Source organism: Tachypleus tridentatus, chromosome 11, assembly GCF_004210375.1.
Source record: "Tachypleus tridentatus isolate NWPU-2018 chromosome 11, ASM421037v1, whole genome shotgun sequence".
In the NCBI taxonomy this organism is placed as follows: Eukaryota; Metazoa; Arthropoda; class Merostomata; order Xiphosura; family Limulidae; genus Tachypleus; species Tachypleus tridentatus.
Window position 1 is genome coordinate 95,946,816 of NC_134835.1, and position 266,944 is coordinate 96,213,759.

At 32.5% G+C, this 266,944-nt stretch overlaps 5 protein-coding genes and 3 long non-coding RNA genes across 34 annotated transcripts; 6 read left to right on the forward strand and 2 right to left on the reverse strand.

The window, feature by feature from the left end:
* The first annotated feature begins 280 nt into the window (after positions 1-280).
* On the forward strand, positions 281-27,291 carry LOC143232835 (uncharacterized). 2 transcript variants are annotated; one of them, XR_013017809.1, is made up of 3 exons: positions 281-539; positions 18,781-18,923; positions 26,949-27,291. It is a non-coding gene; the product is annotated as an uncharacterized LOC143232835 (long non-coding RNA). The 2 variants fall into 2 exon arrangements; XR_013017810.1 differs by lacking the exons at positions 18,781-18,923; positions 26,949-27,291 and adding an exon at positions 3,344-4,624.
* A 29,029-nt stretch (positions 27,292-56,320) lies between these two features.
* ecd (ecdysoneless cell cycle regulator) lies at positions 56,321-130,202 on the forward strand. 2 transcript variants are annotated; one of them, XM_076468756.1, is made up of 15 exons: positions 56,327-56,606; positions 67,182-67,235; positions 70,470-70,584; positions 73,117-73,204; positions 75,446-75,624; positions 76,713-76,854; positions 84,301-84,351; positions 90,947-91,075; positions 97,752-97,892; positions 106,870-107,059; positions 111,395-111,494; positions 111,813-111,991; positions 122,785-122,871; positions 124,712-124,887; positions 127,041-130,202. In XM_076468756.1, the coding sequence occupies exons 1-15, from the start codon at positions 56,384-56,386 to the stop codon at positions 127,227-127,229; spliced, it is 2,043 nt and encodes a 680-aa protein (XP_076324871.1). In that variant the 5' UTR covers positions 56,327-56,383; the 3' UTR covers positions 127,230-130,202. The 2 variants fall into 2 exon arrangements, with proteins under 2 accessions (XP_076324872.1, XP_076324871.1); XM_076468757.1 differs by lacking the exon at positions 67,182-67,235 and having other exon boundaries at positions 56,321-56,606.
* Positions 130,203-148,686: 18,484 nt separating this feature from the next.
* Positions 148,687-166,277, forward strand: LOC143232837 (zinc finger Y-chromosomal protein-like). Of its 8 annotated transcripts, none has more exons than XM_076468759.1 (4): positions 148,701-148,849; positions 154,927-160,684; positions 161,100-161,389; positions 161,772-166,277. In XM_076468759.1, exon 4 carries the CDS (start codon positions 161,919-161,921, stop codon positions 162,750-162,752), a length of 834 nt encoding a protein of 277 aa, XP_076324874.1. In that variant the 5' UTR covers positions 148,701-148,849; positions 154,927-160,684; positions 161,100-161,389; positions 161,772-161,918; the 3' UTR covers positions 162,753-166,277. The 8 variants fall into 8 exon arrangements, with proteins under 8 accessions (XP_076324880.1, XP_076324874.1, XP_076324878.1 ...); XM_076468763.1 differs by having other exon boundaries at positions 154,927-155,025; XM_076468760.1 differs by having other exon boundaries at positions 148,811-149,136; positions 154,939-160,684.
* A 4,192-nt stretch (positions 166,278-170,469) lies between these two features.
* Positions 170,470-180,655, forward strand: LOC143232839 (zinc finger Y-chromosomal protein 1-like). 7 transcript variants are annotated; one of them, XM_076468770.1, is made up of 3 exons: positions 170,545-170,640; positions 171,215-171,347; positions 177,169-180,655. In XM_076468770.1, exon 3 carries the CDS (start codon positions 177,301-177,303, stop codon positions 178,708-178,710), a length of 1,410 nt encoding a protein of 469 aa, XP_076324885.1. In that variant the 5' UTR covers positions 170,545-170,640; positions 171,215-171,347; positions 177,169-177,300; the 3' UTR covers positions 178,711-180,655. The 7 variants fall into 7 exon arrangements, with proteins under 7 accessions (XP_076324881.1, XP_076324886.1, XP_076324885.1 ...); XM_076468768.1 differs by having other exon boundaries at positions 170,627-170,731; XM_076468766.1 differs by lacking the exon at positions 171,215-171,347 and having other exon boundaries at positions 170,470-170,640.
* A 3,260-nt stretch (positions 180,656-183,915) lies between these two features.
* Positions 183,916-204,262, forward strand: LOC143232840 (uncharacterized). Of its 6 annotated transcripts, none has more exons than XM_076468779.1 (3): positions 183,916-184,310; positions 187,586-187,793; positions 196,083-204,262. In XM_076468779.1, the coding sequence occupies exons 2-3, from the start codon at positions 187,601-187,603 to the stop codon at positions 197,633-197,635; spliced, it is 1,746 nt and encodes a 581-aa protein (XP_076324894.1). In that variant the 5' UTR covers positions 183,916-184,310; positions 187,586-187,600; the 3' UTR covers positions 197,636-204,262. The 6 variants fall into 6 exon arrangements, with proteins under 6 accessions (XP_076324894.1, XP_076324890.1, XP_076324893.1 ...); XM_076468775.1 differs by having other exon boundaries at positions 183,918-184,310; positions 187,518-187,793; XM_076468778.1 differs by lacking the exon at positions 183,916-184,310 and adding an exon at positions 184,317-184,818.
* On the reverse strand, positions 190,766-209,737 carry LOC143232842 (uncharacterized). Its single transcript, XR_013017811.1, has 2 exons — positions 209,518-209,737; positions 190,766-195,536 (listed from the first exon to the last, which is right to left on the reverse strand). It is a non-coding gene; the product is annotated as an uncharacterized LOC143232842 (long non-coding RNA).
* A 16,142-nt stretch (positions 209,738-225,879) lies between these two features.
* On the reverse strand, positions 225,880-233,840 carry LOC143232844 (uncharacterized). 7 transcript variants are annotated; one of them, XM_076468794.1, is made up of 4 exons: positions 233,684-233,840; positions 232,768-233,041; positions 229,338-230,087; positions 225,880-227,843 (listed from the first exon to the last, which is right to left on the reverse strand). In XM_076468794.1, exons 3-4 carry the CDS (start codon positions 229,447-229,449, stop codon positions 226,162-226,164), a joined length of 1,794 nt encoding a protein of 597 aa, XP_076324909.1. In that variant the 5' UTR covers positions 229,450-230,087; positions 232,768-233,041; positions 233,684-233,840; the 3' UTR covers positions 225,880-226,161. The 7 variants fall into 7 exon arrangements, with proteins under 7 accessions (XP_076324909.1, XP_076324905.1, XP_076324910.1 ...); XM_076468790.1 differs by lacking the exon at positions 229,338-230,087; XM_076468795.1 differs by lacking the exon at positions 229,338-230,087 and having other exon boundaries at positions 225,880-228,105.
* A 16,699-nt stretch (positions 233,841-250,539) lies between these two features.
* Positions 250,540-251,747, forward strand: LOC143232846 (uncharacterized). The gene is made up of 2 exons (XR_013017812.1): positions 250,540-251,293; positions 251,670-251,747. It is a non-coding gene; the product is annotated as an uncharacterized LOC143232846 (long non-coding RNA).
* Positions 251,748-266,944: the final 15,197 nt, after the last annotated feature.

The following is a 266,944-nucleotide window of genomic DNA, read 5'->3' on the forward strand; positions in this document are numbered from 1 at the left end:
AGACATTACCAAGGAAATTCAGGATTATAGTGAGGCTTACATATTTTTATTTTTGTCGTAGGAATGTTTTCTTTAACTACAAATTAATGCGCTTTTGGTGACCCTGTCTATCATTTAGTAACATACAAGATGTCAAAGAGAACCTTCCATAAATATACCTTAATGATAACAAAGAATCAGCGCTTTTCCATTCTCGCACATTGCCCAATTGAGTCGTGATACACAGCGCTTGTATCGTTCGTGTCGTCATAACATAAACGCATGCGTTAACGGTATCGGTCTAGCCCTTACTTGCTAGAATTAGTTACTCTACAGTTTGTCTCTTTGACGCTCAAATAGTTTGACAAGGCGGATCGGAAGGATGGTGTGAAGGTCGCGATATCTCGAAACTTCCATAATCTTCGAGCATTACGTGCTTCCTTCCACTATCAAAGGCAGGAATGTTACCTAACAAAATAACTTCTCCACATCCGTCCAGCCCACATGGTTAGCCGAATCAGAAAATGTTGATGAAAACAAATTATTTAGAATGACTCAAGGTACGTATTGCATACTTTGTAATTGAGACGTACTGTTCCTCGAATTCAGCCAGTGAAGCACTTCCCTTGTGCCAATGTCACTTGCTAAAGTTTTCATAACATTTAAACGTTGAAATACATAACTTGTTTGTTATCGAGCAGATTTATTGCTAAATACTAAATCTAATTACGTAGGGCATGTGGCTTATATTTTTCCTTTTTCACTAACTTGAGAATTATGTTTATTTGTAGCAATTATAAAGAGCTAGAATTTGTTTGTTTTTTAATTTCGCGCAAAGCTACTCGAGGGCTATCTGCGCTAGCCGTCCCTAATTTAGCAGTGTAAGACAAGTGGGAAGGCAGCTAGTCATCACCACCCACCTCCAACTCTTGGGCTACTCTTTTACCAACGAATATTGGGGATTGACCGTCACATTATAATGCTCCCACGGCTGGGAGGGTGAGCATGTTTGGTGCGACCGGGATTCGAACCCGCGACCTTCGGATTACGAGCCGAACGCCTTAACACGCTTGGCCATGCCGGGCCAAAGAGCTAAGAATGATGTAATTAATCCTAAGTATTATTCTTTATTCGGCAGTGATATTGTAAGCTGAATGGTTTCGCTTACTGTGTTTATAATTCATACAATACTATTCTATGTCCTAAGTTTACTCCAGGGATTCCTCTAAACTTTCTTAATATAAGTTTCCTCCAGAACATTCCGCATCCAGATAGGGGTTCTTAGTTCAAGGACTCGATAACAAGTGTGTGTGTTTTTTTATAGCAAAGCCACATCGTGCTACCTGCTGTTTACAAAAGGGGAATCGAACCCCCGATTTTAGCATTGTTTTAATAAATAATAATAATGAAGTCAATAAATAATTAGTGCCTTAGTTTCAGTGCAAGCAAAGGCCTGGCATGGCCGAGCGCGTAAGGCGTGCGACTCGTAATCCGCGGGTTCGCGCTAAACATGCTCGCCCTCCCAGCCGTGGGGGTGTATAATGTGACGGTCAATCCCACTATTCGTTGGTAAAAGAGTAGCCCAAGAGTTGGCGGTGGGTGGTGATGACTAGCTGCCTTCCCTCTAGTCTTACACTGCTAAATTAGGGACGGCTAGCACAGATAGCCCTCGAGTAGCTTTGTGCGAAATTCCAAAACAAACAAACAAACAAATCAGTGCAAGCAATATATTTAAATATATTTTACAATTTGCTAATTTACTTTTCAACTTTGATTTTTAAAAATATTTCACACACACAATTTTCTTTTATTGAATTATTTCGTTTACTTGCTATGCCCCTTTATGCGTTCTCTAGGATCTCCAGAGGTCCTCAGACCCTGCTCTAAGCAACTCTCATTATTTAGTAAACAAGAAAACATTTACCCAAACACCAGTTTTGTTTCTACGTTCTATTTACCGTATTGATCCGATTATAACGCGAAGTTTTATTAATAATTAGGCTGTAAAATCTCGAGTCGTTTTATAATCGCGGCCAATCATAGGCCCCTTCCCTTACTTGAGCTTTTCGCATTCCTGAATGTCCAGAAAGCATCCACCTCGCTTGTTCACCTTTTAAACGTTTAGTCCAGAAAATTTTAATTATTTCATATTATAACTCCTTTTAGAAAGTTTTTAAACCACTTTTTTAGACATTAAAAGTGCCTATGAACTTGATTTAAGTAATTTTAATTAATAAAATTCACCACTTAAAAAAACCTGAAGTGGTGTTATTTACGCTCTCATAGAAAGGTCGTATTTGGTCGACTGTGATAAAGTTATGAAAAAGAAGCCGAACTGGTAACCGTAATTCATAATTTGTGTTTTTGGTTTATGTTGTAAGATGAAAAATCATTTGAAAATTCATCACAGGTTTCTGCACTAACTGTGATTTTATTTTATAACTTTACCTTTATCACAATCTACCAAATACGACATTTTCTATGAGAGTGTAAGTAATACCATCTCATAAACCTTTATTTTAAGTTTTACGGATCGATAATACTTTCACTGATAAACAACAGAAACTGTGTTTAAATTCGTTAATATTAAAATAGAATTAAATTTCAAGTTACTCAAAGTATATTATATGAATGTTAATGCTTTCCATGAACGAGATTTCCCTGTGAATCAGCGGTAAGTTTACTAACTTGCAGTTTAAAATGGGGAGCTCAACTCTCCTCAGTGGGGAAAATACAAATAACCCACTGTGTATATTTGTACTAAGAAAACACAGAGAGATTTGAGAGTAATGATAAAAAGTGTGACAGTGGAGATATTTAATCCACTTACTGGTTGTTTTTTACTTAAAGTTTGGGAAAATAACGTCCAACTGTTGTATTTTTTCAGTTAAATACGTTTCACTGTTTAACAATTCAACTTGAACTTGCTTAAAGTTTTAAAAATAATTGATAAAAATTAATTAACACTCACACAATGAATAGTAAGGTTCGTTATTTGACTCAACATTTTGACTGAAGACTCTTCTTTATAAAACCTTGAGATTTTGTCGCCAGTGGAGTACGAAGTCGAGTTTGAAGTTTTGTTCTATAATTGCATTCTATATCTTGGCATGTTACTTTCGCGTGGAATTTAATTTGGTGTAACTTGACAATATTAACCACAATTAAAAGTCTTCCTTTTTATTAGTCCTCAAATATTTCAGTGATTATCTAGATGGTTCTTGAACTAGAATATTATTTGAACAATGGGTCAGATAAATATTTCTAGATAATTCTTGAAGCAGGATATTATTTCAACAATGGGTCAGATAAATATTTTGGCGCGTTCTGAATCACAGTCTCAATAATTTAAGGTATTTCTTAGGCTCATCAACCAACTGGCCCGATGGTATGTCTGCGGACTTAAAACACAAGAAACCGGGTTCCGATAAAACAAAACTAACCTATTGTGAAGGCTTGTGCTTAATTACAAACGAACAGAGAAACTCATCAACCATAACTGGAATAATATAGTTGACAATTTTTGTTTGTTTGCCTGTTGAAGATGTTAATTAAAATTATCGGCCTAAACTAGACCTAATCAAAAAGCTTATAAAATATTTATTAACAGTAATGTTGTGAATTACTTTTCTATTAAACCAGCAGATTTAAAACTGTTTTATACATAAGTATTGACAAGAAAAACAAAATTTTACCAACAAACATGGATAGTTATAAAAGCCCTTTATTTCTGATACAAACTTCTTTAAGTCGTGTTGTTTAACTTTGAATAAATGACAGCAAAAAGTAGAGAAACTTAAATATTTGTAAAATATTATATTTCTTGTTAATAATACTAAACACAAACTGCTTTATGTCAAGGTTCTAACATAGCAGAACTACACAGTAAAAACTTTACTCTGATAGTAGTAATACAATGGATGAATGGTATTACAATGGATGATTTGTCACAAGAACTAAGAACTTCTTGCTATCATGTGCAAAGTATGTTACAAGAAAGCTATGCCTGCCGAATTTGAAAATCAAAATTAACATTTCAAGAAAAAATAGAACCGAAAATGTTTCGGCTTAAAGTAAAGATATAAACAAATCTTAAGAAAAAGTGAACCATAAACCATCTTCAATTTTACACTTGGACACAAAATGGTTACCTGTGATAGGTATGAGTCTAGTCCATGGTGGTAAAATGTGTTTTAATTTTAAAGGATTAATAGCAGATGTGTGGAGAAAATAACTCGTTTTAGGAATCTTAATTTTTTTTTAAATTCAAAAACATCAGTGTAGCTGTGAGACCCTTGAACCAGCTAACAATCATTTAAATGTTAAGTATTTTAATCAATAAATATGTATTTGTGAAACCTTTGTGCAACTAGCAAATATTAAGTGGAAGAATCTAAACCATTTAAGAAATGTATAACTGTGAAGTAACTGGATCATTTAACAAGTGTGCAACTGTGAAGTCTTCGAATCAGTTAAAAATATGTAGTTGTAAAATCTCTGAATGGATTAAAACATCTACATATGGGAAGTTTTTGAACAAGTTAACAAATGTATAGCAGTGAACTCTTAATCATTTAACAAATATGTAACTGTGGGCTTAACTGACCTAACAAATATGTAACTACGAAGACTTTGAAGAATTTCTTGCAGAAGACAAATTAATATCTACAAAAATTTTGAATTAGAAAACAAGAGTGTATTTTTTTGACAAAAAAAGGAATGTAAATGCAATTTCTTTTATTTAGATTTTAATAGTGTTGCTGTAAAGACTTTTATTTTAAAGAATGTTCTGAAAACTTTATTCACAAGACAATGTTTACGTCATAAGACAAAGTTGTAACTCAAATGACTTTGAAGCAATTGATATGTGCGTGACATTTATAAAGTATTTCAGTTAGATAGTAACTGTGTAACTATGATTACTTTTATCAAGAATAAGGTTTAAGTATAATGGCCTTTAGTTAGAAGATAAGACTCACTGTGAAAACAGTTTTGAGTCAGCTAAAAAGTGTGCAAGTGTGAAGACTTTCTTTTACAATACAATTGTGAACTATGAATAATTTTATTAAGAAGATAAGATTGTAATATTTAACAGATAAGTATAGAACTGTAACCACTTAAAGTTTTACTAAATAAGATGAAAGTTTAACTTCAAAATTTTAGAAGACAGGGATGTAAATGAGAAGACTCTGAATCAACTATAAATGATGTAATCCTAAAACATTCCATTTAACACAATAACACAAGTGAAAAATATTTCAGCTAATAGTAGCTGTAAATACGTTTATTAGAAGACAATAGTAACTGTAAATATTCTTATTTATAAAATTATTATATGACTGCAGATGTTATTCAACTGATAGGGAAGATAAATTTGAAAATATGGATACATGTGTTCAGAAGACAAATGCATATTTATAAATATTTCATGTAGATGGGAAAAGTAAAATTATGAATATCTTCTGTCAGAGAGCATGTGCACACCTGAAAAAATTCAGATTTTAAAGACAATATTGTTAAGTGTGTGAGGATTAAAAACAGCAGAAAAAATTCCGCTGAAGAAGGAAATAAGAAGATGATAAATTGAGGTATGAGGACCAATAACAGTACTGCACAATAAAAGGGAATGAAACAAAGGAACTAAACAATTGTATATGAACAATAAGAAAAAATTGAAAATGACATATGAAGGAAAATAAAGAGAAATGTGTGGTTGTATGGAAAAAATAAAAGAATGTTGAATGAGAGAAAATAGAAAGCAATGTTATATATGCAAAAGGCAATGAAAAATGTTTTTTATAATGGAACGGGCGAAAATCGTGAATTAAGAGTAATTACAGGGGAGAGGGTGATCTTGAAAAAGGAATAACTAGTATAAGAAAAAAGAAAAGGAATATAGAATGGTAAATAAAAAAGAAAACGAAAAGGGCTAGAAAGTAATGTATAAAATAGAAGAAAAAAATGAGAAGAAAGTGATGTATAAGATAGAAGAAGGAAAGGACCAGAGAATATGTAGGACAGAAGAATAAGAAGAGTGGAGAGTAATGTATAAAGTAATGTAAAAAGTTGAAAAAGCAATTTATTATACAATGTATAAGGATGAAGGAGAAAAATGCTCAGAGAATAATGTAGAAGGAGAAAGAGTAATGAATAAGGTTATATATATAACAGAAGCGAATATGTTTGTTTGTTTTTGAATTTCGGGGAAAGCTACACGAGGGCTATCTGCGCTAGCTGTCCCTAATTTAGTAGTGTAAGACTAGAAGGAAGGTAGCTAGTCAGCACCACCCACCGCCAACTCTTTGGCTACTATTTTACCGTTACATTTTAACAGCCCCACGGCAGAAATGGAGAACACGTTTGGTGTGACGGGGAATCAAACCCGCGACCCTCGGATTACTAGTCCAGTGCCTTAACCACCTGACCATGCCGAGCCAACAGAAGCGAACAAGTAGGAAATGTATAAAGATAAAGAATACAAAAGAGTATTATGCATGTTAGAAAAGAGGAAATTTAAAGGAAAAATGCTTTAAGTAAGAATTGTATAGTTAGAAATACAATAATCCTCTAACTATATATGCAAGTTAAAATATTTCTTTCTCTGTTACTTTCTAAGCGTTATTTTCCAGTATATTATATTTGCCACAGCTTAAAATATCAATAGTATTTTGCTTTTTCCCTTAAATAATTCTAATTCTGGAAATTAATACCACGGTTTCCTAACCTCCCCACTATTCGTTGGTAAAAGAGTAGCCCAAGAGTTGGCGGTGGGTGGTGATGACTAGCTGCCTTTCCTCTAGTCTTACATTGCTAGATTATGGACGGCTAGTGCAGATAGCACGCGTGTAGATTTGCGCGAAATTCCAAAAGACAAACAATTCCTAACCTTAAGTACTAGACAGCTATTCAAACAGTCTTAGTCGAGTCTAATTGATCTTGATATTGATCGAGACTGTTCCATCACCCCTTTATATAAAGTGGTACTTGATGTATTTAATTGCTGTCTCCAGCTTTAGTTGAAGTCGAGGAGATTTCGGGTAAACTATTCACGAACACAGAAAGTGACGTAACGGGAAAATCTTATGTAATATATATTATGTTAATATTAGCAAAATTCTATATGATTGGGAAAAAATATTATATTAAATCATATTTCTGACTTTTAAAGTCTACTTAATTTAATTGTTTTCTTATCAGCTGTATGTAGATTACTATAAATTAAGAAACAGTAAAATAGATTTTGTTACTACATTTTAAAGATATGTATGTATAAATAGTAGGTTTTAAAGAATTGTTTCTGAGCTACGTATCAAATTTTTCAAAGAATGTTTTAATATAAATACCCTGATTTATTAGTGGAAAATGTCTTGAAAACCATATATATATATATATATATATATCAAGTTTTGTACACATATATATTTAAGTATATTCACTCATTTAGAACAGAAGTTTTTTTTCCAAACAACGACATATGCCATCACTCCATTTCATTCTTGGGTTCTTCTTTGGACGACTTTTGTAATCTCAATTTGTGCTCTTATTCTCGCTTTTTCTAATTTCTTCTATTTCACTTTGTCTCTTCTTCCGCCGTTCTTCTCTTATTGTTGCTCAGCAACATTGCCTTTTAATCCCAAGTTGAGATCCTCTTTCTACCAATTTATCAAAATCGCCTGACATAGCTGAATAGCGTTACTGTAATTTCTACACTATTATTACTACAGTTGTGCAAATATAGGCCTACTTATTTCCGATGTCGTTCACGTTTTCTTCTATCGCAATTTACCAGTTGTTAAATGTTAAGTTATGTTTGTCAATTAAATTATTTTACTTATATACTGTGTGTTGCTGTTGGGCTTTGTATTTTTCTACAGCAGATGTCTGTGACTTGTTGGCGGTAAATTTAAAACAAAATAATCGAACAGCAGTCACTTCACTTGTTTTGAAAATAATATCCTTTTTCAGAACTAGTTTAACGTATATGCAACAAATTATTTATACTATAAATGATCACAGGCATATCATAAATACTGTATAGTTCTCTTCTTGTCAAAATTTTACTGAGACATATTTAGAATTTCAGTTGACTTGTTTTCTATATTATTATCATTTACTTTTCGTCAAACAGCACTGTCTTTCTGGTAAAGTTGTTTCTAAAACGTTTATCTCATAATGGCTGGTATGGGTATTAACACTTTTACCAACAAAGTAACTAATAAGGACCAAATAATAATAAAAACCAAAGTGTGTGTTCTGTAGATGTCAATCCAGCAATTGTATCATTAACTGTACCAGTATAGTTGTGAGTGTAAGGCTGAATGGACGTGGGAAGGTCTAAAAGGTTGTTCTCTGTTTTATTAGTAAAAAAATTAACATCTATACTAGCCGTTCTGAGATACATTTTCATGTATCCAATGACCGTCTTAAAACATTTTTTGTTTAAACTAATTTTACTTTTATTTAACTAATTTTTGGTTGAAATTTTGCACACATTTAATGGTAGTATTTCTGTAGAAAACCATGGAAAACACCTAAATACTAAGTGGTGAAACAATTATAAACAAACACAAAATCAAAGAAGCCCTATTTATATAACAACTATAACCAAAATTAAACCAATATAAAGGAACAACTTTATATACTGCTCAAAAAATTAAAGGAACAAGTACATATTTCAGTATATTTTTGTTATAACTAAATTTATGTATGAAAAACATACCTGTTCGTCTACAAGTGTATTTTTTTTTAAGTTTGCGAGTGAATATTTGAAGCAAATCAAATGAAACTCATCTCACTCAAGGAGAATACAACTCAATGTACCCTATATAAGGCTGTTACGTGAAACTATGCATTCCTCATTAATTCTCGAAACAAACACCAACATGGATCTTTTGCGGTTCGTTTTGTCACTGTGTACTCTCACCTTCTGTACCCAAGCAGTCAGGCGCCATCTGACAGAGAACAAAGTGGCCAGGGCCATCCAGATGCTGGAGGATGGCCAGACACAAAGGAGGGTGGCACAGCGCGTCGTTGTGTCACCAAAGGTCATCAATCGACTTTGGCGACGCTACCAGAAGACGAACACTTATGCCAGGAGACCAGGTCAAAGCCGTCATCACTGCATAACAGCCAGAGAAGGACCGCTACATCGTGACTACCGCTCTGCGGGACAGGTTAGCTACGGCTCGGTCACTGCGAAATGACCTTCAGCATTCCACTGGAACCCGTGTGTCAACCCAAATAGTTCGCAATCGCCTGCCTTATGAACGCCTTAGGACCAGACGGCCTGCAAGAGGCGTTATTCTGACAGCGCGGCCCGTGCAGCCAGGAGAGAGTTTGCTCGTCAGTACCTGGACTGGGAACTTCGTCAATGAGCCACCGTGCTGTGGACAGACAAGAGCAGGTTTTCAGGGTTTCTGTGTGTCGTGATGATGGACGTGCGAGAATGTGGAGACGCCAAGGAGAGCGATTTTCCGTCTGTAACATTGTGCGAGTCGACGCTTATGGAGGAGGTTCTGTAATAGTCTGGGCAAACATATGCTTGGGTGGCCGCACGAACTTACTGATATTCGACATGGGTGCTCTGAACGCACGACGATATAGAGACGAAATTCTGGGGGGACCCATTATGAGGCATTTTGCTGGTGCTGTCGGCGATGGGTTCATTCTCATGCACGTTAACGACAATTAACTTTGCTTTTACCAAACCCCTTCTCGTAACTTTACTTTGTTTCTCGTCTACTCTGATTTTATCTGTCTCTCTACTTTCCCGTTCATCTCATCCATTTTATGATTTTTACTTAACCGTCTGCTTGCTATATCTTTGACATCAATAAACTTCATGCGACGTTCGATAATCTCGAAATCAATGTGTTACAAATACAACATACGAATCTTACCGATTTACGTAACTAAACGTGTCATAACATTTGCTTTCAAATAATTGCTTTTAACTCTTGTTATAAACAAACCTACAGAATTATAAAATATTCGCTAACAAAATAAATAAACAGACTTTTATATCATGGCAGAATGAGATTTAAGATTAAAAGCAATAGGTCGCGCTCAATAGCTGAAAATTATATATAATGTTTAATAATAACAGTATTATCATCAGTATAAGATGTAATATAAAGTTGTTCATAATCAGGGTGAAAAATGAAATGTCTTAATAGGAATAAAGCGAGATATATTTTTAAAAACTTCTATTATTAAAGTAAAGAGTATGTTTGTTTGTTCGGTTTAACTCAAAGACACAAAATGGGATATGTGAGATTTGTTCACGGCTGGGAATTGTTGGAAGTAACTAAACTTGCTGCTGACCCGCCAGAGGTTGAAAAAAAAAAAGAGCAAGAAAGCGACTTGATGCATTCTTTGCTGACAGTTTATTTTACTTATAAGAGTGGAAATGTACGTAGCTATCGGTCAATTATCTCTTTCATTCTTTGTGAACCTGACGATCACCGAAGAAGGTCGAAACGTTGTTCGTTCTTCTACATAATGCTTTCTGTATCCATACCAGCCTTTTTTTACATATATAATTTTCTTTACAAGTGGGTTTTCTCGTCATCACGGATTTTAATCATTACAGTTGAGTATTTTTAATGTGACTTACTAAACCAACAAACTGAGCTAAATTTCAAATTTTTCAATTACACTAGCTAGAACAATATGTATATCTTGAGATATACTCAATATTATATAAGTCTATGATTCAAACACAATTTCGCACATGACATTTTTGTATCAGGAATTAATCCGGCGAAAGTGTTATAATTAGGATACAAAAAGGAAATCGGTCGTCAATAACATATATCAGGGAGATACTTTTGTGAGAAAGTTAAACAAACATTTGCTTCCTTCCATGTTAATTTTTAATTAACTTTAATTTTCTGAATATAGTTTTAGTGTTACATACTTATTGTTCAGCCACAATGGCATATCTTCCGATAATTCTTCATTCCAGGAGACTCTTTTTAAACACTTAAAAGAATGACTCATAAGCAACATTTAACTTGTCAATAGGTATTTGATCATTCAGTTTACTGTGTTTTTCATCCGATAATTTTGGTAAATTTAATAACAAAAAATTATCTCGTAAATATTTATTTTAGGTAAAAATATTGTTGTTAAAGTCTATTATAATTTTGTTAACTTGCTTAAAACTCTGAAATACACTTCCTTCAACATTATTCAAATAAGCAATGACACAATTTCGCTTTTAGTTTATCTTTCAGGCCAAAATGAATTAAACATGCATAAGTCACCATATTTAACAAAATTAAATGTATCTTCTAATGTACTACCTTTAGCTTTTGTTTCTCAGCAATGCTAAGGACTTCTTGTTACACATTATAATTTATTTCGGATTTAGAAGTTAATTAAATGTTAATTTGTATAAAATTTATGATATTTGCCAACAAGATTAATTCACACAATTTTCTTTTTTTAACACATATATATTTTAATATAAAAATAATAAGAATTATTAAGAATAATGGTTATTACAAATATTTGTTTATATACAAGGGTTTTACAAACTTACAAACAGTACTGAGTCTTCTATCCGGTTTAGAACTGAATATTTTATCGACGATCCAGATCCACGATGAACAGGTGAATTCTGATTAGATATTGTTACACTTCACTTAATCTAGCTGGCTTGACTGGCCTCACACGGCTTATAAGTTGACTCTTTACTGACGAAGGTGTTTAATGTCCTCGTAGAAATACTAACGTCCGAAATAATTCACAGCAATTGAACGGATTGTAATGTTCGATATCTATAAATGTTCATGGTCAAATTCTTTTTTTTTTTCGATGAATAAACGTTCATTACAATTGTAGCTTTCGAGGCTTATATTATATTGACTGTAGCGACCAACAGTCTCATGGCGCGTCGATTTTATATATCAATCACGCGAGATTTTCGAACTTTGAGTAATGTTGGAAAACACACTAGCGTTTTTATGACACAAATATTGTTGATTCTTACTCTCGCGAATCTTCTACAAATTTAAAGAATAGGGGAGACTTGTGCAATACACATCCTACAATATACGTCACAACATAAACAGATAATGGTAAATCCGTTACATTTTTTACACACAAAAATTGTTCAGAATTTACTGAGAAGTATATCACTTTACTTTTCAGATCTTAAGCTATTTTACACTGTTAAGCGTTGAATAACTGGGCATGAATTTTTACACAACCCCTTTAAAGTTCTGAAAATTCTGTTCAAAAACTCGCGTAGCAAATAACTACATAAAATGTTCCACGCTTCATCAATATACCTAGAAGTTTAATATCAAAAAACAATAAACAAGGTCTGTAGACTTGACTCTAGAAAGTGTATACAAACTGTAAAGTATTCACTTAAATTACTGAGAGTTTTTGGTAAGCAATTAACACCTATATAAAATGTCTAGCTTTTAATATTGTATTATTCCCCCAGTGACTCACACCGCTAAAAACCGGTGAGAAGAGCAAATATAGCCCATTGTGTAGATTTGAGCTTAATTCCAAACAAATCAAAGTTTAATACTGTATCGTCTTTAAATTGCTTCAAGTGCTCTAAAATTCATTAAAACTGAAATATCTAAAAACGCCACGTAAATCATATTTTGATATCAATTTATTAAAAGTACATTAAATAGAATTTATGTAATCACCGGAAAGAGAAGTTCCTCATCTGAGTCTACTTAACACCAAACTCTCCTCTACTGAAACGTCACAGTCACTACCTTTAATTTTACATTGCCAGTAATCGATGAAGTTAATCACATGTAAAGCTAAAATTTGATTTTGACCAATATAAATATCAAATAAGACTACTTATTGCATAATAACAATGAAACGTGTAAAAGGTTTTACGGTGAACTCACCAATCACACTTCCATCACTTTTATAAACTAATGAACCAATGTTAGTACTTTTAGCTCGTGTTGTTGAAAGTATGCGAGTGTATTATATTATAAAGGTATTTGTTCAACGTAAAAAAAATAAATTCGTGTGGACATTATTTCTACTTTATGTTTTAAGACATAGTTATATTCTTTGAATAATCTTAGTAATACAACCACAGTCCCAATTTTACGTTTAATAATACTAAAATTCGGCATTCTATCCCTGTGGTGCGCACAGAGCAGATGTCCCATTTTTAAGCTCTGTTCTCATAAACAAACATATAAAACCATGAAAGTTTTGACAACAAGGTGTAATCAAAGTAAAAGTAGATATGAAAATAATACATACACACACACACACATACACTGCTGGCCAAAATCTTAAGGCCAATGAACATAACGAAAAAATATGTATTTTGCGTTGTTAGACTTAACCACTTATTTGAGTAGAGCTTCGAAAGATGAAAATAAAAAAAAGGAAAATTGAAATAAAAACCTTTTTAGTATTTAATAGGGAAAATGTGAACATTATGAAATTAGCCTAAATACTAGCTGGTCAAAAGTTTAAGACCATACTGAGACGAAGCGTTAATCGGTAAACACGTAACGAAATTTAGTCATTTGTGTTCAAGCATTAGCGTTGTCAACATTTCCCACTGACATCTCCTGTGTTACATTGGGTACAAACATGACAAAGGCTAAAGAGTTTGAACGTGGCAGAATTGTCGAGCTGCAAAAGTAAGGTCTCTCTCAACGTGCCATCGCTGGTGAGATTGGGCAGAACAATAAGACAGCATCTACGTCTTCAAAGGCCACACCACGAAACAGCTCGGTTAAACTTCGCTGAGAAACACAAAACATGGGACGTAGAGAAGTGGACGAAAGTTTTGTTCTCTAATGAGAAAAATGTAACCCGGATGGTCCAGATGGCTTCCAACGTTACTAGCACAATAAGGATATCCCACTGGAGACATTTTCTACACGACACAGTGGAGGAGGTTCCATCATGATCTGGGGTGCCTTCTCCTTCCATGGAACAACGGAGCTTCAGATTATACAGGGGCGTCAAACAGCAGCTGGCTACATTGGTATGTTGGAGAGAGCATTCTTATTGACTGAAGGCCCTTGCTTGTGTGGAAATGAGTGGATATTTCAGCAGGACAACACTGCAATCCACAATGCCCACAAGACAATGGACTTTTTCATGGCGAATAACGTGATTCTTTTGGACCATTCAGCGTGTTCGCCCGAACTGAACCCCATTGAAAACGTTTGGGGATGGATGGCAAGGGATGTCTATAGAAATGGACGTCATTTCCAAACAGTACATGATCTTCGTGAAGCCATCTTCACCACTTGGAATAACATTTCAGCCAGCCTTCTGGGAACGCTTATATCGACCATGCCAAAGCGAATGTTTGCAGTTATTCGCAATGACGCCCATGCAACTCACTACTGATACCTCTTGTTGGGCATTTCCTATCCTATTTAGAACTTCTTTTTGGTATGGTCTTAAACTTTTGACCAGCTGGTATCTAGGATAATTTCATAGTGTTCACATTTTTCCTATTAAATGCTAAAAAGTTTGTTATTTTTATTTTCCCTTTTCCATCTTTCGAAGCTCTACTCAAATAAGTGGTTGAATCTAACAACGCAAAATTCATATTTTTTTCTTTATGCTTATTGGCCTTAAGATTTTGGCCAGCAGTGTATGTGTGTATATATATATGAAAAAAATATTGTGACTTATTTTTTCAAAATTGTTCTTATAAATCTTTTGCAGTATAATATACACATTTTAGTTGTTCTGACTTTTATTTTTGTTTGAACCTAGAATATCACAAGTGTGTTTGAGTATACAAAGTACTTTATTTTCAAACGTCATTAATTCAGATTTCACCAGAGGACCAGTAAATACTTCATTATCACGATCGGGATGTAGAAATATTAGTTAAAATAGATAAATTATCTTTATCATTTTTAGGAAAGGGTAAAAGAACATCACGATAGCGTGAAGCTCAAATATTTTAAAATTACCCAATCTGACGAAAAGGAATTACACAAATAGTACACCTGCATTTTAGTCACTCTAATTGTTTGAATTTTAAATTTAAGCCCCAGTGTTCCTTTTTATCTACAAAAGCTGTACTTTAAGTATCTTATTCAACTACAAAGTACTTAAGTATATTTAATTCATTCACTTTTCCTCTATACTTCAGTGGTTCAACGGTAAATGTGGAGGCTTATACAGAGATAAACTGGTATGCACAGAAATAGTAGCTCACTATATAGCTTTTGTGCATAACGACAAAAAATAAATAATCACCTGAAATATCAAGGTATTCTGAAAAAAAAATGTATCAAGATTCTGGAAACTTCATTAATTTTAGTATTATCTTTATTCCCGGAGTCGGACTTATACGTAGAAAAATATATTACAAAAATCGTAATATCATTTTGTTTAATAAAATTCAAGAACAAATTAATTATTCACTTAAAAATACCATATATGTAATGATAAACATATTAAGGACAAATTATCGCTAAACAAAACAGCTATGTAGCGCTGGCTACTGAACTTGAAAAAATGAACCAATCAATATAGGGATGAAAGTGGACATATCACTTGATATGGATAATGACCACGTAACAGACTTAGCCGTTTCAGCTTTATAGGGAGAATAACAGCCCTACATTAATGGCTTTCTATTTTGTCTATCAAAAACTTAGTGTTTGAATAGAACTTCAACTTTCATAATTATGCCTTTCCTTTAGTTAATTTTAGAATACTACTTTCATGGATATATTATAGTGGAGTATGTAACTCTATTTTACGATTATAAATTCTGGTTATATTTGTTTTGCCAGTAAGGAAGCCAGCAATGTAGAGATTTTATTTTCCATGTAAAATCGAGACGACTTTTATACTTTGTGATACATCTACTCCATCCCCGTCTTGTTTGACTCGATGTTCCAATTCAGTAGCCAACTTTACATACCTTTTTTATTTAGCGATATTTTTCTAATATTTATTAATTTACTTTTTATAAGATGGCATACGTGGGTTACTAAATTATAGAGTGTGTAGCTTTAAAATTTTGCGTATAATAGTAATGAAATAGGTATCCAAAGGTTGTGAAGACTGTTTTGCTTTATGAAATGATAGTAACATTATGCTTACAATTAGAATTAAGTAGGCGCTAAACCTACTGAAAAAAAAAATTATGATGAGCGTAAATAAGAAATATGTGTTTTGGTTATTCGCCAGTTTTCAAATTTGAACGGCAAATATACAGTAAATATAGCAACTATGTCAAGTAGCTCTTCATATCTAGTTTGTGATGGCCTGTATGTGTATTAATTTTCTTTTTACTTATTCACTTCTTACATAATATTGGGATTGGCTCTCTAAAGACACTGATTGTATAGTGTACAAAGAATTGAGTATTCCAAACGTTACAGTCATCTAATGTTAATCTATTATTGGATTGTAATTATTGTTTCATCCTGTATTAAGGTTTTCAAAGCAACATTAGATTTCTGTCAGAAAGCTAACTTCAAAGGATAATAACATTATTATTATGATTTTTCTTTATTTTGAATATAATGATAATAACAATAATAAACTAAGTGCTCAAATATCATCAGGACTGTTTTGCTCTATTAAGTGATGATAAAATTATAGTTTCTGCTAGAACTAAGTAAACGCTCTGGATGGCTGAAAAGCAGTATAGATATCAGAAATGAGCAACCGGGAAACTCTTCATACCTAACTTTTCGTGACTTGTAGAGAAGAAAATCTAAATTACTTCTGTATTGCTTTAATATGGGCTTCTGTGCCATCTATACGTACAGAGTACTGATGCATTCTCCGATGTCATTTTTTGTTAAAGTACTATTGTGATTAAGCAGTAACCCTTAGGTAGAACAAACGTCCATTCATGTGTTTTTCAAACTTTCATTAGAAACTGAATGCGTACCTTGTCAAATCGTAAATGTAGACATAAAGTTGGTATAACAATTTAATAAAGTATCACATTATATTGCAAGTGGATTTTTCTCACAGCCTTTTAAACAAAAAGATTATCTCAAATTATAGCTTAACAGTATGAAAATATAATTAAACCGTGTTAAACTCTCAAGTAACTAGTTATGAAACTTTTCGATCTGTCTATATTTTTATTCAAAATATTCATAAAATGTTTTTTTTTTCATTTTGGGTTTTGTGTTATCTTTTTACTTCGCGCATTTTTACACGAAAACTCTGCATTAGCTGTCCCTAATTTAGCGATCATATAATAAAGGGAAGTAGTTAATCAACACCAATCATTTCTAACTCTGGGGCTACTCTTTTACCAACCAACGAAGAGTGGGATTGACCATTACTTTACAACTTCCCCACGGCTAAAAGGGCGATCCTATTCGGTTACGAGAATGCGCACCCACGATCCTCCGATTGCGAGTTGAGCGCACTAATCACCAGATCAAATACATACAAATAATGGTTCTAAAATAATAGCATATTGGAGGTATTGATATAACAAACCTTTAGTTACGAAGATGAAGTTAATGATAGTAAAGTTTGTCTCCAAGCAGTGCTATTTGGGCAACCTTATTGAATTTATTATTTAGCTATCAACAGTTTATTGGACTTTAATATAATTTCTAAAATGAAATTTTAATTTATTCTGTTCATTTTTTCCTCTAAGTCAGTGGTTCCCAACCAGGGGTGCGAGATAACATTTGTTTTGGCCACCTTCACCTTTATTCTTAAATAAATAATTACTGTGAGGGGTGCGAGAACATATTAAAATTGTTTAGAGGTGCGGGGCGTAAAAAAGGTTGGGAAACACTTCTCTAAGTGGAAGAATTTCCTATTTTAAACAGGATAGTCAGAAATGTATTTTAAGAAATCCTCGGGAGCAAAGTATAATAATTATAGTTGTACAGACTTTATAAAATGTTTCATTTCCTCATTTGAAAAACTAAATTGTGGTTGAAAATCCCTTGTTGTATTATAATGCTGGTTGAACTGGTATACATTGAAACTTTGAAATTTAGTATGGGCTTTCTAATGTGATAAGTTAAGAGTTAGAATTGTCTAAAATCATCCAAGGTGTTATGAATAGACTGACTTCTATTATGTCGCATTAGAGAGCACTTGTGAGGTGAATATAAATGATTAAATCAAGTAGGTCATTGAAACTTTACATTATAAAATTTATGTTATCACCGGAAAGAGAAGTTCCTTGTCTGAGTCTAATGTAACGCTAAACTCTCTTCTACTGAAACGTCACATTCGCTACCCTTCCATTAGAAACTAAATGCATACCTTGTAAAATTGTAAATGTAGGCATAAAGTAATAGTGTTGATACACTAATGGTAACATTTTATCTGTGCTTCTTTAGTAGTCGTAATGTAACCTTTCATGATGTGAAAATGAAAGAAACTTATCAAAGCATGTAGATTATACTTGAGGCCATCAAGATAATACTTGTGAGGTGAATATAAACATATACTTTATTTACAAAATGCATCAACATCTAATATAAACTTGAAAGCTTTATCCTAACATTCTAGTCAAAACAAATATAAAAAAATACACAAAGCAAAATTGAATGATTGGCACATTAGTTAAGTTTATTAAAATTTTGGTTCTCCTAAGTTATAATATCTAATTAATTGTAGCTGTCAAAATCCTCCTCCTGCAAGCTGCCTCAGTAAGCTGCAAAACCAATTAAAACTTGTTTTTGTATTTTAATGGTTATAAGTTTCATGAAGAGTGATTTAGGTTTTCGAGAAAGCTTTATAGTCTGTCTGTTTATGTCAAACATTGTCTTAAAATTACAAAGAAGATATCATTTCTAATCATATCTAATTTTGAATTAACAGGAAAGACAACTAGTCAACACATCAGTCTTCTACTTTTCTACTACTATAATCGAATGCTGGAATTATCGTCACGTTATGACATTTTCACAGATGAAAAGACAAGCATGTCTGGCAATGGGATTCAAACCTTCGGTCTGAAAATTGTGAGTCGATAACCTTAAACTCCAAATCATGTAATATCTCTATCTGTATTTGAAAATCATATACCATACACAGAGAAAATAATAACATTTAAGAATCCCAAAACCCTTAATTTGTGAAAATCATTGAAGAACCACTTATTATTATATTAGTGCTTGTTCTAGCTTGTTCAGAGATATTAAAAACTGCTCGAAATCAAGACTGTGGGATCGGATTGTTTAAAATACCTAGATGTTGTAATGTATTTTTTATCACATTTTTCAGCTTCTAAAATAAGATATAGTAACATTAAAGCTGCTTTAAATGTTACTAAATTTAAGCTTTTCAAATACAGAACATTAATATTATGCTTCAACAACTTTTTATTCATAGTTGTACAATATTCTTTCTTGTATACGATTATTTTTATTGGGAAGCACACATTTTGTATAGCGCTTGAACAAAAATTTATTTTCACGGGTTAGAAATATTTATGGTTTTAGACTGTATAAAAGCAGTAGAAATGTAATTTTAAGTTATATGTTCATAAAAATAACGTGAAAATAATAATTAAATTCTAAAACATTTTATTCTCATTAATTTTCGTGTGTCTTTATAACACAGATATAAATCTAAATAAATTCTATATGCCTATTTAAACAAACATGTATGCGTATTGTTGTAAACATGGTATCATAACTAAGTGTACATATACTTTGCTAGATTTTGCAAATATACAAACTTCATCAGAAGAAAATGTAGATTAAAACAACTTTCAGAGATATTTTATGAATTTCTGTAAAATCTTTTCCATATATAAGAGTTTGCTGTAAAGTGATACTTCAGTTCTATCCTGAAGAGCTAAAGTGTTAAGAAAATTGTCAGAATATTCAATCACTGGGATTCACTACAGTGTTCGTTGTGTCAGATAACAAGCTTTGTCGACTTTATTCTTTTAAACAGACCATAACGCTGCAATAAGTGTTATTGTGGTATAATTTTATCTAAATAACAGGCTACTTCTCGTAGAAATGTGTCGGAAGAAGTTGAATGGTATAAATAATTTAAATTTTAAACGTTTATTCCGCTCATATACAACTGGCCTGGCATGGCCAAGCGCGTAAGGCGTGCGACTCGTAATCTGAGGGTCGCGGTAAACATGCTCGCCCTCCCAGCCGTGGGGGCGTTATAATGTGATGGTCAATCCCACTATTCGTTGGTAAAAGAGTAGCCCAAGAGTTGGCGGTGGGTGGTGATGACCAGCTGCCCCTTCCCTCTAGTCTTACACTGCTAAATTAGGGACGGCTAGCACAGATAGCCCTCGAGTAGCTTTGTGCGAAATTCCAAAACAAACAAACAAATCATATACAACTTCATTGAAATTTCTAAAGTTATGGTTCTTGCCAACAACAACGCTATCTTTGACTAAGAGAATCAATAGTAGCCCAATAAAGAAAACAGACAACATTGCCTGCTGGAAATAATATCATACAGGGAATTACGTCATGTAACGCATTTTAATGCTGGTGGTCAATGTAAAGAAGAAAATTCTAGTGTGTTGTCTTCATAAGCACTCAGTTTTTGTTTGACTTTGTGAATAAACATATATTACACTTCAAAACAAATAGTGTGTGACTCGTAATCTGAGGGTCGCGGGTTCGCATCCCCGTCGCGCCATACATGCTCGCCTTCCCAGCCGTGGGGGCGTTATAATGTTACGGTCAATCCCACTATTCGTTGGTAAAAGAGTAGCCCAAGAGTTGGCGGTGGGTGGTGATGACTAGCTGCCTTCCCTCTAGTCTTACACTGCTAAATTAGGGACGGCTAGCACAGATAGCCCTGAAGTAGCTTTGTGCGAAATTCAAAAACAAACAAACAATCAAAACAAATAAACGGCTTCTATCACAAAAGTGTACAAAGAAATTTAATGATGCTGGTAAAAACAAAAGATAATTCTTCTAAAAAATTTTCCTAATGTTCTACTAGTTGAAGTGAACTATGAGCATGGTGAGCGCTTCCATCAACATGTTTTTACAATGAAACAGCAATATCAAGAATTATGGAATTCTGCGATGATGGGAAATTACTGATAATTCTTATAGCGTAAAATTAAGAACATACACAAAAGGCGCTACAGGTCAAACAGATATTTTGTAACAAAATTTATAAATAACACCATTATGCAAGTTTTTAACATAACCAGAATGTATTTTCAATATATGATCTTATACTCACTGTTTTTTTTTAAACTGGTATGGCTATTATGTATTGTTTTCGAACATTCTTAAATGCAATTTTTCAAGGAATAAAGTTAATAAAAGTTATTTTCACAATATATAAGAATGTTTTGAATAAATCTATCATAACTCGAAAACTAAAGCTGATCAGTAATTTTCAACAAGATTTTTAGAATCAATTACTCAGAAATAGGTGCATTTTCCCTAGTAGCAGAGAACTGTTTTGTTACTTGGATTTTTTTTATTAATGCTTAGAGAATGTAATTAAATATTAAGACTGAACAATGGCTTTTGGTATCTTTAGATTACGTATTATCTAACAGCAAGAACTTTTAAAATCTGTTGTCGTGATTCACTGTTCTAATTACTTTCTGGAAACAAGTCATAATGCCAAAAATTGTGTAAGAAACGTAAACTACAACATTATTTGCTTGTTTTGCTCTTGCAATTGCAAAAGTAACACAAGTATATACATTGTACGTATTTATTTGGTTTTACCAATCTAAGTAATTGTATACTAGTTTAGTCTGTTTTACTTGTAAATAATTATTGTTTACCACCTTAGGTTCTAAGTTATTAATGTTTTACTGTATAAGTATTTTTGCACCAGTTCAGTGTTTTACTTGTAAACTGTACAGACCTGTGAATTTAAACTTCATAAAAGTTGTTTTGGTTTTAATAACGGAACTTCCATAATTCAGCTATGTACAATTCGAAAATAATATTCTTTTTTTTTCTATCATGTAAAGATTGTTTTACAAATTGGGAAGAAAAACTATTGCCTGGATTGAATTATTATTTCGTTTATCACAATGAACGTTTTTATTATTATGTTTATTATGTTTCGTTTATAGAACTATCGATATGACTCTCACGTCGCGAGTCATCTAAAAAAATCTCTAGTTAGTGGTTGTCAACATTTTAAGCATAACATAAATGAACTATTTTCATAGAAACTGGATCACATTTTGTGAAAAATCTGTACTTGATGGAGAAACATTGATATCATTTTTGAATTCAGCGTACAGCGTAAAACATTTTCAAAGAATTTCAGTACAATAAAATAATTCGCAGGCCTCTATTATTATTATTTACTATTTTAAAGTTGTAAGCTGTTAATGTGTTACCGTGTAATTAATTGTTTACCAGTTTAGACCGTCTTACCTTTAAATTGTTACCGTTTATCATTCCAGTTTATTGGTTATTAATGTTTTACTGTATAAGTAACTATTTATGACCTACAGTGTGTGTTACTACTAATTTATTTACATTTTCACTACTTTAAATAAGTGTTTTTTCATATTTTTATTGTTTGAATGATTTTTAATCAGTTTAGGGTTATTGTTTTCCGCTCTTGGCTATGAAATGTTAATGTTTAATTTAAAAATACAAAAACAACTGCCTTTTCAATAGGGAAGTTTCGAATTTAGTGAATACAATGTTTCAATCTGTAGTATCGAGTCATAACGAGGTAAAAGTTGCATTAAAAGTCAGTCGGATTTAAGAAAATTTTACAAACTCGTGATGGTGACAACAAATTTGTAGGTGACATTAAATTCAATTTTTAATAAAATAAGATAGATAACATATTATTATAGATAAATGGTGATTTCTGGACATTTATTTAGCTTTGATTTTGATTATTTTATCAGTAATACTTCAACTACTTTTTTTTTCTATTGATATATGGCTCTCTTCAGATGAATCAGTGATAATACGTTTTGTTTCTTTGACATGATCAAAATCATTTTGAAATACTTAAAGCTGTTCCTTAAGCCTCAGGTTCATTTCTCTTCCGGTTTCTGTGATATAAAAGTAGTTACATGAGTTCTATTTAATGTTGTAGATGGCTCCGTTGGTTTTATTTTCAGTTAGGTAATTGTTAGTAATAAAGTCCTTCGTTTGAATGTGACGTTGTGGTGGTTGTTGTCGTTTGCGTATTTCAATTAGGTTTTTGATAATGTCCTCGACATAAGGAATCGTAATGGATAATAACAAAGTTGTTTTCATCTTTAAAATTTATATTTTGTTTATTTTGTGTTTTTGTTTTTGGGTCTTTTGATGTACTTTGTTTGTTTGTAATTAAGTAAAAATTAAACAATGAGCTATCTGTTCTCTGTCCACCACAGTATTAAAACTCAGTTTCTAGCGTTGTAAGTACGCGGACAAATAACTGTGCCACTTTTGATGTGTTGATTATTTTGTTAACATTTGTTTTCGGGTAGTTGTTTCTTTTAAGATAGTTTTCAGATTTTTTTTTTCGTCGTCTAATTCATTTGCAGAACATATGTTAAAATCTTGTTTGTTCATGTTATCTATGCTGTACCCACCGCGAGTATCAAAACCCAATTTTTAGCCTTTATACTTATTGATGAGCTACTGGAAACATACACAATGCTAGTTGCATAACATGCTTCAACGTTGTAGTTTTTGTTGTACGAAGTGTATGAATTTTTAATTTAGATACTGAAGAAATAGTTAACAAAATAATCGATGCATCCAAAAGTAAAACGTCATCATTATTCCTACTACAATTCATTGTGTCGAAATAATCAGCAAAAACTTAGTTGGACCATTGGACTCGTGAAAAGATACAACACTGGCTTAGATACCATAACCATACACAACCAGTGGTACAACGGAACATCTGAGGAACTAGAAACCATATTTTGATAGCCGTTGTGGGAAGAGTGCAACAACACAATATAATATTGAGTTTAGCTGATAGCATTAAAAAAGGACAATAAAGCCATAGTATAACACTATTCTAATCGACTAAAGTAAACAGTTTATACACTTTATGATTGTACGTGAAGCATTTATCCAATTTCCTTATATATAGTAAGTATCTACTTTTGCCCGCAGTGAAGGTTCGGTGAGGAAGAAATGGTGATGTATTCAAGGTGACGCAGAAAAAGGGAAACTAAAACACTAAATGTGATTAATATTAGATACACTATTTTATATATAAATATGTGTAGGAGCTCACGTAGTAACCAATGTATTTTGGATTTAAACGAATTGTTATTATTTGGAAGGTAATCAAACATATTCGTAGCTAATTATGAATTGGTAAGTAAAACCTTTAATTGAACACCGTTGTGGTGGATTTTATTAATCAAGAATCTTAATTTGAAGAGATTGTGTTTAAAGTAATCCAAGCCAAGCGAGCATGTAGTTAAGTAGCTGTAATGATTTATTTGTATATGTAAAGAAAAAGATTAAAATATTTGCATATTATTGTATACATATAAATTTTAAATATTTGTAAGATGTCATCACATTAAACAGTTGACTGTTTGTTCAGCGGTATCGTTGTTTCTGTTGGTCAATAAACAATCTTATGTTATTGTTTTATTTGTTATTTAACAAAAACGTACATTGGGATAATGTGTATGTGTTTCACACAATAAATGGCATTATTGGCTTGTTTAAGTCTCTTGCTAATGAAAATCGTTATTGTTTTTTTGTACTTCGAACAGTGAAATATGTAATTGGTTTGTGTGTGTATTAATTACAAACGTTTTCCAATATTCTGTATAGCAAGATTTTTACTAACAGATTAATTTGACATGGCAAGCAAATAAAGCGAAACTTGTGAGTTAACACCAACAGAAAATCCAATATTCTAAAATTATTGAGCTCTGGGTACAGAAACGCAATATTCTAATGAGCTCAGTTACTAGTATCAACCGATGAATAAATGAAAAAGCCGTGATGAAAACATGTCTTCTAAACAAAATTTCTGATGTGTCACAACACACAGTTATAATAAATACCTTGAATAACAAACTAACCCACTAAAATTTGCATAGTAAATCAAAATGACTCTCTGACATAATAAATTTATATGATAATACAACTCCCTGACATTATGAACCCCCAGTACGAAACAGTAAATTAACATTGTAATTTCAACGAAGTAATTTTAACGTAAAAACCTTAACACAATAATCATGATATAGTAACTTTGACAGAGAAATCTTTCTATAGAAATCTTGACATAGTAACATTTGTAGAGATATCTTTATATAACAGCCTTGCCAATGTAATTTTAACATATTAATTATGACATAGTAATCTTTATAAAGGATTTTTTAAAGAGTATTCTTAACACTGTGTCTTCACATAATATACTGAATAAATCAAGTAACCAGGCAAGATAATCAACATAAGGTAACCCAATAGTCTTGTTCAATCAGTACATGGGATAGGCGATCCCTTAGGATGTCTGAAAATGGAATAACCCACTACTCTGTAATTGTAAGCGCAGGAGTGAACCCAATCTATCTTAAGAACTAATGTAATGGACATGGACATTACAATACGGGATAATCTGGCTTGGAGAACACATGATATAATATAAAGTTCTGAAATAATGTTTTTGTTTTGAAATTCGCACAAAGCTACACGAGAGCTATCTGCGCTAGCCGTCCATAATTTTACAGAGTAAGACCAGAGGGAAAGTAACTCTTGGGCTACTCTTTTACCAACGAATAGTTGGATTAACTATCATTTATAATTTCCCCACGGCTGAAAGGGCGAGCATGTTTGGTGTAACGGGAATTCAAGCCCGCGACCCTCAGATTGTGAGTCAAGCGCCATAACCACCAGGACCCTGAAAGAATGATTAAGTATAATAAACTAACACTCTAAGCCAGTGGTTCCCAACCAGGGGTGCTCGCATCCCTTGGGGGTGCGAGATAGCGTTCCAGGGGGTGTGCGATAACATTTTAGTTTTTTTGTTTTTTTATATTAAGGGTACTGTCCTATATATTCAAAAATTACGTTCGATTTTTATTTCTTATTTTACTTGTTACAGACGTAGCTTTTTACTTTGTTACGATAAACTATCGTTTCTACCGTCACCGGCGCAGACCGAAATCTTAATGTACAACTGTAAACAAACAACACACAAAACATGAACGTGACCTAAATACTCGGCACAACTAATTAGGTTACGTTTGTGAACACCGTCTTAAAGTATCTATTATTTATTTATGTTATGTATTCACGTGATCGTGATTCGAGAAACTTCAAGAAGTATCCAGAATTAATCGATGACGTCATGTGACGTATATATTTATAACATTAAATATATATATATTAAATATATATCTAATAAATTAAGAATAGATAGATTATTATAAAAAGTACAAACTTATGTCTGAATAAATTGGTGAATGATAGAACAATTGAATGGTAAGAAAAAACTTTTTAAATAAGTTTGGGAAACAAAACTGAAAATAAATATCATTCTGTTAGTATTATAAAAATTTATATATCAAATATGTCATGAACGTTTTCATAGTATTTGCTATCAACCAGAATATATTTGTTTTATAAACAATTTTACATAACTTATTGAAATAATAATAGATATTCAAAACAAGCTCAACATTATGGTATATTTTTGGAGAGTGTTTAATACTTCCTAACTTTTCTGTATTAAAATCATTGGTGTTAAGGATATTGACACATAGACATTTCTGCTTTCCTTTACTCAAAAAAACTGTGTAACTGCTACAGAAAGAAAAGTATACATATGCTACTTAGCTGTTGTTGGGGCTTATGTAATTGTGAGATACGCATCGACATTAGGTAAATGTGTAATGTATAAAAGAAAAAGATGAAATTCACTAATCTTAACTTCTTTGCACAATACGAATAATTAGCACTTTTATATACATTTCAATACAAAATAGCTACAAATATTAAGACGTCAGGTATTTTTGACAGTTTCTGAAATTCAAAACTATGCTAGATACGTTAGTGACTGTGTTTTCTTATGTTTTATTTTTATACTTCTAGAACAAACTTCCATTATGATTTCTACTATGCCAGCTGTTGCCATCCGGCGTGAAAGAAGGAAAAGTAAAAATCGACCCTTGTCTGCGTCATCCAGCAAACATAGCAGCATGTCGTCTTTAAGCAGCTCACGTGCTTCTTCTCGTCAATCAAGACGCACTACAACTAAGAGTATAAACACAATCAGCACCTTGCTCTCTTCAGAAAATCAGCTAGAAATTCCCTATTACCGGTATTGTCAGAAGAGCCAGGAAGAAGAACAACAAATTTACAACTTACTGTGTATGCAGGAGCTATCTTAGTAGTAGTCGGACTAGTCCTGGCATTTGTTGGATTAAGCCTTAATATGCCTTCGACAAAGAATATTGGACTGTTGGTTATCGGCCTGGGCTCAATACTTTGCTTTATTCGAGGCTTCTGTACCAGACAACAAACCACACTGGCTAAACGACCTAGGTTCGCCACTACAAGTAGTTCGGGTGACCCGTTTTACACCTTGGCTCATACTTCTAGCAATACCACACTATTGAATGGATCTCTGAGATATCACCCTTTTCCGGTGAGAAGACTTCCTCTATCGTCCTTTCAGGAGAGTACCAGCACGATGACAAGTTTTCGAAGCACTAGTCTCACCCCGACTAGTTTAAACAGTATTCCTGATATTGATTACTGACGAATCAGAAAGATACTGACTTACGGAATGTGGGGCAGCGATTCGTAGGTATCAACAGCATTTGGAATACTGTAAAAATTGTAAATATTCTTGTTTAATACAGCAAACTAGAATGGCGCTTGTCGATACACCAAGAAAAATATGTATGAAAATTAATTGATAAAAATCTCCAGCCTACTTTTATCATTATTATTTTAATAACACACTTTCTTCAGAAGTAGTTTCTGAATACTAGAATCTAATAATCGCTTTTATTAGTTTACCATGTGTTACTGTCACTGTTTCTCTTAAATAAACAAAATACAACTACAAATGAAAAAAACCAACACAATCTCAGAAGACACTTATTCTTACCTACGAAAGACCGACTTATACACACCACAACTATACGGCACCCCCAAACCTCACAAACCCGATTGTCCCCAAACCCGACATATAATGTCGACCTGTGAATCATTTAAATACAAGCTTGGTAAATATATAGCATTGGAATTTTCTAAATATGTAACATTAGCCGGCTCCTTTTTCAAAGACTCTTTTAACTTTTAATATATTATTAATCAACTAAATCATAAAGCTTTAACGGCTAGTTTTGATGTAATCTCACTCTTCACAGAAGTCCCAACATCTGAAACCTGCAAGATAGCTTTAGAATTTTATATCCAAAACTCCAACCCATTGATACACATCACCAGCAACCAATTAGCAACTCTCATAGAGCTCACTACCACAAAAATTAGCTTTATGTTCAATAACCAAACCAGTTCTAGCCAACAGTTTTATGACACAGCGATCAATTCGGCTTTACACCCATCACTATACTGGTACAGTTGATGATACAATTGCTGGATTCTCATCTACACAACACAAACTTAGTTTTTTCAATCACGTTGACTCGATACACCCCAACATTAAGTTTACCTGTGAACAGAAAAAAAAACACTAACTATATAGCATTTCTTAACCTCAAAATCACTGGAACGAATACATAATTCAAAACAGAAATCCACAGAAAAATCACTCATACTGGATTATACATTCTCTGGGACTCAGCACATGAAACAAAACAAAAACTCAACATATTAAGAAACCAAATAAACATAGCCCGATAAAATTAATGATGAAATCAACAAAATAAAACCACTTCATCAACATAAATTTCCTCAAAAAAAAACATAGAAAAAATTTTACGCACACACCTAGACCAACAATAAACAATCAACAGTAAATCACAAGATACAACAAACTACAAAACCTTATACTGCTGCATACCATATGTTCCTGACATTAGCGAAAAAATAACCAACATTTGGAGAAAACAGTAAACACCAAATTTATTCAAAAACCAGGTAAAAAAACTAAAGCCCATACTATGTGAAACCTACACTGACAAACATAATTTATAAAATACAATGCAACAACTGCCACAACTTCTATATTGGAGAAACAAGCAGACAAATGGAAACTAGATTCAAAGAACATAAAAAAACACCTTCACAAGTTTTTGAACACTGCCAATCAAATAAACACAACATTACCATAGATACTAAGTAGTGAAATAAATATAAACAAACGCAAAATCGAAGATCCCTGCTTATAAAATAACTAAAACCAAAATTAAACCAACATAAAGTAACACATTTATACCTATACTAAATAATAACCTAACATCTAACTGCAACGCCCCCTACCATCCTGTACCCGTTTATACTCTCGTCCCTAAGACATGTGTCTGGCAACGGTCAGTTGTAAATTCTCTTTGTTAACCTGAAGGTCGAAACGTTGTTCTTTGCTTATCAATAAAAGTTTTAATACTCATACCAGCCGTTCTGAGAGACATTGTCACTGTTTGTTTCCTGTCACGAATCTGTCTAGACAAAGTCATCTCAACTCAGTTTGAAAGTGCGTTCACAATCGGTTTTAGTTTATATTAGTATCATGTCATAAGTTACCCTAACTCATTCAAGTTCCAGATTTACTATATTCCGACAAATAGTGTGATTTATGTACTCTCTATAAAGTTTTATTTCTGTCACTTTCTTGTGTCAAATTACGCCATTTTTGTTGGAAAAAAATTTTAGTATCGCAAAATGTTACGAGAATGTCTGGAACAAAACAAATGAGTATTATACGAAATTGTTTCTCTGATTTGAAAAATTTCTACATCATGAATAGTTTAATGTGCGATACCTTATCAGCACGTTAATGCTTTCAATCCCTCATTTTCAACGTTGATATTGCTTGTTCAGCAACTATTCTAACACTTGCGTCACCACAAAATTTTTTTTAAGGTTTACTTTAAAATAACAGCTGATTTATATATATTATTTCCATATATTTTACAGTGTGATATTTATAAAGCTAGTTATTATTATTATCAGTCCCACCCCAGTACTTTTATGGTATTTTTGTCTTCAGAAACTAGCTTCAGGAAAAAAACATTTTACAAGGATCCTAGGTAATCCTTACTTGAGCTATCTATCAAGTTATCTAAAACTAAGTTGTAGAATATCCATTACCCATCTCAAAGATACAAGTGCCAACTTTATTGTTGTATGTATTACTTAAGATAATCTCAAACTGTATTTTATCCTATGATATATATATTTCTAGTATTCTTCAAAATGACTACGTAGTGTACAATAATCAGAACATTTAATTATTAATGTCTGATAATTTTACTTTTGAAATACAATCCATCTTTTCATAAATGTAACAGTACTTTAAATAACATATAATGACTTGAAATTGCTGATCGTGTTATTTTGTATCTCTTTATCTTCAGAAACATTATATAGAGCCTTCGTTGTTTAGTGCCAAATGCAGTCATCCACTTGTTTATATAAGTGTTAAAATGTAAAAGATAAGGTTCTTTATAAATGAAAAAAACTTACATTCTTTAATACTCATACGTTTGACCAAATTATTTGTAATTCTCAAATATATTGAATTCCTTAACCAATGAATTGTATGGTTACTATTACAATAACATTATGTTTTCATACAATTGTATAATTTCATTTTCATTGTTTTCACTTGTGTACAATTTTGCATTGTATTTCTGTGATAGTATGTGGTTAAGATATTGCAATCAAACATCTTTATGTTTTGTTTTGTTGTTTTGTTTGCTAAGTACGTAATTGGGTGCCAACATCGCTATAACAATGTTATGTTTAAAAGCCAGTTGTTCTTGCATATTGTAATAAAATTCAAATGTAACGATAAAATAATTATATAGGTATATGTTCAATGTATTTCAGAAATATTTGTGTAGATAGAAAATAAGTAAGTTAAATCAAAATTATCGATGCCACATAGAAAAAAGTAATGTCATAAATTTTGTGCTCTTCAATATCTATCAGTTTAATATGGAATGTAGAAGGCAGTTTCAGATTTTGTAATGTAGAAATACGTATATTTTAACGATTAGTTTTTGCTATGGATCGTTCTATTAACGGTGCTTCCTGGATTTCCAGCAACTTCCTCCAAGAATGTCCTTGAGAGTGGAACATTTCGACTTCCATCCTTAGGCTTGGTTGTTTGCCTTCTTTTATGCAATATGTAGGCGAAGTAAAATTATATAGGTAACTATTAATATTAGCATCGAATATCAGAAGAGTTTTCAGCAGTTTTAACAAACATCATAGAAATAAAACAATTCAATAACATTTTATTATGTTCTTGAAATCTGTATAATATGCATATCTTATTTGTTAATAAAATTGAAATTACTAGAATTTCGAAATCTATGTTTCTGTCCGTTGGTCCAAGTTTTGAATTATTTCACTTATAATATTTTGTATTGTTGAAGCTAAGAATTAGCATAAAGTAAGTAGCAGTAGAAAAATTATTTTAACATCTGTTCGTTTGTCGAATTGCATTAAAAACAAATCCAGTATCCATTTGAGATGATCAGTCAGCAATTATGCTTACGTTTATAACTCAAGCAAATGATTGCTAATCAGTAAATATGTTAGTGGAGAGTATTAACGCATACCGATAATAAAACTATTTTAAAGGTTATTAAACGTTTGTAAAAAAAAAAGTTAACATTGTTAAAAATGCTGGATATTTTTAATATGAATTGTATTTAGTTCTAAGTGTTAAAATGGATAAAAGTAATTGTAAATTTTACACAAAACAAGTTAACTAATGTTTCGTAAATATTATTTACACTAATAAATTAAATGTTGATGTTTTACTTACTAAGTTTGTTTTGTATTATCATAAATTTTATGTTCGAATTCAAATACATCTTGAAACATTGAGCTAAATGTATATAGTTTTGTAACGTTGTTCTTTTAACAGATAACTTAATATAACGTCCAGTCTACTTAACAGGTAGTGAATTAACGCACTTCTTCTTTAACGCTTCTACAAGCTTAAACACTGTGTAACTCGTTTGAAAAGACCTCAGCTGCACAACACCAATGTAAAGGATAAAACTCATTTGTACCACTTCAAGGCTGAATCGAAAATAACATTGGTTGCTTTCCTTTAACGGCTAGAATCAACTGTACTATCTGAAACAATTATATTATTTTCTCAACTTTCTTCTCCACTTTTCATTAAATCACGTATTTATAATCAACTCTCGAATTTGCTAGAAATTCTGGATTTTCATCTTTTGAACTGTTTCGATGTTCAGGGCCTACATTATTTTCGATCTCAACGTTATTGTTGCGACCCGCAACTCCCTCTAGCAAATACAAAGAATATAGCTTGCAATATTGTGTTAGATTACATTAAGCAACACATCCCCAGTGGCACAGTGATAAGTTTGAATGCTTATAATGCTAAAAACCAGGTTTCGATGCATCACATATAGCCCATTATGTAGCTTTGTGCTTAACTACGAACAAAAAAAACATACTTTCTCCGCTACTGAAAAAGATGCAGCTATTTCTGAGAAATTTCTTGACACCGATTCTAAAAATTATGTTGAAAGTTATTGAAGATTTATTCAAAATATTATTATATGAAGTAAAAATAACAACGTTTTCATTAACAACTTTACTTAGTCATTCAAAATTCCATTTAAAAATGTATAATCTGCATGCTTTCAAGAGTATTTGTTCATGTTCACAGCATGAAAAGCAGGAATTTATGGCTTAACGTTCCCATTATACGTAAGTACAGCATTCAGACTAGCTTTAGAAACATCTATATTCTTGAGGATGATGTTCAGTACCAAATTCTTTCATTAGTACCTCAACATTTATACAGAAACATAAAATAACTTGCATGCAGTAGTGAGAAGTAAGATTTTTACGATGACTTGGTAAATTGAAACTCTTATTCCTGGAACTAATAAATTCAATTACAGTGAACGAGAGTCAACAAGTTCCTCATGCTGCTTTAATAGAGAGAAGTCACGAATCAGATCATTGAGGTCTTCTTGTGTGATCAAATAAGGCTGTTTAAGTACAGATGCTACGGGAATAGACCGATTAGATGAAGAGGATGAAGATGATTCATTGTCTTCTTTGCAGGATAAATCTTCTGTTTCCGAATTCGTTGGGGGATGTAGCACTAGAAAACATCCCCATGACGTACTGGATTCAATGCAGATACAATATCTGGATATTTAATGTACTGTTTAGTTTTTGCCTGAATATTAAAAAAAAATTAGTATTTGTAGAAACAACAGTCAATTATATGATCTTTGGGACTCAGATCATATCTTGGGAACTGCAAATGACTCCCTTCTTATTCAGCCACTGTGTTAAGCCAGATGTGCAATCTGTACGACACACGTTTTTCTTGATCACCTATTTTAAACCCAAAATTGTGTTAATAAGCTACTCTTATATTTTTATAATTTTTATATTTTTATAAAACTACATATCTGTAGCATTATTTTTAATACTTTTTCATTATTATATTTATTATTGTTCGTTAGTTTTTAAATTTATTCTTGCATTTATATGTATTGCTCAATTAACCAAACGTCAAATTGAGATTGGCTTGTTATCATTGTGATTGAAAAGTAAAACAAACTACTTCGACAAGTAACAAATACAAACAGTTTTTACTAGAAATGGTTTTCATTTTTGTTGTCAAGTTTCTCCATCTATAGAAGTATTAGTTGCAAATCAATGTTTACCTTATTGTTTTAATCTTGGCTCAAAGCTTATGTTATGTCATTAAAATGATCTCACAAATAAAACCAGATAACGCAAAGAACGATGCGTTGTGTAAAAACATAAAAATATCTTAAAATTGCTAACTTAAAATTGAAGTATCGATTTCACATCACACAGTTTCGTCTCCAAGCAACTTTTATTCATGTGTAAATATAAACAAATAAAGAAACCACTAGTTAATAAAACCTTTTCCACAACATATTGTACAGTTGGACCATTTCATTAGTACGATCATTGACCAAAATATTAGCAGTTGAAATTCCGTTGAATAAAATAGAATGGTGCTGACTCGATGTTCATACAAAATAGGTATTTACATGTTACAGAAACAAAATCACCATGGGACCTATTAATGCAGACTGTAAATTGTATGAGGATGGATTTTTTACTACAGTAAAACCTGTCTGAGCCGAAAACTGCACTGGGCGAAAACCTTTACAAGACAGTAATATCAAAATTTTGCAGCATTATCTTAAGATTTCTTATGGTGGAAACTGCGTAATGTGGAAGAAAATCCATCCTTTACCTACCTCATCTATCAACAATTGGGATTAGAACCTGAGTAAAGCAGAAAAAATGTTTTTGATTAAATATTAATTTTTTATTTAATCAATAATTTCTTTAAATATTAATAAATTCTTGTTTAATTAATAATTTGTTTAGATATTGATAAATTCTTGTTTAATTAATAATTTGTTTAAATATTAATAAATTCTCGGACATTTTGTTACAGCAAAGTATCGGTGAAATATATTCTGTTATTTTTTTCTGCCGTCATTATTTTTGCAGTTAAATTAGATTTATGATTTATAGAAATACTTTGTCTTTTAAGTGCAAAATTTTACTTTTAAATAATTCTCACGAAGGAAAAAATTCATATCTTCTCTAATTTTAAAAGTTAGGGAAATTTACCATGGGTAATAAGTAAAAGTGAAAATCCGCGTTGTTTCAAAAATTTAAAGAAGAATCGACTTCTTGTGGAATGGAAAGCGAATAATAAAGCGTGGATGACAAGTGCTACATTCGAATAACTTTTAAACACATTAAACAAAAGAATTGAACAAGAAAATAGGAATATTCTACTTTTCGTAGATAATACAGCTTGTAACCTAAAAGTTCAACTTTCAAATGTTCGTTTAGTCTGTCTATCTCCATGTACAACATCAGTTCTACAGCCACTAAATAATGGAATTACATGGTGTATAAAATTGAAATTCAGAAAGTTGGTGCTTCAGCATATTATTGCAAGCATGAGCGACTGTAAGAGAGCATCTGAAATGACCATAACAAATTGACGTGTTGGATGCAATTGCATTTTTAAGCCATTCAGTCAAATGCATAAAAGATGAATGCGTAATAAAGTGCTGTCTAAACTGCGAATTTATTTTTGATAATGGCGAAGATTGTAGAGAAGTTGTTTGTTATGTCGATTTTAGTTATATCAAAACTGTGATTGAGAAGATTGATGGGTCCAACACGGCAAGGTGGGTTAAGGCGTTCGACTCGTAATTTGAGGGTCGCGGATTCGAATCCCCGTCGCACCAAACATGCTCGCCCTTTCAGCCGTGAGGCCGTTATAAGGTAACAGCTAATCCCACTATTCGTTGGTAAAAGATGGCGTTAAGTGGTGATGATTAGTTGCCTTCCTTCTAGTCTTACACTGCTAAATTAGGGACGGCTAGCGTGTATATTTGCGCGAAATAAAAACAAACATAAAACAGAAGATTGATGCAGATGATTCTGTAAGCGCGAAAAGTTTTGTGAACGTTGACAATAATGTTTTAAAATCTATAATAGAATCGCAAGATGGCAACAGTGTGAGAGATTCAGAAGATGAACAAAATGGAAAAGATAGTGAGGAAGTAGAAATTCCTACTTCGTCGCAAGTGTTAAGTTATATTAACGCTATCAAATTGTATGCAAAAACAAAGGGGAAAATGAACTTCGTAAAAAGGCCGTAGAATTGGCGTTCGCTATTAACTGCATGAGAAGGGCCATTAAAAAAACAAAACAGTTGAAATTGCACACTTTCTTGAAATAAATTTGGTTAAGATTTTGTGTACTTATGTATATTTTGAATGTTTATTTTCGTTCTTATTCTATTGAATACAGCATAAACAGTATAATAGCTTTATTCACAAACGTCTTACTTCCCTTCAGTCAAGCAAGAATAACGTTCCGCTCAAAAATATATATCATTAAGGAAATGCATGTTCACTATGTCTAAGTCGGAAAATCTGCTTAAGTCGGAAATTTTACTCGGTCCCGTGCGATTCCGCCTTAGACAGGTTTTACTGTATAATGAAAAGGTAGATGAAGCCTTGAATGAGGCTTAGTGTTGAACCTCGATTGGTGAGTGCCAGAATTAGGTTGATGGTCTATCTGACTGGCAAATAAAAGATCACTGTGTCACAACCCTAAGTGTATCATGACCCAAGAAATCACCCATTTGCTCTTCTTTATTATTATTTAATACTTTTTTCGCCAGTCTACTATAGCAAAAATAACTGTGAACATTCTAATAAAACCTGAGCAGTGAGAAATAAACACATCATTTAATTTTGTTTAGGATAGTTTTTAGGTTTATTTGACTAGCTCGCAAATAACAGCGGCTGTATAACAGTTGATACTCTATAATTTTAATGTAGTTTGTGGTTTATATAGAACCTCATAATTTACTACATGCATACGTATATAGCTGCGTGTAGACCGTGGATGTAATTAAATGTTTATATGGCAAGAGTGACACATGTTTCATAGCGATTATTAACTTATTGTTCCGACTATATTGATGTCACGTATCATTTGTTTATGTATAAGGTTCATGCCCTTTCAGATACGACAATGTTAACAGGATCATAGGGTCTTTTTTACCACTACATGATCGACTTCGATCATGTTACACATGACTGTCTCCCACAACAGAAATTGTTAAATCATCATATAAAAGATGGGAATTAAATCGGCATTCATGGTGATGGCTGATGGTAAGATTTGAATTATATCCAACGCTGCATAATTGTTAATTTGATAGATACAGCGTATAGATTAGCCATACCTAAAGCTGACTTTAAGGAGAGGAAGGAATCGTGCAAGCTAGAGATGGCGATTCTAGGCGAATGGGAACAGAAATTATATTGCTATATATTTTATTGAGATAATATTTAGATTCAGATAAAGTATTTAGCAGTTAAGGGTCGTCATAGTGGAAAATGGTCTTAGAAGTGACACAACCCAAATTCCGTCAGAAATGGAAGAATAAAATGCATATTAATATAATCATTTATAAGTTTTAATCAACACGTTTAGACTTTGTACAGTGTGCAGAATCTCTCTGTAAGAGGAAATCTGGTCAGATGCAACAAAACCATAACCGGCGTTATGGCTAGTGAAAAGAAGGCGGAGGGAAAGTGCTCATTTGTATACATATGCCATCATATTATGACTCATTATCTTATATTTGAGTTGGATATATATATACATGCATCTATATAACCTGAAAAGTTCATATGGGTATATATGTACGTGTACTTAAGAAACTAGTAAACCTGTACGTATGTATAAAAATACAAATACTTTCCAACATGTATAGCAAGTTCGTGCATGTTTAAAACTCTTGTGGTTACAAAAATCCACTTAATGGAACATTCTAGTATAGTCTATTAATCCACCCAATCCAGTGTTAACAGAGTCCCCACACCACTAAAGGGTATAAATATACTAGCTATATAATTTACACGAATATACATAACATATTATGTGTTATGTTGATCACTATTTTTCACAGTGATCAGACATGCTGTACCACTATCAAAAGTAACATTGTGACAATAATATCAGGAGCAATAACCATCCAATCTGCATGAAGTTTATCCACAAGTTGTCATTGCTCCCAGAGAGAACATCATACACCAATTACGTATTTTATTAAACTAATATGTTTCAAATAGAAGAGTATTGTTATTATACAGATTTATTCCAGTAATGGACATAAAATCTAAAGAAACAAGATTATTAAAGAAATTGTTCATTTAAAAAGGAAGAATATGGATCTTCAAAAAATAACAAATATAAAACAGGTGACTTAAAGTGAAAATGCAGTAGTAAAATGTTAAACAAACAAACTTAAGGTTTCAAGCATGGTGTTCACATTATTTCCTCAAGCTATAAATCTCCATGTTGACTTTTCCAGATATTATAGCTTTAAACATGGAATCAAAATAGAGATTTATAGCTTGAAGAAATAATGTGAACACCTTTTTGCCATTGCATTTTTACTTTAAGCTATCTATCTTGTTTTTGTAATTTTGAAGGTCTTATCTCCGCTTTTAAATTTAAATTTTTAATAATCTTTTGACTATCAGATAAAAATCCTTTCTAATGAAGAAACTGTGGTTGGAAGAGGAAGAGAGCTTTCAAACAGAATTGGGAGCTGTGGTTCGAACTGACAGCCTTTATGTTGTGTGTAATTTGACATATAATTTTAATAATAGTCCAGGAACATCCATTTCAACTAAAATGCGAAAAAAACTAAGTAAACTTGATTTTGGTAAACGTGTAAACGTATTATCTCTGCTAAAATTCGAGATTAATGTCTTCAGTGGTACCTAACACAGCGAGATCGGATCGTTGCACAATAGAAATTAATAAGGTAGTAATATGAATCACGCTGATCATAATTTCCAGCACTTACTCTAGTGTCAACTTATATAAATTCCAAAGAGAGTACAGTGCCCTTAAATCTATCTGAATTGGAGGAGACGATATTGGTTAAAGAATAGTAAAAAAATAAAGTAGGTTTCTTACAGAAGTTACACGTCGTACTCTCATTTATATGTCTAGCTACCATATCTAACTTTAGAGATAACGTATAATTTCATAAATGATAGTGTTTGGTAATTTAATAATGTCTACAATATATATTTTTAGATTTTAATTGTTTTCTTGAAAGTAGACTGAAGGAACTGTATAACAGGATAATTAATCCGATATTATATCATGAAACGAAGGTTTGTATTACTCAGACTTTGATGGAGTCTAGTGCAAGGAAAGAGACTAAACAAAAAATTGTATAAAGCAAAAGAAAATTATTAAACAAACAAAATTTAAAGTTAAAGTAAATAGAAGCAATTGTTCATAAGCATGCGGAAAACGGGTGAGAGTAAGAGAGATTTTTATTATGTGGTCCTTAATAGTTCAGGCTTGTTTTTAAGTTTCAAAATACGAAGTGAAAACTGAAAACAAAATAAATGTTAAATCTGAAAGATTGACTTTAAACAATTAAAATCGATAATATGCAAACAAGGAGAACAGCATCAAAAACAAAAATCTAAATATAAGCTGACTTCAAAACAAATAAAACATAGTAATAAATGTACTACACACCCACCCACCTAACTGAGAACTACTCTAAAGTAAAAAAGAAAGTGGTGAATTCTTAGGGCATGACCCGACCGTTACCACTAGCAATAGCATTTCACATGTTATAGTAATTTTTCTTATTAAAGAGAACCAAAAGTGATGTTCTTGGTGACTCATCCAATCTTGTGAATGAACAAGTTGAAGGAAACTTAGTGACTCTCTTAACTGACTTTTTATAGTAAAACTAATACAAATTACATTGTAGCTTTAAAAAAATATCTAAAGAATGAGAATCAGAAAACATACTATAATTTCGCGTACAACAAGTATATAAGAAATTCAGCAAGAAAAATATCCTCTATGAAGATAATTATAAATATTATATTTTTTTCAAATTTTAATTGCAATAAATTTAAAATAAATACAGTGCCCACCTAATATTGTTGGAATCTAAGTTGTACTTCCAGAATATAGAACATAATCAACAGTATGTGTAAAAATAAATCTTATAATGGTGTAAAATTCAAAAACATCCATTAAATGTCTATAAATATTTTTAAATATAGTTCTGTATAAGCTGTCTACTCTTATACTGATCGAAACATTAAAAGTGTAATTCTTTATTTATTTGTAAACATTTTATTAGTTATTCACATTCTGTTAGGTGACTGAGTAGATCAGTTTATTTAAGAAATTAGCTTTATATTCCTACATTCGGGCCAATATTCATTGTTAAATTCACTGATTCTGGAACAGTTTTTTATAGTAAAGGAGCAGAAAAATCATTGAATAAAATCCCAATATATGATGGAAACCATTCACCCGGTTGTTGTTATGCTAAAACACGTTAATCAAATAAAGCCAGCATCAAGCAAACTAAGAAAATGTTGAAAGCATAAAAGACGAAAAGTAGTCAGGCTATCTAATACTGTAAATTCTGTGCCCCAGTGGTACAGCGGTATGTCTGCGAACTTACAGCCCTAGAAACGGGGTTTCTATATCCGTGGTGGACAGAGCACAGATAGCCCATTATGTAACATTGTGCTAAGCTTGAAACAAACTGCAATTTTTTTAAAACCTATTTGCTATGAACGTGTTCCTGAAGTGGCCGCCGCCATATTTTCTCACAGTAAAATAATAGTATATATATACCCCACAATGGCAGTTATTTTTTCATTACTAGTTGCTAATTACTAATTATAATTTATTTATAACCTTGCGCTTCGGCTGCTAATTTATTGTCGTCTCTTGAGAAGTGCTAAATTTCTCATTGAACTATTGTAATTTTTAGCTGATAGATTTATAGAGTTGAATAAATCAAAAAATATTTCCTTAAATTTTGGGAAGCTAGATTCTTTGTCGTAAGGTTCTAAGGCATCTATCACATTTCAACATTTGTGTTGCAAAGCTAACTTTTGATTTTTACTTCTGTCATTTAGCATGTTGTGATCCTAATTTCTTTCCTAAGTGTAGAAACCTCTTTTTTTTTTTCAATTTATTAAATCACTAATGAGCTGCCATTTAATATATTCACCTTCTCCAATTTTTAAAATTTGCTCATGTGAGAAATGTTTTGTATGAGCTTTAGCATGTGGCATATACCAAGCATGACATAAATTTTGCATTTTTCACCACTAGCCAAAAACATTGCTACAAGTTTTGCTGGCAGTATGTTGTCATCCCGTTCTTTTAACATGAGGAAGCAGCAATTTGGACACAAACATGTGCCATAGTTGTAATTCCAACATCTACTACTTTTTTCGTGGGCTTTCTCTCACCACCAAGTTTGCTTCTTGTTATCTTGTTATGCTGTTAACAAGAAATAGCCAACAGGCGCCTTACAGTTGCTGTTTAGAGAAATATTGCTAATAAAATGAGTTGTATCGCTTTTGTATCTACATCGACATCAACATAGCCAAAAATTTATCTTCGCTCCACCTGTTTTCTTATGACCACTTCATATAACTTTAATATTTTCTTTTTTCTTTACCAATTGCTGTAATGCATTAAACGTCTTTTGAATAAATCATTGTGCCTCTTAATGCTATGATACTACTTTCGGATATCCTGTGAACGCGATAGATTGAGATTTAATGTACGTCTCACAAAATTGTAGGTTTTGGTGAAGTAAACCTGCAGTTTCAAGGTAAAATACAGCAATATGCTTTGCGAGTAAATTGACACTGTTATAGGCTGTATGATATCAATTTGTTTCATTTACTTATTTAATTTGGTTATAAGAAAAGTGTTTTAGCACTTTATGTTACGTCTTACTCTTGATAATCGAAAGTGCGGCAACGGGCTAAAAAGATGGCCACTTTACTACTTTTAGTGATTTCATGCGAAAGGATCAATGCTCATTTCGGTTCAATTTTGAAATCAGTGTGTTACACCCAAATATTACAAATTCTTACTGTGCGTAACTAAATATCGCAACAGCACATTATATAATGTATCGTAATGAAGCATGATTCTTGTCCACTGTGAAACCAACAGATAGCTTTCTATTTCTGAAGGTCATGTGATATGGGAGTGGGGCTGAACATTTAAGTTTACAGTAGCTTTTAAACGGTAAGAAGGAGCTGTGCATAGCATTTATAAAGAATGTAATGGCTATAAACAATCACAATGTACATGATCTGTTACAAGGTAAACATTTGATTATAACTGAAAGGTTTGGGATTAGTTGTTTGTGTTTTTAAGTTTTAATTATGTTTAATTTTAATGAACAAATGTATATTTAATATCTTAAAAGCAGGCATTATGTTACAATACTGCATGGGCTGAGAATTAAACAAAATTTTATCTCTAATTATTATTATTTCTTATCAAATATTTGGATCTATTATCCGCAAAAGTACATAAAACAAATTACTGCCATTTTAGTTTTCTTATTCGTTCGATATGATACATCAGTAGTTTACTGAAAACAATGCTGTCCTTTTCGACTATAAAGGTGTAAAAACTAGGAATTGCTAGAATCAACTTAATGATATTTCGTCTAGTCTGCCGACAACTTGCTTTTTACTTCTTTTTCAATCGGACGTTGCCTTAGCCTTCGTTTTGACAGTTGCCACGCCTACCAGACTCGCACCCAGATTCCTGCTAAACTCATCAGCCCTTCCAGCCCAAAATTATCAGTAGCCACGTAATCAAAATTCTTAACCTCTCCCAAATGCGGGGTTGAAGGAGGGCTGTTTAGTCTTCGCCCCTCAGAAATATTAACCTAATTCCAAAACATCTGCCAGAATAGAGATTGCTAGAATGGCATTAGTGTTGTTTCAGTGAGCTTTTCAACCACATCCTTACTTTCACGCGATGTCCTACAGTCCATACGACACGTGATAGTCGCTATCACAACTGCAGTAATAAACCTATTTCGTTTGTCATACTTTTACCTTTACTTCCAAACTAGAATTGTTCGTCTTGTGTCATAAACTCTAGTGAGAAGGTGATTGAACTAACTTCTGTGAAATTTGGTAGACTAACGCAGATGAATCCCCTAAAAATCGAGTTTAAATGAATAAACAGTCAGGTAAACGACTTGAGTTTAACAGTCAATATAAATTTATTACCGTAATCTGCGTCTGAGAGCTGAACTGAGCGAAAGGGACAATATCAATAAAAGAGAGGTCTACATTAAATTAAAAGGAACTTTAATGCCACGCTTAGTACGGGTTCTTTTACATAGGACAAATGAATAATGTGATACGGTTCAAACAGTAGAAGAGACCGCCCACGTTCCAATTTATAGCTTCACCTTTCGAGTTTCATATTGCCGAGTACCTATGTTAATTTATTATAGCTGTGACTTTGTGATATTACATTTGTTGGCATATTAAATATTTTGGTTATAGATTTTCAAGTTTGAGATAATGTGAGCTCCATTGATCTTTTATTTTTTATAAAATCAAGTACCGTACTAGACTCGACACAACCAAACTTTACATTTCTATGTATTACCACACTTTATACTAGAACTTTTTAAGAAGTGGAATGCTAAGAATAATTAACGTAATAATCCATTTAATCTACTGAAAATAGAATTTTCACAAAAGCTATATGCAAGTAAATCTACGCATAACAGTTCCTATTAAAACATATCGAAATTATTTTAGTAATTAAAATCCATTTTAAGGATAAATAAAAAGAAAATTGTCATCATTTTACTCGTTGAAACTAAGAGGAAAATTTGAGTCAACTGTTTTATAATATCAGAAATTCACTGAAGATGTTTCAAGAAAAAAGAAATTCAAAGTCACAATGTTTAAGAATTCTACGTCTTTACGTTAGACTAAAAATGGTTGCAGTTAATTTGTAAGATGTTTGATGACGACTAAGAAACGAATGATGCGCATTGTGACTGGTTAGAAGTGCTGTAACTTCATTGGTTCATCAAGTGGTTCAGGCTTTGGTTACAGTTTGTTTGTGTCTCTACGCGTAGATTAATGGTAATTGTAGCCATAAACTGATAACGTCCGAACCTGCATCTCTATAAAGTAAACATTTTAGTGCTTTCACGTAGAATTATTCAATGAACTTGCAGTTGTCTTTGTATGTACAGTTGGGTGATATTATGTTTTTGTTATTCTTGTATTGTTTCTCTGTCCTTTTAATTTTCAACCATGATGCCGTTCTGTTCCCCTATGTATGTCTCTTTGTAGAAACAGGCAGTTTTATAGATGATATTTTTGGTTTTTGCCATATTTTTGTTTATCTTTGCTTGACTGGGATATAATTTTTGAAGGATTTCCAATTGTCATTTATCTTGGAATATCTACCTATGCATTTAATTATTTTATTAATATATATATAAAAGATATATGAATAACTTCAGAAGGTACTTTTTTCTCTTTTATGTTGATGTTTTGAATATCTCATGTTTTTATTTTAAAATTGTAAATTTTGTTTGTTTTTTGCCGTAAAATATAAAGCTACACAATGGGCTATCCATACTTTATCCACCTCGCGTATTGAAGTTCTATCATTATAAGCCCACAGACTTATCGCAAAACCACTGGGGGGCATAGTTGTAAGAGTAGGTATAATGTGCAGACTCTTATCCTTGATGAAACTTTTTTCACTGATACATTCCACTCTACTATCTAGGCATTGGATGATAATGTGTGTTACAGAAGGAGAGTGGTGTGACTAGAAATTTAGATATCTGTCTGTATGTTAAGAAAGCAAGTAACGTGACTGGAGGTTCAGACATCTGTCTGTGCAAGTATTCTGTATACTGTAGTTGGAAACTTGTTGTATTGTACTAATGAGAATATTCAGGAACGGCAGTAATCTGTTATATTTATATTCATATAAAGTTTGGATGTTTTCAGTTGAAAGTTAGGACAGGAGGTCCAAAAATTACCAGACTGTGGAGCGTATGACTATATTCTCGAGTGCATGACTGTATTTCTTTCCAATCTCTGACTGTGTTATCGAGAAGGAAGAGTCAAAACCCGAATGGTGTACAAGAACAATATTGTTTATTGAGAAAACAAACACAATCATAATATAACACAGAATCCGGTCAAGTGCTTTTTAAGAAAGGTAGTAAAATCTTTATTCAATACTTTTACCAGTTCAATGTAAGTTATACTGAAATAGGATAAAACTAAATCATTAAATTAATTAAAAGTGTGAAAAAAGCAGATTTAACAAAGCTAGGCAAAACGTACTAAAATCACTAATCGCAAGTTAATGCTTTGCTAAAGCAATTCTTACTCGGGTATTAAACATCTTTGCATACTATAAAGCTTCCAATAGCTCTCACGGTAGAAAAGTAAACCTAGCTTTAAATATAAAACATATTATCACCGACGAGGTCAGATTTGAACAAGAATGCACTTTACATGCATGATCCTTGTCCACTGTGAAACCAACATGTGGCCTTCTATTTCTGAAGGTCGTGTGATATCTTCCCTTTAAGAAACTTGGTTAAATTCGTAAATTCACATCTTGCATGCATCAAAACAAAGGGAAGTATCCTGACTGGAACTCTCAAAAATAAAATAGTTTAAAAATTACATATGAAGGAGAGTAGCAAACATATTGTTCAACTATGTACTGAAGACCAAATGACAAATATGTTGTAAACAAAGCGTTTGTAAAAACTGGGTCGTTTTTCAGTGGATTTTAATATTCTGTGTTAGAAGTCTTTCATACAAATATCTGCTGAGATTAAAGTAAGTGAAAACTTACAACAGTGCTTTCAATTTGTTTATAGAAAGAAATATTGTAGCTGATTCCACAACAGCTCTAACGTTCATGTTAATTCTGATTTACAGGGAATCATCTTCTAAAAGTCAATGTTTTGTGGCATGGAGGGTTATGATGTGGGAACATTGCTTAACTGATCCCTCATACAAAACTGACAAAATGTCCGTAAGCTGGCTTTTTAATTATGGAAGAAATTTCTCGGAGTTGTGAATGTTGTATTCTATGATGTCTCGTTATAGTGACAGTAAAGATACTGGAAAACCAGTTAGATAATAACAAGATAAGTTTATGGATCTGTAAGATGTTTAGGTCTATGTTTCTTGATAAGAAATTCATCTATATTGTCCTGCTAAAGGTCCTGTGAGGCTTTAACCTACATCTTCTAGATTTACTACTAACTACAATTTTGGAAGTTTAATGGAGTTGTAGCAAACCTAAGACCTAGGCGAAATACGTTTTGTCTCAGTTAAAGTACTGTAACTGTGAACTATGATAACACCAATTGATATGTTCAATACGGTGAGTTAGCTGAGTTTAAGAATTTTGTTTTTCTGTTATATTCTGTAGGAAGTTTGTTTAGAGCTTTTCATACACTTTCACAACATCTGAAGTTCTTTCGTATGCAAAACATTTTTAGTTGAGTAAGTTGAACTTTGGCACTGTTGAATAATTGCCATTTTTGCTCCTTTTTTTAAGTCTTTGTGTAAATGAAAATGAATTTCGTAGGTTTCTTCAATAAATAATTTTCACATCATGAATGTGTTAGAGAAAGTGATTATCATCAGTATTAGGAAAGCTGGAATGGTGTTTAAATGTTTGCAAGCTAGGTAAGAAGGTGAAGCTGTTAGCCAACCTACAACTCAGATTAACTTTTTATAGTAGTTAATAATATTGTTGATTTTAGCAAGACGTCAGATATTCTTTAAATGATGATTTCATCATGAATACATTGTTAAACTATAAGTTAAACGTATCTGTGCGTGTTGCTTATAATAATATTTTACTGACATAAAAATAAGAAATAAATCAGTGAACTGATTCGTTAAGATAGAGTCATATCCGAGTTTGCACTTAAAACAAAGTCTTTCAGTATCTTATAGACTGAATAGCTAATATTTATCCTTTAAACATTTTTCTAAATATTTAGAACTCACCAGAAGTTCCAGACGGATCGATCGAGACCACACAGCAAATATCAAGCCTTTTTTTAACTTTATAACACATTCTGGAGAGAGTAACAGTAACCATGTAGCAAATATTTAATTTTTGGAAAAGTCATTCTTGTTCACAACGGAATAATTTAGAACACGTAACAAATATTTAATTTTAAAACTTACTGTACAAGCAGTCCTGGATGGAGTAACAAAGAACAATGCCGCGAATACTACTCCATTTAAGCTTTACAATGAATGCTTTAAACACTTTGGCAGTGGAAGAACTTGTTACAGACAATTTACTTCTGTAGGATCCCATGTTAGACTCAAAGAAAATATACTCTATGAAAAAGTATTCAAACACAAACAACCAAAAACATTTTTCCTGTTTTCGTTTCGTACGAGACTGGAACCATTTTTCATTAATTAATTTGTGTATTTTCTTATAGCAAAGTCACAGCAGGTTATCTGGTACGTCTACCGAGAGAAATCAAACCCCTGATTTTAACGTTGTAAATCGTGGACTTACCGCTGTCTTAGCCGGAAACTCATTAATTAATAATACTAACTTATACGATAACACCCTGAATATGACATAGCACTTTACCTGACATCCAAGATTACTGTGTATGTGTTTTCTTATAGCAAAGCCACATCGGGTAATCTGCAGCATCCACCGAGTGCAATCGAGACCCTAATATTAAATAATGTTAATCCGAAGACTTACCGCATCCACCGAGGGCAATCGAGACCCTAATATTAAATAATGTTAATCCGAAGACTTACCGCTGTCCAACTGAAGGACATCAAGATTAGTAGTGTCACAATTAACAACATTTCATTTCATGTATTCAAGAATAGTGTCAGAAAAATGCTGTTATCTATTTCAACTCCTGAAGAGTAACTGTTGAATTCTTGGGTGTTTATCTTTATGAGCAGGGCTCCCAACAGAAATCTAGAGTTATGAATATTTTATTCACCTAAAATAATATACTTCTATTCCTGTCGTGTTTTAATATTTAAAAAAACAAACTTTGATATACAACATTTTTATTAGTGAAAATGAATACATTTTAATGAAGTTAAATAAGCAAAATCAGAAGGAAGAACTGCGTTAAAAACAGCAAATCCAAACCTCTGACTAATTATATTAGTTTGTTATAACTTAAAAACAAGTCGAAACAAAAATAAATCAAACAAAAAACGCTGCACTAATTGAAAACATCCCAGGGTACAAGCTATAATATGGGATTATAAAATGTACCCTAGGTTTTGGAGGTGACTGCGGAAGTAAGACCCACATTGCGGTGGGGATACATCATCTATTAGTCTTAACCTCTATTTGCCAGTCTCACATAAGAAATAAAAGAGTAGGAAGTAGAAATAGAAATTAGGAAAGCGAGATGTGGGTGCTCAAGCCCACAATGTCCCATATCTATATCACCATTCTTTGCCTGCAGACAATTGTAGGAAGGTGACTGCTCTCTCAAGTAAAGAAGAAACAATTAATTGAAATAAAAATAAAGGAAAATAAAATAAGGTACTACTATTTGGGGGTAAGTAGGTTGAAAAGTTACCTCTTGAAGTTAGCTTTTCAGTTCCCAATATAGTAGAAAGGCACTAATTCACATTACAGCAAACAGTATTTGTTCTTTTTTTTGTTTCAGATTGTTTTTAATTTGTAACGTTTGTATTATATACATAAAGTTTCATATTTTTATTTGAGCAATGTTCTTAAAACTGGATATTTTCACGACGTTCGAATTTTTTTACCCCACTGTTGGGATAGCGGTAGGTTTATAGGTTTACAACACCAAAATCCGGGGCTCGATTCCCCACGATTGACACAGCAGAAAGCCCAATGTATTTTCAGTGTAAAACAAACAGTTTTAACTTCATATTTATTTTTAATTTATAAAATTTGATTATAATACACAAATTTAGACTTTAGTTTTTTAAGTCTACATCTAAAGCCAATTTTGAACAATTTCGGACACCAAAAATAAACTTAGAATCAATAAAACAGAACAAACTAAATACTAAATATATCAACTGAAACCATTCATAGTTACTTTGAAATGTGGATTGTGTTCTAACTGAGAAAAGGAAAGTAAAGACACCCACTGTTATTCTCTAGCTGTTAAAATAATCTCTGTCATTCACACAATACCAGAATAGCTGTGCTTTACTGTTTTCAATGGGAAAAACATTACACCTTTTATTTTCGATTTTGATACCATTAAAGTACTCAGTAATGTTCACTGAAACCTTGAAAAATATCGTTCCATCAATAAAGAAGACTTTTTCGTTGGTGATCTATTAAATATTAATGGCATTAGATCTATTTCGATTCATAGTAACATGAATAAAAACTATCTAAAATGGTTTAACTTTTATTAAATTAAATTTATACTAAAAGAAAGCATAAGACATTGCCAGATTGCAGGTATGTTCCACATTCGTCTTAATTTATCAATTACGAATATTAGTTTATTGCTACTCTCTATATGTATTGTATATTAAAAAATTCATAGCACCACCAAATAATTGAACTTCACATTTTTTTAAAAAAACGATTTCTAACAACGGTAGGCACAGCATGGCCAAGTGGTTATTTCACTCAAGTTTCAATATGAGGGTCGCCGGTTCGAATCCCTGGTCAGTCCTATTATTCAATTTATGCCTAAGAGTTAGGGGTAGGTGGTGATTGCTAGCTGCCTTTCCTGTAGTCTTGTACTGCCATATGGATAGCGCACATAGCTCTCGTATAGTTTCCCGCGAAATTCAAAAGAAACCAAATAAAATTAACAATAGTAGGGAGAAAGAGGTCAAAATTGTATCTAATCCTTCCAAAAGACCTAAATACCAATAATTAAAAACAGCAAGTTGTAACTCGCAAGATATATTTCTGCTATTTACAAAATCTCTGTTAACCACCCGACCCGGCATGGGCAAGTAGTTAAACACTCGACTCGTAATTTGAGAGCCGCTGGTTCGAATCTCCGTCCACACTAAACATGCTCACCGTTTCAGCCGTGCAGGTGTTATAAAGTGACGATCAATTTCACAGTCCGTTGGTAAAAAAGTAGCCCAAGAGTTGGCGGTGGTCGGTGATGACTAGCTGCCTTCTTAAACAACTAAATTAGAGACGACTAGCGCAAATAGCCCTCGTGCAGTTTTGCGCGAAATCTAAAACAAATAAACTGTTCATACCCAGTGGCATAATTGAAAGTCTACAAGCATTAATTAGTTTCTGAACATTTCTTGTTGGATTCGTTAACTTTTCTCAAAAAAAAGATCGTTAGAAATTGAGCGTTTATTTTCGAAAAGAAAAATGATTTCCTAGAGCTAATCTAAAACCGGCCCGGCATCGCCAAGCGTGTTAAGGCGTGCGACTCGTAATCTGAGGGTCTCGCCAAAAATGCTCTCCTTTTTAGCCGTGGTGGCGTTATAATGTGAGGGTCAATCCCACTATTCGTTGGTAAAAGAGTAGCCCACGAGTTGGTGGTGATGACTAGCTGCCTTCCCTCTAGTCTTACACTGCTAATTTAGGGACGGCTAGCACAGATAGCCCTCGAGTAGCTTTGTGCGAAATTCAAAAACAAACAAACAAGCATTTCCAATTAATTACTAACAGGATGACTTGACGACAATTTAATATTTGATAGTTTTATTTCTTCTATAAAGACAAAGTCATGTAGGAGAAATTACTCTTTGCACCAGTTGGCTGATATATGTTTTAAATTGTTACTTAAGTGGGTAATTTTCTTATATATGTTTTTTAACATCAAACACACGTTTTTTTTAAATACATGTACAGCCTGTTCTTGCATTAAAATTACAGAGTTTGCATCACATTCCGACATGATGTTAGATTTTTAACAAAATACAAGTTAAAGTAATAAAATATTAATTTTTAAAAATTAAGTTAATTGTTTTCAATCATGTATGAAGAAGATAAATCACTATAAAGGCAATGAAATACAACAATAATTTGCAATGTATCCAACTTTTACTCTATTTTGATGTATCTACAATTTACAGGTTTAACTACAGTATCACAAGAATGATTCGATTAAGTTGGAAAAACAATTTATTTGCCCTGTTATATAAGAACTTAATTATTAAGTTCACATAAATCAACCTTATTCATATAGGTCTTTTTACCTTATCAATATTAAATATGATATACATCACTTGGTAAGTGTATATCAGACAATTTTTGAAATACATATCAATTACAAGGGTTCATTAGAGGTATGATAGCGAATGAACGTTTAGCAGGGGACATAGTGAACAAGAGAGTTTTGTCAGTAGACTCCTCCCAGATATTGGTCATTTGCGTTTATCAGCAATGGCAAAAGATGAATAAAATGTCTGCTGAGAGAAATTTGTGGCTACAAACTCTTATTGACAAAAAGAGAAGAAAGAAGGTCAGAAAATATGATATGGTCCAATGTTCCTTCTAATTGATGCAGGTGCGAAACAAATTATTTCATGTGCATCAGTATCAAGGCAATGTGCAGATGCATGCTACCAATATTTTGTAGAAGTGGTGTATTTTAAGACTATCGACCATATAAGATCACTAGGCCACTTGACAATGCTACCAGTTGATTATTTGGGTTTTAGGGTTAGCAACTGCCACGGCCATTAAGGCTGATAAGGATGTACGCAGCACTTAATTGGTTATTATGCGGCCGCGCAGCTTAGATGGAAAACTTGTAGGGTCTAACTACTATCAAACAACAGAACAACTGACAGAGACATTTAATACATACCAATTTTTAGTTTTAAATTGCAAAGAATTTTGCAACAAAGGAAAGTAGGAAAATTGCGTAAAATACTGATTTAAGCCACCGACAAGAAAGAAACTCCTGGAACAATGTAAGGAGTACAGAAAATGAACTAAATATAACTTACAAAAAACTGATGTGATCGACGAATTACATTTTAACCTTATTTTGCACAAAAGTTAGAAGAAAGATTTGAAGAAAACCACACAAATTATTCGACCCTTTTTGTGTGTTCCCACAACTATCCATGCTTCTAGTGACCTTGGTTGGTCTTCTTTTTTGGGATAATCTGGGATCTTTTAAAAAACAAATATGATGCTTATCTCAGCACAGCATTATTTCTGAACAAATTAATCCAGTGGCACTTCACGTATACCTTGATGGCGGTGGCTACTTTCACGAAAACAATGTTTCCACCTACCGTGCCCAAGTTATGCAGCAAAGTTTCAGAGACATGATGGATCCTTCAGACATCTCTCATGACTACCACAATCCAGAAGCATCAATTCAATTTATATACGTGGGGATGACCTTAAAAGACGTATATTTACTATCAGGATGTGTTCAGTGTTGATGACTGAATAGGAAAAATTCTCTTAAGGGACCTTCCAGCAGTTTATGTTGTGTTATGGTAGTTGAACTTATTATTAGCTACAGACCCTAATAATTTGGGTAGCTAATGTATACACTGCTGGCCAAAATCTTAAGGCCAATAAACATAAAGAAAAAATGTGCATTTTGCGTTCTTAGACTCAACCACTTATTTGAGTAGAGCTTCGAAAGATGAAAATAAGAGGAGGGAAAATAAAAATAAAAAACTGTTTAGCATTTAATAGGGAAAACGTGAACACTATGGAATTAGCCTAAATACTAGCTGGTCAAAAGTTTAATATCATACCAAAAAGAAGTCCTAAAAAGGTTAGGAAATGCCCAACAAGAGATCTCAGTAGTGAGTTGCACAGCCATCATTGCGAATAACTTCAAACATTCGCTTTAGCATGGTCGATACAAGCGTTTCCAGAAGGCTGGCTAGAATGTTATTCCAAGTGGTGAAGATGGCTCCACAAAGATCATGCACTGTTTGAAATGACGTCCATTTTTATAGACTTCCCTTGCCATCCATTCCCAAACATTTTCAATGGGGTTCAGTTCGGGCGAACACGCTGGATAGTCCAAAAGAATCACGTTATTCGCCATGAAAAAGTCCTTTGTTTTGCGGGCAAGGTGGCTTGCAGCGTTGTACTGGTAAAAAATCCAGTCATTTCCACACAGGAGAGGGCCTTCAGTCAATAAGGATGCTCTCTCCAACATACCAATGTAGCCAGCTGCTGTTTGACGCCCCTGTATAATCTGAAGCTCCGTTGTTCCATGGAAGGAGAAGGCACCCCAGATCATGATGGAACCTCCTCCACTGTGTCGCGTAGAGAATGTCTCCGGTGGGATATTTTCATCGTGCCAGTAACGTTGAAAGCCATCTGAACCATCCAGGTTAATTTTTCTTCTCATCAGAGAACAAAACCTTCGTTCACTTTTCTACGTCCCATGTTTGGTGCTTCTCAGCAAAGTTTAACCGAGCTGTTTCGTGGTGTAGAAAGAGGCGTGGCCTTTGAAGACGTAGATGCTGTCTTATTGTTCTTGAGTTGCATTTTGCGTCCGTAAGAGCCTTAATCTCTTTCGACGATCGGCTGGTGTCTTGCCGGACAACCCGTCGAATCCTCCTGCTCAACGCTGGCAAAATTTTCTTGGGCCGACCACTTGAAATTCTCGTTTCGTATCTCTCAGGGTCTTTTAAGAAATTTGTAACAGCAGATTTACTACGCCCAATCTCACCAGCGATGGCACTTTGAAAGAGACCTTGCTTTTGCAGCTCGACAATTCTGCTACGTTCAAACTCTGTCAACTTTTTAGTCTTTGCCATGTTTTACCCAATGTGACACAGAAGATGTCAGTGGGAGATGTTGACAACGCTAATGCTTGAACACAAATGACTAAATTTCGTTACGTGTTTACTGATTAACGCTTCGTTTGTTTGTTTTTTACTTTCGCACAAACCTACTCGAGGGCTATTTGTGCTAGCCGTCCATAATTTTGCAGTGTAAGACTAGAGAGAAGGCAGCTAGTCATCACCACCTACCGCCAACTCTTGGGCTACTCTTTTACCAACGAATAGTAGGATTGACTGTCACATTATAATGCCCTCACGGCTGAAAGGGCGAGCATGTTTGGCGCGACGGGGATGCGAACCCGCGACCCTCGGATTACGAGTCGCACGCCTTAGCGCGCTTAGCCATGGCTGGCCAACGCTTTGTTTCAGTAATGGTCTTAAACTTTGACCAGCTAGTATTTAGGCTAATTTCATAGTGTTCACATTTTTCTTACTAAATGCTAAAAAAAATATTTTATTTTTATTTTCCCTTTTCTTATTTTCATCATTCAAAGCTCTACTCAAATAAGTGGTTGAGTCTAACAACACAAAATGCATATTTTTCTTTATGTTCATTGGCCTTAAGATTTTGGCCAGCAGTGTACCTGTCATGTGCCATTATAAAATGTATCAGAATATTAGTCAATGCCACGTATTTATTGTGCACGACTTGAATAATACGTCACTAATGTTCATCGTATGTCTCTTGAATATTTAAGATAACACGCATCACTGATACTTGTCTCTTGAGCGTATCACATGATCCATATTACATATTGAAAATCCCTCTTAATATGTTTCACTGTTTTTCTCTAATTAATACAAATGGAAAAAGAAAAAGGAAAAACGAAGAGTAGGAATAGGTGTACCAAAAGTGAGGAAAAGTGGTAGTAAAGACAAGATGTAATAAAACTTATTCTATACAACCTCATAAAGGGCTGTGTCCAGTATCTTGTTCATGCCTACTTTGTTTATTTTTTTCCTATCCTGTATACAATTACTCAGGTGGAATAAGTTTATCTAACTTAGTTATTTTTATCATATAGTAACTAAAGGTTCCTGTAAATTGAATAATTGGACACAATACATATATTGTAAAGTATGATCATACGACACCAACAGGATTAGATATTTGTATGGACCCCTGACTTCTGTGTTTTTTCTTTACAAGTTGTTTTTCCTTTTGCAATTGCATGAGAAGGTAACAAGTTTGTTTGTTTTTGAATTTCACAAAGCTACATGAGTGCTATATGCGCGAGCCGTACCAAATTTAGAGGTGTGAGACAAGAGGGAAAGCAGCACGTCATCGTAAGTGTCTGTGACTTGTTCAATTTGCATTTAAACTTTTTAGCTCTTTTTAAATGTTTTAGTATCACAAGTATAATTAACTTTACTAGTAAGATTGTTGAGATCAAAGTGTAATGGCGAAACTTTGGTCTTTCTTTCTGAATTTGGAATTGTTTATGTGAAAATTTATTGTATCAATCAGATCGTCCTGTGAAAAGCCAACCAAAACCAAAAAACGTAGATAATTATTTCCCTTTTCTTAATGTATGCATTGTGTTTCTTTTTTTTTCTGACAAAAATCATGATTGGAAAATATGAAATAATGTAGGTATATTATTGAGGGTGTATGGCTCCATAAATACAATACGGTTTGAAAACTTAACACGGCTTGGCGGGTATGGCATTCAACTAGCGGATCGTGGCACGGAAAGCCGTTGTCAAACAAGAATGTCCTTTCAGCCACTAGGGTGCTATTATGTGATCACCAGTCCTGGTACTCATTGAGGAAGAACATTCCATGAGTTGACCAATTGCCTTTTTTCTAATCTATCACTTCAAAATTAGGGATAAATAAGGCAGGTGACCACTGAATTTTGTGTGTGAAATTCAATAAACAAATACATGAACTAACCTTTGCTGTATCAGATCTCCTGTCTGATATGGCCTAATAATTATAGGTTATAATTTCATTTTAACCCTTTATCAATTTAATAATGTATTGACCATTTCATCATTTAGTATACAAAAAGTAGTAAGTCAAACTGTTTATGACTTTGCAATTAAATATCAATTGTATTTACTTTCTCATTAAGTAATCGAGACACAGATAAAATATTTAAAACTTTTTGCGAAATATCACCTTTCAAACACAACAAAATGGTATTAAAATTGTCTAACATAAAATTTCATTTTTTTTTTCGTTTACTGCAGTGGCGGATTTAGGGTTGTGTGGGCTCTACATCCCATGTAATTTTAGCAGTGTTTGTTCTTTATATATTTGCACAAAGGTGATCAAGGGCTGTTTGCGCTTGCCATAGCTAACTTTGAAGTGATAGACTAGAAGAAAAGCAGTTAAAAATTTATCTCGGGATGGTTGGTATGGGTATTAATACTTTTACTAATAAAGTATTGAATCACGTTTCGACTTTCTTAGATAATTTTCAGGTTAATAATAGTAGTTAGTTAACAACAATCTCCGCCCAAGCTATCTCTTGGACTTCTCTTTTATGACAAAAAATGGGATTTGACATTCAATCAGATAACACAAACAGTGCCCCAAAGTAAGGAGCGTTTTTGTGTTTTAGTGTATTTCAGATACATAATCCAGCGTGCTGACGTTTCGTCCAAGTAGATATGATGTTGCTGCATTACCATACAAAATTTTAGGTACTGTGGGAATAATATAAGTTTGATTTTTAGTGCATATGTGCTTTTTTTGCGACACACATGATAATTTTATAAAGCTTCTTGCTGTTATTGAAATAAAATATGTATAGGTCACGAGAGTATCTAAACCCGACTCCAACCCCTGAACAAAATATTATCATAGAGAATCTTCTATTTGTTCTTGTAATATTTTTATCTGCAGTCTAATTTTTTTAACTACAACCTACTTAGTAAATTTAGATTGTTTCAGTGAAAGTATAATAGTTAAAAAATATTGTTTTCTGATACGTATCTCGGGTGAAACTTTACCAATCGAACTGTAAACAATATTAATTTGTAACATTTTGTACAATAGTAACGTTTCTTTTTCATAGAGCTTGTAACACTGAATCCAACATTAAAGAAGAAGAAGAAAAAATATTGTGTACACAATTGTACGTAAATAATCTTTATTTTTTATTGTTAAATGTCGCTGTTGCTTCTTATCATAAAATGGCGGGTTACTTTAGGGATGTTAAGGAGGAAACTGTGAAGTATTTTCTTTATCCTGTGTTTGGAGTTTCGAAGAAAGAGAAGGATGTCGACTTTTGGTTAAAAGATTTGGCTGAAAAATATACTTACAGTTTAGGCCACTATCTTGCATCGTATATTTGGCAAGTAGAGCAATTTAATCTAAACCATTTTGTTGGTTCCTGTCCAAGTGACAAAAACAAAGGTTAGTTTATTTTTTAAAGTTTAGTCACAGTTTAAGCAAAACATAGTCTAAAACAGTATTTGATTTGTCTCGAGATGGCACGTTAGAACGAACATTAGCGTAAATTAAAGTCAATTTGGATGCTATACACAATGGAATTAGGTTAGTTTTTGAAAAGTAGTTGTGTATTTATAACACATTAGGCTTCAGATTTTGTTTTCTCTCAGAATTTTTTTTATTATTGATTTTTTTTCTTTAATATCGCATGTCTAATCATAATTATATGATGCTGATAATAACTGGGATTTTAATTTGTCAATTTCAATTTGAGCCACACATAGTAACTGAGTAAGGGAAAGAACATTAATAGGTTTACATATTTTTCTAACTGGAATGAAAGAGGGAGATGTTATGGATGGATGATGCTTTTTCAACTGTTTCTAGTAGATCTAGTTATTATCAAGAAAGTGTCTATTCCTTTCTTTCACTTTGGCTATCACTGTGGAAAATAAATTATTACAAGATATCTAGATGAATTAAGTTCCAAACAATCTTGACCATTGAGAAAATAAGACTAGGCCAGGCCAAATAATATCTTATATTGATGTTATTGCCATTAGTTTTTGCTAAATATTTCTGTGATTATTTTAAGGATAGAAAGTCAGAAAGCAAATACTAATATTTTAAAATTTTGATACTACAATTTTCTATTTTATTTACTGTAATGGCTGTTATTTTAAATTTGGATATAGGTGTTAATTTATGTAAGAAATTAATAACATAATGTTTACAGACAAAAGGGACCTATTGGTCCAACTAGACCATTCCATCCTCTCTGTAAGAAGTATTAAAAACACAATAAAAACTCAAAGCCAGCCCTTATTAGTCATATAGTTATCAAGCTTTCTCTTAAAACTCATTTAAATTTATTGCTTTTGTAACAACTGAAGGCAATTAGTTCCAAAGGCCAACCACCATGTCAGAAAAAAAACTGTCTTAGGTGAAAATGACTCTTACCCTTTCAGAATTTACATTTGTGTCTCCTAATCCCACAATTCTCACTATTAAGTGTGAAAAAAAAGAGGATCTATCAACACTATAAATTCCATTAACAGTCTTAAACATTTCAAACAGATATCCTGTCTGATGTGACCTAATCAGGCTATAATGAAATTATAACCTCATTATCAAATTTAAGTAATGTATTGACCATTTCTTCATCTGTGTCACTAATGGAGATAAAAAGATCAAAGGCTCTAAGACTGAGTCCTGAGATATCCCACTTGTGACATTAATCCACTTTTACTGAACTTATCAGTTAAAGGAGATTCAAGTGTTAAAAAAACAACTTTACAATTCTTTAGCCCAGTAGTAAGACTGTTGTCCTAAGGTTAGTACAAAATATATATTTTATTTCCCCTAGGAAGCATTATCATTATATGGCCACATTAGTGTACTTAACTGTTGTAGGAACATCCTCATCTTGTAAGAATAATAATTAATAGACATTGGTGGGGGGAAATCATCAACACGTAACCAGAATAATGTACACGTACTGAACATTAATTGTAATACTGTGATTGTATAGAGATCAAATTTGATACTTGAAGTGTTATGATTCCTATAGACTTGTGATCTTTTTATTCAGAAGTTCACAAAAGAGCAATCCTATGACATACTGATTACACTACGTAACACAAATTTTGTTCCTGGATAGTGTGTGTTATTTCTTAATTACTTATATTGTAAAAGTACAGAAAATGGCTGTTATTCCCTACCAACTTTGCTTTTGTGACCTGGATAATGATATTTAGAAATTAACGTATTTTCTATGTAAAAATGGACAAATTTGCACATTTTCATTTACATAAGGTCTGAATAAAACAACATATGAATCAAGATTTACAAAAGTGTTTAGAAGTGAGTAGATTTTTAAGATTTGCAACTGTAATGTAAATCACTTTCACGTATCAGCCCCCAAATATAGTCTCCAATTGTTTTCATTATACGCTCTTTGGTAGCAGTGTTCAAAGTCCACTATATCTTGGTAGAAGTGCTTGCCTTGCTCCTCTGAGTATGCTCCCAAGTTCTCTTTGAATGTATCAAGATGAGCATCAAGGATATGGACTTTCAGGGACATCCTGCAGCCTATTTTGCTGTAGTTCTTCACCAGAGCCTCAATCAGTTCCACATAATTTTCAGCCTTGTTGTTGCCCAAGAAGCCCCAAACCACTGCGATAAAGCTGCCCCAAGTTTTTTCCTTCCTACTGAGCTTCTTGGGGAATTCTGTGCACTCCAGGATCTTCTTTATCTGTGGCCCAACGAAGATACCACCTTTGACCTTTGCCTCAGACAGCTTAAGGAAGAGGTTTGAAAGGTACTTGAAGACTGCAGACTCCTTATCAATAGCTATGATAAATTGTTTCATAAGACCCAATGTTATGTGCAATGGTGGGAACAACACTTTTGGGAGGTCCACTAGTGGCTCACACATGACATTGTGCCTCCCCATAGAGAACTTTGTCTATTGTAGCTAGTGCTTCCTGTTGTAGTGCACTGCAGTGTTTCTGTTGTCCCAAAGGCAAAGATAACAGGGAAACTTGGTAAAGCCTCCTTGGAGACCCATCAGGAATGTCACCAATAACCTAGCCATACTCATCATACTTCAGGGCTTCTAGCAAGGTCTTGATGCTGTTGTATTTCTCTTTGAGGTGCACCAAATTTTAAAAGGTCTAACATTTGTATAATACAAAATCTTACTATTCAAGCAAGCAAAAATTGTCAGTCTTACCTTTCAGAGTTTTCTTGCAGTGCTTGCAGGTAAAATGAGGTGCCCAGGGTTTATCTTGATCTTCAACAGGCATGTCGAAATATGCCTTATAGGCTTCACACATTTTAGCAGATACTGTCACAGAGTACTTTTTCACTCTTGTCTTGACAAATTGGCCACATACATAGCAGAATGCATCTGTAGAAATCTTGCAGCTTCTTGATGCCATCCAAAAAATGAGGTAGGTCTATGTGTTCACTTAAGCAGCTAGAACTAAACCGAAGTGGTGAGTGGTGAGCCCCTGTATATATATATATATTACTATGGAAAGTTTTAGAAAATTCTGAAAGGTTCTTGAAAATTCTCATAAGTTCTACAATATTCTAGAAAGTTCTTGAAAATTCTCTATCAGCTATTCAACACTAAACCTACTTGGAATGTTCTGAAAAATTGGTAAGTTTGAAAATTTCATTACCCAGGTCACAAAAGCAAAGTTGGAAGAGAAAAATAGGTCTTTCCATTTACTTTAGGTGTAAGCAACTGGGAAATAACACTTTCTACCCAGGAACAAGAAGTAAAAATTTTGTTAGTGTTATCAAATAAAACCATCAGTAAGGTAACTATTGAACAAAAATTAACCTATCAATAAGTTTGATAAAAAAAATCATGAAACATTTATTAATTATGCTGAAATCTTCTACTTTTTACCAGTGACATTAATGATAAACATATACTGAAAAAAACTACATTGTTGTAAATTTGTTTGATGATCTTAAAAGTATAGTTAAACTAATAACATTATTATAAGAAAGATACAGTTGACAGAATAGGAGGTAAGTACAATATAATTTATTTCACTACCAACTTAAAATAGACAGTTATGGGAAGTAGGAGTATGCCATTGTGAGTTTCATCCTTCTGTCCAGAGTCCAGGACAATAAACAAAATAAATTGTATTTCTTACAACAACTTTATGTTCTTCTTTGTATATACAACTGTGATTGAAGCAAAAATACCTTAGGTGTGAATAAAAGATGAGGCCAAAAATGGATTTGGCATGCAGCCTAAAGGAATGAAATCATAATTGGTGCCCAAACTGGTAGCTATACTTGTAGCATTGACAAGAATGTTACAGCAAATATTCATTGATTGGTTAGCCTGATTTTGTTTTACTTACCATTGTGCTCCAAAATGAAAAAAAAAAAAGCCTGGATAACTAATGAATGAATATTTGCTGTAATAAACTTCTTATCACTGCTTATCCAGCTAACAGTTTGACCACCAATTTTGATTTTTATTCCTTTGATTTTTTTTGGTTGTATGTTGTTTTTTTATACATAAGGTGTTTTTGATTAGATACAATTACTTTTTTGATAATGCACACCAAATAGGAAGTGATACACAATAGTAACTGACATTAGCCTTATGAATACAATCCTGTTGTTCATAATGGGCCATTACTTTGCAGAACCAACCATGTTCTTCAATACATGCGGTGGTAGTTTTCCTCTCTTTTACAGTGTTAATTGTTTCCTTTATATTAATACCATGGAATTTAGATTAACATTGTTTTATCATTACCCTCATGCAGTTCTTACAACTTTATCAAGCATCATTATTAATGTTAATAGTTTAATCTAATATCACAAAATGCTTTATAATTAGGATACTTTCAAAAAAGTTAGTAAATTTGTTCTGAAAAGTTGCCATTTAATAATCAGTAATAACTCTCTACCTGTATGATTCTTTCAAAAACTTAAGCCAGAAACTACTAATCTAGTTTGTTCAGATTAACCAATATTTATGGGCTTGCATGTCCTTTTACCTGATAGGTTTGGTCCTCTAAGTCATCCGTCTTTAACCCTTCCTTTCGAGATAATTCCTACCCATGGTGAGGGAACCTCCTAGAGAAGGTTCTGTAATTTCAGATTTCAGTTTACATTCTTTGAGATCTGAATATCCACCCATGTGTTTGCCATGTGGGGTGACCCATAAAAAAGAGGGGAGGATTCTGGTGGTTGAGGTGTCCAACCCTAACACACCACTTTGGCTTTGACTTTCTGTAGACAGGCAGCCTTGAGGTGCCCCCACCAGGGTCAGTTGCCTGGTCCTATGGTCAATCAAGTACCAGTATTGAATGTTCTCAGCAGGTGTTGTGGACATTGTGTCTGCTGGTGTTTGGGTATAGTGCTCATGAAATCCTGATGTTGCTGCAATATTCTTGTTTGGCATTGCAGTGCATCTCCTTGTAGGACTGTGTGGTGGGTGGGGACAGTAGGCACTGAAATGTTCTTATTTTATTATGGATACTTCCCTTCGTGAACAAAATATAAAACTGAAAAAACAGCAAAAAACAGATTATTGGGAAACACCCACTCATAGATGACATACAGTCACCATCAAAGTCAGACTCAACACCTCGATTTCTTGTTCTGCATTCATTGTCTGAGAAATCATTAGTGCAGATGCCCCTTTTTCACTCAAAATGGATTAGAGAGGCTTGCTGGCTCTCACAAGTCAGTAAGGAAGCTGCACTCAAGAGACATCTTCACTACAACACACCAAACTCTTTCTGAATTCAAAGATCATTGGGAATATATACATATTACCTTGAATTCTTCAAGAGGTGTTATTGTTGAAAGGGACTTGAAGAACATTTCCCGAGTCAGAGATCCTTGCTGATTTTACCAGCCAAGGCATTTCTTCAGTGTGCTAAATTTCCACTCGCAAAAACAGAATTATGATGCCTGTGCCTACTGATGTTCTGATTTTGGTGTTTACATCACATGCCACAATCAAGGTAGATTATCTGAACTGTAAGGTATGACCATACATTCCAAACCCTCTCAGATGTTTCCATTGGCAACAGTTGGGTCACTTGAAGTCATCATGTCTTGATTCTTTAATGCATGCTCATTGTGGTGGCAAAGACCACATTGCTTATGGCTGCAAACTAAAACCATACTCTGTTAACTGTAGTTCTTTCCCTAAGTGCGTGGAGGAAAAAGAGGTGCAATGTTTGAAGACTGTGAACAATATTTGCTATCCAGGGGCTTGGAAGTTGTCCTCCATTCCATCTTGGACATATGCCGATGCACTCTGTTCCGGTGCCACAGTGGGAGTGCAGACACATCTCTCTGTGCCTCTACAAGTGTTGTTTGCAAAACATCTGGAGAGTCTTTTGCCCTCTGTGATTAAAAGAATTAATGAATCTACATCGACTCTCATCTGTGACCCTGCCATTGCCCAGGTCCACGTCCTTTGGCTTTGAGCTCAGGCATTTCCTCAGGTCTACCTCTTCTCCAGCCCCAAGATGTGAAAAGATTATTCATTCACACCCTCAATTGTTGGAATCTTCATCCATAGACAGAGACCTGCCTATTCAGCCCAGGCAAGATCTATGGAGGTCTATTGACCTCAGCCCAATAAAGAAAAAAACGTGTTCAGAAACAGAAGGGCTATCTGCATCATTCTCCTCCACATAAATAAAAATGGTCACCTTAATACAGTGGAACTGTAACGGTTTTTGTTCGAATATAGATGACATTAAGGATTTGATTGGTTCTTATTCTTTGTGTCTCTCCTTACAGGAAACATTTCTGAATCCTGCTGATGCTGTCACTTTTCAGCAGTTTTCTTTGTACAGAAATGACAGAGGGCACTGCTGGTAAATCAGCATGTGCTTACCCTGTCTTTGCTCATCTGTGTTTTCTTGGGTCATACCATCACTATTTGTTCTATCTACCTGTCTTCATGAGAGACCTATGATCAATCACACCTTGATGCCCTCATTGAATAGTTACCATCTCCCTTTTTAATCCTGGGTGATTTTAATTGACATAATTCCCTCTGGATTAGTGTTGATATTGATGGGAGTGGCCGTTCCATAGAGCTTATGGTCTCAGATCACAACCTTTCTCTCTTCAGTACTGGTGTTTAAACATATTTTCATGCACCTAGTCAGTCTTTTACAGCAACTTATCTCTCTGTCTGCTCCCCTTAATTTTCTTGGAGGACTAACAGTAACCCATGGGGCAGTGATCATTTTTCTGTCATTTTGAGAGAGACTGACCATGGTCAATGCCACCCAACCTGCATGCCTCAGTGGAAGCTGAACCAGGCTAATTGGCCCTTTTTCACTGCTCTCTCAGAACTTGATTCTGCTGTCACCTGCAAGCCATTGATAGATGACCTCATAGCAACAATGACTGACTGTATTATCCAGGGAGCTGCTCAGTATATTCTTAAAACCTCAACACATTTTCTATGGTATCCTTGTCCATGGTGGAATCCTGCATACCACATGGCACAGAAGGCTCAAAAACAGGCCTGGGATACTTTTCATGGTTATCCACACCTTTAAATCACATTGCTTTCAGCAGGCCCATGCACATGATTCATAGGTGAAATGTTAAAGCCAGAAGGAATCTTGGATTAAGCTTACAACTAGCATCTCTTCTGCCACCAGTTCCAAAGTCATATGGGACAAGATTCAGAAGGTCAGTGGGCAGCATACTTTTGCTCCCCTTTTGATCTTGCTCTCTGATGGCTAGGAAGTTGCTGGTGCCCAGAGCATCAATGATACTTCTGGTACAAGGTTTTCTCATTTATCTAGCACTTCTGCTTCATCCCCTGCCTTCTTAGCCATCAAGATTTGGGAAGAGCAATCCCCTCTTCCCTTTTGGGGTGATCATCTCTATAACTGTAATTGTCCCTTTACACTGGTGGAACTAAGCTTGCTCTTCATCAGTCAGACCTGATGATATTCACTATGAGATGCTGTGTCATCTCTCTCTGCCTCTCTTGCTACTCTTCTGATTGTATTTAATCAAATCTGGTAGGAGAGTGCTTTTCCTGATGCTTGGCACCATGCTATTGTCCTCATTTTTTTTCTGGGCCTGGGAAGGATTCCAGGATTTCTTCAAACTATCATCCAATTGCTTTGATGAGCTGTCTCTGTAATATCTTAGAGAGGATGGTTAATGCTCATCTTGTTTGTATCCTTGAATCAAACACCTTCCTCTCACCCACCCAGTGTAGATTTCAATGACAGTGCTCTACCATGGACCACCTGATTTGGCTTGAAACATTAATCAGGGAAACCTTTTAAAAGTGAAATGACAACACTTTGTTTCTGCTCTTCTTTACCTTGAAAAGGCTTATGACACTACATGGAGGTATGGCATTTTGAGATACCTCCACTTGTATTGATTGTGTGCCTATTTGCTCCTTTTTATTAAAAATTTTTAATGGACTGGCAATTCCAAATTTGTGTGGATTCAACACTTTCCCAATTTTTCTCATAGGAACTTGGAGTCACTCAGGGCTGTGTCTTGAGTATCACACTTGTCATTATAAAGATTAATGCCATAACTGGACAACTCCCTCCAATAGTTGCAAATGGAATTTATGCAGATGCCTTCCATATCTTGTGTCAGTTTTGAGCATGAGGTTTATTGAGAGGTAGCTTTAGACTATCCTCAACTGTCATTTACTGAAGTGGATCACATCAAACAGTTTTAATTTTTCTCTAGCTAAAACCATCAACATGCACTTTTGCCACCAGTGGGGTATTCACCCTGATCCAGATCTCTGTCTTGGTGAAGTTGTGCTTACTGTAGTCCTCGAGGCAAAATTCTTGGGTCTTATATTTGACTGTAATCTGACTTTCATTCCATACATCCTCAGGAATTCCATACATTCCACAGGAACTGAACATCCTCTGTATTCTCAAGATGGTTGGTATGGGTATTAGAACTGTAATTAAATAAAGTATAGAATGTTTCAACCTTCTTAGTCATCTTCAGGTTAACAAAGAGAGTTTGAAACTGAACATCCCCTGTGTCTCTCTTCCACCTCTTGGGGAGCAGATAGATATTCTATGCTTAAGATCTGTTTTGCCCCAATTCAATTGAAACTGGTCTATGGCTCTTCCAGAATGTTGGACTTGAAGATTTTGGACCCTGTTCCTCATCTGGGGCTTCAGCTCTGTGCAGAAACTTTCCACACTTCTCCAGTCTAAGAGTTTGTACACTGAACCTCATGAACCTCCTCTATATCTCTGCCATTTGCAAATACCTTTTCTGTAAGCTTGAAAACTTGAATCCTTACCACAGCATCCCACCTGGGGTTGTATTTTTCTTCCTCAATGCACCATGGTCTGCCATTGTTCCTGTTTGTCTTCATATCCAAGTGCAGTTGGCTGACTTGAGTCTGTCCATAGATGATGGTGCTGTTTCCACAGATCAGGCCATCCCACCGTGACTTATTACCTTTCCCAAGTGTGACCTTTCTTTGACTCATCTGAAGAAAGCAGATACTCCAGAATGGAAGAACCATTTTTTATTTGCCAAACATCTTTTGAACCATCTTTCCATTCCCATTTATATGGATGGTTTGAAATCAAAACAGACTAGCCTATTTCTTTTTATCATCTACTTTTATCCATGTTTCCTGGATACCAAGTCTTGTTGGTATTTGTGGGAACGAGCTAGCTAACACCACAGGGAAGTCTCTGCTCTGGTGCTATCACTGCAATGCCTATTCCATACATGAACTATGGTCTTGTATTGAAGGCTTGGCTTTGCACTATTTGACAGTCAATGTGGAGTAAGCAAAGTGATAACAAGCTTTTTCAGATAAAACCTTCTGTTGGACTGGCTGTTTCATTTTTGTAAGAATTGGAAGAAGGAAGCTGTCCTTACTAGGCTGCTCATTTGTCCCTATTTTTAACTCAGTTTTCTTTTATCTGAGACTGTTACACTCAAGTCACATTAGCTAGCACTTTTATTTTTGTGCCATCATTACGACAGTGAGCAACAGCACCATTTGAGACATGTTTTTACCAAGGGTTTACCCCTGATGTTGGACAGTGCCATTGGTGATAGTAACACTATCCACCTTACAAATGTTTTTAATTTTTTAATGACTCTTGGCCTTTTCTAATTCTATTTAAGCTTTTATCCAATATTGGGCCACTGTTCCTGTTTTAATTTAATTTTCCTTTGCAAGTTATAATACTTTCACTGTTAGTTTATTTTTTTTACTGGTAGTTTGACACATATAATCTAGTTGCTTTGTGCCACAAAATGCCAAATAACAACAGCAACAGAAAATGTGTCACTTTCTTGTCGGGTCAGGGTTCAAAGGCCATGTCTTCGTGTTTGTTGGTTGCATTGAAAATTTTACTGAACTACTATTTCATAAATTTGTGTCAATAAGTTTAGAATTGTATGTAATAATCCAAATTTTAATATTATATATAAGTTAATTTTTTAATATAGTATGTTGAATGCAATGCTGTTTAAAATTAGATGTTTGTGATATCAAAATACTGAGTCTATAATTTTGTACAAATTAGAAACTCAAATTACTAATATTAACAAGCTAGAATATAAAATAAAAACATCATGTATTTTTATATCTACTGAGATGTTGCTTATGTACTGAATCAAACATGGTTGTCCCATTTAAATCTCTCCATTCTTTTGATACAGTCCCTTTTATATTAGTATGTATGATGTGGATAATCAATCAACAGCTTAGAATATCCTCAAAGTGGATTTCTCCACAATTTTAATCTTTGAAAATATTTCCACATTCTTTCAATCCATGTTTTCAAGGAGGTAAGTTGGGTCTTTAGTCTGATTGAACTTTCATATTTTATAAAATTTGAAAAACCATAGTTACTAAGGTTAATAAATTATAGTGGAATTTTATGGTACCAGTATAGCTATTTATGATTTTTTTAGTTATTCAGCTGTAAATGTAAAACTTAAAAAATATATATATTTGTTTGATATTCTTCATGTGTGATATTTTAAAAGGCTTAGCAACCTACGCCCAGCAGCAACTGAGTACAAAGGTTGTAGTGAGAAAAGGTAATTGTTTGCGTTACTTCTTGATTATTGTTTGATATTTTAAGAAAAGTTTAATCATGTATTTCTAACTAGTTAAAAATCTATACACATATAAATAATGTATGATAATTGAACTGTGACTATATTACAAAATACCAGTTTATGAAAACACAGCCAAGACAAGGAATACTAAAGGTCAGTTTGATATTACTGGATATTGTGACCGTAGAGCACATGCACTGTGTTAGTACAAGCTATGCTATATTAGGTGGACATGACTGTGAAGTCAATGTGATAAATAATAATAAATATATAGTATTAGGAGACTTAAACTACATAGACTAAACATTTGTATTTTCATGTTATAATGTTTCATGTTTCATTCTAGCTTGATAAAAGTATAATTTATAATTTTTCCTAATTTTTTTATGATGGTTATGAAGTTTTCTTTATATTATATATCTTACAATTAAGAATCTCATTTGGTGTAAATATAAGCTACATTTGCAAAGTTACTTAACAAACTGCTTAATTTTGACCAAAAGTTGTGCAAATAGTCACACAAGCTATTGGTCAGAAATGTTTACTACAGCTTTGCCTAAGAATAAAAATGGACTGTTTTCAGTGTTTTGACACTCAGATTAACCCTTCAGCACTGAGCTAAGGTATAATATTCAAGAGTTTGTCTATACACTTGCATATGTTAAGTATTTGCACTGTATTTGTGATACTGCATGTTATCTTCACAAAATCTGGTAAAATTTTAGTAATGATTACAAATATTTTGTGTATAAAAAAAATGAGATTCTTAATTGTAAGATATAAAGATGTATCAGTGTACTAAATTTGAAAACTCCAATAAAACTATTTTTTTCTATCAAATGAAGTTTCCATACTTCTGGTGCAAAGAAAAAATATGAAGAAAATTAAAATTGGAGATGTTATATCTCGAGTATTTTTTAATGGAATGTTTTGGAATTTGGTATGTCCGGTAGAACACCTTCACTGAAAATGTGTAGTAGATTTAACTACTATAGTCCATGCTACAAAAGTTAGAAAATTACTAAACTATCTCTCATATTAATAACACAGAGAATGTCCTACAAGATGTGTGTCTTGATTCTTTGTTTCATAAATTCATCCAAGTGGCTAAGTAGTAGGTTTCAACAGCTATGGTAAGCACAGCACTGATAGCTGATTGTATAGCTTTATGAATAACCCTAAACTTCTGTTAAGTTCATTACTAATGTACGCCTGGAAATGTATACTGACGTAATAACTAGTGTACTAAAAGATGATACATGTAAGGAAAATAATCATCACATAACTAAATTATCTTAATGGACAATAGTGAGAACTTTTTTATATCAAGAAATTTGCTAATATACGTTTTGTCATGGCCAGAATAATGGACTGCAGTAGGAAACATATAATCACCTGACTAGAATATTATACCAGAATTTGATAGGAACATCATTGTTTGTGTAGGGAAGTTACAAGACACCAGTAATGTGAAGTTCTGGATTTTCTAGGCAAAATGTAAATAATTCCAAGACAATCCCAAATGAAAGAGACAGAACAAAATGTTTCAAAAGTAGTACAATATCCACTTTATTAACGTATATGAAAGAAGACAAAACTATCAAAAAAAGGTTTTTAGTTTGAGGTCAGCTGTATGTATATGGATTAGATGTAAGACAACTTCACCAGATGACCATCAAGGCAAAGTCTGAGGAAGAATCAACTTGAATTTTTGTTATTCAATCCTGATCTCTATCAGGACCACCCATTATGTCCACATCGTCCTACAGTTTTGTTGCTATGTGTGATCAACACACACTTAAACAGTCCCTAATAAAACTAGTTAATAAATTGTTAATTATGCTGGTTAATCTGAACTATTCTTCTAATTATCTCTGAACACCTAAAGATAGAAATAGTGTAGTTTAAAGTTGGGCATACACACTGTTTATTTAGAAAAGTTTTTCTTAGCTAGATTTGGCAGACAACTCGTGGCAAGCTTTGGTCATTGTGACCTTCCATTATCTTCTATATTCTTGGTGCAGTTTTTATAATTCATAACAAAGGTGATACATACACCTCTGGGACACCTTGAGAATGAAAAAAAAATTGACTCCACAGAAGTCTTGCGATTCCCTAAAAAACCTAGCAACCTCCAAGAGGATCATGACCCACTGTTTGAGAAACACTGATATGGAACTTTAACTCCTGTGACTAAGCACATATAACCAGCACTTAAATTTTTTTATAAGTGTATGAATAACGATTTATTCATACTATACCTGCAGAGAGGTTTAGTTATGATTTCTTCAGACCACAACTGTTCTGGATGATGGTATCAAAAATGGCATCCATTGAAAAGATAACTATATGCTAGTCCGTTATAGGAATATCAGAACAGCCTCATCACTGATTATAGTCAGAGGTAACATGAGAAAAATATCAGTCTTATCATTTGGCTCCTCTTGTATAGTGGAATCTCATTATTTCATAATGTATTTGTAGTGAACTAATTCTTGTGAATTATAAAGACATTATTTGGATAGCTGAATCAATCCCTTTGAACCATGAACACTACTAATAGCATGTGTTATCAATTCGTGGATGTAAAAGTGTAAGCTAGTGAGGGTAGTGTTGCAACTATATGTACAATAAATTATTAGTTTATTATTTTATGTCATCAACAATTTTAGAAAATAGATAATAAAAGTGACCCAGTTATCAGTTTGTTCAAACCAAGTGATCTACTTATAGAATACAAAATACATAATATATGTATTACTTTCTTATATAAACCACATTTTAATGATGGCAATATTGTGATGCATCTTTATTTTATGAATGTATCTGTTCTCAGAAGAATTGTTCTAAACTAGTAAGCACTATGAATGCAGGTGTTTTGTTCATTAATTATCATCTAGTTTCTTTGCTAATTCCTACTTGAATTGCTTATAGTCATGTATGGATTACTGAATCATGTATTCACAAGAAATACATTTTTGTTATAAGAAATAGCTATTTGGATTTGAGTATGCAGATTATTGATTAAATGTCCTATGGTAAAGATTTGTCTGTACAAAAAATCACCCAGATTGTGAATATTCTAGATATCAATGGCTTGATGCACCAAGTTCACTGTAAGTAGATACGTTTTATTTATGATAAAAATTTGAGTTTTCTTTATTGAATTGAAAGATGTACTTAATTATTTTTATGTATGTTTGGTATTGATAGGGTTTTTACCTCATCTGAAAGGAACCACATATTTTGGAGACAATGTAGAAGATGAATGGTTTATTGTATTTCTTCTGTTGGAGCTATCAAAGAAATACCCTGACCTTGTTATTAAGTAAGCATTATTTAATGTTTTACAATTAATTTTAACTGCTTTGTGGTATGGGTATTTTAGAACTTCGATCTTGCCTTCCAGTTGCTATTGAACTATAATTATAACAAGTATCTTGAATAAATTGTAAAGTATTAATTATACTTGTGTTTAATGCTATTTATCACTTCGTATTGTGTGTGAAGATGATCACATAATTTACTGAATTTTGTTTTCAATGGAGCACACACACATGATTTTGTATTATACAAAGTGGTAGGCCTAAGGAAGATGAAGAAAATTTTTCATCATTCTGCTAATTAGTTATTTAAATTAATTTTGAATCTTAGGTTATTAGGAATTAGTAAAAATAGTGCATTTTTAGGTGTTTTTTTTCTTGGTTTAGGATTTACAAGTTAAATCCTGTGAGTGTTTGTATTGATGAGCCACAAATGATGACTAAGACTAGCTTTTACTCATTTGATGTAAAGGTTTGTGTTGAACCTATGTAGTTTTGTGGCTTAATTTCAGATGATATTTTTGCAGTATATGTATTTGAGTAAATAATGCTTGATAATAACAGATAAGAGAAATTAACTAAGATTAAACAGGTTGGGAAGTTTTAGGGATATTAATAACTCAGGAAGGAAATAGCTGAATGGAAACTGATTAGATTTGTGAGATAATTTTAACATAGGATGGCAATTATTTGATCATAATGTACTGTACATGAATTAATTAAGATGTACAAATGTTATTGCACAATTTGTGGCTTCAGTGTGGACTAAGTTTAATTAGTGCTTAAATGATATATATAATTTCTATTTCTTCATGTACATAATTGAAAAGTTAAGACAAATAAGTTTGTATTTTCTTACACAAAACTAGAAATATTTCTGATAAGATTTTAGAATTAAAGAGTGGTTATTGTTGTGATGTCAGATGATATCATTGATGTTAAGTTTTTAGTTAAATGTAGCAAGTGCAGACTATGGGCAGTTTCTTATTTTGTTTAGATATTTTAAATAAGTAAACTTTATGGGAGTTTTGATTTCATGGTTTTGAATTGTTTTGTGGAAAATTAAGCTTGATAGACAAAGGCAAAAAGTTCTTGTTATCATGTTCATAAGCTTTTGCAATCAGGTTTGTAATGGCATTACCATTGGGAATGAAAACAGGTTTGTTACCTTAGAAAGAAACTAATATGAAGGAGATTAACTTCAGAAAATTTTCATCTTCATGTGAGATCGGAGAATTGAATTAAAATTTGGAGGGTTGCTCTCATGTTTTTCTTTAAATAGCTCTCAAATGTGATTAGAAACAGAAGCACTACAATAGTAAATGTAAACATTTATTCAATGAACATTTTGGGATTTGCAAATTCATTACCCTTGATCTCTAGTAATATACATTGATGTGCAATAAATACAAGTAGTCATGTTGAAATTGAAAAAGATAAAATCTATAAATAAAAACTGAAAGGCATTGAAATATAACATCAATATTTAAAAAAAAAGATTCACAATAAAAAGAAGTTGGAGCTTAAATGCATATGAAAAAGTTTGTTGTTTTTTAAAGTGAAGATCATTAAAAGGAACTATATCTAAAGTTATTGTTTAAGTTTGAATGTTAATTCAACATCAGTTTGTTTTATTAGCTGTGCATGTTGATAGCTATTAAGTTCTCCATTTGTGTTGGAGGTAAATACAGCCAGTTATTGTGTGGGAAGTGGTCATAACTAACTCTTTAATATCTAGCTAGTAACTGTGTAGCTTAGTTAATGAATTTTATGGAAGTAAGGAAAGTAGTTGTATTGACTAACACTTTGCATTTAGAGATAACTTACTGGATCACATCTGAACACAACAATTTATGCAGAAAAGGTAAAGATATTATGTAATGCTTTTAGGCAGTTATTTTGAAACATGCCTAAAATGTAACCATTCTACATGTATATTCCCAATATTAGGCTAGGTGTCTGCAGATAACATTCTTTAGCATTCTTTTTTCTGGAACCTGATAAATCAGGTGATTCTGAGACATTGGTAAATGGTCAGTCAAAGCATGTTGTAATCTATATTTTTTTATATATTACAAAGATATCGCACAAAATAAAAATACAGCTGCATTGCAAAGAAAAATAGTGCAGTTAGTAGTACATGTTTGCAATCTCTTTCAACATGTGCATTACATTATACCAATACGTATATATGTGTGTGTGTGTAATTTAAAACTTGTACATACAGTATTGTTCCAGTGGTAGAAAAAAAAAAAAAAAAAAGGCTCTGTGTTATAAAGCTATGTGAGTTGCTTTCTTTTCCTGTTTGAGTACAATATAAAACTTAAAAACTAACATGAGTTGTGTTGCTTGTTCATTTAACTGAGTTGAGATAATCTTTTATTATGGGTAACATAAATAAACATAAAATATAATGTCTATAGCCTTTCTCTTTTGCTAATAATTAAAATAATTTGTAAGAGTGTAACATAAAATACTTCAAATTACTTTATTATTGAATGACACTTTTTAATTGCATTATATTTACAATACACAAGAGTTGAAGACAGTGATGGAGAATTTCTTCTTATTGAGACAGCAGAATTTCTTCCAAAGTGGGTTAATCCAGAAACCAGTGAAAACAGGGTAAGATTTAAATTGTATTTCATAACCAAAACAGATTCTAAATACTAGAATAATGAAGTTTTAGAACTCTCCAATAATTAATATTTCGAATTTAAAACATTAGTGGTGAAATAATTACACAGTGCTCTAGGGTAATACAATTTTTTCCCAACAATACAATACATAGTACAGAAATTTTGTATAATGATTCATTGTGATACATTTTCAAATTAAAAATAAGATTGTATGTTAAATATTATTAATTTTATATTAACATTAAGTGAAATATATTTATGAAAAATAATTCACTAATGATTGAGGTAGTACAATGCTGTTAATAAGTTACATAAGTCTTATACTAACTCTGTAATTACACATTAATTTGCAGGAATGTTTTATTTATTATGATGCCAAGTGTTACTGAATGCTTACCATTGAAGAAAAATTTCAAACAGTCATGCATAATATGCAGTGTACATCTGTTATCTATTCAGTAGCATTTTGTTCACATTAGGGCTGTATTATCAAGCATAATAATCAATGTAATTTGAAGATTGTTTTGTATTTTAAGCTCAATTTATAAGATAAAAAGTATTGAAATTCTGCATACGTGCTGTTTTTGTTTTTGTACTTTTTTATTGCAATTCAAATCATTGGCAAAAATTAAAATAATTTTGAGTTATAAAATATATAGTGTGAAATGTATTTTGTGAACAAGATGTTGTGAGATGTATCAATACACCATGAAACAAGTATTTCTGGAACATTGTTTTGTACTGTATAACATTACTACATAAATTAACTTTATATATTCTAATGAGGTATAGGATTGCTGTAGCTTACCACAATGAAGTCTTTTTGATGAGTGCTAGTACTGTTATTGTATATCTGATGATTTCATTAAATAAATTCTCTGTATTTGATACAAAGTTTACAAATGTGCACTTATTCCATAAGCCTCTCTCTCTCTCTCTCTTTTTTTCCAGAATCTTGACTCTCAATAATGAATTTGCCTTCATTGGTATAAAATAAATATATCAAGTAATTTTTGTTTGTTTTTGCTATCTCTTTAACTAAATAGACATCAGTCAGAGCTGCAGTGCTTTTTTTGCTTTATTTTTGGTTTAATTATTTAGATGAACAATTATAAAAATGGCTGGCATGGGTAGAGAAAGCACTATGGAGAGGAGTGAACAATGTTTCAATCTTCTTTGGTCATCATCAGGTTCACAAAGAAAGAAAGAGGTAATTGACCAATAGCTGACCACATGCTTGAAGGCAGTTGTGTAATTGAGTAGGAATTTAGAGGGCGTGCTTAGATATTTGATTATATTTATTAATATAGGTATAAAGGTGTTCCTTTGTATTGGTTTATTTTGGGCTTGATTGTTGTATAGGTAAGGCTTCCTTAATTTTGAGTTTGTTTATGTTTGTTTCTTTATTTAGTAATTGAGTGTTTCCTATGGTTATGTTGTGTTTATTTGACTTGCAGTGTTCGAAAACGTGTGAAGGTGACTTTTTGTGTTCTTTGAATCTGGTTTCCATTTTTTTACTTATTTCTCCAAAATAGAAGTCGTGGCAGTTATCATATTGTATTTTACAAAGAATGTTGGTGTTGTGTTTGTTATTGTAGTTTTTACGTGGTATAGACCTTAGTTTTGTGCCTTGTTTTTGAATAAGTTTGGTATTAACTGGAATGTCATATTTTGTTACTGATTTTTGCCAAATGCTGGTTATTTTTCTGCTGATGTTGGGAATATATGGCATGCAGCAGTATATGGTTTCGTGATTTTTAAAATTGTGGGGTATATTCACATTTGTTAGTTGATTTTGCAAAATTAAAGAAGCCAGACTTATACAACAACTCAAGCTTAAAATAAACCAATACAAAGGAACATCTTTATACCTATATTAATAAATCCAACATTTGAGCACACCCTCTACATTCCTACACTTAATTACACAACTGCCTTCAAACATATGGTCAGCTACCAGTTAGTTACTTCTTTCTTTCTTTGTGAACCTGATGATAACTGAAAAAGGTTGAAACATTATTTGCTCCTCTACATAGTGCTTTTTCTATCCATACCAGCCATTTTTTACATGTATAATTTTCTCTTTTAGTGTGTTTTCTCATCATCACGGAGTTTGTTTACTTGTTTCTATGTGAAATCTTCAGTTTTTTTGTTACAGATAACATTTTATTTTACCATTACATTACAACTTTTAATTTTGTTTTATATCATCCTACTTATGATATAGGTGTTTCTTTATCAAGGCCAACTGCATTTAATTCCTATTGCTCATACCCCTGCTGAAGTAACTCCATTACCAAGTGGAACACCTGCATTGGAAGATGCCATCATGGTAGTAAGGGAATATTCATCTATTACAGTTGCTAACCAAGACATCCAAAATGCATTGAAAAAGAGAATTTCTGGGTATGGATAAAGTATTAAAAAGTTGATGAAGTGAAAATTCAAGCTTGTTATTGTAGAGTTTTTATTTTAGTTTATTGCCATAATAGTTTGGTTTTTTAATTTTGAAAAGTGAAATACCTTTATTTTGTATGAAATCATAACAAACATTTTGATTTGATTTTCTTCAGAAAATGCAAAACTGTATGTAAGAAGAAAATCAGAATATGAGTGACTTATAATGAATATTGTGATTACGTATTATTGCTTAATTTAAAATTATCATATATTTTATAGTATTTTTCAAGTGTTTTCATCATTACTTTTATGTTTTTAAGATCAAAGTTATATAACATGTACAAAGAAACTCATAACAAAATTTAATTTGATAAATTTTGTTATTAAAGACATTTATTGGCCTGCAGATATGATCATTTGTGCATGAAAATCCTATCACTGATTGTAATTAATTATTTTAAACACAGACCATTGTGTGACCAAAATAGTCTAGTGTGCTCATTAGTCTTTGTAATTTTTTCACAACTTTATTTGCAGGCTTAAAGCACTGTGATAGCTATAAGTTTTCTGGAAGTGAGGCAAAACACAAAATGTATATATTACATAAAGTAGAAAATCTCCCACATTTATTGAGCTCTTCCAGATGAAAATTATAAACTTTAATTTTTTTTTTAATTCATCATTGTATATAGTGTTGCTTCTAAGATATTTTGTTCAAGGATTTGTAATTTTTTTCCCCTCGACACCTAAATGTATAGAATTTGAGGCCTGGTGTTACCACCTGTCATTAACTTTTTACCAGTTTTTGTGAATTTCACTCAGTATCAGTAATCATGAAAGAAGGTGCCATGTAGACAGAATTTATGGTATGAAATGCCACCACAAAAAGTTTGTTCCATTTTGTAATATAAATGTAACATTGATGGTCTTATACCTTTTAAAATAGTGAAAACTGTATGATCATTTTTTTAATAGTACTGTTTTTGTTTAGACAGTGTGTTTTATTAAATAATTCATGGTTATTGGCAATTATTGAATTATATTAGTGGATTTTCATACTTGAAAATATTATTTAATTCCTATATTTTTATAAGGTATCCAGCAAAGATACAAGAACTTCAACATAGAGCCCATTGTTATGTCCCAGCTGGTGTTGCCACTATCCTAAAACATGAGCCACAGCTTGTCTCGGATGCAGTCCATGCATTTTACTACCGAGACCTTTTGGATTTAAAGGTAAAAAACAAGTAGTACTAATATAAATGTAATTATTTTAGCAAATAATTTCTGAAGGCTGTGTATTTTAGTTGAGGCACAACATAATAAAATAATTTTTCTATTAAGTTGAAAAATGTAGGTAAATTAACAATATAATACATTTAAAGAAATTGTAACTACATGAGGAAAACAAAATGACTTTAAGTGTGATTTTAACCTGTAGTTTAAGAAAGAAAAACCTTTTGAAAACTGAAGTTTCTTAGATAACTTTAGAACCTTTAAAATTATTGTAAAATAAAATTAACCATATCTTCCTGGACATCATTTACTGTGCATGTCACAAGGTTTTAGTGACTTACATTCAAAAGTTTATTAAACTTCTTTCTGTTTATATTATACCAACAAGTATAGCACAAAATCATAACTAATAATCCATATCTTATTAGGATAAAAGTTTTAAGTTCTTAATATTATAAGGCAATATTTTAAAAAAATCCTGAATTTCCCTCTGTGTTAGATAGGTGACACATTTTCTGTATACATCCCATCTTCTACCTTTTATTCACCACCACTCCAATAAGTATGAACTTTAATGGAAATTACTTACTATAAAATCTTTATTGCTCAGACAAACCAACATCAGACAGAGCCATCAAATAGAAAATCATACTCCTCTTGCCACACCTCTCTTTCAGGATTTTCTCTTATGTTTAATTCTATGTTATCTATAATCAATAGAAAGCCAAGATTTTCATATGCCAAATGATGTATTATATTACACTGTGTTCTTAACAGATAAATGTCAATTTCTCTTTTAGTACAAGCTTTGTTTCCATGAGAAAGATAACGACTAGATTACATGTATCTTGTTGCATAACTAGAAAACCAGAAAAATTGTGATAGAGGAAACTGTTTGATTTTTTTCATTTATTATTCTATGTTCTTTGGTGCACTACTTAATTAAATAAAATTTTTTTATACATTATTACCATCGACAGTTGACATGGGTATTTTTTTTATGTTTATTTATTATTATAAAAGTAAGTAAAGTGAAAAAGTAAGGATCTCTTTAAGGTTAACAGATTAGACTGTGTAAAAGAAATGACATCATAAAAATATTTTCTTCCTCATTGGGCCTTGCTTTTTCAAAACAGACGATCTTCCATTGCTCCTTTTGGATTTCGTATCCAGGTGCAGTTGAATGAATTGGTCTGTCTTGGACAACATTGCTGTATCCACTGGTCAGCCCATCCTACCATGGCTTATTACAGTCCCCAAATGTGACATTTCTTTAAGTCATCAGAGAAGAGCAGATACTCCTGATTGGAAATACTGTCTGTTATTTACTGAACATCTTTCGAACCATCCTTCCATTTCTATTTATACAGATGGTTCGAAATCAGGTGACTCTGTGGGCTCTGCTATGATTTGTTGTGGTTCGGTGTTGTGCGCAGAATCCCCTGTATGGTTTTTGTGTTCATTGCTGAACTGTACACCATTTCTCTTGCCCTGGATCACATGGAAGCTAAATAGTACTCAAATTGCACAATTTATACTGACTAGCTTAGTTCTCTATTGGCCCTGGAATCGTTTCATGTTAGTTCTCACCCTGTTTTTGCTGATGTACAACACCGAATGGTCCATTTCTCTTTAACATCTACTTCTATTCAGTTTTTATGGATATCAGGCTATATTGGTATTTGTGGGAAAGGACTCGCCGTCACTGCAGCTAAATCTGTCTGCTCTGGCACCATCACTGTTGTGCTTTTTCCATACATGCACTATGGTCCTGTATTCAAGGCTCAGCTCTATGCCAGTTGGCAGTCGACTTGGAGTGAGCAACATGAAAAAAAGCTTTCCAGATAAAACCCACTATTGGACTTTGGCCATCTTGCTTCCAAAAGGATCAAAAAGAGGAAGTTGTCCTAACTAGACTACACATTGGTCACAGTTTTTTAACTTGTTTTCTTTTAGTTGGGACTGATGCATCAATGTGTTGTCTGTGTAACACTTAAGTCACAATAAGCCACATTTTACTGTTTTCCCATCATTATGACTCTCAACGACAGCACCATTTTAAACATGTTTTGTCCATAGGTTTATCCGTAAGGTTAGATAGTGTTATTGGCGAAGGTGACACTGTCCACCTTAGAAATGTTTTTAGTTTTTTAAAGGCCATTAATCTTTTTAATGCTATTTAATTTTTTTAATTTATACATTAGACCTTTTTTAAGAATCAAAGTACATCTAGTTTGATTTGCAATTAGAAAATAAATATTTATGTTAAATAACTCAAATCAGGACTGGAAAGGCTAACTTCAGGTGTCTAACACTGATGTTTGAATTACCTGTTAGTCATCCTGGTGAGTAATGATAATTACAGTTATGCTATAGAAAGTCCATTACAACTGGTATTACTGTAATTTTTCTCTTACAGCTGCAGACTAGATGCAAAAATTGGATTTAATGCTATTTATGTTTTAATTCAAAAATTAAAATTTGTTTTGTTTTACCTTAATTTCCTTTTATGAAGTACCTCCACTCGCAGAGATGAAATTATGATGCTGACCAGTTTCCTGATTTTGACATTTACATCACCATCCACCTGCCACCATGAAGGCAGGTTATCTAAATTGCAAAGTATGTCCACATTTTCTGAACACACTCGGGTGTTTCCAATGTCAGCTGTTCATTCACTCAGTTACATTATGTTGTGGTTCCTTGGCATGTGTTTGTTGCTATGGCAAGAACCATGATGCCTAAGAGTCTAAAATGGACCCTCATTTTGTTAATTGTAGTGGCTCTTACCCATCTTTCTTTTGTTCATGTCCAAGGTAAGTGGAGGAAAAAGAGCTACAGTGTTTGAAAAAGATCTCAACATTTTTTACCCCGAAGCACAAAAGTTACTGTCCACCACTCCATCTCAGATGTATGCTGCAGCACTCCATTCCACTGTTACAGTGGGAGTTCATACAGATCTCTGTGTCTCCTACAGAGTTATTTTCAAACCACTTGAATCTTTTGCCCTCTGTGATTAAGAGAGTGGATGAGTCAACATCAACACCTATCTCTATTCCTTCCAGTGGCTCTCTGGATCCACTTCCTTTGGCTTAGGCTTCTGGCATTTCCTCAGGTCCATCTTCTTTCTCAGCCCTGAGATGCAGAATGATCATTCATTCACACCCTCAGTCACTGGAATTTTTTTCTACCGACAGGGACCTGCCCATTCGACCCAGAGGAGGTTGATAGACCTCTTACCACTAAAGAGAAAAGATGCAGCCAAAAACAGAAGGGCTTTGTGTCCATTTTTCCTCCATGTAAATAAAAATAACCACGTTGATACAGTGGAAGTATCAAAGTTTCCATTCTAATTTAGGTGACATCAAGGTGCTAATTGATTCTTATCCCATGTGGTTTTTCTTTTAGGAAACATTTTTAAAACCTGCTCATATTGTCACTTTTCAGCAGTTTTTGTTTTACTGCAATGACAGGTTGTGAGAAACCTGTGATGAATCAGCCCTTGATGCTCTTATTGAACATTTGCCGTTTTCCTTTTTAATCATGAGGGACCTTAATGAACATAATCTCATCTAGGGAGGTGTTGATATTGATTGGAGGGGTTGCTCTGTAGTGCGTATGCTCTTGGATCACAACCTCTCTCTCTCTTCAGTACTGGTGTCAAAACTTATTTCAATGCACCTTGTCAGTCTTTCACTGCTGTTGATCTCTCTGTCTACTCCCCTTCACTTTTTCCTCACTTTTCTTGGAGGGTTGACATTGACCCACAGAGCAGTGATCATTTTCCTGTAATTTTGAGAGAAACTGATAGTTATTAATGCCACCCGACCCACTTTTCTAGATGGAAGCTGGACCAGGCTGGCTGGCTCTCTTTCACTCCTCTCTCGGAACTTAATCCTGCCATCATTTGTAAGCCATCAATAAATGACGGTGTGGCAGGAATAAGTGATTGTATTGTCCAGGCAGCTGCTCAATCTATTCCTAAAACTTCGACTAGTTTTCCACAATATCCTTATCTGTCATGGAATCCTTCCTACCACATGGCACGGAAGGCTCAAAAACAGGCCTCGGATAACTTTTTTAATTATCCTACACTTACAACTTGCATCACTTTCACAACTAGCATCTCCATTACCACCAGTTCCAAAGTCGTATGGGGCAAGGTTTAGAAAGTCAATAGGCAGTATACTTCTGCTTTTACCAGCTGTTTCTGTAGAATCTTATAGAGGATGGTTACCTTGTTTTGTTCCTCAAATCAGACATTTTCCTCTTGCCCCCATCCCTATCCTGTAATGTATTTTGATGACAGCAATCTACTATGGACCACTCATATGGGTTACATGGCCATTTACCCATTTTTATTAAACATTTTTTAATAGACAGGTGATTCCAAGTCTGTGTGGGTTTAACACATTCCAGTTCTTTCCCACAGAAACTTGGAGTCTCTCATGGCTGTGTCTTGAGTGTCACACTTTTCATCATAAAGATTAATGCCATGAGTGGACAATTCCCCCCTACAGTTGTGAATGGTTTTTATGTCAACGACTTCCATATCTCATATCAGTTGTCAAACATGAGGTTTATTGAGTGGCAGCTACAGACTGCCCACAATCATTTATTGAAGTGGACCATAGTTTTAGAGTGAGAAAAGGTAAAACCATTTGCATGCACACTTCTGCCACCAATAAGGTATCTACCCCAATTCTGAGTTCTGTCTCAGAGAAGTTGTGCTTCCTGTGGTCCCCGAGGCAAAGTTCTTGTGGCTTATATTTGACTGTAAGCTGGCTTTCATTCCACATGTCCAGCAGGTTTGTGTCAAGTGTACAAGGGCATTGAACATCCTCCTTGTTCTCTCTTCCACCTTTTTGGGAAGTGGATTGATGTTCTATTCTAAAGATCTATCATGCCCTCATTTAATTGAAACTGGACTATTGGTCTCTGATCAGTGGGTCTGCCAGGAACGTGAAGATGTTGGACCCTGTTTACCATCAGGGGCTTCGGCTCTGCGTGGGGGATTTTTAAACTTCTCCAGTTCTGAGTTGGTACACTGAGTCTCATAAATTTTCTCTACACCTCCACCAATTGCAACTGTCTTTACTGTATGCCTCAAAACTTTGATTCTTACTACAGCATCCCATCTGGGGTTGTGTTTTCTTTCTTCAGTGGGCCATGCTTTCTCAGAACAGATGGTCTGCTATTGTTCCTTTTGGCCTTTGTATCCAGGTGCAGTTGTATGAATTGGGTCTTACCTTAGATGACATTGCTGTATCCACTGATTAGCCAATCTCACCAAATGTAACCTTTCTTTGAGTCATCTGAAGAAGGCAGATACTCCTGATTGAAAGTGTCATCTTCTGTTTGCTAAACATCTTTTAAACCATCCTTTCATTCCATTTATACGAATGGTTTAAAATCAGGTGACTCTTTGGGCTCTGCCATGGTTTGTTGTGATTCATCTTTGAATCATCTGAAAAAGGCAGATACTCCCGATTGAAAGTGCCATCTTCTGTTTGCTGGACATATTTCAAACCATACTTTCTTTCCCATTTATAAAAATGGTTTAAAATCAGGTGACCTTTTGGGCTCGGCCATGGTTTGTTGTGATTCGGTAGTTACACACAGAATCCCCTCTACAGATACTGTGTTCACTACCCAATTCTTTGCCATTTCTTTTGCTATTTAATGATGTAGAAGCTATGCAGTACATGAACTGTAGTATTGATTCTGACTCACTTAGCTCTCTACTGGCCCTGAAATTGCTTCTCATTACTTCTTGCCCTGCTCTTGTCAATATTCAAAAATAATTGGCCCATTTCTCTCTATTATCTACATCAATACAGTTCTTTCTGGGTATCAAGCCATGTTGGTATTTGTGGGAATGAGCTTGCTGGCACAGCAGCTAAGTCTGTCTGCTCTGGTGCCATCACTGCAATGCCTATTCCATACATGGACTATGGTCCTGTATTCAAGGCTCAGCTCTGCTACAGTTGGCAGTTGACTTGGAGTGAGCTATATGACAACAAGCTTTTCCAGATTAAGCTTACTATTGCTCTTTGGCAATCTTGCTTCTGTGAGGATCAGAAGGAGGGACTTGCCCTGGCTAGGTTACGCATTGTTCACAGTTTTTTAACTCATCATTTTCTGTTATCTGGGACTGATGCATCAGTGTGTGGTCTGTGTGACACATGAGTCACAATAGCCCTTGTATTACTGTTGTTCTGTCATTATGACCATGAGCATTGGCAGTATTTTAGACCTTTTTAACATAGGTTCACCCATGACATTGGACAATGTCACTATCACCAATGACACTGTCTTCCTTACTAATGTTTTTAAATTTTTAAAGGCCAGGGAACTCTGGTTGGTGCTCTACATTCTAGTGGATGCTGTTTAGGGGTTTTCTCCCCCTTTAAAAACTTAAGGTGTCAGCAGTTATTTCTGCTCACTTTAGTTTCTAGGATCAAAGAATTCCTGCAGGTTTGTCAATTTTGTGAATTTTATCAGCCAAACACATACAAACCTTTTCATCCTACTTGTCATATTTTGGTCTTTTCCCAGCAATTTAGCTGTCAAGGTGCTCAAAGAAGATTAATATCTTCAGTCCCATGGGAACTTCACTCTTATACTTTACATGCCTGTGGATTCAACTTGCAGAAAACCTGAGTCACATAGGTGCTCTCACAAGGGCTTTCTTTGGCTTTCAGTGCTGAGACCTTTTCTTTTTTTATTCAGCTATGTCCTGTATGCCAGCTACATATTGCTGTACTTCCCCATTTCTCTTTATTTTATTGAGATTGATTTATTGGTTTACACAAAGTACTCGGAGTTCTGCTCAAGGAAAATGTTTTCCCCAATGGTTGATGAAGGTGTATATATAATGTAATACCAATTGTTGTTATGTTTAAAGAAGACATCATTTGTTTCAAGAGTGCAATGCATGCACATAAACTTTCTGCAGTAGCAAAAAAGCATGAGCTGTTTGTTCTGTGGAGAGGTATTTATCAGAATTACATATTCCAAGTAAAGAAAATGTTAACTTTGACTCAAATCTACCAATCTTTGCACTTAAATGTGCAAAACAGCATTATTTATACGTATTATTCAATCTACTTGAAATTTTGATTGAACCCAATTTTTAAGCCATAGTGCCTAATAGTTGTTATAATTAAATATGTCTGTGTAATAAGTTATAGTTTACACTTTCAAAAATGAAAAGAAAATTTATTACTGTAAATGTTACTTAAAATTCAGAAAATCAATCAAGAAAGAGATAATGTGATTAAAAACAACTGATATAAAAGTCACTTCTCACGTATTTAAATTTGGTACTAAGAGATATATGTAATTTTATATAACAGATGTTTAACTAGCTAAAGTTTAGGCAGCAGTTAGATAAAATTATAGTGTTGGAAATTTCTTTAAATGTATTTTTTATCTAAAATTTAGGTGTGTAGGTCCATGAGGTATTTTCCACCAGAGACCAGAATTATGAGAGAAGTAAGTACTTTATTGTATGTTTCTTGAGAGACAAGATCTATAACAGAATAGAATATTTTATTTTAAGGACACATGTGATCACATTTTTCACCAGAAACCACAGTTATTATAGTTCTGAACATTTTAAATCTATTGCTATAGGTATCCTTTACTGCCCATGACTCAAAATTTTAATGTCTCACATTCAAAATTTTATTAAACTATTTTTTATTTGTTATACAATTAGAATAGCATAAAATCTTAGCTAATAATCCATATTTTAATAGCACATGTTTTAAATTCTTAATTCTAAGAGGCAGTATTGAAAAATTTCCCCTAGTGTCACCCATATGACATTTTCTCTTAGTCTATCATCTTCCTTATTTTATCCACCACCCCTCCAAAAGCATAAAATGAAATATGAATTACTCTCTATAAAATCACTATTGCTAAGACAAACCACATTTTGTATAATTTTCACTTATGTTTGGTAAGAAAGTTATCAAATAGAAAATGAGATCCTTCCTACCACATCTACCTGTCAAGTCCTGTCTTTCAGAATTTGTTAAAAATAGTTTACTCTTACTTTTAATTATATATTACCTGTAAGTGTTAGAAAGTTAAGTTTTTCACCTATTAAAAGACATTGTATAATATTTTGTGCAACTGTTAAATGTCAATCTCACTCAGAGTACGAACGAGAAAGTTAATGACTAGCTTGGATGAATTTGTAATGACTCTTGTAACATTGTAAGAGAGCAAAAAAAATTTGTAAAGGCAAGGTAATGTGCTTACTTTTGCATGTTATTAGCTTATACTGTTTGGTGCATTATTTAATTAAATAAGTATTAAGTGCATTACCATCATTAATGGAAAAAATTACAGTTAACCCTCTTCAACAATCAACAGTAAGAAAAAAAGAAGATTGGTTAAGTATTTTATTTCTTGTTTTTCATGTTTATTCTTTATGTATAATTACACAAGTAACTAAAATGCAAAAATATGGATCCTTGTAGGTTATTTAAGATTAGGTTAGGTAAAATAAATAATAGCAATATTGTAATAAAAATATTTCTTGAGGCACACATGCAAGCAGCTTATAAAAGTTCATAGGAAATTTAATTTGTTAATGTAATATAAGCTGTACATACCCTGAGTAGTTTACAACTTGTAATGGTGCAGATGGTAGTTATACATAGTTCAGAATGCAATAAAACAATAAAATTTAGTTATAAATATATGTATTCTGTTAGAAACATGGAGCTACTTAGGATGCATTAATGTAGTTTTATGTTGCAATTTGATGCCATTCCAGAAAGAAAAAAGGGAAATTTAGATGTTGTTTGTGGTTACAAAGTTGATCGAATTGACAAATCCATTTTAAGATAAGGTAGAAAAAATAACAGATAAACTATGAAGTTTTATGGTAAAAAAATGTTTGAAATGTATTTCAAAGGTTTTAGTGGTTGCAAAAGGAAATTTTTGAGACAAGGAATAGTAGTTTTAATTTTAGCATTAAAATTACTTTGCATGTGGACTATTCAAAATAAATACTCAATGAACTTATGGACAAATCTATCTTATTTCATTAAAAATACTTCACTAAAAAAATTATTTTTTGTGTGTGCAAGGCATAACATTAATTGCATTTTACCTTTTTTTTCCAGTTGTGGCTTATTTGCTCATATAAATCTTCAAAGCCTTTTGTTTACTTCTTTAAGTTTAACTGTTAGTGAAGGGTATATTTGGCCGACACGTTAATTTAGCAAGTGCTTAATAGCCTGAGTTTTGTCTCTCCCCAGTTAATTTGTTGGGAAGTTGTATCTATTTAGTTGTCAAACACTTTCTCCTGATCTGTTATTACTGGGTTGGTTTGTGACTTTTATTTTGTGTGTGTCTGTATTATCTCTGTTATGAGGCTATTATTTTTTTCTGGATGGTTCTGTTTAGAACACTGTGTTTGTGCATTGCTTACTAAATCTTCTATTACAGTTTCCTGTACGTGGTGAGCTAACATCCCAGGGAAGGTTCTCTTCTTTCAGTTTACCTCCTCTGATATCTAAACATCCATTTATGTGTTTGCCACACGTAGTGACCCACGAAGGGGAGGAAAGGATCCTGGTGGTTGAAGGGTCCAAATCTAACACACCACTTTGGCATTGAATTCCTGTAGACAGGCATCCTTTGGGTATCCCCCCTTAGGGTCAGTTGGCTGGTCCACTTGGGCTAGAATCAACCAAGTACCAGTGTTGGATGTTCTCAACAGGTGTTGTGGACATTGTATCTGATGCTGTTGTTTGGGTACAGAGCTCATGAAACCCTGGTATTGCTGCAATGTCTTTGTTTAGCATTGTAGTGTGTCCCTTTTTAGGGCTCCTTGTTGGGTGTGGTCATTAGACACCAAAAAATTATTTTTTTGTTATGGATCCTTCAAATAAAAACTTAAATAAAATAGTGAAAAAACATTTCATAGGTAAATGATGACGTCTTGAAGATTCTGAGTAGCAATCTTGAACATCTGTAACACCTGTAACTCATTTTCTAATACCACAGTCTCTTTCAGACAAACCTTTAGGGCAAATGTCTCCCTTTTTCATTCAGAAGGGACTAGAGGGACTTGCTTAGCTCTCCAGAGTCAGTCAAAACGCTTCGCTCTGGTGACATATTAGTGGAAACATCCACATCTCAACACATTGAACTCCTTTTGCATTCAAAGGATATTAGGGATATACTAATTGAAGTTACGCCTCATGCTACTTTGTATGTTGTGAGGGGTTATTGTTGAGAGGGATTTGAAGAACATTCCCGAGTCAGAGATTTTCACTGGTTTCTCCACCCAAGGAGTTTCTGCAGTGAGGTATATCTCCACTCACAAAAATGGAATTATGATGCCGACCAATGTTCTCATTTTAACATTTACATCACCTCGTTCATCTGCCACCACCAAGGCAGGTTATCTTAATTTCAAAATATGTCCATACATTCCAAACCCTCTCTGATGTTTCCAGAGGTTTGGTCACTCGAAAACATCATGTCATGGTTCCTCGATGTGTGCTCATTGCATTGGCAAGGACCGCGATACCTGTGAGTACAAAACAGACCCTCTTTGTGTCAACTGCAGTGGCTCTCACCTGTCCTAATTTCGTTCTTGCCCTAAATGGTTGGAACAAAAAGAGCTGAAGTGTTTAAAGATGATTCAAAACAGTACTTATCCTGAGGCTCAAATGTTTCTGTCCACCACTTCATCTTGGACATATGCTGCTGCATGTCATTTCAGTACTACAGTTGCAGTGCAGACAGATCTCTCTGTGCCTCCAAAAGAATCGTTCTCAAACCAAATGAAAAGTCTTTTTGACCTCCATGATTAAAAAAGTTGATGAATCAATGTCAACACCCATCTCTGTTTCCAGTTCCAGCAAACCCCAACATCCACTTCCTTTGGTTCAGGATATGGGCAATTCCTCGGGTGCATCTTCTTTTCCCACTTCAAAATGCAAAACAATCATTCTTTTATGTCCTCAATTGCTGGAATCCTCTTTTAACAACAAAGACCAGCCTAATCGACCCAGAGCAGGATCCATGCAGGTCTCATCAAACAGTTGCTGTCTCCCTTTTTAATCCTGGGAGACTTTAATGGACATCATATCCTGATGGGAGGGTTCCCTTTGTAGAGCATATTCTCTCTGATCACAACCTTTATCTTTTCAGTGTGAGTTATTATACTTATTTTCATGCACCTAGTTGATCTCTCAATTTGCTCCCCTTCACTATTCTCCCACTTTTCATGGAGGGTTGACAATAACCCATGAGGCAGTGACCATTTTCATATAATTTTGAGAGAGACTGGCTGTGGTTGATGCCACCCAACCCATGTGCTACAATGGAAGCTGGATCAAGCACACTGGCCCTCTTTCACTGCTCTTGCAGAACTTGATCCTGCCATCGTCTGTAAGTCATCAATGGATGACTGTGTGGCAGCAGTAACTGACTGTATTATACAGGCAACTGCTCAGTGTATTCCTAAAACCTCGACACATTTTCTACGATATCTTCATATGTGGTGGAATCCTGCCTGCGACATGTTGTGGAAGAGTTAATAAACAGGCCTGTGATACTTTTATAGGTATCCCGTACTCTAAAACTGCATCATTGTAAGACCTTAGAGAGGATGGTTAATGCTCTTCTTGTTTGGTTATTTTCAAATCAAACAACCTCCTCTTGCCCACCCAATGTGGGTTCCGATGACAGAGCTCCACCATGGACCACCTAATTTGACTTGAAAGGTCAATCAGAAAAGTATTTCTCAAACAACAACATCTTGTATCAATATTCTATGACATTGAGAAGGCTTATGATACAACATGAAGGTATGGCATTTTGCTAGACTTCCATTTATATGGGTTACATGGCCGTTTACCCCTTTTTATTAAAACTTTTTAATGGACAGGTGATTCCAAGTTTGTGTGGGTTTGACACTTTTCTGTTCTTTTCTACAAGAACTTGGCATCCTTCAGGGCTGTGTTTTGAGTGTCACACTTTTCGGTATAAAGATTAATACCATCACTGAACAACTCCCTCTTACTGTTACAAACTGGCTCTATGTCGACGACTTTCACATCTCATATCAGTCGTCAAACATGGGTAATAACCCTGATCCTGAACTCTGTATCAGTGAAGTTGTGCTACCTGTGGTCCTTGAGACAGAATTCTCGGGGCTTATCTTTCACCATAAATTAATCTTTATACCACACATCAAGTAGCTACAAGTCAAATGTACAAGAGCACTGAACATCCTTCATGTCCGTTCAGTGGATACACTTCTGAATTCTCATCAACATCATTCGTAGATGATTGGCCTGCTAATCATCTTGGGTTCAGCAAAAACTTTTAACCCAGCAAATCTTGTCTCAGCAATAATGATACACCCTTAATTGACAGAGTAGGTCTTATTCCAACCACAACTGGTTCCAAAACTAGGTCTGATGTTAAGTAAATGTTATGAAGAGGAATATTAATGAAAACGCCCTCAATACTCAGTAATAATACACTCATCAGTAGCAGAATTCAAACCTAAAGGCAGTATACCTTCTAACAACAATGATTAAGTTGCCCCAATATCACATAAAATACGTATGAGTATGGGATTAGGAGCGTTATTTCTCAAAGACATAGAACCAACAGACACAAAAGGTCTAAATTCCTCCCTAACAAAATTGCCTTTTTATTATTGGCCAAGTAAACAACATTCGATGATGTGAAATTATGTCTGTATGTAGACACAAACATACTGGTGTTGGCTCCTTGTCTTTTTTGTATTCCAGACTCCAACAGTCGGACATAACTTGACCAAATTTTTTGCAAAAATGACAGATAGGCCTTAACGGTGGTATCTTAATATATCATTTGAGTTCAAAGTTGTCATTTTGCCTTGGTCAATCAGAATTGAGTCTAATTTCCATTTCTCTCAGTCTAATTTCTTTCTCAGTTTTGACACGGGCCATGTTTAGCCTTGAGACATTTATTCTCTCTTTCGACTTCGATACAGGTTTTGTTGGCCTCGAGACATATATTTTCTCTTTATGTTTTGATATGGGCTTCCTCTTTTTGGGCTTTGATGTAGCCTTGTTCAAAGTTGATTTCTTTGAGTTTTAACTAGATTTCTAAATTATCTTTATAACTCAACTCTGATTGGCTAGTGGAGATGCTAGAGTATTTCCCTAATGCTTCCTCAGACAAGAAATCATCATCGACAATACATTTTACTTATTGGATTTTGTTTTTTGTAACCTCTAATTCTAATATTCTGGCAATTTCACGCATTTGCTTTTGTGATATTTTTCTGGTTGTTTGAGGAAGGGTGATTTAAGGAAACTTTGATAATCAGATATGATTAGTTTTTGTTGACATTGATATATATAAATCATATTATAATTTTAATTAATTTTGAAATTGGTCCCTGATTTAGATCCCAGACATGCCCCTAATTTATTTATCAACATTCACAAAGAATAAATTAATTTTTGTTTATACAACTGTACACTTCTATTGATGGCTGGCTAACTTTGAAGCACCAATAAGTTTTGCTGGCAACAATATCTAATGTCCTCATAGAACTACTAATGTCTGAAGTAATTCAGTTTGTACTGTTTGTAAATCTACAAACATTTCTGGTTCACTTCTGTAGTTTTCTGATTAATAGGCATTAATCACAATTTTAGCTTCTGGAGCCTGTAGATGATCAGTAATGTTTTTCTGTCTCTCAGCTAACTGCTGAAGTTTCAACAGTGTTCAGAAACACACTAGCATTTACACAAAACAAATATTGTTAATTCTCTCTCTCAAGAATCTTCTACAAATTTTAAGAATAGGTGAAACTTGTGCAATACAGTCAAGGCTGTACATCACATGCAGAGAAAATTGTACTGAAACAAGCATAGGTATTAAAATAAATGTACGATGGTAAATCCGTTACAAACAGAAATGAGTTAGTTTGAATTATGTCATTGTAATAAATAGTAGTGTTTAATATTATAGCATAATATGGTTCATATTAGTAATTACTTTTAGTAGCTGGTCATTCAAATATTTACAGTCATTTTTTTTTGCTGTCTTTTAGATTTTATTTACTAGATGTCTTTATGCTCAACTTCTCCAGCAAAATTACCAGCCAGATAGACTTGTTGGATGGAATTTGCCACCACAGAATAGCCCTCAGTTTAAAGCTCATGACTTGGGCATGAAATTGGTATAGTGAAAGTAGTATTTGTTTCTTCAAGTAAAAAGGTTATAAATGTTATTTTATAAAGCAAATATAAAACATGTTTTTGTTTGCTGATTTGTCATATTATGTGTATTCCCTCAAAGTGTCTGTTCATACAAGTTCTTATATTATTTTATATTTTGTGATAAAATTTAGAGCAGAAGGTATGATGGAAACAGGTCAGGAACTAGCTAAAGGTTACTTTTTGCTTTTTAAGTCTTTATAGCAGATGAAGAATAGGAGCCTGTGGTGTTGCTCTTCTTATGTTGAAATGTTCCATTTTTTAAGATGGTTATGTTAACATGGGCAATTGGACTTTCTGTGAGATGTGTTAATAATTATGTAATTTTGGGGACTGTGATCAATATTTAAGATTAACTGTATTGCCCCAGGTATTCTTTACTGTACGTGACACAGTGTCTTACATTCAAAATTTTATTAAACTACTTTATGTTATACCAGTTAGAATAACATAAAATTTTAGCAATAATCCATATGTTTTAAGTTACTAATTCTTCAAGGCAATATTTTTAAAAATCCAAAATTTCCTCTAGTGTGACACACTTCACACATTTTTTCTTAGTATTTCGTTGTCCCTATTTTATCCAACACCCCTCAAAAAAATACAAAATCCAATGTAAATTACTCTATAAAATTGCCATTTCTCAGGTAAACCACTTTTATTATAGTCTTCAACTTTGTTTGGTTACAGAGCTATTGAACAGAAAATCAGACTCCTCCTGTCACTTCCTCTCTTTCAGTTATCATGTTTTTTATCTATCATATGACATTTTGCATAATGTTATGTTTGAACGGTTAAATGTTAGTTTCACTCAGAGTACGAACATCATTTCCATGGAAAAGTTAACAACTAACTTGGATGAATTTGTAATGACTCTTGTAGCAGAATTAAATAGCGAAAAAAATGTTTGAAAGGAATTTGTTTGTTTTACATGTTGTTAGTCCTTATTGTTTAGAGCATTATTTAATTTAAAAAAATTGGGGTTATCTCTTTATCTCTCTTTGATAACCAAGAGTGAGAAAGAAGAGGATTGACTAAATATTTTATTTCTATTTTTCATGTTTATTCTTTACATACAATTATAAAAGCAACTAAAATGTAAGTATAATATTTTTATGTTGCTTGAGATTAGATTAGGTAAAATAGGTAATAATATAATAACAATATTTCATAAAGCATGCACATGACATGCTTGTACTAATTGTAGGAGCTCGTTGGTAATGTAATTTGATGGCGTAACAAAAGTTGCTTGTGTCCCAGGTGATTTAAAACTTATAATGGTGCAGACAGTAATTAATCATTGTTTAAAGTGCAATAAAATTTAATTATAAATATATGTGTACTGTTAGAAACTTAGAGCTACTTAAAATGAATGTTGTATCATATTGCAACATGAAGTCATTCTAGAAAGAAAAGGGTAATTGTGAGATTTATTTTGATTTTTTATGGTGGTTACAAGGTCACTCAAATTGACTCTTTTGTTTTAAGTTAGTATAGAGAAAATAAAATATAAACTGTCAAGTTTTAGTAAAAAAAACCTTTGAAATGTATTTTGGAGGTCTTAGGGATTACATAAAGGAAGTTTAACATTTTTGAAATAAAGAAAATAATTTTTTATATTAATATGAAAATTACTTTTTACACAGACTATTAAAAATAAATACTTAATATATTCATGGGAAGAGCCAGGAAGGCTGGGCCCGTGAAATATCCTTACAACTGTCAAGGTAATATCATTCATAAATCTAGTTGTAGATTCAACCTAATTATTTATCACAATGGCCCATCCCTGGTTCATAAATGCTAGAACAGGAACATTATAATAGGCTAATCATAATTTTCTTGTGTCCTGATCCTAATTCAAAGACTTTTTGAAGTTAGTACATAACATTATCTTTTGATTCACAATAATATTTTTTATTCAATATGTTTATATTCTCAGAATAGAAAAAATATTAAGTTTTGATAACAGTAAAATATATCAGTGAAATCCCAAACTAAGATGATGTATCCTTTATGCTATATAAGTATTTCCTATAGAAACTTATTTAAAAAAAAACCTAAGTTTACTTTCTTTGCACCAAAAAAATTTATATGGCCAAATCAGGTGCTGGTGACAGCCATGTACAATACTCTAGTAAATACATTGAAAAGGTTCTGTAAGAAACAGTTTTATTACTAGTACAGGAATGTCTGTCTGGCTGAATGCAATATTTTAGTGTGTGTTTACATTAATTTATATTTTGTATAATGCTTTGAAAGATCCTAAAATTAAATAATAAAAAAAGAGGACTTAAAACTCTCACCCTTGCTTATTTCTCACTTGTGGTCATACATAAAAAATTTATAAAGATAAAAAGAAATTGCTAATTTTGTATCACTTCATGTTGTTAAATATATTTTATGGTTTTAGTTTTTAGAAGATTCTCTTAAAGCTTTCCGATGCCCTCCAATTTTTTCTTTTCTTTGTTTCTTCACTTTTATTTTGTCACAAATTCCTCCTAGTTTTGGGAAAAGGTTTTTATTACTTTCTAATATAAATCATTTGTAGCAGAAATCTAGCAAGTAACAACCAACTTGCTGAAGATATTTCAGCTTTCACTATTGAGTTTTCTGCAAGTTTTCTTGGTATTGAGATACTTTGACGTGTATATCCAGTGTGTTAAAAAAACAACAAAAAAACATGAACTTCTAGGTCAGTACATAAGTACTAAATATTTATTAATGACATCCACTTGAATAAAATGTCACATCATATTATTACTCCAATATTTTACTGTTGTACATTAAACCTTTTTTTTTTTCTACTTATCCCCAAAATTAGACCTATTTCTTCATACATATTATTAGACACTGGTTTATGCCTTGAAAAACAAAATAATAAAAGAAACAAAACATAGACATAATTCTTGAAAATTCTTAACCCTTATTTTTTTTCTCTCAGTTGATCTGTTTTACAGGAATTTTTTTTTTAATTCTGTAATTAGCTAATATCGAGTTAATTTACAGTTTCATCTGTTTACAACAAGTTTTTGTTTTGTAATAACTGTCTGACCCCTCAAAGTGGATTCCTGTACAGTGGTCCAAGAACCTCCCAGAAAAGGTTCTGTACTTTCACTTTGCTACTGATGGAATCTGAACATCTACCCATGAAGGGGAGGCAAGGATCTCGTTGGTTGACAGGTCCTACCCCAACACCCAGTTTGGCCTTGAATTCCTGTAGAAGTATGGCTTTGGTGTGTCCCTCTCAAGATCAGTTGGCTGTTCCTGTTCCAGTGTTGGACTTTCTCAACTTAATTAATATGTCTGATGCTGGTGTTTAGGTATAGTGCTCATGAAATCTTGGCACTGCTACAGTGTCCTTGTTTGGCATTGTAATGCATCCCCTTGTAGGGTTCCATGTTTGGTGAAGGCAGTGGGCACTGAAATTTCCTTTATTTATTATGGATATCCCAATCCATGAAATTAATAAAATAATAATGAAACTGAAAAAAACAACAGATAATTGGCAAATGACCACACATGGATAAGTATGTTGCACAGTCACCATCACAGTAGGATTCTACATCTAGATTTCTCATTCTCCATTCATTACCTGAGAAATCCTTAGGATAGGTGTCTCCCTTTTTCATTCACTCTCAAGCAGTCAGGAAGTTATGTCCTGCCAACATTTTGTTAGAAATATCTTCACCACAACACACCAAACTCCTGAGATCAAAGGCCATTGGGGATATAGTCATTGAGGTTGCTCCACATGCTCATTTGAATTCCTCAAGAGAAGTTATTGTTAAGAGGGATTTAAAGAACATTCCCGAGTCAGAGATCCTGACTGGTTTCTCGAGCCAAAGTGTTTCTGTAGTTTTTTGTATCTCCACTCATAAGGATGGAATTATGCTGCTCACAGATGTTCTTATTTTGACTTTTACATCACCATGTCCTCCTGCCACTATCAAAACAGGTTACTTGAACTGTAAGGTAGTTATATATTCCCAACCCCCTCTAATGTTTCCAGTATCAAAGGTTTGATCATTTGAATGTGTCTTGTTATGGTTCTTTGATGTGTGCTCCTTATGGTGGCAAAGACTATGACAACTATGAGAGCAAACTGGAACGTTACTGTGTTAACTACAGTGCTCCCCCCTCTTACTTTCTTGTCTTAAGTAGGTGGAGGAGAAAGAGGTCTGATGTTTAAAAAGTATGAACAATATTTCCTACCCCAAAGCTCAAAAGTTATGTCCCTCATTCCATCTCAGACATGTGCTGCTCCACTACATTGCACTATTAGAATGGGAGTGCAGTTTTTTATGTGCCTCCAACAGAGTCATATGCCCTCCATAGTTAAAAGAATTGACTAGTCAATGTCTACTTCTATCTTTTTTTCTGCCATTCTTTCCAGTGGCTCCAAGGATCCACTTCCTTTGGCTCCAGCTTCTGGTGTCTGCTCAAGTCCATCTTCTTCTTTGGCCTTTAAGATATAGAAGAATTATTCTGTTCACACTTTCAGTCACTGGAATCTACATCCAGAGCAGGATCCATGGAGGTCAATGCTTCTGCTTTCCACACTTCTCCAGTCTTGAGTTTGTACACTGAGTGTCACAAACCTACTCTTCACCTCTGCCACTTGCACCTTTTTTACAGTATGCTTCAAAACTGCAATCCTTACCACAGCATCCCACCTGGGGTTGTGTCTTCTTCCTTCAGTGGGCTGTACTATTTTGGAATAGACAGTTTGCTATTTTTCCTTTTGTGTCTAGACACAGCTGGCTGAATCAGGTCTGTCTTTAGGTGATGTTACTGTCTCTACTGGTAACCCATGCTGCCATGGTTTATTATCTCTACCTGTGACCTTTCTTTGAGTCAGCTGAGGAAGGTGGATGCTCCCAATTGGAAGTACAGTCTTCTATTTGCCGAACATCTTTTGAACTATTTTTTATTCCCATTTATACAGATTGACATTAAGTCAGTTTGTTGGCTTTGCTATGGTTTGTTGTGGTCCAGTGGTTGCTTCCTTTTACAGTCTCTGTATTCACTGCTGTGTTGTATGCCATTTCTCTTACCTTGGATCACAAAGACACTATGCAGTACATGAATTGTAGTATTTATACTGACTCATTTAGCTCTCTATTGGACCTGAAATCATTTCATGTCGGTTATCACCGTTTTCTTTGTCGATATTCAAAACCACTGTCCCATTTTTCTTTATCTTCTGTTTCTATCCAGTTTTTCTGGATATCATTGGTATTTGCAAGAATGAGCTTGCTGACTCTGCAGCTAAATTCATCTGCTTTCATGGTATCACTGCCATGCCTGTCCCATGTATGGACTTTCTTTGTGAACCTGATGATGACCGAAGAAGGTCGAAACGTTGTTTGCTCTTCTATGTAAAATATTTTCTCAACTTAAATGAGCCGTTTTTGCATATATATGTATGAACTATGGTCCTGTATTCAAAGCTTGGTTCCATTCCAGTTGGTAGTTAACTTGGAGTGAGCAATGTGATAAATTTTCTAAATCAAACCTTCTCTTACTCTTTGGTTATCTTGTTTTCATAAGGATCAGAAGAAGAAAGTTGTTCTTGCTTTGCTACTAGTTTGTCACACTTTGTTTAACTCATTGTTTTCTTTTATCTGGGACTGATGCACCAATGTGTGGCTCAGCACTCAATACCCTACGTTTTACTGTTATGCTCAATGACGGTACAATTTTAGACATGATTTTTTCAACAGGTTTAACCTTTATGTTGGATGATCTAGTTTGCGATGATGAAACTATCCACCTTATTTGTGTTTTATAAATTTTTAAGGTCCATCGGTCTTTTTAATTCGATTAAAGATTTTTACCAGGTTTTTGAAGTTTTCTTAATTTTTACCATTTACAGCAATTTTACTTTAACTTTTTTTTTTAAGTATTTGTTTGGCACAGATAGCCCAATTGCTTTGTGCCAGTAAATGCCAAACAACCAACTATTTCTATTTGATTTACCTTTTTAAGAGGTTTTGAACCATTCATGCTCAATTTTAAGGTGTATCTAACATGCATTCAGCTTTAATTTTATGAGATTTTTGAACAATCTGTTGTTCCTGTATTTGTTTTACACCACTAACACAATGAGAAAGAGAAGTTAATATAATATTCATTAACAGAGTGCTGGTTTTTTTTTCACAGTTCCCTCTATAATTGTGTATTACATTCATTGATAAAGGAGACATTTTATAGCTTTCAAGTAACACTTAAAGTAGATTTTACACACTCAGTAGGCTATTTCTTAAGGACTATTTTTATACATGTACACATTTCTAAAAGAAATTAATTTTTCCATTTTTATTGGAAAATGAATATTTTGTCTACAAATCTGATTAACATAAACACTTTAATTAGTTATAATTAATCATATTTTGTCTACAAATCTGAATAATATAAACACTTCTTTAATTAGTTATAATTAGTCTATTTTTAACACAATAAAACTACATTTCAACTTATGTAAATCTTTTATTCTCTTCTTAATTGTAAGTAGACTTAAGTAGAGAAGATATAATAGCTAATCATGTATTGTAGTATAACCTTGTAAGATGGATGTATTTTGGCAGTTGTTTGTTTTGTATTTAATGGATGTGTTCATTTCTCTTTTCATTTAAGGCTTGTGGGTTAGAAATCCTTGTAGCTGGTGCCAAAAACACACTTGATGCACCAGGAAGCCATCTGAAAACTGTAGATTTTTCTGATGATCCTAGATGGTCTAAATTTATTCAGAATTTAAAAATGAATGGATATTTCAAGGTAAGTCACCTTACTAGGATTCACTGAGTTGTGAATATACAACCCTTAAATGTAAGGGCTCATTAAGCAGATGTCCACAAAAAACAAGTATATGTCCTTTATGATTTTAAGAGCTCTCCTTTGTGGAGTCTGGAGAAGAGTCCCAAAATCTGAACCTTGTTTATGCATTATTTCTGAACATAAAGATTTGGAATATTATAGATATGAATTGAAGCTAAGTTACAAAATTTGTTGTTTAAAATGCTTAATACTTTATCAAACAATCAGTTAATGGTATTTGTAATGTTATTAAATCAATTTCTTTGCTTTATTTTTAATTAAATAGAGAGTGAAATCTAGGTTTACCAGTTTAAATTAACTTTTTAGCAATAGATTTTTCAGGACTCAACATTTCATGGGTAATATTTCTTATGTCTGCAGTTTAAAAGCTTTAATAAAAGTAAAACACTCAAGACATTTGCATTCATATACAGAATGTGAAACTGATTCTACAGCAAAGTGTCGTCTACTCACTACAGTAGACTGTGGAAGTGAAATTCAGTGCTATACATCTGGTTATTTTAGTATTTGACTACTGATGCTCATAACATGTTTCAAGTATCTTGCACAAGTCAGTTTCTGATTATGGAGAATTTTGTTACTTTCTTTTAACTAAATCTTTTTTTTTAAGGATCTGTACTTTGAGCAAGGAGCACAGTTTCATTAAGAATCAGTAAACTTCTTGATGATTTTACTATTAATCAGACTCTGTGACTTGTAATGTGCTCTATTGAGTGGTGGGATTCAACCTGTTCACAAGAATTTGTTCTTAAAATTTCACTAGTTAGCTGAACCAGTTCTTACTGGCTCTTAGCTCTCTGATGCTAGATGTACAATGTATCGACTGTCACTGTGGGAATTCATGCTATGTAATCGACTGTCGCTATGGGGGTTGTTGCAATGTAAAGTAACACACAATAACACAATTGTAAATTAGTATGATAACGTTTGAGGCCAGATTTACATGGGCCTGTACAAATGACAGATAAGTCCTTTTAGACAAAGGAAGAACATTGCTGTATCAGTCATCTATCATACATGGAGCAGACAAAGAAAAGAAGTTGAGTTTGAAAAATGATGTAGTCTATGTAGACTTTATGCTATTAACATTAAAATGTGAGGCTTCATGTGATTTTGTAGGTTTTGGAGCGATTAAAAGTTCGTGGATTGGAGATTTTGCTTGGATTGATGTTTTTGTTGTCAATATTTTCAGAACTGGTTGGTTAATATTGCTGCTCTTCACCTTTTTAAAGCCAAATTGTGCCAGTTAAACATTTAATTTATTCAAACACTTACAAGTTCTTTTAATATGCATGTTACCAAAAATGTTAATCATAGTATGTGATGGCATTTCAGGCTTCAGCCCCTAAAATGAAGTGGCAACATGATATACTGGAGTTTTTAAGAAAAACTCTGAGAACTGAAACTTCAAAGGAAGATCCAGTTGAACATCTAATACTGTGCAAACTAGAAATGATGAAGATCCAGCAACTGCTCTTCTGGATTGCTGGAGTATGAAACAGGCCAAGGAGTTCAAGAAAAAATATTATGGTTTAGTTGTTCACAGCAAGAAACTTGATTGTGATCACTGCACCAAATTTGATTTCATAAACAACAAGGTAATTCATGTATCAATGAAATGGAGAAGCTACAGTGTTGAAGCATCAGGAAGGAATAACACCATCCAGCAAGTATATCTCGGGAAAAAAAAATGAATGAACAGTTTTCATTGAAGGTACACAATATATATGCAATGCAATTGAAAAATCATACAGGTGATGCAGTTATCAAATGCTTAGATAAAGTAAACCAAAATTATGTCAACTATACATGTAAAGTTTTTAATACAGTCTACAGTGTAGTAAAGCAAAACAGGCCATTTTCTGATGCTGTAGTTGTGATTGAGCTAAAAAAAAAGAAAAGGTTGGACATGGGAGTGGGACTCCATTCTCAGAAAACTGCTGCTAAAATAGTTTTTCACATTGCAAAAGAAATTAAAAATGAAATATTTACAAAAACAATTGAACAAAATTTGAAACTGTTTGCATGATGCAGGATTTGATAGTGGATATTCGAAAAATGATTTGGTTGCATTTTGTTCAGATGGTGCAAGTTTAATGCTTGGCTGCAAGTTAGGTTTAAGCACTAAATTTAAAAATGATTTTCCTGATTACATAATTTGGCACTGCTTTAAATGATTGTGTCACTGATATAAAACAAGTGAATCACTTCAAAGTGTCCATAGATAAAATCTACATGATCTTTCACCAATCAAACAAAAACCATATGGAACTTTTCAACATTTCAGAAGAAATTGGACTAGAAATTCTGGAGATTGATAGAGTTTTGGAACCAAGATGGGCTGCTAACAGCTTAAGATCAACACTTGCTGTATGATGTGATTATCCAGCATTATACAAATATAAAAATATTTTTAGAAAACTACTGAGAAAAAAATATTCAGGAATGACTAGCCATCTTTGTAACAAATTCTTCATGGAGCATTTAGCAATTATGATAAATATACTACAAGACATTTCTTTACTTTCCAATGTTCTTCAAGCCAGAAATTTATATTTAGCAAGAGCTGAAAAACCAATAAAAAGGGCATTTAGTCATTTGAAATGCTAAAAGAAAATTGATGAAATCATTGTTTCTGATGCTTTTAGGAGTATTGAGTTTGTTGAAAACCAAAAATATGTAGGCCTTCCACATCAGAAATTGTTGGAAGCAGTGATGAAAAATATAAAAGCCAGATTGATGGATCTTGATCATGATCACTTAAAATAAAAAAATAATGCACAAGAAAATTACAATAAAATTCATGAACTGGTAAACATACTTGAGCCAGATTCTTGGAATATTGATAAAATTGTTGTCCATTGGAAAGATGCTGAAAAAATTGTATGCATTTAGTTAGCTCCTTCATCATGAGATCAGCATTAATGATTTCCGTGACTATGTGGAAGATGTCCTACGAAATCATCATAATCATGAGATTCCAAGAACTGTACAAAAGGCTAAAAATATTATCAGTACTGTTGCTGTTAATCAGTGATGTCGAGAAAACCCACTTGTAGAGAAATATATATGCAAAAACGGCTCGTTTGGGTTGAGAAAATATTTTGCATAGAAGAGCGAACAACGCTTCGACCTTCTTCGGTCATCGTCAGGTTCACAAAGAAAGAAAGAGGTAACTGACCGGAAGCTGACCACATGTTTGAAAGGGGTTGTGTAACTGAGTGTTGGAATGTAGAGGGCGGTATTAGATGTTTGAATATATAATTTTATTTATTTTATTATATTAATATAGGTATAAAGGCGTTCCTTTATATTGGTTTATTTTGGGTTTAAGTTGTTGTATAAGTAAGGCTTCTTTAATTTTGCATTTATGTTTGTTTCTTTATTTAGTATTTGAGTGTTTTCTATGGTTATGTTTATATTGGTTTATTTTGGGTTTAAGTTGTTGTATAAGTAAGGTTTCTTTAATTTTGCATTTATGTTTGTTTCTTTATTTAGTATTTGAGTGTTTCCTATGGTTATGTTGTGTTTATTTGACTTGCAGTGTTCGAAAACGTGTGAAGGTGACTTTTTATGTTCTTTGAATCTGGTTTCCATTTTTCTACTTGTTTCTCCAATATAGAAGTTGTGGCAGTTATCACATTGTATTTTATAAATAATGTTGGTGTGGTGTTTGTCAGTGTAGTTTTTACATAGTATAGACCTCAGTTTTGTGCCTGGTTTTTGAATAAATTTGGTGTTAACTGGAATGTCATATTTTGTTACTAGTTTTTGCCAAATGTTGGTTATTTGTCTGCTGATGTCGGGGAATATATGGTATGCAGCAGTATATTGATTCGTGAGATATATTTACTTTTGTTGGTTGATTTTGCTTTCTGTCTAGGTGTGTGCGTATAATGTTTTCTACGGTTTGTGGAGGAAACTTATTGATGTTGATGAAGTATTCTTTATTTTGTCTAATTCATTGTTAATTTTATCTGGTGAGCATAGTTTTATGGCTGTGTTTATTTGGTTTCTTAGTATGTTGAGTTTTTGTTTTGTTTCATATGCTGAGTCCCAAGGAATGTATAGTCCAGTATGGGTGATTTTTCGGTGGATTTCTGTTTTGAATTGTGTGTCGGTTCTTGTAATTTTGAGGTTCAGAAATGATATTTGATTGCTTTTTTCCTGTTCACATGTGAAGTTAATGTTGGGATGTATAGAGTTAATGTGATTGAAAAAATTAAGTATGTGTTCTGTAGATTTGAATCCCTCAACCGTGTCATCTACATATCTGTACCAGTATAGTGGTGGATGTAATGCTGTGTTAATTGCTTGTGTCATAAAAATATTGGCTAGAACTGGTGATACTGGGTTGTCCATGCTTAGGCCATTTGTTTGTATATAGTTTTGGTTGTTGAACATGAAGTTTGTCTTTATCGTGGTGAATTCTATGAGGCTATCTTGCAGGCTTTTGTGGTTGGAACTTCTGTAAAGAGGGATATAACATCGAAACTGGCCATTAAGGCTTTATGATTAAGTTGATTTAAATTAGACTTGAAATTAAAAGAGTCTTTGATGAATGAGCTGGCTAATGTTACATATTTGGAGAATGCCCATGCTATGTATTTACCAAGATTGTAATTAAACGATTCATATGTGGACATTATTGGTTGTAATGGACAATCTGGTTCACGAGGTTTGGGGATGCCGTATATTTGCGGTGTGCGTGAGTCGGTTTTACGTAGGTAGGAATAAAGTGTTTGTGAAATTGTGTTGGCTTTTTTCATTTGTAGTAGTAATTTGTTCAGTTGCATCTTGTGTGTCTTTGTTGGATTTGTGTGTATTGGTTTAAATTTGTTCGTGTCTGATAGGATGTTATTCATTTTTTGGATGTATTCATTCGTGTTCATTATGACACGAACAAATGTAAACCAATACACACAAATCCAACAAAGACCTCAGGCACAAAACTGAGGTCTATACTATGTAAAAACTACACTGACAAACACCACACCAACATTATTTACAAAATACAATGTGATAACTGCCACGACTTCTATATTGGAGAAACAAGTAGAAAAACGGAAACCAGATTTAAAGAACATAAAATGTCACCTTCACACGTTTTTGAACACTGCAAGTCAAATAAACACAACATAACCATAGGAAACACTCAAATACTAAATAAAGAAACAAACATAAATGCAAAATTAAAGAAGCCTTACTTATACAACAACTTAAACCCAAAATAAACCAATATAAAGGAACGCCTTTATACCTATATTAATATAATAAAATAAATATAATTATATATTGAAACATCTAACACTGCCCTCTACTTTCCGACACTCAGTTACACAACCCCTTCCAAACATGTAGTCAGCTTCCGGTCAGTTACCTCTTTCTTTCTTTGTGAACCTGACGATGACCGAAGAAGGTTGAAACGTTGTTTGCTCTTCTATGTAAAATATTTTCTCAACCCAAACGAGCCGTTTTTGCGTATATACTGTTGCTGTTAGTTCCACAGAGCAGAAGGAGGGTTTTCAAGAATGAATATCATATATTCATATAAAAGAAGGTGCCTCACAGTTGAAAATGTGGCAAACCTGATGACAGTTAATTTGATTGGCCACCAGTTGGATTCACGGAATCCCACTTCTTCAGTTCAGATGTGGCTAAGAAAAGAACCACACAGCTGATAACAACAGGGTCAAACATTGAAGGAATAAAGATTTTGATGATATTCAAGTGGCTAAGTAAATTATTTCACTAAGATATTTTTGTTATTATTTTTCATTGCAAAAAAAGGGGGTAGTATAAAGTGAGATAGAACTGGTTGTTAAACTTTTTTAATTCTACAACTGGCTCTATTGTTATAAAAGCCTTAACCACCAATGCATATTGTATACTAAATGTTTATAGAGAGAAACTTTTATCTTTTTATGTTAATCATATTTTATTGAATACATTAGTGAATTTATTGAGTTTTTCTATTAATATAGTTGAAAACGTTTCAGCATTCATTTAATATTCTCTCAACTAAGGACATCAAACAAACTTTCTAAAGGAAGTTGTAGTATCATTATGTAGTCATTGATTAAGTATTAAATTAAACTTCAGAAAATAAAAAATTCCTGAATCTCACAGTTTATGAAAATTAAAAAGTGAGAGCAATGCACTATGATAAAATAGGTCCTCTTGTTCAGGTTATTAGTTATTTTAAAGTATTGAGTGGTGGTTTGTATTTATGCTACATTGTATATTGCATTAGATACTATCAGGAAATCTGTTGTTGTTATTTTATTCAGCTTCCAATTTTACTTGCATTAAATAACTCATTCATAATGTTTTTTATATGTAAAGTAATAATCCTTTCACTTGCATTCTTGTATATAGAAACTGTGTAACTATATAGTAGCTTGAAAGGAATAATCTTATGCTGCTTTAACTGTTTGAGACATCAAACAAAATATCAAACATTTCAAATGGCCTATAAAATCACAGTAAAGGAGTGTTTAAACTAGACCTAGAACATCATTAAATAACTATGAACAGCATCCATTCAGGTTGCTGTTAGATATGATTAAATACAGCAGTGTGCCATTAGTTTGTTTTTAAAGCTTAATATGTGATGCTGCTTATTATTTTGACATTTTCTAAAGGGATGCATGTAATTAACCCTGTCATTGCGGGTCACAAGTCAAAGGCCATATCATTATGTTCGTTAACTTGCAATTAAAATTTTGTTGAATTACTATTTTATGAATTTATGATAATACATTTGGTAAAAAACTGTAGACTATAATTCACATTTTAGTATTGTACATTATTGAGTTTCTTAATATACAAATTGATATTAAAAACCAATTGAACTTTAAATTTTTTATGTCATATGATATGTTGAATGCAGCACTAGTTCACATTAAATGTTTAGATCTCAAAATACAAAGTTTATAGCATTATATGAGTTAGGAACTCAAAATATCAGTATTAACAAGCTAGCATCAAATATAGTGACCCTGCTCACTTCTTTCCATTTTTGGAAATGGCCCCTTATATACACTCATGTTCATGACATTTGAATATTCACTCTAAAGTTTAGAATGTCCTCCTAGTGGCTTTCTCAGCCATTTTCATGTGTTAGAATGTCATCTTGTTCTTTTGAAACAATTTCAAGAAAATCTGTTGTCTTTAGTATGCTACAAATTTCATATTTTGTTAGACCAAAATACAGAGTAGTTACTAAACTTGATGAATTATAGTGGAATTCTGTAGTATTGTAGTAATTTATGATTTTTTGGTTATTTCAAAATTGTTTCAAATTTTCCACATACACATTTTTAAGGCTTAGCAACCTATGACAAGCAGCATTCAAGTATAAAGATCGTAACTAGAAAGTTAATTGTTTGCTTTCGCTCTTCATTTACTGTTCTTTGTTTTAAGAAAAATAATTTTAAGAACTTGTTTGTAAATAGTAATGAAGTATATAAAATATAATGTATAAATGAAATGTGACTGTATTTTATAAAATACTAGTCTACTAAAACACAGTCAAGACAGGTCACTGAGTAAAAGCCAGTTTTGTACTCTTGGATACAGTCACGAGTGCACGTGTGCCACATCATTGTAACCTCTGTATTGTTAGTCAGGCACAACTGCAAGCTCAATATGATAAAAATAATAAATATGTATAAATGTATAATGCTATGATATTTAAGCTATATTTAGATTAAACATTTGTGTTTTTGTGTTACAATTTGTAGTCATTTTAAAATGACAAAAATTCAATTTATATTTTTTCTTAATTCTTTATAGTGATTACAAGGTCAGTTAAATTGACAGATCCCATATAGTTATGGTAGAGAAAATAACAGACAAAATGTAAAGTTTTACTGAAGACAAACATTTGAAATGTATTTAAGAAGTTTTAGAGATTATGCATATAATATTTTAAGATTTTGGGGATGAAGAATAATTTCTTTTTAATCATGACATGAAAATCAATTGTAATTCAGGCTAGTAGTGAAAAAGACTGGAATCATTACTAAAAAACCAATAGTATTTTGTGAAGATGCACATACAGTACTAAAAGTTATAGTATAAAGTGTATGAATGTATATACAAATTTCTGTATTTTATACTGAACTCACTGCAGAAGTGTCAAGTAAAACGTAGGAGGTTATATGCATTCTTAGCTGTAATATGCAAGTAACACAACAGGTGGATGAAGAAGTGTCATTTCTTTTGACTGTAAACCCTTTTTGTATTGAAAATTTTTACCAGTTAATTGGACTATTTTAAGTAACAGGCACTAATCTTGGGCATTGGGAAAATGTTGGTAATGCATAGCAATAACACTTAGTAACACCCACTACATTGAGATCTCTAGCATATATATTAAATATTATAGGCTAACTTTACTAAGAATTTTATATTAGCAAAGAGAAGCAAAGATCAGGGATATGCATTTTTTAAGGCTAAATATTAGATATTGTGATAGAATATTTCTTATTATATGAGTTGATGGATAGAATTTTGTGTATCATCCAGTACTGGATAGATATATTTATCCAGTAGCCATAAAGTTATATCTTTCATTGAAATATTTACTACAACTATTCTCATTTAGCCAGTTTACAAGATAAATGTACAAAAGTATTTAATAAGTGTTACAAATAGTTTGATTCAAATAATTTGTCATGGACTTATACCAGGCTTAAAGAATTCAACTTTTCATTAGAAGTAACCTTGAACAAGGGCAGCTCACATGAAAAAGACTAGGCTTCAGTTTATAAGCAACTATATTATGAATAGCTTAAAAAAGAAGTGCTAAGTACTTTTTTATTAGTATATCAAACTAGTATTAAATAGAGTTTGATATGAATTTTGTAGTATTCATATTGCAGTTGACAAGTTTCATTACATGTATGACCAGGGAGAGCTAGAGGGTTCCAGATTGTATAAACAACTTCTACAGCAGGCCCAAGCATTCTATGGTAGCACATTAGGGAATTCAGAAGACGAGTATATTTCAACTTCTGGAAAGATTCTTCAACTTTTAAACAAGCTTGATATTGACTTAGACAAACTTAAAGAAGAAGAAAGACAACTAAACCCTCCAGATGGTAATTATATAGCATTTGTATGTGCTGAAAGAAACAAGACTTTGTCCCCAACATTATAAAGTTTACTGTAACAATTCAACATCCTTTATGGAAATAATTTTAAGGTCCAATGTATTGATAATAAGTGGTATTAGAAATTATATATAAGAATATGAGAACTGATGAAAAATATATAGAAAAATGTTTCTTGTAAATATTTCTTATTTGGGGAGTATTTATTCTTAATTATGATAAATTTCTCAAGTTTTATCAAATGTTCCACATATCTTGTATTTAGTTTTGTTACTAGAAGTTTTAAATATACTTGTGAATATTGCTTGCTTTAATCTAAAAAATTATAGTTTCTGTTGGAAAAAAAAACAATTGGAGAATATCATAGATTTAATCAGCCTTTAATTAATTCCACTGTGTAAGAATGATTTTCACATGCTAATGCAGTTCAGTGTTGCAAAAACTAGAAACATGCTTGCTTCACAGGTTAAGATAACTGGGAATTCACAACAGTACAGTATCATTTCAGTAGTTTTGTAGTTACAGGATATGTATCAGCAAAGTAACAGAGTTGTAAACTCGAGAATATATCAGTTTTCAAAGATGGTTTAACATAGTGGATAGAATAAGCAAAGTAGGATCAGGACACTCATAAACAGGGTCCTACAATACAAAGAACCACCACCATAATTGTCAAAGTTTTTGAACTATTCATTTAGAACACACATATACACACATGCTCAGAAAGTGATTGAACATATCACAATTAACTACACACACGATTCATTCAGGACTTGCCTTGTAAATATACATAAAGTATATACACACTGATTTTCAGGCACATTGGTGGAAGAAATACTAACTGCAGAAAACTTTACAAAAAATAGCCTGCATATGAAATGTGACAGTTTATTACATCATTGAACAAAAATTGGATGTATTTGACTGACTATAACAAGAACTGAGCAATTTTCTACTGGTTTTGAAGTTGTAGGAACTTTCCAATTTGGTACAAAGAATATTAAGAAGAAACTCTATTGAGTAGATGACAATTACTGTTGTAGAAACACCAGGGCAATGTTTCAGAAGTCTTCCATCTTCTGGTCAATATATGTATGGTAGTCTTTATAGTAGTATGGTGGGTTGTGAAGAATGTGTTATGATTAGTTGGTTTATCTCTGTTTCTGACTGGTGGAGAGATTTTCTGTAGATTCAACCAGTGGTAGCCACAGGTTACTCACCCTCGGAATTCAGAATCTCTGTTTAGTAAAGGTTTAATTATGTAAAATGAGTCTTTAATTTGTCTGTGTTGATAATTCTAGTTCTTATTACCAGTTTATTTTGTGTCCAGTTAACGTAGCATGTTCTGCAATGGCCGAATTTTATATTTTCATAAATCTTGTAGTGTCTGTATGTTCTTTTATTCTTGTTGTAAGCCTTTTTCCCATTTCTCCAGTGTAAGTTTCTTTGCAGGCATGGAATTTTATAGATTGGTAGGTTTCTGTTTATTTTTCGCCAGAGTGGATCTTAATATCCTGTAAGTTTTTCATTGTAGTCTGTGTTGAATTTATTGGCTATTTCTTTTAGTTTTTTTACTGAAATTTTCCAGGTGTGGGAGGTAAATGGTAGTGGGGGTAGTGTTTGACTGATCTTTTATTTCTGTTGTGGTGTTCTTCAGAGTTTTTGTTGAAGGAGGATGTGTTACTATTCTGTTGAAAACACTGCAATATTTTGGCATTCTGTTTCGATGGATATCTTATCACAAACGTTTTTTGCTCTCTTGTGTAGGCATTGGATTTTACCATGTAGTATCGGATTTGGCTGATTGGACTGGAAGTGTAGGTAACTGTTAGTGTGGGTTGGTTTTCTGTATTCAGTTGTGCTGATTTTCTCTATGTTGCCTGCTAATGAATGTCAAGAAATGGTAGGCTCTTTTCTTCCTTTAATTCCATGGTGAAGAGGAGTAGTTTGTCTATAGGTTTAATGTGTTCTAACAAAGCTAGTAAGTTTTCATGGCTTTTGGGCCAAATAATAAAGGTGCCATCAACGTAATATCTTTAGAAACTTGGCTTTATATGTGTGAATGAGAGGGCTCTTTCTACAAAGTCTTCCAGGAAATGTCTGCTAGGAGTGGGGAGAGTGAACAAATACAAACTACAGAAAACTTTACAAAAATATCCTGCATATGAAATGTAAAAGTTTATGGTTAGCCCATCTGTATGTAGAATTCCTCCTTGTACTAGAAATAAGTTGACTTTATGCAAATTGTTGTTAGCTCCATGATGGCATTTATCATCATATCAATTCTATGTGGTAGAGGGTTGTCATTCAGCAATCATTATCTGGTGATATAAAAGGTTTCTGTGATTAGAATGTTGGTAAATAGGTCTGTGACGTCAAAACTGACCAGAGTATCCAGAGTTATTCTATGAAATTTGTCAGGTTTTAAATGTGGTGTTTGGCATTCCCTTGTAGTAAAGAAAGGATAGGTACTAGTTGATGGCAAGGTGAGTTTATAACAATGATGATAGACCTTAAAGATATGCTAGGTTGTGAACCTTAGGTAGTCCAAAGAATGGAGGGGAGAAGTTGTTGTTGGTTCTGAAGTCTTTGGCTAGTTTCTCCTTGATTAAATTTAGTTTCTTACATTTGTTTTGTTGAAGAGCTTCTCTGCCTTTTCAAGAGGGTTATTGGTGATCTTTTTGTATTGGTATCTGTCTAGTAATTGCATGATCTTTGTGTCATAATTGTCTAGGGTGACTGTACTGTTTCCTTTGTCTGCCAGTAGAATCTTGATACTGTTGTTTCATTTTAAATGATTCCACGTGTTGCATACCTGTTTAGTGATGTTTGGTTCTGGTTTCTTGACATATATGAAGAGGGTGTAAGTGTAATGTTGTAATTTATCTGCCATAGGTTTTGGGTGGTTTTTATGCAGCAGGTTCTAAAGTTGTAATTATGTCAACAATTTGAAGTGTGCTGGAATGTATGGTAAATTATAGACATAGTTTAAAATCTTGTTTTCTGTATCAATTAGAAATCTTGAACTGTAATTGTAATTTATGTTTGTGGTTGTAGGATTATCTGTCTTGGTAAGTTTGTTCAATTTTTGAACTAGTTTCTTCTTTTTGTTTTCTACGTTGAATGTATATGATTTAGTGTGCAGGTTTAAAATATCAATTGGTCTAGTATTTCTGGCAAAAATTTGTTTAAACTCAGAAACTTTTGTTCCAGTTGTGTTGAATAGATGGTGCTTTTTACACCTATATTTTTTACATGTAATCTTTGGAGGTACCTGCTGGTATTGTCAGAACTTTTTTTTATCTTTGTGGTTCTAGAAAGGTGAAAGTAGTTTCTTTGAGTATCAAAACGTTTGGGATGAAGTTCGAATCTCTGCAACATAGTAGCAATGTCAAGCGGTTAGAGCATTGTGCAAGTTTGGTAAGGTTTGTATTGTAATTCTTGATTTTCTTGATAGAGCTCTTTAGGTATTTTTTAATAGATTTAATAGTTTAGGCATGAAAAATTTTATCGAGATTTGTGGACAAAAATGTTTTGGTTAAAATTGCAGTGTTAGACAATAGTAATTAATGATTGCCATCAGATTGCATATGATTGAGTTGGAAGTAATAGTTCCGATAGCAGTACAGGATGTAGGACATTGTTTTTCGAAAGTACAGTTAACCCCCATTTACGTCAGACCTTTATTTTTTTGTGAATGACCTAAAAACAGTCAGGTTTTGTATGTCACTTTTTGATAGCTGATACTTGTATATTAATGAAACAAAGTTTGTTTTTTTATCCATGATGACAAGAAAACCCACTTGTAGAGAAAAGTATATGAGTAAAAATGGCTGGTATGGGTAGAGAAAGCACTGTGTAGAAGAGTGAACAACATTTTGACCTTCTGACTATGACCAAAGAAGGTCGAAACATTGTTCTCTCCTCTACATAGTGATTTCTTTACCTGTACCAGCCCTTTTTACTTATATAAAGTTTTTTTTCATGATCTGTTATTTTATTTCTGCAAAATATATACTTGATAAATAAATGTTACTTTTCTGGATATAAACTTGATACATATTATTTCAGTGAAGCTATAGTAAAAAATAGGAATGCTTTTTTTCTGATGTTTATTTTACGTAACTCAGAGTAAGTTCAGTAGATATCACCATAAATAGCACTTCCAGTAAAACCTAGGAAGTGCTGATTCTAATGCATGATAACATGTGAATAAATTGAAATAAATAAAAATTGCAGTGATAAATGATGTGCTTGAAATTTATAAGAGACTTAGAACTTGTTTTTGATGTGACAGTTTCAAGTGTATAACTTTATATATAGATGACTCTTGGATAAATATCTCATCTGAACAACTGGAGGCACTTCTTGATGAAAAAAGAGTGGGTTTAGCTGGCAGGGAAGAGGAGTCTTACCAAGAAAGGTGAGATATTTATTTTGTTGTTGTTGTTGTATAAAAGATTTAAATATCTCTGAGAAGATCAAAAGCTTACAAAACAAATCTTCAATGCTGTTCACTGACTACTTTCTAAAGAGAAATAGGTTGTTTTTTTTAATAAATAAATATTAATCACTATTGTAACTGAATAATAGCGATACTTCTATAAATGTTATAAATAATTCATGAAACTATATATCTGATTGCTATTACCAGTGTTGTGACAGAGTTATGGATTGGTCTTGGATAGCTATAAAGATGTAGAATGATAGTACTGTGTATCTTCTTTTTTGTTTCATAAAGGCAAGAGGAAATGATAGGAAAAGCTATAACAGAGAGTTTGAAAGAGTTTCTCCAGCACACTTCTGGATTGGAGGGTGTAGAAGCTCCTAAGCCACCTCCGAGAAGAAAAAAGAAAATTAATAACAATAAGGTGGATTTTGATGCTTCAAACTTTTCAGATACAGTCCATTCTATTTTAGGTATTTGTATAATAAACTTACATATATTAATTTATTTACTTAAAAGGGCAAAATTCTGCAATAAATAGTAATCTGATCAAAACATTTTACATATTTAAAACCATCCAAGCTAGAATGAATAGGTCAGCCATATAAAGATGTAATATCAAACAAAGATCCAAGTTATATATGAAAAATAGGGGAATGGAAACCCTGTAATTATGTAAAAATAGGTAAGTTAATAAGAAACATTGAAGAAAACCTGACTAGCTCCCTGTTATCCTTTTCATGACTGGTTCATCTGCACATTTCCACACGTTAAGTATTTGCACTATAACTTTTGATACAGCATGTGTAGCTTCACAAAACATTGTAGACTTTTAGTAAATATTACAACTATTTTGTATACAAAAAATCAGATTTTTTTATGAAATACCTTTACTAAAGATTTCTTTGTGAAAATATAATGTCTGCTTTGTTACTAGTCTGAGTGCAAAGTCATTTCATGTTTTGATTTAGAAAACAGTTTGTTGTCCCAGAAATATCAAGTATTATTAGTGTAATATCTAAAATTTTCTAAATGCATTTTAAATATTTTTTTTCAGTGAGACTGTGTTTTGTTATTTTTTATACTTGAACTATGTAGATCTGTCATTTGACCAACCTTTTAACCATCATATAAAAATTAGGAAATAAATATAAATTATGTTTTTTTTGTGCAAGAAAAGATTACATATTATAACATGAAGATACAAATATTTGGTCTAAGTAGCTTAAGTTTCATAACACTTTATATATTGATTATTTTTTATTATATTGACCTTCCAGTCATGCCTAGCTAGCATTACATAACTAACACTAATGCAGTGCATGTACACTCATGTTAATAATCCAATAATATAAAACTTCCCTGTCTAGTGGACTAGTATTTTGTAATATACCATCATATTTCAATTATTATACATTAGATACGTGTATATAGATTATTAATATGTAAAAAAAAATATTAAACTTATTTTTCTTAAAATACAGTATGATAAATCAAGAAGTAAAACAACCTTTGAACTCAGTTGTTGCTGGACATAGGTTGCTAAGCATTTTAAAATTTTGCACATGGAAGATATCAAACACTTTTTTTTTTAGCTTTTATATATACAGTTGAATAATCAAAAAATGTTAAATAACTTCATTGATACCATAGAATTCCACTGTAATTTATTACACTTAGTAACTAAAATGTGTTTAGATTTTTAAAAATATGAAGCTTTGATAAGACTAAAGATACAATCTACCTTCTTGAAATCTAGATTCACAGATTAAAATGGCTGAGAAAATCATAAGAGGAACATTATAAACTGTCATATATTGAAGTAAGTGTATACAAGAGACCATTTCCAAAAATGGAAAGAGGTTACTTGGGTTGGCCGGTGGACATCCCGAAGGGTGTGTCCTCTCTGCCTTGACCCTTTCAGAGGTTAAGTATACTTCTGCTAATGCTGCCAGTGATCAGCTGATTCCTGTGACATCTCTCCTTGCCTTTGTTGTGACTGTCACAAGAGATGCCAAAAGGGGTCCTGAGGCTGAGAATTCTATCTTCCTCTTCTGAGTTCATGAGAGACTTTCTGATGTTCTGGCATGCTGATTGCTGGCACAAGAGTGTTATATCTTTATGAAAGAGCAACATCTTATCTGTTGGTTCTGCTGCTTCTGCAAGTTGGTCAGCCTTTTCATTATACTTGACACCAGTGGGGCCTGGAACATACACAAAGGTGAGAGATTTATCATGTAGATAAGGTGCAGCCTCTCTTCCCCCAGCAGATAGCCAGCTGCTCTGGATTCTCTGCAACACTGCTATGGAGTCAGTGGCAAACGCAACTGTGGTGACATCAGGAATTCTTGGACAAAGCCATCCAAGAGCTTGCTTGACAGTCTCAAGTACCATCCTTGTGTTACTTGTGTACAGGGTGCATGCTCCAGACTTTTTGGTTATAGGTGTGCCATCCAGAAATGCAGCAAATCCCAATCTGCTCTCATGATCTCTGGTGTGAATGAGCCATCTGTTGCAATGATGAGATTTCCTTTCTGGCCAAGTTGCTGGAACATCTCCTGGTATGCTGCTTCTGCTGCACTTTGAGGCCATTCTCTACAATCTCTGTTGAACTTGACAATCACTGCAGGTTGGCACGACCTTTCCTCTTCTGCAGACCAAAGCCATGGAGGTTGGTTGGAAAGGGAATATGAATTGCAGATCTTGCAAGCCACTGCAACTACTTCAAGCCATGACTTCCTCTTTAGATGATACCTAGATGCTACATCAAGTCTTGTGTGGTGTACAGAACGTCTTTGTTGGTTTGATGGTTCAGCAGTGAAAGAGTATTTCCTTGTAAGGATGTGAAGTCCATGCCTTGGATTTTGCCAAGCCTTGGCAAACAGTATGGCTCTTTGTGATGTTTGCCTGTCCTTGATATTTGGAAATCCAGTGAGATGATGGAGTACTGGCACTGGAGCTGATTTGGTGCAGCCTTCAAGCCTTCCAAGTTGGTTGTCACTGAGTTGTGCCAAGGGCAGTGCAGAGTCAACTACTGAAAGCACAAGGCTTCTGTACAGCATGTTCAAGTGACATTCCTCAGCATGCCTGCCTGCTGCAGCACCAAGAGCATTTATTCCTTTTGTGGCCCTAACAATGAGCTCATCCACATGCTTGGAGAAGTTCAGTTGCCTGTCAAACACAATGCCCAGATAGCACAATGAGTCCTCCTGTGTAATTTCTGCACCTCCAAAGGTTCAAATGGCAATATGTGACATGTCAGCATGGTTGTTGAGAGTAAGGAACAGTACTTTGGCCTTCTCTGGGTTAATCGGCATACCATTATCTTTACACCAGTCTCCTATGTGGTCCAATCTGGGTTGAATCTTACTTGTGATCATTCTGTAGATGTCCCACTGGTATGAACCAAGATGTCATCAGCAAAGGTTTTGATTCTGATATCAGATCTGTTCAGCTTTGCTAGATCAAGAGTGTAAATGTTAAAAAGGACAGGTAACAGAGGTGAACACTGTGGGAGGCCAGTGCTTATGGTTGAACAGTCTCACTTCCATTCACCATGTTTTCTTATAACTGAGGCTGACATAACCCATCTGATACACAAAGTTGGGAGCTTCAAGTGCAACATCTTGTCAGTGAGAAGAGGAAGTCACACCCTATCGTAAGCATCTTCAAGATTAAGGGCAACTGCTAGAGTGCTCTCCTTCAGTTCAAACCCAGACCATATTTCTGCTGTGAAGCTGGCAGCATTGATCCAAGTTTCATGTTGAGGCCTGTATCCTCCAAGACCACCAGAAAGCAGGTGCTCAACCTGTTTGATGATGTAACAAGCAACAACTCTCTCAAGGATCTTTCCAGCAAAGTTCTGCACCACAATGATACAATATCCCTTGAGGCTTTTCTGGTCTTTTTCCTGACTTTGACACAGCACTTATGAAAGCATCTGTCCAGATTTCTGGGATTACTCCTGACTTCCAGCTCTGTTCGTAAGCCTTTGTTAATCTCTGGATCAATTTTTTTTGTCAGGTCTTTAACATTCTTGACAGTGATGCTATCAGGTTTAGATGCTCCTTCCTTGCTGGTCCTAATAGTATCCATCACACTTTCCATGTTGATGCACTGCATGGGTTCAATCACCATAACCATCTCTTCAGTTTGATTCCTGACCACTGCCCTGTAATCCTGGTCATTGTGACTATTTTGATTGATGAATCTAGCATAAGGCTTTTCCTTGATTCTCATTGGTGAGTAGTACTTGTCCAGAGTTGCTCTACAAAGTGGTTCTTCTAGAAGACCTCCAAGCTTTCAGTTTGTTATGGAACTTTCAAAACTCCTTGTTGAGGTTGGGATTATCACATAACATATGTCATTATGCTCTGATGGTCCTAGTTGCAGTTCTCTTGAACTTTGAAGTGGCATGGTTACATTCAATCCTAAGCTTGGTGAAGACTTCCAAGTTAGTTGTGCCCCTGCACTGCTCAAACTCTCTTTTCTTTCCAAACTGCATCCATGTCATGATTCCACCAGTTTGGAGTATTCTTGCATGTGATTATGGGTCTTGGAGGTTTCTCTTTCCTGATCCTGTCCTTGATAGTAGCCCAAACCCCAGTTTTGTTACTCTGACCATATAAGGCCTTCTTCCTTGAAGGAGTGACATGATGGAACTAGTAAAAGAAGTGTACCTCACACAGGAGGTGGTCACTCCCAACTTGGTAGTTCCTTCTCCAAAAGGCCAAATCCCTGGCATCTTCATTTATAATAGCCAGGTCAATCACTGTGTCAGGGTCCCCATATCTCTCTGCGAGCCTCTTAGGTTCTCCAGTGTTGAGGATGCAAAGATTTAACTCAGCAAGGGCCTCAAACAGTCCTGGGCCATTCCTGTTGCAGCCCATGGAATCCCAGCTGGTGTTGCATGAATTGAAGTCCCCCACAGTGAGAAATGGACTGTAATTGAAGCTCAGGTCCTGAAGGAATTCCCACTCTTTAGCATTGACCATATAAAGGTTGGCCATGATGAGTGGGCTATGTAGTCTGGGGTCTGATAAATCTCATTAACTGGATCTTCCTGTTGTGGGTGTTGTATGCTTGGTCATCCAGACATTCCAACTCTGATAATGCTATCTATTCTGCTAGCGATGGCTAGTCCATTATTGCCTAATGGTCTATCTAAAGTCCATTCTTCCAGATAGAATTCAGCATTGTCTTGAAGCTTGGTCTCCTGCAGAAGTATCAGGTTGAATGCCTCTATTACCTTCTCCAAGATAAGTTTGCTTCTTCTTATTTCCCTGATGTTGCAGTGTGCAACTATGAGATATTTTCTTCTCAGTCTTTCACAATTTCCAATGAGTCATCTCTTTCCAGCTCTTTTCCTCCTATCCAGTCTTCTTTTGTTGACCATTTGGGTCATCTGTCCAGGCACATGCACATCGTAACACTGGCCAGCACCCATGTGGGTGCTAATTGTTGAGTTTATTGTATCTGTAAGCAACAAGGTACTGTCCACTTGTTGGAGCACTGCCCCTAAGCCCCATAAACCCAATGAGGCAGGTAGACAGTGACGAGTCAGTACCTATTACCCAACAGCTGCCTAGATTAGGCAAGCGGCGACTGACCAGTGGTGCTAAATAGTACCCCATACCATCATAGACAACCCTTGATGGGTATCCTTACTCTGATATGGACACCCATAAAACTGATGACTGCCACCTACCGTGTTGTGAATGCTGGTAGCAGCATTAGCAGCTGGAGTGTCCTCTCCAGGACTCAAGTTGAGCTGTTTGTCATCTAGAAGACTTCTCATCCACCTGTAGGACAGTCACTTGTCCTCCTTTCTGTTAGGGCCAGTTCCATTAGCTTTTAGATAAAAATCCCAATCTGCAAGGCAGCAGAGCTATTTAAACCATAGTTGGGTCTTGAATGGTGGATGTCAGGGCATGTCCACACACTGATGGGCCATGCACATTGCACCTCTGGGGCTCAAGATGCTCTGAGATCCCTTACATTTAGCCTGGAGCTGTGAGGTGCCCAGTTACTGTGTGTTGTTAGGGAGAGGCACTGCAAGAGTCCTGGTACAGAAGAGGCTCTTACTGGCAAAGAGAGACTTGCACAGTCTGCTTCCCTTTCCACCTATAGGATAGCCAGTGGAGGCAGCTGAAAGTGAGAACGTAGAAACAGTACACTAAACCACACTACCCCACTAGTTGCATCACTGCACCTGTGGTAGCACCACCACCAACACACCGGAAAGAGGTGAACAGGGCCATTATGTTTAATTCAGTACATAAGCCATGTAATCAAAATAAAAAGATATGAGGTTCTTATTTAATATTTTAGGTTGTTACTAAACTATAGACTTAGTATTTTAACATTACAAACTTCTAATTTTTAAAGTGCTGCATTGAACATACCATGTTACTCCCTAAAATTTATATTTAGGTATGTTTTTTAATATTTTCTTTTAAATTAAGAAATTAACTCTTATATTAAAGTTTGATTTCAAACTTATTGGCATAAATTCATAAAAATAGTAGTTCAATAAAATGCAATGATATGGTCTTTGATCCACGACCCTTCACAAAAGGATTAATATTCATGTTGCTGCATGTAACAGTTGCAATGGAAAAGGAAGTTACATATGCCAGATTTTTTTTTTTAATTTTCACTTTTATCTTGCATCTTTTCAGGGGTTGCACTTTTATATAACTTTGCTCTTTTTATCTTATTTTATATCACATCCTTATGTAGCTGATACTTTATTTCTACTTGGCAGTACTTTTAAAATATTTTAATAAGTTATTTCTGTTATTTTACAAATATTAGGAAGGTGTAAAGTTTCCACTTGAAACAATTAACTTATAAATTTTATATATCTTGTATGTAGAAACTGATCTGTTCCATTTATGAGTACTATTAAACAATCTGCTTTTCACATAAAATGATCATATTTTTTTCAGTACTAATGTTGTTTATTTAGTAAAGCTGTTTTCTAAAATAACTAAATTTTATTTTTTAACTTAATTAAAACCTCAACGTGTTACATCAGTCAATTTAAGCAAGAAGACCAGCAATAAAAATTGTGATATTTTTTATCAGTGTTTTAATGCTTTCATAATCTGTAACATTTATAATACTTGTTAATATCATATATTATTTTTAAACTAATTGAAAATAAGATTCAGCCAGTTATAGGATTTTGGCACTAATTATCAGGAGAAACTGTCAACACAAATATGCATCATAGTAGTCTGTGCCATTCACTTATCACTTATTTTAGATTTTCCATGTGTGTCTAGGCTCTTATATTATTAGTTCTAATTTAGCAGTTGTGGAAAAGAATCCACCATTTAAATTATCAAAAATTTATTAAAATATGTGCAACAGTTGTTAGCAGTTCCTAGTTCATATACCAGTAGGATTTAGTATTGTGTCAGCTCACTTTTTTTACTCTCTCTTATGATGTTTACTTATTTAACTTCATTTAAATGTATTTATTTAATTTCACTAAAATTAATCAGAGGTTGGGATTTGCTGTTTCTAATGCAGTCTTTCCCATGATTTTGTTTATTTATTTAACTTTATTTAAATGTATTTATTTAATTTCACTAAAATTTATTCAATGTATGTGAATGGTCACTGACTATGGTGCACCTTCCATTGCATTGTTCAATTTTTATGAAGTTAATAATAATAGCCTTATCTTGTGATATATTAAATTGAAATTGTAATTTAGCCTAGCAAGCTTGTTATAGTAATTATATTGCTATAGAATTCTATAAAATGTATGTGAATGGTCACTGACTATGGGGCACCTTCTATTGCATTGTTCAATCTTTATGAAGTTAAGTATAATAGCTTTAACTTGTGATATATTAAAATTGAAACTATAATTTAGTCTAGCAAGCTTGTTATAATAATTATATTGCTATAGAATTCTATATAATAGAAGCATTTCAGGATTCATCCTTTTACCTAGGTTAAAATAACTATATTAGAAATAGTTAATGAAGACACCAAGAGACTTCAAAAAGAAAACTATTACATTTTAAAACTAAAAACATTATATCCATATGGATTAAACCAAGATTTCTATAATCCTACTACTTTGAATTTGAGCAATGATTATTGTATTGCTAATTTTTTCTTTATAAATAAGTTTATTTGTAAAAATAAGAAAACTAGAGGTAAAGGAAATAATAAAGTAAAATGGGTTAATTCTCAGAATTGTGTAGTTATTTAGATGATAGTTTTTATACTAGCATTAGTATACATAAACTATTATGTAAAAAGATTTATGAACTTAATCTTCTCAAAGTAGAAGTATTAATGTCATAAATAAATATAATTTTTGAAATTATTATGCAAAACACTCATTTGTAGATATTATAAAATATTGATTAAAAGTTAATGATGTTTCCAGATCTGAAAAAGAGAAACAGAAATTAAAACCTTCATATTTGATAATTAATTTTAAACAAAATATTGAATGATTTACAGGTTTCTAAAATTATTTGTCAATCTATAAACAATAATATTTTTTCTTGTAAAAATGTAAGTTATAAATATGAAGTTCCAGTTAGTCCATTAATGCATAATTATAAAAGTTTTTTTAGCTAATTTCAATGTAGATGAAGTTAATAATTTACCTTGTGAATGTGAAAATATTTTATTTGTTGATACTTTTCATAAACATATTGCTGGTAATTTAGATATTATAAAAGATAAAATATTACATGAAATAATCAAAAAAGGAACTAAATACAAAATAGCAACAAAATGTAATTAAAATAATATTCTAAAATATCTTGAAAAAATTGATGAATATATTTTAGAACTTAATTATATTACAGCTTATTCATCTAGATAGTTTTTAGAATGGAAATCATATATACTTAAAATAAGAAAAAGAAAATTATCCCACATAAATTTTATAAAATACCATACATATTTATCATTTCATCAGCTAAAATATAAAATTTAAGAACTGCAAGAAAAATATTTTACAATTCCTATTGATAAAGCTATTTGTAACTGGTATAATTTGCAAAATATTCTCTGCATCAATTATGATAAAAGAAATTAATAATACATAAACTTTTAAACTTGTCAACCAAATAAAAGATACAGTAATTAATAATTTTATTAAAGTTTACCATAAACTTTCTTCTAAACATAATTCTCATGTAGATTTGCTGTTTTTTATGCTATTTCAAAATTACATAAATCTCCAATTAAATTTAGATTTACTTCCAATTCAGTAAAAACAATTATAAAACAACAGGCTATAATATTAAATAAATTGCTCATTATTTTACTTGATAAAATAAAAAATTAAGTATTAACAAAAGACATACATTTTGGATAATAAAAAGTAACCAACCTATTTTAGAATGTCTAAGAAAGTGTGAGCAGGTAAATAGTATTCAAACATTTGATTTTACACAATTATGTACCACAATACCATTAAAAGATTTAATTTTTGTTTTAATTAATTAATAGAAGAACACTGTTATCCTTTTATAGAAGTGGAAAAAAAAAATATGGTTTCAAAAAGAGATATATTTCCTAAAAAGATGTATTACGTTTCTGTATTTTTAATAATCATATATTTTTCAATAAACAGGTTTTTAAACAAGTGATTAGAGTTCCAATAGAGGCTAACTGTTCAATTTGTATAGCAAATTTATATTTGTACTTTTATGAAAATATATTTATTGAAAACTATGCAAATCCAGATATTTTTACTTTAACTTACACATATATAGATGATTTAATTAGAATAAATAATTCTGAAATATATAATGTTATTGACACCAATTATCCAGCAGAATCAGAAATTGGAAATATCATGATACTTCAATTTATAATACAGATACACATTATTTAGATTTAGATATAAAGTAATTGATAAAAAGGATATCAATATGAATATTTTTGACAAAAAAAGATTTTGACTTTCCAATTTGTGGTTTACCCTCCTTAAATAGTAATGTTCCATACCCATATAAACATTATAACTATTCAGATATTGTAACATTTGTAATAAATTACAATATTTTATTAATAATGTTGAAATACTAATACAAAAATTAATAGTTAATGGATTTAATGAAGAAATTTTAGATAAAATTATTATTCTGCAATAAATACAAAAACTATACTAAGTAAATACAAAGAAATAAAAATTGGAGAAAATTTACTAACATTTACTGAATTATTTTTAGTTAAAAATAAGGTCATTTAAGAACGTGGCAATACTTTATGTGGATGTACACCTTGAGCTGCATATAAAAGCACGACAGTTACAGTAAACTTAGTATACTGATATGGTTCAATGTAGTATTAATTAGTGTCTCTACCATAAATAGAAAGTTTCATCTTACTTACTTCTAAATGGTAGTACCTTATTTTCTTATTTTTATCTTTTTATACTTATCTCTTTCTTATTTTACCTTGGAAAAGCAGTCACCTTCCCATGAGCATCTGCAGGCATTGAAGGGTGATATAGGTGTGGGACATTTTGAGCTTGACCACCCACATATTGCTCTCCTAATTTCTAATCTAATTGTGTCTATTTCTCATGTGAGACTAATGAATTGGAGGTTAAGACTGATAGACAGTGTATCCCCACTGCAATGTGTGTCCTACTTTTGCAGTCACTTCCAAAACCTAGGATGCATCTTATAATCCCACAGTTTAGCTTGTACCCTTTTTTTTGGGGTATCTTTAGAGTAAATAAAATGTGAAGCTGTTTATTTTTGGTCGTAACATACTTTCATCTGTATCAGTTTATTTAAAATAAATAAAGTATGATACTTTACATTTATGAAGAGTATAAAAAATAGTTCCCAATTCTTTGAGGAAAATTATGAGGTGTATCTCTGTATTTTAGTAATGAAAATTTTAATAATCCTTATTTTGATTTCGTAATGTAGCTGTTAACATTTTTATAAGTAACTTTTTTTACAGAAATTTATATAAATCTGTTTTGTGTAAATTTTTATTTATATTTTTTTTCACTGTAAATTATTAAACATCTGGTTATACTGTAAATATAAATGATGGTAAGACAACTTATAATCCGTGTTGATAGCAAATGATCATGTTTAAACTAAATTGAAAAATGTATTAATTTTAAACTAATTTAAATATTACTGTGAATAAATCTTCTAAAAAATTAAAAATGTTTCCTTTGTTTTATAAGATTTATGCATGAAATCATTAGAATTAGGTATCAGTCTTTGTAAACAAATGTTTAATTTTCTGTTGACAGATTTTAAGGAACCAGACTCTAGTGAAGGATCAAGTTCTGGTATGAGTGATTACAGTGGGGAAGACAGTGATATTGACCTATCAGAAGGTACAAAAGTTTAATAATATAGAATGTGTAAAAGAAGGCAAGCTTTTTGTTATCTTTAGTAATCTACATAATTTATTAGAACTTCTGAGTGACTGTGGAGGAGAGTGTATAATAATACATCAACTGCTATATCCAGTGTATTTTCACCTCAGTCTAATTATTAATTAGCTACTTTTATATTACTGATTATTTATAACTTACCAATTTATTTATTTTTTTTCATCTACTTCCATCTTAAAAGTAATGCAAAGGACTGTGTTTGTGGTGGCAGTGATCAGATTTTAACTTTGGTAGAAAACCTGGAGAGTTATACATTTATCCAAAGTTTCTCTTATTAGGAGCTAACTATTTAACATGGGTTATCCAAGTTTTACTGACTTTTACTAGCATGAATGAGTAAGTTATCAGTGTAGTGGATGTGAAGGCTTGTTTTATCTTATTCTTTCTCTTGTGTGGTTCATATGCTGTATGGGCATTTCGTAATAAACCTAAATTGAAAATGTATCAGTAGACGTACTAACAATAAATTGATTGGCCTCTGAATGGGCACTGGTGAGGACCTTCACCCTGTTGTTTGTGACACATGATCATCAGCATAGCTCAGAAAAATATCTTTGATTATTTTAGATTTTTATGCAGTAAAAAATGTAAAGAACGTGTTTCTTATCACTTTTTGCTGTTTGTTTCTAATGAATGATTTTATTTTTCTGATGCAGTTATTTAAGGCTAACTGAAAAATGATGAAAATCATTAAATTATGTTTTTGTTTTTTGTAAACAAAAGTGGTTTGCAATTGCCAAAATAATTTGGATATTTAAGTATCATAGGTGATTTTGAGGCAATTTTTGTTGTGGCACTTCTTTTGTTTCTGTTCTATATTTTTGGTTATTATGTAAGTAAAATAAGCCTGACCCTCAAGTTACCAACTTTGGAGTTCTTATGGAATATACCATTAATGATTGAAACTAATTTCAATATTTATGGTGTTTTTTGTTGTTTTTTTTTGTATGTTGTGTGTGATTCCTTATTATAGTATTAAGTATGCTGTAGCCAACACAGTTACTGGCTCATAGGAATTTGGCACATTAAGTGAAAAGAAATATATGTTTGAAAACCCATTAAGATCAGTTATACCCACCAGTAATTCTAGGGCTAAAAAGCTTGTTTATTTTATAAAAAAAGCAGTCATAATTAGATTGTAGTTTGTTTTGGAAGCCATTCAAAATATTTCTGTGCACATCTTTTTAGATGCACATTTAAACAAAAAATAACTTATGAAATTGAAATCCTAAAATCAGAATTTCAGAAAAATGGTGGTTTTACTGAAGTAGTACATTTTTTGGTGGGAGTTAATCATCATCAAATTACAATATTTTAGTAATATGCAAAATTTCTGAGACCTGTATTCATCATTATTTGGTAAACAGAATGTCTTTTACAATCTGGTTTGCATGACTGAGAACTTCATAATGCTTTTGGTTGTATTAAAATCATACTTAAACTATATTTATTTAGTGTTTCTGTATTTTTTATAAAAAATATTATTCCCTGCTATCTTTCTCTTGTTTTTTTCACTTTACATTTGTTTTTTGCCTCTAATAATAACTAATTTGTTTCTAAGAAAAATTCCAATTTTAATTATAAAATATATCCTCATTTAATGTAAATTCATGAAGACTTTATTTTTTCACCTCATAGTAGTACTCTGACGTCATTCGCATTTTCATCCATGAATACCTTTTTAATCTCACTATGTTTCCAGTAGGGTTGTACAGTAAGTATATTAATATAAAAATTATAATTGTGGTTAATATATTGTTTATTTTTCCATATACTGTAGAATCTAAAACAAACGAAGCATCATATGGTAGAAATAGAGAAAATTTGGTGAAGGAGATGAAAGAGTACATGGGAGTAATGGATGAAGAACTGGCTCAGACAAATATTGGACTGAGTTTTGAAAGAATACTGCCTTCACAGCCAACTACATCTAGTCAACAAGTTGACCAGAAACAGGTGTCTATTATTTATTTCAGTTTTAGCTTGAGTTTAAAGTTGAAATATTATATTATGAAGCTGAGTTTATTCTGCCTTTATATATGTACATCAGTATTAATCTTTACCAGTTTATAAATCTTTTTTGACTAACAAGGTATTTAATATTTTAAGTTAGTTTTGCCTTCTATTATATCTTAGTGCAAAATCACTAGTTTGCAAAAAGACATCAATATAAAAAAATAGTTATGTAATAAAATTGTATACAATCAGTATTTCTAGTGTCCTTGGATGTTCAAACCATTGTACTTATACATATCTTTCTGGCCAATCAACTTAAAAATGAAATGAATGTGTAATAAATGTCTAGTAAATGTGTAATTCAAAAATTAGAATTAATTAAAATAAATATTGAATTCATAAAATTCCATTTTATTATTAGTTTTAATTAACTTGACGTGTAGTTACAAAAAGGGTATACACTGTGCAGTAAAACTACCTTCATTCCCATTTTGTTATTAATACAGCTGAAAATAATGTAAAGTAAAAGAAAAATACTGTATGTTTTTTTTCTTGAAATATCCAAGATATTAAATACAAAGTAAGCATGTTAACCTTCTAAATATGCCATACGTTGGTACTTAAAGTGTGTGAAAAGGCTAAGCCACAACAACAAAGAAACCAACTTCATCAGGCATTGATGAAAGGCATTTCGTTGAGTTTGCATTCAGAAATAGTTTTTTTATATGTTCTATATAGCCACTAGTATTAATAAAAGTAACCATATACCAGTACATCTGCCACTTCTGGTGGAAAATGGTTTGCTTGTGTTGTTTTAAAATAAAATTAATTATTAGGTATAAAATTTCTGTATGTTAGCATTAGGTCTCTGAAAGAGCAGTTGGAAGAGCTATGTTTATGTATTTTTTTCAGATTTGATTTTTCCAGTACTTTAGTTTTGAATTAATAGTTTAGTACTGTACAAAAAATTAATTGAATCATTTTAGAATTTCAGAAAAGAAATATCTACACCTGTTTTAGAGAATCAGGAATATAAATTCAGAAATAAAAAAAAATTAACTAAGCTTTAAAGTGATATTATTAAATAATAACAAACACTTAATTAAATAATCTACTTCATTTTAAGGATATTCTTTCACTTTTAATTCAGCTTCAGAACATGTAATTTGTATAAACTAGTGTTTCAAAAATTCTGATAAGTGAGAATAAGAGCATTGGGACATTATTAAACTATTTATGGATAAGTTAATATTTTAGAAGGAGTAAGTAATAAAATGAGTTATTTTATACAGTGCAGGAAACGTATTACCCAGTAAGTAATCAAATTCTTTGTTCAGTACAGTGCAAGAAAATAATTTTGCACATAGTATATGAAGTGTGTAACCAAATTAGTTATTGAGTACAATGCAAGAAATTCATTCTTTATACAGTATTCATGCACATTTATATGGTTAATGGAATTAACTATCAGTATCAGGAAATAAGGAATCCCTTGCACTGTTCTTGTGACTATAGTGGGCTTCAGAGAAAATTGTTTCAGTGCTGAAAGATGCATATAACTTTTAGATTTGTTACACTGTTCAGTTTTTAAAGTAGGTTAAAGTATACAGGTTTCCTTAGTTGGGCTGATCAGTTACACTCTTCTGATGGTGGTAATTTGAAATGTAGTAGTTAATATAAGTTGTTTTATATTATGAAAATGTAATCTGAATTTGTGCACCATCATGCATAGTTTTGGTTATAAAAATTTTGCTGTATGAATAGTCAGTGTTACCCCTAAACACTAGAAAAACCAGGATGCCAATATAATATTAAACTGTTTATGTTTTTCACCACTATACAAAGATCAATAGCTATAGGTAGAATGTTCTATTATTATTATCATTAATTGTTAGAAGATGGCCAACATGTATGTGTTGTTTTGCTTATTGTAAATATTTACTTGTGATTATTTGATTAATACTAACAACTTAAAATGATGTATTGAAGAAAGCAGTAATTGTTGTGACTTGTAATGAAAGACATGTTTATATCATCTTGTCTATTTTTACATATTTTGTTTACAGTTAAGAAACAAACATCATTTTATTACTTTTGTAGTTGTGTTACTGTTTTCCTTTAATGTATTAAGTGATATTCATATGTCTTTTTAGGAGGAAAATAAAAATCAGACCTTGTCAACTGAGGGAGATCATCTTCAAGTCCAGCCAATTGATGTAGATCTTACTGTTTTGAAAAATATTTTGGAGTCTTACAACAGTCAGCAAGGTATGCCTGGACCAGCTACCAGCATTCTTTCTTCAATGGGCTTCCAACTACCAGAAAATGCTGACAGCATGTAGTTTCAATTTAAAAGGAATGTGTATATGCTAGTATAACTAGCACAAGACTGTTATTAAAACCTTTTTTTTCTGCTTTCACATGTTTACAAAAATTTGGTACATGCATTTTTTTACAGCTTAGTGCTAACTAATCATTTCTATTATGCAAGAGTTTTCTACAAAAATTAAAATCTTAATTTTTAAAAACTAAACAAGCAAAGAAAGTTTTCAGTATTTTTTATAAATTGGAAATACGTTTTCTTACATTATTTGTTCCATCTATATTTGTAGTGAAGTAAATTAAATACATTTCAGAACTTTTCACATATATGTTATCTTCAATTTTAATAAAAAAAGTATTTTCTTTGTTATTAACGCTTTGGCTTAATATGTAGATTATTTTTATATTATCCATGACTTAAGGTACTAGGTGCACTTCTTACTGATAGCTAACTTTGGTAATGTATGTTTTACTTTATCTTAACTAATCAAATTTAATGATGAGGTATGAACTTTGTTATTAGAAAATATCCATTTAACTCCAAAATACTCCATAGACTGAGGATTTTATAAGTTATTTTTCTGAAAGTCATCAGAAACAAATAACAAGATTGTGAACTTAAAGCTCAGTGATGGTGTTTGGGTCTAGAATGTAAAGACAACATAAATTATTTTTAGTTTCAAAGATGATTTTTTATTTCTTCTTCATACCCCATGGAAGACTTGAAAGTTAATTTTCAGTATATCTAAGTTACATTTTATACTGTAATAACATTGACTCATTCATAGAGCTAGTTATTTCGACTTATAAAGCCCTTCCAGTAGCTCAGCAATAAGTCTGTAATCTTGCAGCACTTAAAACTAGATTTCAATACTCATGGTTGGTACAACACAGATAGCCCACTGTGTTCCTTTATGCTTTACAACAAACTCGTGTCAGTTAGTACTTTTGAAAGTCTAGTCATGAGGCTCAGTATTGTATTATTTTTTAAAATAAAAATATAATTAAAGAATTCACTACACTAGTCTTTAGTTATACCTTGTAAAATTCTGAAGGGTATAAAGTTTACAGTTGTAATTGTCATACTTTAAGCTTATTCTTAGTGGCATAGTAAGCCTTATCTCTATTTTTTTGAAGGAAACTAAATAATTGTGTAATGACATGCTTTTCTTTCTCTTTCTTTTTGTTTTACTTTTTGAAATTGAGCCTATTATCTACCAGTATGTTTTTTTCTATAATTTTCTCATTTTATAAAGAATATAAAATGTTATAAATTTCATGAGATTACTGTAACTTTGCTGGTGCCATGTATGTATTGTGAGGCAGAAACAAGTGCCAAAAAAGATTCTGGTTAATTTATAGTATACGTACAGCTGGTTTTGTTCCATATGTACTTATGAAATAACCTTACAGTTAATATGTTTTTAACAGATCACATTTCAGTACCATAAAAGATGTAAGTGTGCATAAATATACATTTTTTTTCTCTACTGTTGATCATTTATTCTTGTTAAAGACACTTTTTTTTAATTACTGGAATACTACTATTATTGACGTATATTATCATATAATTTTTTCTTTCAGTGGTTGTATACACTAAAATACTGAAAAAGCAAGCACATCTTTACAAAACCAGTGTAATATTAATGAAGCATTTTTGAATACTGATAACCTGAAGATGACCTATGAATGTCAAAGCATTGTTCTCTGCTTTATTAATAAAAGCATTAATACCCCTACCAGCCATTCTAAGATACATTTTGGAATATTAATTTCTTCAAAGTATTTGGGACTGGTATAGGCCTAGTGGATACCTTGCTCAAACCATTAATTTAAAGGTTGTGGCTTTCACCACAAGAATATGCTACACATTTCAAGGCTGTGTGTACATTATATAGTCAAATCTCACTATTTAGTCTAAAACAAATAGTTTAGGAGTTGACTAGCTGCCTTCCTCCTAGTCTGGTTCAGAATTAGGAATGACTATACACAAATAATATTTCATGTAGTTTAGCTCAAAAATTCTGAAGTAAACAAATCCAAATTTCTCTGCTAATTTCAGATTACAGACTTTTTCATTCTTGTTTATACTCTTTTATAATGTTTTATATTTTTTTAACCTACTACTCTCTTACCTAATTCATACTGTTGCTTTGTTTTGAATTTATTATTATTACTAAAAGGAGAAACTTTTACTAATATCTTGCAACAATTCTGCAAAAAATTTGGCTGTTGGAAGTTACTTTTCTAAAACAATTTAACTACTTGTCACGCAGATTGTTTGTATTTTTTAATGATGCTCTCTTAGTTTACCAAATCTTGAGTAGAATAACTTCTTGTTCAGAAGATATTTCAACCCTACTTTTAATAACAGGATTCATACAGTATACACTGAATTTTTATTAGGCATAAAAGCAGTCAGCATTGTGCAGATTCAAGCATTTAAAATATACTGTACTTCTAGTTTTATGAAATTTATATACCTTCACAAGATAACTACATAGAGTTATGTTAAGAGCCAGAAACTGAATTTTTAATGAGCATCTAGACAAGTCTGATAGTGAAGTTATCTTAGACATAAAATCTCTGTAGTTAAAGATGTTCTTATAATAGGTTATACATCTAGACAAAAAGAAAGAGTTAAACAAAAGTCAGACTCTTAACCTCAATTTATATTTGATATACAAGCAGTTCATACCTGCTGCATTTTGCTTTAAATTTCAGAGTAATTGTTAAGATATGATGCTCAGTTTATTAGCAAATGGTGATTAATACATTTTTTCTGTTCTGTCGCTTGATTTTGAGAATTTGTATTATTTATTACTAAATTAATTGAACTCACCAACAGAAAAGCTTTTATCACTGTGTAGCTTATGTGAAAATGTTACAAATCTGTCAACATTTTAATTTACTGTGTGTATGTGCAGTATGAGAATCGTGCTATTTATTTTTTTTTATAGTTGCATTAAAAACTACCATGTTTTTATAATGTACATTTGACTCAGAGTGCATGATTTGTTAAACGTACCTTATCTTTACACTTCAAAACAATGATAATCAAAGGTCATGTGACAAGATATACCATTAACATTTTTGTAGGTTTAACAATGTATATAGGGGAAAAAATGAAATTGAGTTTTATGTTTAGAAGGTAAAAATGCAACACAATTGCTTCTATTTTGTATAAATTTATAACATCACACTTTAAAAGTCATCGAAGTGTTTAATCTCAATTTATTATTGTAATTTTTATTAGAGATGCTTCTTTTTAACTTTTTACTAATGAAAGAGCTTTTCCACTATATTTTATGTTCAGAATGCAAAATAGCATTATTTGCTTTGAAAATGCTACAATATAAAGTATGACCTTGTTTGTTGTATCTTTACAATGGGATATTTTAGTGGTAAGATGAGAAAGGAATGGGATTTTTCTGTTTTCAGTGTACTTCTTGACAGCAAGACAAGGAATGTGTTGGAAAGGCTTGGATAGATGTATGTAAATAAGTCGGTAGAAATAAGCTGGGATTCAACTTGCAGTAAGCAAAATAGCAAATTTTGAAGTCAATTAGTCTGTTACAAAGTTTGTTATCAGTATAGAAGACCATATTTTTTAATTGCTAAATAAAAGATCATTAACTTTTTTATGTTCAACTACATGGTGAAAAACTGCATTTTCTCTAATATATGACAGTGATTCAACTTTAAACTCATCATGTGGTTTAGTTAACATATAAACTGTATTAATCATAGAAATAACATGTTAATGTTTTCTAAAGTTTATCTGACAAACTTAGCTACATATTCTTCTTTACCTCTTAAATTAAATGTATTAGTGTAGAATTTTGAAGCAAAACAATTTATATACACTGACAAAACCTTTGGTTGAAGAAAACTACAGTCCTTCACTTTGGTTACATTTTTCAGTTATATGTGTATTTAAATGATTTAGCACTTTTTTTTCCCAATATAACATGAAACAGTACAAGTTAATACTATTGCATTTTTGTAGAAGTACTGAATAATTATTCAGTAAATATGCATCTAGTGCTTTGTATAAATTTTTCTCTTATTATATATCATTTAACGATATATAACTTTTTTTTTATTACAAAGGTGCAAGTTTTATCTGTAAATGAGTACGATGACTACTTTTTGCTTACGTGTACCAGATATTTTCTCTGGACGAGAAATTTAATTTCCTGTAATTAATTTTTATTTCATTTTATACAGTAGTTCTAAATTAATTGTCAAACTTAGCTTTGGTTTATGCATGTTTTATTAAATTATAATAATTATTTTATCCATCCTCATAGTCACAAAACTTTGAATCCAAAAAAGTAATTTCTTAAAAAAATAAAAACACGCAAGTGCAAACAATTGTATTTGTCAATAGAGAGAAAGATTACAGTCTATATGATTGATGAAACTAGTTTTTGATTTATATCTGTATCGAAACTTTATTTCAAACTACTGTGATGGGACTTGTTACAAGAACTGTAACAACGTCGCAGGAAGACAAATTTTGATTTACTTTAATAATCAGGAAATTTGAGCTTTTTATTTTTGTTGAGATAAGAGATGCTTATTTTATCTAAGTTTGAAACAAAACTAAATGTTATAGAAACTGCAAATAACATATGAGTAAATTTAGATGGCATAAATTTCTTGTTTGTTGAAAATAAGTATATAAGTACACTACATTTCACCAGGTTGATTTAGCATCACTTCAGGTGTGTATATTAATCACCTGAAGTGGGCAGGTCATCCAATAAACTCGAAATTTATTGTAATCCAAGCTTTGAAGATTTTGCGAGTAACCTTTCTATATCCACTCAAAAATATACACTTTTAGTTTTTAAAAGAGTAAACTTTAACGTTAAAAACTTAACATACAACTTTCACTAGATGTCACTTTGAAAATATCAATTTTAAAAACCAAGACTTGTATAAATGTATCTTTTTAGATTTAATAACATTTTTTTCCTCACGAGAGAAGAAAGGAGATAAAAACGTGTGAATCAATATTACAAACGAATTTTGACTTGAAAGTACATGTCCTAACAAAGCAGTAAACAATCGACATTTACTTATATTACACTACAAAAGCGGCAAAATTGTTCTGTTTTTGTGGAGTTTTGTCTGAAATAAATACAAAGGCATGTTTTAGAATTTTAATTATTTACTCTGTAGTATAACTTTAACATAAGTGCTGGCGAACCAGGTTCAAATCCTTGCATTATCACAAAATATTTCCCCCCTCTTTTTAAGTTGTGGATTTATTAAAAAAAAGTAACGGTAAATATTTTAGTATGAGTGGCTGTAGACTGCCTTCCATCTTGTTAATTGAACAAAATTGAGAACAGCAGGCTTTGAATACAAAATGTGTGTTTCTAACACAAAATTAGTATAATTAGAGATTTTAGTGTTATATCAAAAAATACAAGAACTTAAAGATTTTTATAGGAACTATATACCGAAAGTTAATTCATGACGATGCGTGCTGCTTTACCCAGTATAAAGAAAGCTTTTTGGTTTATTTAAAAATTGTGTTTTGTTTATGGCTTGAAAATTTATGGTAATAATAATCAGAGGTTGGGAGTTGCTGTTTTTAACGCAGTCCCTTTTCATGATTGTGTTTATTTATTTAGCGTCTAAGGCGGAAACGTGTATAAGCCGGAAATGTCAAAATTTTGCAGCATGATCTCAAGATTTATCTTATAAAAGGCCCTCTATACGGCAAAACCTGTATAACGCAGACGGAAAACTCTTTCATCTATCGACAATTAGGATTATAACCTGAGTAAGGCGGAAAAAATGTTTTTGATTAAACATGAATTTCTCGTTTAATTAATAATTTGTTTAAATATTAATACATTCTCGGACATTTTGTTACAGTAAGTATTGGTTAAATATATTCAGTTCTCTTTTCTGACGTCATTATGCGCTCTGTTAGTACAGCAGTATGTCTCCGTATTTACAACACTAAAATCAGGAGTTCGATTCCCCTCGGTGGGCTCAGCAGATAGCCCGATTTCGGAGGTCGCTATTCGAAAGAACGTTTAACTGTACTTTGGGTCGCATTTGCTGATTGTTTGTTTGTTTTAATTTCGCGCAAAGCTACTCGAGGGCTATCTGCGCTAGCAGTCCCTAATTTAGCAGTGTAAGACTAGAGGGAAGGCAGCTAGTCATCACCACCCACCGCCAACTTTTGGGCTACTCTTTTACCAACGAATAGTGGGATTGACCGTCACATTATAACGCCCCCATGGCTGAAAGGGCAAGCATGTTGGGTGTGACTGGGATTCGAACCCGCGACCCTCAGATTTCTTATTGTTTATGTGTTCATGTTTTATCATAACACATGGTCAAGAAAGCCATTAAGGTTAATTTCATTCTAGCTGCCTTTGTTATTTTCATGTAGATAATACCAATTTTACTTGTGGATGATACTGCTGTGATACTAAACTCTGCATAAGGATATCAACAGTGGTCTAAGTTATACTTCGAGGTTACAGTATCTTTGTTGTTTGACTGAGTCATGTAGATAATATCAGTCACTCTGGATAAATGAGATGCTTCTTGAGAAATGTGGTTGATGGGTTTAAATAGCTTGATCAGTTGAAGACAGAATGCTTAGTAAATGTTGTCATCCCATAAAAAGAAAAGCACATGCATGCACTCTATTCACATTAATTAACCATAAAGGCTGTTAATTTCATGTTTCATTTTCTGTCCAGTTTCTTTATTTCATTCATTACCATGACTTAGAGATGTAGCTTTACTTCATAATTAGTATTGTGATGAATTCTTGTTGTTAAGCAGACCTATCTCAATGATCTAAAGTTATTTAGGTTCTACCTGGATATACCACAGACTGGACCAGAAGAAAAACAAAAATACTGTCTTTCAGAATTTGCTATTTCTGCTGTAATGTGTACTCTCTTTACTTGAACTTTTCTACCTTAAGCTTAAAAGTATTCATAGTGAAAGTAAAGTAGACAGGGGCTTACTTCTTGTCAGAGTGTTGGGGTTAATAAATATAACTGCCATTCTGTACCTCAAAGTTTAGGACATCTCAGCCTGTTAGCCAACAATCTGTGGGAGAAAGGCTTATAGCACCATCACAGGCACCTATAAGTAAGATTATGCAAGTATTTCTCCAAAATTTAAAAGTATAAGTAAGGAAGATTGAAGTCAATTTCTTAATTTCAGAAAAGTGAACAGATACAGAGATAAGCAGTGCAATGTTTGACGTTAAATCTCCGTTGTTCAGAACTTGATCCAATCAAGCACTTGAATAAGAAGGAAAGAACCAAAGGTTTGGTTTAGTTTGGTGTTTTATAGAACAAAGCAACCAAGCTATCTGTGCAGGAAAGAGCCAAGGGTACTTATATGACTGTATATAATGAGCCAGATGAGAAAGTACTAGATTTAGAAGTGAAAGACAGTTCTGACAGCCTCCCAACTGTTATGACTGACACTAAACTGTATCATACAGTCACTGACAATAGAACCATAGATTAAAAGGAAATAGTAATAATTGATCTCTAATCTATCAAGTAATATCCACAGTACAATGTATGTACCAAATTTTTTATTGCTATTCAAACACAACATTGGATGATTTGTTGATCCCAAGATTAATGGGACTGAATGAGCTTTGTGACCCTTATTTTTAAAGCAATCAAGCAGAGTTTTACTACAAGAAATGGTCATTAAATAATAGGTATTTAATTATTACAACGTAGGGAGGTTGGTGCCAGGACAGTATGTCAACAGTTTGCACAAGTGAAGATAATAGCTAGGATCTCAAAAACTCATTTGAAAGGGCTTTTCAAGTGCCGTTTACAGTGATGTTTTACAAAAATTTAAGTTAAAAAGTGTTAGCTTAATTAAATGATGTTATTACTACTTGATGCGACCGGGATTCAAACCGTTACTCAGATTATGAGTCGAACGCCTTAATCCACCTGGCCATGCCAAACCGTATTTGATGATGGAAAACTAGAGAAACCATGGGTAATAGGTAAAAGTGAAAATCTGTGCTGTTTCAAAAATTTAAGGAAGAATCAATTTCCTGTGGAAAGGAAAGAGTGGATAACAAGTGCTGTATACGAGGAATTTTTGAACAAATTAAACAAAAGAATGGAACAAGAAAATAGGAATATTCTACTTTTCCTAGATAATGCAACTTGTCACCCAAAAGTTCAACTTTCAAATGTTCGGTTTAGTCTTTCTACCTCCATGTACAACATCATTTCTACAGTCACTAGATAATGGAATTATACAGTATATAAAATTGAAATTCAGAAAATTGATCACTGTAAGAGATCATTTGAAATTACTATGAAAATATACATGTTAGATGAAATTGCATTTTTAAGTCATTCAATCAAATGCGTAATAAAGTGCTTTCGAAACTGTGAATTTATTCTTGATAATGGCGAAGATTATGGAGAAGTTGTTTGTTATGACGATTCTAGTGAAATCCAAACTCTGAGAAGATTGATGCAAATGATTCTGTGAACGCGGAAAGGGTTTGTGAATGTTGGCAAGAATGTTTTAACATAAATCGATTTAAAATCAATAATAGAATCCCAAGATGGTAAGAGTGTGAGAGATTCAGAAGATGAATAAAATGCAAAAGATAGTGCGGAAATAGAAATTCCTACTAGTGTTATATTAACACTATCAAATTGTATGCAGAAATGAAGGGAAAAATGAACTTCATGAAAAGGCCGCAGAATTGGCGTTCTTTTTTAACCGTATGAGAAAACCCATTAAAAAAACGAAACTGTTGAAACTGGACACTTTCTTCAAATAAAATTGATTAAGATTTTGTGTACTTACGTATATTTTGAATGTTTATTTTGTTCCTATTCTAATAAATATAGCATAAGCAGTATAAGTTTATTCACAAAGGTCTTACTTCTCTTGCGTGAAACAAGTATAACGTTCCATTAAAAAATTATATATAATTAAGGAAATGCATGTTCACTGTCTAAGGCGGAAATTTTACTCTGTCCCATGCGATTCCGCCTTAGACAGGTTTTACTGTATATGCATATACATATATATTACAACGCCAACAACTGGTTTCTAAGCCGGTGGTGGGAATGGCACACAGCCTATTGAGTAGCTTCGTGCTTATTTACAAGCAAACTTTAAAACTATTTTAACACTGTGTTTTCGTTCCTCTTAGAACTAGCTTTAGGATAAAAGAATTTTTAATAAAATGTAACAGTTGAAAGTTAAGGTCCATGGTTCATGACTTCATTTAGCCAAGGTATAACATCGGTATTAATTAAACAATAAACCACTACACAATTCACATATTGTACAAAATATAAAAGTACCAAAACATATTACAAGTTGATAAAAATTAGTTGTTAAATATTTAAAATGACAATAATAATATAAAAGTGTTCTAAAATGTTTTCAAAACAATACTGAGATCAAGATGTCTGAGAGTAAAAACCATTTAGGTTATAACATTTTGCCAGCTGTGTTTTTTGAACAATATATAACGGTATAGGGTTACATGCTCTTAATAAATGCCGGTAAAATAGATCAGACCCTAAATGTATTAGAGTGATTTGATTTTTCTAACGAAAAAAACAAATTCGAGTGAAACAGTAAAATAAAGCGAAACATAAAGATGCAGCTGGTAGAAACATTTGTTTTTTTAAATCAGTTATGCTCATATACCTATATACCAAGAAAACTAGACCGTGTGTAATGTGTACAATTTGAAAATCCCCTCAAATAATGTTTTTTCCCAAATATTATTAACTTTAACCTCACTAGAGGCCTCTGAAGAAGCCCTTTTAATCGGTATGACTATCAAACATTTAATCCCTCTCTGTTGCTCATCGGTGAAAAGTGCACGATATATCCTAATTCCAAGAGTCATTTCAAGATTCTTATTCATCGAATTTTTTAATACTAACTCGTCAGTAAGATGACTATCAAAAGTTGATGGACTTAAGAAAGATTTCGAATTTCATAAAACTCTTCAGCTTCTCAAAGAGAGAAGGGAGACGAACTTTCCGTCGTCAGGTCATTTGAATGTTTCCCCTTTTTGGAAATCGTGGAATATTTTTAGTTATTCCAGGATCTGATTGAGTCTCTTCTTGTGTAACCTGCACTCTTCCGTTTCGGGTGGTTCTTATTTCAGTCAATTTTGTATGTTCATTACAAATCCTGGTCCTTAATTATTTTTTGTAATTAAAATGTTTTTATTTTGCAGCGTTAGAAGGTCACTTTGTTCCCATCTATAGTTCCTAATTTATTGATACGGATAATATATCACATTAAAATTACTCTCAGAAATACTTATTAGCTTATCACATAAGTAGGTTAGTTATAATTGACCTCTATGTATTACAGAAAGTGATTAGTCTGTTTCAAATATAACTTCGCATAATACACATTACGCACTTCTGAGGGTAGCTGGATTCACTTTAAAGTTTAATCGTCGGAAGCTGGCTAAGCAGTGGAAACCAAAACAACTTAGAAGTTGTGATAAAACCACGTAAACTGTCGTGTTGTTGTTACTTTTCTAGTTTTTCATTTCCGATTTCAAAAATGTGAAAATATCTGCAGTTTCCATTATTTTTTATCATAAATTTTAAACCTATTGGCTTCACTTTAAAATAGAAAAGAAAGAAATAGTTATTTCGATGAAGAATAATTATCGTAAAATGTGCTATAGCTTTTTGCTTAGACCTTTGCAGTAAGATAGTTCGCAAATAGTATCACATTTTGTTGAGCTTTTCCTGTAAGAACAAAATTAATACACTGTATCAACTTCGAATGTTAATTATTAATCTTGAAAACGTTATACAATGCATCAGTTGTTGCTAGAAGATGGCCAGTGTATTTCCACCGAGACACTTCAAAAGTCCAGCTTTGATGAATGTAGACTGTTATTTAATACGACTGCTCACATTTTAAATTGTTTTGTGTGAATGTTAAAGTAAGTTATTTTTAGAAAAGATAATTACGGCTAGTTTGTTTACGAATAATATTTGCGTTTAGGAACTGACGTCTTGTTACTCGAACCTGAATTTTTCTCGTTGATTTAAGCGAACTTTGTTACGTCATAACGTCTCGTAGTTTGTAGAAAGTTATAAGCTTCAGTCAGACAATATATATGTATATGTATGCCCCTAGTCCACAGGCTTATCATTGAACTACTTGTGGCAAATTGAAGTTAGGCTGCGTCTGAGTTTAGCCATAGGGTGAGAGTAAAGTAAAAGACAGACGAGTTACTTATAGGTTCTTAAAGATACAGGAAATTTTTATACAAGGTTCTCCTGACTTCAACTTAAACTGAGATATCTTGGATTACCTGGGCGATGCAACACAAACTAATCTTCAACAAAAAAGGAACAACAGCTATAGCACAAAAGACTAACTCAGACTTCACCTTATTGGTGAAGGTGCGGATCGCTATACCTAACGCGACGCCGTCTACTACAAAAGATAGCAGCGACATGACATCTAAGAAACAAGACTCAAGCTCAACCGATGCCCCAAAAACTAAATCAAGTAGGTCTAGTTCTGTAGGTGACCCAAAAATAGATTTAGGTTCAAATGACTCAAATTCTTCTCCACTAATGGCCTAATGTAATGAGGCAAAAAAACTAACAACAATAGATAAAGATAAGGACAACAATATAAGAAAAAAACGTAAAGCGAAAAGAAAAATAATAAAACTGTCAAACTCCAGTGAAAGCTTGGAAAATGAAGAAGGTGGGAGATAATTCTCATACTGTGGTAGAGCAAGTTTCCTCCTCTGCTTTAAATCATAATCGTGAACCTACTAATGAAGAAAAAACCCTGGATGTTGAATATAATAACAAATAATGAGGTAATCACTAACCACACACGAGATAAAGAACAAAACACCGAAAATCAAGAAAAATTCACATTGGTCGTTTCGAAAAGAAAAAGACAGAATTCAACACAAAACGATAAATTACAAAATACCAACATAGCCAAAAAAAACAAAAAACAAGCAACCACAATATTTTATAATAATTAAAGGCATATCAGGCACATATGACCAACTACAACTTGCAGCAGAAATTAAACGCTGTAAACCGAGCGTCACAATAGCCAGTATCAAGCGTCTGCCCAGGGTCGGTATCACTGTTCAAGGACAAGAGGCCGTTGACCTCAACAGACGTCTCAAAGAATGGCCTGAAGGCGCGTTCACATTTGTTTATATCACGATACACCTACCAGTCGGTCGTTATACGCGGGGTTCACCATTCAATAACCACTAAAGATATACAACATACACTTGATAAACAATAATTTCTAAAATTACACAAAAACCAACAAATTTAATAAGAGTAGACACGGACTATTATTACAATGTACTACATCTGATAAATAACGATTTCATGCTCTGGTATCAGAGATACCAAGCAGAACAACTAAAAACACCAGCAATTGTAGTTACGTAATGCTACAACTACCAAAGACAGATGTGGCGGTGGACATAACATATGAATGTGTGAAAAAAAAACCTAAATGCTGCAACTGTAGAGAAACACACACAGCAAACTACAAAGGTTGTGAGAAATACAAAACAATAAAACACATTTATGAAATAAAATAAAAACAGCAAAAACAACTGAAAACGAATCAATAAATACAAATACAAAACAGCTCCTACATCAGATAAAACATATGCAAAAAAGCTCAAGCAAACAAACACACAACAACAATCACAAACAAATGAGCGGCAAAAACACACACACCAAAGCTCCAAGAAAACATTTCTACTATCGAAGAAAGCACAAAAGACGAAAGAAGCTTAATAGTAAACACAATAAAAAATATTCTCACAGACTTTATTGCAGAATACTCAAAGCCAACCTAAACCAAAATCTGCATTAATCTACTTATAAGTACTGCAAAAAAAACACATAATATCATACATACCACAATTAATAACAACAATCATTGGATAGCTGCTGAAAACATAAATTCACAGATATAAGTATCAACATCCAAGGTGCACTAGCTTCCAAGGAACACGAGATCGAAGACATAATTATGTGAAACCCTGTTATACACAAACAAGAGGTTTAAGATACATAACTACACAACAATCAGGAATGATTGATTAAACAAGCAGGACATAAACAGAAGAATTGTGTTGTTATACAAAACCTATCAGTTAGTTACAGATAAAAATGAGCATCAATAACGAAAATATAATAGCTGATATCCTGCAAAATAATCGCTCAAATGTTACAGTAGCAATAATATATTGCTCACCGACTAAACATATAAACCCATTTCACAGCATCTTTTTCCACAACGAAAATACAATTGTAATAGGTAACGGCAAACATACGAACTTTGGATGTAAATCCATAAATGCAACGGAAGACATCTATTACAATTCATACATGAAAATAACATAGCTCTATTAAATGACGGTACGCCAACGCATACTACGTATCCCATAAATCAAGTGATTACTTATACTGATGATGATGATTATACTTATACTGATGATGATGATGATGCTAATGATGATACTAATGATGATGGCACTGATACTAATGATGATGATAATGATAATAGTAATGATGATATTAATGATGATGATGATATTGATGCTAATGATGATGATACTGATTCTAATGATGGTCATGATGATGAGCATAGTGATGATACTGATACTAATGATGATCATGATACTAATGATGATGATGATGATGATGATTATGATAGTAAAGATGATACATATGATGATTATGATGATGATACTAATGATGATGATGATGATTATGATAGTAAGGATGATACATATGATGATTATGATGATGATACTAATGATGATGATGATGATTATGATAGTAAGGATGATACATATGATGATTATGATGATGATACTAATGATGATGATGATGATTATGATAGTAAGGATGATACATATGATGATTATGATGATGATACTAATGATGATGATGATAATGATACTTATGATTATGATGATAATGATTCTAATGATGATGATGATGATAATGATGATGCTACTAATGATGATGATGATACTAAGTATGATACTAATGATGATGATGATGATGATGATACTAATGATGATATTAATGATGATACTAATGATGATGATGATGATACCAATGATGATACTTATGATGATGATGATGATTATACTAATGATGATATTAATGATGATACTAATGATGATGATGATGATACCAATGATGATACTTATGATGATGATGATGATTATACTAATGATGATGATGATGATAGTGTAAATATTTTTTATATACGTTAGATTTGTTTTCTATATATTTTTGTAAAACCGGTTGATTTTGTGCTGTCCAGTTATCGCTTTTACTGTAAATAATCCGGTTCTATAAAAATTGACATACACGGATCTTTGAGCTTGAGATGGTTTATAATGGTTCTTGCAGATATACTTCTAGCATTTAGCACATACATAAATATAACTTTGCTACAGTTATGACAGAAAGTGTTCGTACCCCTTCGTCTCGAGTTGTTTTTTCCTCATAACTTAAAAAGTATCATAATTAGTTTAATAGACGTATAATATACTATAAATATTATGTTAACACATCTACATACCTTTTTATGTAAATTAAACGACTAATAAACTGTTTATGAACAAATAACCAAAAATAGGTATCGCCATATAGAATGATGTGAAAACACTGAAGTATGAAAAACTGTGTTCTCAAGGAAAATAAAATATTACAAGTAGAGAAATAAGATGTAACACTTGTTCATATTTTTCGAATTTTACAATCAGATCTTCATTTCTGAAATTCTTGATTAGGGAAAAAATGAGTGCATCAAAAAAATCAGTGTACCTTTTGTAGTATAGCTGTTGTTTTGAATGAAGCACAAAGCTATGCAATGGGCTATGTGTACTCTGCTTACCACGAGTATCGAAACTGGGTTTTTTAGCATTGTAAGTTTGCAGACATACCTCTGAGCCACTGGAGGGCTAGCAGTATAGCAATTTGTCAAATACTTGATTATTTTGAGCAATATCACTTATCATTCCCTTAAACCACTCCACCTGACTGATCTCGGAATCGCGACATTGATGTTCCACTGTTTTTCCGACCAACAAGGTATGATTATTTAAAATCTTTTCTAATAAGTATTTTTGTTGTTGGATGATAACTTGTTTCTTTTTCTTATTCCAAAACATAAATATTTTTGTATGGCCTCATCCATTTTTTTCAAATACCTTTGTGACAGGTTTATAGTGCAGCTTACCTACACATCTGGATGCTGTTTGTGATTCTTCTTCATTCAAGTAAGAATAATTTTTAAATTTCTAATTAATATATCATTTTTGAATACTTTAGCTTTCATGGTCTTCTGAAACAGATAATTTTCCCGTTTTGAATGGATAACCAACTTGTGACATTTTACTTGAACATACAATGCTTCAGACAGTGCAATAGGAGAATTATATTTGTCTACTTGAGACTGAAGATTGCCTAAAGTCTACACGCCACTGAGTCCAATTTTGGTCACGTTCTTGCATCTGTTAGCCATTAGCGTAATTTGTTTTCTTTATTATGCGTTTTTGTTTTGAATAAATTTAGACGTTTTACATATTTCACCATTATTTTTTTTCCGACTAATATACTTTATGTAGCCCAGCTGACATTTCAGCCTGCATTTCCAAGAACGTTATTATACTGACTCTTAAAAAGGGAGTTGAATCATGTGGATAGCATGTTATGGAACCACATGATTTATTCTTCCAAAACTATCATGAAGACATTTGATTTTTGTTTCAATAGGAAATCCAAAATATCCAAATATTTTTCTGATATTTTATTAAGTTTTGGTATGTTAGAAAATTGAGGGAGAGAGCTATTGAAGTACTTTTCTAGGGAAGTTGGTTTTTAACTCGTCATTTCAACAGCAACAAGAAAAACAAAAACATACAATTACGACAGAAAGTGTTCGTACCCCTGCGTCGTAAGTAGTTTTATCCTCATAACGTAAAAAGTATTAATAATAGGATAATGAAAGTATAGTGTATTATCAATATCATATTAACACACATCTACATATTTTTTATGTAAATTGAACGACAAATAAACTGTTTATAAACAAATAACTAAACATAGGAGAGGCAAAAAGTGTTCATGGGTCTACTTTAATATCAGTTGTATAGCCTTTGAGGTGAATTACTTTGCGCAATCTCTCCTCATAGCTCTCCATGATCGTTTGACAGTACTCGATTGGTATATTTTTTCCATTATTCTTCACAGATGGCCTCCAACTCTTGCAAGTTTTTCGGATGACGATGATGAACCCTGGTCTTCGACTCATGCCAAACGTTTTCAATTGGGTTGAGATCGGGTGACTGCGATGGCCACTCCAGAACGCTTATATGGTTCCTCTGCAACAAGAATTGCACATTTTTATATGTGTGCTTAAGGTCATTATCGTGCTGGAAGATCTAACGACGCCCAAGTCGCAAGTTCCGAGCATCATTCTTGATATAAGTGCCTAATATATCAACGTACTCTTCTTTTTTCATGATTCCGTTGACGAGATGAAGGCTTCCTACATCAGAAGAGCTGAAGAAACCCCATAGCATGATCGAGCCACCTCCGTGTTTAACTGTAGGGACGGTGTTCTTTAGAAGATTTCGTTCCCCCTTCTTACAGAAAATAATGCGAACATCATTGTGGCCGAAAAGCTCGATTTTAGTCTCGTCTGACATGCTTTCTTGCATACCTCAATCGTGCTACTAAATGAAGAGGCTTTAAATATGGAGTTCTACGAGGACGGTATGTTTTGAACTCAGAATAGCGTAACTGTAGAGGTGCTTAACTCTACCCCAGTTTCCGTTACCAATTTCTCTATATCATTACGTGTTAAACGAGGGTTCCTACTAACGTCTCTAAGATCCTTTCTCTTGATTCTCTCTGGAATTTTGGTGGGGCGTCCAGAACGAGAGAGGTTAGCAGTTGACCCTGTAAGCTTAAACATGGAATTATGCTTTGAACAGTAGATTTCGGCACATTAAGTTGTGTAGCAATACCGGAAAGAGACACACGAGACTTGTATTTTACAATAATTCGGTTTTTTAAATCACTGGACAGTTGTTTCCTGTTCGTCATGATGACCAACCAGATAATGACAGAGACGGCGCTAAATTGCCGGAAGTATACTTTTTGCTGGCTAAATTCCAATAATTACGAAACCAGTGTCTAGTTCTGAGTTCTAGAATAGTATAATTAGTTTATTCGCCAAACTAAACACAATTTTTTCGGGAATATCAGTTCTTTCACACGTTCTGAACTGTACGAGCACTTTCTGCTCCTCTTATTTTTGGTTATTTGTTTATAAACAGTTTATTTGTCGTTTAATTTACATAAAAAATTTATGTAGATGTGTGTTAGTATAATATTTATAATATATTATGCGTCTATTAGCCTAATCATGATACTTTTTTTAAGTTATGAGCAAAAACTACTCGGGACGCAGGGGTACGAACACTTTCTGCCGTAACTGTTTACATTCTCATGTTTATCCTGATCATAAATACAACAAAAAACATGATCATTCTGTTAAAGAGTTGGTGCTTGTACCAACAGGACTTTCTTAACATGCATCACCCAAAAGCGTATATTTTTACGATGTGAAGATAGTTTAGAAAGATAACGACAGGTACAACAGTCCTTTAGAGTACAGATTCTTTATAACTAATGACGTCATTGTCTATATGCAATGTTTGTGGGTTAAAAACATAAAGAGGCGGAGTTAAAACGTCAGTTTTTCCATGAGTCGGACGTGAGGGATGCGAAGGTTTTATACCAAGGTGAATAGATTAGGTTACATCTGTAACACAAAATTAGTGTAGAAATATTAAGGTACAAGTAAAAAGATATGCTATTGGTATTTGTGATATTTAATCCTATTATTATATTTCTTTTGTTATTAGGTGAAGAGTGAGCCGGAGTTTTTGTAGACAATTTACTAAGTTGTAGTTTGGTATTTTTTGCAGAACATTATGACACATTGTGATACTTATGCAGAACTCTCAGATAGTGTTGTAGATCAACATGGTTCTGCAAAGTAGCAGAAAACTTGTGATTGGAGAACTGATTCTTCAACTACAAGACACGATCCAACAAAGAATTACCTGAACCATTTATTACAGCTATTTCAATTGATCCATATAGTGTGAGAGGTTATTGGTGTGAAAAAGCTGTAATCATTTGCAATAAAGGAGCTACTGACATACGCAGCTACATTAAAACACAATTGCATACCAAGCTGGCAAAGGCTGTTGAGACACAATCAAAACTGACAAAATTACAAGGATAGAGGTGAAAATTACTACAGTACTGCTCCAAATCAATGCTCCATTTGGCATATCTGATCAACTTAGCCCCTTCTTTAAGAAGAAATTTCCAGAATCTCAGATATCTTCAGGATACGCATTAAAAAAAAATTACATGAATTGTCAACGGGGCAATGCATGTAGCATTTCAAGTCAAAATTAGTTAAAGATATGAAAGTAAAGCCTCATTCTTCAACAATTAATGGATTCAATGTGATACACGGCTGCTGAAGATGAACCCAATAACCATACACATTTTTTTTATCGGAGTATCAACTCAGCTGCTTGACATGTGCGCGATCAGGGGATCGACAAGTTACAAATATTTAAGAAAATGGATGAGATCTTGGAACATCATAATATTTCATGAGACAAATTGTGTCAGTGTTGATGTGGCAAATGCTTCTGTAAATCTCGGTCGTGACAAAGAAAAGTGAAAAACTCAACTGTTTTATTCAATGGCTATCCTTGTGATATTGTGCATAACACTGGTTGCAAAGCTTTGATGTTGGAGATTTCTGTGTAGACATCTACTAGTCGTTTGATAAATCAAGAAGAGAAAACTTTCGCTATAAAAATTATGTACGTTCTGTGATACAACATTTGCAGGCATGATGAAACTCATATCTAACTACTGGTTGAAACTAGAAAATGCCATTTCCAGAGCATTGCAGACGTTTGTGATCTGTATCTGCAGCAACAGTTTGAGAATTCCTTGATAAAAGTGCTTCTCTTTTTCTATAAATCTATACAACAGCAGTTTATCCATGTAAACAAGGTAATGAAATTGGAGAACCCACTGATCTCAGTTTTGCATAACTTGCCTTCCGGTTCCTAGATGTCATTATGGTGAAAAAAAGCAGTAGAGCTAAGAGACTCTTATGATGACAGAGCCCAAAAAACTCATGAACGGCTAGACATTGGCTTCACAACAACAAAAAATTCACTCCAGAAATTAAAAGCGATGAATATAAAACAAATAGGATCAAGCAGTTCTACCATGGTGTAAGATTCTTCTTTGTGGTAGTGCTTAATTTGGCAAGAAACCAAACTACAGTAGATGATTCCATGCTCAATAATGCAAGATTTCTCAACTTTGCAAAAAGAAAGTCAGCTGAACTGTCTCAACTTGAATACTTCATTGATAAGCATCCATTTCTTCTTCCTTTTAACAATTATTCAGCAAAAATGGAATTACTGACGGATGAGTTCATTTCATACCAGCTTCTAGACAAAAGCGATGTATCAGCAAAAGTGAGGTAAAAGGCTGCAATATACATTAAGAACACTGCAAAATTAAGTAAACCTAGCATGCACTCTATGGATGTTGTTTGGGGACACATTTTCACCATGATTAATGAAGATAGCAGCCTTCCATTCTTTATTCTCAGTCAGTTGTCACAGCTGATTCTTACAAAACCATACTCAAATGCTGTTGAAGAGCATATTTTTCATTAATAAGGAAAACAAGGCACCTTTCAGGCCTAATATTCAAAACACCTACTGCATTTTACACTGGCACTGGTGTTTGAGTTGTCGCAAAATACAATTGTTCATGATTTCAGGTTCAATATTCTGTTTTATAACTAAATAACTTAAAAAAATTATTTCACTTTCAAAAATGCAGAAAAATTGTTTTTTAGGACGTTAAAATTTTAAAAAGTCAGAAGTAACTCCGAGCGTACACCGGACCTCCATAGGTAGAATATGTTTACACTGAACAGGAAAAAGGTACTTTTTTTTTTAGAAACCTCACGGATTTTCATACTTAAACTTAAAGGTTGATGTCTCTAATAATGATTAACTTTTATTCTTATATAATTATAATTTATATTTCAATAAAAACTGCATGTCGCTGGTTTGGTTACATATTACAATACTTCTTTTCCATTTTTCTTTCAACAACAAACTTCTGTTGGTCATTTTATAAAAATTAAATCAGTTTAATTATATGAATCTCGTTAGTATTTGTTTGTTTGTTTAGAATTAAGCGTAAGGCTACACAATGAGTATCCTTACATCAGGTATCGATATCTGATTTCTAGCGGTGTGAGCCCGCAGACATGCCACTGTGACACTGGGGTCTCCTTAGTATTAATTTTGATATTAATACTGAGTACTAGTAGCTGCAGCCTTCTATTTGTTGTATTGATTATTTGTTTTCTAATTTGATGAATAACAGTTATTTAAGATACAAATTTCGTATTCAGTTGTTGTTTTGGAATCTGATGAATTTAGATCACGTTTACTAAAAAAATATCTCAAGTTTCTCTACTCAGTCAACATATAACAATGAACATCCAATCCATTCCATCTTAAGATATAAAATAATATACAGACTAGAGTATAAGTTTAATATAAAGCCTTCAATCCTTTGGGTGGTATTTGAAACAGGAAGGAGAAAATGACCAGGATCCTAAAATATGACGATAACGCACAAACGTGGAAATGGTTCAACTTCATAAAAGCGATAGACGGCCAGTACGACTTACTATGGGACTATTATGGCCCTCTATACAACTGTATACTATTTATGATGAATAAACTATCTAATTCATAATAAAATAAAATTACACAGCAATAATTCAATTATGATAAATATTTAAGTACAGGAAATTTGTAATTATTAAATTAATTACGTTAAGATATCTGTTTAGTAATACTTATAAATGCAGAATTAACACAAAGCGATTACACTTGAATCATGATAACTATTAATATTTAGGAGTTTTGTGGTTAATCAAGTAATTTCGTAGAGATATCTAATTCATAATATAAATATGAAATAATTACAAACAGTGTATTAGAAATATATATGCAAAAACGGCTCGTTTGGGTTGAGAAAATATTTTATGTAGAAGAGCGAATAACGTTTCGACCTTTCACAAAGAAAGAAAGAGGTAACTGACCAGAAGCTGACCACATGTTTGGAAGGGGTTGTGTAACTGAGTGTCGGAATGTAGAGGGCGATGTTAGATGTTTGAATATATAATTTTATTTTATTATATTTAATATAGGTATAAAGGCGTTCCTTTATATTGGTTTATTTTGGGTTTAAGTTGTTTTTCTACTGATGTCGGGAATATATGGTATGCAGCAATATATGGTTTTGTGATTTTTTGATTCGTGAGTATGTAGTATATTCGCGCGCATAGTTCTACAATAACGTGTTGGTCTAAATGACAGTAGAAAGAATGTTTCAGTTCTACGTCACGTGACTGAGCCCATTGGAGGTGGGAACTTGTATCTTTCGTAGGTTTTATTGTTTGATTTAAGCGTGACGAAAACCTGATAATAAGTTGTATTTTGAATGTTTTGTATATCCTTCTTGAAGAAATTATATGTACTATATAATTTATTAACTATATGTTTGAGTCTGAAAGCGTACATTTAAGATTGAACAAATTCGGATAAAACTGCAAGTTTGTACAAGTACTGTACCAACACTAGTGCCAATAGTAATAGGCTTAACATGAGACAACGTAATCATCAAGGCATAAAATCTCTTGGGATATGAGCATTATGGCAAAGTAAGGCTACATAACTAATTTACTGTGATATTAAACACGTGTTCGACTATCTAGAACTGTGTAAATATAAATAATTAAGAGGTAAAGATTCAAGTTTAAATTCCAATTATGTGTAAGTTTGTATTTAAAATTAGACGTAATTTTCTTGACATAAGATAAATAATTGCATTAATAACACTAGAATCTATATATTTACTGTTATGGGGCTACATGTATTATATTTGCAAAGTTATTAGTATGGCGTTATTTCAGAATTGTCTTACTCGCGTAGGTAAGTATCACATCCATTAGTTTTGATAGACTTTGAATGGTTATTTGTAACTAATTTTCCATCACTTGTAAAATACCGTTTAGTCTCCTTGTATCTTGAAAATACTACATTAGTAGTATGTTTTTCTAAAAGGTAGTGAAATAAACTTTGATAGAGAGAACCTAAACACTATACTATGTTATTGGTGAGCTATAAGAGTGTTATTAAATAATTATCCAAAATTCAGTTAACTTCAATACAGGTAACAGAACATGCTTACTTATAAACACTGAACTGGCTAATCATCATCAAAAGGTAATTTACCAACTATTGGTCAAACTTGCCAATTGATCATGATTGTTATGTAGTATATCAATATTCTCTGTACAGTTCAAGATATGAGCTTAATGTCAACAGAAAATGTGTAAATTTTGCTCTTATCAGTGTCATTATATGTAGGGGTAGTGGTCAAAGTATGCATGTCCCATTCTTGTATGGAGTTCTGTTGTATGTGGTATTATGCATTTAATGTGAGAGTTATCCATATTTTGTTACCCTCTGTTGCTAATTTCACAGCAGCTCATGTTAAAGTAAACAATACTAACAGTCAGTATTATTTTTAATGGGGTTGGAAGAATCAAACCAGTTGACCAACCCTTTGCACTGATTCCTCATGCACAACACTATGTAGAAACAAATATATGTAGTTTTACTGAGCAATACTGATAACTTTTGTTTCCCATCAAGGTGGATTTCTATATGTGGAAGGTTCTGTAATTTCAGTTTACCTCCTCTGGATTTGAATGTCTACCCATATGTTTGCCGTGTGTGGTGATCCATGAAAAGGAGGAGAAGACCCTGGAGATTGAAGGGGTCAAACCTTAATGTGTACCACCTTGGCCTTGAATTCCAGGATCATTTGGCTTGTCCACTGTAGCAAGGGTCAACCAAGTACCAGTTATGGATGTTTCCAGTAGGTGTTGTGGATATTTTGTTTGATACTGGTGTTTGGGTATAGTGCTCACGAAGCCCTGGCATTGCAGTGCATCCCCTTATAGGACTCCGTGATGGGTAGGGATACTGGGCACTGAAATGTTCTTATTTTAGTATAGATACCCCATTCATGAAAAAAAAAATGAGGAGAGAGGAAAAAAACATAGATTATCAGAAAATGACCACGTATAGATGACTTTGTTATACCGTCACCATCAAAGTTGGATTCAACACCTCTGCATTCATTGTCTAAGAGAAATCTTTAGGGCAGTTGTTCCCTTTTTTCATTTAAAAGGGATTAGAGGAGCTCTCTGGATTCCTCAAGTCAGTAAGGAAGTTGTGATCTGGAGGTATTTTGGTGGAAACATCTTTACCACAACACACCAAACTTTTCATGAGTTGGAAGAACATTGGTAAGGTACCCATTAAGGTTACTCCCGATACTGACCTGAAATAATAACTCCTTAAGGAGAGTAATTATTGAGAGGTACTTCAAGAACATTCCCGAGCTGGTGATCCTTGCTGATATTTCCAGCCAAGACTTTTCTGCAGTGTGCCAAATCTTCACTCGCGAAGACAGAATTATGATGGCCTCTAATGTTCTGATATTTACGTTTGTATCGCCATGTCTACCTGTCATAGTCAAGGCAGGTTATTTGAACTATAAGGTACAGTCATATATTCCAAACCCTCTTGGATATTTCCAGCATCAGTGATTTAATCACTCAAAGACATCATGTCCTGGTTCTTTAATGTGTGCTCTTTGTGTTGGTAATGATTATGACACCAACGAGTGTGAATTGTAACCACACTGGGTTAACTGTAGTGGTTCATATCCCTCTTATTCTAGTTGTTGCTCTATGTGAGTGTAGAAGAAAGAGGTGCAACACTTGAAGACTGTGAACAATTTCTCCAACCCAGAGGCTTGGAAGTTATGATTTCCCACTCCATCTCGGACATATGCTGATTCACCACATTCTGCTCTGCATGGGGGCTTTTCACACTTCCCCTGGCTGTAGTTTGTACACTAAGTCTCTGCCATTTGCAACTGTACGCTTGAAAACTTTGATCCTTACCATAACTTCCCACTTGGGGTATTGTTTTCCTTTCTCAGTTGGACATGCTTTATTGGAATAAATGGTCTACCATTGTTCCCTTTGGTCTTCGTATCCAGGCACAGTTGGCTTAATTGGGTCTGTTCTTGGATAACATTGCTGTTAGCCTAGCCCACCATGGCTTACAACCATCCCTAAATGTGACATTTCTTTAAGTCATCTGAGAAAAGAGGATACTTCTGATTGGAAGTACTATCTTTTATATGCGGAACATCTTTAAAGCCATCCCTCCATTCCCACTTACATGGTTGGTTCAAAATCTGGTGACTCTGTGGGCTCTGCCATGGTTTGTTGTGATTCAGTTGTTGCACACAGAATCCCCTCTATAGTTTCTGTATTCACACCGCCAAGTTTTTGCCATTTCTCTTGCCCTGGATCACATAGAAGCTATGCAGTACATGAACTGTACTATTTATACCAACTTGTGTAGCTTTCTGCTGGCTCTGGAATTGCTTCATGTTAGTTCTTAACCTGTTTTCATCAATATTCAAAACCAAGTGGTCCATTTCTCTTGTATCATTTACTTCTATTCAGTTTTCTGGATACCACGCCATGTTATTCACAGAAATGAGCTCCCTGACACCACAACTAAGTCTGTCTGTTGTGGTGCTATCACTGCTGAACCTATTTCGTACATGAACTACAGCCTTGTATTCGAGGCTCACTCTGTGCCAGTTGACAGTCAACTTGGAGTGAGCAATGTGATAACAGGGTTTTCCAGATAAAACCTTCTATTGGACTTTAGCTCTCTTTTTCTAAAAGAATTGGAAGTAGGAACTTTTCTAACTAGGCTATGTATTGTTCACAGTTTTTAACTCATCATTTTTCTTTATCTGGGACTGATGCATCAGTGTGTGATACTCAAGTCACAATAGCTCACTTTTACTGTTTTGCTGCTGTTACGACTGTAACACCATTTTATACATGTTTTTACCATGCCTTTACCCCTGATGTTGGACAGTGTCATTAGCGATGGGGGACACTGTCCACGTTATGAATGTTTTAATTCTTTTAAGGGTCATTGGTCTTTTTAATTCTGTTTAAGTTTTTATTCAATGTTGGATCACTGTTTTTGTTTTAACTTAATTTCCATTTATACTTTATAATACTTTTGCTGTTTTTTTTACCAGTTGTTTGACACAGATAGGCAAACAACTTTTGCTTTTTTCTCTTCCATCCACCAAACAGTACAGTCCAGTTAATTAGTCTTTCTCCATCCCAAACTAATGGTTTTTTTGCTAATATTCTGTTTGTTACTCAATTAAAAGTCTTTCCATCATCTAGATAAGAAATAAAATTCACGAGAAAAACATCTCGGATTAGAACCTGAGAAAATAAATTTAAATACACGTTTTATTTTTCAGGAAAGAATATTTTTTCATGGAATCCACATTTAATGAAGTCTCACTAAATGATTTTGTATGGTTATTATTGGATTTTCTAAAACTTTTCTCAATACAGAAATAAGAATAATTGTCCTATAATTTTTAGTACCCTCTTTAAAAATAGTGGTAGTTAACAACTGAATGTTTCTTTGTACATTCCTTCTGTCTACAGAGTAACAGACCAACAAGAAATAAACTTATTACAAGTTATGAAAGGTTTATTCCCTTTGACGTTGTTAAAAAATCTCGTTTTTTAGGTAATGCTCAACAATATACACTGTCATTTAGCAACTCAACTGTCACCTGATTGTTTTCATGACAGTTATGGTGTTTATGTTGAATGCTCAATATTGAAGGTAATTTATTGGAAAGATTTATCTTATTTATTTTTGATAAGAGCATATAGTGTAATTATTCATAATTTTTATGACATTTGAGTTGTAGCCAAAAGCAAACTAAAATTTACCAAGTAATGTTTTATCTAAGCCTTACAATACATTTATGTATTAGGCATAATGCCTAAGTTAAACTATAAGTAATTCTACTATTACTAATGTAATAGAATCAGTGTTTGAAACATTTTATGTGGTGAATAAATGTTAATTAATATTATTTTGGTATTTTAACATATATGTTGTCTACTTGGGTTTAAAACATACAGAAAAATAAAAGTTTATTACTACCAAATATCTTTTCTTTGTACTGTCAAATGATTTGAAAATTTGTTTTGGAACTGCAGCACTCTGTTACCTACTTCCTGATGTAGAATACAGTAAAAAGGTTCAAGAGTGGTACTTAACTCTTTCAGAGTACATTTTTGCTTACTATAACATTTCATTTTTCATTGTAGATTTTACTAATGTGGTGATAAAATAATTGCTTCAAGGCTGAAATAAGTGTAGTCAGTGCATTTTAGAGATACAGACAAATTTGTTTTCTTTATATTCAGTAATTTTTGTTAATCATTCTGCATTGATTTCCCATAAGTTTTCATGGACTTTTATACTAGTATCTTGTATTTGTTCTCCTTTAAATGGCCCAGCATGGCCAGATGGATTAAGATGTTCCACTCAAAATCTGAGGTTCGTGGGTTTAAATCCCTGTCGCACCAAACATGCTTGCCCTTTCAGCCATGGGGGCATTATAATGTGATGGTTAATTCCACTATTCATTGATAAGAGTAGCCCAAGAGTTGGTGGTGGGTGCTGATGACTAGCTGCCTTCTTTCTGGTCTTACACTGCTAAATTAGGGATGGCTAGTGCAGATAGCCCTCGAGTACTTTGGATGAAATTCAGAAACAATCTCCTTTAAAACTATATTTGTAATTGTTTAATCATTCCTAACACCAAGGGATTTATATCCACATGATTAGGATAAATTTTAATGTTTCTCATAGAACTTCCAGGGTCAAGAATATTTCAGATATGATTTTTTGTAAAAGGGCAAGAAACATAAACAATTTCAACTATCTCATAGTATTCAATGGCAATATAGCCAGTGGCATCATATAAAAGATAAAGTCCCTGTGTTGATGTTTTGCTTACATTTTACAGAGATCAAATTTGGTTTTCTTGAACAGTTTTCCTGAAGTGTGAAACACTGATATTGTTCCCATATAACCCAGGTGAAAAGTGTAAATTAAAAAAGGAAGCCACGAGACTCTGGATTTTTAGTTTAAAGCTAAAATATTTATCTGGAAGTATAACTTCTAACATATTATACTCATAAATATAAAGGATTTTTTATTTTCTCATTATTTAAAATGTAACTATTTGAAATTGAAATATGATAAAAATGAGTAAAATCTCAATGTGTTGCATAGTTTAGCATGTACTTGATCAAGTTAATGTAGAACCTATCGTAATATTTATGATACAATAGATTTTTTCCAGTTTTAACACTTGTTCATACTTCTTTCTGAATCAATTTTTTAAAGGAGTTAACAGTTTTGAAGAATAATGTTACTGATAAAATATTGAACATTTCATAATATTAACAAACTACAGTTTTGTACCCAGTTATATCCTTAACATTCACAAAATACAGTTTCTCACTTAGGTTCAAGGGCAGATCCATGATTACAGCACTTCTCTAGACTATATGTATTCCTGTTTTTGTATCAACAAAGTTTGACAGCCAATATAAGTAACTTGTACCATTAAATAGAATATCATTTTCTATCCTTAAAACCCTCAGACTTCACAGTGTAGTATATCTATAAGACCTATGAAGATTTGTATTTTAAGTGCTCCTTTTTAATTCTTTTGTGTGTGAAAGTAATTCCTAAAACCTATAGAGACCTATATTTTTTCAGCTAACCTGAACCACATACACACAATAAATAGTTTTTGTTTTCATAAAAATGTTAAAAACAGGACTGAAAAAAATGAGATGGAGTTCAACACTGTTATGTTGGCAAAGCTCATAACAAAAACTGTTCAATTTTAAGTAATATTCGGAAAATGCACAAGAAACCAATATTATGATTTTTCTGAGTACACGTTTGAAAATTAGTTGTTTGCAAAAAAAACTTAAGTTATGCACTCGTGCAAAGAAATTTACTATAGTAGACCAATGAAGTATGACACTACTAGCAGCATGTAAATAAGTTCATTCTTCTTGGTGATTTGTTCATAAGCTTATTGTTTTCCAATATCCTTGGGTTTGGGAAATGAAAATATTAGTGTTTTTTGTCAAGAAAAACATTTTAACTTAGGACCTCTTAAGACTTGGGTAAAATGGTGTGTTTGGATGGCAGAATAAGGAATTAGAAATTCCATTAATTGTATGTTATTAGTTGTTGTGTAATCACAGGAATGTCTGAAATTTACTGTAATCAAACATGCAATTCATCTGTTTATTGCAAAATTTAGATTGGAAGCCATGAGCATTCAAAGAAACGAGATTTCATAGTGGTTGCACCTCCTTACCAGCAACAGTTTCACACACACACACACACACACACACACACACACACACAAATTGATTAACTTTTTGATTCTCACATTAAAACATTTGACTTTCCTTCATTACCTGTCTGTGATTGAAGACATCTGATTTGGTGGAAATCTGCTACTACTGGTATCACTACTGTCTTTGTTAACATCCAACCTGTTTCTAAGTGATGCCACAGCATCTTTGTTTCATAAATGGGTTTACTTCAACAGGGGTTGTTAAATAGTCCTGCACAGGCTGCAAGTTAAGCATCTCAGAACCTTGTGTGTTCAGGTAATGAAGGGAATAATCGTGATTGATGATGACATGCTTTGTCATTTTGTAATCTGATCGTTTCATAACCTTGGAATTGGTGTTGTCTTCTTCATCAGTTATGTTTTCCTATAACAACTGTTCCAAATAAAGAATATATACTACTTAAATCTTCATCAGTAAAACCTTAAGAAAATGTAGAAGTAACCCAACTATCTCATAATTATCCTTCAAAGGCCCTACTCTAATTCTAAACTGTTCATACTCTGTAAAATATTAAAGGAAATCCTTACTGTTCACATTTCCAACCAACTTTTTTCTTACATTTCTGTTGTCTAATCTCCTTAAGAAATATATATTTTGAAAATTAAATGTATATTTTTAAAAACTTTATACCTGATCAGTATGTCCATTTCATTTAGCAGCCCAGTTCACAATAAACAGAATTTATCACGTCTCTTCAAAATTTGAATGTTGGAGACTTGTAATCAAAATCATGTATTTTGTGTTAATAACTTGCATCTAGACGTTCCATATCTCCTTCCTCTCAGCTGTTACCTTTATTGCAATTTAACAGTAAATCTAAAATAACATTATTCCTAATGTTCTCAGATGTTGTCTGACAAATCATTGAAGAAAAGCATAATAAACAGTTTATGAATATCTGTTTATGGTTTGACTTTTAAAATATCTCATTGATACTGATCTATAATGTATTTTAACTCAAAGCCATCCACTCCTATATCCACTAACAGAAACTTGCATAGATTCGACTTTCTGCTATTCTCTCTCATATCTTCAACATGAACAAAATGTAACTGACACCTTACATATAAAGCCATTGCTACTTTTCTTATTTTGGTATACTATCATTATTAAACAACCAATAACCCTGTATTTCAAAGAAATTTGTGTCAAAATTGTCTATGTAACCAAATAGTAGTTTCACTCATGTTAAACTATCTTGTTCTCTCAAGTGCTTTAGTTATGTAATTTTTATAATACTTTTTACATTACAATATTTTAGCCTACACTAACCACAAGTTCTGTACTTCATTATTACATTAAACTTTTCAGTAGCTTTAATATTTTTCTTCATTTGAATTATTTTGGCTTTAACAACTATCAAGTTTTCATTTAAACCTTTACCTGAGTTAATAGTCCTTGCAAACAAGCTAGATTCTGCACAATTTAAGTTTAAATCTTCAATTCCAAAAAGCTTCCTTTTTCAATCATAATGATTCTTCAAGCCCAGACAGCCAATCTGCTTGCATTTGTATATTAAACCAAGCTTAGTCTAGCATCCAGCTCTAATAGACTACATAGAATCTCATTTTCACTGTTGTATTAGTGATAACTCCTGACAAATTTAAGCTGTAGTAATAGTATTTAAATGCCTTTATCAACTTCCCTTGTACCTGTAAGTTGTCCCCCACTGGTACAGCAGTAAGTCTACAGATTTACAATGCTAAAATCAGGGGTTCAGTTCCCCTTGGTGGACTCAGCAGATTGCCCAGTGTGGCTTTGTTATGAGAAAAATACAAATACCTATAAGTTAGTCCTCTGACCTATCCTTTCTTACATCATTAATTCTTGGTGTACAACAAAAACTGCATCGTTGCTTAACTATTACATTTTAAACATTTCACTTGGTTCATCAGTTTTCCTTCACCATTGCTCTGTACAACAAAATCTTATTGTTTCCTCTGTATTTAGTTTACAGACTATTGTATCCAGAAGGCTCACTGCATAACACTATGTAACAAAACTTTTTCTTGTTCGTGGGCAGAAAGTATTATTTCCCAATTGCTCATGCCTAAAGTAAATGGAAAAGACATTTTTTTTTTCTTTAAACTTTGCTTTTGTGACCATTTTTCAGAACATTCCAGGTAAATTCAGTGCTGAGTAGCTGATAGAGAATTTTCTTGAACTTACAAGAACTTCAGAGAATTTTCAAGAACCTTTTAGAATATTCTAGAACTTTTCATAGTAATGTATGTGTGTGTATATATAGGGGCTCACCACTTCAGTTTAGTTTTAGCTGCCTGAGTGAACACAGACCTATGTGATTTTATCAGAGATGGTATCAAGAAACTAAGCATTCTCCAGATGCATTTTGCTATGTATGTGGCCAATTTATCAACATAGGAGCAATAAAGTACTCTGTGACAGCATCTGCTAAAATGTGTAAAGCCTACAAGGCATAATTTGGCATGCCTATCAGGGATCAAGACAAACTCTGGGCTCCTCATTTTACCTGCGAGTACTGCAAATATCCCTAGAAGGTAGGAGGAACAATTTTATATTATACAAATTTTAGTCCTTTTAAAATTTAAATCTTCCGGTGTACCTTAAAGAGGAATACAACAGCTAGAAGCCTTGAAGTATGATGAGTATGGATAGGAGGTTATCGGTGGCATTCCTGATGGGTCTCCAAGGAGGCTTTACCAAGTTTCCTTGTTATCTTTGCCTTTGGGACAGCAAGGACACCACAGCACTGGATACAATGCACCGAATTCTCTATGGGGAGGCACAATGTCAAGTGTGAGTCACTAGTGGACCTCTAGAAGATGTTGTTCCCACCATTACACATAAAATTGGGTCTTATGAAACAATTTATCATTGCTCTTGATAAAGAGACTGCAGCCTTCAAGTACCTTCCAGACTTCTTCCCTAAGCTGTCTGAGGCAAGGATCAAAGCTGGTGTCTTTGTTGGACCAGAAATAAAGAAGATCCTGGAGTGCACAAAATTCTCCAAGAAGCTCAGTAGAAAGGAAAAAAAAGCTTGGGGCAGTTTTGTTGCAGTGGTTTAGGGCTTCTTGGGCAATCACAAGGCTGAAAATTATGGGGAACTGGTTGAAGCTCTGGTGAAGAACTAGGGCAAAAAGGGCTGCAGGATGTCACTGAAAGTTCATATCATTGAAGCATGCCTTGATAAATTTAAGAAGAACATGGGAGCATACTCAGAGCAGCAAGGCAAGCACTTTCACCAAGATATACTGGACTTCGAATGCCGCTACCAGGGAGTTTATAACAAAAATATGATGGGAAATTATATTTGGGGGCTGATTTACATTAGAGTTGCAAATCTTGAAAAACTACTCGCTTCTAAATATTTTTGTATAACTTTAGTATAAATACATGTAAATCTTGATTCATATATTGTTTTATTCAGACCTTATATAAATGAAAATGTGCAAATTTGCCCATTTTTACATAGAAAATAGGTTAATTTCTAAATTTCATTATCCAGGTCACAAAAGGAAAGTTTGAATGGAATAATGGCCATTTTCTGTACTTTTACAACACAAGCAATTAATATATAACACATACTATACAGAAACAAAATTTGTGTTACATAGTGTAATTTTCCTGTAACTACTGACTTGGTACTATCATCTTTTCTTATCCTAATTACTTCTCTTCCCTGCACCAGATTCCTTTCTTCACTGTTATGGCTGAAACCTGTGACTTAGTACAACATGCTTTGTACAGCTAAAAGGATTTTTTGAAAACTTCTTAGACGTTGCTCTTTTTTTATCTTCAGAAAATTCAGATTATGTACTACAACCCTCTCAATTAAGAGCTTAGCTTTATATCTCTTAGCCCTGTTCTCATTTTCCACAATTTGTATTTCTCTAACAGCTTTAACAATTCTAGTTAATACAGCCTCTGATTTCTTCTCTAGTCTGCAAGATCTGCAAACAAATTGCACATCATCACTATTAGCCTCTCCAAAAGAGCATGGTAATTCATAGTATTCAAACAAAATCCACTCCTTCAATCTGTTAACCTAACAAGTTGCATGCCCTTAATACTGACACTATTCCTAACTATAGTATTTGAAAAAGTATTACGTGATACAGATTTAGACTGGAGTAAAATCTTAGACAAAAGACAGGTTAATCAAATGTGTATGGGGTTTGATCCAATGGATAGATCCCATAATGGAAAAGAATTATTGACTATAACTATATTTACTATATGTATTTGCATGAAATGTGCCAAGTCTATTTTGCATGAAAATTTGGATGTTTTACAAAAAACCACTTAAAATATGTTAGTGAATTATTTTAGTCTCAATCAAACATGGAGAAATCGAGATGGTCAAAGTTACAGAGAAATGAGTTGGTACGGTTTTGAAATAATCTGAAAGGTAACTCTTGCACAACTTGTATTGTACAACTGTTGGAAAATGTGCGGAAGTGAGTAGTAGTATTTTAAATTTATGGAAAATCAAAAAATAAATAAGCATCCACTGAAAGGAGAAATAAGGCAGTTATGATAATAATAATAATGATCACTAAGTCAAATCACTCATAACATTCTCACAAAATCTTTCAGAATTGAAGAGCAAAATTAAATACATCTAGTAATGGCAGTGCTGAATTTCATAATAGAATTTTCTGTATGTGAACAAAGTTTCTCATTAACAACAAGGATGTTGTCATGTAGTAGCACACAATTCATGTTAACACATGATTTAAGTTGGAGATAACTCAAGACTAGTGGAGTGCACAAAAATCTCAAAAAGAGGTGCATGAGAAAGAAATACTGTGTGCAGAGAGTTAAGTATTTGTCAGAAATATATTTTCAGGTAAGAAAATTGTTAACTTAGATATAAGCTTCCATCAAACTATTTACACTGGAATATGTTCATTAGCATTTCATGTTTATGTCCCCCAACCCCCAGAAAAATCAATATCCTGAACATATTTTCACTTTTTGATAACTTGGAAGTTGTGTGATATCTATATTACTGCAAATTACTGGGAATTGTGTACTTCCGTATTTTACAAATTCCGTAATAAAAAGCTATACCCAAAAATTATTAGTTCTTTGACTACTTATGTATAGGCTTTCTGTTAAAGTTTATAAACTAATGTCTGTGCTGATATTAAATAAACCATGGGGAATCTATTTTAGGGAGCAATGTATTTTAGTAGTTTTGGAAAATTTCCAGAATTTGAAAGATTATATTTTCAATAAAATGTATTATGCTTTTGCTTTAGGGGTAACGTCAAGTGTATATTTCTAGAAGTTCTGCTAAGTTCTGTTCAAAAGTTTGAACACTGATGCTCATAATCGGTTAAAAGTTTGAAAATGACCACATTAGTAGAAGAAATTTCTTCAAGTGAAACACAGTCTTCAAGTACCAGTGAGACAATTTGTGATGGCTGGGATAACAACAAAGATTTCTATGTGAAACCAAGTGAATGTCTCAGTGTCAAATGTGAAATCTGTAGCAAAGTTTTCATCTCATCAAGTTTCCTAATGTCCCATATAGAAATCTATCACAAAGGTAATTGAAATTTTCTTTAGTGAAAATGTATTGTTTCTGTGTGTATTGTAATTTATACTTTAAATCAAATTCATAATTAAAAATCACAAAATTAACTCTTATAACAGCATTCAGAACTCAATTTTCAAACCACTAATTGTGGAGATTTTTAAGCATAAAAAATATGTAAATGGTGCACATAAAGTTATGAAAGAAATGCATGTGCAAAGTATAGAACACCTTTTTTAATATAGTATTTGTGTATTTTTAAGTTGTGAATAACAATAAAATATTGAATAAAAAGTAGTTTCTTTAAAAAGAATAAAACAAACTTAGGTTTAAAGCAGTATGTTTGGAAATGTGTATATTTCTTTCTTTTTTTCATTTATGCCCTGCATTATAGATAAAAGAAAAGAAGTGAGTAAAGAGGAAAGTGATAAACTTTTTCATGCTTTTTCAAATGAAGAAAAATTGATAGAAAAAAAGGGTTTTACTGGTGAAGAAAGTAGAGATGAGGATAAGAACACTGTGATCTGTAGCAACAGTTATAATGATAAAGATAGTAAAAAATTGCAAAATACAGTTTGAGGAACTAATAGAAGATCGGTCTCAGAATAATATTCAAAAGGAAGAAAATCAGTTTCTAGAACTAGATGAACATCAAGAGGAGGATAAAGGAATCAAGGCTTTAACTGAACAGCTTGTATTTGGATCTGAAATACACAAATGTCAGTTTTGTGAAAAATCGTTTACTTCAAAAGATTCTTTAACAACCCATAAAAAACAACATGATTTCTTAGATTCTGATAACTATCATTGCACTCGTTGTAATTTTTCTACTAAAAACAGCTCTGAACTTTCAACTCACCTTGCCATTCACCAAGATGATGATAGACCATTCAAGTGCTTGGAATGTGGGAAAGGTTTCAAAGGACAATTCAACCTTCGTCAACATCAGAAATTCCATGGTGATATTCAACTAGAAAAGTGCAGTCTTTGTGACAAAATGTACAGAAAAGGCTCTGGTCTAGCTACCCACATGAGAGCTCATTTAAAAAGTATTCCAAATTCACAGTCATATGAAAATGTTAAACTTCATAGCCATGAAATAGTTGTAAGAAAGATCAATAATACGGGTGGCAAACGTTTTCACTGCTCTGTGTGTGATAGAGGTTTCTCTTGCACAAATAACCTTATGAAACATTACATAGCTAAACATGATCCTAACAATCCAAACATTCCTTCTACGTCTTTTGAAATGCAAAAACAAGAGGAAGAAAGGGAAGAAACTGTATGTAAAGATTCCTACTCCTGTGAAAAGTGTGGCAAACTGTTTACATCCATGAAAATGTTAGAAGGACATAAAAAAAATACATCGAAATGAAACAGAAGACCGACGCTTTAAATGTCCTCATTGTAAATATTCTACAAATAGGTCATCAGATATGCGAAATCATACTGTAGTTCACACAAATGAACGACCACATCAGTGTAATCTTTGTGGAAAACGATTTACCGAACGGGGCAGGTTACGTAAACATGTGCTTACTCACACAGGGGAAAAGCCTTTTGGTTGTGATGTTTGTGGGAAAAAATTTTCACAGCGTTCACACTTAAACATACACATGAGAATCCACAACAAAGAGAAACCATACCGCTGCCCATACTGTGAAAAAACATTTGCATATCATAATGTTCTAACTCGTCACCAAAGGACCCATACAGGTGAGAAGCCATACAAATGTACCCATTGTAGCAAAAGCTTTAAATGCAGCAGTGCTCTTCAAGACCATGAAATTGCTCAGCACACCCATGAATATCCTTTCAAATGTACAGAATGTGGAAAAGGCTTCATACAGTTTGGAAATATGCAGGTCCATCTAAGGAACACGCATAATATAGCAATTTATAAACTTAAAGATGTGCATAATTAATTATCAATAATTTTTCTGTTACTTGACATTTGGTACAAAGGAAGACAGCTTATTGAAATATAGAAAGTATTCCTTAATGATGAAGTACATGATATAATGACGTTTTTTTTATAGTTATTTTATAGCATTTGATTAATGTTAAGGAAAGCATTGTTAGAAAATTAGATTAAAATAGATACATTTAAGGGACTTCTCACAAAATTGAAGGCTTCAGTTCTGTTAAGCTGTTAAAATTGATATATAAATTTAGTGTGTGTGTGTGACATTGACATTGAAGTAGCAATAGTATAAACTAATTATAAGAACATTTCATATTTTAGATTAATATCTTAGCAATCAATCTACAATATACAACTTTTGGAAACATTGGTGTTAATACTGATTTACTCTTTAAATACAAATGCATATGATTACAAGCAAGAAAAGAAATTTAATAGTTTGTCAGAATAGGTGTCCTCTTGTCCAAACTTTAAAATACTGAAATGGTGTGTATTTTTAACAAATGTAATTTCTGTTTTTGTCTTATATTTTATACATACACTCTTCAATGTTTTTCTTTTTCTGACTGAATATCATTTTTATGTTTAGCTATTTGGTGTGTTACTGGGTATGGCAACACAAAAATTATTTCAAGAATTGCATATTTTTTGTGTGTGTTCTTAATCTTTGTTAAAACATTCAGTTGATTATGTACAAGATCTAGAAGTTGAATATCAATAAACATTATTACACATATGTTGAAAACATATTTTAACATAATGTATGGATCCCTATACTGTTTTACTTGCACATATTATCTTTAAAAATATTAAAACTGATCCTCTTTCTTTTTTTTTAAGAAATTATATATTCCCTTTTAATGGAGTAGCTTTTACTCTGTAGACTTTAACTCTTTTGCTACTAATTTTGTGGATTACACTGACCACATGACCCCAAAGTGACCATTGTAGTTTCCATACTATAACTCTGTTTTTGTATCTTTACAAAATTTTGTAACCTGTTTGTAAGTATTGCAAGTCTTTTGTAGACAAAATATTTGAATATTTGACTGAGTAATTTTACTAAAAATGTGTCCTAAATCTGTGAATTTAGTGTTGACTGCTCTGAATATAAAATGATTTTTTGTGTTAAGTTTAAAAGTGCTGTTCTTCATCTGAAAAATTTCGAATTGTACGAATCTCTAAAACCTTGTAAATAATTATGAAATTGATTTTGTTCAGTATAATTTTTATTTTATCTGTTATTTTCTCTACATTGTCACTCAATTTGACCACCCTCGTAACAACCATAAATTAATAAGGATTGGAAATGTGAAATAAAGTGAATAGTACTGTTCTATCCTGTTTAGTATTTAGTATGGAGTTCCAAAGTACTTTCCCTGAGACATTTTCACATTTATTTTGTATGTTTATTTTATTGTTAGCTGCTGAATTGGAATGAATCACTATTCTTGACATTAGGCTGTTTTTGTGATACCATAATACAACAATGTCAGTAGAATTAAGATCGTGCGAGGCAATTACCAGAACTCCTCCACAGAGTTTATCGTAATTCTGCCTTTAAGATCTCAGTGGGAGAAGATTTATCAGCTTGTTTACAGTACAGTGTTTTGAAGGAATATTGATCTAATAAACTTTGTAAATAATTAGATGTTTGTTATCCTCAGCAGTGTAAATTTACAAAATGTACACATTATATATCATTAGTATTTACTTATAAATGCTTAATTTTTAGTTATTCTTTTAGAACATGAAAATAAGTAAAAAATCCATCTAAAAGAAATTTCTACTACATATGATGTTACAAAATTGATTTGTACTCGCATGACATACCCGTCAATCCTTTCCATAAGTCTCATTTATCATCTTAAATGGAGGGGAAAACAAATTAATTTTTGTAGATTGCAAAGATGGAGTTTAGAAATCCAAAAATTATTAAATTACTATGCTGGTACACACAAAATCATTGTAATTTATCTGGCTTTTTAAGTAAGCTGTATGTGGGTTAAGAAAATCTCATTTCTGTTTAGAGAATTAATTGATCAAAAGACTGCAAACAACTATCAGATGTGTGTAGCTTAGTATTTGCTCTTTCTTTTCGTTATACATCTGTATTTAAGTATTTGTGAGAAGACAAGAGGTTTCATAATATTGTAGTAGTGGGTGGAGCTTCCCTTGCAGGTTTGCCAAATATTGATATCTAAGCAAATACACAAGGTTGGAGGTTTTGTTTTATATTCTAGTTTGCAAATATTTCAAATTTGACTTTTCAGTTCATTAATCACTATTGACATTGTATAATGGATATGCATTATTACAGAATGAATATTGTTTTTGTTTCAGCATGTTAACATACAGGAAGACACTGTGAACTAAATTTAGTTCTAACAGTGAAGTTAGATGGTAGAAATAATTATTTTAATAAACACTGAAATGACCACATACTATTCTGTGTTGTAGATGTGATGAATTTGTAAATCTTAGAAAAATACTATACTGCATACATTTTTTGCGATAGGCTTTATTATCTGTGACTTTTTGATATTGCAACTGTGTTATAGAGAAGTGTGCATTATCTGAACAATTGTTTCATAATGTTTCTAGTGCTGATGGGAATATTCAGCTAATGTTAAAGTAAGTTAAAATTAAATTTTCTCGTAATGAAAAAATATATATTAGCATAATATTACAATATGGTATTTTGTGAAATAAGTGCATATGCATGTAGTACAATATAGTGAAATTGGGTCTTTATTATTCATGTATACATCATTGCTAACTATATTTAATACAACAAAGTTTGTAGAAAATATATACTCGCAAATTTTCTATGTAAAATATATTCTCACAAATTGTTTGCATTCCTTGATTGCAGTGTTATTTATCTTGTGTAACATTATACTGTTCATTACATGCTATAAACTTGGGAATTATTCACATGTAGCACATGTATTAAAATGTTTTGTTTCCATGAAATGGACTTACCTCTGATAATTCATATATCAACTACAGTTGTCATCAAGTAACCAAAGTTAGCATTTAGATCACTATTTATTGTTATTATTGATAATTACAGTGTTATTCTCAGATTAAATGTTTCCACATATTTCTAAAATGATAACAAGTTTATTTGGAATCAGGCTACAGTGGAAAATTACATGCTTAAATGACTGTTCTTATCACTGAACAGAGATGCTCCAGAAGCAAACATTTCTTACATCCTGAAAAATTATACTGAATGCAATTCCAAAAATCAATGTGTTATTAGTTTTAAATGTTGGGTGGTTTCAGAAACTGATTTCAAGTAGTGTTACATTAGAATACATATATATAGTAAAATAACTATGAGCGTGTCTTGGATTAAGGATTCTTCTACATTAGGTGTCTGTGACTTGGTGATAAATTCAACAATACACAAACAACAAGCACTCCTTGTTTCTATAATAAATTGTATGTTAGAAACAAGTTAAACATAAGTACACAATACAAATCATAGTTGTATCTTGTGCATTGTACAATTCTATTCTTTTCAAAAGTCTACTTAGGCCACTTTTATTTGTTTAAAATTCAGTTGATAAACTGAGATATTTCTATTATAATAGTAATACCTTATGCTGTTGTGCGAGTTACTGGAATTGTATTCTGAACTTCTAATGTTTATCTGCCTTTTGTCAAATTCCACACAGACAGGTTCCATTAGTTTAGAACAATCTCTGACAAGACAAATTATTCTGTTTTAAAAAAAACAAACTATTACTCTCACTCTAGTATATCAACTTGTAGGATTTCACTCCCATGATAATTAATTGAACTTTTTTAACTCTTCTCTGACCGAACTTCTCATTGACATGACTTTATTTCTGTTTGTCTAGTCACAGCTGTGTATGTTTATTATTTAGACATTTTATAAGCCTCCATAGCCTCAACATCAATTTCTTATCTGAACACACATTATTAAAAAACTTGACACTTTAATGATTGTGAACTAAAATAGAATTTATCATATTGTTACATGTCACTGTGTTTAATTTTGTTGCAATTCCTAGTTCTGTTCCATGAATAATACATTGTAACAAACTCTATGATATTTATTATTCCATTTAGCTTAATGATTTGTTTTGATCCTTTTTTTATTTACAAAATTATAACTAGTGGCTAGTTTCAATTTTTTGGTTTCAATTTGAATCCAATGATGAACAATTCAGGGTCCAAATATCATGAAGAGTTAATATATCAATTAAAATTAAAAAAAAAAGAGAGAGAAAACTGAGTTTTAACCCGCTAAAATGTTTTCGTGACTTGAAATATAGGTGTTACAACTAATAATTATTCCTTATTGCTAATGAAATCTAGTAAAATGGCTGACCTTGAGAATGTTCTTTATTATAATGAATAAAGGCATTTTCCTCTATTTAACATTTTTAAGCTCCTTTACATTACTGACAAGATAGTCAGCCATTGGCAAAAGTCAGGTTTAAAGAAGTACAAAAATTCAGCTTTGGAATCACAGTAAATTATTTGTCTTGGCATCCAAAGCTCAATATTAATTTCACTGTTCTTTAACATTTCATATCTTTTCAATTTCTTTCATCAAAAATACACTGGGGTAAAATTTATACAAAGGCAATGATGAATACTAATGGTATGTTGACGCTCAATAATAATATAGAAATATGAGCACATATGCAAAGGTATATAAAATATATATTTTCCTAATACCCAGTAGAGATTTGCAGCAAAATCAGGTAAGGTTTTTCCTTTTTTCAATAGAATTAACAAAAAACAAAATACCAGAAACATAGGTAGCAAATGTAATTTCTTTGCACCAATAGTCTATTACGCCTGGCATGGCCTAGCGCGTAAGGCGTGCGACTCGTAATCCGAGGTTCGCGCCCGCGTTGCGCCAAACATGCTCGCCCTCCCAGCCGTGGGGGCGTTATAATGTGACGGTCAATCCCACTATTCGTTGGTAAAAGAGTAGCCCAAGAGTTGGCGGTGGGTGGTGATGACTAGCTGCCTTCCCTCTAGTCTTACACTGCTAAATTAGGGACGGCTCGGTTAAGTGGGCTAACAACCTACTCACTTAAATACTTGTTGAAGAATCCGCAAGCGATTGCGGCCCTATGTTCCTAGATGTAATCTAATGGTGATAACTAACTAACTAATAGTCTATTAGTTAGTGATTTAATTAAATAGTTATGTAGATATTTTCACTGACCAAGAAATAAATCATGATGAGAAAATAATTTCAAGGTCATTAAGAAATGTGTTGCAGAAGTTGACTGTGGGAAAATCAGATTTTTTTTTTTATTTTACTCCCATAAATAGTTACAATGAAAGTACAGTGTCGCTTAAATGTATATCATACTGACTTTTCATGCCGGAATAGATTTTTATACAATATTTGATAGCACAGTTTGGAGCACTGGAAGATGTCCAAGGAATGTATAAACCAAATGTGACTAGCAAACTGTTCTCTCAATTGCGTAAAATATTATATATGGTGAAGATACTCGCTTCCAACCTATAGGTTTGGCAGAATGGGTGATACAAACTATGAATTAGATGCTTACAAAGTTTGTTAATCCCAATCAATTGAGCAATAGCTATACGTCATATAGAACAACTGAACAGAGATTAATAGGTTGTTTCCTGAGCATGCTCACATTCCAACAGGAAATCCTCTTTTTCTGTCGATAAGATGTTTCTCCACGTTTTTAAAATAGACAGACATCCCAAAAATAAGTGTGAAGTGGTGAAGGCCTTTGTTAGTTGACGTTTGGGAATCTTGACTTCAACAGCTAGGAAAGGCAACAATATGCCGTATGATGAGCTATTATAAGGTGGTGAAAGAACAGATCTATCAGGATGGAAACTGAATGTTACGTTGGTAGTTTTTGGTAGCAAGAAAGCATCTCATTTTTGCTGGAGAAACCTATACTTCGTTCTCTGAAATATTGGTTCATTGACTGACAAAGAAAGTACAGCAGAATCTAGGCATGCAAAAGCACATGGAACACAGGTAAACTTTATCAGTACCTGGGCTTTGTTAATCAAACGGCTGAGACTGATAAATAAGAGGATGCCATGTAGTATTATTAACTCGGACAGCATAGGCCATAGAGGAAAGAGATAAAAGTATATAGTTGGATGCGCACAATGAGGTAGATCTGAGGAAACACTAAAGTTAGAAGTAAGCGAGAAACAGCTCCAACTGAGCCATTACTGTCTGTCTCGTGATTGATATGGCTGTGATTTACATTTTGTTATTATAAATTAAAATGGTTGATACTAGTAGATGTAATATCTAGCTAAGTGTTAGAAATCTCAGTTGAAAAGGTATTGTATTGTTTCAAAGCGACCGAACAAAAGTTCGTTGAGAGTCATGCACTGGCTATCATGTGATAACTGCTCAATTGTTTGGCATATTGTTGAGAAAATTACCTGAATTAGCATTCCTTGCTTTCCAGGAAATTTTCTATGAAAAATTATTTCATACTTAGAAAGAATCACCTGAAAAGTATGTGGTTTCTCCACTATTAGTGTGGTAGTTTCGATTCCTTTGAATGTAGCTTAATGTATACAGTAATAATAGCAAGAATGCTCTAGCCGCAAGATTTTTAGATAAAAGTCTTAGTTTGATGCATTCTGCCAGTGATTCTTTATTATATATAGAAACACCAATGTTTTATGTTTGATTGCTCATTCACTCACATTGCAGTGATGAAAGTTTTGGAACGTAACCGAGAAGTTTGTGTGTGTGTTTTCTTTTATCAAAGCCACATCGGGCTATCTGCTGAGTCCACCGAGGGGCATCGAACCCCTGATTTTTAACATTGTAAATCCGTAGACTTACCGCTGTACCAGGGAGGGACCCGAGAAATTTGCTGAAAATTACTGCTGTGAGCTGGAAGTAGTTTATTTTGTTTATTTTTGGCCAAAAGTTTCAGTATTTACTTGAAGAATATGTGTGGATAGCCTTTTATGAAAAAATGCGCAAATTTTTTGAACCAAGCTAGTCACTGGGAAATGGGTAGAAATAAATAACACAATTCCTTCCAAAACATTTTAATTTGAATTTAAAGGCACTCAGCTCCTGATTCTTGTTATCATAAAGTAACAACAATCTTTCTTCATATATATACAGGGTGTTTGGAAAGTCACTGTGCACTTATATATTTATTAACAGACAAAACTGCACAGCGACTTTCCGAACATCCTGTATATGTGTGTGTATGTGTAAAGCAAAATTAAATCATTCATACACTTCGAAAAACTGCTCAAGCACCAGGGGACATGGTTTTGTTGATATAAAATGAACGAGGTGTATTATAGTTAAGTGCGTATATAATCTTATTTCTTTATGTATATAGGCTTAATTCTTCAAAATACAGAGTAAAATTTTCAAGGAAATCCATGTTTAATAGTTGGTAACTATGTATTTATTTAGAGATGAAATCGTAGAGATTGGATAAGTAGAAAACGTGAAGATAGTAGTACTAGTAATAATGCTGTTTTTGTGTATTTTTATACCCTTCCTAAATCTAGTTAATTCTATGTTATTTAGATGACTATAGAGTCAGTTTATATGGTTTAACTGTAATGTTATTAATGTTATGGTTGTGGCGTAATTGTATTATTTATTTATTTCTGTGCTTCTTGTTTTGTTAATCTGCCGAAAAGTGATATAGTGAATTTTGTTTGGCATGGTATTTATCATTACTGTTAGGATTAGGGCAGAGTTCGGATTTTAGCATAAGTACGAATAACATATGTAGAAAAGTTAGGATCCAGGACAGTGTCTTACCCGCAAAAAATTACAGAAATACATTAGCTGTTTTCTTGGGGGTTGATCACGAATATACTGCAGTTAGGGTTGATACTACCGAGTCTTCCTTTCTTAAACTCTGCAGGCTTTCAAAATGATGGATGCATGTAGTCAACCAATGCTCTGAAACCATTGTCCGAAGCTTCGTATAGGTTTTGTTTAGTCGTCGCCAGCATGAACATTCCATAGAACCGGTGGTATTACACGCATTACAGCAGGTACTTTGTTGAAACATAAGATGCATACTTTGTGAAAAATTATGACTATAAGACTTGAATGCAGTAATCAAATGAAGTTGACCACCAGAATTTCTTTCATTTTTTATAAATGTTCAAGAAATTTTTGAACAGTGTTTCAACCATGGGCAGTTGCTCTCTAAGTTTTTCTATACATTAATTGAATCGTCTTATTTTTTTGTTTTGTGCTTAGACAAACTTGTTTTTTCTTATGTCTTTTGTTCTTTACAATTATTTTTTGAAAAATTTTAGTCTGTTGTAGTTGACTGAAAAATGTGTTGGACAATTGATTGATTGAAATAGAACCATTTCTTTCTAACAAGATGCCAATTTTGTGAAACAAAGTGCCAAATTTTTTACAACAATATATAATTTCTCATATTGAAAAATACAAGTTATAATTATCAAAGTACCTACCTAATTAGATTCTCACTTGGAAACACTGTTTTGAAGTAATTTTACTAACATAATTAAGTTCTTACATTAAAACAAACAAACTTTCAAGATGTCTTGAAGAAAAAAAAACTAAAAAGAGTAGCCTATATAAAAAATATTTGGGTGAGACATTGTCTTTTTTTTCCAAAACCTGGTGACACATTGTCCATATACTAAAAAAAATTATGTACACATTTTTATATAGTAAAGTGTACTACTTAAGGAATTTATTATAAGTTACATGCTATAGAGACTAGTGGTCATAGTGATTAATCAATTCTTGACAATAAAACTAAATGATAAAACTTTAAAAATTGTAACAGTTATAGGCTTCATGTTAGATAGTATAGAAGTAGTAATACGCTATACAGTATGATAAAATTTTGGAATGTTAGATTTTATGACCTGATTTTAGAATTCATTTATTACTGTACCACTACCAGACTAGGCTGACTTTTTCAAAAAAGTCAGTTATTTGTGTTTTCAGTTTCTATAATTTCTAGTACTACTAGGTATTTTTGTACTAATTACTGTCTTTTTAGAAATTATTTAATGTTGGGTTACTGCAAATTAAACTGAGCAAACACATTTATAAAAAAATAAATAATAATAATAATCAAAATATATTATTGTTCTCATTAAAATCTGTTCAAACCAACAATGACAGCTTGTTTCATTATAGTACAAGTCAATCACCTGGTTAGAAAATAAAATTCTCTTACTTGGAGTTTAGCCTGCTTTTTTTTTTTTTCTTCAGAACATTATAGATTAGAGTAATCTCATTTTTATAATTGCAGAATATAGCACAAAAAAAATATGGGGCCTTTATCCTATTAACCCTCCAAAATAATCCAAAATTCAAAAATAATTACCTCTTACCCTTCTTTTCTTAAGAGAAAATTTAAGATACCTTAAGTTCTTAACCTCTTTATGTAGGGTGGCTTCTATTCCTCAAATTGTCCTAGAACTTCTTTCACAAAATTCAATATTCCTTTTTTTCTTGGGAGATTGAAACTGTCGTCTTCCAATAATGTATTGATGATTTGTATAGGTGCATAATTACTTCTGAAAAGTTTTAAAAGATATGTTGATAAATATGTCCTAAAATTTTCTTCTAGCAGCAGAAAACTAGTTTGATGGCTTGAGTGTCTTGTGTACTGCTAAGATCCTTTTTTTCTTTCATTATTTTGAGAAGGTTTTATCCTATATTTGGTAACCCAAACTTAATACTTTGAACTTTTTATAATTACGCCAAGTTAAAAAAAAAAAAAGAAAAAAAAGTTTAGCATCTGGAGTGTTCGACAAAAAAGGAAAGAGAAGGTTCTTTTCTGTTCAATGACCTTTTTTATCAAGATTATTGCTTATTTTCAAAGGGTCCTTATCAAATGGTATTCTTGTTTGATTCATTTTTTTCATCAAAACATACAGAATTTATGATGGAAAAAAGGGACAAACTTGAACAAAATGTTTTCATCTCATTTTTTTTTTATTCAGAAGTCTTTTGTTTCTTTGTATGAGTGATAAATGATAATCAAAAAAAAGGGAAAAATCTGCCAGACAAAGTGAGGAGTTGGAAAAAAATAGAAGCACATGGAGAGAAACTAAACATATTTTTGTTTCTACTCCATAAAGGCCATTTGCCAAATAGTTGTTCAACTTATCAATGAAGTTAGAAATATTAAAAAATGTAAAATCAGCAGCAGACTTTACTATTTATACCTCTTGAGGTACTCCACCAGCAACAAAGATCGAAACTGGACTTCAGTGATTTTTTTTCCTTACAGTCATCCTACAGTGCTACTAAATAATGATTATTGTGAGCTTTGTGCATAGGTTATATACAAGTTTAAACACCTTGATTATTTGATTACAAAAGCAATGGTGTTGATTATTGTGTGTTTCAATCAGTGTGTGGTAGTTACAGATTTACATTAATTATCTGGGTAACAAGATGATGGAGCTGATAAGAATGACTTGTAAACTTTTATCTTTGATAAATATGTATGTTAATACTTTTGATGAAAAAATAACTGAATAGACAAAATATTAACAATATAAATAATGAAACTGCACCTCTGCATTAATAAGTGCAAGTTCAGATTTAACAGGCCACAATTGGTCCATCTTATGCCTGATAATGTTTCTAAGTGTGATGCACCTTTTTATTAGCAGTAGATATTGGATTTATTTTTATTAACAGTTCATACATTTAGGCTATCTTACAGTGATGTAATATTTTGGAAAATAAAATTAATTTACTCTCAGAGTGAAGTAAAATGCTGTGTGTTACTTTCTTTATGGCTTATGTCAAAATGGTTATATTTTACTTTGTTTCATCAAAATTTGGAACTCTGACATGCATAAACAGTTAAGAAATCACTGAACATGGCAAGTTTAACAAAAAACATTTCACCAAGTGAAACACAAATATCATCTAGCAGTGAGTCAACTTCTGATGACAGGTATTTGTGTGAGAATCCATTAGAGTCTTTCAAGTGTGAAATCTAACAAATTGTTTATCTCTTCAAGTTTTCTTGTGTGTCACACGGAAATCTATCATAAAGGTAACTTAGGTTTTTGTGTTGTTTTTATTTTTTTCAATTGGGTTACATATCTATTGTAAGTTATACTTTATATTATAACCTATTCTTAAGATTCATGCAAATGAACACATCTGAGATGGTAAGTTAATTATCAGTAACTTCTAGACACGGATAAATAGTCTAGGAAAACTTGTGAAAGAAGTCCAAATACGTTAAATGTATGTGTGTACATTTACCTTCATTTGCAGTGATTGTATTGTGTTTTTAAAACATAATAAAATTAACTGATATTATAACCTATCAGTAGTAGAGCTTGGTGATTAGTGAAATTTGTCTAATTAGTAGTCTCATCAGTCCTGTTGTCATAGGTTATTCTTTACTGCACATGATGCAAGGTTTTAAGAGTCAAAATTCTATTTAATTACTTTTTGTTTATGTTATATCAGTTAGTACAGCATAAAATCTTAGCTAATGATCTATATTTTAATAGTATATGTTTCAAGTTCTCATTTCTACAAGGCAATATAAAAACATCCTGAATTTCTCCTAGTGTGATGTGTTACACATTTTCTTTAGATATTTTCTTTATTTTATCCATCACCCCTACAACAACTATGAAATTAAATGTAAGTTACTCACTGTAAACATCGTCATTGCTCAGATGAACCAAATTGGTATTGCTTTCAACTTTGGTTACAGAGCTGTCAAATAGAAAATCAGCCCCCTCTTGTCACGCCCACCTAAAACATCCTTTCTTTCAGCATTTGTTAATAGTTCTCTCTCATGTTTAATATATTACCTGTAATTGACATAAGTGATGTATTGTATAGAGTTGTGTTTTAAACACAGAAGTGTCAAGGTTTCCATAGGAAACTTACCAACTAGCTTGGGTAACTTTATAATGGGTCTTGTTAGAAAGAGAGAAAAAGTTTGAAAGTTGGAAAAAATTGTTTTTTTTTGTACGTTATTAGTCTGTGTTCTTTGAATAAAAAAACTAGGTTAATTTTCATTGATGATCAACAGCAAGAAAAAAGAAGATTAAGTACTTTATTTCTTGCTTTTCCTGTTTATTCTTTATTTATTATTATAAAAGTAACTAAAGTTTTAAAATAGGGATATTTTTAGGTTAGTTAAGATTATATTAGGTAAAATAACTAGTAATATAATCATAATGTTTCACAAGCATGAGCATCTTGTGGGTAAATTAATTCAATAGTGTGACATGAGCTGCATATTTTCCTAGTGATTTACAACTTGTAATGATGAGGATAATAGTTAATCATGGTTCAAATGGTAAAAAAAAACAAAATTTATTTATAAATAGAGGTGTACTGTTAAGAGTTGAAAGCTACTTAGGATAAATGAATGTAGTTTCACATCACATATGAAATCATTATGAAAACAAAAAAAGGGCAATTTAGACTTATTTTAATTTTTTTTAGGTGGTAGGGTTATGATATTGGTCAAATTGACCACCCATGTATACATTTAGGTTACAGAAAATAACAGATAAAATAAAAATTGTTTTATGGTAAACAAACATTTGAAATGTATTTAGGAGGTTTTGGAGATTGCATGAATGAAACTTGAGATTTTAGAGATGAAAAAAGTATTTTTAATTTTAACTTTAAAGTCACCTTGCATATGGAGTGTTCAAAACAAAAACTTAATATATTCATGAACAGACCTTTATTTTAGTTTATTAAAAATACTTCACTAAAAATATAATGTTTTTATTTGTGAAAGACTTATAATTTAACTGAAAGACTGTGTATACTGAAAGCTAGAACTATTAAATCTGGAATTACTTTAAATGAGTACAAAGAGCTAATGTGGTTGATCAAATTGAGTGAGCCTATCTCAAGAGAATTAATTGATTGGTACAGTGTTCTTTACACCATGATAAGTACAAAAAAGCAGTAGGTACTGCCAGAACGTTTCCTTCCCTTAGGCAGCAGTTCATAAAGAACAGCAAAAAAAAAAAAAGGTTGATGTCATTACTAGTCAGTTGTCGTTCTTGTAGTTACCACCACCATTAACAGTAACAAAAGACAAACTAGGAATGGGTACTACTAGAGAATTGCCTTTCTTGTGATTAACAATTTACTAAAAATGTTGGCAGTAGGTGTTGCCAGCTAGTTGTTTCCTTCCCTCTAATGAACAGCTCACTATAAAGATCAGAATAAGTAAAGTAAAAAAAGATAAGTTAGTGGTGGGAGCTGTAAGTCACTTTCCTACTCTCTAGTCAGCAATTGAAAATTAGTACTGGTAAGTGGCTTTAAAGTCTTTGTCGCAACAAAAAGATAAAGATAGGACAAGCAAGTTTGGTGGCAACATTGTTATTAAATGGATAATTAGAAGTAATCAGAAAGTTTCATTGATTATTTTTGTGACAGTTTAATTGTAATTTTGATTAACAAATTATAACAATTTAAAATAGTAATAACTGGAAATTATAATTTTCATTAGTTGATTATTTTTGAAATAATAGATATAATTGAAATTGTGATTTATTGTTGAAATAATCTAAAACAGTAAAAATTTAAAACTTGTTTTGATTGATTGAGTTTAATCATAATTTTGATTAACCAGTCAGTTTACCTGACATTTATTGATGTAATTACTGCTAATAGGTACTAGATTGAACCTCCCAGCTTTAATTAGTAATTGTGTTACCAAAGTTTGTTTTGTATTGAAGTCTTATAGTAGTGTGTGTGTGTGTGTGTGTGTGTGTGTATATATATATACACGTATTTTTATAGGTAATAGAATAATGACTTATGTACTTGTATTTATTGTTTTCTTTTTTTCTGAATGGCATACAGATAAGGCAAAAGTGAATAAAAAGGAAACTGGTGAACTTACTGATGAAGTTTTTGTTAGTGAAGAAGAAATCAACAGATTTATAAAAGAACATTCTCCTTATAGAAAAGACATAATCTCTGGATGAGAATACTATGTTTTGCAGTAATAGTTGCAGTGATAAAAATATCATACTTATGAACCTGAAGGAAAACCAGACTCTTAAGAAAAGTGAAGAGGATGAAAATGCCTGTTCTGGAGAAATATTTTCTGAATTAGATGAAAGTAAGGAGGTGAATGAGAGTATGAGGGATTTAGATGAACAACTTCTATCTGATACTGAAATGCATAAATGTGAATATTGTGAAAAAGTTTTTATTTCAGAATATTGTTTAGAAACTCATAAAAAACAACACAATGTTTTAAGAGTTTCTGAGCATCAGTGCAGTTACTGTACTTTCTCTGCCAAAAGCAATTCTGAGCTTCTAATTCACTTAGCCATTCATCAAGATAAAAGGTATAAACGACCTTTCAAATGTACGAAATGTAGGAAATATTTTGAAGAGGAGGTTCTTCTTCATGAACATGAGAACTCTCATGCCAATTTCCAACTAGAAAAGTGCAGCATTTGTGATAAAATGTACAGAAAAGGCTCTGGTCTAGCTACCCACATGAGAGCTCATCTAAAAAACATTCCTACTTCACCATCATATGAAAATGTTAAACTTAATAGCCATGAAATAGCTGTAAAAAAGGTAAATAATGCAGGAGAAAAGCGTTCTCACTGCTCTGTGTGTGATAAAAGTTTCACTAGCACAAATAGTCTTATGAGACATTACATAGCAAAACATGATCCTAACAATCCAAATGTTGCTTCTACATCTTTTGAAATGCAAAAACAAGAGGAAGAAAGGGAAGAAACTGTATGTAAAGATTCCTACTCCTGTGAAAAGTGTGGCAAACTGTTTACATCCATGAAAATGTTAGAAGGACATAAAAAAATACATCGAAATGAAACAGAAGACCGACGCTTTAAATGCCCTCATTGTAAATATTCAACAAATAGGTCATCAGATATGCGAAACCATACTGTAGTTCACACACGTGAAAAGCCACATCAGTGCAACCTTTGTGGAAAACGATTTACCGAACGGGGCAGGTTACGTAAACATGTCCTTATTCACACAGGAGAGAAACCTTTTGATTGTATTGTTTGTGGGAAAAAATTCTCACAACGTGCGCACTTAAACAGTCACATGAGGACCCACAACAAAGAGAAACCATACCGCTGTGCATACTGTGAAAAAACATTTGCTTATCTTAATGTCCTAACTCGGCACCAAAGAACCCATACAGGAGAGAAGCCATATAAATGTACCCATTGTAGCAAAAGCTTCAGATCCAGCAGTGCTCTTCAAGACCATGAAATTTCTCAACACACCCATGAATATCCTTTCAAATGTACAGAATGTGGAAAAGGCTTCATACAGTTTGGAAACATGCAGGTCCATTTAAGGAACACACATAATATAGCAATTTATAAACTGAAAGAGGTGCATAATTAATTATCAATCATGTTTTGGTACTTGACATTTAATACAAATAGAAACATGTCACTACTGTTAAGTATATATTGGAAGACAGATTATTGAAAGGTAGAAGATATTCCTAAGTGATCAAATTTGATGAAATACATGATTTAATCACTTTTTATGGTTATTCTATGTGAAGTAGGTATTTGATTAGTGTTCATAAAGACATTCTTAGAAAATTAGATTAAAATAGATACATTGAAGGTATCTTTCACAGAATTGAAGACATCAGTTCCAATAAACTCTTAAAATTTATAATTTTACCTCTACACTGAACACAGCACAAGTAATTGTACAAAAGAATTTTTAAAGCATTTCACATTATACAATAAATTGTTATCACTCAATCTAGAGTCAACAAGTTTTAAAAAGTATGTTAATAGAGACAAGCTATTAAAATGTAATGTGCAAGTGAATACAAGCTTATAAAGAGTCTGAACTCATATTTCCTATTGCCCTAACTTTAAAATATTTGTAACAAATGTTATTTCTTTGTTTTTGTTTTCCATTTTATATATATATTTTTCAGTGTTCATTACTTGCTTTGAACGTTATCATGTTTAATTTTTACATGTGGCTGTTGTGTATAATTAATTGTGTATAAAATTTGGGTTAATATTACCTTCACACTTGTTTCATAATATTTTCAGTACTGACTGGAATTTTGAGCTTTTATTAAAATAAGATAAATTTAAGTTTTGTTAAGACAAAGAAAAAACCTATTAGTAGAATAAGTATCTATTCTGTCTATCCTATCTTTGGAATTATTATGATACAGATGTTATGTAATATGTGCATGCAGTACAATATAGGGAAGTTGGGTCTTTTATATTTATGTATCAGTTACTGCTAACTATATTTAACACAAGGTGTATATAAAAGACAGTGTACTAGCAAATTAAGGTTGTATTCCATGATTGAAATGTGTAGTTTTTCTTCTGCAACATTGTACTCTTTATTCATTACTTGTTATAAACTGAGAGATTTATTTGCATGTACTACATTTTAAAATATTCTGTTTCCATAAACATGATCTCACCTCTGAGAATTCACACATCAACCACAGTTGTCATCAAATGACCAAAGTTAGCATTTATATCAGTAGTTCCCAAACCTATGGCCAAGATTTCACACAAAAAAATAAAAAATCCATGTAGCAAAAAAACGATGAGTTGGTTGAAATACATGTCTATTCAGGATGTATGAAATAAAGTTGGCAGTGAAGAAAGCTTGGGAATCACTTATTTAAGCTGTTTTTTAATTGTTCCTGTTATTAATAATTATAATGGCACTAATGTCAAAATAGGAACTTTTTACAAATTTATCATAAAATTAGGAATCTTAATATGAAATTTGTTAAATATAAACAACTTAAAGGAGAGAGGGAACTATTTCAAAAAGGGTGGCACACCTTTTATTATACAGTTAGCACTGTACAGTGTAAAGATTTTGTTAATGGACTGCATCTGTCTAGAAAGATTTTTAAGGACAGTTGTATCTACTGTTGTAAATCCACCCAACCCCCAAGGAAAAAACAAGTGTTGAAAAACTAGGATTTTTGGAGTTCAGTATTGTTCAGGAGTGCAGCTGTAATTCTGAGTTGGAGATATGATTAAGAATGTGGCCAAAGTAAAAGATCTTAAGTGAGGAGGAGGTGTGATGTCACAATAGTTGATCTGTAATTCAAGCTATGTGGATACTTTTTATGGACTTGGAGCAGGAAGGAAGTTTGAATTTTTAACATTTTAGCATCAGCTGTTGTTAAAAGCTTGTTCATGAGTTTAATGTAGAATGCTTTTGAGTTTTTCACTGACTGTTGATTTGAGTTGATGTGATTGGTGTTGTAATACCGTTCGGCTAAGGCAGCTTTGTTTCTTGTAATAAAAGTCTGGTAGATGTTCTTTTGACTTCTTGCTTAATAGTTCTATCTGTTTTTCTTGTTTTTTTATTTTCACAAGAAAAAGGTAATTTGTAGGTTGTGTTGATCAGTTCATATTTACTTCATGGATTGTTTATTATTTTTTGCAATACCATTTCTTAATGTTTTGCTGGATTTGAAATAGATTTTGATAACACTTTTCAATAAATTATTTTGAGTTTATAACTTGTTTTCAGAATAAAAGGTAGAAATGCTTTTTTATACATGTTGAGTCTGTGCATTTTGAAGTGATTGAATGAAACTGACACAGGAGCCAATATGACTGTGATATTAGTACTTTTTTTTTTTTCCAGGCAGGAGTTTGTTGCAGTTACAAATCTGGGAGGTCTGATTGAATACACAGTTTAAAATGCTTCTTTTAACAAAATATAGGTGGTTACATGTAAAATTTTGATATGTTACAAAAGACTGAAAATGTTGTGCAAAAATAATTTTAAGCATGAGAATAAAGGAGAAACAGAAAAACACAACTATAATAATTGAAAACGAATAATGGAACAATAAATATACTGGGTTTTATATGTGCTGCATAAATTCAATTTTTATTGATGAAGCAGGATTACGAAACATTTCAACCAGACATAAACAGAAGTTAGAGCCATCATAATGCCACATTGAAAAGTTACAAACGTTCTTGTGCAACATCCTATAATTACCTGTGTGTATTACAATTATCACTGTAAATCAAAGGAGAGAAACTTTCAATTATTAGTCACTGTTGAAATGAATGTAACTTCACTCCAGGTTGGCATGACACATATTCAAGTGAATGTAATCTTTATAAAATAATTGCTCTGATATTTATGTTGTGTTTAAGTTACAGTGGTGATAAAAGATTACAACTCTTCTGAAGTAGTCTAACCTAAATATTTACATGCTTTGTGTGTTGTTTTCTTGTAACACATCCACATTAGGCTGTTTGCTGTGTCCACCGAGGGGAATCTAACTTCTGATTTTAGCATTGTAAATCCATAAACTTACTGCTGCCCCAGTGGAAGACACATGCAAGAAAATCTAGGAACATTCACAAAGGAAGACAACTCGAAAGGAAATTAATCTATAGTGTGGGGATCCTACAACTATATCTAATTTAAGTGGAAGCTTTTCTTATTTGTAGACTGCTATTTTTACACTTTTTGTTTATAATTTAATTGACATCTGTTTTATTTTTTATAGCTTGTAGTTTTTATGTAATAGCTGCAAATTTGTTTAGAATTTTCATACTCCATACTCACAAGACCTAAGATCTTTCTGTGCATGCACTTTTGTTATAAACAGTACAATCAGACGAAGAACAACGAAAATACAGGGTGTTTGGAAAGTCACTGTGCAGTTTTGTCTGTTAATATACAAGTGCACAGTGACTTTCCAAACACCCTGTATAATTCTTATTTTAATAAAATTTGTTATAAAAACTTAGCCATTGTTAAATCCATTATTTAATTTTAACTCAAACAAAAATCAATGCATGTACAATAAGTTTATCAAGTTGTTTATCTGCAATTTCAGTTCATTCCAGTTTCATCTTCAACTGGAAAACTTCCTTTAAAGTTGCATAACTTTCTATAACTTAACTTGTATATCCTTGTCCAATTCTTCAATTGTTACAGCAGAATCTTCATCAAGTGGAGCCAGCAGCAAGTCATCATTAAACTCAAGAAGACAACTTGAATGTGGCGCATCACGTAAGCTGTAGTTATTAGATCTAAACTTCTAAAACAACTTTCGACGTTTATTTTCATTGAGAGACTGCATCATAAACACCTTGAATGTTTCGTGTAGGTTCTGCTGCACTATTGCCTTTTTTAAACGCATAAAGCATTATATGTCTAATGTGCTCCTCAGACACATCTTCATAAGGGTGTATTTGATTAATTATTTGAAAAAGTGGAGTTAGGTTAGTTTCTTTTATTTGTCTGAGCATTTTTATACACGTCCTACTACAAATTTTGCTCATTAAAGCCTTCTACAAATACAGAAATGATGATGCACTTTCTGTATTAAATTTTCGGACATTACTTAGGGGATGATATGATAGTTAGTGTTTGAAATAAAATATGTTTGCATTTGTCAAGGGTTTTGTTTTGAAGTTTTGGTTGAGTTATGAACTACTGTTATATTAAAGGGCTTATTGCGTATTTGTACACAATAAAGTAATAATACTCACTTAAGGTAACGAAAAATATCGAATGTTCGAGTAACATGATGTCAACAATATTAGTAAACCCGCGACAACAATGTAATTGCAAATACAACGTACGACTCGTACAAAGTTACGTAAAGAAATTCGTCAGAACCAACATCTTTAAAACTATCCATCTACAACATTATTCCTATCCTTAAAACTAAACAATCATTAAATGTTAAGTCGCAAAACAAACTAAATAATAGCACAATAAACAGTCTTGTATATTCAACAGTAGCCTACTGTCACAAAATCACTCTCTTCTACTTGGTTGTGAATGTACTAAAATGGTGGTGGTCAAACCCCTACTATAAAATCAGAGTGGCGGTGGGTTTTGGTGATTGACTGTTTTACCTATGACCTATAATTTCTAAATTAGGGGTGGTAATTTGCAGATGGATCTTTGTGTATTTTTACGCGAACGTCCTGAAAAACAAACAAGCAAAGAAAAAACTTGGTAATGGATACGCCGAAAATGATCTATTTGAAGTGTTCTAAATTATTTAGGAACTTTAAAAGATGAAGGTATGATTCTTTTTTAATGTTTGAATTCCGAGGATAGTGGGACAAAGGTGTGTAAAGTTTAGATGTGGAAAGATTAGCCACAAGTAGTTTTTATTTCTTTCATAAAGTGCCAGAGTTTGCAACTTTATCAGAATTTAAATAAATATTTTGGAAATAATTGCTGATGGATTTAATGACTATATTTTATTTTAGGTGAGAAAGTCTGTGAATCAAGACGTTCTTCAATAACCAAACGGGCCTGTTATATCTCGTAACTTATTATTTTTTCTATTGTAAAAACTTAATTTTAGAAATCAAAAGTGCCACAAATTTAATTTTACGTTTTAATATATATTTTTTAAAATGAGCAATGGGGTATAAAATATATTTCATTATTTTAAATATTTCCTGCATGAACACTGAATGTTGTAGATAGCCTAGATTCCTAGAAGTTAATGTTTTCGGATATGAGAGCTGATCATTTTGTCCGTTTGTCGAAAATTGCGTTCTGTACTTACTTTAGGCCACTACTGCGCTATGTGTTGCATGAATGCTATATATTATTCAGTCAGACTATAGTGATCGCAGTGGAAACTCTTGGCCATCCACTTTTTCCTTACTTTTTGATTTATGGTTTCAAAACTTAGAGTGGTCTTTGTGTAGATTTGTGCGAAAATTTTGAACTAATTAAACTAAACACTAGAAAATACGTAGAATTATTATTTAATTATTAAATTAATTTACATTAATTAAATGTACTAAATTATTTGCAGTACATTTCAAAATAATAAATTTTTATTACAGTTTGAAGGCACTCCATTATTCATTAATCTGTTTATTATAAGATGCATAGTGATCATGGCAAGCAAAAGATATATATTATTATATTTCGAAATATTACTTAGCTCTAGGTGGCACGGCATTGTAGGTGTAAACTAGAAAGTTGTATGTTGGTTTAATTATACTTTTATTTTTATGTTTAACTTTTAGATGTTTAGATATAATATTAATTTTATTTCTTTTTATATGGATTTTACTCTTAAAGATACAACGTAATAATTCAGGCGAACGTATTTTATTTCTTAATTATGTGTTTTTATGGGAAATCTAATTGTATTTGTAAGTAGTGAATAGAAACGGAACAAATGGGTAAACTAGGAAACAACAGTTGACACTTCTTTTATCAGAGTTGTTTTGTGAACGCCTTTCGTGTTTTTAACTTAAAAACTAACAGAATATCATCATAATAATTATGTTAGTAATATTACACTTACTAGGATTAGGGCAGAATTAGGTTAAAGAAATTTTTCCACAGAATATTTATATCCTCGAGACGTTAATATGCCAAGTATTAGCATGGAAAAATATGTCGAGTTAAATATAAAGGTTTGATTCATTGAGTTCTTTTATCGCTTTACAGATTAACCCATAAGGTGCCTCTAGTGACTCAGTGGTAAGCCTCTGGACTTTCTTGCTATAAACTAGGTTTAATTATACATGGTGAGCACAGCATTCAAAACGAACCAAACTACAACATAGATATCCATTGTGTAGCTTTGTGCTTAACTATAAACAAGGGATATGCAAGGCTGTCGCATCCAACAGAATTTAGTTACTTGTATGGTCAGTTTTCCTCCATATTTTCACTGTGCATTCCATTTTTGAGGAAAATGATAAAATAGAAAAGCAGTGTTTTAATATGTTGATACAATCTTTGATTATTATATTTTTTTCTTTTACCCTTATCTTGCAAGTATGGGATCAGTTGTGAGGCTATTTTGTACAAGTCAATAATTTTTGTACATGGTTTGTTGGTCCAATTAACAATAATAAAGGGTGATCATGTTCGTGAATGGGAATTTCAACCTGTGACCCTCAGATTGAGCATTGAACACCCTAACTGCCAACACCCATTGATATAAACTCTAAATAATATTACCATAATTTTATGTCAGGTGTGTATATGTATAGTTGCATGTTAATACTAATATACTGTGGTTGACCAGATGCAGTAAAACAATGTTTTATACAAATTGGTGTTTGTGAGTACATAAGTAAAATAACTGCAACAAAAGTTATGTTGCAATGCATGTAACTCACCTATTAATTCTTTTGGTATATACACAATATGGGAGTATTTGGTCATTCAAGGCCATTCTTGCATACCCATTTCTGAGAAAAGTAAATATTTAAACCAACCACTTATTATGTTTCAGGAAATAATTGATTCTTCTCTTAAATTCTTGATAATTGTTAGTCTCTACTACTGCTGATGGTAGCTTAATCCACTATGGTATAAGTAAATCACCCTGTAATAAAATTAAAACCATCTCAAGTGTAGTGTAGCCTGTCTTTCTTCAGTCTTTAATTTGAGTCCTCCTATTAAATTATTCTTACTGTACCTCACAAAGGAATATGAAACCCTTTTTTTATTTATACCCCTGATGATCTAAAGCTTAATAAGATCACCTCTTGTCCTTACAGTTTCAAACAAATGTAATTTAAGAGATCATAACTCTTCTTTCTTAGATTACTTTTCCATCCTTGTTGTCCTCCTGTAACCCCAAAATTTTTTGAGATATGGAGAGCAAAAGAAACTTAGATTGGGTACATAATTACTCTTTTTTTTTTTACTTCAAGAGACTTTTCCATCACAATGTCAAGATCGTCTTTATATTCATACTGTTGAGTAGGTTTGAATCTGTATTAAATGTGTGTAGCAAGTTATGATAATCTAAATTTAGTACTATGCACTTAGTATAATTAAGGGATGTTTGCAAAATGTCTGTTCACCTTACTATCTAAACACCGAGTCAATGTGTAATTCATCATTGTCTCCAATATAATTGGAAATAACAAACTAGTTATAACTTAAGCAGTATCATTAAATAAGAAAGAGCAAATTCTCGAGCACTGACTTGTAAGACAGGCCTATGATTACCTAAGAGCAGAAATTATGGGAATTAGTATTACAGAAACTAATCAATTAATCTAAATTATGATGAAGTTGATTTATCAAAAGTAAAATTTCCAGATATTACTGTTTATTATTCTAACAATCATTTAATTGAAATAATTATTGTAGTTACTGGTAAAAATGTAATCAACTAATGAAAATTAGAATCTGATTATTTCTATGTTCAGTTATTCCAATTATCCAAGTAATAGAATTATGGCAACCAAACTTGTTTCCCCTTTCTTTATTATGGGAAAGTTATGAGAGTGTCCACTGTCATTAAATTTGTATTGCTAACTAGATGGTTAGCTGCTAGATCTTGTCACCAACTTTTTTTTTTTTTTCATTATTTGTTTGCTGTTGAATTGTTGACTGGAGAGAAGACAACTGTTACTACTTCTATTTTATTGTTGTTGGCCTGACTAGAGAGAACAACAGAATATATCTTTTGTTGCTGGTGTTTTAACCGTTTGTTATAAGGAAGGTAACATCTGACAGTACTTTGTGCCAACTTTTTGTTTACTCACAGGAAGCTTGGTTTGAGGAACACTGTGCTAGTTGATTAATTGACTGAATTTGGACCATCAGTTATGTAATAAGCAAAATACCATTAATTGTTCAGCTCTGTTTCACTGGACATCATTAATAACAGCTTTAAACCTGTTTTTTCCCCAAACAAATATGCTATTGAAAAGTGGTTTCTTGTGATCACTGTGTATCAAAAACATATATATATACATCAAATTTGTGAGTAAAAATGTAATACTGTTTAAGACTTTTATTCAGTCATCTCGCATTAGTTGCATGTTCACAACAATCTCCTGGGTATCAAAGTAATGACTGTCACTGGTAGTGATATATATACACTTTTGATGTTAAAATAGTGAGTAGATGAAGGTACTTGTTTTTATTAATGATAAATGTTGATTAGTTTAACTTAATATAATTAAGTTTGAAAATATTCAACAATATAAATGATGGAAATGACCACTTTCATAGTAATTTCATGTACAAGTTCAACAGGCCATAAGTCTTTGTCATGTTTACTACTATTTCTGTGTTTATTATGTTTTTTGTTAACATTTAATACATTTAAGCTGTTATCAAATGAAAAAACATCTCTGAGAAAACAAAGTAAAACAGTAATTCTATCAAGATGAAGTATAATGCCATTATACATGTTATAATGTTTTTAGGACTGCTGTAGGATGGTTGCATTTTACTTTGTCTTGCCAAAATTGTGAACTCTGGTATGTATAAACAGTTAAGAAATCTGAAAATGGCAAGTTTACTAGAAGACATTTCATCAAGTGAAAAACAAACATCATCTACCAATGAGCTAACTTCTGATGACAAGGATAGGACTGGAGATTTGTGTGGGATTCCATTGGAGCCTTTCAAGTGTGAAATCTGTAACAAATTGTTTATCTCTTCAAGTTTTCTTGTGTGCCACATGGAAATCTACCATAAAGGTAACTTAGGTTTTTATACTAGCTTACATACCTATTTTAATTTACACTGTAAATTTCAATGTATCCCTAATAATTATACTAGTTAAGCTTGTGACTGCCATGTTAAGCCAGGTTTCAGTTGCATCTGAATATAAAATAAATAGTGTGAGCATTTATTTAGCTTCATATAAAGTGATTATATTTTGTCAACTCTAAATCAATTTACATGTATTCTTAAAATAAAATTAACTTACTGTAGGTTAAAACATATCAGTAATACTACATACAGCTGTTTTTTTACTATATTTTCTATTGTATAAAATACTTAGTGATAGAACATAGAGCTGGGCAAGTAGCGGAATTTTCTTATCAGTTAACTATTAGGTATATTAATTGATTATTCTCACGTAAAATTACTCTCAGTATGTTCAGCTAGTTTTGATATTTTTTTAAAGTGATTTTAGAATTGGTCGTCATTTAATGCTAGACATCTACTGGTGATTGCCACTTGTACACTTTGCAAAAACATTTTTGTAAGAAACATTTGGCACATGTGTTTTGTAAAGATAATCTGAATACTTACTACTTGGTGAATCCATAATGTTGAGAAGTCTGTGCAGTTGGCATTTGTTTTTTAAAATACATTGTTTCATCCAGTGTTCTTGTGTAAATCAAATAGATTGATAATGAAAACATGTTTTACTATCATTAGTAATACTTTTAAGACATATCATGATTGCAATTAGAAATAATCAAGCAATCAGCTAGTCAATATGTTCAAGATACCTTGTTTGAATAGAATAAATATAAAACTTTAAATAAATAAGGATTTCAGTCATCAGAATATTTTTGCTGTTACTTATCTTGATAAAATTAAGCTTCTCCATTGTCTTATCATAGGAATTTTATGTAACCTTAAACAGATATAATGTAACATAAACATATTCACAAATGATAAGAACATTTAAACTAGCCATTAAAAAAAAATAATTCAAATCTGGTGTTTGGTTCTAAGGTTTCAAAATTTAACTTATGCTACAGGAAATCAGACTGTAAACGTCCCACAAAACCATATACCACAACTCAAATCATTTTGTTTACAGTGATATGTAAAGTAATACTGTTTTTCATCAATAAATAATAATAATAAAAATAGAGACAATTAAGGCCTGTACAAAAGTTAAGCATAAAAATACAGAAGTGTTTGAAAATCAGGAAACTGATAATATATTCTTAAGGGGTGTTAGTTTCTTATCAGAAATAAGACTGTTCTTTAGCAAAGGAAGGAAAAACTAAAAACATCAAGTGCATTTTTTAAAGACAACTCCTCGTGGTTGTGTAGAAACATAAATTTGAAATTTGTTTTCATTTTTCTTCATGAATTATACTAAATAAATAACAAAATATTAATTCTAAAATGTTTTACACTTAAATTTGTTGGAAGAGTGAGAAATAACTTATAAAACTAATATTAAAATGTATAGCTCTATAAACTGTAGAGTGATGGGAAAAAATAATCCAGAGGTAACAATGCCTTGAAGTAGAATTACTTATCTAAGTTTCTTTCTTAATCCTAAACTGTCATACATTAAACTTGTAATACAAATAATACAAAGCCTGTGGAAAGTGAAATATGATTAATAACATTCCTTAGGTATTTTCTTTTAAATTTCCACAATACTACCAAAACTACTTAATTTTTGTTGATGAAAATAAGCTGATATTGATTGTAAATCAAAATAATAGAGATAAACAGTGACTAAATAAGATTAATAGTATATATAGATTGATACACGTTACATTCACTTAGTGACTAAGTAAGATTACTTGTAGGTACAGATTGAAATAAATTACATGCACTTAGTTTTTAGGATTAAGATTGCATTTCTACTTAAACAGTTATAATGAGACATTCAGTCAAGTGGCAATGAACAGAAAGTACACAACTACATTTAGGCAGTAAAGTACATGGATACTTTAGGTGCATCTTCACTGAAGAAAGTGATGAACTTAAAGCATGTGCCACTTCATTTGTTAGAGATAAAGGATAATAAGATTATCATGGGTATAACATTAGCCATTATTTTGTACACAACAATATTCTTGTGTGAAATGAGCCAACAATTTATTATTTTGAGTCAGCAAAATGTCCATTTTACAGATCTTTATCATTTTGTGCTTTACATTACACATTAGACACAAAGAAATTGTGTTAGTGACAATGACAGAAAAAATTAGGGTTGGTAAGTAGGACTTATTCCCATGTTTTATTATCATTAAACATTATTACATTGTACTGTAGCATACCATTATCAAATTAGATAATGTTTTTCATCCATTCTGTCAAATAAAACACAAAATTACTGTCAATTTCTTTTTTTTTTACTTTTTTAGCTGTTCTTTAAGAAAATTGTTTTTAATTTTGTTATACAGCTGAAGCACCTTTTCCCAGAGATGCCAACCATTACCATTTGAGCGTAATCATTACGATTTTGGTGTATGCATTATGACTATACGCTCATACAGACAAATATTACGACTTGTTGCAAGTCCCAAATTATTATATATTATATAGGCCTATACAATAAAGTGATAAATTGTTCCCCCAGGGCTTGAAAGGGGTGAAAAGAAAATTTCTAGTGAGATTCAAATAAATTTTGATAATAAATAAAAGACATAGTCCAAATGGCTACTTGCCATAATCATGTTTCTGCTTGAAATAATAAAAAATATTTGTATCTCCGACGTCTACCAATAGTTTGAGTGAGGTGGTTCTCCATACTGGGTATGTGGGGAAATCCATAGTTACGTCATCAGTGCTTGTCAGCCAATCAGCGCTTGCGTAGGTGGGTATTTCTCATTCTCTAAGCGGCATAGAAACACCAATGCGATCATTCACAAGATGGAAAAAAAAGAGGTCTTGTTTCTGGCAAATCTAAAAGGATTAAAACTGAATAAAAAATTTAGGAAAAATTATAGTGCAGAATATCTGGTCATTGCATCAAAAGTCAGTGATAGTCATGCGTTTTGTACAGTTTGTCACATCAATTTTTCTGTGGCGCATGGCAGGATAAACGATTGTTCTAGACATACAAAATTGGCATCTCACCAACAAAAGGCTGAGGTGAAGACAAAAACGATGCAGATAACAACATTTATGAGTAAGAATTCAGAATATGAAAAAGAATTTCAAAAGAATTTTTTAAATTTATTTATTAAATACACAAAACACAGTCATAAATGAGCAATCTATAGCAGTGATAAATAATAATAGTTATAATAATAATATAATAATAAACAGCTTAGAGACATTGGTCAGGACTAGTAGTCGCAAATGATAAAGGGCTCTGTCTACAATCATTACGCTCAGTCATTTGAAATAGTTTGCATCTCTGTTTTCCTAATACACAGTTGGCTAAATCGACTTAATTAAAATACACTACCAACTTACTACTTGTATTAATTTATACATATGATGAAAAATATATTTCTTTGTAGCATTCAGTAGTTCCTTCATTTGTTAGCATGCACTATACATTATGCATGTCAGTTACACATTTTAATACAAGCTTCTAAATTCAAATGAATAAAATAATAATTTCAAATAAACTAAATTAATAGTAGATTGTATTTTTTTTATTTTGCAGTAGTATATTGGTTTGTTGAACTTGTAAACTAAGTTGTAGTGAAATAAAACTTTTAATAATCATGAAATTACACATACAATTACATAACACACATTGGAAACAAGTAGTAATAAAAACATCTTTAATATGGATATTTCAGAATTTCCTTAAGTTCCATCATCAATGTTAATATCTCAAAAATGTTAGTTCATAATATTTGAACTACAAAAAATAACATTAGCATTGAGAGAGTTTCTGTATCCAATCAGAAGATTGGAAAGAACAGATTTAAACAGTAATGGTATAATGGAAAGTATGATTAAACATGAAGCATACATGTTTTATAAATAATGTTAAGAGACTATTATAGAGAGAGACTTAAATATAGGTGTAAACACTATTTCTTTAAAATAATAATAGGTATTAGAAAAAAATTACTGAAAATCCAGAATTGATTACATCAATGACAACAGCAAGGAGTTGATATTATTATTATTTTATGTTGGGTGATCATTGAAAATGAAGAGGCCTTTGTTAATAAGAGTGTTTGTAATATATGGTTCTGGAATCAAGAATTTTAAAGTTTTTTAGAAGTAAGGGATGGTTTTTATTTTCATGGTGCATTTGGGTAAATTAGCTTACATCTGCTTCTTAGTGACATTTCCATGTTCTCATATTCACATATCTGTGACTTGTAGTTTTACCAATATAGTTAGCTTTAGAGCCACCATTTTTAATGATTACCCAACACTGTATAATAACATCAACTCATCACTGTTGTCATTAACGTAATCAGTTCTGGATTATCAGTGTTTTGTTAGGTATTTATTATTATTTTAAAGATGGAGTTTATGTGTACATTTAAGGCTTTCTATATAATGGTTTTTCTTAATGTTATTTATTAAATATGTATCCTACACATTTTGTCTTACATTCTGTTATATTTTTACCATTTAAGTCTGTCTTTATGAAATTCCAGATGAAAAAGACAACTTTTTCTATGCTAATGTTGCTTTTCATAGTTCAAATATTATGAACCATTATTTTCTTGAGATATTAACTCTGATGATGGAATTTAAGGAGATTCCATGTATTAAAGATATTTTTTGGTATTTCCATATTTTTACTATTTATTATAAATAAATTGAAAATAAATACTTTTAATATGTAAATATTATTTCTAAGATAAAATAAATCCTAGTTTACAAATAATCTTTCAAAAGGCTACAAATGTTAATACTTTCTAGCTCTTGACAATCGGTAATAACAGTAATAACCTCATTAACCTTTTTGCTGTGGCTCATGGGTCAGAAGTCATGTCATGGCATTTATTGACTTGCATTCAAAATCTTATTGAACTACTATTTTATGAATTTATGTCAATATGGTTGGAATCAAATTGTAGATAAAAATTAAAACTTTAGTATTATATACAAGTTAATTTCTTAATCTAAAAGTAAATATTTAAAGAATGCACATGAATATAATTTTAGTGAGTCATGTGGTATGTTAAATGCAGTACTGTTTAAAATTAGATATTTGTGATGTCAAAATATTAAGTCCTTAATTACGTACAAATCAGGAACTCGGTTTACTAATACTGACAAGCTAGGATATAAAATAAGAACCTCATCTTTTTATTTTATTGAGATATGGCTTGTATACTGAATCAAACACAGTGGCCCCATTCAACTCTTTCCATTTTTTGAAACAGTTCCTCTTATATTCTTACTTGAATAACCAATCAACAGCTTACAATGTCCCCAGAGTGGTTTTTCTCAGCCATTTTAATCTTTGAAAAGACTGCCACATATTTTTGATCCAAGATTTCAGTGAGGTAGGGTGTGTCTTTAGTCAGCTTGAAGTTTCATATTTTTAAAAATCTAAATACATCTTAATTAATAAGCTTAATAAATTACAATGAAATTTTATGGTATCAGTACAGTTATTTATGATTTTTTGGTTATTCAACTGTATATATATAAAACCTAACAAAAATTTTGTTTTACATCCTCCATGTCCAACATTTTAAAAGGCTTAGCAACCTATATGTAGCATCAACTGAGTTCAGAGGTCATAATAAGAAGAGATAATTGTTTGTTTTACTTCTTGATTTATTGTTCTACATTTTAAGATAAGTTTAATAATTTTTTTCTAAATAGTAATAATCTATATACATATATATAATGTATAATAATTGAAATGTGATTGTATACTACAAAATACTAGTGTGTTAAAACACAGCCAAGACAGGGGAGACTAAAGATCTATTTTATATTACTATATACATAATGCATACCCTTTCATCACATCATTGCAAATTATGTATGTTAGCTATGTATGACTGGAGGATCAATATAATAAAAAAATAAATAAATGTATATGTTCATATATAGCATTATGAGAGTTAAGCTATTTAGATTAAACATTTGTATTTTGGTATTATAATATGCAATTATTCTAGCACAAATAAAGCATAATTCTTAATTTTGATAGGATGGTTGCAAAGTTATTTAAGTGACAGATCCCACATAGTTAGAGTATAGAAAATAAACTAAACTATAGTTTTAGTGAAAACAAACATTTGTAATGTATTTAGGAGGTTCTAGAGATTATGGAAATAGTATTTGAGTTTTTTGTGACAAAATAGTTTTTTTTAAATTATAACAAGAAATCATTTTGCCCTCAGACTTGTAACAAAAAAGACTATTTTCACAAACAATTTTTTTGTAAAAATATTTATTAAAATATCTCATTTTATGTGTATAAAGTACTTGTAATCTTTACTAAAATCTAGATTTTAGTAAAGGTACACATGCTGTATCAAGAGTTATAGTGCAAATACTTAATGTGTGCAAATGTGTAGACAAATTCGTGTATATTATACTGAACCCACAATGAAAGGGTTAATAGATTACACTAACTTATTGAGTTAGTATGTGCCCTATTTATTCCCATAGAATAAAAAAAAAGGGAAGAGGAATGCCAGCTTTATAATGTTATCAAGCACTGCACTATTTATTCCAACATTATTTTTCTTGTTTTCATTATTATTATTATTAATGGGTGTGCATGACTAAGTAAATAAGAAATACTGACTTGCAACCTTAGTTACAGGTTTGAGATATGCCAGTGTCTGTAATAACCATAACATATACACACTGTAGAAAAAATAGTTTATATATTTAGCACTAAATAAAAGTTATCAAAATTGTAAATTACAGTGTACTGTAACATAATGTAAAAAGATTAATTTTTGCATTTTATTTAACATTGAATGAGCACTGTGTGTGCTGCCAACATGATGCCTTCCTTCTGATCAATTCCAAATCAGGGACAGTTACAAGTAACCTTAGTAGCTTTATCATAACTCAGAAGTAAAGAAACAAATATTAGTTTGTCCAGAAATAAATGTTGTTTTTGAACTGCAAAGTCTGGAAAAGTATAAACCAGTGTTGTAAAACATGCTTTAATCAAAGTAAGCACCATTTACTTCAACATTCTTTTGCCAACGTGTTTATACTCCTGCTGTAGAATTCACAGTTTCTATGGCCAGTGAACTCCTTGAAAGCTTCTTCTGTAGCTGCCTGGTTTTGAAGGCATTTATTGCTCAAAAAATGAAAATTTGTAGGGGAAAAGGTATGGGGAATAAAGTGGATGAGGTAGATCCTCAATTCCCAATTCATTCAATTTTTGGAGCATCATCCATGACAGTTCTCATAATGCTAATTTTGTTGATTTTCAGTCAGCTCTTGCGTAAACCACTTATCCAACTTTTTCATCTTTCCAGTTGCATTCAGGTGATTGGCAATGCTTGATTTTCTTGTGCCTAGCTTTTCTGCAAGCTCACATGCTGTTGTGCAAGGGTCTGTCTCAACTGCTTCACCTTAATGTGTTTTCATCTAAGGATGGCTTCCTTCCACGATATTCATGGTCTTCGAGACTTCATCTCCATGTTGAAACCTTTGGAACCAACACTGAACTATATGTTCAGTAACAGATTCATGGCCAAATGCCTGGTTGATGTTTTGTGTAGTTTTGGTAGCTTTTCGTCAAAGTTTGAAGTTGTAGAGGAAAATCAGACAAATGTCCTTCTTGTCCACATGCAGCCTTGAGGGGGGAGGGTGCAAAACATACTCTAAGTAGAATTGAAACAGCAAACAATTAAGACAACTTGCAAGTAACAAATATTGGATTAAACCAACCAACCAATGATAAGTTACTCAATATTCAGCTTCTAAATATTATCAAGAGAATTCAGACATTTATATGTGGACAACCTAATACAATGCCTTATGTAACCATAGTATAATTGATGGCAACAAGAATTGAAGTTGAGACCTTCAGTTTATGAGGTTTTGTTTTAAACACTGACCCATGCCAACCCAAGACTGAACAAACTTGGATTAATAGAGATAATCATGAGAAAATGTAGTGGCAAAATTATAATTAAAATCACTAACAACAAACACATTTTGGTTACTTCATAACACTGGAAACATTAATTTATTAAATAGCAATAGTAAGTTGATTATTGTATGTGATGCTGATCAATGCGATTGATGGTTAAAGTGATCAATTATATCAATTAATCAAGTTAATTGCCCATTTCTAGTAGTACATGTATAGTATTTCTCCTGGTGTAGAATATTAACATATGTTTTTATTTTTCAAATTGACATAGATAAGGAAGAAATGAATAAAAAAGAAATTGGTGATTTTTTTAATGAAGAACTTCCTGTTAATGGAGAAGACATCCATGGACTTGTTAAGGAATATTCCTTTAATAGAGAAAATGTCAATGAAGCTGAGGAGGAGTCTATGATTTGTAGTAGTAATTGCAGTAATAAAAATGAAGTTAAACTTGGAAAACATGAAGAAAACCAGAACTATAAGAATATTGACAGTGATGAAAATACCATTTGTGGAGATATGCTTTCTGAAGTAGATAAATGTCAGGAAATAGGCAAAGGAACAAGAGATTTAGAGGAACATTCTGTGTCGGAAACTGAAATGCATAAATGTGATTCTTGTGAAAAATTGTTTATTTCAAAGGATTGCTTATTAACCCATAAGCAACAACATAGTTTTTCAAGTTCTGATGAGCATTATTGTAACCATTGTACTTTTTCAACCAAAATCTTTTCAGAGTTTGTAACTCACTCAGCCACTCACCAAGATTGCAAAGAAGATGAAAGACCATTCAAATGCCTGGAATGTGGAAAAAAATTCAAAAAGGAAAGCCGTCTTCATCAACATAAGAAAACTCATACCAATTTTCAACCAGTAAAATGCAGCCTTTGTAGCAGTATGTTCAGAAAAGGTTCTGGTCTAGCTACTCACATGAGAGTTCATCTAAGAAATATTCCTAAGTCACAGTCACGTGAAAATGTTAAACTTAACAGACAGGAAATAATTGTAAGAAAGATTAATAATGCAGGAGATAAACGTTTTCACTGCTCTGTGTGTGATAAAGGATTCACTAGTACAAATAATCTTATGAAGCATTACATAGCAAAACATGATCCTAACAACCCAAACATTGCCTCAACATCATTTGAAACACAGAAACAAGATGATGAAAAAGAAGAAACTTTGTCTACAGATGCATACTCTTGTGAAAAGTGTGGAAGACTGTTTACATCTGTTAAAATGTTAGAAGGACATAAAAGAATACATCGAAATGAAACAGAAAATCGTCGATTTAGATGCCCACATTGTAAATATTCTACAAACAAGTCAACAGATCTGCGAAACCACATTGTAGTTCACACAAATGAACGACCACATCAATGCAACTATTGTGGAAAAGGTTTCACAGAACAAAGCAGCCTACGTAAACATACTTTTACTCACACGGGAGAAAAACCTTATACTTGTGATGTGTGTGGAAAAAAATTCACACAACGTGCACATTTACAAGTCCACATGAGAATCCACAACAAAGAGAAACCATACCGCTGCCCATACTGTGAAAAAACATTTGCGTATCATAATGTCCTAACTCGTCACCAAAGGTCTCATACAGGAGAGAGGCCATATAAATGTACTCTTTGTAGTAAAAGTTTTAAGAGCAATACTGCTCTTCAAGGCCATGAAATTGCCCAACACACCCATGAATATCCTTTCAAATGTACAGAATGTGGAAAAGGATTCTTACAGTTTGGAAGCATGCAGATTCATTTAAGAAATATTCATAACATAGCTATTTACAAGCTTAAAGAGGGTCATAATTGATCTTTGATAATTTCTTGCCTTTTTATTAATATCCAACCCAATGAAAATATGAAGAGCTGTAGAAGTTTATAAATCACATATTAGCCAGTTATCAATGTTAGCTAGCTTACAACTTTTCAAACAACAGATGCTTGCAGATACTGTTTGTGATAGTAATTATTCTTTTTCTTATTTTCTATGTGTTCAGATATAGCTGAAATAAAAACATGCTGCAACTGCATGTTTATGTTTCTCTGTTCATTTTTTAAGGTGATAGTACTCACAGCTACTTTGTTGGTGGTCAGTTGTATTCTAGAATGCTCCTAAAGCAAATTTTGAAATTAATAGAAAATGGTGAGAGAAGGTAACTATTATTGTTGGGTAAGAATTTGTTGGTTTTTTTTATTATTTTATTTTATTTTTTTTGTAGGTTTGGTAATTTATTTCCTTGAGTATTTTTTATGAAGATGATTAAATGGCTGGCTGTGAAATTAAACTTCAACTGAATAACAACAAAATATTGTGTGTTTTTTACCATCAATCCAAATCTTGTAGTAGAGTGTTATGCTGCTAATACAAGTCACTGGTGAACATGCAGAATGGAGTGAAGCTTGACTCATAATTTTTAAATATCCATTTTAAAAAGATTACTCATCAGTGTGCAGAATTCTTTAACTCTGAGCAGATAGATGGATATTTACAACATTGGTTACAAATGTAAATGCTCCACTGTCCATTATGTATGTGATAACTATACTTTCAAATACATTGGGACAAGGTAAGCTTTATGGAAACTGAGTATTCTAAAATGATCATGGATATGATTAAAGCTGTAAATGATATGGTTGAACCTTTGGAATTGTTTTCATAGTAAGTATAAATTATATTAGGTACAACCACAAAATTTTCAAACTTATCAAATTTTCTAACAAAAAGTTCAAGGTAGTATGAAATATGTTTTGTATCTATTGTATAAGCCAAGATATCACAGTCTGAAATTATAGATTATTTCCCTAATCCCCATTGATAACACCTGACTATAATCTGTTCCTTAGAGTACATTCTTCTTACAGACATAAATAGGCATAACTTTCTTCATATAAGTAAAAGAAGCATAATTCTTTTAGCGTAATGTTTACAACGTAAGAGAAAGTGTTGGCCCATTTGACAAACAAAATGGCTTACTAAAAATGCATTAATTATCATAATCTAAAATTATGTGATTAAAATAACCTTAATCATACTGACTGTGAATGAAGCATTACATTTTCAGCAAAATGCTTCCTTCCATTTTGTAAATAATATGCTATAAGTGCTGTTGGCCATTTTGAAAAAAACAAGGTGGCTGAAAACAAAATATATAATTACGATAACGCTCTTAACTGCTGCTCAGTCAATAAAGTAGTTTTTGCCTGTATCTCCTTCCTTCAAGATAGTTTGTATTCACTATACTTTCATACCCAGTTTTTTTCTGTCAGTATAGAAAAGGCTTTTGCTACTAGAAAGGTTAACAGCTGCTTCATAGTCTGAACAACACAATATTGAATACACCAAAATACCTTCTGTACAAACATTACATAGGTTATGCAATATTGCAAGTTGTCAGAATTGAATTATATTCTCTTGCTAATTATTGTCAACCAATTTTAATTTATATGCAACCTGCAAATAGTACCAAAACATGTACATGGCCATAATAATATTCACCTCCATAATATCTGACGAAACCAGTCTAGTTTTCATTCAAATATGTTGCAAGGCAAGTCTATGATACGATCAATGCCATTAATCAAAGATTAAATCTCCAGGTGGAATATCAGTGAGTATTTCACCATGTGCAAACTCATAGGTGTCTTTGCTGTGAAATAAATATCTGATGGTGACTTGATTGCCTGTGATATCCAAGATTTTTCCTGGATACAAAGTTTCAGAGAAGTTCTCATCTACCCATGTATGTTGAATTACTTTGTTACATAGGTCACTTAGTGATTCCACTAGCATATTACAAGGATCTGTCTTGGTCTGCCCACAATTTGGGCATAATTCAATGAAATTCCGGTGAGTTTTGACTGACTTGGCTTAAGTCATGGTTTAATGTGAAATCCACTAGTGCTTGAGGACAGTATTATGTAACAATAGGCCCTCTACCAATATGGTAGACATGGTTGTTGTTTGGGTCAACTTCAAACAAGTTAAAATTTATTTATTTATGGTTATGCAGATGTGTGTTAAGAACAAACTCTCAGAGTGGTGACTGAAATTTCAAACTTTGTCAGCATGGCTAGTACCAAAATTGTGGAAGAAATAATTATATGTCAGAATGGTTAAATATTTAGTACAGTATGTTTAACTGTTCATTGATCAAATATTTTACAATGCCAATCAAAAAAGACACTGTAACAAGCAAATTATCATTTAGGTCAACATGAAATATACATTCAGACATAGTTATGTTTTGCCAGTTTGGTTAAAACTTCTAAAATATCTTTCAAAAACTCATTTTGCTAAATGTACAATTGAAATTCCATTGTTTTCTCAACAAGTACTATATAGCTATTTTATAAGTAATTTCTTCATTTAATGTGTACATTCATGGCCTACTAAACAAAAATCATAGCTGTTTGTTAATTGGTTGATATCATAAGCTGCTTAATGTAAGTCTACTCACATATACTCTTCCACTTGTTGCTTCTAATCAAAGTTCTGCAATTTGTTTTCTTAAGACTACTTCAGTTAGTTTGGTGTTTGATATTGTAAAAATTTGTTACTTAACCATGATTGCACATGTTCAATGCTGATAAGAGAATTGTTGGTTTGTAATTCTCATATTACAGCTTGGAATACATTTTACTCAACTTATGAATTTAATATTTTTTATCCCTCTTTCATTAACCATTCTTTGTTAAGTTTCTGTTATGTAATTCCCACTATGTATGCCCTTCCTTTATGTATTTATGGACACAGTAAAATTCAACTTTTCAATCAATTAAGCACTTGTAACTTTGGTCAATGCTTCACCCACCTATGCACACTTTTCCACTGTACTTTCTTTTTGCCTCATTTTAGAATAAAGTCATTTCAAGTGCAAGTGTAATGAATCAGTTAGAGCTCAAACTGATATAGAAAACTATGATATAATTGAAACACTTGGAGAAACTTTGAGAATATTGATAAAGAAATTGTTTTTAAATTTGAAATACTGAGCTTTTTAAGCCTCTTGCTTGCAAACAGGATAAAGGGAGCATATCATGACATTTTAGAGAAATATTTTCAAAATTTAAGTGAATAATGTTATCAAGTGTCAGTAAAATTGGTATGAAAGCATAGTTTGTAGTTCAAATTTTAGTACTATCATGTTTCAATTTTTTAATTTAATAAAAAATATAACAAACAAAAGATTAAATATCCTTTTTTGTTTGTCACATTACATGCACGTTTGTCTTGCTGATCAGTTGATTTTGTATTATGCCTACCATACAAATCTCTAATGGTTAGCAAATTAGAATTTCAACTTTCAGATGTTGAAAATCTAGAATATAAAATGAGAAGTTCCCATCTTGTTCATTTGTTGAGATGTCAATATATTTAGTAAATCTACTAGAGTAGCTCCTCCCACTATTACAATCTTTTGAAACCTCTTATCTACTCACTTCTCTTAAGTACATGTTTATAATTAATAGAAAAAACACATTCCAAACTACTTAAATGTGGTAGTTTGAAATTAGCTTAAAAGAGAATGCCAGATCTTTACTGCAAATGTTCAAATCTGCTTACTAAATTATTACTCTGAACAGAAATGAGATCTTTTAAAACTCATAAATTTCCAGATAAATGATTATGTTGTGTACCAGTATAGTAATTTGATAATTATTTGGTTTTCTGAAATATATCTTTAAAATTAACAAAAAATAATTTATCTTTCCCCTCCACTTCAGAGAATAAACTAGGCTTAACAAGTACAATATGCAAATACAAGTCAATTTTGTAACTTTTATAAGTTGACAGTGTGGTAACTAAGTCTCTCAAGCTACTGAAGCAGTACTCTACTGCTAGTAATGAAGCTAATACAATTCGAATGTGTAATTAGTTATTGATTACAGCCAGAAGAGGTCATTATTTTTATGTAAATCATTATTTAGACTTCATTTGGAAAACTGTGTGTAGTTTTGTACCCTTTATCTTAAGAAAAAGGATGTTGAATTATTCGAAAGGGTTCAGAGAATGTCGGAGAAGATGTTTTCTTGGATGGAAATTTATTTTGGAGAGTAGGTTAAAGTCTCTTAACTCATGTTTTGGTAAGAGAGGTAGTTCTTTTATTCACCTTCAATTATGGAATAGTGTATAGTATACTAATTTTATTCTTATTGATAAATATAAGTGGTTTTATAAACTGGATTTTTCCCCTCTGACAAACACTCCAGTATTATTAAGAGCTATATTATAACCTAACAGGTGATCTACTTCACAGAAAGTAGACTATTTTCATGTAACTTTACATTCAGATCTTGGAACCTGTTATATAAACATATTCCAGTATTTCTATTTTTTCAATATTTAAAATACAATTTTAATAGGATATTATTTTTTTTCACCTGAAAAAGATTAGTGAGGTTTTCTCTTTGACTGTGTGAGTGTTCTAAGCTGTGTATAACATGTTATAATTGAAATTATGTACCATTCAGTTAAGGTTTGGTTTGTATATATTATCTTGTTGTTCTTATACACCCTTGTCCAAATTAATTGAAACAAGACGGAAAATTACGATTTTTTTTCAATTTTTTGCGTTTTATTTCTGAGAATCCAAATATTACTCACAAATTAATACATGATATGACCGCCTTTAGTTTTCAGAAGATCATTAATCCACTTTGGCATCGAGTCCACGAGTTGACTGCAATCTTTACTAATTTTTGGATTGCGGTACCACACCTCAATTATGACCTCAATTCGCTTATCTTTCATAGTAAAGTCTTTTCCCCAAAGTCTTACTTTACAAATTGCCCAAAGATTTTCAATAAGATTTAAGTCTGGAGAGTTTTCAAGCCAGTCCAGCACCTTTATTCGCGTTGTAGCCATAAAATTCTTCACAAGTTTTGATGTGTGGCACAGAGCCAGATCTTGCTGAAAAATGTCAGATTCATCTGAAAATCTTTTTCAATTCTGGAATGACTCTTTGCAAAACTTTGATGTACTGTGGTCCTCGCATTATACTTTCTATGATATGTAACCGTCTGATGCCACAGTAGCTGAAGAAGCCCCAATACATCTTCTTCAAGGGATGTTTTACAAACTAATTGATGTGAGATTCTCGAAGTTTCTCACCTGAAGATCTGCGAACATGCAGACTTCTTTGACCCTGTATGAAGAAATGGGTCTCATCACTGAATAACACCTTCCTCCATTGTTCTTGCATCCAGTTCTTGTATTTCATACCCCATTGATTCCCTTTTTTTTGTCATTGAGTTGGTAAGAAGTTTTTTGACTGGTCTTCTTGCCCTTCTAATGCAATTTCGAATGACATAATATTCCTCAAAATTTTGTCATATATTCCAAAAGTAGGTCAACCATACTGCAAAACACAGCTTATGATGCTGTCTGTGTGATAAAATGACTATTAAAGGAAATCAGCAGGTCCAGTGAGCCTACACCGGCCACCATGCTGAAAATATTGTGAAATGACTATTTGTTTCAATTAATTTACGCAAGGGTGTATATGTGTTAAGTAATTAATTTGTACTACTGCAGAATTGGCATGGAAAACATAAGCATACATGTATCATATTTTTTATGGACCTATAGATTTCCAATAAATATATATGTATATCAACTTTAATACAGAGAAAGTTATAGTGAGCATTTACAATTTAAGAAATGAAGCATTGTGAAGAAGAAAAAAAAATATTAAACAATGAATTGGGGATATATTGTACTAATGCTGTGCTCTACAAGTAATTTAATTGGATAAGCCTGGTTAGGTGTGAGAATGTGTTTTCAGCTAAATTAAACATTTGTATTGGAACTGCATGACATAAAATGATGCATTTGTATTTAACTTATGGCATATTTTGTTTTTATGTATTAAATTTTCTTGAACATTTTTTAATTTTGTAAAATAGAAGCAAGTCAATTTCATTATTCACTGAATTTTTTTTCTGTATTGTTTATGGTCTCTGTTTTGATATTTCAGACTTGGGAGTTTCCATCTAAGTATATACACTGTAGTATTAGCAAATACAAATCCTATGTGAAAGTGATATATTATTGTATGCTTTGAAATGAGTTAAAGCTGAAATAGGTAAATCTTTAACAGAGTTACAAGGTTATTGATTTAAACTTTTTTTCATAATGTTCTTATTCCTAATTGGATTATTGAGCTAACATTAAAGGAAAATTAAATGTTATGTAGATTAGGAAAGTAAACCTAGTAATGTTACTTTGGATAATTTTGTAGAGCATACTGCAGAATGTGTGCACTATGTTTGTATGAATAAAAATCAAATGTTTTAACACATGGTACATAGAAGCAGAGGTAGTTTGTAGTCCTTGATAACAGTGAATAATTTTTATCTTTTTATGTAACATTATGTTTGTTAATTTGTGGGAATTACTTGTATGTATTTGTAGTGCATATATTAAAATACTTAGTCATGTTCTGGCTGCCATTACTTTATGCTTGAACTACACTGGTCATTAATTGTGGAATTTTATCATCTTAGTCAGTTTTTATTGTTATAATATGATGTTAAATCCAGTACTTCACATTTCTCTTTACCAACAACAAAAGATATAAAATTCATAACAATTGTAAAATGTAAACAAAGAAAACGAAAGCAGCTACTAGATCACTGTAATGACTACTTTCTAATGTTTCTTTCATGTTTGATGTTGTAGTGAAAGAATATTTAAAGAAAATGAGAAAATGAACACTGAAAATCATTCTCTTGAAATATATTTCAGAATGAAATGGTAATTGGTAAAATCATTAATGGCATATATCATAGAATGAAGTTTGACTCATAACTTTAAGGCCCGGGATGGCCAGGTGGTTAAGGCACTCAACTTGTAATCTGAGGGTCGCAGGCTCAAATCCCTGTCACACCAAACATGCTTGCCCTTTCAGCCATGGGAGCATTATAATGTGATGGTCAATCCCACTATTTGTTGGTAAAAGAGTTGGCGGTGGGTGGTGATGACTAGCTGCCTTCCCTCTAGTCTTATACTGCTAAATTAGGGACAGCTAGCACATATAGCCCTTTAGTAGCTTTGTGCAAAATTCAAATCAAACTAAACTACCCACTGTTTCTGCTTGTTGCACAGTATTTACATGTTTATTGCTTAATCATCTGCCCAGCTTCTAGAAATCTCTATATTATCAACATCAGTGTATTGAATGTGTAATTTGACAGTCTCAACATCAGTGAATTACAAACTCAACTTCCAATAATCATCTGCTTTTAATTCTCTTATTATCATAACACACACAAAAATCACGAAATATTAACTTGAAAATAAATAGGTTAATACTACCTACATTAAACAGTCTTTTATATTATGATACATGTGTAGAACCGATAACCTGGCTGACTAATTGTATACAAACTACCAATTTGATATAATTACAAATAATGCCACATCATTATGCATTTCTCTGGCCACTCACTTGAATTGGTTGGTTTGGATACAAAGGTGTGATTATTCAAGCATAGAGATACATATCCAGCAGAAAAAACAAAAGTTAATGCAAAGTGCAGGGATGTTAAGGGAAAGAAAAAAAAAAACAACAGTATGAACACAGAGAGTAGAGGTAAACAAGTTTTCAAGTGTAATTTGGAACACAAAATTATCTATTCACAAACACAATGTTTCGTTACCAGAACTTCTTTGGTATCTTCTGGGCAAATAAGAGTAGCATAAATGTTTGCAGTGGGTGCTGTTAACTGTCTTATCCCTGCAGAGTTCCAGCTTAAATTTAATGATGACTTTGTGTATATAGTCTTATATGTAAATCTGTGCAGAAGTGTTGAAATAAAAACCTTCTAAATGTGTGCTTCACGTAATCTTTATAAGAAACAGTAAAGTATGTCATGATCATACACTCAAATCTTAAATATTGTTCATTTCAATGTTTAGCATTTCCAAAGCAGGGATATCCCTTGCACCTAATAGCATTGGAAAGGAATGCCTGCAGAAAGAGGCCTGCAATAAGTCACAACTGAAAGTAAATTTAGGTGTCTTGTAATATGCAAGAACACACAAATACCAAAAGCTGTTCACATCACATTTTTGTGAAATTCACAAAAGTTGTTTCCATGGTGTACCAGGATAATTGTTGTATACTCCAAGTAGCTGGAGAGTAAAATGTGTATTCATTCTCTCTTATATGAATACATTCTAATTAAGAACCAGGAGCAGCACCTATGGATTTCCATGCAATTGGAATTTGAAATTTGCACTTGGAACCATTACCCACATACACTAGATATATAATAAAAAGCTACTAGGTGAAAAGAAGTTTGCTTTGACTACAATATTCTTATGATAAAGCTTCTTGTAATGGAAACTATGCTGATGTCATGATGTACTCTGGTCAGATAGAATGTGACTTAATATAGTAGCATGGACTGTAATGATGTGGTGAAGTTTTAAAACCATTTTAATATAACATTCAATCTCTGTATTTCTGTCGTTTTATACAGTATACATCAAAAATATTTCACCTACTAAGCTGTTCTTTTTTAATTGAATGCTGATGCACATTTAGTCACTTTCAGAAACTGTATTACATCATTCCAGGCAGTTTCTTACCTGAAACATTTAAGTCAGGCCTTCTTTAAATATACCTTTAAAATTTTACATTTATTTCACATTATCCTCAATCTCTGGCTGTTTCCTGCTATACATTACCTACCATTACCATCTTGAGTTTCATGATTTTTCTATAAGAAAGTGCTATTTTTCTACTTTCCTTCTTTTCATTTACTTCTGTAGATGGTGTTTTGACACTCCTCCTCCTGTAGACCTGATGTATTAATCCAGATGCTGTCTGGTTGTGGAATGGACAGTTTCAGCCAAAATGAATCTTACTCTTACTACTATTGCCTGGATATTGATACTATGAGGGTTCTGGTGCTCTCTCTGTTGGAGCTAGACCAACCACAAAAGTCCTCATATGTGATTGGCCCAGGAATACTCTGCTTACCACAGAGTAGACAATGTATTCTCAATGCTACATGGTTCTAAACTAGAGTTGAAACACTATATGCTGGTTCCTTCTTCCTAGCATGGGCTAGATATTCCTGTCAAGATACTGCTGTTGTCGGTCGAAGTTGAACTTCCCTTACAGTCTGCCATGTGCTAGTCACTCTACACCATTGGTCTCTTCATTTAATTCATATGATTCCACATTATTTTCATGAGCAAAGAATATACCTGACTCATACTTTTTAATTCATAAATCCAATGGGCTTCCTTTCAGCACTTTCTGAAGGGGGTTTATCTAGGTTCTGTTACACTAGTCCCTCCACCAAGTCAATGTGGGATTTTAGCTATTCTGTGAGAGGAGGTATGATATTGTATCAGAAGTTAACATTTTCCTACACTGAAATGCATTTTTGATTGATTCTAACCTCCTCTTACATTTCCCACCCTTCTAATGTTTTTTTCCTTTTGTGTTGCTCAATGTTGAAATCAAGATGGGCTAGGATGCATAAAAGGAATTAGCTTGCTTGGAGCTGTGTTGAGCTTTTGGTGGAAGGTTGTAGCATGCTCACTTAACATAATGTTTTGCGACAGTATGATACTTATTGGTGCATGTTAGCTGCCCTTATCTCTAAACTAAATTAAAACAATTTATAAATAAATATATAAAATAATATATAAAGAAATCTTAAAGGCAGCTTTTATCATTCATATACTTATCAAGCTTTCTCTTCAACTCAGTTACATTTAGTACTTTGACAGTATCCAAAGACAACCCATACAACAGGCCAGCCTACAGTGGCACAGGGGTATGTCTGCGAACTCACTGCTAGAAACTAGGTTCTGATACACGTAGTAAGCAGAGCCCAAATATCCTACCATGTAGCTTTGTGCTTAATTTCAAACAGTCAATCCCAAGACCAACTACCACATTACAAAAATAAGTGTTTTAAGTGAAGATTACTTCTACTCTGCCGAATTTTATATCTGTGTCTCCTAATTCTACTGTTCTCTCTGTTAAACGTGACTCATACTATTACAATTTTAAACACCTCTGTAAGATTCTTCCCCACCCTCCTAAGTCTTCTTTTCCAAAAGAAAACAATTTGAGAAATCTCAATCTCTTCTCGTATAACAATCTTTCCATCCCAGGCACGATTCTAGTAACTCTCCTCTGAACACTCTCCCACAATTAAATGTCCTTTCTAAGGTAAGAAGCCCAAGACTGAACGCAGTATTCCAAATGTGGCCTAACCTATACAACAGAATTATAACTTCTTTAGACTTGTATTCAGTATTTCTGAAGAGACAATCTTAAATCCTAACACCTTCAAGGTTATTCTCATACAAATTATACTTGAAATACAAATTATAATTGAAATGATGATAATCTGCATGCATTGTCTTGCACTTATTATAATTAAACTCTATTTACTATTAACCTGCCCAAATCACTAAATGATTTTTTTTTTTGTAAAGCAGCAACATTCTCTTCTTAGCTGGCAACACCCAAGACCTTAATAGTAGTCTGCAAATTTAAATAATTTATTGACTATTCCTTCATCTTTGTCATTGGTATAAATCAAAAAGAGCAAAAGTCCTAGGATTTAAGACATTAATACAATTTGATTGAACTCCATTTGTAACAACCCTTTACTTTCTTTCATCCAGCCAGTCTTCAGTCCAATTTTTTAACTTATCCCACACACCTATATAGATAATGTTTTTACAAGTCTGTTACGTGATAATGTTTTTACAAGTCTGTTACGTGGTGCTTCGTCATATGTTTTTTGAAAATCTAGATACACCAAATCTACACCCTCATCCTCGTTTGCATAAACTGTAACCTTTCCGAAAAATGTTTGAAAATTTGTAAGGCAAAATTTTCCATTTGTGAAACTGTGTCGACTATCTAATAAAATTCTGAGCTTTTTAAATAACTTTGCAAAACATCTTTTATCAGAATCTCCAAAACTTTTCCCACGACTGAAGAAAAACTAATGCGAATATAATTACTAGGACAATGTTTATAACATCCCTTGAAAAAAAGAGTAACATTAGTTAATTTTTAATCTTCTTTTACCTGCCCACTATTCAAGGACTTACAAAAAGAAGTAAAAAAATGGCTCACATATTCAATCTTTAACCTCCTTCAAAACCCTTGAGGAATATTATCTGACCCACGAGTCTTATCGTTCTTTAAATTTTCTAATTTTTTCTTAACAAGCATAGAATTAATGCAGTTTCCTTTTCACATCTATCAACAGTGCAGGATATGGAATATTGCTTAAATCTCAGTAAAAACTGAAGAAAAAGCATAATTTGAAAATTCAACCATCTCGTAGTTGTCCTATAAGAGCCTTTCTTCAAGGGTCTTACCTCATCCTAACATTTTGTTTACTCTTACTATATTTAAAGAAATTTGCCAGTTATTACACAGTTGTCTTATGTAAAAACGTGAGTATGGAGGTTTTTCTGTAATTGTTTATTTATAGTTAAGCCCAAAGCTACACAAAGGACTATCTGTATTCAGACCACCACGGGTGTTGAAACCCAGTTTCTAGCATTGTGAGTCCCATTTATACTATGATGGAGGCAAGAGACTATTAACTAAGAAAAATGTTAGCTTTTTAACTTCTTAGTTTACTCTAACATATCATTAACTAAAAAACAAACCCTCATATGTTGATTTGGAAAATAATTACCGGATATATGCACTTTTATCTATGCCTGAATGTTTCATCAGTTTGCAAAGCTTTTCCTTGAACAGGATCTCCATTGCTCATTTAAGTTGTATTCTTAACAATAAAATGTTAAAATTAAACATTGTAATATTCTTGAAATTGAATGACAGTTGACCACTTCGTATGATATCAAAGTAGATTGGAATGAAGACTGTTGAAAACTGTGCTTGCTATGACTGGTGAGAGAAAAATAAAACTGAAAAAATTGTTTTCAAGATATACATTATGTTGGTGGGATGAGTTATTTTTTTATTGTTGCTTTAAAGAGATTAAGATCAAGTTTCAAAAGTGGTACCAGCATCTTGCTTTCTATTTTCTAAATAGGTTTCGATACCCGTGGTGGGCAGAACACAGTTTTTTTTCCTTAACACAAATATATTTTAATATACAAAGATTTGTTTGTTATTAAACACAAAGCTGCACAATGTGGTCTGCCCGGTTTCTGGTAGTATAAGTCCGCAGATATACCACTGTGTCACTGAGAGAAATATATAAAGAACAATACAATTTATAATAAAGATTATTTTAAACGAATGAACGAATTAATTCTGTGTTTATATTGTTACACTTCGCTTAATGGCTAACTTCACGACGTTAACAAGCTGACTTTTCGCATACGAAGGTGAATGTCCTCTTACAAATATTCACGTCCGAAGTTAATTCACTGAAGTTAAACGTTTCGTAATGTTCGAAACTTATAAACGTTTCTTGTCAAATATCAGTAGTTATCATTGATTCTTACGGTTGAGAATCTTTTGCAAATTTAAAGAATGTGCGGGACTTTCGCAATACGCATTTAACAGGATAAGTTACATGCATTTCTGAATATATATATTAAATTGAAACAAACATAGATATCAAAGTAAATATATAATATTAAATCTATTAAAAGTCCAGTCTCTGTGACCAAAATACCATGTGACGTGCCACTGGCAAGAGTTGAACAAATCTTGTGTAGGTGTTAACAGAAGTCTACACAATAACGTCTTCTTGCTGTATTTGGACAAAGCTACACAAATTTAAGAGTTGGACAACACAAGGTTCCAGTTAAAACAGTTTTATTTTTTAAATAGTGGTTGATTTGTGGAATAAGTTGCATTAGCACTAGTGGATAACAGCATTTTACAGAAATTTGGGAGGCGATTGATGATTACCTGAAAAACAAGGAGTGGGTTTTAACTTTTTTGCTTTTCTCAAAGGTAAGTGTGTAAGGAAAGCCTTGAAAGACCAAATTTCATTTTTGCCCTATTTTGTGAAATATGCTATTTCAAGAGTCAAATGAAAATTCTTAGGAGCATTACCTGTCAATAATCCATCCAAAATTTCAATGAATAGCTCTAATTATATAAGATATAATTGATTGAATATGTTGCAAAGAAGGCTCACTGATGTAGATTTGTTTGTTTGTTTTGAAATTTCCCACAAAGCTACTCGAGGGCTATCTGTGCTAGCCGTCCCTAATTTAGCAGTGTAAGACTAGAGGGTAGGCAGCTAGTCATCACCACCCACCGCCAACTCTTGGGCTACTCTTTTACCAACGAAAAGTGGGATTGACCGTCACGTTATACGCCCCCACGGCTGGGAGGGTAAGCATGTTTAGCGCGACGCGGGCACGAACCCGAGACCATCGGATTACAAGTCGCACGCCTTACGCGCTTGGCTATGCCAGGCCCCACTGATGTAGAATGGAGGAGTATGACAGAAAATCACACTATTGTTGTAAGAGATGTTAACCTACTCAATACTGATTATGTATTTTTTATGAATATATCATAACGTGAAAAGCCTGTTTTCTACTCTTATGAACAATAAATGCCATCAAACATTTATATAGTTTATATTCAAAGTAAAAATAAGAAAATGCAAAAAAAAATGTTATTGATCTATTGGTGATCAATGCTTCACGATCACATGATTTACATGAAACCTTATTGAATTATTGTTGTTTCCTAAGTTTATGTTCACTATTTATGCGTATGCTTTTCATTGTATTGTTCATATTTTTCTGAGTAGCTTCATTAATGTTCCAAACGCATTAAAGGTTTAATAATCTGTTAAGAAATATTTGTACAATACTATTTGTCCAGATTTTAATATCTACTGGTGAATTTCTAAATTAAGAATTAGGAATTTTTTTCATATGAATATTTGCCACTGTCTTATTTATGGTTTATTATAAATTATCATTAACTAGCTATAAAAAGGATGTCACTAAACAGCAGGTTTAGTAAACTGTCTAACATATATATTAACTTGTGAAATTATTTTAATTATTATTATGTTGTGTACACCTTTCCTTTGAGCTGTCTTGAATTTGCCTCTCAGTGACTCATGGTGTGTTTTCGGACTTAACGTTAAAAATCGAGTTTTGATACTCCTTTTATATACAGCACAGATATCCTCTTGTGTGGCTTTGTGTTTAACTACAAGCAAGCTCTTCAGCTTGTTTATGAATTATATTCTAACTCGCACGCTGTAAGAATTAATTGTAACATTTTTTCTGATAAGAAGTGGGGTAAAATAACAATACAAGATGGCGTCGAGGGCTTTGTCACTGTAACTATAAGGATATATAAATCAGCTCAACTCTACGCAAATACGCTCAACAAATACTTTATCAATAGCAAATAATCGTTCTTGTGTCGAAGTTTAATCTCGTCGGCTTGTAGCAAGTAATAGAGAAATGAAGATCCAGGAAAACACGTTAGTGGTGAGAAGTACAACTTTAGTTAATTTAAATTAAAATTTTCCTATCTGTAAACTTTTCGGCGATGTGAATTCATCTAATGACTAACAAATTCCCCGTTGCGCCAAACATGCTCGCCCTTTCAGCCGTGGGGGCGTTATAATGTGACGGTCAATCCCACTATTCGTTGGTAAAAGAGTACCCCAAGAGTTGGCGGTGGGTGGTGATGACTAGCTGCCTTCACTCTAGTCTTACACTGCTAAATTAGGGACAGCTGGTACAAATAGCCCTCGAGTAGCTTTGTGCGAAATTCAAAAACAAACAAACAGACTAACAAATAAAATTTACGACTGGATAGGCCTGGAGTAGAGACAGTTACGTATGTTTCTTAAAGTAGCTTACTTGGGTGGGTATTATCACCCAATGGTATAAGTTAATAATCATTTGGAACCCATAATAGAAAAGTTATTGTAAAAGAAATGCAAGTGAGGAAAGGTATTAAAATAACTGAATGCTGATTTTTTTCGATATCCACCCTATTCGTCTACACGGTTCTGGATGGAAAATATCTGTATATGTCAAGGGTGTTTAAGCTGTACGAGATCAGAAACAGCTATAGTTGTTCCAAAAGTGTTGTAATATGGTCAGAGCAAGTTATGTTAACTTTAGCACTGACCCACAGAGGAACATAACCAATGCTGGTGTTTCTCTCTAGTTTATTTATTAAATGTTGGAGCTAAGATCTTGAAAATGAGATATATGATGATTTAAATCATGGATTAATTTTGGTAATTGAAGCAATTTTTCAAAAGAAATGCATATCTCATATTTCTTTCTAATTTTTCTGGCAATGTACTCTTATTAAAACAGCTGACTGAAATTTTGCGCTTGTGTTAACTTTGTCCACAATATAAAGGATAGATTCCCAATTTTGATCTGTATATTTTCAGACTTTGCATATGTAACGATCTGGAAGATACGAACAAAATACATACTAGATAATTCCTATCAAATTTTTATTCTTAAGTTTTATTATTCAAGCTTGTCACATCTTATTACAACCTCAATTGACATATATTGGTAATAACTTCAACCTGAATTGGTGTTATGCTACAGAGCTACAGTTACGACAGAAAGTGTTCGTACCCCTGCGTCGTGAGTAGTTTTTTTCCTCATGACTTAAAAAGTATCAAGATTAGGATAATGAAAGTACAGTATATTATAGATATTATACTAGCACACATCTACAGAAATTTTTATGTAAACTGAACGGCAAACAAACTGTTTATAAACAAATAACCAAACATAGGAGGGGCAGAAAGTGTTCGTGCGTCAACTTTAATGGTCAGTTGTGTAGCCTTTCAGGTAAATTACTTGGCGCAATCTCTTCTCATAGCCCTCCATAATCGTTTGACGGTACTCGACTGGTATTTTCTTCCATTCTTCTTTACAGAAAGCCTCCAACTCTTGCATGTTTTTCGGATGACGCTGATGAATCCTGGTCTTCAACTCATGCCAATCATTTTCATTTGGGTTGAGATCGGGTGACTGCGATGACCACTTGAGAACGCTTATATGGTTCCTCTGCAATCAGAATTGCACATATTTCGATGTGTGCTTAGGGTCATTGTCGTGCTGCAAGATCCAACGACACCCAAGCCGCAAGTTCCGAGCATCATTCTTGATATAAGTGCCTGATATATCAACGTACTCTTTTTACTTTCATGATTCCGTTGACGAGGTGAAGGCTGCCTACACCAGAAGAGCTGAAGAAACCCCATACCATGATCGAGCCACCTCCGTGTTTAACTGTAGGGACTGTGTTCTTTGGATGATTTCGTTCCCCCTTCTTACGGAAAATATAGCGAACATCATTGTGGCCGAAAAGCTCGATTTTAGTCTCGTCTGACCAAAGAATACTCTTCCAATAGGTAAAGGATTTATCTACATGCTTTCTTGCATACCTGAATTGCTCTTCTAAATGAACAGGCTTTAAATATGGAGTTCTACGAGGACGGCATGCTTTGAACCCAGAAGACCGTAACTGTAGAGGTGCTTACTTCTACCCCAGTTTCCGTTACCAATTTTTGTGTATCATTACGTGTTAAACAAGGGTTCCTACTAATTTCTCTAAAATCCTTCCTCTTGGTTCTTTCTGGAATTTTAGTGGGGCGTCCGGAATGAGGGAGGTTAGCAGTTGATCCTGTAAGCTTAAACTTGGCAATCATGCTTTGAACAGTAGATTTCGGCACATTAAGTTGTGTAGCAATACCGGAAAGAGACACACGAGACTTGTATTTTACAATAATTCGGTTTTTTAAATCACTGGACAGTTGTTTCCTGTTCGTCATGATGACTAACCAGATAATGACAGAGACGGCGCTAAATTGCCGGCAGTACACTTTTTGCTGGCTAAATTCCAATAATTATGAACAAAGTGTCTAGTTCTGGAATGGTATAATGTAGCTTATTCGCTAAACTAAACAAAATTTTTACGGGAATATCTGTTTTTTCACACGTTCTGAACCGTACAAACACTTTCTGCTCCTCCTATTTTTGGTTATTTGTTTATAAACAGTTTATTTGTCGTTTAATTTACATAAAATTGTATGTAGATCTGTGTTAATATAGTATTTATAATATAACATACGTCTATTAGCCCATTCGTGATACTTTTTAAGTTATGAGCAAAAAACTACTCGGGACGCAGGGGTACGAACACTTTCTGTCGTAACTGTAGGTCATTTAATAACAGTGTCACATGCACTTTCTCATGCCAAGGATTGTTGAGACATACAAATTTTTTCTACTGACAAGTCAGGTGGTGCCCAAGAGATAAGAAATCCCGTTTTTTAATGAAGATGGTGATATTTAGAACAGCATTGAGTCTCTGTGTTGGCATATATACTGTAGGATTTAGCATGGATCATGAAGAAGCCTGGGTTCATACACAGTTATCGAATTATGTATTTCAGGTTACTCACCATTCTGCAATCACAGGACAGATATCAAACACATGTTCATGTGCGAGGGTCCTTTTACTTACCAATTTCACTACACAATAGACATTAAGTACAACTAAGCCTGGTATTTGTTGAAAACCCAAGGGAAAAAGCTTATGTCAATGTCATAAGTCCCCATTAGCAATGATAAACAGGTTTCTCCTCGACATTTAATAGTATGACCAAAGAATTTTTCGATTAGTTCCTAAAACATTTCCAAGTCACTGCTGGAATGAATCAAACCAGGAAGAGACAATGCAGTGCCTAATGCTGAATATGTAGGTTTCAGTGTTTGAATCATTTGATAAGAAGAAGCATCACAACTCTAATTGATTCACTGGTGACCTAATCTTAGCTAAGTAATCATATATTAGGGCGTTCAGTGATTCTAAAGTCAGTGACCAAAAAGCATTCCTCACTTTCAAAGATAGTGTTATTTCACGTTTAAATACCTGGAATATAGACTATATTCAAAATGTAAGGATAGTTCATCGACTGCAATATTAACGAAAACGAAGTCATTGTGACCATTACTTTTTTGAATTTGTTCCTGAATTTTGCACGTTACTCAAGGTCTTTGTACTAACCATCCATGATTTAACAATGATGGACAAAAGGGAAAGCAGTAAATATTTTATTTTGTTATGATTGAATATTTGCACTCATCCAAATTTAAGTATTTCGAGAAGTATTCTGTTTACTAAACATTTTCTTATCCTTGTTTCAGTACAAGACGCAATTTAAACGCACAAGTAAAACAACGAAGTGATACCCAAGTAGACTTAATAAAGATTGGTGGACCACTGCACCTATAGGTTTAATACATTGTTTATTGGTGATATACATAATACACCTATAGCAATGCTATCTTTTCACGGTTATATTTACATAGTAGTTATAGCCAAGCCATCATAACATTTTCGACTGATCAGTATTCACGTGACCACACATCTCTCGTTCCCGACTTTATGACTGAATCATCGTCCCTTTTATGTTTTGTACCAATCTGTTAAAAAAACCACATCACTGCTCTCAAGGAAGAATATCAACACACATACATGAGGCCCAAAACAATTCTGGAGACCTCTAGATATAAAGTGACATTACACGTGTACACATAAAGAGTATTCTGCTGCCATAATCATGTGAAATACAGGCTCTATACAGCACTTTGAGTCATATTTTGGAATCTATGAAGATGATCTTGTCCAATGTACACGTCATGTTACTAGACCATGCTAGTTACCAGTCATTTAAGATTGCTAGGAAGAAGCCAGGAAAGTATTTACGATTTCTTTGTGTATCATGTAACACAATGCAGTTATTTAAAAAAAAACAAAACATATTCCCATTTTTCAAAATTATTGAAGTAGTTAAAAGATGACCTAAGAAGGTCGAAAGGTTCTGTACTTGATTTTAATTAAAGTTTAATACCCATACCAGCCGTCTTAATAATACATTTTTATCTCGTTTTATACACGCGTCCAACTACAATCAGTGTCCAAAACTAGATCTACCTACAACTGTAGTTATATTCTAATGTACCTTATAATAAACCAGGAAATGTTGTATAGCACCTAGCTACACGTCTATAAGTTTTCTTTGACATTAGGTGTAATATTAAAGAGTGTTTCATAGTTTTTATACGATATTAAAGAATTTATAATCATTAGTTTCGAGTGTAAATTTTACTTTTATATTACATACTCATTCTATTTATATGTATAGTTGTGCGATTATTTTGTAGGAGTGAGAACACGTTACAACTAGCTGCCTTCTTTCTAGTCTGGGCCTGGCATGGCCTAGCGCGTTAAGGCGTGCGCTTCGTAATCCGAAGGTCGCGGGTTCGCGCCAAACATGCTCGCCCTCCCAGCCGTGGAGGCGTTATAATGTGACGGTCAATCCCACTATTCGTTGGTAAAAGAGTAGCCCAAGAGTTGGCGATGGGTGGTGATGACTAGCTGCCTTCCCTCTAGTCTTACACTGCTAAATTAGGGACGGCTAGCACAGATAGCCCTCGAGTAGCTTTGTGCGAAATTCCAAAAAAACAAAACTTTCTAGTCTACAAGGCAAGTGATTAAAGTATAAAAAAACAGGGATTGAAACTGACGACTGTTCGACGTTCCGAGACATGTAAATGTTACCTGCGGGCAACAGTTACTGCTATGTCTATTTCCAGAGTGAGCAAGTGCTATTTTACGTATAAATAACTGTTTTATTGGTCATTTTTAATGGATTTTTGCCAATAATGGGCGATAACAGCCTGTAATGAAACTGAAAGTCGGGCAAACAAGCCGCGATTTCTTTCATTAGACATTATATTGTAACATATAGATTACAAATTCCGTGTGTAAACTAAATTGAACAGCTTTGTTCGGTAGTTTCCCTGTACCGATGACAATACCTTCGGGTCACGGGGTTTCGGGGCCAGCAATTTTTCTGAACATATAATTTACATAGCATAATAAGTCCGTGCGTCTAATAAACGAAACAGCCGTTCTTATTCTCTGTAGTTAATGTGTGGTTTTACCAAAGAATATGGCTTTGTTGAAATATTTCAAAAAGCGAAAGAAATCTGATGACGAGAGTTTAGAATTGAATATAGAAAGTAATATTAGTAAAGACAATAGTTGTACAAAGTGAAAGGAACTCTGTAGTGAAGATGACAGAATTGAGAAGGATAAAGAAAAGTCGAGGTAAAAGCAGGCACCACCGCCAGTGTCAGTGTTCATAGTGGGGCCATTCCTGCCACCTCGGCAGCAAGATCAAGTAATCAGAGGGGTTACCCACTGTATTTGGTGTATCGCAATAAAAAGAACGACTTAGAAAAGCGATCTCCGAGTTATCTGCCGAAATGGGAAAAAGAATTCCCTTGGTTAGAGTTTGATCAAGAAACTAATGAAATGTTTTGCAAGGCATGCAAAAGCCATAAAAACGCGTGCGAGGGAGATAGTATCTTTGTAAAAGGTACCAGTAATTTTCGTCTACAATTGATAAAAGCCCATGATACAAGTGGAAGGCACACTACGTGTGTTCAAGCTTCCAATACTGAAACTAACCTACATGTTTAGCTGATGGATTTATGCACGAGAAATTTACATGCTCATCAGCTTGAGAAACTGGAAAACTTTTCACTACCGCCTATTACTTAGCAGTAACAGAACAGCCGTTTTCTCGTTTTGGGCCTTTATGTGAGTTACAGAAAATAAATGGGGTGCAACTAGAAAACACCTACATAAATGACAAATCAGCAAAGAACTATCACATGTATTAATGGCATCATGATGCAAGATCTTTGTGCAGACCTTAACAAATGCTGGTGTGTTTTGTTTTTTTCATGTCAGATGGATCTGCAGACACTGGAGTAATTGAAGAAGAAATTGTATTTCTTAAGTCAGGAAATGTTGTTACAACATTTTTGGACTTGCAGGCCCCACCCAATGGTACCAACACAGGATTAAAAACAGCAATCGAAAAAAGCATTTGAGACAGTTGGTGTGGAGAACTGGAAACGAAAGGCAACCAGTATAGGTACTGATGGTAGAGATGGAATGCCATGGTTAATTGGGGTGTGGTGTATGGCCCACAAGGGGTCTGTTGGATGCTGCGAAGGAAGAAAAGTTTTTATCGGATATAAACGACTTTCTATTAGGACTTTACAACCACTATCATTTGAGTGCTAAAGCAAGCAGGGAATTAAGGAGTGTCAGTGATGTTCTAGAAGAGAAAAACATTAAAATCTGTGAGAATACTAGGGAAAAGATTAGCTCCTTATCTCTATAGAGCACTTGAAGTTCTGCTGAAAAGAAATTTCAAATCATATAGACCATACAGCCGAGTTAAAAGAAGCTAGTGCTACAATGGTTGGGGCATGAAAAAAATACATACGCATTTCAATCTTGATATATTTCATGAATCGTCACTACTGAGCTTAAGCTTCTAACGCGACCAGGTTACTCTAACTGGCTCACTTGAAGCACTGAATACCTTTGTGCTTGCTATTGAAGGCTTCAAGCATATGAATGGAGAAAATCTAAGAATGCATGTTGCAGAGAGTCATAGATCATACTGAGAAAATATTTAGACCTTTTTTGGAGAAGAAACTAATGCAGGCGACCATGGTGCTCGATCCAAGAGACTGGTCTTCCAATGAACCTCAAGAAGTTCTTGCTGTGTTTGGGGTATATCAAAGTAACACTGTGGCAGCTCATTTTGAACAACCTCTTCAGGTTGTAAGTTATGATAATGTTGCAGCATTACGTGAGTGGCTTGACCTAAAGGCGTTCTCTCAGAGGTGAGACAATGTTCGAGGGATGGACCCTTACTACTTCTGGAATTGGATTTTTCTTCAATTCTTCTACAGATTCCCAAATTTATTTCTCTTGGCACAAATCATTCTTACACTGCCAATGAACACAGCATGTTGTGAAAGGGAACTTTCCATTATGAAGAAAATCAAGCTTGACTGGAAAGTCAATCTGTATCCAGTCATGTTATTCGTGCTTATGAGGATAGCAATGGCTGAGTTTAACTCCAGGAGAACAGTGGAGTGCTGGTGGACTCAATCTCGTTGCACCAGCAAACCTAATTACCTTGATGACTAAGTCTAGTCTATCTACTACTTACCATAGTAACTGTTTACAGGTGTTATTCAGTACTAGTCCACTTTTAGACTACTTCTAGTCTCCTCTACCAGGGTAATTAACATGCTCAACTGACACTTATTTGATGATGAAGATGCTTATAATCGTTGTATGTGGAGAAACTGTTTATTTTTGGAATTTCGCGCAAAGCTACACAAGGGCTATTTGTCCCAAATTTTGCAGTGTAAGACGAGGGAAGGCAGCTAGTCATCACCACCCACCGCCAAATTTTGGGCTACTCTTACCAATGAATAGTGGGATTGACCATGACATTATAATACCCCCACGGCTGAAAAGGCATGTTTGGTGCGACAGGGATTCGAATCCGCGACCCTCAGATTACGAGCCGAATGCCTTAACCCACCTGACTATGCCACGCCGTGTGGAGTAACTACAAACTACTTAAAGTTTCAATGTTTTTATTGAATATTGTTGTCTTACATATAATAAAATGCTTATTATGTTATACTTGTGTTGTATTATTGAAATCAGTTAGTGAAATGGTATCTCAGTCTTTTGAAATTTTTATTTGGGACACTGACTCCAAAGTACGGGCAAGCAAATACTTCACAAAGGTTACCCTCAGGGCAAGTGGTCAAAAAAGTTGTCGAGCCCTGAAAATAGTTATTGTAAAATTTTTTATTCATTTCTTATTGATGTACTTTTTGCATTATTGTTTCCTAATTCTGAATAAAACAGTATCATAAAGAGTAACCATTTATCATAGATGTGGGCATCTCGAGTTACACTGCAACATCAGATTTAAGTTTGGTGCAGCATGGTATGGTATGCAAGCATACCATACGTTTCCAAGCTCTTAGTTTAAAAAATGATTTTCCACTTTGAAAATTCTGTACATATCAACAATAATTTTGCAACATAGAGCACAGTGTATAGAAAGCAGCAGTTATTCAACATACTTTGTTTTTTAACGAGTGACAACCATTCAGGCGACTGTCGCCTGCATGCAGAGAAGATCAGCAATGTTTTTTTAGTAGAATGCTATGTTTTCTTAGCCTGGAACAAGATTTCATATGAAAATTACATAGAAACACCTTGATTTGAATGTGACAAAAACGGACCGAATATATTTTAGTCAATGTATCAAATACATTTGTTTTTATAAGCTTGAACTGTGTTTAAGGAAATACTATTTTATATTGCGAAATAGCAGTCCAGTCTCTTTGCTTTAAACGCTGTTGTGGTTAATATAATTCGAATTTTGCGCCTTACAATATTTTACAAGAACGTCGAATTCTGTGGTTCCGACCAAATTACTAGGAGGTGCATCTGTAAATCTGAGAATATCACCAATGCACGAAAGTTACTCTTTAAAAGTCGTGCACGAAATTTCTGTAGCAGTTTTAGCAAACTTAGTTGTTTGTTCTGTGTTCAATGGCAAATTAATAGTTGTTTTTAAAAACTGATAGTAAAGACTCGGGTCACTTTAATAAACTGAAAATATCTTTACCTTTATTCAAGGGTTTAATATTTCTATGGGATAGGCACGGCCAGGTGGTCAGGGCGCTCGACTCGCAATCTGAGGGTTGGAGGTTCGAATCCCCGTCACACCAGACGTGCTCGCCTTTTCAAAAGAGTAGACCAAGAGTTGGCAGTGGGTGACGATGACTAGCTGTCTTCCCTTCAGTCTTACACTGCTAAATCAGGGACGGTTAGCGCAAATAGCCCTCGTGTAGCTTCGCACAAAATTTAAAAAAACAATATTTCTATGCAGCTTTTGTGTTGATATCACACTTAGTAAAAGATCTATGTTGGGTTGATCCCCATCCTGTTTTTACTGTTAGTAAACCTGGAAGTTTCTCGTGTAAAGGCAGTTAGCAACATGATCAGTTAACTTTATCACAATTACTTGGATTAATTATACTTTTAATATATTTACTATTTTTGTACAATCCTTTATTCACTTATTTTGATGGACAGTCTGCATCATCACTTTCCCCTATTTTAAACAGTATATCGTGTAGTTACTATTCATCACGAATACAGGCAAACTTTGTTACACTTTCAAATAATACTGGATAAATTTTGTTAGCGTACTATACGTTCTTAAAGAAAATCACTTAAATACACACAAATTGGTGTTACACTTCAAAAGCCAGAGGGTAAGTGATAATGGCAAACATCTGAATTTTGTATCTTGTAAAGAAAGTTATATTCCATGATCACAAGAAATTCACTTGAAGTGAAAATGTATCTCAGGACGGCTGGTATGGGTATTAACACTTTTACCAATAAAACAGAGAACCTTCTTAGACCATCTTCAGGTTAAAAAGAAGTCGAAAGGTTGTTGTTTACTTTTGTAAAAGTACCCTGAGATACAGAGTTATATTCGATTTTCTATTATTTTCATTAATAATATTTAAAACGTTTAATAAATACCTTTTCCATGTTACACAGTCATTATTGAGTGTTGTATTGTACAAATGGACCAACTATACTGAGGCCACAACTATCAAGTTGCATATGAATAAAAAGAAAAGATTTGTTCTGGATATTAAGATAAAGTAACTGATTGTTAGCATGTAAGACATAATTTGAAGACACCCAAACATTTCCATTAATACTGGCAACAGAATTACAAGGATTATGTTATACTACTAGATTAATATATAACTCCAAACTAGCCTAAAATGCCCAAAATCTTGGTAGAACATTGTATTAGGATTATAGCAGAAAATATAACATCCAGATTATTCAACTGATTAATAAGTATTTGGTCAGTATGTTTTTATGACATTGCAAAGTATCTATTTTATTAATTTAAATACATTTTCAAAAATTACAAGTTGGGATATATATAATATGCAAGATATGGACAAATAATAAATGGCATCATTGGTAATTGCAAAGCATGTGCAAAACAACAATGAAAATGCTTAGAAATTACAAACAAAACCTTTGAAAAGCATTAAAACCTAAAGTGGTTATGTTATTCAATTTACCAAGATAATAAATACTAAGCAAATATTCCCTGTTCATGAGTGAATTTAATACTAGTGTAACCTGCTCCAGTTTACAGAATTTATTCAGTCATGAAAAACTGATAATGCTCATACCATCAGCTATAAATGGACATGATATTGTGAGCATTTTATGACGTAAATGTGACAGTGAAAATATATATCATAATCCATGCATGAGAGCTGATGTTCTGATATTTAGTCAATTTCCATTTCATTCTGATCCATATCAGTAGGAAGCTTTGATCAAAAGAACTTCATCTAAAGAACATTTCTTGTGTGAAATAGTCACAAATTTCAGACTAAAATATAAATTCCATATATTATGGTTAATTTGTTTTTATTACATTAACTTATACATATATATCACTCATTTCATATTTATTGCATTTGTCAAGTATATGGTATTTTTCATTTTAACTGTCAACAGTTTGTCTTTTGATGTTTAAGCATTTTTAAATAAAGGTGAACAAAGTAACTTTATTTTTTTACACAAAAACTGTTTTAAACTTCATGCAAAGCTACAAGAGGGCTCTCTACACTAGCTGTCCCTAATTTAGCAGTGAAAGAATAGACTGACTCATTAGAGCAGTGGTTCCCAACCTTTTTTTATTCCCCGCACCCCTAAAAAATTTTAATATGTTCTTGCACCCCTCACAGTAATTATTTATTTAATAAAGGTGAAGGTGGCCAAAACAAATGTTATCTCACACCACCTGGAACGCTATCTCGCACACATGGTTGCGAACCACTGCACTAGAGGAAAGGCAGCTGGTTATCAACCACCCACCACAAACTCTTGGTTTACTCTTTTTACCAACGAATAGTTGGACTGACTGTCACTTTATACTGCCCCCAAAACTGGAAATGGGTTAGGATGTTTGGTATGATATGGATTCAAACCTGCAACCCTCAGATTACGAGATTAGTGCCTTAATTACCTGGGCCAAGAAAAATGTTAACCTGATGTTAATTTTGAATTTATGAGACTTAAAACTAATAAGATGTATTAGTATTATTTAAAATAGACAATTTCCATCATATTATACCCAACTGGTTTGATGAATTCTTTGTATTAGAAGAAAATTCTCACTGCTATCTTATCGCAACAGATAAAATATTTAACTCTCTGAAAACTTATAATTGGCCAATAAAGATGGTTTAAAAATTGCAAAATTCATTCCTCAAAAACAAGAGTAATAACCATAAATTCACTGAGGTTTGAAGTACAAGCTACAAGATTTTGCATACACTTGAAGGGCTCAAGAGAAAAAGTACTGAACTAAAAAAAGCCTCATGCCTGAGGTATCATCCAAAACATTTAAATGATGGCAGAATATGCAACTAAAGAGCAGCTTAACAAGGTTTGAAGAGTACTGCCCGAATATTTGGACTGTTTGTTTGTTTAGAATTAACCACAAAGCTACACAATGGGCTATCTGTGCTCTGCCCACCATAGGTATTGAAACCTGGTTTTTAGTGTGCAAGTCTGCAGGCATACCACTGTGCCATTGGGAGGCTATTTGGACTGTTTCCAAACAAAATGCTGAATGAGTCCCTGATAAATGTCACCATTCACATTATAAAAAACACAGTCAGAGGTTGCATATTACTACATAAAACATTGTGTGAGCAAACAAAAATCAACAATCATGGTGAAATCATTATATTGGCATTTGGCACCTTTGGAGAGCACTCTAAACACAAGCTGTTTGCTACAATTTCAAAATACTGCCAACATACTTACCTGTTTTTATTGCTATAACTGTTGATTTGAAACAACTGTAATAGTTTTTGGTTTATAACATTTTGACAGTCAACATTTTTAGTGTATGGTGCATATTTGTGAAAGGTCATAACCTTACACATGCCAACAGAGCAAATACTCACTATCTAATTCCACACTAATAGCTTTTTTGCCACACTACATTTGTATTGTTTGCTTGTGAAATAAATTTTGAGTGTTCATTACAGTAGCTTATAAGATTGAAATTACATTTACAAATCATGTATTGATGATAATTGCAAAAGTACACCTTTTTCAATCACAAACAAAAACAGGATTAATTATAAAGAAACCAAAGAAACAAGAAAAAAGAGAGTAGAACTTTAATATTCTCATATGAAATAAAAATTGACAAGTTTTTTACTGTAGTGAAGGCTATCTATCTTACAAGATAACACCATTTTTACCTGAAAAGGATTAGAATCGAAACCATAGTAAAATCCTTAGTTTCTGGAAGACCTGAGAGGAAATGTTTTCCTCTATTGACCCTAACAAACCAAGTTAATATGATACAGCTCACACATATCAGCTGTACTTAAACTATAAAATAACTCCAAACAACCTAACAGTAACTCAGTTACTGTCAGCAGAGATAACAGAAAAAAAAAGTAAACCAGCCAAATAAAGAGAAAATACTACCAGCTGGAATAAATGAGTTGAACACATGACTTTCTAACAAGAAAACCCAGGAATGAATCATAGCTTCTACCATTATCTTAGTCCTTCTCAGCACTTTCATAATGAAATCAACAGATTAGCAACCAAAATACAGGATATAAGATACTTAATTAACATCTTCTGGCAGTTAATAATTAATTAATTACACTTAAATGATATAAACTACTAACCATAACAATGGCTGATAATCACACTGCCGTAACCTTACTCCAAATATTTCAAAAGTATATGTAAAAACAGAAACCAAAAAAAATTATGAAATACATTTGTAAAGATAGAGTGCAGAAAGATTTAAAATTACTATCATAGTGTCCTACTGCTTTTTGCTTTCTAAAATTTGTAACCACATAATTATACTTATTAAATGACCAATCAGTAGCAAGTGCACTGTTTCTACCATATGTATAAATGAATTAAGAAACTTGTACAAAATGTACAGCCATATCCAGTTAAATGCTTTTCTAGTTCACTTGTAGGCACACTTCTGTCAAATTCAGAATAAACTGAAAATTATAAGAGTTTATGCAAGTTTCAATTTCCCAAAATATTTGTTGAAGTGTTCATATTTTTATTTTTCTTCACTATTATCATTAACACCACAAGAACAAAGAAATCATATTAAAAAAAAATCATTATCTCATGCACTTCATCAAACATGGTCATTTTGTAATATCAAGAATTCAATAACAAATATTACTTTTCAAATACAATTTGTTACGTGTGTAGTTACTGTATATTAAAGCAAAGTGGAATGTTTCCCTACATGTTAAACAAACACACATTTATATATACAACATTCCCTGTCAAGAATTATCAAAAAGATCAAGAACTACTTATGATCCTCTTTAAGCTTGTAAACTGCTATATTATGAGTATTTCTCAAATGGATCTGCATGTTTCCAAACTCTATAAATCCTTTTCCACATTCTGTGCATCTCAAAGGAAATTTGTGGGTGTGTTTTGCAATTACATGGCCTTGTAGAGAACTGCTGCTTTTAAAACTTTTACTACAATAGGTACAATGGTATGGTCTTTCTTCTGTATGGGTCCTCAAGTGACGAGTTAGAACATTATGATAAGAAAATGTTTTTTCACAATAAGGACAACGGTATGGTTTCTCTTTGTTGTGGATTCTCATATGTATGTTTAAATGTGCACGTTGTGCAAACTTCTTTCCACACACATCACAGGTGTACGGTTTTTCTCCTGTGTGAGTAAGCACATGCTTACGTAAGCTGCTCTGTTCTGTAAATCCTTTTCCACAATAGCTGCATTGATGTGGTCGTTCATTTGTATGAATTGCTACATGATTTCTCAGACATGATGATTTATCTGTAGAATATTTACAGTAAGGACATCTAAAACGCCGATTTTCTGTTTCATTTCGGTGTATCTTTTTATGCCCCTCTAACATTCTAACAGATGTAAACAGTCTTCCACATTTTTCACATGGGAACGATTCTGCAGACAAACTTTCTTCAATTTTATCATCTTGTTTCTGTGTTTCAGAAGACGTAGAAGGAATGTTTGGATTATTGGGATCATGTTTTGCTATGTAATGTTTCATAAGGTTATTTGTGCAAGAAAATACTCTATCACACACAGAGCAGTGAAAACTCTTATCACCTGCAGTATTGATTCTTCTTACAATTATTTCATGGCTAAGAAGTTTTACATTATCCTGTGCTTGTGAAGCGGGAATACTCTTTAGATGGGATCTCATGTGGACAGCTAGACCAGAGTTGTTTTTGAACATACTGCCACAAATGTTACACTTTACAGTTTCATACTGAATATGAGATTCCTGGTGTTGACGAAGGTGGCCTTCTGCTTTGAAATTTTTCCCACATTCCAAGCATTTGAAGGGTCGTGCACCTCCTTTACAATCTTGGTGAATAACCAAGTGAGTTAAAAGCTCAAAGTAGCTATTAGTAGTAAAAACACAACAAGTACAATGATATTCATCAGAACTTGAACTATTTTGTTCCTTTTGAGTTACTAAAGTATTCTCTGAAGCAAATACATCTTCATGAATTTCAATTTTATGCATTTCATTACTAGTTGTAGGATTTTCATCCAAATCCCTTGGTCCTTTATCTTCCTCCTGGTTCTCATCTATCTCAGAAAACTGATTTTCACAACAATCATTATCATCATTGGTCAAAGGTTGACCTTCCATTAGTTCTTCAAGTTGTATTTCACAATTTACACTATCTTTATCAGTGCAACAGATCATATTATTCTCATCCTCATCTCCACTGATGTCTTCTCCATTAAAGCTTTCTGTTTCTAACAATGGTTCTTCATTCATGTGATTTATATCCTCATCTCCACTGATGTCTTCTTCAGTAAAACTTTTTGTTTCCAACAACGGTTCTTCACTCATGTGATTCTCATCTTCATCTCCAGTGATGTCTTCTCCAGTAAAACTTTTAGCTTCTAACACAAGTTCATCATTAAATAAGTGACCAAAAACTTCATTACTTTCCTTTTGGTTCACTTCCTTCTTCCCTACATATCATTCAAAAAAAGAATATTTAAAAAAAACAACAACAACACGTATTCAAAATAAAATTGCTATTAACAGTTATCATGGGAACTTTTAGATACACTTGAGAGCATGTCAAGACAAGTAAAAAAGAAGTTTCCTAGTGATTCAGGGTGGTTTTATATCTCCAACCAGAGAGGAATGCAATTTTAGAAATTTTACACTTTTATTAACATCTGCAGTAGAGTGATTACTTCACATTCAGATTTGATCCTCTGCTGTACACTGAAATAAATAAAAATGAAAATTTTATTTCTAAATTTCTAAAAGTCAATTTGAAGCCATGAGAAAACATTTATCTTTAGAGAACTGGGATAATGAGTAAAGTTTGTGATATGGTACAATTTTTTTTTAATGAACCATTTAATTCACAATTGGCATGTTTCAAAAAACAAGAAAAGGTTAATAAGGATTAATACCTAGAACTGGTTTGTTAACAATATACACAAAAAATCTGAAATAAGTACAAGAAATTACACAACTTTAAATCAAAATATAAAAGCTAAAATGGAGACTTGGCTCTTCAAGGTTGCTAATAGAAAGGTATTAGTAATATCCTAAGAAGTCTATGAGAAACACTGAAAATAACTTTAATCATGTATATATATTATATACCTGATGTTCACTTATTAAAAAAAAAAAAGTGCCAGCATTAGAAAATTATTTTCATGGTTTTGTACTTTAAATGAGGTCATAGAAGATTTTAAAAGGAGTTTTTCATTTTAAGTAGACATATACCATGGAATGTACCATTCTACTATTACTCCTATTTTTAAAAGGGTTGATAAAAGTGGTCATGAAAATTATATACCAATTTGATTTCAGTATTGAAAGAAGAACTAAACTACAAATTGGACAAGTAGTTCTCAACTACTTTTAGTAAATAAGCTTCAATCAATCATAGTAAGGTAAATGTAATGTATTTACATGTCAAAATGTGGTCACACATTTAACGTGACTAAAGAAAAGGAAGACTATAGCACTGGTAAAATCTGGGTCATTCATGCTACTGAGACAGCATTCTTGCAATAACAGAATTTTAGCTTATATTTAGACAAATTAGTTCAAAATTTTTTATTTTGAACCAGTTTGTCTAAAAATAAAGGCTAAAATTACTTTTTTGTATGCAGTTTTGGTTTCCTTATCAAAGAAAGAATAATGACATACTAGACAATTTAGGAATAGTAATAATATACTGCTCAAAAAAACAAGGACATATTTCAGTATATTTTTATCATAACTAAATTTATGTATGAAAAACATATCCATTCATTCATAGTAGTTTTTTAAGCTTGTGAGTGAAGTTTGAAGCAACTTGAACAAAACTCACACCACCCAAGGAGAATACAACTCAAGGTACCCTATATAAGGCTGTTACATGAAACTATGTATTCCTTATTAATTATTGAAATAAACACCAATATGGATCTTTTGCAGCTTGTTTTGTCAGTGTGTACCTTCATCTTCTATACTGAAGCAGTCAGGCACCATCTGAGAGAGAACGAGGTGGCCAGGGCAGTCCAGATGCTGGAGTGTGGCACACTGCATTAGTGTGTCACCAAGCATCATCAGTCAACTTTGGTGATGCTACCAGGAGACAAACTCTTATGGCAGGAAACCAGGTCAAGGCCATCATTGCTGTACAACAGCCAGAGAGGACAGCTACATTGTAACTACCACTGTGCAGGACAGGATAGTTGCAGCATGCAAAAATGCCAACCATTACGATTTGAGCGTAATCATTACAACTTTGGTGTATACTTTACAACTATACGCTCATACAGACAAATATTACGACTTGTTGCAACTCCCAAATTATTATATATTATATAGGCCTTCACAATAAAGTGATAAATTGTTCCCCCAGGGCTTGAAAGGGGTGAAAAGAAAATTTCTAGTGAGATACAAATAAATTTTGATAAAAAATAAAAGACAGTCCAAATGGCTACTTGTCATAATCATGTTTCTGCTTGAAATAATAAAAAATATTTGTATCTCCAATGTCTACCAATACATTCAGTGCAGTGCTTCTCCATACTGGGTACGTGGGGAAATCCATAGTTACGTCATCAGTGCTTGTCAGCCAATCAGCGCTCGTGTAGATGGGTATTTCTCGTTTTCTAAGCAGCATAGAAACACCAATGCGATTGTTCACAAGATAGAAAAAAAGATGCCTCTTTCACCAGATTGTCTTGTTTCTGACAAATCTAAAAGGATTAAAACTGTGAATCAAAAATTTAGGAAAGAGTATAGTGCAAAATATCCAGTGTTTGCATCAAAAGTCAGTGACAGTCATCTGTTTTGTACAGTTTGTCACATCAATTTTTCTGTGGCGCATGGCAGGATCAGCAATTGTTCCAGACATACAAAATTGGCACCTCACCAACAAAAGACTGAGGCGAAGACAAAAATGATGCAGATGACAACATTTATGAGTAAGAATTCAGAATATGATAAAGAATTTCAAAAGAATTTTTTTTAAATGAGCAATAATAAATAATAGTTATAATAATAATAATAAACAGCTTAGAGCTGCAAATGATAAAAGGCTATCTACAATCATTATGCTCAGTCATTTGAAATAGTTGGCATCTCTACAGCATAGTCACTGCAAAATGATCTTCACCATTTCACTGGAACCTATGTGTCGACCCAAACAGTTCATAATCATCTGCACGAAGGATGCCTTAGGGTCAGACGGCCTAGAAGAGGCGTTATTCTGACAGTGCGACACCATGCAGCCAGGTTGGAGTTGCTTGTCAACACCTGGACTGGGAACTTCGTCAATGGGCAACCATGCTATGGACAGATGAGAGCAGGTTCACTGTGACTAGTGATGATTGACGTGCAAGAGTGTGGAGATGCCCAGGAGAGCGATTTTCTGCCTGTAACATTGTGCAAGTCGACCTTTATGGAGGAGGTTCTGTAATAGTCTGGTCAGGCATATGCTTGGGTGGCCGCACGGACTTACTCATACTTGACAGGGGTGCTCTGAATGCACAACGATACAGAGATAAAATACTGCAACCCATTGTGAAGTATTTTGCCAGTGCTATTAGCAATGGGTTAATTTTCATGCAGGTTAACGTTTAAACCCACTTTGCCAGACTGCGTATGGACTTTCTCGAAGAGGAAGGAATAAAGACTTTTGAGTGGCCCACCAGATCTCCAGATTTAAACTCAATTGAAAGTTGTTGGGATATGTTGATGCTTGTTAGAGAATGCTAGCACCCTCCTCAGAATGTACAGGAACTCCAACAAGCCCTGGTAGATGAGTGGGCTACCATACCCCAAGATAACATTGACAGACTGATTGGAAGTGTACCAAATCGGTGTCAGGAGTGTATCACAGTCCGTGGAGGTCACACTAGATATTGAATGTTTCAAACATTTCTTGAATAAATGCATGCAAACTGTTTAAAGTATTGTTTCATATGGGATATCAGTTTTGGTGATATTGGTCATTTTTTAAAATTTTATATCTCCATGTTTTACCATTCATCACACATTAAAAAACAGATACAAATGGAACTGAAATGAGGCAAATTACCCAAAGAAATAAAAATATCACATTTGGAACACTGAGGTAAATTATATAAGAAAATGTACTTATTTCTTTAATTTTTTGAGCAGTTTATGACACAGATAACTTAAGATTCCTCATTTCGTCTTAAGAAAATAATAAGAAGCAATCTTAATGAGCTTCAGAAAATTACTTTAAGGGGTAAAGAGAAATGCCTAATTTCTTTGTTCTGTATTCTGACAATTAACAGAATACATTTTTAAAATTTGTAAAAGAAGGTAGGTTACACTGAGGTTAAGACAAAGATAACAGAGTAATGAACTTAGTTGTGAATAATATATATATATAGAGAGAGAGGCCAGCACTTTAGAAGAGGGAATCACTGATTTCCTGAAAAGCAAATGGGACTGTAGGGACAGCCTTAAAGGACTAAATGGTCCTCTTGTTATATGCCTATATATGGATACACTCACATAGTAAATTTAATCTTAAGTACATGTATTTGTTTCGTAACTTGAATTCTAATCACAATACCTAAAATCAGTTTGTACCCTGGAGTGAGTTATTAATGAATCTTGTTTATTTATGCAGTTGAAATTTGTTTTAAGTAGTTTTCAAGCAACCAAAATCATTCATATGACAGTTTAATTCCATACAGCTTGGTTAACATCTCGGAGTCCATTGGAAAACAGATATCAGTAGCTGGCAACACAAGTATGAATACCAAAATTAATTTTGAGACAAAACAACAGTTTTTATACACCACACACCACTACAAGCATGTAACAATTGTTCTTTTGTTACTTTATAAACAATATTGGAAAAATACAGTGATGTTGAAAATAGCATAGTATCATGCAAGATGCACAAACACAGTTATCTGGCAATGAAACAGCAAATACAAATAGACTTTGCGAGTTAGAACCAGAAAATATTCCTCTAACTAAAGAAAAAGAGGGTTATACTTAGTTACGTAGTTGGTCAAGTCAAGGAACTGTTTCACATTGAAAACATTTCTCATGACACCATGATTAGAATATAAGATTGACTGTTTCTTGTAGTCAAGTACTTTATTTTGTTCTGTTTTAATTATTATACTAAATTCTACTAAAAGAACACTTAATTATTGTGAGAAAATTTTCACTTTATGCCATCCACATAAAATCTCAATATCATACCAGTCTCAAACTATTACATGGATTATCAATGATAGTATCCATTACATTTTCAAACTAATGAAGGTTACTTATACCATTCAATTTATGGCTGTAATAGTTAATTTATATTATCTTTTATAACACACTGCAATTTAAAATATAAATTTAAAACAGTACAAAAAAACAGTTAAAAATAATTTACATTACCTGTGTGATATATATCTTTGTGGCACATCAGAAAGCTTGAAGAGATAAACAATTTGCCACATATTTCACACTTGAAAGGCTCTGCAGAATTTCCACCCAAGTTTTTGTTCTTATCCCACTCACCAGAAATTGGTTCATTGATAGATGAAGTCTGTGTTTCACTCGTTGAAATATCTTCTAAGTTGGCCATTTTCATATCTTTTACTGCTTACGAACACGAAACCACTATTTCGGTGGAACTGCTTAGTAAGAGTCGATATTATCTGTGTTTGCCCTAAAATGAAAGAGCATATTTCATCAACGACGTACTCTTTTGCAAAGTTTTGGACTTTTACAATTTCCGAAACTTGTCAAAACATATTAGTGTCAAATAAGTATTTTATACTCAAGACAAATGTTAATATTATCAGTATATTCTGTTATTATATATATGTTATTGTTTTTAGTGTAGATTCCTTAGGATTTAAGTACTCTTAGTATTACTTTGGTTTAGTAACTTTGACAATAAGCCTAAAACGGTGATATACCAACTGTCGAGTATTTCCGGTATTAACATCAGCCCCTTCCCATACGTCAACCTAGTAAAACTTATCAATGTATTATAACTTGTTATATTCATATATATTAATTTAGGTATTATATGTATGTTTCACATAACCAGACACGGGTTGTTTTTTTAAATCTTACTTCAACTAGCTAATACTTACACACACACATACAAATTAACTTTAGAATTTTCTCTTTTATCAATCAAAGATGGCTCCACAGTAAAAAAAACACCTTTGTTGCTGGGTCAGGTTGTTAGTGTTACTTGTTGTACGTAAAGATTACACTTTTAAATTATTTCGTTTAGACACTTGCGTCTATGAACAAATAATAATACAATACAGAACTATTTACATTCATTAGAACTTACATTATGATAAATATTTTCTTCTACGGCTTACGTTAATAGGTTTGTTTAACGTTCTTCGCAAAGCTATAACAAAGAGCCACCTCTTCACTGCACACCACAGGTATCGAAACCCGGTTTTGACGTATCAGCCCTCAAACGGCATTAACCGGCAACAATCCTGAAAGTTAAATAGCGTTTAGCTTAATTTTTTTGTACAATACGTTCAATGTTGATTTCTTCTCTTTAAAAGGGATGTGTAAACACGTTATATCCACGCGTCCTTTTAATTATGGACTTTGTTACGCGGATACATGTATGGTATTATCAGTTGAAAACCCATTTGCTGACAAATATAAGATCCGCAGTAACAGTAGAATCCAAGATAGAAAAATTTCGAGACATATTTATTCTGATCAAAGACATTTTAACTTGTTTATTTGGTGAAAAAAACGAAAAGCTTGACAAACTTTGGAAAAAAGAAAATCTTTATAAAAATAAAATGCATAGCGTTCACACGTTCAACGATGCAGTCCTCACTCAAAATTATAAAAATTTTAATCTTTAAATTTCCTTTCTCGTCAGAGAGATTACATGAACACTAAACGAACTCCTGAAGGTCATCTCTCTGTAAAAACTAGTAGCAACTGAAACAAAAAAGCACCTAGATTCTAAATATCAATGTATTTTCTCTGTCACCTCTATTCTTTGGTAACACTTACCAATTGTGCAAGAAACTCACACACTACTTCTAACCTAGGTTCAAAATATGCGGAAATATTCTATTGCTAGTAGATACCTAGCTAAAGAACAGAGGTTAAAATAAGTAGAATAAGATAACATTAGACGCCTTGGACCACCAATTGATGCCATGATAATACATAATATAAATATCCATAATTATTATATGTGTGCGTGTTTGTGTATACATACATACATAAACCATTACAGATGGTAGCTTAACATAGTATATCAACATACCAGGTATATGTTAAAAAAAAAAGAAAAAAAGGAGAAATGACAGTAATCTACTTATCCCACTGATTATTATTATTTCGTGTAACATGTTAAATTGTACAAACGATAAACAGGCGCTTGTTACTATTACTGGCGTTATATAATAGTTTAATGAGTGATTTTTTAAGGGCCCGGCATGGCCAAGTGTGTTAAGGCGTTCGACTCGTGATCCGAGGGTCGCCGGTTCGAATCCTGGTCGCACCAAACATGCTCGCCCTATCAGCCGTGAGGGCGTTATAATTTTACGCTCAATCCCCCTATTCGTTTGTAAATGAGTATCCCAAAAATTAGCGGTGGGTGCTGATGACTAGCTGCCTTCCTTACACTGTCTTACACTGCTAAATTAGGGGCGGCTAGCGCAAATAGCCCTCAAGTAGCTTTGCGCGAAATTTAGAAACAAACAAGTTAGTGCTTTGAAAATAGTTCGCTAAATTACTACGCTGATCGTTCAAGTTTGTCCAACCTGATCATAACATATAATTTATAAACAAAAATTCTCAAGAGCCAGTATTATCTCCTCTTTTATGCATATTTATTTACCTGAGCCAGTCGAAGCTAACAAAAGCGTCCAACCGCCGAGGAAATGTCACCATACAAATACATCTTACAATGTGAATGCTTTTACAAAACTTTTACAAATATATTCCTTTATTTGTAACCTATTTCGTAATAAGTGTATCTTATTTTTAACATAAAATAGTTAATATTGAGTAATGATTTGATCTGATTGAAATGATAAAAAGTATAAAAATGTCCCTGTACGTTTAGGTTGCACTATAAATAGGAAAGTGCTAATATGATACATGAATATACCATGCGTTTTTATTTTGTAATATTTTTTATTGGTTTGGTTTGTTTTTAATTTCGCGCAAAGCTACATGAGGGCTATCTACGCTAGCCGTCCCTAATTTAGCAGTGTAAGAGTAGAGGGAAGGCAGCTAGTCATCATCACCCACTGCCAACTCTTGGGATACTCTTTTACCAACGAATAGTTGGATTGACCGTACATTATAACGCCCCCATGGCTGAAAGAGCGAGCATGTTTGGTGTGACTGGGATTCGAACTCGCAAGCCTCAGATTCTTTATTGTGTATGTGTTCATGTTTCATCATAACACATGGTCAAGAAAGCCTTTAAGGTTAATTTCATTCTAACTGCCTTTGTTATTTTCATGTAGATAATACCAATTCTACTTGTGGATGATACTGCTGTGATACTAAACTCTGCATAAGGATATCAACAGTGGTCTAAGTTATACTTCAAGGTTACAGTATCATTGTTGTTTGACTGAGAATAGCCAGTCATGTAGATAATATCAGTTACTCTGGATAAATGAGATGCTTCTTGAGAAATGTGGCTGATGGATTTAAATAGCTTGATCAGTTGAAGACTGAATACTTAATAAATGTAGTCATCCCATAAAAAGAAAAGCACATGCATGCACTCTATTCACATTAATTAAGAATAAAGGCTGTTAATTTCATGTTTCATTTTCTGTCCAGTTTCTTTATTTCATTCATTACCATGACTTAGTTACTTAGAGATATAGCTTTACTTCATAATTAGTATTGTGATGAATTCTTGTTGTTAAGCAGACCTATCTCAATGCTCTAAAGTTATTTAGGTTCTACCTGGATATACCACAGACTGGACCATAAGAAAAACAAAAATACTGTCTTGCAGAATTTGCTATTTTGCTGTAATGTGTACTGTCTTTACTTGAACTTTTCTACCTTAAGCTTAAAAGGATTCCTAGTGAAAGTAAAGTAGACAGGGGCTTACTTCTTGTCAGAGTGTTGGGGTTCATAAATATAACTGCCATTCTGTACCTCAAAGTTTAGGACATCTCAGCCTGTTAGCCAACAGTCTGTGGGAGAAAGGCTTATAGCACCATCACAGGCACCTATAAGTAAGATTATGCAAGTATTTCTCCAAAATTTAAAAGTATAACTAAGGAAGATTGAAGTCAATTTCTTAATATCAGAAAAGTGAACAGATCAGATACAGAGATAAGCAGTGCAATGTTTGACGTTAAATCTCCGTTGTTCAGAACTTGATCCAATCAAGCACTTGAATAAGAAGGAAAGAACCAAAGGTTTGGTTTAGTTTGGTGTTTTATAGAACAAAGCAACCAAGCTATCTGTGCAGGAAAGAGCCAAGGGTACTTATATGACTGTATATAATGAGCCAGATGAGAAGGTACTAGATTTAGAAGTGAAAGACAGTTCTGACAGCCTCCCAACTGTTATGACTGACACTAAACTGTATCATACAGTCACTGACAATAGAACCATAGATTAAAAGGAAATAGTAATAATTGATCTCTAATCTATCAAGTAATATCCACAGTACAATGTATGCATCAAATTTTTTATTGCCATTGAAACACAACATTGGATGATTTGTTGATCCCAAGATTAATGGGACTGAATGAGCTTTGTGACCCTTATTTTTAAAGCAGTCAAGCAGAGTTTTACTAAAAGAAATGGTCATTAAATAATAGGTATTTAATTATTACAACGTAGGGAGGTTGGTGCCAGGACAGTATGTCAACAGTTTGCACAAGTGAAGATAATAGTTAGGAACTCAAAACCTCATTTGAAAGGGCTTTTCAAGTGCCTTTTACAGTAATGTTTTACAAAAATTGGAGTTAAAAAGTGTTAGCTTAATTAAATGATGTTATTACTACTTATTTTAAGAAGCCAGAAAAGAAACAATGTGCATTGAAAGCATGTAGATGGTTACAATTCACTAAACTGCACCTGTAGAGTAGTAGCTTCAGAATGTATTCCATGACATTTCAAGGAAATTTGTGCAGAAATTGGAGGTACTATGAGCTATAAGTGTGTGATGTATAATGATGGTACATATGTATGGAAATACACATGCATAAATAAATAGAAGTATGTAATTCCACACATGTGAAGAAACATTTCATGAAGTTATGTGTTGTGCAACAGAAATAGATAAAAAAAAAAGCAAAACAAACTGTTATGCAACATGTGAATGGACATGGAGAATTTGATCTGAATATTAAGACAAGCTAATATCAGGCTGACTGTGATTACTGGACTGTAAAGTACTCCTTTTAGATATAATGTACCTATTATTTTCCATGATAATTGTGATAAAATATTTCAGTTTTGATGGTGTAATATTTGGCAAACAGGAAATTTTCATTGAAGAATAATTTATTTACTGAATTTCATGCAAAGGTGCTTAAGTACTATCTGCTCTGGTTATTCCTAATTATTTCTAATAGATGGAATTTCAGCTAGTCCACTTCACTTTTAATTTTTTGGCTATAATATTTTTATAATATATGACCATCACTCTTATAGCATATCCACTATCAACTAAACCCTCTTACACTGAGGAAAATAAAACAGTATTTCAAAACTTAAATATTTAATAATGAACAAAACATAGGGTCATCCCATGCCAACTCACCTAGGGCTTTCCAGTTCATGTCATACACTTCCTTGAAAAAATTTAAGCAAAACCTTAATTTGATTTATTCAGCCATGCACAATCCTAAAGCTGTACTCCAAATAGTTTTTTTAATACTTTTTAAAGATCACCAAGTCTGTGCATTTCAAACTTATGCAAAACAATGACTGCTACCATCAAATCTGTGAATACTGTTTTTTTGTATCGTATCCCAAGAGTAGGGCCAGAAATTTGTGAAGACTGGTTGTTCATCTTGTCCAGACATATTCAAAATGATTGCATCACAGTGAACTAGTATGTGATAAACCATCCTAAGATGAGCAGTAAACTGGTTAAAGTCATCTAGCAGATGAAGCAAAAATTCATCATAATAAACAACAAATAAGAATAAGTTTCCAAAATTATAAAAACCTTTTTTTGAAAAGTTATTTTTTCAATCCAATCAAGATATTACATTGTAGGATTATGTGCCTAGGGTACCAGAATGCTGTATTTTCAAAACGTTATTGAATGGTGAAGGAGTCTTAACACGTGTAATTTTTGGATATGTTAGTGAAAAGTAAATTTTCTTACTAAAGAAGAATATTGGAGTGAATAGGATTTGTCCCTTTCAAGATACTGCAGGGAGAATAATTCCTTAGAAACAGAATTTTCCATTTTGAAGCCATGTTCAAGCCAGAAAAATATTACATGCAGAAAGGTACAACTTGCAGGTTTGATACAACTGTAATAATAATACATATATTTAAAATTTTGTTTGAAAATATAAAAAAGTGACCAAGGTGTTGAATTTTAAAAATGAGCAATTTCACACTTGGGTATGAAAAATGGATACCAACCATTAAATCAACTTGTAGTATGATTTTATTGGCATAGAAGCAGTTTATTGCAAGTGAAGTATTATTTATAACCAATAAAAATTTCAGCTCAATACATTCAGATCCCAGCATTCTGTGAGCAGTTGGTCAAAATTTAACATGCAATTTAAAAAAAAAACAAAAAAAAAGGAAAATAAACTTCACAGCTATTTTTAGGCACTTACCGTAAACATACTGGCTGTAGGGATATGGATATAGAGCAAATTTCTGGCACTACTTTTGGGATACATTACACAAAAAAACAGTATTGATAGATTTGATGGTAACAGTCATTGTTTTACAAAGGCTCAAAATGCACAGATTTGCAATAAGAAACAAAGCCAGATTTTGCTTAGGAGTGGCAATCTTTAAAAAAAATCATATTTAATAAAAATATTTGGAGTATAGCTTTAGGATTTTGTATGGCTGAATAAATCAAAATGAAGATTTTGTTTCAATATTTTCAAGGAAATCTATGACATGAACTGGGAAAAGTTCTTTTTTTCTGGGTGATTGGCATGGAATGACCCTATAGTAAGGTAAACCTTTCTAACTTATTATGAAGGTTTCAGTGAAGTCTTAACAAAGTAAACTTCTGTGGCAGTAAAACAACACAGATAACCGGTATTCTGTTAAATGCAAAAAATACACAATAAAAAACAGTACTAATACTAAAACTAGTGAAATGATGCAACAAACATGTGACAAAGTAATAAAATGTCCTTTGTTATAATGGCAACATTCTATATTACAAATGTTTCTAAAATTGATCATATTATGTATTAAACATGAAAATGACCCTTGATATAGCCCAATTCAAGTTCACAACACATATAAAATATATAAGTTATTAACAGTAAAGGTTAAGTTTTTCTTTGGTTTTTAATACATGAAAAAGGAGTACAATTTTTGTATGTATGTATATTTAAATGAATATCATCTTGCATGATCAAATGAACATTAGTAAAACACAGAATAAAGGGAAAAGAAAGAACATAACCCTCATTATAGTGGCAGACCAATGCCTTCCTAAATCATCTTATTAGTGTAAGATCTAATGACATGGTTGTGGGTTTGGGTAGAGCATTCTTGTTCCCTAAAATATTTGGTAATACTGTCACCAGTGTCAGTTGAAATAGATATACAAGAAGATTCTGCAAGCAAAACATTCTTTTACGTACTCAAAGTTAGCTACATTCAGGCCAAAGAATGCTAAATTTTTTATATTCTCGAGTGTCATTGACACTGTGGCAGTATACATCTTTTCTTTGCAGTTTAAACAGCCTTGGAGGTTTCAAACAAGAATTAAAAACACCATTGACTAGTTGAAGAACAAGATAGAGAAAAATCAAGAATTCCAACAGATGCAGAAACGTCCAAATAAAAATACACAATGTCAGATTAATTCTAATTGGTCTGAAAGCCAGCATAGTTACAATCAATACTACACTTTAAAACTTACATTTCAATGTACAGAAATCAATGGATTTCCTTGGTCAAGTGATATTTCTTTGGGGTTCACATGCACCCATGTTCTAATCACCTATATAGTGTATCCCTAACATCCATGAACTTCTAGGCCCATATGCTTCACTGGATTTCTCCTTGCCCTTTTATCCAGATCCATTTCTTCCATACCATCTGGTTGGTGCATAAACATTTTCTGGTTCTAGTATGAAAGGAATGGAGTCAGTACTGCAAAACTGGATGCTATACTAACCCTTACTTTTGACCATTATAAACTACTAACATTTACATAATCTTTCCTTAGTATAGAGGTTACACAGTCACATGATTGAAAATTGAACTTGTCTTACCACCTACCATTTTGGACATAAACATGATGACTTTCCCAACTGTAACATTAAATTGTGTACACGAAAACTTTATATTTAATGCTTTGATTGATGTTTTATGGACCAAAGCAGCTAAGCTATCTGCACTTAATGCTTTTACAAAGAATTTAGATAAACCATCCAAACACCAGTACAAGGTAAAATATCAGCAATTTGGAATAGCTATGATGGACCCGTGCTTTATTCCCCAAGCAATGACCACAGGTTTAGCTGCAGCTTCATTAGTCATGCTGGTGAACAGAGATACAGGTAGAGACATTTCCAAAGCAGAATACACAGATATTTTTAGTTATCCAGCTTAGATATCTTTGTCACAAGCTGAATACACAGTGTGAGATTGTGGAAAGTGTATGACTCATCAGGTTTTGCAATCTACTTGACGGTAAAAAAACTGTTAAATCAGACCTAGATGAATTCTAATTAATCATCTTTATTTACATAACAGTATTTCATGTCTGCTGATAATTGATATAGTTCTGAGTTTAAAGAGAATTGACTTGTTTGTTTATGTTTACAAGATCTGTTATTATTAGGTTTAGAATCTAGATGTAACTGTTTAATGACATAACATGTGGTTATACATGTTATGATATATATTTAAATTTTATAAGCCCTATACTAGTAAAAGCTTTTAATGCATGTGTTGGATATACAAGACTGTAGTGTAGGCATTATTATTTAATTTATTTTTTATTTAAAGATTATTAATGTTTTATAACAAGAGAGTTAAAAATAATTACTTTAAATATACAGTTATGACAAGTTTGGTTGCATGACTCAGTAAGAGTTTTAGATTATGTGTGTGGCTCAGTTGTTGTAGTTTTGTTGCCACCAGGTTACTTGAATCTTCTTTATTTCTTTTTCTATGTTAAGTGAGTACTGTTACATTATAGTATTAATCACAAACTTTACAGAAAGTTCAGTCTTGGTGATTAATGTGTAAAAATAGGCAACCAAGTGAGCACTAGTTTAGAAGTAAAGAAGTAGAGACAAAGTTGTGTAACTTTCAGTCAAAAAAATTAAGTTAGTCTGTATGTGACCAATTACTCATAACAGACAATTCTTTAAAGTGGGTTCTAAACCAATTTAACCCATCTATGTGAATTTTGATAAAAAGTTCAGGATACAGTTGTGGTAACCCATGAGGTAACATTATGATACCATTGTGATAAAAACAGAGGAAAATAATTCATCTTATTAATTAGATTCTAAAGTGATTGAATCAGGCTGAGTGGACTTTTGACAAGAAAGAAGAATTATTTATAGTTTTAGAAACAACTGTGATATTCCTTAGTGTAAAGAATTTTTGTAAATATATTTGACTTGCTTCGTTTGTACCATTTTAAAATTAGTGGAGTGTGTGCTGTTAATTTATTGTCAAATTTATCCCCAACAAGTCACAGACACTTACTGTAGAAGAATCCTCATCCCACACATACAAAATACCCTGACTGCAAGATTCAATCCAGATCTTCACATTTCATGAAAACAAAAGTGCAAAGCATCAGCTACAGGCTCCTAAATATAGTTTCTGACATAATATAATTTGTTAATGTGTTTAGGAAATATGCATAATTAATGGTGATTTAACATGTTAAAATGATTCAACAGTAACAATTTACAGCAGGATTTATATTTTCATATATGTGAAGTATTGAGCTAAACAGATATGGATCTGAGGTTCCAAGGTTCACATACTGTTACCACAGAATAAAATAGTCATCTATGCAAACTTTGTATTTGGATCCCCTTTCCATGTACAACGAACAAAACTGTTAATTGCAATGTTAATTTTGGTGCTATTTTCAGTTCATGTTTCAATTTATTATTAGCAGTTAATGTACATGTTTGCTATGTATTATATTTCTGTTAATGGTTGACTTTCTTCACATTATGATAGATTAACCATTATGAGTAGCAGATGATGACTACATCTTAGGTTATGGTGAACAACTATACATAAAGACTCTTTTGCCAATCTGTTTTGACTACTCATGCTGATTTTTATTGACAATGACATAAATAAAAACACATTCCATTCTTAATTTTTAAACATAAACCTTAAATTATATGATTATGTAATAACATCTACCAGAAAAGTTGCTTAAATCCTCAATAAAAATGTTAATAGTAATTGGTCTTAATTATGAGTGACAAGCAAACCACAAAAAACCTATATTACCAAGTTGTACATACTGCAGACTATTCTATTGATTAAATTTTAGTTTCTAGAATTATTTTTAACTTTTTTTTCACTATAAATTTAAATTTATAGTATATAATAATCCTGTGTTAGTAAATTTTAAATTGATCATAGTAAATACTAATTTTTAAATTTCTATGTGAAGTAACTAAGGGTTGTAGAACACAGAACTACAATGTAGTAGTAAGTAACATTTCATAATGTTCTACAACAACAAGAGATCTACTGGTCCATCTTGGCTATTCCATCCTTTAAAGTAAAACTTATAAATAGATACAAATTTTAAAGCCAGACCTTATCATTCATACAGTTATCAACAGGTACTAGTGGTCCAATCAAGTCCACAACTGCTTTGCTGAACAGCTCTTTTATGAGAGGCATCTCCTCCAATGGCACCTCTGCTATCTTTCTTCTAGGTATTGTCCTTTGGCAGATGTCACATGACCTGAGGAATTTACTCACATTTCCTTCATAATACAGAGTATATACACCTTTAATTTTTTCTATGGGAAACTTCTTTACTGCCTCATCAATTAGCATACTTAGATGTACTTTGCCTGTTTTCTGATCATCATATATTAGACTGGTTTTCATTGTTGCACCCAGTGCCCCACAGGACCATCACTTTCTTGTCCCCAACATATCCTTCACTTACTAACATGTGATTTGATATTACTTCTTGGTATTTGTCACATGCTGCAAGCACTACTGGCATTGTTGATCTGTTTGATTATTTGAACTAACCATCAGTCATACATTGATCAATCATGGAATTGGTACTACTTTTTAGTGATAAATCTGATGTGTTTTCTTAATTTCCATTTATTCTGCCAGTATCATCCATTTCAGCTGTTACTTGCTAGTAGTGAACTTGCACTCCTTTGTAATGTGACTAATTTTATAACAAACATAGTACCTATTTTCCCTTCTGGCTATTAATTTCCTGTCACTCTTGATAGACTTTTGCTTCTGGTAAACCATCACCCATTTTGAATTTTAATTGGATAGTTTTGGGCCTGATAGTTATACTCCCTCCACAGGCTTCCATAAACTGTTCTGCTAGCTTATTCATCTCCTACATGTCTTCCACTGTTCTCTCCCTTAAGGATAGTAAGATATCATTTAAGCATGTGATCATGAACTTTTCTTGATCATTCAAAATTTTCACATTTGGCCATGTTAGTCCATCTCCTGAAGTACTGCCACAGATATGTCACAAACTGAAATACAGTTTCTCCAGTTTCAGTTTTAACTTCTCTGAACTTCCAGCAAAAACCTTCTTCAGTAAGTTCATTTTGTTTCAATAAAGTTGCTTTTAATTTGTCATAGTAGTCCATAGCATTTTTTGATGTCATGCCTGCATATACTTGTAAGTCTTTTCCTGTGAGAAGTGGGTTGAGACAGACTACCCAATCATCTTTGTTCCAGTTCTGATTTTGGACAAATCTTTCATAACTCCCCAGGAAAGCATCCATGCCATCTTTATATTAATCAAATTTAGGAAGTTTGGGTTGGCTGGCCGTGGCTTCATTGTCATTCTTCCTTCAGTTGGCCAACCTTTGCAATTTCAATGCATACCCTTATTTTTTCTCTCATTTTCTTCTTTCTCCGTTTGCATTCTCATTCATTCTAATTGCAGGATCTTTTCCCTCTCATTTTATTCACTTAGTGTCATTTTTCTCTTCTCTAATTTTATTCTTATCTCTTTAGTTTATTATTGTTTAACAAACTATTGAAGTTCATTGTCTTTTAACCCAAGATGCTCTCCTCTTTATCTATTTATCAAAATTTGATATGGTTATATACCAGGACTGTGATCTCCCCAAATCAATAAACAATCTAAATTCTTTTGTAAATCAGAAACCTCTTCCTCATAGTCAGCAATGCCTAAGATACAGTATCATATGCAAATTTAAGAAATTTATTGATCATCCCTTCATCTATGCCACTGATGTAAATCAAAAGAAGTTTCTAAAACTGAACCCTGAGGTACCCAACTTGTAACAATAATCCATTTTGATGCAACTACATTTATAACAAACCCTGCTTTCTTTCATTCAATTTACTATCTTTTCCCCTACATATAAAGATATAATTGTTTTACAAGAATCTTTTATGGCATCTTGTCAAATTCCTTCTGAGAATCTAGAAACACCAAATCTACACCCTTACTCTCATCTACATAAGAAGTAAACTTTTCAAAGAATGCTGTAAGATTTGTAAGACATGATTTTCCCTTAGTGAAACCATGTTAACTACCTAACAAAATTCTATACTTTGTTAAATGGCTTTTCTATAGCATCTTTTGTCAAACTTTCCAAAATGTTTCCCAAAATTCATGCAAGATAACAGGTCCATAGTTACTGGGACAATTTTTATCACCTCTCTTCCAATCCTGTGGTACCTGCCTGTTATTTAAGGACTTTCAAGTGGCTGACAAATCTAATGATTAATTTATTTCAAAATCCTTCAGAAAATATTATCTGGTCCAGGAGTCTTATCCTTTTTAAACTTTGCAATTTTTCTTAACAAACTCGGAATTAATGCAGTTATCTTATTTGGTCTCTTTTCTCTTTATTGACTGTTCATGATATGGAAGACATTAAAAGGTAACGTTAATTTTTAAAATTCCATTCTAAGCTGTAGTTGTAAAAAGGAACAGAATAACTCTGCACATTATTTCTAAAATGTGCAACGGGAAAGTTACAGTTTGCTTTGGAGAAAATGTATAATTTTTATACAGTGTAAAAATACTAGGGTGAAACAGGAATTACATGGAAATAAAAAAAAAATAATCAGAAAACCCATAAAGACTGTTCTTGCTAAGGACTGTGAATAATATTTGTTCACTAAAGTGCAAAATACTAGAATTAAGAGCCATAAATAATACTTTTACAAAAATTACAGGTAACAATAACAAATAGTTTTTAAACTACTACTACAAAGGTATATAAAGTATCACGGAGGATTTATAGCAGAGGATCCTGAAAGTTAGTAAACAGTTTTTCTTTTTAATTTAGTTGAACATATGAAAAACTAAACCAGAATTTGCTTTTCAAGTACTAAAGTTTAATATGTTAGTAGCAGTAAAGTACTGTTGAAAGTATTGTAGCAGGAACAAAATAAGATTCAGTGTTTGTATAACATATTGGAAATTATGATGGTACTAATAACTGTTCTTAAATATCTACTGCCAAGTTTTAAGAACATGAAATACTAAGAATCTCTTTCAGGAGTTCTTTCTCTTGTTAATTATGGGCAAGAAGCTTCAGGAAGAAAACAAGATCTAAATAAATTATTATCAGCAACTGACCAATGTTTCTGGATTAGCTGGCTTGATTTTTGTGAAAGGTTTAACATGGAGTAGGTGTTCCATGTGATAGTTTTTACTTATGTAGATTGGGAAATGATATTTGGGAAAGCATTAAATGCCTCCATTGAGAACTGTTTAAACTATATTACAAGTGAGAATAATTTTAAACATTTAGGGATTTTAAATCTGTTTATAAAAATTTGTGATGATTTCCTTTATGAATTTCTTAAAATCACAAACACAAAGATTACAGTATATCATTTTAAGTTATTTAATAAACATTATGCAAACAAACAAGGATGAGAAGTGATTTTGTTTGAAAAAATGAGATTAATGTTCACAGAAATATATCTTGGAAAGTGGAAGTTTTGGATTTGATTTGTAATGTACAGTAATTGAAGAAAAATATGACAAAGATAAATCTTTTAAAAGCCTCTTGAAGAAGAGTAAGTTGACAATTACACAAATATATATATAAAAAATGGTTAAAAAAGTAATAAAAGTAGGCTTATTATTGTGAGAGACAGTATACTGGATTATAATGCAGTAAATTAATTCTCACAAGCATGAGATGGAGAGTTAAACAGTGTAGAATATTTTTAATCAACATAGTAAAACACTTATAGTATTACAGAATATTTTACAGCACCAAAACCTGGGTTTTAGTTGTACAAAAGATATGGTTAGTGTTTTTTCTTAGCAAGTTTTATGTTCCAATGATTATAGTATTATTACACTATGTAACAAAATTTTTACTTTTTCTTGTTCCTGGGCAGAAAGTGTTATTTCCCAATTGCTTATGCCCAAAGTAAATGGAAATGACCTATTTTCTCTTCAAACTTTACGTTTGTGACCTGAATATGAAATTATCAAATTTACCCATTTTCCTAAACATACCAGGTAGATTCAGCACTGAGTAGCTGATAGAGAATTTTCTTGAACTTACTAGAATTTTCAAGAACTTTCTATAATGTTGTAGAACTTATGGAATTTTCAATAACCTTTTAGAATTTTCTAGAACTTTCCATAGTAATGTATATATACAGGGTCTCATCACTCCAGTTTAGTTCTAGCTGCCTAAGTGAACACAAAGACCTATATGATTTTGTTAGAGATGGCATTAAGAATTTGCAAGTATTTTCCAGATGCATTCTGCTATGTATGTGGCCAATTTGTCAAGACAAGAGTGAAAAAGTACTCTGTGACAGCATCTGCTAAAATATGTCGGGGATCAAGACAAACCATGAGCACCTCGTTTTACCTGTGAGCACTGCAAAAAAACTCTAGACAAACAATTTTTGCTTGCTTGAATAGTAAGATTTTACATTATACAAATTTTAGACCTTTTAAAATTTAAATATCTTTTGGTGCACATCAAAGAGGAATACAACAGCGTTAAGATCTTGCTAGAAGCCTTGAAGTATGATGAGTATGGCTGGGAGGTTATCAGTAGCATTCCTGATGGGTCTCCAAGGGGGCTTTACTAAGTTTCCCTGTTATCTTTGCCTTTGGGACAGCAGGAACACTGCAGTGCACGACAGCAGGAAGCACTAGCCACAATGGACTGAGTTCTCTGTGAGAAGGCACAATGTCAAGTGTGAGCCACAAGTGGACCTCCAGAAGGTGTTGTTCCCAGCACTGCACATAAAATTGGGTTTATGAAACAATTTATCATAGCTCTTGATAAGGAGTCTGCAGTCTTTAAGTACCTTTCAAACTTCTTCCCTAAGCTGTCCAAGGCAAAGGTCAAAGGTGGTATCTTCATTGGGCCACAGATAAAGAAGATCCTGGAGTGCACAGAATTCCCCAAGAAGCTCAGCAGGAAGGGAAAAACTTGGGGCAGCTTTATCGCAGTGGTTTGGGGTTTCTTGGGCAACAACAAGGCAGAAAATTATGTGGAACTGATTGAGGTTCTGGTGAAGAACGACGGCAAAATGGGCTGCAGAATGTCCATGAAAGTCCATATTCGTGACGCTCATCTTGATAAATTCAAGGAGAACATGGGAGCATACTCAGAGGAGCAAGGCAAGCACTTCCTCCAAGATATACTGGACTTCGAATGCTACTACCAAGGAGTGTATAATGAAAACATCATGGGAGACTGTATTTGGGAGCTGATACATGAAAATGATTTACATTACAGTCATAAATCTTGAAAAACTACTCAACATTTTTGTTCATTTAGTATAAATACATGTAAATATTGATTCATATGTTGTTTTATTCAGACCTTATGTAAATGAAAATGTCCAAATTTGCCCATTTTTACATTTTTAAATTTCATTATCCAGGTTACAAAAGGAAAGTTTGGAGGGAACAGCTTTAACAATTCTAGTTAATACAGCCTCTGATTTCTTCTCCAGTCTGCGAGATCTGCAAACAAATTACACATCATCACTATTAGCCTCTCCAAAAGAGCATGGTAATTCAGAGTATTCAAACAAAATCTGCTCCTTCAATCTGTTAACCTAACAAGTTGCATGTCCTTAATACTGACACTATTCCTAACTATAGTATTTGAAAAAGTATTACTTGATACAGATTTAGACTGGAGTAAAATCTTAGACAAAAGACTAAGGTTAATCAAATGTGTATGGGGGGTTGATTCAGTGGATAGATCCCATAAATGGAAAAGAATTATTGACTATAACTATATTTACTATATGTAACTGCATGAAATGTTCATTGTGCATAAAAACTTGAATGTTTTACAAAAAAACTATACTAAAATATGTTAGTGAATTATTTTAGTCTCAATCAAACATGGAGAAATCGAGATGGTCAAAGTTACAGAGAAATGAGTTGGTACGGTTTTGAAATAATCTGAAAGGTAACCTTTGCACAACTTCTAGTGTATGACTGTTGAAAAATGTGCAGAAGTGAGTAGTAGTATTTTAAATTTATGGAAAATCAAAAATAAAGAATAAGCATCCACTGAAAGGAGAAATAAGACAGTTATGATAATAATAAAGATCACTAAGTCACATCACTCATAACATTTGCACAAAATCTTTCAGAATTGAAGTGCAAAATTAAATACATCTAGTAATGGCAGTGCTGGGTGTCAGAAAAGAATTTTCTGTATGTGAACAAAGTTTCTCATTGACAGTAGAGTGCTGTTGGTTGATAATGAGTTCATCATGTACAAGCACACAATTCATGTTAACACATGATTTAAGTTGCACACAATTCATGTTAACACATGATTTAAGTTGCACACAATTCATGTTAAAACATGATTTAAGTTGCACACAATTCATGTTAACACATGATTTAAGTTGGAGATAACTCAAGACTACTGGAGTGCACAAAAATCTCAAAAAGAGGTGCATGAGAAAGAAATACTGTGTGCAGAGAGTTAAGTATTTGTCAGAAATATATTTTCAGGTAAGAAAATTGTTAACTTAGATATAAGCTTCCATCAAACTATTTACACTGGAATTTAAATCAAGGATTGTTTCATTAAATAATTAAAAATTGCTAATGTAGACAAGCAGTCTAGCCGTGATCAGTCATTCCCCTCATTAAATGTTTCAAGGCAGGTTAACATAACTATATGTAATATATATTAAATTACATCTGTTTAACCAGATATTGTCATCTAGTATTTTGCACACCTCCAATCAATAAAAATAAGTGGGTGTGAGTAAATGTTTTTGGATATATACATTAATAATAGTACTTTGGTCTATAAGAAATGAAAAGTGCAATACATACATGAAGAGTGTAGTACTATCAGTGTCTAGCGTGTAGATTTAGGTCATGGTGTTTAAAAAAGGCCTAGTATGTGTAAATTATCAATATAATTTTACACCTTTTGTTACATACCTTTCTGGATCTTTAGGAAATCTAAATAAATAGTTCCCTTTATATCTGGCATTCACACAACTTGCTTCCAAACACTGTATGCTGTTCTCTATGTTATATTGTTATATTCGATAATTTCATAGCTGCAGCATTTGTTTGCACATTATACTTGGGTCCACATAATCAGAAGTCTGAATATCTAGATAAGTATATGGCAGTTCAACAAAATTTGTAACTTTTGGCTTGGTTTGTTTCTTGTCAATTTGTGTTTGTTAGCCAAAAAGTTAATTAGTTTCATTTCATAAACTTTTTAAGCATGACTGTGTCTTTATTGTTCTTATTTCATAAAAATTAGCGTTAAGTTGCTGTTGATTTGTATTAATCATATCTGATATCCTCTTAAAAGCTGTTATTTTTATTTTAGATTGGGGCCATACATGGTTTAGTTGCATTGTCATTTTTTAAAAATGTTTTTTTTTTATATGTTCATTAGCATTTCATGTTTATGTCCCCCAACCCCCAGAAAAATCAATATCCTGAACATATTTTCACTTTTTGATAACTTGGAAGTTGTGTGATATCTATATTACTGCAAATTACTGGGAATTGTGTACTTCCGTATTTTACAAATTCCGTAATAAAAAGCTATACCCAAAAATTATTAGTTCTTTGACTACTTATGTATAGGCTTTCTGTTAAAGTTTATAAACTAATGTCTGTGCTGATATTAAATAAACCATGGGGAATCTATTTTAGGAGCAATGTATTTTAGTAGTTTTGGAAAATTTCCAGAATTTGAAAGATTATATTTTCAATAAAATGTATTATGCTTTTGCTTTAGGGGTAACGTCAAGTGTATATTTCTAGAAGTTCTGCTAAGTTCTGTTCAAAAGTTTGAACACTGATGCTCATAATCGGTTAAAAGTTTGAAAATGACCACATTAGTAGAAGAAATTTCTTCAAGTGAAACACAGTCTTCAAGTACCAGTGAGACAATTTGTGATGGCTGGGATAACAACAAAGATTTCTATGTGAAACCAAGTGAATGTCTCAGTGTCAAATGTGAAATCTGTAGCAAAGTTTTCATCTCATCAAGTTTCCTAATGTCCCATATAGAAATCTATCACAAAGGTAATTGAAATTTTCTTTAGTGAAAATGTATTGTTTCTGTGTGTATTGTAATTTATACTTTAAATCAAATTCATAATTAAAAATCACAAAATTAACTCTTATAACAGCATTCAGAACTCAATTTTCAAACCACTAATTGTGGAGATTTTAAGCATAAAAATATGTAAATGGTGCACATAAAGTTATGAAAGAAATGCATGTGCAAAGTATAGAACACCTTTTAATATAGTATTTGTGTATTTTAAGTTGTGAATAACAATAAAATATTGAATAAAAGTAGTTTCTTTAAGAAGAATAAAACAAACTTAGGTTTAAAGCAGTATGTTTGGAAACGTGTATATTTCTTTCTTTTTTTCATTTATGCCCTGCATTATAGATAAAAGAAAAGAAGTGAGTAAAGAGGAAAGTGATAAACTTTTTCATGCTTTTTCAAATGAAGAAAATTGATAGAAAAAAGGGTTTTACTGGTGAAGAAAGTAGAGATGAGGATAAGAACACTGTGATCTGTAGCAACAGTTATAATGATAAAGATAGTAAAAATTGCAAAATACAGTTTGAGGAACTAATAGAAGATCGGTCTCAGAATAATATTCAAAAGGAAGAAAATCAGTTTCTAGAACTAGATGAACATCAAGAGGAGGATAAAGGAATCAAGGCTTTAACTGAACAGCTTGTATTTGGATCTGAAATACACAAATGTCAGTTTTGTGAAAAATCGTTTACTTCAAAAGATTCTTTAACAACCCATAAAAAAACAACATGATTTCTTAGATTCTGATAACTATCATTGCACTCGTTGTAATTTTTCTACTAAAAACAGCTCTGAACTTTCAACTCACCTTGCCATTCACCAAGATGATGATAGACCATTCAAGTGCTTGGAATGTGGGAAAGGTTTCAAAGGACAATTCAACCTTCGTCAACATCAGAAATTCCATGGTGATATTCAACTAGAAAAGTGCAGTCTTTGTGACAAAATGTACAGAAAAGGCTCTGGTCTAGCTACCCACATGAGAGCTCATTTAAAAAGTATTCCAAATTCACAGTCATATGAAAATGTTAAACTTCATAGCCATGAAATAGTTGTAAGAAAGATCAATAATACGGGTGGCAAACGTTTTCACTGCTCTGTGTGTGATAGAGGTTTCTCTTGCACAAATAACCTTATGAAACATTACATAGCAAAACATGATCCTAACAATCCAAACATTCCTTCTACGTCTTTTGAAATGCAAAAACAAGAGGAAGAAAGGGAAGAAACTGTATGTAAAGATTCCTACTCCTGTGAAAAGTGTGGCAAACTGTTTACATCCATGAAAATGTTAGAAGGACATAAAAAAAATACATCGAAATGAAACAGAAGACCGACGCTTTAAATGTCCTCATTGTAAATATTCTACAAATAGGTCATCAGATATGCGAAATCATACTGTAGTTCACACAAATGAACGACCACATCAGTGTAATCTTTGTGGAAAACGATTTACCGAACGGGGCAGGTTACGTAAACATGTGCTTACTCACACAGGGGAAAAGCCTTTTGGTTGTGATGTTTGTGGGAAAAAATTTTCACAGCGTTCACACTTAAACATACACATGAGAATCCACAACAAAGAGAAACCATACCACTGCCCATACTGTGAAAAAACATTTGCATATCATAATGTTCTAACTTGTCACCAAAGGACCCATACAGGTGAGAAGCCATACAAATGTACCCATTGTAGCAAAAGCTTTAAATGCAGCAGTGCTCTTCAAGACCATGAAATTGCTCAGCACACCCATGAATATCCTTTCAAATGTACAGAATGTGGAAAAGGCTTCATACAGTTTGGAAATATGCAGGTCCATCTAAGGAACACGCATAATATAGCAATTTATAAACTTAAAGATGTGCATAATTAATTATCAATAATTTTTCTGTTACTTGACATTTGGTACAAAGGAAGACAGCTTATTGAAATATAGAAAGTATTCCTTAATGATGAAGTACATGATATAATGACGTTTTTTTTTATAGTTATTTTATAGCATTTGATTAATGTTAAGGAAAGCATTGTTAGAAAATTAGATTAAAATAGATACATTTAAGGGACTTCTCACAAAATTGAAGGCTTCAGTTCTGTTAAGCTGTTAAAATTGATATATAAATTTAGTGTGTGTGTGTGTGTGTGTGAGACACTGAAATTGAAGTAGTAATTGTATAAACCAATTATAAGAACATTTCATATTTTAGATTAATATCTTAGCTATCAATCTACAATATACAACTTTTGGAAACATTGGTGTTAATACTGATTTACTCTTTAAATATATGATTACAAGCAGAAAAGAAATTTAATAGTTTCTCAGAATAGGTGTCCTCTTGTCCTAACTTTAAAATATTTAAATAGTGTGTATTTCTAACAAATGTAATTTCTGTTTTTGTCTTCCATTTTATACATACACTTTTCAATGTTTTTGTTTTTCTGACTGAATATCATTTTTAGGTTGGTGTGTTACTGGGTATGGCAACACAAAAATTATTTCAAGAATTGTATATTTTTGTGTGTGTTCTTAATCTTTGTTAAAACATTCAGTTCATTATGTACAAGATCTAGAAGTTGAATATCAATAAACATTATTACACATATGTTGAAAACATATTTTAACATAATGTATGGATCCCTATACTGTTTTACTTGCACATATTATCTTTAAAAAACGTTTAAACTGAACATTTTTTTTAAAGAAAGTGTATATTCCCTTTTAATGGAGTAGCACTTACTGTGTAGCCTTTAACTCTTTTGCTACTAATTTGGTGAATTACACTGACCACATGACCTCAAAGTGACCATTGGAGTTTCCATACTATAACTCTGTGTTTTTGTATATTTACAAAATTTTGTAGCCTGTTTGTAAGTATTGCAAGTCTTTTGCAGACAAAATATTTGAATATTTGACTGAGTAATTTTACTAAAAATGTGTCCTTAATCTGTGAAGTTAGAGTGTTGACTGCTCTGAATATAAAATGAATTTTTGTGTTAAGTTTAAAAGTGCTGTTCTTCATCTGAAAATGTTCAAATTGTACGAATCTCTAAAACTTTGTAAATAATTATGAAATTGATTTTTTCAATATATTTTTATTTTATCTGTTATTTTCTCTACATTATCAGTCAATTTGACCAACCTCGTAACCACCATAAATTATTAAGGATTGGAAATGTGAAATAAAATGAATAGTACTATTCTATCCTGTTTAGTATTTAGTATGGAGTTCCAAAGTACTTTCCCTGAGACATTTTCACATTTATTTTGTATGTTTATTTTATTGTTAGCTGCTGAATTGGAATGAATCACTATTCTTGACATTAGGCTGTTTTTGTGATACCATAATACAACAATGTCAGTAGAATTAAGATCGTGCGAGGCAATTACCAGAACTCCTCCACAGAGTTTATCGTAATTCTGCCTTTAAGATCTCAGTGGGAGAAGATTTATCAGCTTGTTTACAGTACAGTGTTTTGAAGGAATATTGATCTAATAAACTTTGTAAATAATTAGATGTTTGTTATCCTCAGCAGTGTAAATTTACAAAATGTACACATTATATATCATTAGTATTTACTTATAAATGCTTAATTTTTAGTTATTCTTTTAGAACATGAAAATAAGTAAAAAATTCATCTAAAAGAAATTTCTACTACATATGATGTTACAAAATTGATTTGTACTCGCATGACATACCCGTCAATCCTTTCCATAAGTCTCATTTATCATCTTAAATGGAGGGGAAAACAAATTAATTTTTGTAGATTGCAAAGATGGAGTTTAGAAATCCAAAAATTATTAAATTACTATGCTGGTACACACAAAATCATTGTAATTTATCTGGCTTTTTAACTAAGCTGTATGTGGGTTAAGAAAATCTCATTTCTGTTTAGAAAATTAATTGATCAAAAGACTGCAAACAACTATCAGATGTGTGTAGCTTAGTATTTGCTCTTTCTTTTCGTTATACATCTGTATTTAAGTATTTGTGAGAAGACAAGAGGTTTCATAATATTGTAGTAGTGGGTGGAGCTTCCCTTGCAGGTTTGCCAAATATTGATATCTAAGCAAATACACAAGGTTGGAGGTTTTGTTTTATATTCTAGTTTGCAAATATTTCAAATTTGACTTTTCAGTTCATTAATCACTATTGACATTGTATAATGGATATGCATTATTACAGAATGAATATTGTTTTTGTTTCAGCACGTTAACATACAGGAAGACACTGTGAACTAAATTTAGTTCTAACAGTAAAGTTAGATGGTAGAAATAATTATTTTAATAAACACTGAAATGACCACATACTATTCTGTATTGTAGATGTGATGAATTTGTAAATGTTAGAAATATACTATACTGCATACATTTTTTGTGATAGGCTTTATTATCTGTGATGTATTGATATTGCAACTGTGTTATAGAAAAGTGTGCATTATCTGAACAATTGTTTCATAATGTTTCTAGTGCTGATGGGAATATTCAGCTAATGTTAAAGTAAGTTAAAATTAAATTTTCTCGTAATGAAAAAATATATATTAGCATAATATTACAATATGGTATTTCATGTAATATGTGCATATGCATGTAGTACAATATAGTGAAATTGGGTCTTTATTATTCATGTATCAATCATTACTAACTATATTTAATACAACAAAGTTTGTAGAAAATATAATATACTTACATATTTTCTATGTAAAATATATACTCACAAATTGTTTGCATTCTTTGATTGCAGTGTTATTTATCTTGTGTAACATTATACTGTTCATTACATGCTATAAACTTGGGAATTATTCACATGTAGCACATGTATTAAAATATTTTGTTTCCATGAAATGGACTTACTTCTGATAATTCATATATCAACTACAGTTGTCATCAAGTAACCAAAGTTAGCATTTAGATCACTATTTATTGTTATTATTGTAAATTACAGTGTTGTTCTCAGATTAAATGTTTCCACATATTTCTAAAATGATAACAAGTTTATTTGGAATCAGGCTACAGTGGAAAATTACATGCTTAAATGACTGTTCTTATCACTGAAGAGGGATGCTCCAGAAGCAAACATTTCTTACATCCTGAGAAATTATTACCAATTGCAATTCCAAAAATCAATGTGTTATTAGTTTTAAATGTTGGGTGGTTTCAGAAACTGATTTCAAGTAGTGTTACATTAGAATACATATATATAGTAAAATAACTATGAGCGTGTCTTGGACTAAGGATTCTTCTACATTAGGTGTCTGTGACTTGGTGATAAATTCAACAATACACAAACAACAAGCACTCCTTGTTTCTATAATAAATTGTATGTTAGAAACAAATTAAACATAAGTACACAATACAAATCATAGTTGTATCTTGTGCATTGTACAATTCTATTCTTTTCAAAAGTCTACTTAGGCCACTTTTATTTGTTTAAAATTCAGTTGATAAACTGAGATATTTCTATTATAATAGTAATACCTTATGCTGTCATGTGAGTTACTGCAATTGTATTCTAAACTTCTAATGTTTATCTGCCTTTTGTCAAATTCCACACAGACAGGTTCCATTAGTTTAGAACAACCTCTGACAAGACAAATTATTAGCTTATATTTTTTAAACTATTAGTCTCACTCTAGTATATCATCTAGTAGGTTTCACTCTCATGATGATGAATTGAACGTTTTTTTAATTATTCTCTGACCAAACTTCTCTTTCATATTACCTTATTTCTGTTTGGTTGCAGCTGTTTATGTCTATTATTTAGGCACTCTACAAATCTCCATAGCCTCGACATGAATGAATTACACAAAATAAATAAATTAATAATACTAACTACACTGAACAGTCTTTCATGTCTGACAGGTAGTAAAAATTCACACTTGTTCTATGTGCATTTTACCATGTTTCTACAAACACCTGGTAAATGATCATTGATTTTCATATCATTGTTCAACTTTACCTGCTAGCAGTGTATAGATATATATTATGACAGAGGCATTAAACTGTACTAAATTTAACAAAACAAACCACTGGTAGCTGGTTTTGGTGATTCTTGATCCAAAGGGGCCATGGAAAGTAAGCTACTCTGTGTAATGATTGCTGTGTGCATGACATAATGACTTACAAATTTCTTAGCTGAACACACATTATTAAAAAACTTGACACTTCAATGATTGTGAACTAAAATAGAATTTATCATATTGTTACATGTCAGTATGTTTAATTCTGTTGCTATTCCTAATTCTGTTCCATAAATAATACATTGTGACAAGCTTTATGATATTTATTATTACATTTAACTTAACGATTTGCTTTAATTTTTTTATTTACAAAATTACAACTCATGGCCACTTGAACTTTTTTAGTTTCAATTTCAATCCTATATTGTTTTATGTCTCATATTAAGTTTAATTCTATATCCAGTTTTACAACTTTTATTTAGTTTTACCTTTTATTACCTGTTGTAAAAAGGTAGATGATGTTTCCCTAATTTTCTTTCATTATTAATTTTAATTGATTTTTTCATTTTACTAACTGTTGGAGTAATTATATTTCCATAAAGTTTTTTTTTTGTTCAGGTGTAACTATTGTGGTGTCATGCATGATGTAGGCTAAGGACATGATTACAAGAAGCTAATGTAATATTCATAGGTACTGTGATATTTTAATGTTAATAGTAGTATTAGCTGCAACATGTTCAATACAGATATCAAAATTCTGGTTTCACTGAGCTGATACAAGACTGGACATAAGAATGATAATAAACTGAAACAAAAACTGTTTGTTTAACGTCATAAGACACACAGCTCATCAGATACTTGTACAAAATGCCCACACATCTCAGAGTATACATATACCTATTCCAACCATGGTAGCATCTTAAGGCTGAAAGACTTGAATCTCCAAATCTAATTGAATATGTCATCTCTTGTATAATATATATATGTACATGTTACACATTCCATCAGATCATTCAGTTATTTAACAAGAATAGGAAAAACAGTCTTTTAACATACTTGTACTTTTAAACCCCTATTTGAATTGTGCTGCTAGAATAAAAAGATTTTCCAATAACATCATCCAAGAGAAAACCTAGAAAATGCAAAACTGGAGCAAAGCGTAATTAAAACAACGTAAATTTCTTTGAAGGTCATCAGCTTTCTATACATTCGTTATGTGTTAAAAGAGCTTAAAGGTTTTGTGAATGAGATCTACCTTTCTAAACTGAAAATGAAAAGAAACAGTTTTACACAGTTATATTATTAAAGCTCATGCTTAATAAGGGTTTTGAATATAGAAAGTAGGAAGGAATGTAATGAGATCACGAGATAAGAGTTTTTCTTATATATTGAAGAATATTTGCCAGCACAGCCACATTTAAGCCTTAAGAATGAGAATATTTTATAGTACATGCGTTTCTAGAAGTTGTTCTTCATACTGTTTATTTTTATTTTGAAACCAGTTTGTTTTTCTTCATCTATTGCAGATTGGAGTCGGATCATTAGGTAATTACCCTTTTTTGAAAGATTTTACGCCACATTTAAGTTTCTATAAATTTTAATAGCTTGTAGCCTCAATATTTGCATTTTATTCACTATTTAATCTTTGTATGGGTGATAGCTTATATATATTTACATTCGCTTACATCGCATATTTAAATTCTAAATGGTTGACGATTGTTGTGTTGGTACTAAAGTATTTTAAATTTGAATGCGAAATAGTAGCGAATGTCCAGGACGAAGAGGTTAAGATTGTACCTGACCTTCTCAACCCATCCCAAAGGACCCAAATACCAACAAATAGAAATGGTTAAGCCCAACCACGATTCTCCGCTTTTTAATAAGTTCCATGATATAACTTAGGTATATCTTCAAACTTACCCTAGTGGAAACTAGATTTCGATAACATAGGTGGCCAGAGCACACATATCCCTTTATGTAGGTTTGTGCTTGATAACAAACACAAATATTTAAGAAAATAAATAATAATGTTAAAATAAATACAATAAATTTAATACTATAATTATGTTTGTATGCTTGATTGAGTTTTTGATATATATTTTTTTTAAATTGTGACAAACGATAACTTATGCTTTTTATTCTATGGGTGAGTACTTTAAAAAACACACACACACAAGGCGAAAGAGGCACGAGTTGTTAAGCTCTGTTGTAGACAGTGCTCAGAAAATTCTTAATTTGTCAAAAAAAAAGAAGCAAAAGTTTAACATTCAATAAATAAATAAACTTTCAAGTGAGGCTTTTGAATTATTTGAACATCAAATAAATTTCATTTAACAAAGAATCAATGAATGTTTGTTTGAAATTAAGCAGAAAGCTACACAATGGACTGTCTGAGCTCTGACCACCACGGGTATCGAAACCCTGTTTTTTTGCGGTGAGAGTCCGCAAAAATACCTTTGTGCCACTCGGAGGTAACAATGAATGTAAATGCTTAAAGATTTTTACTCGTTTTCTCAAGTTAGAGGTCTCTATCATACAATTTCGTCATTCTATGTTGCACTTTAGTGTTTAAAAAATTCTTAGTTTTGAAACAAGGCAAAAACTTTGGCATTCAAATAACTAAATAAACGTTTAAATTAGGCTTTTGGATCATTGAACATAATTTTTATTGTTATTTTGTATATTTAAAATATTTTGTTGAAGTTCACAACAATAAAGGTTTAGTAAAAAGTAAGAATGGATAATTTCATAAACTGAATAATTTGAGGCGATAGTTTGGTGAAAAGTCTTTTATGGAAAATCCTAATAACGCGATATTTAACTTTCCAGTGTTTGTTTGTTTTTTGATTTCGCATAAAGCTACTCGAGGGCTATGCTATGCTATGCTAGCCGTCCCTAACTTAGGATTGTAAGACTAGAGGGAAGGCAGTTAGTCATCACCACCCACCTCCAACTCTTGGGCTACTATTTTACCAACGAATAGTGGAATTGACCGTCACATTATAACGCCCCCATGGCTGAAAGGGCGAGCAGGTTTGGCGCGACGGGGATGCGAACCCGCGACCCTCAGATTACGAGTCGTACGCCTTAACACGCTTGGCCATGCCGGGCCACTTTCCTACGTAATTGTTGAATGATATTGAAAAAAGGGAATTACAATGCTCAAATCGGAAGTTCAATTTTCTTCGGTGGACGCAGCAGATAGACTGATGCGGCTTTGTTATAAGAAAACACACCTCTAAGGAATTAAATTAGAAACTTATTTTTCTTGATTTGAAAAGTTTTCAGAAACATCGTCATATCAGAACATTTTGAGTCAGTCAGGTCAATAATTTAGTCATATTAGAACTAAAACGAGTGTTTAGACCTTATTGCAGTTAATAATAATAATTTTTATGAGCATTTTTCAAACTTAAGTTTAAAATAACTTGAAGCTCTAAGGAGTTTTAGTAAAATGGTAAAATATTGTTATTTCAAAACCAGATAAAGAGAATAGTGTTGTCATCATAGATAAAAATGAACATTTAACAAGAAAAAAAACTAGTGAAATTGTAACAATTGAATTTGTTGAATTTAAAATATGCATGATTCTACTGATAAAAGGGAGACTACGTTACAACTGAAGAATGATAAAATTACCAATGAAGGACAATATTGGAATATTAGGCCATCAGAAAGTCATCCAGGAAGTTTCTATTTGTTGCTATAAGTTCGTAAAGAATGATGTCCTTTTTGACATATAGCAACTAACATTAGAACATACAGTCATACTTTGGCCAAAGTTTTAGTAATTATTCTTAAGAAACTTACTACAAATGAATATACCTTTAAAATTTATTTTTAGTTTTGTCAGAAAATTCAACAATTGAAGTTTGATTGTGATGTACACTGTGCGAGGTTTGCCTTCGAATCATCACACACAAAAATACTATTGGAAGAGACGATATATCTATGTAGTAATTTAGTTAACAATATTAACTTATGAATTTAACATTCCGAAAGATGTTTTTCTGAAGTTAATCATCTTTGTTGTTGGGGATTTTCATTTCATCCTGAATGGGAAGTTATATGATCAAATTAATAATGTCACTACGGGTTCAAAACTAGCTCGATCTCTTGCTAACCCATTTTTGTGTTTCCAAGAAAATAATGGCTGGACAATTGCCCATTATAATTCAGTTTTTCTTCTATTGCAGTTATGTTAATACCACTTTTACTATTTTTAAGAATTCTGATCAAATATCTAGAATTTTCCAATATTTGAACAGTAATCATAGTACTATTAATTTTAGCGTTGAAAATCAGGAAGATCATAAACTTCCATTTTTGTACACTCTTATAAAAACAGTATTGGATGGTTTGAATGTGAAATTTATCATAAAAACTTTCACTGGACAGTATTTAATTCCAAGAGCTTTTTACCGTCTGTTTCTAAAGATAATTTAGTTAAAATACGTTTTCATCGGGCTTATGAGGTAACTAGAACGTATGATAGACCCGGCGGGTTAAGGCGTTCGACTCGTAATCTGAGAGTCGCGGGTTCGAGTCCCCTTCGCACCAAACAAGCTCACCCTTTCAGCCGTGGGGGCATTATGATGTAACAGTCAATTTCATTATTCTTTGGTAAAAGAGCAGCCCAAGAGTTGGCGGTGATGACTAGCCGCCTTCCCTCTAGTCTTACACTGCTAAATTAGCTACATGTGTTACAAATACAGAAGTATAAGTCCCAATATATAGAAATTGAATCGTTCAGAAACATTTTGTCCCTATCTCGTCCATTCTCTCAAATCAGTTGGAAGTTCACGCTGCACCTCTAACACCTTATACATTAAGCTTCTTTGTAACTGTTGGATAACTATTTGCATATTTTTCGAACTAAACAACTCATTGGAGTAATTTGATAAAACTGCTACAAATTAAGGTAAAACGTTATTCGATATTAGGTGGCGTTCCAACACAGGACCTGTAATAACATAGGTCTCCAGTTACCCGAGATGATAGATGTGCTGTAAGAAATTTGCTGCTTGTTCAGATGGCCAAAACGTTATAACAGCTGAAAATGGTGTAGCTCAAATCGTCTGTAAATTTATCAATATGTTAACAGTTTGTAACAACAAACTAAGTCAAATCGATACAGTCATTTAGAAGAAACGTTTATCGGTTGATGAGGCAGCGATGCTTATTTAAGGTCTTCACAATTCATTACAGATACTTACCTCGAAGTAATCAGGTCAGAAGCTACAGAGCTGGCTCTACAGATGTCTATTACTCTAGAAATTATGTTTGTTTATTTTTGAATTTCGCGCAAAGCTACTCAAGGGCTATCTGCGCTAGACGTCCCTAATTTAGCAGTGTAAGACTAGAGGGAAGGCAGCTAGTCATCACCACCCACCGCCAACTCTTGGGCTACTCTTTTACCAACAAATAGTGGGTAATTTATAACGCCCTCACAGCTGAAAGGGCGAGCATGTTTGGTGCGACCGGGATTTGAACCCGCGACGCTCGGATTACGAGTCGAATGCCTTAACACGCTTGGCCATACCAGGTCTGAAAGGTACTTACACCTTGCGTTTATGATGTATCTAAAATATTGTGGTTATCAGTTCACTTTAAATAATCTTCGATTATTAAATGTTATCTGAAAAATGTACATATGAAGATACAGTTGAAGTGAATTTTAATGCTAATTCTCTCTTCAGCTCCTTTCTTAAATATAAAAACGAAATCGGCCTGTGCAGTTTCCTTTTGTTTTGTATAAAGTCGATCTCTTCTTGCTGTCAGCAGAGTTGTAATGTTCCACCAAAAATAAAATTAATAACTCGTATAAAGGAACATTTTACTCTGAAAGGAAACTATTTTTTTACACTTGTTATCCAAAATTATACTGTAGAAAGTACAATTACATTCCTAATGACTAGTTTGTCTGGTTTCTCAAGGCTGTCATTGCCGCCCCACTCTATGATATAGAAAAGTAAACACTTTAAACTCACTTTTTTTCTTTCACGAAATTTCATTAAGCTTTTGTAAAGTGCTTGTATTCACTACTGTAAGATTGCAACTCATTCCTTAAAATAAAAGGAAGAAAGACCATGAGCTTAATATTCGGAAAAGACAGGCTAGACCAATTACATATATGTATATAACATGATGATAATCCTATGGATCCCACGAACAGTTTTGTAAACTTAATAGTATTGGATCGTTATCTATCCCCAAAAGCACAGTCATTAGTACAAATCTCCTTTGAATGTTTCCCAATAAATCAGTGTATTTTCTTAAATAAGAGCATCAAGAAGGTTGAAAATTGTTCTCTACTTTATTTTGGTAAAGTTGTTAATACCAGCTGTCCTGAGAATGACACCCACCAATTGAAGCTTTCTTGCTATCACAGAAATACCACAAAGTGGTTAAGGTTATGACCCACAGGATGGGACAGAGTTTATTTAAGAAGAGAGGTGTGCTAGTGAGACCACAGCATGCCATGGAGAACTATGGTGTTATGTAGAGATAGAAGAAAGGTTTCCAATAACATAAATAAACGTTTAGCCAAATATAGGAGTCTATGAGCACTAATATACTCATGTTATAGGTTTTTAGTTGTCTGAAACATTGGCCAAGGCAACACTAAACATCTCTTATTTTCACAATTACAGGCATCTGTGATTGAAGTGAATCTGATTTCACCTCCAGTATATAAGGATACTTACTGCCAAGAAGGACCTAGTCCATTTTCTCAAGAATTTCAAATTACATCAAATAGGTACTCAGAAATAGGTAGTCTCTGTTGTATTGAGAAACCATTACTCAACTTGACTAAGAAATAATATCCTATCATGGTATCAACAGATCTAAAAGATATCATTGTGGATAAATTAAAGGAGGGAATCACAAATGATGCAATTAATTACCACTTAAATTATAGAGACATATACACTCTAACAAAGGCAACACCTACAATAAAATAGTTTCAAAACTGTAATTTTGAGCAAGTCACAGAAGAGGGAAAAAAATTCACACTATTAGATAAGTAGTGGTATTCTGCCCTCCTAATATTCCTAAATCATAGAAAGCTCATATTCTGTTATAGGTTACCAAAATTAAACACATCCCATAGGTTCCAGTGAATAGAAAAGGCTTTCTATTAATAGTTTTGACACAGCAAATGTCTCTCAAATCTTTTCCAAGAAAGAGTTTCAGAACTTCAGATGATAATTTAATCACAAAAAAATCTTTTCCCACATCTTACTCTGGAAAGCAGAACAGTATCTACATTTTGTCTGGTCTAGTAGGGCAATATAAGAACTGCCTACTTGTACCTTGCTACATAGCAAAATTTGATATTTTGCTTAACTGTTTCAGTATATGAAAGAGGGTCATAGGCATGCCATTTCTGCTATTATGCTTAATCCAGGAAATTAATGGGATCTTGGGATAGTCTGGTTAACTGATCTGGGGAGCATAATAATCAATTTGTGTTGAAATGTGTGGTAGTCAGCCCACATTGTACAAGGATGGGTCATACTTGGTGTATGCAAGTAAATGTACGTGAAAATAATGTCAAATTTCTAGTTGATACTAGAGCCTACAGAAACCCGATTGACTTTAGGCAACTCAAGTAAAGTCACTACTTTAGCAAATTGGTATTTACTTTAGTTTTGACAAATGGTGATCAACTAAGTATGTATAGACACTACATCCATTAAGTTGTAAATATATAACATCCAAATGATGCCACATTGTCCTGCTTGATATGTTCTCTATGAAATAATAGGATTTTAATCACAAATATTTAGGCAAATTAGATAAATCAGAATTCCAGTTTTCTAGTAATCCCAAACTAAAAATGTATTTGCTCTTAAAAATATCTGATTACAACCATGCAAAGTTTGTAGTTGTTCTGTTATCATTTAACACAGTGTGCAGTGCAGAAAAGGCACACCAAAAATTAAGAACCCCAGATCATTTATAAGGAACCTAATGCAAATGGTAGTAGTTTTGAGAAGTATATTATATATTTGTTGAATTTCAAAATGATTTTCAGAAAAAGTTTTCATATTGAATAATAACCAAAATTTACATACAGTTAGTGACATGTACTAAATATCTGTACAAGGTGACTTTCTTTATCACATTCCAACAGACAGATGGGCCTACTGGGCTGCATAAATTAGTTAGTTCAATTTGATAATTGAGGGATGAGTAAATTACATTAAAAACATTTAAAATATTCATATCATTAAGTCACGTGACAGCTATAATCCATAAAAAATTGGAGTGGAATATATGATAAATACATTTTGAAACTGTTTGGCCTTTTTTCTATTTTTCTTTTCTAGTGTTCTGCTACTGTTGATTGCTTTTGAAAATGATATGTAACAGCTCTTTCAACAAATGATATTCATATATTCAGATCTTGTTAGGGATTAAAAATTCCTATAATAGGTTTTTTTTTCCTTTCTAGCTTATGGTATTATAAAACAAAAGATGTGGATCAACTACAGAATCAGGCCCATCTAGAATTAAACCTGCCACAAGTTGTACCTCAGCCATGGTGAGCAAAATGTAACATACTGCAATACGTGAGAACTCACAAACTTCAGTGGCAAAACCAATTTATGTACCACAGGGAACATCAAATAATCTAATCAAGAACAATTTTCACCTGGAAACGTTACACAAGTTGCTTCCATGACAAAAACCAGGAAATGAAGATCAACTGTCGGAATCTGTACGATTTTGCAAGTGTGATGCAGATGCTCAGTCAAATTAGTTTTAAATCTTACCTAAGTTCATTTACAAATAAAGCTTGTGTATAAAAGTTCAGAATACAAGTTGCTTGCTGAAATGTTATGCAAGCAATAGTTGTTTAATATATTCTACATGTTACTGTAATCTTGTGTCTTTCTTTTCTTCATGCTATAAATACACAAAAACTGTTTGCTAAGACCAAACTAAACAAACAATTATTTGATTTTGGTGATTATAGAGTTTCAACAACTAAGAAAGTATTTGATCAGATGTAGTTATTTGAAGTGTTGGAATAAAAAATACAAAACACAGTACTGAAGTTACAATAAGATATTTTAATTGCTGTGCATTATAAAGATGATGATAAACTGCTGATCACATAATCTATTAGGTTATTTCACAGTAGAATATAATGTTTAAATAAATGAACTATATTTGATAAAACTTAACTTAAAATTTGGTAAAAGTACAGATAAAATGTACTTATACTCCACAAATAAATCTTGACTATTTGTAGAAAAATGAATTTACTCAAAAACCACTAAAACTGGTTCAGAGTTTCACTGCATCTACCAATCAGGAAAGTGAATCACAAAACTTGGGAACTATCTCTGCTTTATGTAATAGTTGTAAAACAGTCCTTTACATAGGAAGAAATAAAAATGTACAATTATATCATGAAACAATAGAGATTTTTTTAATTAGACCCTACTATGCAGATCAACATCTTAGCCTGAATTTAAGACATTGACTGGAGTTATATTTTCCAAATTAAATTGTGGAGAGTAAAGAATAAAAAAGAAAGTGAATGGCTAAGCTTCTGAGTTTCTGAAAACAATAAACATTATCTTACTGACTTGTGTTTTTGATAAAGAGCCTCTATAGTCCAATACTGTATACATAAAGTATTACACAA

Bases quoted from the DNA above. Each gene is read 5' to 3' on its own strand.
- ecd (XM_076468756.1), top strand. From the start codon at position 56,384: ATGGCGGGTTACTTTAGGGATGTTAAGGAGGAAACTGTGAAGTATTTT. The intron at 70,585-73,116 runs GTAAGCATTATT...ACAATACACAAG, and splicing joins TACCCTGACCTTGTTATTAA to AGTTGAAGACAGTGATGGAG. The intron at 73,205-75,445 runs GTAAGATTTAAA...CTTATGATATAG, and splicing joins CAGAAACCAGTGAAAACAGG to GTGTTTCTTTATCAAGGCCA.
- LOC143232837 (XM_076468765.1), top strand. From the start codon at position 161,919: ATGATAAAGATAGTAAAAAATTGCAAAATACAGTTTGAGGAACTAATA.
- LOC143232839 (XM_076468766.1), top strand. From the start codon at position 177,301: ATGTTTTGCAGTAATAGTTGCAGTGATAAAAATATCATACTTATGAAC.
- LOC143232840 (XM_076468774.1), top strand. From the start codon at position 184,707: ATGCCAAGTATTAGCATGGAAAAATATGTCGAGTTAAATATAAAG. The intron at 184,752-187,585 runs GTTTGATTCATT...ATGTATAAACAG, and splicing joins ATGTCGAGTTAAATATAAAG to TTAAGAAATCTGAAAATGGC. The intron at 187,794-196,082 runs GTAACTTAGGTT...AAATTGACATAG, and splicing joins CATGGAAATCTACCATAAAG to ATAAGGAAGAAATGAATAAA.
- LOC143232844 (XM_076468790.1), bottom strand. From the start codon at position 232,963: ATGAAAATGGCCAACTTAGAAGATATTTCAACGAGTGAAACACAGACT. The intron at 227,844-232,767 runs GTAATGTAAATT...AATGATATGTAG, and splicing joins CAAAGATATATATCACACAG to GGAAGAAGGAAGTGAACCAA.